The following is a 288358-nucleotide window of genomic DNA, read 5'->3' on the forward strand; positions in this document are numbered from 1 at the left end:
ATAGCAAGTCTCAGATGAGTAATATTGGACAAATTTCAATATTAATACTGAGGAATCTTTGTGTAATTCTGATTGGACTTGAAAATATATATTTACCCTGGAATCCTCTAAGTTCAGAGATAATCAAAGAAGCAACATGATGAAGCAGCCTATGTGTATTTGTAGCAGGGCGCTCCAGCTCTCAATATGCCTGCCTCAGTTCCCTTTTATGATTCAACTGCTTTTGTCTCTCAGTTTTGCAGGCACAGGCCTGCAATTAAATATTCCCATGAGAAAGGAAAAGGCCTAGCAAACTCTGAACTGGTAACAACCTTGAAAGGTATGAACAGAGGGCCAAGTGGATGTGCATAACACCAGCTGCTCTCCGGTGGTGAAGAGCACGGAGCTCAGCCCAGCCACAACTAGGCCCAAAACAGAGATAAAGTAATAATGAACAGATAAACAAAAGAGTTTACTTGGTGAGAACAAGGCCCTCATGGTCTTTTCTACTGTTTTCCTTCTATTCTCCAATGAGAGATGTCGGAGGTATGGCTAATGGTTAAATGACAGCAGTCAATCCACTTTATTCTATAAAAGCCTGGTCCCATTTCTGATCAAAGAGATCTCCGTACACTTTCCCCAGGAAGTTGCTGGACCTTCTTTCCTCTAGTGGGGACACCTGCCAGAGAGACTGATTCTTGGGAATTGTGGTCCAACCAAGGACACCTGGCCGTGGCCTGACATGGGTGAGAAACATTACTCATTCACTGTCATTATTAGCAAACTTAACATTAAGTAATCTTCATTATTAAGTTTAGGATTGTAAGATCCTTTAAAGATGATGGTTGATATTTTAGGCCTAGCATGGTATTTGATAATAAGTAAGCTGCCAGCATTTTAGTAGTTAACCTTTGTTGTTTGATTGAATCATAAATAGTAAATTCACTGCTAATATACCCTTTGCATCCTAACTGCACTTCTGTTCTTATCTCCCAATTTTCCTACATTTTTACTGTACTCATGCTTCTTGTCCAGAATAATTAAAACCCCCAACGTTGTATGCAATAAATCTTGATTACTGCAAATATGCATTGTCTGTCATCCATCCTGTCCAGGACAGTATTATTGAGGTTAAAAGACACGTAGGAGTGGATAGAGATCTCCAGGAATTGCTCTGAAGATTTATTTGCATACAGTGACATCAAGATTGTGTTAAAGCTAGACAGAGTGAGATAAGACAGCCTTAAAGCTTGTCCTGTCTTTAAAAGCAGCACTGTAGGCATATGCTATCATTGAGCTGTTCAGAGTTGAGAAAAATGTCCTAGACAAAGCTCAAATAAGACTTGGGAGATTTTGGTTCTGATGTGTTGCACAATCCTTAGATGTTTGTTTTATAATAGTTTTTCCAACCTTGCCATCAGGGACTTACATTTTCCTTAAATATGTTTTAATTTTGAGATTTTCTCATGTTCAATATTGATTCAGACATATTTGAGAGGATATGTATTACTTTTTATTTATTGGTGTAAGCAGATCTATGTCAAACCGATGCTGAAAGAAAGATATTACTACCCAAAGTTTGATAGGATGATATATTCCTGGTGCTCCCTAAATTCCATAGAAGAATAATGACAAACATAATTTTCACAAAACCAGGTCAGCTTTGATGAAAAAATGAACAATATTGTCAACAGTCTTGGCAGTTTTTCTTTCCTTGTTTTCGTTTTTAAAAACAGTCATAAAACTGATGAACAAATGGATGTATTTAAATAGCTAGTGAATCAGAAGCAGAACACTCAAGACTAGCAATTTAAATCTTCCCCGATCTTCCACCAGTGGACAAAAGGAAAAAGTTTCAGAATTGTCAAAGGAGCTTTGCTTTCAGTTTAAGCAGCAGCACCCTGAATAATGTTAGACTTCCACAAAAACTGGTTATAAGAAGTTATTGGGAGTTAGAGGGGAAGGCTTGAAAATATATAAATTATGCCAATAAAGATCTTTGACACTCTTTCTTAGGTTATCTGAGTGACAAAGTGGAGCCTATATCTTAGCAGAGCTAAAAAATGTTTTTTTTCTCTTGAAGCAGCAATTCATATCCCTTTATTATATCTTCATTTGCAGAAAAAAATGGTCATCAACCTGAATTTGTCTGAAGGACTTTTTAATTTCATGTTTTCCCCTGGTGTATCCAAAGGCGTGGTAAAGGTCTTGAGATCTGCTGGCAGATGATAAAGACTTTCTTGTGTTCATTATATTCAAGGGGTTTATTCTTTGATTCAGCATCTAATGACAAGATTTGGTTGGATCACAAAGGAAATTGCTATTCTGTCTGGGGAATACAAGTAGCTATTTGTCCAAAGATAGCTATATTTCTATAGGTGCAGTTTTATCTGTTCTTAAGATTTAGTATCTTTAATTTCTCAAAAATATACTGTAATTACTGTATTATTTTAGTAACATATGATGGTAGAAAATCAGCTAAGGGAATATGCAGGAATTTCTGTGTTTCAGAATGCTTATTTTGTTTTGTGGAAATAATCTAAGCCATAATAATGCTTTCTTCTTCTGAGTACATTAGCTAATAGATGTGGAGAGTGGCAGGCACTTGACAAAGCAGAAGTATCTGTAATAATAGAAGGAAAGGATGGAGACTGGCTACCAAAAAAATTTGGGATAGCTGGCAGCTGAGATGGATGACCTAGTAACAAAGATGAGGAATTCTTAGCAGGAGTGAACAGATAGATAATAAAACACAGGGCAAAAGGAGGATACAAAAAGGAGAAAATGGATCTGGAGGGGGAAAAAAAAAAAAAAAAAAAAAGTTGTAGGTGAAAAAAGTATCACTTTATTTGCCAACAAATCAAAGAAGAGGAGAGAAGAGTTATCTCAGGAAATTGCCAAGACTGTTTTAATATTATTCTATAAGAAAAAAAAATGAAGAGAGTAATTAGGGAATTTAAATTAACTACTGAAGAAAATTCATAAATGAGAAATAAAATAAGCCTAGTTCACAAATCACAGACTGTATCTGACAGGCACACTGTTCTTTTCAGAGTTTTAAAAAGACAGAAGATGTGCAACAAATTATATTCAATTTATCAAGATACTGCATCTAACTCTTCTATGTGACTGCACAAAAAACCTGGATTCTACCATTTTCATGGAAGGAAAAAGAAATAAAACCCAGTAAATTATGATTAATAATAAGCTGTACTTCCAAGGAGTGCCTGGATTAAAGCATTATAATGAAGACATAATTTCTACACATCAGAATTTTTTATATCTTTGCAAATAATATAGATGATGGATTAACTAGGAATTCTTTCAACTGAACAGGGACTGAGAATCATACTATCAACCGTTATGGGGTAAACAATGAACTACTTGAATTAAAAGAAAACAAGCAACAAAACAGTGATATATGCAATATAATTATGTTTAGCAATTTCCAATATATTACCAAAATAAAGTGGTAAAATTGTGCTAGATGAACGTTTTGCCCCAGGCTACTTCCCCCAAGGAAGAAGACTGCATATATAGTACTGAGTGAAAGGAACCAAAGACTTTCAGCCTTTCCTGATGCATCACACATATTTGTATCATATCATCCTGCCTTGGCCTTGTACCTGCTCACACCTATATATGAGGACGGAGTTCACCGTGGAGACACCTTTATAGACTTTATTCTTATGATCACTCACTTTTTCCTGTAGACTTGTTTAACATCAGTTTGTTCTCTCTTTCATTACTTTTTGGCAGCCCAAAATACACATTCTTCAGAAGGATATTAACAATAGTATATAAACATATATAAAAAGAAGCAGAATGAAATTGTTTTCTCCATTTTCTAGAGGAACCTAATGATAGTGACATGACAGAGACCACATTAAACATCTGTAGTGTAGGAAAGCGTTGAAATCAAGACCTATGAATCTTAGGCCACTGACTATGTATGGTGTATGTAACTCCCACCAGCATCTGAAGATTAACATCAGAAACAAATTTATGAGTGGATAAATGTGAACTGACATTGGATACAAATTTGTAATAACTGAGTCCCTGGGTTGTTTTACAAAATGCTTTCTTAGTCCAGGCAGATAGATGTTTGTACTGTGCAGATACCGTAGTGCTTGGTGTAGTGCTAAGCCCTGCTGAAAAACAGTATGTTTACTGAAGTTCAGCCATGCAGTCATGCATCCACACCACTTCCAGTCAGCTCAGAATTTAAAAAGGAGTGGATGCTATTCACCTACAAATACTTGCCTAAACAAATGTAAAGATAAATTATGATCTTCTAGAGGCAGGAGGTGAATGAAGCCTTTCCAGAAGGGCTTTTTTTTTTTGATTCCTGAGATGTAGTCAGCCACGTGGCCTGTAAACTCCAAAGGCAGTGAAGAAAGGTGCTAAAAAAACCACAGGCAACAGTTACTATGTCTAAACATAATTATTTCTCTACTGCAGAAGCAAAATGATTGTCATATTTATCAAGGGGAAAACATATGACTCAGACCCTACCACAGAGGCTTGAATGTGCAGTCTATGAGATTTACCAAAGGCAGAACTAAAAAATAGTATTTTTATCCTGAGTAATGCACTTGAGCAAATGCATTATAACTTTCAGACAGTGAATTTCATAACAGCAAAAGTACGAAACATAAATTAACAATTCAGAGCACCTTTTGCAATTTGTTAATGAGGTGTCTATTTAAAATCCAATTTTGGGGAATGCTTTTATGAAAGTTAAACTCTGTCTTTTAGATAAATGTTAAGGTTCTCAGAAAGCCATATATCAAGGTTTAAGAGGTATGCCCAGGTATGAGGAAATTCATAGCCAAATGAAAGGAACTAGCAGGACTGTAATAGGTGGATGTTTAAAAGTCCTGATGAGTTTTAAAGAGTTAGGTACCATCTTTCATTGGACCAGTTAATATTCCTAGAAAAACTGGCAAGCTTTTAAATTCAATGTTTTTCTGTCAAGTCTGACAAAGTGTAAAAAAGAGCTAATTTTAGATATACATTACTTTTGTATATACAATGTTGCCAATGTAGATGTTAAACAGTGCTGGTCCCAATACTGACCCTTGGGGAACGCCACTCCTGACTGATCTCCTCTTGGACATCAAGTCATTGACCTCAGGTCTTCATGTGTGATCATTCAGTCAATTCCTTATCCACCAAATGGTCCATCTGTCAAGTCCATGACTCTCCAATTTAGACACAAGATCTACCAAAACATAACAATCTGTTGAAGTATGACTGAAGTTTCCTTTATATTATCTCCCTTTATGCTATCATGTATTATTTTTCCCTTTCCTTTTCTTTCACTGGATGTGCAGAATAAATCTATGTGCAAAAGTCAGCATTATGTTGTGAAGAAAGCTGGTTGATTGCAGCAGTCTTGCTTATTGCGGAATTTAGAAAGAGTGTGCTGAGTGACTAACATGATTGCAAGCAGAGAGAAAAGGTCTCATTAGTCGAAGCAAACAAATTGTTCTATGGAAAATTCCTATGTCAAGTCAGTTAATCTGTCTCTTCACAGGTGGTCAGTATTATGTGTTTCTCATTTCCTGAATATTCAGCTTGATGACATGATATTTAATTGATGGACATGCTACTCAGTCACAGTAACAAATGGCAATGAGTGAGTGGGAGCTAAGTTTTGGACATTCAGTGCGCCACTTACTGCTAAGTGTTCTGAACATAACAGGTACTAGGAATGTCAAATTAGGGACCTGATGTTGCAGAACATTTTCACACTTATCTTACCTGTTCTTGTCTTCCAGTGCAGAAATGGAACTAATTTCTTGACAAATAAGTAAGGATAATAGATTTTAAAAAGTTTTAATTCTCAAATCCAGTAGCAATGTGTGCTGAAGGAAAATCCAGAAGCAACTTTTGATATAGAAGATGAAAAATGAAATCATGATGATCTAAATATAGCACATGACTGTATTATTACAATTTTCACAGTCCACAAGCATCCTTCTGTAGGCATTACCTAGCTTTGATTTTCTTAGCTGAGTGCTTTTAAACAGTTGAATCTAAGCATGAGGGGCTGTATTCAGTATACAACTAATTTTGTAATTCTAGAGAGGCAATTTTCTAAAATTTACATTAAATGCTTTGCAAGTACTTTACATGAAATGCCACTTAGATTCCTACATATGTGGTGTGAGGAGCCAGCATCTCTTACTGGTGTGTGTGTAAAGAATGTTTCTTTAAAACCGAGATATATTCTCAAGAACCTAAACATGAGCGAACGTCTTAACTTCAAGATCCTGTTATATCAGATCTTGACCATCATACATAAAGTTGCAAACCACAAAATTCAGGCATCCATACAAGCATAATAAAAACATACAAATACATTTAGCTTTAAAAAATACATTTGATTGACAAAGCTGACACAAAGCACTCCCACACATGCTTTCAAAATGCTGCATCTGTTTGCATCTCAATTTTTAAATAACTTTCTGCCAATATTTGATCAGCAATTATATCTTGAGCTCAAATACTCAAGCTCCCTGAATTGGACAAAAAGAATAAAATAAAAGGGTCCCTGTTTTTCATTACCCTCACTTTATCCCAAGCCAATACAGTGAAGCAGACAATTTCTACTCTTCACAGGTCTGATCTATTCTTCATTAGACAGAAGTGAAGATACAAAACGTAGTTAAAGGTAACTGTTCCTCTATGCGTCTCACTCTCTCTCTCTGTCTCTCTCTCTCTCTCTCTATGTCTCTCTCTCTGTTCTTGCAGTCACACACACTATATGCATATCTAAATCACTATTTAAAAATATGTTTTCAGAGAAACACATTTTTGCAGTCTCTACAGTTAAAATATTCAAAACATTTAGTTGGGTTAACCAGTTTACTTCCTCATCCCAATACTGAATGAAGTTCATTAATCTTGATGATAAAGATCTCTCTCTCTCCATACCTTGGTCGGGAAATAACTCCAAACTTTTATGAGAAAGAGACAGTAAGGATAAGGAGTTGGCTGGATGGCCACATACAACGAGCTTCAGTCAGTGGCTCAGTTTCTAAATGGAGATCAACAAGAAGTGACATCCCCTGAGGAGCTGCATTGGGACTGGTACTATTCAGTAATTTTATTAATGACATAAAGAATGAAATTGAGTACACTCCCAGCAAAACTGCTGATGTCACCAAGCTGAGTGCTGCAGTTTATATGCTTGAAGGATGGAATGCTATCCAGAGGGACCTTGACACGCTTGAGGAGTAGGCCCATATGAAACTCCTGAGGATCAACAAGACCGAATGTAATTCACCTACACCTGGGTCAGGGCAATCCCTAATACCTATACAGACTTTGGGGGTTGAATTGACTGCTGAGAAGGACTTGGGGATACTGGTGGATGAAAAATTGGACATGAGACAGTGCACTTGCATCTGAGAAAGCCAATTGTATCCTGGGCTGCATTTAAAAAAGTGTGACTAGCAGGTCAAGGAAGGTTATTCTCCCCCTGTACTCTGCTCTTGTGAGATTCCACTTGGAGTATTGTATCCAGCTCTACACTTCCTAGCACAGGAAAGTCATGGACCTGTTGGACTGAGTCCAGAGGAGAGCAAAAAAAAATTATCCAGAGGGCTGAAGCACCTCTCCTAATGAAGAAAGGCTGAGAGAGTTGGCTTTTTTCAGCCTGATGCAATAAAGCTCCAGGGGCTCCAGGGGAGACCTTGTTGCAGCCTCTTAATACTTAAAGGCAGCTTATTAGAAAGATGGAGAGCTCTTTTAGCAGGATTGTAGAGATGAGACAAGGTGCAACAGTTTTCAAGTAAAAGAGGGTAGGTTTATGTTGGACATTAGGAAGAAATTTGTTACAATGAGGGTCATGGGATGCTGTTGCCCAGAGAAGGTATGGGTGCTCCCTCCCTGAAAGTATTCAAGGCCAGGTTGGATGAGACTTAAAGCAACTTGGTCTAGTGAAAGATGTCCCTGCCCATGTCAGGATAGATAGACTAGATGATCTTTAAAGGTCCCTCCTGATACTAAGCATTCTATGATTCTATGATTCTGATTTTATGGCATAGACTTAGTAAGACATTTTAAATGCCAGGACATCTAGACACCATAAAGGACACTGAGTTTAAGAGTGATACCAATTATTGTGATATTGAAACACAGAATAGCAATTATATTGTGAAGTGTCTTAGTGAAACATATACAAACTACATCATTAAATGTCTCCTGTTGGGGGGGGAAGGGAGAGAGACATTTAACCATAGTGATTGTTACTGTTCATTCGGAGAATCTTCCTAATAAATGCTTTTATGTCTCTCTGGTTTGTTTATGCAAAGTTCACATAACAGGTTTATAATGATGAAAAGTATCCTCTCTGGTGTGGTTCCCCATTAGGCATTTTAGATCTTAAAAATGATGCATATGTCTATTTTCACTTGAGGGTTGTCATCACCACATATCTTTCACAGAGCTGGACAGGAGTTACCTACACCCATTAAGCAGTCTTCATTCTGGGTCTGCTGCCAACAAAGATCATTAACTGAACAATGTATTTAATGTCATAAACATTTGCTATGCTCACAATTTGCTAATGTTAACTTGCTAGAGACTGTAAAATTGCTATAATTTCTCCTGGGTTAAACAAGTCCTGTCCTATTATACCTAATTCTGAAAGACTGTACAGATGAATGATAAAAGTGTGAGACCATAAACTGGAACCTTTGCATTTCCCTTGACAGATAAATGCCCTAATTGTTGCTCTAGTCAATCTCGCACATGCTCTTGATCTCTGACACTTTCAATGGTTTGTGCTTTTTTTGCAGAGTGGAATGGCTTTAAAGCAAGGATGTAGAATTAACAACATCTCTGCACTCTGAAAGGGCCCTTTTTTTTTTTTTTATATATATATTTTATTATTATTCAGTGAAGGGAAAGCTCAGGTCTGGGCAATGGAGGAAAGTATGCATGTTTTTCCTGTATTCAAATCTAGTGCTTTAGACCCAGAGTTGTTTAATAATAAGGACTAGGAGATTTCATGTCTTCATCTGTCTCCATTTTTCAAATAAAATTTTTGACAAGTTCCAGACTATAAACCCTAAGCTTAAAGGATCCTTTCTGAGGCTTAATCAAGTGCTGAGATGCAAGTGAGGGGCATTTATCCCACAGTATTTACTGTTAGTTACCTTAACAGGATCTAGTTATGCAACTGGGACTAATCTTTATGAGAGCTACTGGAGATGCTTAGGCCTCAAACCTAGAGAGTCAGCCTGAAATTTATGCATTATTAACCATGGACAGGTTTTCATACCTTTTTAACTTGAGGTTGGATCTGTCCTAACCAGAAGGTATTCACTTAAATGTGTTTATTTGACTTTGTATTGCAGTTGTGATTTATGGATGAGATTTTCCAAGTTGTCAGATTTGGTTTGGTGACTAGTGAAAAGCATGCAGCTTGGGGGTTGAGGCTGCTCAAAAAAAATCTCATCTTACCTTAATGCAGTTTCCTCTGTAGAAATCTTGATCCTATTCCTGTCAAGGATGTATTTACTATTTACTTCAGTGAATCCAGCTCTTCCATTCAAACAAGTTTTCCTTTAAGATAATCAAGCATGGCAGCTGAGCAGAGGAGAGGTTTGGAGTATTCTCCTAATTATACTTCACTTGTTTATTTTGCAATAAGCGTAGTTTTGGATGATCTTTTGAAGAGTACAATGAAGCTTTGAAACTGCAAAAGTATTTTCTGTTTAAGTACAAATGCAGACTTTGTCTCATGAAGGTAAAAGATCCATACAGAGAATATGGTGCATATGATGGAAAGATGTAATTCAGAAGGCATGGACACACAAAGGAAGATATTTCGACTTGGAAAAAAAGAAGTGTATACCAGACTTATCTTTATTAAATGATGCTTTTAAGTATTTTAAGTAAATGGTCATGCAGAAAATAAAATGCAATTTACCAGCAAAATTGAGAGCTGGAGTTGTAAGTAGGTCTGAACATTAGTTCTTGTTTGAGCTGCTGTTTTTAATGGAGTACAAATTTGCAGTCCAAAACAAAAATGTACGTGATTATTTACAGTCTTTTCAACAAAAATTATTTCTCAACAAAAAATACCTGACACATAAATCTGGGCACATTTATAATCACATAAAATTTTATTAGCCAAACTAGCTCTGTTCCAGTCTCAAGAACTTTGCTGCTTTCCCAATATATATATTTTTTTCGGACTGTCAAGTTTTATTTAACTGAAAAGTACTTTGATCAGTTGAAGAAATGCATTCTGTCACTTAATAATTTTTCTGCAATGTATTCCTAACTCTATAATGTTTTTTTCCTAACTCTATAATGTTTTGTTGGAGATTTTTTCAATGGCTGACTCATGTAATGACTACAACAAAAGAAAATAAAGTAGCTTTTAAGTGAAATGCATCCTCAAAGAAATGTTGGTTCTAGTTCAGTTGCAGCCAGGTCCCTATGAAAAGCTGGTTTTCAACAGGATAAATTTATATTTGGGAGTTTAATTATAACAAAATTTTTACTTTCATATGCCTTTCAATCCCACTCTCTAATTCCAACAACTAACAGCAAAACTTGTCTAATAAGGTTTTTCATTCCTTGAACAAGGTCACCTACCCACACTGTGAAAATTAATCTATTTCATGCTTGTCGTGTGCAGTGAAGTGTGAAACATACATGTCTAAGTGAGTTCAACTAGAGGTATTCTGGAGCTGTATGTGAAGCTCCTTTCTACTCAGAGTCATCTGGACATAACACCTTGTTCAACAGGAGGCTTGTTCTAAGTTTAATCTCTCTCTTTTTTGGACTATAGACATGTCAGAGGACCCACTTTCAGAGCGTTTTACTAGAATAAAACTTTTGTCTTACGTGCATATGTGTGCTTTGGTGATACACATTTTTTACCTTTCTTTTTCAACTGATCTTCTTAACTGTAATTTTGGATTTTTTTACCTTTTAATTTAATTAATAGCATGTAGAATACTTTTCCTTCTGCAGGATGTGAAGCTATTGCAGTGATTGAACAAGTTATTTAACCCACATTCCTTCCATCTGGACTTTAGCAAGGTCTGCTGGTTACTGTTCAAGCTTGCAAGCAACATAAAATTGGCTTATATATGTAAATATATATTTATTTAATAAAAATAACATATGTATTACATGTTCTTAAGCACATTAGATTTTAAATTTTTTTCCCAACATATTACTTCTTTTACCTGGCTTTGTTGAAACCAGTCATAACCTTGGGAAAAAAAGTCTGATATCTTGGCAAAGCCTTTCTGGGACATGTATCCTATTGTTATAACAGTAAATAACCTTATTCCTAGCTATTTTATAGACTGCCCCCTATCAACCTACTCAGCTTTTGGTAGCTATCTATCTTCTAAACCCAAATGTCAGCTTCAAAATTCATATCCTCAGATAACTAACTGAAATGCCTACACTTGAAATCTAGCCAAAGATGTTTCTCTTTGCAGCCAAAGGTGACAGCTGGGCATCTTCACAGAGAATTTTAGATTCTGTTAACTTACTCTACACTGTCAATACAAGAGATCTAAAAAAAAGTAATGGAGGTCATCTTCCAAGAGGGGTATGATTATAACAGCAGATTGGAGTAGTTCCTATCAGACCCATGGAATAAAATCAAGCAATATTAAGAAATACATAGACCATAGGTGGCAGAGATGTAAATAAGTGAAGACTGGTGAAGTACTGTGAAAAAAATCACAAATTATTCCTATATTTTGCACTTTTTTTCTCAACATCAGCTTTTGGCCATTGTCAAGGGAAGGATGCCAGGCTAAAGAGACTCATGTTCTTTAGTCTCAGAAAGGTGTAAGGCATAGGACATTTGGGGTCTTTGGCAGAGAGCTGCACTGGAGACTTTTGATAGTGTACCACCACATATAATGACATCCAGTGCAGATCCCTGTGTGAGATGTTTCTCTTCCAGGATCAAAGCCTGATTTTACAATTATGCTGATGAAGGTATGGTTTACACTCACCACACTTCAAATTACCTTCCTTTACTGCTTTTACTTTCAAGACACTCAGAACTTAAATAGATCTTGTCAGCCTACCATCTGCTTCCAGTGGCAGCCACAGGGTAGAAATATTTATAACAACCACTCTGAGGCTCTGAAAAAACTGCATGAAGTTCAGCAAGGCCAAGTGCAAGGTCGTGCACCTGGGTGGGGGCAATCACATGCACAATTACAGGCTGAGCAGAGAATGGATTGAGAACAGCCTTGAGGAGAAGGACTTGGGTGTGTTGGTCAATGAATTCTCAACATGAGCCTGCAATGTGCACTTGCAGCCCAGAAAGCCAACTATGCCCTGGGCTGCAGCAAAAGAAACATGGCCAGCAGGTCAAGGAAGGTGATTCTCCCCCTCTACTCCACTCTTGTGAGACCCCACCTGGAGCACTGTGTCCAAATCTGGAGCCTTCAACACTGGAAGGACATAAAGCTCTTGGAGCAAGTCCAGAGGAATGCCGCAAAGATGATCCAAAGGCTGGAACACCTCTCCTGTGAAGAGAAGGCTCTGGGAAGGTGTTATAGCAGTCTTCCAGTGCCTGAACGGGGCCTACAAGAAAGCTGGGGAAGGACTTTTTACTAGGGCTCGTAGTGAGAGGATAAGGTGTCATGGATTAAAGCTGGAAGAGGAGAAATTTAGGTTAGACATTAGGAAGAAATTGTTTAGTGTGAAGGTGGTGAGACTCTGGAACAGGTTGCCCAGGGAAGTTGTGGATGCCCCCTCCCTGGAAGTGTTCAAGGGTAGGTTGGATGGGGCTTGGAGCAACCTGGTCTATTGGGAGGTCTCACTGCCCGTGGTGTGATGTTGGAACTAGGTTATCTTTAAGGTCCCTTCTAACACAAACCATTCTATGATTCTGTGATTCTACTATTAGGTTTCTGGATTCTGTGAACTGTTTAGAAGAAAGATACTCCTCTAGTTCTTAGACAGTATACTGTTCTGGTATTGAGGAATGCAGTTAATTGCATGGAAAACAACAACAAAGTCCACATTATTTCCTCACAATTGTTTTCAGTTATCAAGTTTTGCTAAATCAAAGATGGTGAGAACAATGTTTAAATTAAACAGAAAAACCTTGAGTTACCTGGAAAAAACCAAACCTGTTTGCATTATATTTAACTACAAATATATAAAATATGATATCGTTAATAAAATTTAATACTTTTTTTTTTTTTTCCTTAGAATTAAAGGCACTTTAAAGTTGCCTGCTATTGCAGTACAACACATACAATGTAGCTCTGCCTCAAGGTCACAACACTCTTCAAAAATCTAAATTGTACAAACTCTAGATGGTGCATGGGGATTTGAAAGCACTCAAATTATGAGATAAAGCAAGTTTCCTAGGAAATCAGGTAGTTTAGATGTAAGGTTTCCATTTGATGTCAAGGTAAAGCATAGAGGATTGTGACTAAATGCTTGACATGGTAACTAGTCACAGCAGGAAAAAAAAAGCAGCAGCACAGTTTTTAATGCACTTTTCAATCTAAAAAGTAAAAATCAAAGTATAAGATGCTACTCCAATAAGAACGGTTGAGAATCGTGTAACTTCAGCAATCTGAGTTTCTAAACAGAAAAGATATGATCATACCTACACCATATGTGAGAAAAACCCCTCAAGAAAAAAAACACAGCTATTCTATCAGATGACATCCAAGCCTACCAATGCTGTCCTTTTTGCTGTGAATTGGTGAACGGCTGCTACCACACAATATTAACTTCTGGGAATGCAATTACACGTACCCTAGCAGTCAGAGAACGTTTTGTAACACATAGGAAAAAAATATTTGTATTTTAATCTGCAGAACCAAATGGATGATTATAAGCAAAAGCTTTTATGCAAGTTTACCATCCTGTCTGCCTTGCCCATTTCCACCTACTTGTAGATTGCATAGAAAAGGATCCATGTGCTAGTCCTGCAACTAGTGAAACTCAGCTACTGCTGAGTAGGACCCCATGAGAAATGGCCCTCAGGGACAAGGGAGCAGGAGAGAGCTGGCAGATCTTTAAAGATACTTTCCAAAGAGTGCAAGAGGTCTCAATCCCCTGGTATAGGAAATTGGGCAAGGGAGGCAAGAGACCAGCATGGCTGAGCTGAGACCTGCTGGTTAAACTGAAAGGCAAGATGGACCTACACAGGCAGTGAAAGAGGGGACAGGTATCCTGGGTAGAGTATAGGGACTCTGCCTGTTTATGCAGGGATGAGGTCAGGAATGCCAAGGCACAGCTAGAGCTGAACTTGGCAAGAGATGTTAAGAAAAACAAGAAGGGCTTCTACTGGTATGTAAACCAGAAAAAGAAGGTTAAAAAAAGCATAACCCCCCCGAAGAACCACAATGGTGAAATGGTAACAACAGATGAGGAGAAGGCTGAGGTTCTCAAACACATTTTTGTGTGTCTTCACTGGCAACCCCTCTCCTCACAGCTCTCTAGTTAATGGCCCACAAGATGGAGACAAGAGAGACAAATTCCCCCCCACTGTAAGTGAAGATAAGGTTCGTGACTGTCTGAGGAGCCTGAAGATATACAAGTCCATGGGACCTGATGAAATACATCTAAGCGTCCTGAAGGAATTGGTGGATGTAGTTGCCAAACCACTGCCCATGATATTTGAAAAGTCATGGCAGTCAGGTGAAGTCCCTGGTGACTGGAAAAAAGGACATGTTATGCCCATATTTAAAAAGGGTAGAAAAGAAGTTCCTGGGAATTACCAACCTATCAGCCTCACCTCTGTGCCTGGGAAGATCATGGAACAGATCCTCCTAGAAGACATGCTAAGGCACCTGGAGGACAAGAAGGTGATCCAGGACAGCCAGCATGGCTTTGCCAGGGCCAAATCCTGCCTGACCAACCTAGTGGCTTTCTGCAACGACGTGACTACCTCAGTCGACCAGGGAAAAGCAGGGGATGTCATCTATCTGGACTTCTGCAAGGCCTTTGACACGGTCCCCCACAACATCCTTCTCACTAAATTGGAGAGGTATGAATTTGATGGGTGGACTGTTCAGTGGATAAGGAACTGGCTGGATGGTCATGTCCAGAGGGTAGTGGTCAACAGCTCTAAGTCCAGATGGAAAACAGTGACAAGTGGTGTCCCTCAGGTGTCAGTGCTGGGCCCAGTGTTGATTAATATCTTCATTAACGACATTGAAGGTGGCATTGAGAGCATCCTCAGCAAGTTTGCTGATGACACCAAGCTGGATGGTGCGGTCAATATGCCAGAGGGACAGGATGCCATCCAGAGGGACCTGGACAAGCTAGAGAAGTGGGCCCATGTGAACCTCATGAGATTCAAGAAGGCCAAGTGCAGGGTTCTGCACCTGGGCTGAGGTAACCCAAGATATGAATACAGGCTGGGGGAGGTCACACTGGAGAGCAGCCCTGTGGAAAAAGATCTGGGGGTACTAGTGGATCAAAAGCTGGACATGAGCCACCAATGTGCAGCTGCAGCCCAGAAGGCCAACTCCATCGTGGGCTGTATCAAAGAAGTGGGGCAAGCAGATCGAGAGAGGTGATTCTGCCCCTCTACCCTGCCCTGGTGAGACCTCACCTAACATACTGTGTCCAGCTCTGGCACCCCCAGCACAAGAGAGATGTGGACCTGTTGGAACATGTCCAGAGAAGGGTCATGAAGAGGATCCGAGGGCTGGAGCACCTCTCTTATGAGGACAGGCTGAGGGAGTTGGGGTTGTTCAGTCTGAAAAAGAGAAGGCTCCGGGGGGAACTCATAGTGTCCTTCCCGTACCTGAAGGGGGCCTACAGAAAAGCTGGGGAGGGGCTTTTTACAGAGGCTTGCAGTGAGAGGACAAGGGGTTATGGTTGTAAACTGAAAGAAGAGATATTTAGGTCAGAGATCAGGCGTAAATTCTTCCGTGTAAGGGTGGTGAGACACTAGAACAGGCTGCCCAGAGATGTCGTGGAAGCTCCATCCCTGGAGGTGTTCAAGGTCAGGTTGGATGGGGCTCTGAGCAGCCTGTTCTATTGGAAGGTTTCCCTGCCCATGCAGGGGAGTTGGAATTCGATGATCTTTAAGGTCTCTTCCAACTCCAAACATTCTGTAATTCTGTGATAATGGGTCTGAAGGGCAAATATTGATGGCAAGAGAGGTATTGAATTTATGGAGTTTGCCAAAATGATACCATAAACCGTTGTTTTAACAAAGGGCAGCTCCTCAAGCTTTCTCTAAGTATATGCACCTGGATAACCACAAACACTATGATTTGATACCAGCCTGGGCTTTAAGAAGGTCAGTAGACAGATTTATTATGACTTTTTAGGAAGTATTTCTAACTAATTGAAGAAAGCTGCTTTAGAGCATCCCGTGTAACTGTATTTCCCTATGTCCCTATTAGCATGCTGTGGGATAAACTATGTGAAAGACTCCAGGGGTCCAGTTTACAGCACAGCTTAAACAAGACCAGCACACAACTGCAACACCAGACATGGCACAGAATGTGTTTAGCTGCCCTCACCATCCTGTTGGGAAGAATAACAAGATTTTGGTCACTCATGCAAATTAATTTATCCCTTCCAAGCAGCTAGAAAGCGGTATTTTAAATTTTGCATGTACTGCTGTAGTTGGCCTACTATATGAACATTGATGTAGTAGATAGATATCTTTCCCCTCTTGCCTTCCAGTTTCTATTTCTGTCATATTCTGTTTTGCACAGATGGGCTTATGTGGATAAGAAAAACCATGTCATTTCATGTGAATTATTCTGTATGCTATCTGAAGAACACATTTTCATTTTAAGCCTTCATTTTGTTGAAAGCATAACAAAGGTGACAGTGTATTTTAACAACATCCCCAGTATAGGTTAGGTTCACAGGCCCAATCTGCTGGAGCTTTTCTGAAGATTTGGTGGCTGCTTTTCTCTGCTACCATTTCTAACTCACCCAAATCCATAACATGAAATGGTAGATCTAAGATTTTAAACAAACAAAGAAAAAAATCTATTGAAATAAAAAAGGAAAAAATTAGATCCTGATGAATCAGGCTGCCAGATAAGTCTCTAATAAAATCTGGGACTGGGAAAAGAACTGAATTGTAAGTCAAGATATTTTACCTTTTGCTTTGCTGCTGACTGTGAGCATTGCTCTTTTATGTTATAGGATAATTTGTTACACCACAGTAATATGATTGCATTCAGAAAAAAAAAAAAAAAAGAGGATCACAAAGGTTCATTTAGGTGGAATTTGGAGACCTCATAGACCTTCTCAAGAAAATATCAGTTGGTTACAGCATCTGAATTTTCAGAAAATAGACAACTATACTACATAGCATGCTCATCAACCCTCTGCTTAAGCTGATTTGGAGCCATGACATGAAGTGCGATGCAATGTGAAATTGCCCCAGATACTCTCAGCTAATAGATGAAACATAAGCAGTTTCACACAAGGCCAGGGGGAGTATTTCTTCTCTTCAGACTAATGACTACTTCAGCAGACACAGAAGTGGCTTAGGACAGGAACATCCATGTCCCAACATAGTGGTGCAAATCTGCTAAGAATGAATAACAAACATAATTGGAAAGTGATAACAAGTGGTGGCAGTTGAGGCAGTGTTATAGAAGGTGAAAAAGCCACAGGAAAAGTAAAAAAAATATTGCAATAGAACTGAAGAGGAAGACACCAGACGTGCAAAGAATATGTGCAAGATAATGATAGGAGAAAGGCCAAAAAGACCACATCAGCAGAGTAGGGGACTGTGACAAAGCAAACAGAACAGATTCCCAAGTACCGAAGGCTGTCCCCAGGTACGCCCGTGTGAATAGTTCCTGTAATATTTTCCTCCCCAAAACCTGGGAAGTAGGGTCCCTTCTAGTCTCTGGAAGATATTGCCCACTAATGGCCTCCTAAACCATTCCCAGGAGTGGTTCATAGGTATCATGGACAGGAGCCCACTCAAAACAGTCTGTTTGGTTATAGCTACCCTATTTCTAGGGCTACAAGAGTTTGTCAGCATAACTCTGGACTGCTCTATGGATCTTTGGCTTCTCTGTCAGTCAACAGTCTGTGTGACTTGCAATTTACTTGAGTAGCTGTAGTCTAAAGATGGTCACATCTATACCACTTAATTAAACAATAAGCTTGTGTATTCTTTATAAACAGTATTTACTAATCATAATTTGAGACAACTTTCAGGACTAAGAAATCTACGTGTCCATCTGCCTCTCTGATGCTCTCCTCACACCAGAGATAAACAGCAGAGAAGGACAACTGTAGATCTGTCCTCTGTAGCTATGTTTACAAGGAGTCCACTTTTCTCAGAAAGCAAATTATTCTTTCAAACTATGGAATCCAGCTCTTACCTCAAAATCATCAATACTTTTCCAGCCAGCCAGAAACTGAATAGGATGTCAGGAGAATATTTTGTATGAGTGGACAAAATGCAAATATGAACATTAAAACCTGTAATTACTTCTCAATCAAGGTTTCTTTGGTTTCTCTGTAGCAGCGGTACTTCTATTTAATTTGTGTTAGTTTTCACTGCACACTTTATGTGTTGATTCTGAATATTCTGCCACTTCTGCTCATTTTCTGTCATTTAGACTTGTCTGAAGATGTCTGCTAACGTCATGAACCCTGCTACTTAATTACCAGATGTTTTTTCTCCATTGGGAAATCTATTGTCTCAGCAAAAAGAAATATGACTTAGTGAATAGGTATGTTCTAGTCATTGCTTAATTTACTTGCAGCCTTGCACTGAAGCTTTTCCTTATGGTCTCTTTGTTGAAACCATTTCATATCAGTCAAGATCCAGAGTTCATTTTATTCTCTTCCTTATATTCATCAGTCTGAAATGTGAATTCTGGTGTTGACCTACTTTAATAGGTTGATGTATATTAGTACTAAAACAAAGTGACATCTGTATTTTTATCTTTTTAAGTTGTCACTCTCATGATGACTAATAGTATGCAATGATGCTTGGCTGCAGTCACAAAGGATAAAAAAACCAAACTGATCTCCTCTGCATTCCACTTCTCTCTTCTTGGAGATTTTTGTGACACCTAAATTAAGGGTGGTAGGTTCATTAGATGTAGGCATTTAGAAAGTCTTTTACACATCAGTATCATGACTAGGTCTCCATTATGGCAGATTAGCTAGTCATCTGGGGTTAAGATGCAATTACCTGAGTAATTATATTTTCTTCATTACAGCGGAATGAATAAACCTCTGGAGACCGTGGATGTCATTGAGTAAGTCTCCACAGAGCAAAATCAGGGTCTAGATATTCTAACTTAAATGTTACACCCATATTGGAGACACCATAAGGTAAGTGAGGTGATGACACTCTGAACATTGCAGACAAAATTTAAATATTAAAAAATTTCAGCACTTTATAAATGAGCTTGTGCAGTGAGTCAGCAGATATTATCTTTACTCATAAGTATATAACTATTCATTCTGTATAATATGATGTCATAATATTTAGTGAAACTTTGATTTTTTATCATGATAAATTTTTTTAAATATATGTATCTTTTTTTTTTCTCCATATTAAGGATTTGTCAGCCATACAATTTTAAGAATTCAAAATGCTTAATTGCTAATTTGAGGTGTATTTAAAAAACTATTTTGAAGGTAACAACCTTTTTTTTCATTGTTGGGTTGAAATTAAGCCATTTGTTAGTTTCTTGTGTGACACTGTCATAAAGTATAGCACATCTTCATTTCTAAAATCAAAAGAGTTAATGGGAAGAAGAGACATAGTTTCAATCCATGAGAAGGAGAATTCTTGCCAAATCCTGTTTGCTCATATTCATACAAAATCTTTTACATTATTAGGACTAATAATTATATTTCCCTTTACAGCATTTACAATAGCAGAAAAATTCACAGTATAAAATTGTGAACTCCTTCCCCCCCCTAAAAAAATTCGCAAATATACATAATTTCAATTCCACATCGTATAATAGTATTGCTTTTTTCTTCAGAGTGCTGATGAAAAGTGTATACAATTCATGGGTAAAAGCTGACCTGATTCATGCATCTATACACATACAGAGATATAAATGAAAAATAATTAATGGTTTTGCAGATTAAAGAATTAAAACCATGCCCTTGGGTGGGCTTAAGTGTGTGTTTATGTGTGTTTATACAATTTCAAAGACCTACAGAAAGTAAAATTTTTATTGCTTTTCTTTGGCTTACCCAAAATATGACTATCCATTAGGCTGATGAGAAATTTTTAACATTTTAACATATACAATGTCAACAACTAAAATAACCAGTGTCTAACACATTTCTTTCCTATTAGGCTCTGTGTTACCCTGTTAGTTCTATTATTTTCACATTTTTAAGCAAGTAAATGCTACTTATGGTTACAGTTTATGGTCTAAGACTTTGGGGATGGGCACTTATGCTGTAAAGTTTAACCTTGTTATGAACCAAGAATCTTATGTAATATGTTACATTTGTGTTGTTATAACTTTGACATAAATGCATATTGTTAATTTTATAGCAAAGACTTTGTAAATTGACAGCTCATTCTTTTTATTGATTTACACATATCTTCCTGCATCGACCTTGTTGTGAAAAAGGACACTTCTAGGGAAAATAATAATTAGCTGTCAGAGGTATTTGTCAAAGGTATTTATCCCTAATATCTATTTAATCACAGCTGTCAAAAACTAGATCTCTGTTAATATCTTGGATTAAGTTATTCTATTTTTTCAGTCTAACACAGAATTTTACTGTCAGATTATGTAAAACCAATAGAAATGTGTTGATTCTTAATTCTAAGAAACTTCTTAGAGACTTTCTGCATTTAATATACTTAACCATCATATAATTTTCATTTTACTAACCCCTCTTTTGTCAGCCATGTGTTTTTCATGGAGTTCCTTCAGTGAAAGCATGATGTTCCTAACTCCATGTGGTCCTTTCAATAGTGTTACACTCTAATCTCAATGAGATAAATGTAACATCAATTCTAGTCCACTGGCAGCACCATTGGAAAGGCAGAAGTGTCAGAACACCTGGAAATCTGCTCTCTTTTTGCTGTCTCCAGACCATATATTTTTACATAGTGGAAACAGGAACAGGTCTTACTGACAGAACAGTCATTGTCCCAGAACTTTTGTTGGATCAGCAACGGTGTGGATAACAGAAGCAGAGACAGTAGGTTCTGGAACTCACACATCACCACAAGGCAGGTACCACCCTGCCCTCTGAGCTGCAAAGAGGGTCATCTTCTTGGATTATCACCGTATTCATGAGGTTTGTTTGCAAGAAATTGATAGGCATTCTGTTTGTATTTTTGGTGATTTCTGTAGATCTTCTAGGTTTTCAGTTAGCAGATTTCTAAAGCCTGTTCTCTGCTCATCCCGTGACACACAACTAATTAAATATAATCTACTGAGCCCCTGTAATTGCATCACACTTTGAATTTGTAATTGCAACACACTGAAAACAGTTTTGATATAACATCTTTTTGATCTCAATATCTGTTTCTCTGTCCTGACCAGAACTGCAAAAGAATCCAGGCAGGGAATATAACCTTGGTCAGCAAATCCTCTAGATTGTTTTGTAAATGCACCTTCCGGTCATGTTGTAAATTTTGCCAGAGACCTTAACACATTCCATTGTTGTGGGTTTTTTTCTAAGAGTGAGGGCAGAAAGATAAAAAAATATCAATTATATGTCATACAGCAAGTTGGTGTCCTTTGATTAATATTTCAATGATGCAAACAGAGAAATCTAAGACATATTTTTTACTTTACTTACTTCTATTACAGGTGTAACCCTGTGGCAGAGCACTCTTGTCACCATCCCACTCCTCCCTCCCCCCCGCCAGTTCTGGGGATTATTACATTGTGGAGCTCTCTGGAGATGGCAAAAGAACCTCTAACAGGCCCGCTTTTGTTAGGTCAGACTGGATGGCTCTGAGACTGATTTCTGATCTTAACCCCTGCTGGGCTGTGGAAGTGCCAGCAGACAGGGTGTCACCTAGTTTTTGCCATGGGGGGATTGTCAGAGGGGAACCCTCTGACAATGAAGAGGGTCCCCAGCCAATGGGGTGTCTCGACTCGGATACAATAACGAATTAATTACTACAGGTCAGATCTGATTTAGTCTACAAAAATGGAGTTCCTTGCCACGAAGTCAGTTGGATTTTCCCTTGGAGTAGTGGGTCTGTAAGGAAGCCTATCCCCTTAGGTTGAGGCACCACCTAAGGAAACTTTTCAAGATTTAGTGACCTCATCTTTCTTAAGTGATATATTTCTCCTAGATCTGTCTTTGAATGAGCCTTGTCCCTATTGGGCAAGTGATTCTAGGTACCTGAGGGGGAGGCTTTCCCATTTGTCTGAGTCAGTGTGCACATGTGGGATTATAATTATTATTATTATTACCCATATTAAGATTATCTACATTAGGAATAGTCAAAAAAGCTTAGGAATTCTTAAGTAGTTGTGGTTTAGTGTGTTAATATTCCCAACCTGCCTCTGAATCTGTGGTATTATTTTTGATTTCTCGGGGAGCTAAATAGTGTTGCTTGGAATAAATACTCAGTCATCTCCTGTGTATTTTTGGCTGCCTCTGTCACAACCCTATCTGTTGCCATCAGGCCTGGTGTCATGTATCCACAATAAAAATTCCCAAATCCTACCACTTATACCAGTCTTGGAATCAGGTATTGATCTGCTGGCACTTCATCTTTCTCCCCTCATAATTTCCAGTAACTGGAGGTATACAGAAGAAAACTATTTGTGTTTCTGATCCCTTTACTAGTAGTCCCAAAGCCCTGAAGTCCCTCTCTATTGCCCCTGGATGTTTTGTGCAACTTCAATCGTAGACTCATGGAATAATTTCTGTTGGAAAATATCTTTACAATCATCAAATCCAACTGTAAACCTAGCACACTGCCAAGTCCACCACTAAAATACATCCCTGAACACCATATCTGCATGTATTTTAAATTCCTTCAGGGATGGTGACTCGATTATTTCCCTGGGTAGCCTGTTCCAATGTTAGACAACCCTTTCAGTGAAGAAATTTTTCCTAAGATCCAATCTAAGCCTCCCCTGGCACAACTGGAGACCATTTTCTCTTGTTCTATCTCTTATTGCTTGTTACTTCATTGCTGCCTACCTGAAAAATCAGTAATGGAGGGGCTGTACCAGGGTAACAAAGTTTCTCTTCACATCTTTAACCTGGACCCCAGGGAGGCAGCAGACCTCTATATCGGGTCTTCTGTTCCACTTAGGAGACAGTCTCCTATGATAGTGATCAGTCCACTTTTTTTCTTTATGAAAGCAGTATTGAAAGAGGGCGTATATTGATTTAACCTTGCCAACACCTTCAACCTAGATGAAAACTTATCCTCAACAGTGCTAAGTTCCACTTGCAGAGCTTCGTACCTGTTATGCAAGGGCACCTGAAAAGATGGAATCCCTGTTTGCAAGTTGAAATACCTCATGGAAAACCTCAACAGGAGCAGATGGCACATGCCTGATTACCCTTTATATCTGTTGCTCTCACAGTCTGCCAAAAACAGCAAACACAAATTTTTGATAGCTTGCATTCTCCATCCCTTAGAAAGCAGTAGCAGTCACCAGTGAGTGGCAGGAGCAGAAGCCATATATTACATTTAAGCCTGGGCCTGAGACTTGCATCCGTGTCTGCCATTACACGCAGAGGTAGACCTTATGATGTTGTCATTTTAGATATTTTTGGTTGAAGAACTTGATATGGTAGATCTTATTTCCTCTTTTAGCAGCCCCTGGAGTGTCTCAGATATTGCTTTACGTTATTGATAGCAGTCACTAACATTGTCTCTGTGGTATATGGGACATTTCTGGTGAAACTGCTATCATTTATTGTTCAATCTAATTTGAGAAAAGAAACCAGCCACCTCACACATTGTGTATGTATTAGAAAAATAAAGGAACCAAGCACTAATAACTCAAAATAATGGAAGTGTTATATATTCTCCGGTGAAATCACAGGCTGCTCAATTGCAAGCCCTCTAAATTGTGCCCAAGCTCTCCAGACACCAGGGGTCTCCAGAAGATCCCATTGTGAATTTTGCTGCTGTGAAACACAATAAAGTAATGTTCTCAAAAACGATGAAACAAATATATTTTGAAATTTTTAACACAGTAATAAAAATACATTTCATTTCCTTTATGTCTCAAGCATAACAGTCACTGCTATACAGGCACTCAGTCTGGAAGTCCATAACCAGTCTTATATTCTACTAGGGATGTTTTTGTACTAAACCATATAAATTATCAACAGTAGGTGCATGAAAACTTTTTACTTTGAATTCTTAACTTTTATTCCTTGTAGTACTTCAAAGCCTATTAAAAGGTGTTTGAGTCCAATCCATTTACTTATTGTATCACTTTTAAATTAAGATAATATTGACAAATACTAGAAGAGTTTTTAACTGTTACCTCTTCTCAAGAAAATGAAGTTATCCTGATGATGAAAATTAGATACAAACCAGTTCAAATCTAAGTGTCCCCCAACACTACTGAAGTTTCATCTGTGATTAGACCATAAATTAGACCAAGACTTTTGTGAAGGTCTGAAATACTCAGATAACATTTTAATTTTATGTATGCAAATTTTTCTTATGGATTCCAGATGGAACTGCAAATGATGAAACAAGAAGACGGTTTGTGCAGTATTTAGGAACCAAAAGAACTGATCTAAATTTCCCAAGAAAATATTTTCTAAGGTCTCCAGATTCGTTCTAAAACTCAAACTATTCAAATAGTTCAGTTAAACTCTGTCAACTCATTAAAATTTACTATATTTAGATGAGTGGAACTTAAAGAACGTTTATTATTATACCTACTTTAAAGAAAACCCATGTCAAATGTGTTCTCAGTGGCAACCAGGATGAAGAGAACAAATAAGGCATGGAAGACTAGGGAAGGTGTGTGCAGGGACCAGTGAGGGTACTGAAACCTAGTTTTAGTTATTAAGTTCTGGTAGACATAGGGAGGAAAAGTGGTTTAAATCTAGATCAATATTATTAAAACTTTTAGTGACTTTAATAGGTGCTGAATCACATTTTTAGTAAACAAGAAGCAGTAGAAAGAGATGTAGAAAAGTAATCTGCCTTGTAATCAGTTATCACTAAACAAAAGCATTTAAGAACACACCAATGCAAAAATTGGCCAAAACCAGTCTATCAGAGAGTTTGGCACTTTAACTTGTCATCCTTAGTGCTAGCAGTTGCTGAAAGAACTGAAGCTTGAAAGTCCCATCATACGTATTTATTACATGATCTGAGAATAAAGAACTTTATGAGATCATGTGCATACCTTTCCACTTTCTTAATTTCTAGAACTAGAAAAGTCTATTAGAAGGTCTTTGTTGCCTTTGTTCGGTACTACAGCCTACTTACTCAAAAGCAAACTAGTATGTGTGAATATAAATAAACCAGGGTCAATTTGGTGCATACTACCCTGTTAACCATTTTAAAAATGAGGTAAAGCTTTGTACTCTAGAAGTAAGTCAAGAAATTAATGTATACCTTGCAAAATACAGGAATGCCATGTTCCCAAGAAAACTTTATTAGGGCATGACTGTGTAATTTGCTCTTTGCAACTCCTAATTTTCTTCCTGCTTTGTCTAGAAACTGAACTACCTTCCATTTGCTCTTTGTAACTTGGAATAATTAAAAATCCATTATACTTCTCTCCCTCCAATGACAGTACATAAATTAAGTCTTAGTAGTGTTGAAACACATGCAAAAAGTGATATGGCCCTTTCAAAGTGTCAGTTATCTGCAATGCAAATTTATCTTGGGCTATCAGAAATTCAGCAAATATTTTTCATTTAGAACTCAATCTTTTCCAGCTGAGTAGTGTTCATTTGTTGATTCACAGTTCAGAAGTTACTGAGGTGTTTATTTTTGTTAATCAAATGTGCACTTCTTTAGTTATTTTTGTACTCCCTATTTCCCAGTAGTCAGCCTCAAGAATGCCTCAGCTCCTCTCAGCACAGACAGCTGCAGAAATATGCAGCCAGGCTTTCACTTTAAAAAGAATCAATTTTCAGTAAAGCAACAAGATGTAACAGGAAGCCAATTCTACTGAAGTGTATGCATTGTATTTTCATTTTTTCCCTCAAAAAATTCCCACAAAAAATAATAATAAGGGCTTCCACAGGTATGCCAGCCAGGAAAGGAAGGTCAAAGAAAGTGCACCACCTAAGATGATGACAACTGGAAAATAACAGATGAGGAGAAGGCTGAGGTACTCAACAAGTTTTTGCCTCAGTCTTCACTGACAGCCTCTCTTCCCATACCTCTCAAGTGGATGGACCACAAGGCAGGTACTGGGAGAGCAAAGTCCCTCCCACTGTAAGAGAAGATCAGGTTCATGACCACCTGAGGAACCTGAATATCTGTAAGTCTATGGGACCTGATGAGATGTTTCGCAGAGTCCTGAGGGAACTGGATGATGTTGTTACCAAGCCACTCCCTACTATATTTGAAAAGTTCTGGGTGACTGGATAAAGGGAAACATTGCACCCATTTTTAAACAGGATAGAAAGGAGGACCTGGGAACTATGGATCTGTCGGCCTCAACTCTGTGCCTGAGAAGATCATGGAACAGATCCTCCTAGAAGCTATTCTAAGGCACGCAGAGGGCACGGAGGAGGTTTGAGACAGTCAGCACAGCTTCACAAAGGGTAAGTGGTGCCTCATCAACCCAGTGGTCTTCAACGTTAGAGTCACTATACCAGTGAACAAGAGAAGGGCCACTGATGTCATCTATCTGGAATTCTGTAAGGCATTGACAACATCCCACAACATCCTTCTCTCTAAATTGGAGATGGATGGACTGTTCAGTGCATGAGGAATTAGCTGGATGGTCATGTCCAGAAAGTAGGGGTCAATGGTTTAATGTCCAGATGAACATCAGTGACAGGTAGTGTCCCTCAAGGATCACTACTGGGACCAGTACTGTTTAATGCCTTCATCAATGGCATAGACAGTGGGATTGAGTGCTCTCTCACCTAGCTGAGGGGTACAGTTGACATGCCTGAGGGATGGAATACTATTAGAGGGACTTGAACAAGCTCAAAAAGTGGGCCTCTGTGAACCCATGATGATCAAGGCCAAGTGAAAGGTCCTGCATATAGGTAAGGTCAACCCCCAGTATCATTGCAGCCTGGGGGATAAAGGGATTGAGAGCAGTTCTGTGGAGAAGGACTTAGGTGTACTGGTGGATGAAAAGCTGGATATGAGCCAGCAATGTGTGCTTGCAACCCAGAAAACCAACTGGAGGAAGAAAATCAGAAAGGCCTGGCTAGCATTGTTAAAGATAATACAACGTGTTTTTACAAGTACATTAACTATAATAGGAGAGTAGAAGGGAGTATCTACCCTCTACTGGATGTGGGAGGAAATGTTGTGACTAAGGACAAGGAAAGGGCTGAGATGCTGAGCATCTGCTTTCCTCAGCTTTTGTTAGCAATGCTAATTGATACCTGGGGGTTCAGCTCTCTGAATTGGAAGATAGTCATGAGCAGAATGCAGACAACACAGTCTGGGAGGAAATCATCAGTGACCTTTGGTGTCACATAGATGTGCACAAGTCTATGGGACCAGATGAGATCCACCCAATGGTACTTAAGGAGTTGGCAGAAGTGCTCACCAAGCCACTCTCCATTATATAGCAATAGTTCTGGCTCACTGGGGAGGTCCCAGGTGACTGGAAGCTAGCAAATGTGATGCCTACCTACAAGAAGGGTCGTAAGGATGATCCTGGGAACTACAGACCTGTCAGTCTGACATTGGTGCCAGGAAAAGCTATGGAGCAGGTCATCTTGAGTGCCATCACTTGGCACATACAAGACCAGGTGATCAGGCCCAGTCAACATGGGTTTATGAAAGGCCTAACTAACCTAATCTCATTCTACAACAAGGTGACCCACCTGGTGGATGAGGGAAGAGCCATAGACATTGTCTATCTGGACTTCAGTAAGGTCTTTGACACTGTCTCCTGTAGCATTCTCCTTCAGAAACTTGTGGTGCTGGGCTTGGATAAATGCACTGTGCACTGGAAAAAAACTGATTGGATGGCTGGGACCAAAGGGTGCTAGTTGATGGAGTTAAATCTGGCCAGTGTCCAGTCCCACGTGGTGTTCCCCAGGGTTCAGTACTGAGGCCTGTTCTCTTTAGTATCTTTATTAATTATCTGGATGAGGGGATTGAGTGCACCTTCAGTAAATTTGCAGACGACACCAAGCTAGGTGGGTAGCTAGGTGGGTGTGTTGATCTGCTGGAGGGTAGGGAAGCTCTGTAGTGGGGCCATAGACAGGTAAGATCAGTGGGCTAAGGTTAATTGTATGGGGTTCTACAAGGCCAAGTGCTGGGTCCTGCACTTGGGTCATAACAACCCCATGGTTAGTTACAGACTTGATGATGTGTGGTTGGGAAGCAGCAGGTTGGAAAAGGACCTGGGGGTATTGATTGACAGTCAACTAGATATGAGCCAGCAAAGCGTGCAGGTGGCTAAGAAGGCCAATGGCATCCTGGCTTGTATTAGGAACACTGTGGCCAGCAGGAATAGGGAGGTGATCCTCCCCCTGTACTTGACGCTGGTGAGGCCACACTTTGAATGTTGTGTTCAGTTTTGGGCTCCTCACTATAAGAAAGACATAGAAGTGCTGGACCTTGTCCAGAAAAGGGCAATGAGGCTTGTGAAGGGCCTAGAGCATAAGCCCTATGAGGTGTGACTGAGGGACCTGAGGTTGTTTAGTCTGGAGGAGGCTGAGGGGAGACCTCATTGCTCTTTACAACTACTGAAAGGAGGCTGGAGCGAGGAGAGGGACAGCCTCTTCTCCCTGGTGACGTGTGACAGGACCAGAGGGAATGGATGCAAGCTGCACCAGGGGAGGTTTGGGTTAGATATTAGGAAGCATTTTTTCCAAAAGGTTTGCCAGGCATTGAAATAGGTTGCCCAGGGAAGTGGTGGAGTCACCATCTCTGGATACATTTAAATGGCACGTGGACCTGGTGCTTAAGGACATGGTCTAGTGGCGAGCTTGCGCTGTTAGGTTTAGGGCTGGGCTGGATGATCTTGGAGGTGTCTTCCAACCAGGGACATTCTGTGATTCTGTGAAGGGAAGTGATTCTCACCCTCTACTCAGCTCTGGTGAGACTGCCAGGAATATTGCATCCAGTTCTGGAGTCCCCCACATAAGAAGGACATGGAGATCTTGGATCAAGTCTAGAGCAAATCAAAGGGCTGAAGCACCTCTCATTTGAAGACAGGCTGAAAGATTTTGGGTTGTTAAGCCTGGAGGATAGAAGGCTCTGGGGAGATCTTATTGTGAGCTTTCAACAGTTAAAAGGGGCTTAAAAGAAATGCAGATAGGGACTTCTTACCAGGGCATGTAGAGATGTGACAAGGGGTAACGATTTCAAATTAAAAGAGGGTTGATTTATATTGGACATTAGGAACAATTTTTTTTAATATAAGGGTGGTGAAACACTGGAACAGGTTGCCCAGAGAGGTGGTAGATTCTCCATGTCTGGAAACTTTTGGGTTCAGGGTAGATGGGATTCTCAGCAACATGATCTATTTGAATATATCCCTGCTCATTGCTGGGGATTTAGACTAGATGATCTTTAATGGTCCTTTCCAATCCAAGCCATTCTATTCTATGGAAATCCCACAGTTACTTTATGTAAATGGTTCCCACTACATAGTCTCCAAATTTCTTTTTTTGGCAATTATGTACAACTTAAGAATTTTTCAAATTTTTTGCCTGCTTTCCTCAATTTTTCTTTTTCTCTTTATTTGTTACTCACAGAGATGGCAATCTCGTATTAAAGTGAAGAAAATCCATCAAGTTCCTGAGATGTGTGGAAGGCTGCTTCTTCTTACAATTTTCAGGTGTGCCAAACAGGAATAAGGAACTGCTGGTCTTGCTGTTCACAAACCAAGAAAACCTGCCTTTTAATGTCTAGGTTAGTGGTAGTCTTGGTTGCAGTGATCACAATATTGTAGAGTTTAGGATCCTGCTGAGCACACTGAAGGTTGGTACTAGGAAAAAGTTCTTAGATTTTAGAAAAGCAAACTTCAGCTCTCTTGGAGCTCAGATGGGAAGGACTCCTTGGGAAGCTTCCATGGAGGATAAAGGAGCTAGCAAGTGTGAGTTTGTCAATACTGCCTTCCTGGAACCACGACACAATTTATTCTATGTAAAGGTAAGGGAAGTAGGCAGAGAAAGAGACCTCCTTGGCTTAACTGTGAGCTTCTGAGCCCACTCAAAACCAAAAAAAAGGAATCTACCAGAGATGAAAAAGCAAACAAATACCCATTGAGAACTACAAGGGCATTGCCAGGGCTTGCCAAAATGGAGTTAGAAAAGCAAAAGCTCAGCTCAAACTCAAATTGACCAGAGATATCAAAAATTATGAGAAAGGGTTCTTCAGGTATAAAAACCACATGGAGGAACAGAAGGAAACTATTGGCCCACTTTTAAACAGAAGAGGTAAATTAGACACCAAAAAGGCTGAAAAGGCAGAGGTTCTCAACACTTTCTTCACCTCTGTCTTTACCAGCACTGTTGGGCCCCAGGCCTTGGGAGCAAAAGTCCAGGTTGATGAAAACACAGACCTGCCATCAGTGAAGGAAGATTTGGTGTGCGAATTATTACAGGAGCTTGACCCTTACAAATTGTTGGGCCCATCTGAGGTTCTCAAGAGAGCTGGTTGACATCATAGTGAGGTCGCTCTCCATAATCTTTGAGAAATGGTGGAGATAAGGGGACATCCCAGAAGATTTGAAGGAGGCTATTGTCACCCCTATCTACAAGAAGGGTTTAAAGAAGGATCCTGGCAATTATAGGCCTATCAGCCTTACTTCATTCCCTGACAAAGTTATGGAATTAATCATACTAGGGGCTGTCACAAGTCAAATGGAGCACGTGACTGGGGAAAGCCAGCACAGATTCACCAAGGCAAGTTGTTATTGACAAACCTGATAGCCCTCTATGACAAAGTAACCTGCCTGGTTGATGTGGGATGAGCAGTGGACACTGTCTACCTAGATTTCTCCAAGGCTTTAGATATGGTTTCCCAAAGCCTCCTCCTAGAGAAAGTGCTGTGTTATGGTCTAGACAAGGGGTCTATGAAGTGGGTTGGGAGCTCTGTGACCAGCTGCACCCACATATTGGTGGCAAATAGCTCCTTTTCCAACTGGCAACCTGTCACAAATGGGGTCCCCCAGGGATCAGTATTGGGCCCAATGATGTTTAATATCTTTATAAGTGCTCTAGATCGTGTGATCAAGTGTACCCTGATGAAGTTTGACAGTGATACCAAACCAGCTGGGGAAGTAGACACTTTGCAAGGGAGAGCTGTGGAAAATAGCCATGGGAAAAGAAAAAGGGCCTCCTCTATCTGTAAAGAAGTAGAAAAAACAACATGAGACCAGCAAGGGGCCAGGGCTTGCTGTGAGCAGCACTGTGAATGTTGACAAAAATTAGAACGCTGTTTATCATGGGTTTGGTGTGTGATTGGCTACATCCTGGGAACCCAAGGTCTGTGTATGTGCCAAGGAGCAGGTGTAAGTGCTGTTTACATTCTCTGTACCCTGATTGTTTATTCTCAGTTCCCACTGTAAAAGTATATAAGGGAGCATTTTTCTCGTAATAAACTATTCCATTGCATCTCACCCTGGAGTCCATGATGTCTTAACTGCCACAGAGAGCCACCCTGCAGGAAGACCAGGATAGGCTGGAGGAGTGGGCTAACAAGAACCTTATGAAGTTCAACAAAGACAAGGTCTTGCACCTGGAAATAATCCTTACAGCACAGGCTGGGATCTACCCAGCTGGAGAACAGTTTTGTGAAAAGAGGCTTGGGGGTCCTGGTAGACAACAAACTCAATGTGAGTGAACAGTGTGTAGCTGCTGCAGCAAAGGAAGTCAACACGCTGCTGGGTTGCATCAACAAGGGTATCCACAGCAGAGATAAAGAAGTCATCATCTTGCTCTACTCAGCACTTGTCAGGCAGCACATGAAATGCTGTGTTCGGTTCTGGTGCCCACTAGGCACAACAGATGTGGACAAGCTGGAGAGGGTCCAGAGAAGAGCCACGCAGATGATCAAAGAACTGGAAAGGCTGTGGTATGAGGAAAGACTGAGAGAATTTGGCTTGCTCAGCCTTGAGAAAATAAGGCTTAGAGAAGACCACATCACCATGTTCCAGTACTTAAAGAGAGGCTACAAAGAAGATAAGAGACTCCCTTTTTACATGGAAAAGATGAGGGATAATGGGTACATGTTGCTCCTGGGGAGATTCTGATTGGACACAAGAGGTAAATTTTTCACACTGAGAACAATCAACCACTGGAATAATATCCCTGAAGAAGTGGTGGTTTAGTCAACATGGGACACTTTCAAAATTCAGCTAGAGAGGGTGCTGAGCCATCTTTCTATACTGTGCTTTTGCCAGGAAAGTTTGGAGCAGATGATCCTTGAAGACCCTTCCAACTTGCTACTCTATGATTGAAAATCAAGGTGATGGCAGGCAGGATCTCTTGCAGTAATACTAAAGCATTTTGTTCACTCATCTGTCTATGTCAAACCAGTGAAAAATGGGCAGCTTATGTGCCAGGGGCCTGTATGCACCCTTCCCACAGTCCCACAGCCACCTGGCTGCCCACGTATAGGACCAACCCTTCAGGCTGGCTCTGTATCAGACCTTGGTCCTCCCCATCACTGCAGTCTTGCCAGGAACTTGTGGCCTCTGTGCTAGCCCTAGTCACTGTCTCTAGCCCAACCCCTCTCCCTCACTAGGTGTTGTGGCATGGGGGCCTGCTTTGGGAGGGCATGGTCTTGCCAATCCCAAGGCTAACCTTGACTCCCTCCAGTGGGCAACTGGCCCTCACAGACTCCTGATGATCAGCACTAGTCTGTCTATAAGAACTTACTGCATTTTTGCAAACTAGAGAGCAGGTTGCACCGTTGAAGACCTCACCACTGCCTTTCAAAGAATGTAAAAATTTTTCTGTTTTCTGGTGCTTTACCAGAAAAGCATGAGCAAATATCAAACTTAATCATTCCTGCATCCCTAACATCTACTTTTCTGTTCTTCTCACCTTGTTTGGAGGCTACCGATTTTTGTCTTCAGTCCACCTCACTATGAGATCTTCACCAGATTTTTTTATCACTGCAGTTGTCATCTTCTTCAGTGAATCACACTTTCAACAACTCAGTTAAAAGAAAAATGTTGAAAATTTACAAATTATGTGTGTAATGTGTCTCTTTTGTATTGGATAGAGCAGACTTCAGGGAAAAACATTAATTTGTGAAACTAAACAGTAGGTATAAAATCTAGGAATTCTCATATAAAAAAAGGAAAAACGTTGAATGTTTGACTTAATGACTAAAGACTGTAACTTTATTTTAGCTTTGCTTTGTGTTTGTGCAAATATGGGATCAAATTTATCTTAGCATGAAATGGAAACTTACAAGAAAATCTGGGTTTTTTTCCTCATTTCTTTCAGTCATTGCTTTGAATCTATCCCAAGTGGCGAGTAGATTGAAGTCTTCACAGTAATGTCTGATGGCTTGAACTCCTTGTGGTACTGCTGTGCAGTGAGATGAGTAGAGGCCAAGAGTAAATCGAAGCAGGTAGGCATTCACTTCAGAGGCACTCACATCACTGTTATGTCTGAAATAATTCTGCTCATGTTTGAAAAGTTTCCTTCACATTTATTATAGCAGTTAGAATCCCTTTAGTTTATTTTAGTTCAGTTCTTCATTAAAACTTAGATTCTTTAAAAGGAATTCATTATTGCATTTATTATATGAATCATGAATATTTTCATTCATCTTTTCACATTTTAATACATGTACTCTCTGATTTTGTAATACTTATTGTCTTCATGTATTTGTAAAGAACCCTTGGGCAACTTTAATTTATGCTCTTTTTTTTTCTTCTCTTTTTTTTTTTTTTTTTTTTTTTTTTTCCATACTTGAACTGACTATGAGATACCAGATTAATCTTGGATATTTGATCCAAGGTATCATGATGCTATTGGCTGATTCTGGGAACCATAGGTTAGGTTCACTTTTCATAAGCTTTTAGTAGTCACATTGTTCTTGTGTTCTTCTTTAGGTGGGACTTAACAGGGTATATGTAAAACTCTGGCTTTAAATTTTAATTTCCTTAAGGTCCATGTCTAGCTAAGTGAGTGAAGCAGGAACTTCCAGGCCACAATTAATCTTACTAATTAGCTAAAATAGATCAGATGAATAATAGAAGTCTAGAAGTGCCTCCTTTTTACCACTGACTGTAGAAGTAGCCACTGGGAGTAAATACAATTTTAGATAGATATATATACTATGTGCAACTTAATGTAGGTTAGAAGACCCTTGCCAGAGATGAATTAGATAAAAATTACTTGGAGGCAATGGTATCTATGCGGGTGTTTTATATTTTTATTCTGTTTGGAAATAGAGGGAAATTGTTTAAGTTAAGAACATTTAGTGAACCACCAGAAAAGAGTACTTAGACATGTAGAATCCCAGTTACTGGAGGATTTTTTGATAGGATAGACAAATACATGTCCAGAAAATTAAGGGACAGAGAAAGCAAAAGCCTCTTATAATACAGATAAGATATAAATGGAAAAGATTATATAAATGTGTGAGCATATGTGCACACTCAGGGACACTATAAAATAACTTTTCTTATAGTGCATATGAGGAACATCACATAATTTTCTACATCCCTGAGCAGGTCTTTCTTTGTAATACACTTCTAATCAGAGTTCCACAGGGAGTCAGTATGCTGAACAAGTGAAAACACCTTGCAAGTGGAGACAACATGAATCTTATAACCTACTCACCATCTTACACTATTCTGGGATGAGGAAATACTTAATTTTATCCCTCATGAAACTAGGACATTCAGAAACCTGCTCCTATTATGATCTCGAAGCTGCAGGGTGGGTGGGTGAATGGAGGAAATTAATCAGGATTTAGGCAAGTAGCTGAAACAGGCAGGCTGACCTGGGGTATCAGGAAGCCCTGATGAGGTGTCCAACGACAAACTGGTCTATACTGCACTTTCTCTCTAATCACTCAGTCAAAACACTTAAAAGGAAGCTGAAAATCTAAGGAAAAGGCAGGCAACAGAGGGAGGCATAGTTTGTAAAGCGGTTATAAATTGGTTTCTGTTTGCCAGTTTAAGGTCTCCACTTTGGGATTACAAAGAGACAATGATTTTTCTCAGCCCTGGCTTAACAATTTTTGAAGTAGTGACAGGGTGGTGGGAAGGGGATAAGGCAAAGTTTTTGATATAATAAGTGCTACAATGACTTTGGGAAGAAAAGACAGAAAATAACTTTTAAATTTGAATGTTCCAGTGAGTACCAGAAAAAGAGATAAAAGATATTACCCCTCCCCCCCACCACCACCCCCAGTCTTTCCAACCCTAGTCTTTCCAGCTGAAGGTTTGAAGAAAGAGAAAAATATTTTCTTCACATGATTTCTTGGTTGTGTCTGTGAGTTTATAGGAACTTGTCACACATCCCAATATATAATGCCAAGATTCACAGGTAGTTCTTTGCGTCTGTATAAAGTAGTTGTCTTCTGTAGAGAACAGTCCAATTTTTCACTTTTAGAGCCACTTTGCTATAATTTGCTGCCTGCAGCCACCAGACATCTCCTGAGAAATTATTTTAAGCAAACAATGACAACGGACAAAGTATCAACAAAAATAGAATCAGTAAAAGCAAACTCTGCATGCTCCTCAAAATAAGTGTCTTTTTAGATAATAAAAGAACCCCAGTCTTGAATTCCTCCGGCTCCAATTCCTTTCTAAGTTGCCTTTTGCTTTTGTATGTTTCTTTTCCTTACCGTGTGATTGTTCCCTACATGCAGCTGTTAAAAGATATTTTTAGGTGCAGACAGAGATTGCCTGTAGCACCAGCTAAATGAGACTGTCACATAGGAAGGCTGTAAATGCACACAAATAATAGAGGAAAATCTAGGACTTTGGCTACAGCCACCTGTTCTTAATATTCTCTCTCATGGCCCCTGGCAAAGAAAGAAACTGAAGATGAAACAATTCATTCAATTGCATAAGGGGATTGTTTTGCCTGGGTGGTACTATGGAAAAGGTGCATTGCAGGAATCATTGTGGAGGCGGGCATGGAAAAAACATAACGGAAATGCTGGTCACTGTGAAAGCTTCCATATCTGTAGAAAGCTGTGCAGCACCCTCCAAAGAGAAGTGCAAGAATTTGGCCTGTTTAAAGCTGAGCTATGCAGTTTCCTGATACATTGCTGGAAGGATGAATAGATCACTTGTAGGACTATGGGTGGGGGCAGAGTGGCTTTACTCCTTCTGAACCAGAGCATCAGTGCATGAGCTCATTTGTGAGTACAACTCAGACCTCTTTATATAAGGATGTATTTTTTGCTCACAAGAAAAAGAAAGGTCAGTGACATATCAAAACACTTAAGAACAAAAAAAAGACCATCTGTAAATTGTTAGGATTGGTCAGTTCTTACAGGATCCCCTTTTCCTACCAGCTTGTGGCTGCTCTGCCCCACTGGCCAGTATCAAGTCTCCAGGGCATTTCAGCAGCTCTGCCTTACTCATTTCATACCAGGTGCAGATGTTTTTCCACTGGCCACAGCTCTTTTATCCAGAGTTTACATCTGACTTAATCTTCTTAAAGGAACACATTAATGTAGTGCTTGACTAGGTTGATATTGCTTTTGTCAGTCACATTTCTTTATCTGCGGACACTTATGGTGATTAACAAACCTATACATAACACTGTGATCAAACAGCACAAAATTGGATCTGCTTGGTCAGCAGTCCAATACAAAGAACCAAAACTACAGTTCCTCTTCACACAAGTAAGCAGTTTCTTACGCAGCACATTATTAATTTCCCATTGGTTGTCATCTTCCAACATGCATTTCATAATTAGTCAATTACTCAGTTCATATGCTGAGTACGTGCAGAAGCAGCAGTCTGTAGTAGAACTCTATTCAGCACATGTTACGTATCTTTTAATGACAGTTGAACATTTTCCTACACAAAGTGTCATAGGAGTCTTGTGTAGAGCTTTACTAGTCCTTAGACAATCTGCAACAACTTGCTCATTAGATTGCTCTTCAATTATTTGAGATTCACATTTTCAAAGCACTTAGCCACCATATTTTTCAGACTTTAGCACTCTGGTTTAACACAATTGTTAAATGAGGGCAACAGGCACTTACTATTTATAGCCTGCCCTTATCAGAAATGGCTGGCTGAGGAGTGCAGCAGTATTTGAAACATGTTTATATTCCCTGTCTTAATTCTTCAGTCTTGACTGATCCTAAGTTGAAATACCTGACATAGTTACGAGAAAACTGTTTTGCCTCTTTAAGCTTCCTACCTGGCAGGGCTTCCCTTGAAAGAAGTATAGTTATGTCCAAAGCTGCAAAGGTGAACTTGAGCACTCCAGCAAGTTGTGGCCTGTCACAGATGAGCTCCAGAGGTGTGTCTCTTGAGGGTCAGCACATGTCTGTGTTCATATTCAAGTGGGCAACAGCTTGAGCAAGGATGTCTGAAACCTACCCTCATTACAAACAAGGCATACCCTGTCAGGTACTTTGCTGTGGCTCCTGCACTGTGGAACAAAATGTAAATAAAGTACACTTCCCAAACCCATAAATTCATGGCACAAAAAAAAGAGCTGTCACTCACAGTTGATTGAGCACTTCTTCAGAGAACAAGCTCTCTTTTCTGACATGCTTTGTTGAACAGTAAAATAGTTAACAGTCTTGACATTTATAGATTCTCAAGAACAAGTACACTTGCTATAAAGCACTGCCTCTTGGTGAACCAAGTCGAGCTTTCATTGTCAGCTTCTACTTACAAACCTGTAACTTGTTAGCATGGGAAGATTTTTATGAAATTGAAGAGAAGAAATGATAATTTTAAATGCCTGTAGCAGAAATACTTCTACATATATATGTATATGCAGTGGTTTCGTGTTATATAAAGACAGGTAATGCTTTTTTATTTTTTTATATCTCTTCCAGAGATGAATTCTCTTCCATCAGAACTCTTCTGTAATCCCAAGAAAATAGGAGACATTAAGATTCAGAGAGCTCATCTAAAAAGACGGTCAAATTCCCATGTTCCATAATCTTAAACATCTGCTGGGGCAAGAGCAAAACAAACACCAATATGAAATAGAAATAATAGGTACCTAATATAAAAAAGGAAGTATGTGTGTGAGCTAAAGAGAGACAGAAAATTTTAAAGAACCTATATCTGTTCATTCCTTGCCCAACAGTTAATTCTTCCCCTAAATCTCAGAATCAATATTGTTCTTTCCAGCATGAATCCAGTAATTCTGTTCCTCCTTTAGAGGTTTCTCACTTAGTGCCTGGGATTCTTTCCCAGTCTTCTCTCTGTGTATATGAGGATTTATTAAGGGTCTGGGCAGTTAACGATCTCTCTGTTGCTGTCAGACAGATAGATGATGGAGAAACTAATGGCATACTCATGGTTTCTACTTTATTTTTTTCCTTTTTTCTGTCAATGAAAAAGAAAAGGGAGCTCATTTTACTGTTTTTAACATCCCAGATTAGTTGTTCTTCCCCAGAGGTGTGTCTTTAAAAAATTTTTTTTAAAATCTCATCATACCATAGAGGAAGAAGGTGGCTTCTTCAGATGACACTAAATGTACACATGTATCTCTGGGAAGGAGGACAGCATTGTGAGGACTGGGTTCTTTTGTTTGTGGTTTATAAGCACTGAAAATAATTAGCGCATTCCTGTGAAGGTTCAGGCAGTTATCCACAAACTTGAATCTGTTTTCAGAGCACTAATATCAGAGATCTTGTAAAAGATGTTACTTTTCAAACATGGCCATTCAATAAACTGTTGTGGTCTTTTCCATCTATTTATTTATTTATTTATTTATTTATATTAAAATAATCTAGGATGAGAGTTTAATCCTCTGTAACTGTATGGCTTGTGGTGATACTGAACATCAACACCTGGAAAAACAGACACCTCATAATACCGTTCTTTACAGTCTATTTGTTAAAGAAAAATAAGCTGGGTCCATCATTGCAGTGAAAACAATATTTACCTGGCCAGACACTGACACCTTTTAAAGCTGATGATTAAGTAGATGTCCATTCTATTGGCTCCTCCTAAAACCTGCATGAGAGCACAGTAGTCTGCCTGTCCTCTTTTCCAAATATAATTTTCATAGAATCATAGAATCACAGAATCCTAGGGGTTGGAAGGGACCTCGAAAGATCATCTAGTCCAACCTCCCTGCCAGAGCAGGGTCACCTAGAGTACATCACACAGGAAGGCGTCCAGGCGAGTTTTGAATGTCTCCAGAGAAGGAGACTCCACAACCTCTCTGGGCAGCCTGTTCCAGTGCTCTGGCACTCACAGTAAAAAAAAATTTTCTGATATTCACCTTAAACCTCCTATGCTCCAATTTGTATCCATTACTCCTTGTCCTATCACTGGTCATCACTGAAAAAAGCTTAACTCCATCTTCTTGACACTCACCCTTTATGTATTTGTAAACATTGATGAGGTCACCCCTCAGTCTCCTTTTCTCCAAACTAAAGAGACCCAGCTCCCTCAGCCTTTCCTCATAAGGGAGAGGTTCCACTCCCTTCATCATCTTTGTGGCTCTGCGCTGGACTCTTTCAAGCACTTCCCTGTCCTTCTTGAACTGAGGGGCCCAGAACTGGACACAATACTCCAGATGCGGCCTCACCAATGCAGAATAGAGGGGGAGGAGAACCTCTCTTGACCTACTAACCACACCCTTTCTAATACACCCCAGGATGCCATTGGCCTTCTTAGCCACAAGGGCACATTGCTGGCTCATGGTCATCCTCCTGTCTACCAGGACCCCCAGATCCCTTTCACCTACACTGCTCTCCAGCAGGTCAGCCCCCAACCTGTACTGGTGCATGACATTTTTCTTCCCCAAATGCAAAACTCTACACTTGCCCTTGTTAAACTTCATCAGGTTTTTCCCCGCCCAAGTCTCCAGCCTGTCTAAGTCTCTCTGAATGGCAGCACAGCCTTCTGGTGTGTCAGCCACTCCTCCCAGCTACTCCTGTCAGCTATCCTCCAGTCCTCAGGCACCTCTCCTGTTACCCATGACTTACTGAAGATGATGGAGAGTGGACTAGCAATGACCTCCGCCAGCTCCCTCAGAACACTTGGATGCATTTCATCCGGACCCATCGATTTATGGATGTCCAGATTACGCAACTGATCCCTAACCCAATCCTCATCTACCTGGGCAAACTCCTCCTTTATCTTGACTTCTACTGGGGCTATATGAAACTGGGGCTCATGGGGAAAGCCTGCAGGAGTAAAGACAGAGGCAAAGAAGGCATTCAGCACCTCTGCCTTCTTTAAATCCTCTGTCACCAGGGCACCCACCTCATTCAGCAGTGGGCCTATATTGCCTCTGGTATTAGTTTTGTTGGCTATGTATTTGAAAAAGCCCTTTCTATTGTCCTTAACCTGACTTGCAAGGTTAAGTTCCAAGGAGGCCTTAGCTTTCCTAGTTGCCTCCCTACATTCTCTGACAACAGTCCTATATTCCTCCCAAGTAACCAGCCCCTCCTTCCATGATCTATAGATTTTCCTTTTCCATTTGAGTTTGCCCAGCAGTTCCTTTTTTAACCACGCTGGTCTCCTAGCTCCCTTACTAGATTTTCTACCCATTGGGACACACTGATCCTGTGCTTGCAAGAAGTGGTCCTTGAATGTTGTCCAGTAATCTTGAGCCCCTTTACCTTCTAGCACCCTGTCCCATGGGACTTCCCTTAAGAATTGATTGAGGAGGCCGAAGTTTGCTCTGTGGAAGTCCAGGGTTCTGGCCCTGCTGGGTATTCTGTTCCTCCCACACAGGATCCTGAACTCCACCATCTCGTGGTCACTGCAGCCAAGGCTGCCATTGACCACCACTGCTTCAACAAGGCCCTCCTTGTTGGTGAGCACAAGATCCAGCAGTGCTCCTCTTCTAGTCAGCTTATCCACCATTTGCATTAAGAAGTTGTCATCAATGCACTGGAGGAACCTCCTAGACTGTGAAAGGCTGGCTGTGTAAGTCTTCCAGCAGATATCGGGGTAGTTAAAATCTCCCATGAGGACCAAGGACTGTAATTGTGAGGCTGCTTTCAGCTGCCTGTAGAAAGCCTCATCAACTTTCTCATCTTGATCAGGAGGTCTGTAGTAGACCCCCACAACTGTATCACCCATACCACCCTGCCCTTTAATTCTTACCCACAGACTTTCAACTTGCCCCTCATCAGCCCCTGCACAAAACTCGATACATTCTAGCTGCTCTCTCACATAAAGAGCAACTCCACCACCTCGCTTCACCGACCGATCTTTCCTAAAAAGCACATAGCCATCCATGGCCACATTCCAGTCGTGTGAGCTGTCCCACCATGTCTCTGTTATTGCTACCAGATCATAACCCTTAGACCGCACACAGACCTCTAACTCTTCCTGTTTATTGCCCATGCTGCGTGCATTGGTGTACAGGCATTTCAGGAAGCAAGTAGAGCACACTGGTGGGACCAAATCCTCCTTAGACCACCCCCCTTCAGGCCCTGGTATGTTTCTCTTGGGCTTGTCCCTAACAGACCCAGTTTTCTCCCCTTCCCCCTTCACATCTAGTTTAAAGCTCTCTCAATGAGCCCTGCTAAGTCCTGCCCCAAAAGCCTTTTCCCCCTCTGGGACAGATGCATCCCACCTGCCACCATCAGGCCAGGTGTCTCGTAGAGCAGCCCATGGTCAAAAAAACCAAAGCCCTGCCTTTGGCACCAGTCTCGTAGCCATTCATTGATAAGTAAACTCTTCCTGTTTATCTCTCCACCCATTCTTACAGGAGGTATGGAGGCAAACACAACTTGTGCTTTTTAGAGTAATTTTAGAGTAAAACCAATAAAATTTGGAAACAGAAGAAATAAGTCAGAAAGTGCGAGGTTTATCTTGTATCTACTCTAAACAGATAGACAGGAAAACATCTGGAATATGCCAGCTGGGTATTAAATATACATGTCAAGTCAATTAGACTAGGGCTAACTTACGTTAGACCATTCATGAGGCTATGTGAAATATTCAAACAGAACACAGCTTACAATTTTTAAGTATATTTTCAGGCAAGGTGTTGGGAAGGAAATTGCAAGTCTGAACTGGGAATGACTGAGGTAGAGTTATCCATGTAATAAAAGATATATGGAAAAAATCTTATCTACTCAGCTCCATGCTTAGGAAACTTTTGCAAATTTCTAGCAAGCCAGAAGCTTTCTTGATACCCCTAGACCCATCCTTTAAGACTGATGTTGTTCTCCACTAATTCCACTTGCAGACTTGACAAGACCATCAATGTCACATAGCAGCTGTCAGTTGCTCTCTGACCCACTACTCCCAGCCAGGAGTGCCAGTGGTCCCAGCAAGGAAGCCTCCTTTGCAGCTCCTCCTTGAAACCAGTTCTCTGAACTCAAGACCTTTTTTTCTCCTATTTTTTAACATTTTTGAGCTCAATACATGAAACTCTGCTTTTGTAAGAGCTTTGGGGTTTACTCTGGTGATGATTTATAGCTCCATTGATGATTTGGCAGCTGGGAAGAGGAAGGAAGTGGGGGTATGCCTATTGTAGGGAAGGTAATCCAGCAGAAAACAAGATAAGGTATCTGATAAAAAAAGTAGGTAGATGCAAATTAAGGGAGAAGAAAGGAAAATGAGGTAAAGGTAGCTCAAGATAAGGACAGTGCCTGACGCAAATAAAGGCTCTTAAAAGCAATAAATCAAGGTTAGGGACACAATTTGATTATCATTCATATCTCTGAAAACCTGACTTAAAAATTTCATGTCTCAAGTGCTAGTAAACTGGCTAAGATTCTAGTTAACTGATTTAAGATATGCTGCAATGCAAAATGGGAAGTTTTTATTTGAATAACTATGTAATCACATGACAATCAAGTGTACAAATAAATCTTAAAACATTGCATAAAAACTCTTCTAACTGATCATTTTTGTGAAATACCACTGATGTCTGTCCAAGTTCAGACCACAATTAAAAAACCCCTTCTCCCTTGTTCATTAAATATTCCCACTGACATAGCACTGCAGAGTGCAGAGGGATAAACCACATCACAACAGGTTTGGGTGCTTCAGAATTCAAATACAACATCTGTCTATTAACTGTTATGTCAACACAGACTAATGTGAACAGCCTTTACTCATAAACAAAAATGCCTAGTATCTGTTCAGATTTATTTTGAAAAGTCATGAGGATTTTTCAGCCAAGCACTAAAAGTGAAATATGAACTGCATTTTGAAGCTTGTGTTTTGAAAGCGCATTGTGCATTAATATTTAATTTCTAATATAAAAGTTTTATAATCTGTATTTATATAAAGCAGTAAGATGTTACAGTGTAATAAAGAACTATGACATTTGTAATATAGGTTATTTTCACACATCATGTTGCTGGCACATTTAAGGGATCACAATGCACATAGATTTTCATGCCTTTAAAAGGTGGACCATGTTTTTTTTTTTAAAGGGATAGGTAAGTATATGTGGCTCATTGTCTGCATTTCTGAAAATGCATCCATACATTTCTGAGCTTATATTTCACCATAACAGCTTGTAGAGAAAAAATACAGGAATTACTACATTTTTTAGTTACTAGTGAAAAAAAGACAATAAACAGGCTAAAGGGTGGATCAACGGGCAACTAAAATGGTTTTTGAGTGTAATTAAGTTATTGTGCCACAGAATCTTTCAAGACAGAATTTTTTCTTGCCTTTTATATTCCTTGTATTAACTAGTAAGAGATAGAGGATATACCAATGACAGGAGCTAAATTATTGTATCTAATGCTATTTATCACATCAACATTTGTTTGACTTCATTGCCACTAATTTCCTTAACTGACTTAACTCCATGACATCAGAACAGTTAATTAAAAGGTGACTCTGAAAAAAATAAATTTTTGGCTTAATACATTTTCTTAAGACTCCTACAGACCTTTTCCTTTCAAATAAGGTTTTTTAAAGAAAAAGCTCAAGCATGTTCTGCTGCTAAACCCCTATAGTTTCCATAATTTTGTGCAAGATATGTATTGCAAACATTAAAAATTATAGAAAAAAAAATTAAATTTAAAAATTCACCTAAACTTTAATTCTGAATTGTGCAACACTGATAGTTCTTGACATGCCCTTTTGACACTCTCTCATCAGTAATAAGCTTGCCAAAGGGAGATCACTAAAGGGCATATCTGTATTTATTTATTTTTTTTTCTGAAGTAACTGACCTATGAGTTGGAATGCATGTTATCTATGGCACCTATATTTAAGTGCATGTATGTGGATATTCCCTTTATTTATTTATTTATTTATTTATCTTTAAATTTGAGTGATATCTATATATTGAAATCAGCATGTTTGATGGGAAAATATAGGTTTAAAATTTTTCAGTTGAAAAAAAAACCTTAGAGGAAATCTTTAGATATTTTACATGTAGCAGAGGGAGCTGATGATCTTCTGAGCTCTTTACTATCTCTGTATTTATAAAGATCCATAAAAGTTATGTTTTTTTCTAATAGTGTCAGCCTAAGAAAATGTCATGATACACTAAAGTGAACATGTGAGAAGATTCCAGGTCTACCAAACTTTGACCTGTGCCTTCTGTCCATAGCAGAAGAAGAAGAGTGGATGATGAAATTTACTTCTTTCTGCAGGTGCACTGGAGGTGGGAAGATGAGATTTTGGCAAAGCAGCTCTGGATATATTAATATCGTTGGACACAGATTATATGGCATTCTGCACCATTTTGGACTATTTTCCTCCAAATTTCAGTGGGGGAAGGTCAATAAAGAAGTAAGAGTAATTAGTTCAGTAAGTCCGTAGTAAAATGAATAGGGATTTAGAGTGTAGTGAATGCCCTTACAGCATCAAGACGTTCTTGACCTTAGTAGCCTTTTTTCATATCTGATTGAGCTGATCAGGAAACCTGTCCAAGTGAGGAAGAATTTATTCAGTTACCACCTACGTAGAAACCACCTTGACCCTGCACTGCAGTAAACCCCTGCTCTGGTTGACCATGAAGAAAGCACTGGATGACCTCTTTCTTTTCACCTGGAGTTTGTGCAATGGTCATCTTACCCAACTGCAGGGAGGACTTTCCCCTTCTGGACCATCATCATGGATCTCAAAACTTACGTAGCACATGCCAAGAGCCATCCTAATACCCTGAAAATGACAAAAATAGGCTGCCCACTGGTACCAAGTAGTCAAAACTACATTTTCTTAACAAAAGAAATTTTTCTTAACGAAAGGGTATTTTCACAAGCTGTAGTATTCTCTGTGTGTTTCTAAGATATCTCATTTTATATCTACAAAGGATTTCTTGAAAATCAATTCTTCTATAAAAGTGCTTGAAATAGCAATCTATCATTTTATGTTGGTAGGATAGGGTTTGCTGGGGTTTTGTTGGCTTTTCTGGCAGGGATTTTAGAAATGATTCAGAGATTATAAAGCAACATGGAGATAAAGACCAGCTTTGGAAGATAGGATATACTGCTCACTACGATTTGTATGAACTAATCTCTACTGCTTCTTTGGGAAAAACATCAACTAAAGCTTACAGTCCATTGCATGCATTAGCAATGACTACTTATTAATCTTATAACCTTTTCTAATTAACAGAGTAAATTGTAAAATGAATACAAATTGAATGCATCCAAGAGTAAAATATATTCAGCTACGAAATGTGCCCTTATGTTTGCTGAAATATCTTTGAATTGGTCTGTCACAGATATAATCAGTTTTATATCTTTTTCATTTGCTTATAGTCAACAAGAAAAGAAGTGCCAGCAGCTGGCACTTTGCAAGTAACACATCTGTGTCCATCTTATATATTATTATAGGCATAGCTAGTAAAATTGCATTGTTGTTATAGCTGCCATTGCCATTGCAGATGTTGCTATTTACTATGTGCTACAGTTCTTCCAATTGCATGACCAGTGAAAAGTAGCAGAGAAATCTGAAGGGCAAATCTAGGACAAACATCTTAAAGTCATAAAGTGCATTATAAAAATTAATCCCTGGGATGATGAACAGCGGTACAAACACTTATAGAGATGAGGACATGGCAAGATGCAGAAAAAATAGTTCTGTTTATTTCCTAGCAGAAATCAAACTGTAACAGTCACATGAACAAGAAGCAAAAAACACACAGAAACTGGATCTAGTGGCAAACAAAATTTTAGAGTTTTGTTATCTCAGGGAAGGGGAAGAATTTATATGCAGTTCTTTAGAGGCATCTGACTGTCATTCCACTATCTACATAGGGAATACAGAAGCTTCATTAAACAACCCAGCTTGAATTGTTCTTATTCAGGAATTAAACGTAAGTCCTTTAGTAGAGGGGAAGCATTACTTCAGCTGGCACCTATTTAGGCAAACCAAACTCTGGAATAGAAGTGTATTTTTCATTTAGTAGAAAACAACTCAAATTTCACAGCACATCTGCAGAACCAGAATGAATACTATACTGGGAAAAATTACTTAGAGAGAATTGGAAAAATGCAGCATATAAAAATAAAGTCAGAACCGGTTTTCATTTATACTTGCTATAAAAAAAACTCTACTGTATCCAGTAAAGACAATTGTATCAAATACAGTGATACACCAAACAAGATAGGTATCAAAAGGCATAAATCTGAGAATAATAATGGTGTCTATGTCTGTGTCTTTAAACATGCATTTATGTGTGTAAAAACATATGAGTATAGGCAAGTAAGAGTCAGGCTCATTTCACTTGTGCCCAGTAACAGGACAAGAGGCAATGGGCATGAGCTGAAACACAGGAGGGTCCATCTGAGCCTTAGGAAACACTTTTTTATGGTAAGGGTGACTGAGCACTGGCACAGGTTGTGCAGAGAGGTTGTAGAGTCTTCATCCTTGCAGATATTCAAAAGCCACCTGGATGTGGTCCTGACCAGCTGGCTCTAGGTGTCCCTTGCTTGAGATGGGGTTGGACTAGGTGGCCTCAGGAGGTCCCTTCCCACCTCAACCATTCTGTGATTTTGTGATAGCATTAAATTATATGTGACCAAAATAAAAATCTATGACTTAATGAAGCTTTCTGTTTAATTAAGATAAGCAGCTTCCATAGTATTGCCATAAATTAAGACTCCTTTGCAGCTGAGGAAGTTTATTGCTGAGACATTTTATAGGTGTTAATCTGTGTGGGTGAATCTAGATATTATATATGCTGAGTCTCTTTGACCCACGTCCCAAAAGACATTTAGATGCTAAAATTCCAATGGACTGAAATTGATGAAATTATGATTAAACTGAAATTAAGTGGATTTTCAGTGTCTAAGTCTCTCTGAAGTATTTGGTCTTCATTCTTCAACAAGGAAACTTGTCAAGCAGGAAAATTCCATCACTACATAGTTGCCTTGGTGCAGCTCTTGTTTCTTGAGCTCTATGGCTGACTCTGTGTTTTGTAATATTACCAAAATTAAATCTCATTTTTAAATGGAGTTTTCTCATCTTACTACCCCTCCAAAACATATACAAATAAAGGAATATCTTAAAATTTTAGGAATATAATCTATGTACATACAGTTTTATATTCATATTTTCCTTCAAAGAAGTCATCTTCCTTATAACTTTCTTTGAATTATCTAAAGACAAAACCAGAACTGCCATATTAGAAAAAAATATTAGATAAGCACAGAAAACAAAAAAGATCAGTGAAAAGTAAGAGCTGGAAATGTAGTACAAGAAACTCTTTATTGAATATTTACTGTATCTGGCTCCAAAAGAATGCAGGATTCTGGGGCACTTATTCTGTCTTGTAAAGATTATATTCTATGTGCTATTGCATTACCATAATTAGATGAGCATATCCATGCAGACCAACATTAATATCTGTTTAATGAATCATACGAAATATTCAATCAGTGTTTTAAAATGAAATTCCACAAATTTGCAGATGATATTCATTCAGCTGAAGCATTTATTGAGTTTTCACTGTAAATTAGCATATTGCATCCTATCGCCTAATTTGGGAATATTGGATATATCTGACATAATTAAAGGAAAACTCTCATCTAAATGTTATTTGATTTACACACATCTATTTAAAGATTCAGTATTAATTTGTCATGAGAAACAAGCCAGGAGAAAGAGCTTTGGATGGTATAGAAAAGCTGTCAAACATCTCAAAATCTGTGTTTTGTAACTTGGCAAAAATCATATCCATTGCAGATGGGCACTCTCTTGACTGAAAAAACAGCAGCAACAACCAACCTCCCCCATCCCTCCCCGCCCTGCCAAAAACCCCACATTTTGCATACAGAGTAGAATAAATACTGGAAGGAAAGAAAAATGCATCAAGTTTTGTTTTGAGCAATACTAAACCCAGGGATTTTGTCACTTTTTAAAAAAATGGAGTGATAGACATGGTGCCATCAGGGCACTAACATAGCAGGTACTAACTCCTGTCATCAGAACATCTCCTTCTCAGTTAGAACTTTGGCAGGCAACACAACGTGGCGTAAGTCATTCAAACAAATCTTCAGTATTCGAAAGATCTGTGCTCTCATTTGGAGATCCTTAGAAGCTTTTTTAAAAAAACAAAACACAAACAAAACAAAACAAAATCAACAAAACTAACACAAAACACACACAAAAAAACCCCAACCCAAACCAAAAAAACCTCAACCAAACCAAACAAAACGCAACTGATTTTGCAGTGAGAAGGCAATGTCACAATGCAGAAAAGTCTCTCTCCAGTGACCTCTGGTTAGCTTCAGCTTCAGAGGCAGCAAGAGATGGTATGCTGTGAGCCCTGACTGAGTTTGCTTGCTTGCTGACTGGCAGTATCATTTCAGAAGTATGTTTGTAGGTAAATACAGTTAATTAATCTCTGAATATAATCAAGCTCTAGCTCACTTAGGCTCATCTTGCATTTCATGTGTTTTTGTATCCATTGGAAAACTGAGCTGCAAGATCCCAGGCATCCTACTGTTCCACAAACAGATGACACAGGTGTTTAAATAGGACAAAAATATTGGAAACATTAGCAATATTCAAGCATTTTGTTTCAGCACACTCTGTCATCTGCAATCTGCCATCAATTTCTAGGCTACCATTCAAGATTCTGGTGTTTAAACTCTTCATTTTGCTCTGATTTTATATGCAAACTAGCACCTTGTGCATATAAATTCCTAGTAACTGTTGTGCACTCAATTGTTTAGTTTGGTTGTTTTGTTCCAGTGACAAATGATGCAACTGTACGAGTAAGTTCCAAATCTCCTGTTCTGGTTTGGTGGTTTTTTTGGTAGCGGGGAAAGGGCCTCAGGAGTGGCTCCAGTAAGAAGCTGAGAACCTCCCCCTGCTCCAAACCCAGCCAAGGAGCCATTAGAGGGACAACAGATGTGCCGCAGCAATTAACATAGGAAGGAACTAAGACCTGAGCAGAGAAGCACTTAAGGGAGAAGAGCTGTGCTGGAGGGGGAGAGCTGTGGGGAACTCTGTGGGAAGCCCAGGCTGGAGCAGCTCCGGACCTAATGGGAAGGACTCATGAAGGAGAAGTTTGTGGAGGACTCTCTCCCATGGGAGGGACCCCGTGGGGAAGCAGGGCACGACTGTAAGGAATCTTTCTTCCTGAGGGGGAAGGAGCAGCAGGAACCAGCAGCCTGTGAACTGACTCTAAACCCCATCCCCTGTCCCCCTGTGCCGCTGGGGGGAAGGAGGGAGAGAAACCGGGAACAACGGGATTTGGGCCCGGGAAGAAGGGAGGGGTGGGGTAACATATGCAAGCCCTGCTCTGTGTGTTGTCTGTGTCCTGGGTGTATTTGATTAGTGTGAAATTAAATTATTTTTTTCCCCAAGTTGAGTCGGTTTTGCCCGGGACCTTAATCAGTGAAGAACCAGGTTGACAAAGGGTATCTCCTTCTGGGGAAACCTTGGTGTTGACATTGGCAGTTCCGGAGTTCCTACTGCTACATTTATATGAAGGGAATCAAGTGCATCAGGCCTGAAATAGTGGAAAAATGTAAGAGATAAGTCATGATGGTTGGACTGATGACAAACAAGCCTGTGGTGAAGAGACCACAGGCTGAGAGTTAGAGCTGTTGCAACACAATATGGAAGATTAATGCTAAATGTATCAGTAGATCAGGTGGGCCGTAGATAACACATAATAAACTGTTTTAAACAGTATCAACAGCCAAAAAATGAAAATGTAACAGATGCAAGAAACTCACACAGACTGAGAAACAATCGAATTTCAGAAATTCTTTACAATTAGATGTATCATAGTAAAGCAGAATAGTTACAGCTCAATTAAGAATTTCATCTTTATCATTTCAGTATTATAACTGGAAGACTTGGATTCCAACACAGGGAAAAAAACATCAGAAAATAAACAAACAAAAACTTCTCCCACAGTACCTTTTTTCTCATCATTAGGAATCTATAGTATATCTGATTAACTTCTTCAGGATAAAGAAAATGGTTGGTTGTTATCTTGTACATTTTATGTGAGAGGCCATTGCACACCCGATAAATTCAAAGATATGGATGTGGTAAAAGTACTACATATGATAGGGACTAATTTCTTAGCTATATGGTTTGGCTCTGCTTCTGTAATCTCATTCAAGAATCTGTTATTTAACACTGAGTTGAATGGGACCTATCTGTGTTCTGGCAGTAACAGTGTCCTACTGAAATGTTGACTGAAACCATAACATGTCTTGAACACTGAAACAATTTATACTTCAAAGAATTTTTTTTTAAAAGGCAGGCTCCACATGGGCACAGGGCAGGGAACACTCACAGAGCAGTAATAAATATCCCCCAGAAAACCCTCACCCTTTAGTTGAGACATAACTTTGTATTCCTTGAAGAAGAAAAATATAAACTGGCTGAGAAATGTCTTTTTAAGTAGTGTTGCATCACAAAAAATGTTATATCTGGTAGCAAAACAGATGGTATCTAGCTCTCAGAGTCACAGATAGCTGGGGGTACTTAGCATTTGAAAAATGATCCCCTTCTACTTATGCATTGATAAATGGATTTATACCCCTGATTGTAAGCACCAGACATATATCCTTCCTTTTAATTTGCAAGAATACTTTCAGGGTATACACAAGAGCAGTGTCTTAGAGAAAACAGGAGAACAACAACACTGAGTTACCAGCAAAATTATTCTTACATTTTCCACTAATGGAAGACAGTGGGGGTTTTTTGTTGTTTTGTTGTTGTTATTGTTATTTGTAAAAACAATAGACTTCTCACTAAAATATGTTCAGATTTGTCTCAGAAAATAAAAGGGAAGAAAAAAAAGTCCAAATTTGTGTACTCTTAATAAACCCAAATCTTTCAACTAAAAAGAATGAGAAGGCAAAAGGAAGAAAAAAAAAGGGATGGCCCATGAAAGAAAAATAATTTTGTCAAAATATTTAATTTAATATTAAAAAAAATGCAATCAGATTTATTTAATCCTGTTTTCTGCTATACTTACACAATGAAATGTTTCATAATAAAACCAAAATTCACTAAATCAACATGACTGCCTTGTACCACATTCATATCTTGTTTATCTTCAGATGAATATTCTGTTTCACTACAGAAAGTTCTTTGAAAATATTGTGATTAATGGGAAATGTTTGGCACCAAGACTAAATATCTGACAGTTTGAATCTAAACTAGTGTGGTAAACATTTGAAAATTAATTTACAGTATATTTTATAACCAGTAATCATGAATTTTCAAGTACCACATGACATTGCAAAGCTTTCAATCACCTCCTGCAGCTCCATCCTTTCATAGAAAAATGTTTTTCTGCTACATTTTAAATTCTCTTTTTTTTTCTTTCTGTGAAGAAAAACTGCTTACATTAAGAATTTCTCTATGTTCCTAGATTCCTAACACATAACATGTATTTCTATTTTACTTTTTCTGTTTTGTTTATGATATTCTAAAGATCACTTCGTTCTGTGCACTTTACCATTCTTATCTCTTACAGAAAGACAAATGCAGTATTTTCTTAGGGGATCATAATTATTGAGGAAGACTTGTTAGAATAATTTTTACCTATTGATACCATGGGTAAAATGAAGAACATATTGTCAATGTCACCTGTTCTACTACTTTGCAGGAAGCAATTTATCAGCAACGGTGGAAAATGAGATCATAAAGGTTAACAGGGTAGAGATCATAACAATCATTTTAATGGAGTTTTAGAGATTCAAGCTATATCCTTTTCTTTTTATTTCCCTTTTTTTTTATTTCCCCAATGGATATTCTGAAGGTCTTTAAAGGAAACTTAATGATGTGTATGCTTGTGCATGAAGAGCATTTGTGCATCAGTATTCCAGAACTGAAAGCACGACCAAGGAGACCTCTTTGCATTGTGTTAGTTGTTGATGTACCTTTAGGGTAAAATGGTTAAATTATTTTATGTGGGAGCCATGGCAACACAGAGGTGCAAGATCAAGTACAGATTGAGTTCAAAGGATCAGGTTGTCAAGCAACATCTTAAATGAACTCAAGTCTGGCACAGATCTCCAGATATAGCTCTGCAAGTTAAACCAAGCCTTTTTAACTGTCAGTATTATTTAATCTTGGTGATACAAGGACACTGAGAAAAGATGAGAACACATAGTATAGTTGAATGGGCAGCTTCACACAATGACTAGTACCTGCTTTCAAAGGGATCTTAAAAATACATTCTTTTAAATAAGTAAGAAAATTCTGATTCTGGAAGGCTTCTTCCAGAGCCTTTCCTCCAAATTATGTATTATTTAGTGCTTAGGGACTCTCACTGAATGCAGTCATCATAAAGGTATATTTTCATCATACACCCTAGAATGATAAGAAGCCCATGTAGCCAGGGAAACCATGTAGTACAAGTCTATTTATAAAAAGTGGCATTCAAAGGACTGATGGAAATGTTCACTTTACTTTCAGGGCTGAGATATTTCTCTGCTTTTCAGTTTGGGGAAAAGAGTATCTTTGTTGACAGCATAAGTTTGTTTTTCTGGTGAATTTGCTGGTTTGCTCTGGTGTTTTGATCACACCTTCAAGTTCTTCTTCCCTCCACCTTCAACACTTCAGCTGGTAGTTCCTCTCACTCTGCTTGTGTGCTACCTCTCTAGCCATGGCTATCCAATCCCCATCTCTTCATGTATGCCCTTCGCTGCCTGCACCTTAGCTTGCTTACCTTCCCTCTCAGGTCTGGGAGATATTTGCAGAGGAATGTCAGTGTAGTGAAAGATTTAGAAACAACGAATATTGCTACACAGCTGTGAGTTTAGTAGTACTTCACCTGATTAAAGCATACTCGGAAAAAAAAAAAAAAAAAAAAAAAAAAAAAAAAAAAAAAAAAAAAAGAGGAGAGAAGAGATAAAAAGGCTTATACAAAATTAAAATTATTTAAGGATTTTTTATTAGAGGTGTCCACCAGAGCTTAGCTGCAAATTCACGTAATTGTATGGGTGTATCTTTTGAAGCAGTGATTAAACCTTACTCCTGAACCTCATTCCCCCACTCTCCCAAATTTCCACCCGAAGTATCTTCTGTTAATCACTTCTTAAAGCTGGTAAGAGTGTTCATCTCTACTTTAGAAAAAATCTGGTGCTTCTTGGTGATGAAAATGGTTAAAATCATGATAGCATAAAGAGGACTAAACCTTGGATATTTTTTACATGGAAAAACTTTTCTGTCACACCATTCTCACCCCCTCCTACAGTTTCCTTTGAAGACTGAGAGTCCTTTGACTTCCTGCACTCAGGAATAATTTCTGGCCAATCAAAGTGACATTGCCAAAAAAGCTTTTCAGTTCAAGATATATCCAACATCTTCATTGTTCATGGTTGGGTGATAATCTGAACATGTAAGATAGGAACTTGAAAACTGCTTCTGAATTAGCGTTAGCCCTTAGTAGAACTTTAGGATTTGGGATGGGGCACTGGAAGCTGGGGAGCGAGAAGGGATAAGGAGGAGAGGGTAACAAGGAGAAGAGAAAAAAAAAAAAAGAAGAATAAACAACCTCAACATCAAACTAAAATAACTGCTGAATTGGAAAAATTGGGTTTGCAGAACGAAGCAAATCCATGAAAAACACCACAGCGTTTACCATGTGGGGACTGGATGTTTCTGCCAGCTGCTGCACTAACTCTTAGAGTGCTGCTGATTGTGCTGCAGGAGGAGGGAAATTGCTCAGCAGAACCGTAATCCGTACATATTGCCATCCTTTGCATTGGCCTGTGCATGCTTCCCCACTGGTATTATTCATTGCAGAAACAGCTGCAAGTAGATATTGCATAATAGCCCTGAATAAAAATGAATTGTTGAGGTTTGGAGACACTTAGCCAAAGTACTTTTGTGTGTGTGTGATTTAGCAATCAAACAGAAAGAGAGATACCCAGAAATCCCATGGGTCACATGGTGTGTGGTGAACTGACAAAACCCTTTCTCCAAGTATCATGAGCACCTTTCAAATGATGGTGTCTTCATGCCATATAATGTACTCAGCAAGGGCAATGATATGTGTCCATGAATTGGTCAGCTATGAATAATTTGCCTCTGAATAAGTACTATGTTAATCAGTTTTCTTACTTTAACATAAAATTTGAATAAAAACCCTATTTGCTGCATTCTAGGCTTTCACAATCATGGTTTATGAGCAGATGATGGTTGCCATATACTGTAAAATGAGATCACAGGACAAAACTAGAAGGAAAACATAGACAGACATTTATATGAAATGGAAATTAATCTGTCTGCTGAAATCAGGTTACTGACTTGACTGTTTGACACACATTTATTCCAATTAGTTTCAATTATGCAAAAGCCAGTGTAAATGCATATTGCAACATAGATAAAGGAACCATACTTGTTTCTGTTTTCATCTAAGTTGATGAGTGGAACTTGCAGACAGTCCACTAAAAATTGCAAATCATCTCTCCTAAACAATCAGTTACACTGGGTAGGCTTCATAATATGACAGTCCTTAAACAGATTCATATGCTTTGAATTTTCTAATGAATGTTGACATGTACACGTTGCTTCTGTTAAGACAGTTAATAATCCATAAGAATGGAGAGTCTGCTGCCTCAGCTCTGAACACTTTCACTATTTCATGGTCCAGAAAAATTCACACACTAAAATCTTTAGAAATATTTCAGTCTCTTCTGGTTTTCTGCAGGATCTCTTGCTGATTTCTGCATTGTGCTCTTCTTTGAATTAGGAATTGCTAGAAACAAAAACAATTTTGGTTACAGCCCATTTAGACAGTTACCTGTGCTTTCCGTCAGAAGAAATCTTCATCATTCTTTGTATATATTTTTTCTTGGACATACACTATCTTGCTATATTTTCTGTTCTCTTACAGTAAAGACAGTGTCAATAATTCACAAGAATGTGTGGGGAAATGTATGCTTATAGCATTCATGAAAAAGAAGAGTGTGTGTTATAGGTCTGAATTAGATATTTTGTCAATGTCATATCAGTTCAGTTTTGGATATGGCTGTACTTCCGATTTCAGTGTAGGTAACGTAGCTAGAACAAGCTTTTTAACTGAGCTTACTCAACTGCTGGTTTGTAGTTTAACCTCATTAGCACAGAACTGAACAAGAGTTAACCTATGCTGCTAAGAGATGCTATTTGCTATTCCTTTTCAAAGGTACACCTTAAGAGGCTTTAGTATTTTATTTAATAGCAGTAATAATTTCTATTTTGTTTTTCCTTATATGTGGCATTATATTTGGCATCATATTTGACATGCTTTTTGACAGCAGCTAAGATCATCATGCTACATTGTAATGGAAGGAGGTGAAGAGGTAGTAGGAATGGAAGTAGGTTAAACTGGGGGAGAGAAACAAAAATGCAGAATTACGGACTTAGTGTTTAATACAAAAACAAAATTACATGTCCCTAAGCACAGATGTATTTTAAAACTAGAACCACATGTATATATTGCATTTTTAGTCTGGGATCAGAGCATTTAGTCCAACAAATCTGAGTTGGTCGCTATTACTATCTTTCTTTCAGAAAAGATAGAAACAAATGAAAAGACACTTGTCCAAACATAAAATATTTTTAACATTGGTAAAGTAAAGAATAATTCTTCTTCCCTAAAGCCAGTCATCATAGTTCTTAAATTAACATGGGTATTTTTTGGCCCAACATTTATTTTGTCTGTCTAATTGTTTGGTCTATAAATAATATTGACTGAAAAAGTCTGGTGAAATCACATTTACATGTTTGTTTCATTATATTCAGGGAATAAGGAAAGACTTACCATAAATGCTGTTGATTATGCTGGAAGATATCCTCCATCCCAGATCTTCAGCAACTTCAAACCCACTACTGGTTTGATTCTTCCTCTAAAATAAGCCTTGAAAAATTCTGTTTCAGCACATCTGTGTTGTTTCAGCCTATGTGTTTAATTTCATTTCATTAAATTCATTCAATTAACACAAATATGATCTTTCTCTAGGAACCTTCAAAGGGATCTACATTTCTGCATTAAATATAGGTATGAAAAGTAGACATTTAAAGGGATGCCCTCCACTGTGCACCACCCAATAACAGTGCTTCATAGGTGTCTAAATCAAACAGATTTTTTTTTCCATCCAAATATAAGATTATAGGATAAGCCAGGCATCTGCCTTTCCCTACTCATTTCAATGAGAAATATTTCTCTCTAATGCACCAGACATGGCAATAATTGTAAATGTGCTTCCTTTTTCTGGTCTGGATATTTTTAATGTTTTCCTCACTGTTTTGTCAGCAGAACTGGTGTACTTCTTTTTTTCTCTGTTTACTTGTCCAATTTATATACTTCATGCTTGCATCCAGTTTTTTCTATCTTTCAGTTTATTCCCTGTCCTGCCAACAGCATTTCATTTCTATGGAGCCATAAACAAATGTGATGGTAGTTAATAGTGGGCTTAGCTCATTTCTAACTCCCTGTGAAAAATGCTTCCTTCATCTCTCATTTCAATATTTTTGTCCTCTGTTTTTAACAGTGAAAGTTAACGGATTCAGTGCTGTTTCTTGTGACCCATGCAAAAAGATACATTTTTATAGCTTGATAGTAGTTGACTCTCAGTGTCTCTGGATTTATCCTCTTGGAAAGCTTTTCATTCTGCTGTTTTTATTCTCTTTTTTAGCCTGTACATTCTACATCATGACCTTTATGGTAAAAAGTATCCTAGTAACAGAAGTAATTGGCTGTGGAACTCAGAAAAAACCCACTAACTTGCATTGTGTTTCCAACAAAGAGCAAGGCTGGAGACAACACCTGGCATTTAAAACAGATAGAAGATTTTTGGTTTAGAGTAAATTAAAATTATTTTCAGCAAAATATTGTACATGACTCAGTGTCTTCTGTTGGTGAAGGGTCTCACTCAGCAAAGTTCCTGAACATAGTAGGATTATGAAGACAGCTAAATGGCAAGCCTGTGTTCACACTTGCTGAACTAGGATATTTCAGCTTCTGTTCTTACTAGATATGTACTTAGTCATGTAATAATACAACATTAAGAAATAAAATCTATTAAGGTGCTGCAACTAGTTTTATATTCAAAAATAATGCAGGATAAATGTTTTGAACTTCAGAAACAAAGTCTAAAAAATGCTTAGCAGATGGAGCTCTAAAATAATTTTTCATGCATAATGCAGAGCATTTTATTTGTTTGCTTGACTAAGAAGTATTTCACAAAATACAAGAAGATGGAAAATGTACAATATGCATGAAACAGTGTAAACGTTTTAACACAACAGACAAACATTCACTATAGTCAAGACTGACAGCTGCTAATTAAATGTCATTACTTTTTTTCCTGACATTCAGTAGTATTCTTTGAGCTGAGTTCTTTCAACACAATCATAATTGGTGTTAAGAGAAAATGTAAATTGAAAAAGTTCTTAATTTACTGTTGTCAAAACTCTATTCTTATTGAAATATCTCATTCGAGTAAAATAATTAAAATGTTGGCATACAAAATTATTAATATGACCTTAAAAACAAATTACTTGACCTGTGTAATGTTGACACTTCTTTAAAATACTTTCAGTAGGGTACTTCCTGATTTGCAGAGCATCTTAGAGACAAAAATACCTGAAAGTCAAAGTCAAAAAAGAAACAAACAAGAAACAAGATGCTTAGCCTTAAAAAAAAAAAAAAAAAAAAAAAGTGCTTTAAGTGATACTTAGGCATTTGGTTGCAAAATTCTGCCTGTGAAAAACTCCATATGGGTACTGTTGAAAGCATTTACATTTCATAAGTGCCTCCCTTTTTAAAGAAGATTTTAAACATTCCAGGAGACAGAAGTGGGATTCAGCTTCTCAAACACAGATGTCTTGAGGTGTATGTTGTTTATTGTCTTTATCTTATGCCTATCTTTTTTTTTTTTAATGTATGAAAAAGCAAAAAAAATAATATTCTTAGACATGACTGATATAATCTACACGTAGTCATATAAGCTAAGCAAGCTCAGCTCTACATATCTTCATTGTAGCTATATGAACTTACATAAGATAAATTTCAGACCTACAACTACACTTCTAAATATAATGATTTCTAAATCCTTCTGGAGCCAGAGAATAGATCCTTCCTACACCTAAGGACTCAGCTCTTGCTTTCAGAGAACTGGCAATGCAAGAATTAGGTTCTTCCTGCACACACTCAGTTTTCTTTCGAATCCTGGGATCAAAGAAGACAGATAATTCTTTCAAACCTTTCCTCCTCGACATTTTTCTAGATGGGACATGCACTTAAAGTAACCTTAAGCTGCTGGGTAAGTGTGAGAAGAGAGTGTGCAAGGAGACGTACACCATGCTTTCTGCCCTGTCTGTACAAGCTTTGCTGCTCTGTAGGGAAGGCTCCTACACTCACTGGGTCAGGGAGCAAGTAACAGCTACAGAAAGTGACTTTGTAGCCATGAGGTACATCACTTTTGCTCCAGAGGCAAGCTGTGTACCTCATGTGATTAAAAATACTTAATCAGTCTTGAAGTTTCATAGCAAAGCTGTCATCACAACCCAGGTGAGTGTCCTTACCTCTAGGGACTATTACCCTCTTCCTGATTCCCTGGGCTTAAAATTGTTTACTACTCAGTGGTCCAATTTCAACCTGAAGATGAAGAGTGATTTTTTTTCATTCCCAGCTTGTACACTTTCCTAGATCTTTATTTCATCTCTTGACCTCCTGATAATATTTTTGCTTCCTTTATAATGGCTTCTAGATGTATGATCTGATGAACTTAATATTCTTCTTAAAAATATATATATATTAAAAAAAACCCCAAACAATTAGGCACCATGTGGGGTTGCCCTTGTCTGTTTCCACTAGGGACACTGTACTCTATCCTCTCACAGACCAAAGTCAACCACTATAGAATGAGATTGCAGCTGGAACCCATAGCTGGTGCCAGAAGATGAAAAGCATGCCAAGGGCCCCAGTTTGTAAACACTCTCTGCATCCTCTAAAACACTTCCTTATTCTGCTTCTTTCCGCACTAAGTATTCCTTAGTTTTTTTTTCAGGCTACACAGGCTATTTTCAGGAAAGCTGAAGGTTCAGTACACTAAGAATCAACTGGATAAAAATTTAAGCCTCAGCTTAAACTGAAACTGAGCATAGGTTTAAAATGTGAAGATGGCATCCCTCTACATAGACTGGTACTGACTGCTTAAAAACTGATGGGCTAAACTAAATGTCTGCAGCATTCATTTAATGTACATTAATGCAGCTGCCTGAGCAAAAGACTTGACATTGTCATTAATTTCCAGAAAGGACAGAATGCCATCTAGCTGCTAAGGATGGCCCCTCATGGCTGAATTTTGTTGAAATATAGTCAAAGAGGGTCGTCATTCAATAGCATAAATCTTAGTATCAGAGAAGATTTCCCTTTATTTTTAGTAAGTATCATAGAGGAGAAGGATGGGGCATGAAGCAGCTCCTTTTGCAGAATAATATGCTGTTTAAAAGCTTGATGAGTGATGACATGTCACTGGATGATGGTGCTTTTCATGTGCATCAGACAGGGATGTGTTAGGATCTAAAATTCCTCTTCTAACAATCTCCCTGGAGCTTAAACAGTTATCCAGACAGTAGTATTATTCAGTTACTTCCCAATGCATTAAATATGAGAGTGTAAGACTGACAATTACAAAACAACCAGCACATTTTCCTAAACCTGAATATGCTGTCTGCTCGGCAGGAGAAATTATAACATAAAAAGGAAAAAAAATATGGAGGAAGTTCTTTAACATGGTTCAGACTTCTAGTATTCTTTTTGTCACTATCAGGACAGGCAAACCATTTTTAAAGTTGGGATAACTTTTCTTCATAGATTTGCTCTTCATTTGCGAGCAATGAAGACCATATTAAACCAAAGTTATTCTCTTGCAGACAAACTTGAGTCCATGAGGCTTTTGTGATGCTTTGTGTCTAATCTTTTGTGATAAATATTGTTACCCAAAGCAACTTCATATCAAATTCTCTTAAAATATGTCACAATGAAGAGCTCTGCCTTATAATTTCAAATATTTCACAGTATTTTTCACATAAATAATGTACAATAAAATATTATCTGCATAAAAAAGCTTTATTATTTGATAACTGTAGAGTAAATCATGTTGAATGTGTTTGTTTTTTTTTTTTTTTAATGTAGCTGACCATATATACTGAATCTGTTCTTTTCAAATATAGTTTTCTTTTGCAAGGAAAGTACCTGCTGCACCATTTTTCTATAGATAAGACTAAAGTTAATCTACATAGGGAATCTGGCATGATTTATATTAAAGGAATGTTTTTGAAGTAATCAGGAGATGCTGTATGAGCATTGCAAGGCCTATAATCCACATCCTGCAAGGTCTGCAATGTTTCATAATTTGACAGTACAATTAGAGCTGCAAGGATAATCAAGTCAGTTTTTGTCTTACTAGCCAGCATAGTGCAAGCTTTAGTGGGAGACTGGAATTCAGCATTTTTCCAACACCATAAAAACCCTTCAGTCACTGAACTTTTTGCTGAAGCATGCTTGCTGCTCTCAGCACTGAACTATCAGGTTAAGGCTATTGTGGGTAGTCTTGTGAAAAATTTGCAACAATTTTTTTTTGCAGTACAGGTGAAGTTTTAGGCAGATTCTTACTGGTTTTGATATAAGCAAAAAATACTAAGAACACCAAAATATTTCAGAAATGCCACATAAGCTATCATGGTGTTTTCTGGACTCCCTGAATTATTTGTAGTTTTAGCAGCCTATAAAAGCAGGAGCCCTCAGAGCCTGACTCAGGTCATTTGGTCTTCCAGTGAACAAAATGTGTAACTGTTGATGTTTTATACCCAGATTAAGATCTCTCACCTCCTGAATAGCCTGGTTGGTGTGTTTACTCTGAGGCATGGGGTCCTTCATCCTATGGTTCCCCCAGCAGATTTCCACCTGACACTCTGACACTGGAGGATGCTGCTGCAGAATACACTGCAGTCCTGACAGACCCAGAGGAACCAGAAGTTTGTAGGTCTGTCTTCAGGTTGGAGATAGCCCCCAGAAACCACTTTCTCTGCGGTGCTTCCCAGTGCAGAGTTCTGCTATGCCAGTGCTTCCTCCTGCTCACAGGGCCAGCCACCCTGCTTGTAGTATACTTGGGCAAGGTGGGCTCCTCCTGAAAGTAAGAGCCTCAGAGCTTATTTCAGATGCTGCAGGCAATGCCAGAGGGAAGAGAAATGACAGAGAAGATAAAATGGTCTGTCTGTACAGACCTATCATGTCCTAATGTAAGTTAAACCCCCTATGTTTAGAATATGTACACAGGATTTTTGTATTTACGCTTGCCCTCTTTTTATTTATTTTTCCTTTTGTTCCTATATTACGCGACATCGTATGTGAAATTTTCTACATTGTCCACACATCTGAACACACAGATCTCACATTAGTGCAATGTGAAAAAAGCTATTGTGATGATTCTATAAGTGATGATTCTCACTGAGCTGTTAAGGATACAGACCATATTTACTTAGTTCTCTGCAAACTTTCAGTTGGATTTTAGTGAGCTGACACTAATCTCCAAAGGCTCATATTTCCATTATTTTATTTTTCTTTTCTTTTCTTTTCTTTTCTTTTCTTTTCTTTTCTTTTCTTTTCTTTTCTTTTCTTTTCTTTTTTTTCTTTTTTTTTCTGACACAGTAATTTGAGGCAAGTCAGGACATCTCTATTTTTAAGAGTCAGGAACCTGCAACATTCACTCCCCAAGGGGAAAATAATATTTAAATAATTTAATATAGTTTCCTATGTCTGCTAAAAGAAAATAATCAGAGAAATGTGACTGATGTCTTTGTCTGAATCCCCAGTGTGCATCTTTTTTTAGCCATCTCCTCCCTGCCCTCCAGGCCCCCATCCAACATGTGCAGTAAGCACAGAACCAATCTGCAAACCTGAAGTTAAGGATATCTTACACATCCTTGTATAGGAGGATCTTATATGTCTAGTGTTCCAGCTCTTAAACTGTACCTTCTGTAGAGGAGATGCCTAATTGACTTGAAGGTGCATGGAGTGATGGGATGAGGGGGAATGATTGGTTTCAAGATGGAATTGGGGAGATTTAGATTAGATATGAGGATGAAATTCTTTCCTGTGAGTGTAGTGAGACACTGGGCCAGGTTGCCCAGGGAAGCCATGGCTGCCCCATCCCTGGAAGTGCTCAGGGCCAGACTGGATGGGGCTTGGAGCAACTTTGTTTAGTGGAAGGTGTTCCTGTCCATGCAGGAGGGTTGGATCTAGGTAATATTTAAGGTCCCTCCTAATCCAAACTATTCTGTGATTCTTTACCAGTTTACCACTTCCAGCTTTTTTTGTTCTTTCAGTATTCCCACAGTCAGAGAAATACTCTTTCCCTTCTTTGAGTGCAGAGGAGGATCTGAGAAACAGAGTTAAATGTCTTGCTCTGGGACATACAGGAACTCTGTGAAAAACTAGGACGTGGTACTGTTAAATAACACTGTAGAGGAATACACATCCCTCTGAAGCTTAACTCCCAGTTTAAACTGACATAGTCTACAAACAGACACCGTGTTACAATACAGAGCTCATTAAATGATAAATTGAAAGTCAGTCTCTAAGTACCAGAGCAGCACATTCTCCTTGAGCCCTCCTTGCTAATAAATTGTGAATCACGTATATCCCATCAATAGCCTGTTGTGAAAAACAATTTTTCCTTGTTAGATCAGGCAGTGCCATTACCAAAACAGTATACGGTGCTTCTCATTTTGTTTTGCAGATAAACAAGTCTACTTTAATTACCATGACCTGACATGCTATCTTCAGAACATAAGGTACAGTACTGAAAGGTATAATACATTTGCAATACAGAGGAGGTTTATTTTAGGCAGTAAATGAAATGACATTAACACAGAGGATGAAAAATACCATCCTATTCTTAGCAGAATCTTTCTTGAAGGAAAAATTGTAAAAACGGATTTTGGATTTTACTGCTTAAGTCAAAATATTAAATGTTGTACTAAATTATACTTGGGAAAATATGAAGTTTGTGCCACAAATGAGAAATAACTTTTATTTTTCAGGATGTCTTGGGTGTGTTTAATTTCTTAGATTTTGTAATGCAAAGTTAATCCTTGCTAGACCTTAAATAAGTAGGTTAGCAGAGTCAAGGAGCCCTAAAAGCCAAACCTTTTCATGAAGACCTCTTCTCATTTTATCTGATTAGAGCAAAATGGCCATCGCAGTCAAAATTGACAAGCAAATGGGAGGACTGAGTGGCAAAGAAATAGGTGGAGAAGTATTTGAGGGGTGTGGACATTTTAAGATAGGAGATACAGAGCCAGCATCCAAAGCTAAGGAGGGTATGAAAGAAAGGCCACATTAAGGCAAGAAGAAATCAGAGCAGTAGAAAAATTGTAATTTTTGATACCTCAGTCAGGCAGCACAGAACAGCTGCTGAGCCTAATAGAACAAACAGTTCCTGCACCTGCAGAAAGAAAAGAAATAATAGCAACATAGCATCTTCCCAATTAAAAGAAGTAGATATGGATGTCCTTGAGAATATAGAGATGCCTGTTAAGGTCACAGCTCAGCAACCGTGAGAACAAGATAGATGCAATGACACCAAACACCTTGTCTGAGTTACTGCTCTATACCTAACACACAAGATATTTTCTCCCATATGCTTCAGGAGGTTGCACAAGATCATGACCCGGCAGGTTTTGAATATCTCCAGGGAAGAAGACTCCACGGCCTCTCAGGGCAGCCTGTTCCAGTGTTCTGCTACCCTCAGAGTAAAGAAGTTCTTCTCTGTGTTCAGATGGAACTTCTTTTGTTTCAGTTTCTGCCCGTTGCCCCTTGTGCTGTCACTGGCAGCCACTGAAAAGAGTCTGGCCCCCTCATCTTGATACCTGCTATTTAGGTATATTTAAGCATTGATAAGATCCCCTCTCAGTCTTCTCTTCTCCAGACTAAACAGACTCAGCCCCTTCACATAAGAGAGATGCTCCAGTCCCCTAACCATTTTAATAGCCCTCCAATGGACTGTCACCAGTAATTCCTTGTCTTTCTTGTACTGGGGAGCCTAGAACTGGACACAGTATTCCAGACATGGCCTTACTAGTGCAGAACAGAGGGGGAGGATGACCTCCTTTAAACTGCTGGCCACAGTCTTCTTAATGCAGCCCAGGATACCATTGGCCTTCTTGGCCACAGGAGCACATTGCTGGTTTATAGTTAACTTGACCAAAGGGGCTCCCAGGTCCTTCTCTGAAGAGCTGCTTTCCAGCAGGTCAACCCCTAACCTGTGTTCCTCCCCAGGTGCAGGACCTGCACTTGTCTTTGTTGAACTTCATTATGTTCCTCTCCACTCGACTCTTGAGCCTGTCCAGGTATCACTGAATTGCAGCACAGCCCTCTGATATATCAGCCACTCCTGGGTTTGTATCATCAGTGAACTTTTAGAGGATATGCTCTGTCCCTTCATCCAGATGATTGATGAATATTTTGAAGACTAGATCCCTGGGGAACACCACTAGTGACAGGCCTCCAACCAGGTTCTGTGCCACTGATCACAACCCTCGGAGCTCTGCCTTTCAGCCAGTTCTCAAACCACCTCACTGTCCACTCATCTAACTCAAACCTCCTAAGTTTAACTGAGAGGATATGGAGACATTATGGGAGATGGTGTTAAAATCCTTGCTGAAGTCAAGGTAGAGAGCAACCAGTGCTCTCAGCCAGTCATGCCATTGTAAAAGACTATCAGATTGGTCAAGCATGATTTCCCCTCGGCAAATCTATGCTGACTACTCCTGATAACCTAATATTTCTTTCTAAGTTTATGTAGTACATTCAGAGATTAAATAAAGCAAGGAGGGAATTATGCCATATGAATGGCCATCTGACAGCTTTCCATGTATGACATAAATGGTCCTGAGTGGTTATCAGGGAAACAGCTGAATAGACCAACCTTATCAACATGCACAGGATTTTTCTGCCTACAGAGAGCTTGCAGAGCTCATACTTACACTACTGGGAACAAAAAGGGAAACATCAAAAATAGGACTTCGAGAAAAGAGTACCAAATTTCCCAGGACAGGCATCTAGATAGTGTTGAGAATGAAATTTTGAATTAAACTGTGGCAGAGAAGTCAAATAAAGTCTAGCTTTTACAGACAGAGAAATATACCATATATCACAATATATTTTTACAGGACAGGCTTCAATAGCTCCCAAGAATCAGGTCACAAACTTAATGTTGGCTGAATGAAGCTACTGCATTACTATCATCCCAGATCACTTTTGCATTAGTGATGTGCTAATACCACCAAATGGATTTTAGTACAATATAATGTTGGAATTAACTAGTGTTTTCTGATAAGGAGCAAGTCACCTTCTATTATCAGACATCAAATCATTTTAGTATTTTGCTGATATGCTCTCCTCTGGTACAATCTGCCATAGAAAATAGTTTGCCTGCCTGTAGTGTGGAAAGAAAATGTGCCTGAATAAGATGCAGATAAAAATGGATACAGAAATCAGCCCTGAAGTACTGTCGATTTCCCAGGGCCTTGCTAAGAACTCAGAGACAGTTATATTTGGCTTTAAGTGCTCAAGCCCAAGTTTCTTCTCAGAAAATTATAGATCCTATTCAGAGAGCTTAAATGATGCAAAAGATATTTAAAGGAAGAACAAATTTTATTTATTTGTAATGTACTCTACATTCATCAGTGGAAGAATTAGGTATGGTAGACAGTGAAATACATCTTTGTACTATAATTTGAATTTGGAACTCAGATACCAAGTACGGACCAAATCTTTCATTTTAGCATGGGTTATGACCATAAAGCCATGTCTATATTAGGGGCTGAAGGATTTGGGGGTTATTGGAGGGGTATGAATTTGGCTTGCATATACATGTACAGAGAGAGGGAGACTGACATACAGTACACACACAAGCACACAACTGGTGCACTTGAAGTGGTTTCCTTTTGAAACAAAGTTGCTGCCATGCAATAGGATACCAGCTAGGAAACACATTTTAATGTGGACACAAGATCTTCCACTACATAACTCTGTGGATTTTTATGGCACATGCAATGTTAGATTGTTGGCAATCTGTTTACTACTTCATATTTGTTAGTATGCTGTAACAGGTCTGTTCTTTATCTATCTTTCAATTATCAAACTATAGTCACAGGTGGACCTTTTCAATAGTATCTTTCTATTTTTAATTACTCAAGGCTATGTCCTACTAATGGTGGATAATACTTAGCAAAAAAGACAAGAATGTGTGCATTTAGTGGTTGTAAGTGACAGAAACTATAGGTAAATTTCCTGCTGTGCAAGAAGATAGTTGAAGATCTAGAAAATTAGCTCATCTCAAAAATGCCTAGAGCTTACCCATTTGCAGATGAGGAAGGCAACATGTGCTTCATACTGATTTTTGTATTACAAAGACAGAAAAGGTATGTCTCACCCTCCTTCTCTTGGCACATTTTCTTAACATAAATTCTCTTCTAGTGCAATGATGTATTTAAAGACAGGTCCTCCTACATTACAAAACTTTCTGAAGGCTATTACTGCCGAGGTTCAAGTCAGCTACCCACACTCTCTTGTTCCAGTTTCTGAAAGGGATCTGCAGCTTGTTTATCCTGAACGCGCTTCCAGCAGGCTCCCTTCTGAGTCGTAGTCACAGTAGCAAGACTGAAAGAGAGATGAGCAGCACAGCTGGAGCCATGGCTTCCAGAGAAGTTTTTCCCATGACAGTTGGTTAGGGACAGCATCCAGGGATCTGGTATGGTTCTCTACTGCTAGGTGTATCACCCTGAGGATTTCATAGAAACGGCTCTCTGTTTCTGGAGTCAGTGGGACTTTCTCTTCTGGGTCTTTGGAAAGATCAAAGAGTAGTGGGGGGTCATGCCATGTGATGAATCCTTCATGGCAGAAGCAAACGTGAGAATCATAGCAACCATTGGAGTTTTCAGGACTGAAGTTTGGGGTGAAGAAGAAGACTTTCCAGACAGATTCACCTGCAATTTGCAGACACAAAAAAGCTGGTGACAAAATGACAAACTAAAAGAACCTTAGTCTTATGGAACTCTAATTTATACCACAAGAAACCAGTCTTTTGGTACAGCCTCACTCTGAGCAGAAACTGCAATGTTTTGAAGAGTAGAACAAAACTGAGCAAAACAAAAATAAGCAAAACATGGTGATTTTCATGCTACAAATACTTATGAAATAATTATAATAATTTCAGTAGCTTAAAAGAATTCTGATCAACTAAATCATAGAAAACTTACAAGAACTTTGCATTTTTACATAAACTGTGCTAACAAGATTTGCATAAATATTTACTAAGCCATTGCACTGTCTTCTTCAAGACTTCTTAAACTGCATTTTTGCCCTTTCACTCTATCCATACACTACTAGGCCATGTCTGCCTCTCATTTTGCTAATGAAAATAATTTCATTTTTACCTTTTTCTGTCTTCCTTTCTTTGTTATATTAACCCACTGCCCCCACCACATGCTTTCATTGCAAACATCAGGAGACAGAGTATAAGAGGTATAATGGATGCTTAAGTGCTGTCTTAGGCCTTTAGATATTTATTAAAAAAATAAATGTACAATTTTTAGGTGACATTCTGCTTTGTAAAATGAATGGGAAAAAAAGTGGGAAGCAACAGTCTTCAATTATGGATTGGGCATTCTCTCTTAGCCTAATTTCCTGTGTGCAGACTCTGAACTGTCTGCACTAGTGTTACTTCAGTCAGTATTTTTACTGTTTAAGAATACTAATTACTTCCTGGATTACGAATAAGCAGATATCAGTTGGTTCCTTCAGGAAGCAAACCTGAACAGAAGGCACACTGGAGAATCAGAAAATACTTAAAAAGTAAGGAGCAAACAAAAAAATGGCTACTATTTTCCTCAAATATCACAGAACAGTCAGAGAAGGCAGTAACAGTCAGACACTTCAGGGAAGCACACCATCATCCCACAGCAAGGGAAACATACAGCTCTCCAGAAATGGACCAGAAAAAAAAAAAGAGTAAAAAATCTGTACTTTTTTCTTAATAAAAGTAGGATACTAAACATCTGAGGTCTGTGATGTCAGACTACCTACCACTTGAGTGTATACAGACACAAGAAATACATATTCATTAAGTAATTTACATTTCTCAGTACTCTATTGAAAACAAAACAAAACATTTTTTGTATAACCTCATTTTTTTAAATGCTGTAGGAAAAACTCTTTTTGGTATTTTGTTGAAATGCTTGAAGTTCACAGAAAGCTTGTTAATCTAGTAACACATTGTCACAGATTTATGTGTGCTACAGTGGTTAATATTCATTTATCAATTAATCAATTCAACAGAATGGAAAGCACTAGAAAATGTGGAAAGGGCAGAGATGAACTGATATACGCCAAGCTGTAACTACATCATACTCAATTTTTAAAGATAAAAACAGGTTTAAAGAAAGAAATGTTTCAGTGGATTAAAGAGTCACATGCTGAAGTCCTAGCCTATAGCCTGAATTTAAAGGACAGTAGGTGACCTTGAGATTCTTTAAAGCTTCTTCAATCCCACAGCATCCTTTCCACAATACAGGAAGTTTTACCTTTAGGAACCAATTCAGTGACAGAGCCTGGGGACCTCCAGTTCACTTAGTTTGCACTTAAATCAGGGTCGGAGGGGTGATGGTTATTACATACATTAGACTGGGAGAACCTCTCTGAATGCTGCCTGGAAATCAGCAAAAGGGAAGGAGCTATAAAAGCTGAGAGCTCTGGCTATGATAGCAGTCATGGCACAGACTTACTGGGGAAGGGAAGGGGAGGGAATATTTCTTCTACAAGTAAATAGCAAATCTTCCTCCTAAAAGTAAATACCTTTCCCACATGACTTTGAAAGATGGTTTTGATACTCGAATTCTTTGCTATTTTCTCAGAATTGAAATAAACAAAATATAATACTCCCTCTTAAATTTTTTTAACTTACGCATGGAACATTTTCCAGAGCAGAAATATGCTTCTCATTTACTGAGATTTAGAATTTACATTCTGGGAAGGTATGTAATTCCATACTAAGCATTCCTTCAGGCTCTTTAAAAGTGTCTAATTGGAAAGATGGACAACAGAAAAAGCCAAAGGGTTTTATTAATAAATGCACTGTGTGTCTTTTTAGACCATGCAACATTTGCCTCACCTGAGACTTAGACTCAGGGCACTGTATCACCTTGATAGAAGAACAGAAAAAAATAATATATCAGCCATTAAAATGTCAACTGAAAGAAATTCCAGTAAGATCGGGCACATGAGAACTTTGCGGTCAGGCTATCTTACCTCACATCTATCTTTGATGGAACACTTGTGCTGACATTGAAATGGAATTTTCAGCCAACTTTTTGGGTAGTGTGCAATGTAGCACCATGCCAGTTCAAGGGCTTACAGATAGCAATATAAAGGGGGTGGGGTGGGGGGATTCTGTGTTAGTGCCAGTCAGTACAAATAGCTCATATAGGTAAGTATGGGGAAAAGAAAGAAATAAGGAAGTTGAATAATGTATTTTTTTCACCACAGAATAAAGAATTGTTCAGTTTTGGCTGTATACAGAGCATATGGCTTGTTGCAAAATCATGTGTGATGTTGGGGTCAGGGCATGCATGACATCACATCATGTCTGAATTACATTGATAGTGTTTCAAAGAGTTGATGCTATTTTATCAGCTATGCAGCTATATAGTGTCATTAGCATACCTCGCAGAACACTGAGCTCTGGGAGATCAAAGTCTATTACTGTGCAATGTTCATCTGTTGCACTGCAAAGATGTTTCATAGAGGATCTGGAATTTCATGTGGTGCTGGAGGAACAGCAGGGGAGATTTAACTGCCGATTTCCTAAGCATTATAAAAACTAAAGTGTATCTGTCAGTGTCTTTGGCTGTGGAGCAGCCAGTGTAATATACTAGGAGACATAAAGAGCTGTCAGACTTCTAATATGTAAAGCTGATGAACTGTGTAAGAGAGAGCTCTCTCCCAGTCTCTCTCAGCTGATACAAAATCTCATTTTGTCAAAGGGGTAACTATAAGGATCAAATTAATCTCTCAGTAATTAACGATACCTTTGTTCTGTAAAGCATTTGGGTAGTAAACTCACTTTATATAAAAGATGACTATATATTTCTTTCTCAGTGAGGTTAATAGTAAAATTGTTAGGGCTACCTCACAGTCAAGTATATCAGGTCCATTCTAAAACAGCAGGCAAACTCAAAGCTTCATGCACCCTTCAAAATCCCGTCTCAATGCTTCACAGCGACTTTATTAAGCATCCATTTTTCCTGCAGTTCTTCAGCTCTCTGAATTGTCCAGTTTCACCTATTCAGCTCTCAGAATAGCTGTTTTCTTCACATGCTAAGAAAAAATAAAAACTACAGAAGTTGTACATACAAATATTCTCAAAATAAATAGGTTGCAATTAGTTCAAGTACATCTTCTATGAACATAATTGTTCAAAGTTCAACATCCCTAACAGACCCTTCTTCTAGTTTATTCCTTCACCCATCTATTTATCCTTCCATACAGACAGATGTAGCACTAACAGACAGGTAGCAGCTGTGAGATTTAATAGAAGTCCCTCAGTAAAACAGATTAATATTCCCAAGATGAAGTGACACACTGGATACAGATGTCACTTCAGTTACAAAAGCACTATTCTTAATCACTGATGGCTAAATGGTGTTTTCTGATAAGCAGTTCTTGAAATGAATAGAAGCTATTGCTGTGTTATTAGCCAGACCTCACTTTCACTGAATTTAATCTACAACAGTAGCTTTATAGTTTTGCTGCTGCTATCATCTCCTTTGTTTATACTATTTTGTTCTTTCTGCAGAAGAACAAGTTAAACACTTCTTCACTGTAAATTGGGGAACTCATCTCCTTTTGACTTCAGATGTCTTTGAGCATAACCCTTTGGGTGTAGCATACCAATGTCAATAGATATCAAACTCTTCCTGAATCTCTAGTGTGCTCTGTAGCCATTGTCAGCTCCCATGCTCCTACTCACACCAGATATTCAATGTTTCTAGAGTAGTAGATAAAAGCAGTAACTCCTTTGAAAATTATATTCTTCAAATAACTCTTGTTATTGTTAGATTGAATTCTATTTTCCCTCTTCCTATAGCTTTAGAATCATTCAGAATTCTTAGGTTCTCTGCTAATCTTATATAAAGTAGGTAACACATATTGTGTATCTGTTCACCTATTCAACAGTTGAAGAATTTAGATAAGGTTTCAGTTGCTAAATTATTGTAGAACTATATATAGCACATAGATAACACTATTTGGTTATTATAAGGAAAATCTTCAAGTAATTTTTATTATTATGTGCATTCCTCAAACAGCTAAAAAAATATGCTATTTGAGCTTAAAAATTTAGAACTTTATTGTTTTTTCAGTGAAAATTTATGTATTTTTTTAGACACTTGTTTTAAGTATCTGTATATCTTACTGTGTTATATAGTCACGTCAAAAGACAGCACATTGTGTGTCAGTCAGCTTAGGTGTAGAATAACTGAGCAATATTAAAAGACATAATGTTAATTTATGAGAATCAGTTGTTGCTAGAAGATGCTTGGATAAAGAACTGTGCAGAACATACAGTATTTGTGGTAAAACCATGAAAAAACCCCACAGTAGTAGCAGTGATTTTAAAATCTTAAGTATAGAAAATGAAGTATTAAATATCCTCTGAAACTGAGAGCACATTGGAGGATGACTAACAATCATACAGCAGTACTGCTGGAGGAAAATTATAAGACATACTGAAACAATGTTCAAGCTGCTGAAGTCAAGACAGAAATCCCATGGCTGAGTTCATTACCCAGAAGTGCTGTACTATGAGAAGCTTCCATTGAATTATCTTCAAAAGTCAAGATTATCTGCTGAACAGTAGCAGATGACAAATATTATTTTCCTGAAATGTTCACCATCATCTTCAAAAAGAATTGATTGACAATTTAGTGTTTTCTTGTTGAAGAAAGTTCCAAATGGGAAGAATCCGTGGGTATAGAGACTATGCTGAAAAAACAGAAAGTGCTATAATGCAATGTTACGCCTCATCTTTGGAAGTCTTAGTTGACAGCAACATGGAATGATACACATTGCCCTGGAAAAAATAGCCATAGTACCTTGATACACACGATCCAGATATATGCTAGCGATTTGTGTGAAGAACCTCTTTACTTGCTGAATGGGCATTGCCATTTTCAGATTATCCAAGTGGCAGTTGATGGCATACTGAAGACAGAAGATAATGCTTGCACACACACAAAAAATTACTGGTCATTTACAATCTATATAAAGAAGTCCTTGTTTGTGAGAGAAACTGTATTAATTTGCATATAATTGTTTTCTGCTGGAGTCAGTAGAGATACACTTCAGAACCAAGAGAGACACACACAATGTAACAAAGCATACTCACTTTCCCAAAGATGGCAAAAATCAAAGATAAACTTATTCAGAATTGTGTTTTGTCTCTTGTTCATTGTCCTTCAAAACACATTTTATTAACAGAAAACAGAGGACAATCATTACTCTCTTACATAAAATGGATGCAATAATTCTGAGTGAAATGAACAGATCTGCAAGATTCAGACAGCAATTTTCCTGACACCAAGCAAACGTACCAGACAAAGATGCAAAGGAAGTCCTAAGAAACTTCTGAAAATAGTTTCAGACAAATCTGAATTAACCAAAACAAAAATAATCCCCAGGAAGTTTTGTATAAATTATTTTCTCCAGACATATTTCAAAATTTGGATGTCAAAAAAATACTTGATGCACAGAATGATAAAGTGTTCCAAATAATTTATCTGAACACTGATAGTGAGTTTAACCTCTAAATAGCAAGAACTCTGGAAAAAAAAAAAAAAAAAAAACGCTATGCAAAGTTACCTTAAAAATTTAAAGTAGAAATTTTGTAAATGAAGAAATCTGGAATTCTATGCACTGCCAAATAACAATATTAATCACCTTACAGGTGTCTCAAGATGCTTGACTTTGTGTCATTTTGTTGGTTTTTTTTGTTTGGTTGGTTTGTTTTACTATTTAAAAGCTACTAGGATACTTAGGAAATCTGAAAAAATATCTTGGTTTTTTTTAGAAAATAGTATCGCTTAAGTATAAATGACAACACAGCTAAGGGGTTCCTTTTGTCAGTGTTTTGGTGTAATATGGTGCAAAAAAAGTCAGTATCAGACAGTTCTATATATTAAAAAAATAATACATTTGGAATGACTGAATTTCTGGTTTTATTGTAAAGCCTATAGTATGTGCAGTTTAGCAGCTGAAATATATTACAGTAGTTTTTGTCCCACTGTTAGAAATTGCATGTCTTTGCTAGAATATATAACTAGCAAAAGATTACAAATGGTGTTAAACTTTGGGGAGAACAGCTGAAAGTAAATAGGAATTTCTGTCCTTTGTATTTACTAGAAAGAAAAGTTGGAAACATTGTGCAGGTATTATGCCAATTAGAACTACAAAAAAGGATATTACCTGATAGCTTGGTGGTGTGCTAATATCCAGTGTTTCAGATGGAAATTGAGTCTTGGGGTCCGGGGGGGAGGTGGGTAGGAAAGTTTAAACCTGTATCACTAAGGTTCTTATGAGCCTACCACTTACAACTAACATACTTGAGGAAATGGAAAGTAGAGGTTTACTGAATGTCTGCCATGTAGAATAAAGTGACCAACGAGCCAATGTTTAAAAAAATGCAAAACTCCTTAAAAATCCTTTTCATGGTTTGGGCCTAACACAACAACAAAGAACCAACCCCCTAGCCACTCTTCCTCCTCAGGAAGAAGGATTCCTTACAGTCCTCCCCTGGTTCCCTGTGGGTCCCTCCCATGGCAGAGAGTCCTCCACAAACTTCTCCTTCATGAGTCCTTCCCACGAGATCCGGAGCTGCTCTAGCCTGGGCTTCCCACGGAGTCAGGAGCTCCTTCGGGAACGGTCACCTCCCGTGGTGCTGAGGTCTTCCACAGCTGCAAAATCCAAGTCCACTGGCCACAGAATCCAAGTCCACTGGCCAGTTTCACCCCTCCTGGTGCCTTCAGAGAATGTTCCACCATGTTCCTCCATGAGTGCAGGGAGACAGCTGCCATCTCGCCATGGGTTGCAGGGAAACTTCTGCTTGGGCACCTTCTTCCCCTTCTTCCTCACCAACCACCAGCACCGCTCTGCCTCTCCAGCTCAGATCTTCTTCTTTAAGTGCTTGCTCTGTTCAGCTCTCATCTCAGTTATTTCGTATTTTAAGTGCAGAGGCGTATCTATTGTCCCTCTAATGGCTCCTTGGCTGGTTTTGGAGGAGAAAGCTTCTCAGCTTCTTACCGAAGCCACCCCTGGGGCCTTTCTCCTACTACCAAAAACCCCACCAAACCAAACCAGGACAATCCTGAATTAGACCTAAGCACCAAAAGGACATATCACAGGATAGTCTCTTTAAGATGATCAGCAGGAACTCTTATGTAAATTTATTCCTAAGAAAATCTCTAGAAGTCTATTTTCTGTTTTCATAAGGACCTGTTCAAGGTTAAGGTATTTCAGAGAATTCCAGCAGTTTGCCAGCTTCAACCTCTATGCAAAAACCAAACTAAATTTCACAGTCCTCCTGTCAGCACAAATGCTTGAGAGAAGAATTTTAGAAAAGCAATGGAAATATTTTCTTGCTTTGGTAGGTAAGATAGATGCAGAGATCTTCAGCTGTTCTCCAGACAGTAAGTGATTGAAAAGGGAAGGAACCTTGGCTCTCTCCTAATTTCCAGCTTTAAGGAATCCATGTGTGCAGCATAGTAAAAACCAGGTGTTACCTGTTTGAAGTGCTATAACTTTCTAAAATCTCCTTCCTACTAAAAACAAGAACAAAGAAGGATCTCCTGGGACTGCAGATGAGATGAATACATTTTAGCTGTTCCTTATATAGGACTTAAATGGAGAGATCAGAATAATTTTGATGAAAGGTTACTTCAGGTCTGTCACTCATTGAATACAAAATCATTTGACTAGTAGACTGTTCAGTCATGCATATAGAAATCCAAATAATGAAATGGTGGGGGGGAGGTTGCTTGTTTTGCTTGTTTTTGGGGGGCTTTTAGTTCAGTTTAGTTAAGTGTAGTTCAGTTTAGTTTATTCATGTTTTGTTTTGTTTTGTTTTGTATGAGGAATAGTTCATTGGTGTACAGAAGATTAGGCTTGTTCCTTCCATGCTGCAGCCATACCAGCCCCTTAGTCTGCAATATAAACTAGGAAAAGGGGAGTACAAATAAGAAAGGAAGTTGGGTTTACTTTCTTACTATGATTAGAAATATATTTTTTAAAAAGGTCAGGAATTAATTCTTCCTTCTTCTTCCCCCCCCCTTATTTGTCTCTATCTTCCAGAGTAAAGCAGAGACATGCTGGTAGGGAGTGGAGCACTGCAAGTCCCAGGGTATAAATAGCTCTGCCTGAGCCTAACAATAAATCTGTTGCCACTGTCACAGAACAGAGCAGAGGCAAGAAAATAATGTAACAGTATTTGTCATGCCTGTCAGGAGAAACACTTTCCTACCTAAAATATTGTTAGCAGAAATGTGTATCAGTTGATTAGGTCAATTTTCTTGAGCTTGATATAAATAATTTTCTGTGGTCTGTTCAAGCTAGAAATGTTCTTTTCCTCTTTGGCAGTTATGCTATTTCATGCTTACCAAATAATATGTCCATACTGTGTCACCCAAATTCAGCTGCAGCTGCTCTGATATGAACATCAAGTTAGCAAATTAAAATACTTTAGGAGATAGTTTACATAAATGACACTTGATGTTGGTTCTTCTTCCTCCAGCTGTTGTCTCTGAAGCACTGAACACAAATGAGGGATTTGGGAGACCATTTGGGATGCCTCCATGCAATGGCCAAGATCAGGTAGAGAGAGAGAAAAAAATAAACCAAGGGAGAAAAAGAAGAGTAAACATGATGTTGACAAAGCAAGTTAGGAAGCAGGGAAACAAAATATCTTCAATAATAAAACAGATTAAAAGATCTTAATGGACAAGAAACTTTATGGCAAGAAACATTAATAAGTGATTCAAATATTTGATACAGTGCAGAAAGATACATATTCTTGATATTATCAAAATAGAAAACCAGGAATAAATAGAGAACCCAAAAAAAACATTAAAAAACCCACCCACTCAACCCCCCCCAAAAAATCTTGTAAGATAACAGACTTCTCTAGAGAAAACAGTAAAAGTGAAGAAACTTGTGAGACTAAAAAACAGAAAAGGCAAATTACAGGAAAACCTTCATGAAAGTCAGAGTTTATTACCACTCCTGCAGTTGCAGAAGGGAAAGACTCACTGTGTATCAGTTAAGAGGGTCCAAAGGAGTTTCACTCTCAGTGAGACTAGAAGCTCAGAAATAGTGAGGGAAAGGAGAGAAAAAAGCTAAGAAAATTATGGAAACAGGATAAAAGAACACAGTTCAGAGGGGAGAAAGGAGCTGCTTTTTGTCCAACAAAAATGTGATGTAAGTAACCTAAAGACTCATTTCCTCCCGTGACTTACATATTCTGAATTAGATATTTGATGCTATTTAAATCTTTCATGGGATTGTGTAGCTTAAATAGTGGAAAACAGACATAAATACATATCAAGCTGACACTTCAGTGTTTTTTCACAAATGGTGACCCTCAAAACCAGAAAAGTGCTCTGCAGCTGTTGCCTTCTGTTAAGGAATCTCAAGAAAAAACTTTGCTTTCAACTATAACATGCAAATGTGTAAATACCAGTAAAAGATATCTCTATGTATCTATGGAAACTTGCTACTTACTGTTAAAATTTGCTGTACAATTTCTTGATAGACTACATTGCCACTGCATTTTGCTGATAAAACAAAGACTTGTGGCAAGGAATGAGGTTTAATGAGACTTAAGTAAGTTTATAAAGCAATTTTGGGGAAGGACATCTATGCCTCCACATTAAGAGCTGCCACAATCACCAACAACACTTACCTGTAATAAAGAATAAAAAAAGATTGTCAGAGAGTTGATAGCTAAGAGACAAGGAAAATTACTGTTCTAGTCTTGTGTTAAAAGGAAAATTGAACAAGCAAAGGAAGTGGGACTTCTTTAATTAAATTCTAAAGATCTTTATAACAGTGTAACTCAACTCAGAATCTGCATCTCATCCATCCCATTTCAGCTCAGACAGAGGCCACCAGCCCCTGTGTATGTGGTGCTGTCAGAGTGCCAGTTCCCAGCCCTGTCTCTGAATGGCCCTAAGCTGCAGCCTTTCTCCCAGCTCTGTGCTCCCATCTTCTGCTATTGACTGGACTCCCTGGATGGACCTTTAACCTGAATCACCAGTTTGCCTAGCTGGGGACTATTGGTGGACCCTGTTATCAGCACCCAGTTCTGCTCACTCTGCTCAGGTGATAGAAGATGTTGCTTTGTCAGTAAAGGCACTACTAGCGCTGGCGTCATTTACAGTTTTGTAAGAGTCACTTTTAGAGTGAAGAGTCACCCAAAATTACAGAGTTGAACTTCTTGTCTCTCCAGCATTCTCTAGTCCATCTTTAATTTTGCTTTCTAAGATCAAATATCTACAAGGTACTGCTGCTTATGAAAGATCCCACAGTGTTCCTAGACAATGGGTTAAACATCTCCTTCTCTCACGTGTATGTAAAACTAACATATTTAACTGACGTGGCCAGCAAATACAGAGCTTTTTCTTCCTTGTTCATATATGTTACTTGTGTATACTTTTTAAAATGAGTCTTACTCATCTCTAATTAACAATTAATGACTTTTGAAATTTAATCGTTAGCTACTGTACATCTGCATTGACTCTGTGATGTCTGTAACTTTCTCTGTATGCAGTTTCCTCTGCTCCAGTAGCAAATAAGAACAAAAGCTCATTTCAGATATTCCAAATGAATATTCTTTTTGTCATCTAATTCATCCCCCTGCCACTGCACAATTGTTCACTACAATGTATTTTTTAAGAGCTTTCTTGATGGATGGTGTCTTCTATTGTAACTTTTGTGCTACTATCATTAATTTCTTTTATTGCAGAAGAAAAAGACGTTTAATTGGCACACTCCTTTCACTTAGTGTTTTATCTCCTAACTTTTTCAAATACAAATCCTTCATGAACTTTTGCTGGAGTTTAAATAAAGATTTTGGTTCAGGTGATTGTCTCAGAGTTCACTTGGGTTGCCCCATTCCTCAGTTACCCGTTGCATTGCCTATTCTAAATTCCATTTTTACACCTTTTGTAGAGTTGTGGTCTACTGAAATTAATGTTAAGATCTCTGTGAATTTACTGAGAGGATGACTTCATTTTGTATGCTTTCCATTCAACAAAGTATTTCTACCTTAGGTTAAGAATATAACTGATAACCTGACGCTTACATTTAGCGAAGTACAATGCAATCTCTGACTGAAGCTGTTGTCTGCTCAACTTCCATTTAAGCAAGTACCTATATATGCTCCTCAACTCCCATCAAATCTCCTATTACAAAATATTTGAGGAAAAAATAGAATGGAGTAAACTATTTTTTTGGTTATCTGTTCTGTTGCTTAATAAACAATAAAATCTGTTTTACTTCTTTGCTACACTGATCCTGATGGATCCACCATGGGGGATTTATTTGACATTGTCTCAAGGTCTACAGGAAAAAAACAAACCTGTAATTAAGTTTTACCAAGCCTAAGACAAGTGTCCTGTTCACTGGACAACTCTACCTTGCAAAAAATCAGTGTTCACCATTTAGAGCTTAGCTCCCTGAAGGTTAAACTCATGTCTGCTTATCAACACCCTCTAACTCCAAACATAAATTCCTCAGTATTGTTGCGTTTGCTTCCTCTGGCATATACATGGATATGTATAAATTACATACTACTGAGTACATCCAGAAAAGTCCAGGTAATTTTAAGCTATGTGGTGAATGGACCTGGGTGCAGTATTTAAATAAAGTCCTTCCCACATCTTGGACCTGCTAGAAAGATTCAGCAGCATAAACAGTCCTACACAACATACAGAGTGAGACGTAATCTGGCCTGTGAGTTGATCTCAACCTAGAACAAAGGAGCAATGGAGCTGGGAAACTCCAGTCATTGTCCTTCATTCTCTGTACTATATCCCTTTACATTTTATTGTGTAAAAAAGAAACAACTGCTAGGACTTCAGGCACTGATTTCTCTCCTAAAATTTACTGTAATCAAGATCCGAACCTGAAACTTCTAGTCAGTCATTTTCATGGGCCACGAGGGGTGGTGTTTTTAATTTTTTTTCCCCTGATAATATATGCATGGCAAAATGAATTCTGACTTTTTTTTTTTCCTTCAGTCTCTAAGGCATAGTTGAAGGGTGGTAGGTAGAGCACTGCTGCGAATGTGGTGGTAAAAACAATGTTTGTTCTCTTGGGCCTAATTCCTATTTTTAACTATCTATACAATTCAATGTAAGAATCCTAGCATGCCTCAAAGTATCTTTGAAGAGGGCACTTATGTCACAATTTTAATCCCAACATTTATTATTCTTTATTATGGCACTATTACAGCTCTCTTATGTAAGACAGTTACCAAGATGAGTTAAACAATGGCAGCCTCATCATTAAGCATGAAATCCTACATCTTTTTACTGATCTAAGAGTATGTTCCCATAGATTATGGTTTAGTTTAATGGCTTTAATGCATTATTTTGGAAGTAATATAAATAAATAGCATATAAAACAGCTTGCAGTCTAAAGTCATTCAGTCACACGTTGTACTTCCTCAAAACTACCCAGAGTGGTTTTGGCACTACATGACAAGATATAAATTTTATATATACTCTCCCTTCACACTGCAGTTAAGAGTGATGACAGCTCTCAAAGGATACTGTGAAACACAAACATCTGCATACTCATAGCTTGGCTTTGGCTTTTGAATCTTATGTTCATTTTTTAATTCATAGTTCTGCAGACTCAGTCTTCATCTCTTAATTTTATCTGGTTTCTTTGTCAAAATACTCCTTAAAGATCTGTGACAATAGGAATGTTTTCCTATTGTATTTGTTACTGTGGCTCCTTCTTCTATGCATTTTTATGCTGTTCTCCACATGGCAAGTAACCATACACACATTCCTCATCTGTTGCAATGGAAAAGAAAATGGATTACATAAATGATTTTCAGTTTTAATACAGGTTTGTTTTAGCATTCAGCAGTGGTTTGCAGTAATCCATTTTGCTTCATACTGTAGTGCATTGCACACTGACAGATGTTTACTACAACTTCAGTCTAATGATTAATTAAAACAGAAGAATGCAGGCAATGTTTAAATGGTTGCTTAACTTTCTCTTACACTTCCAAAGTTGTCTCTGGCTGGCTGGCATTCATGTTGAACATGCCCAAGCTTAAATTCTGTTTTCAGTGTTTCTAATTGAAATCTCAGCACTTAGGCTGTATAGACATAAGGAGCAACCTGAAATTTGGTTAGGATTAGAGATTAGGAAATCTTGCAATCAAACTGCATTCAAATTGAAGTCATCAGGCAGATCGACTCGGTAAACAATTTTCGTATCTCCCACATTGTCACTTTCACTAAGAAAGGTTTTTCTGTCTTGCTGAATCTCACAGGTTCTGTCTAGTCTTAACATCAGACCTTTGGATCACTACTTTCCTCTTGCCTTCCTAACAACAAAAGACAAAAACTTAACTGCAAAAAAGGTTTTCTGCTTCCACAACCAAGAACAGATTAAAATTTATCAGAGGAGGAATAAGATGTTCTCATACACCTTATCTGAATACATAACAACTGAAATAAAAATCTAACACTGAATAGTGCTAAGGATATATCTGAGGTGAATTTAGTCCACAAAGCAAACAAGTTGTTTGAGATTGGTTAGGAAAGACCAAGTATAAATGTCATGGCACATCTATCTTGTGTGTCTAGGTAGAGACTGCATTGAAGAGCTCAGGAAAACACTGAGATTCACATACTGCTGACATACAAATCTGTTGCTGGCTCTTTCATGCTGTAGTAATAACCCTTCTTCATAGAAGAATTAGCTTGACAACACGAAGAAATACTTAGTGGGGGTTACTCAGGCAATCTTGCCTGTAGACACTGACTGTCTTTGCTAATTGCAGTAATTTGCCACCATCCTAAGTTTAGAGAAGTACCACTAAAGGAATAACCCTTTGTAGCATTAAAATAATTTAAACTTATATTGTTCACTTGAATATGAGATGACAATTTATAAAGTTTTTCATGTTTAAGCTATGTTAAAGAGACACAGTAATATGTTGACTTTTACATCTTTTTTGATCTTCAAAAAATATGAGAGAAAATGAGTTTTATCAGTAAGGACTATTTGTATGTATGCCATGAAGGCACAAGCTTATGCATAAGTATGTGGTGAAACATGTTTCAGAGAAATGAAGATGGTTTGAACTGTGCTGTAATGGAAGTTTCACCATAAAAGCTTGAAATTTGCTAAAAAACCTAATATAATGTGGAAGAATTGATTCTAAGGAGCAGATCAGCATAAGAAGACTAAAGCCAGACTTGAGTGAGGGAGAGAGGAAAATGTAGCTGTTGTGTTATGCCGAAATGGGGAGTTTGAATAGGTTTTTTTAAACAAATATAAAGAGCACATGGAATTCTGTTTGGAGTCCTGTTTGCAATCGGCACTTCTAAACTTTGAAGGAAAACTTGGAATCTTCATATATTATTTTGATTTCTAATCTTACTTTCTTTAGCTGTAGAAAATGTATTATGGTACTTGAAAAATGGATTATAATAAAATGAAATCCATTATGAAAACTGAATTATAATACTTGACATACTGGGTTTATGATGCTTGAGTTTATAAAAATTAGCAACTTTTACTGTGGGTTTTTTTTTACAACTACGATTATTCTGTTAATAACATACTTTGACAGTTTGCAGGTTTATCCTTCCAAAAGTCTTGCAAAGTCCATTAATAGACTTTTCTTACCACAAAAGTAAGTACTGAACACAAATGTCTGAGTTTAGTTTCACGGTCAATGGCAACATAATCAGTCAGGGGATAGAAAAGCAACTGGGAATTACAAAAAAAGAATACAGGTTGTTCGTTCATCTGTTTCAGTTAATTTGGCTCTGCCCTAGCTGAGCTGTGAGGTCATTTAGAAGTTCTGGGGCTCTCAAGAATGCCAAGTAGCTCCAAACACCAGGACTATGTAATGGTGACAAAAGGCTGGCTTAGAAAACCATGCTGGTCTTCACAATGAGGCTGTAATAATGAAGAAAAGCTGCTGAGGAATGCTTTAACAGGATTTTGGAACTTGATACTAAGTACAATGATTATGGCTCCAGAGCATTATTAAAGGTCACTTTCCCCCCCTGCCCCTTTCATATTCCAGAATATTTCAGGTATCCAGTTAGGAAGTATTTTAATTTCTGCCAGTGCTTCTGCCAGTTACGGCATACTGACAAAAAATAATTTAAAAAAAAATAAAAATGTTTTGTTAATCTTAGGCCTTTTTCTAATTTGCCTTTTTATAAGTTGCATTATGCAAAAAGCATTAATTAAGCTTGTAAGATAGGCATGCTGCATAAAACAGAGGGAGAAATTCTGCAACAAATGCAATTTTTACGTAAATGTCTTAATATCCACAGTCTACATATTGTAGACAGGAATTGCATTTTCCCTTAATACATCATAACCATGTTTAGGACAAAAAAGTAACAGTTGATTAAAAGCAAACAGGAATGTAGTTGCAATGAAACACCATTTGCTAGGCTGAGTGTTGGCACAATTTGAGAGATGAAGAGTAAAGAAAGGGCTTGAAAGTGCCTCCATGGCTAGCTGTAGGAAAAAGGGTACAACTAGACCCTAGCTGGACTAAAGGATTTGCAGATCTAAGACACCACAGCCATGAGAAACTAATGAGTTCTAATTCTAACAGTTTTCACAGCATTCAAGAATTGGGAAAAAATTTATTCAAAACAAGCTCCACATGGTGTTGAGATACCATTTTTAAATAAGTATTTCTTCATTCAGGTAGCTTCATTCACTCACAATGTCTTGTCTAGCATTTCTACCTCATACTTCCATAGAGCTAGAATGAAAATCTTCATGAGACCATATATACTTTGTTATTCCCTTTTTCTACTTAGATTTGTGTATATTTATCATTATATGTTTTAGTAGCTCCACCAAATGATTAATTAACAATTATGGCTATTGGAAGTTTAAAAGCATTTAGAGTTTGGTTTTGTATATGGCACTTCTGTTCAGGAAAAAACAAAACAAAGCAAAACCAAAAAACATACAAACAAAAAATAAACAAACAAAAAATCCCCAAAAAACAAAACCAAACAAACAAACCAACCATGAATCAACTAAAACCTTCCAAAATTACAATTCTATAAGGAAGGGTAAGGAAGCGCTTGAGTGGAGAATTACATTCAGTTTGGAATCAGAAGCAGCACAAAATATCAAAACAGGATTGAGCCCAAATTATAAACCTTTGCAGGCCAAGCAGCTTTGCTATCAAGAATATGAACTGACAGTCAGCTAAATGTAATACTTTTAGGACTGAGAGTCCTGCTTGTCACTGAACAGGACCACACAGATGGATCAGAGCTACAGAGTGACACTCTGCTTGTACATCACACTGTGGCATTGAAGAGAGCTTAGATAATAAAGTTAATCTTGAAGATTCTACTGAGTATTAAAGTTTCTACTCTTCTCACTGAGCAAGTGAGATGATTGAGAAGTGTGCTTCTGTGATGCCATACTATTTAAAAATTAATGTACAACAGACAGGTAGCAGGTTATAAATGAAAAAAAAATTATCTTAGGGAGGACTAACATTACCTAATATTGAAAGCATCAGGTTTTTTTTCTTCTTATGTTTCAACCAAAAGTGACTTGAAAAATGTTATGCACTATGTGTCCTCTAATACACTGAGACCAAATAAAAACTTGTCTGAAATCAACAGGAAAGTCACTGCTTGTACTGGGAGGTGAGCTTTTCTCAAGCTGAGAACATTTGCACCAATTGAATATTTCTGGTTATGTTGGCTTTCCAATGTAGTGATCAGGACCTACGTTCAGAAGAACCTACACAGTACAGAGTGCACATCACCCACAGATACACACTGGCCTCCAGCATAATATCGTCCAAGGGCACCCACTCACTCTCTGAGCACCCACTGTTTTCTTCTGTAATTATTTCTTCTACCTTTCATGGCACAGTCTTTTACAGCATACTGAAAAGTCATCTTGACAGTCAGGTTTCCAGGGAATTTCTCTAATAAACAACTACCTTATTTTCTAGGAGTAATAGGATGTCAGAGGCACACACAATAGTCTATATGGGTTGTGCATGCATTAACTACTTCCCTTGAAGAACATTGCCTAAGACAACATATGTCATTTGAATTAGATTTTAAAATTGGGATGAATCAGCACTATGTTCTGAATGTAACATGCAGAATGCTCTAGGCTCAAATGCAACAGTGAACTAAGGATATTTTTGGAAGTGTAATGCACCAGAAATTGTTAAGGACCCATTTTTTATGTTACTTGCTAAGCTGAAATTGACTTTTGAAAGTTGCAGTGCATTTTTATCTGTTCTTTTAGAAAGTTGTTATTATTAATATTTGTTTGACTACTGATAACTTCATAAATAGATAAAAATCTACAAGACAGTTCTAACTGACTTTTTTTCTCATTAAGTGTTAGCTGTGGAGTATATAGGAAAAAAATCTTTAAGATTTTTCTTTTGTACTCTCACAAGTGCATGACACAATATCTGACAGCAAGCCATTCAAACTGAAGTTTAAATAATACTGAATTAGTTACTTTAAATGCCTTTGCCTTTATATGATCACTGAAACCTGTCAACCTTTCTCTCTTCACTAAGAACATTACTAATTTAGGTCAGGATATCTTGGATTTAATAGACCAGTATGTTATGATTGCCATTTTTATATGAAGGACTAGGATATGACTGCTGAAAGTCTGTGTGCATGTCCATGTCAGAGGACGCTTACCACAATCTTTCACTGGGGGAATGGCTCTCTGAGGCAAAAGTGTTCCTACATCAATTTTACTGTGACTAAATAAGTCTATACTTTCTTCCAGAAAGCAAAAAAAATTGGAAGAATAGGAAAATCTTACACCTTCTAATGTTCACCCTTCCTTTCTTTCTTATCCTTTCCCATCTGTTCTTTTCTCAAAAAAAAGGTATTAGGTTGGTATAATAAGATTTTATTAGGAAACAATATTTCTTTATAAGAAAACGAAGTGTTTCCTTGACAGCAGTTATAGAATCATAGTAGTACTATCTTTCCTTTTGAAGATGCTGTGCAAAAGAAGGTCCTGGATAAAACTTCTCTTGAATTTACCTTCCTTTGTATTGCTAAGCAATGAAGGCAAGTAACTGTAAGTACTGGCATTCTCAGGGTAAATGTGAATCCTTACTAACCTGTAAGAGCATCCTCTAAATCCTTTGTTCACCACAGAGAAAGCAAGTAAACTATAAATGGCAAAATCTCCTCAGGGCAACAAGAAAAAGAACAGGAAAAAAGCTAGGCAAGGGTATGGGTTCTGTCAGTGGGTCTATTGGATATTACAAGCACATCCCACAGTTTACATATGAAGCTACCACAGCATTCATTCACTGCATGGCAAAGAACACAATGAAAAAGTTGTTCCTCTATTACTAAGAAAGCAATAGGAAAGAGGGTGGGAAAACCACTGAAGAGGCCTTAGAAAATGCACGAATTGAAATTTCTAGCTTATATTAGAAAAAAGTAAAATAAATATTATTATATATCTCTAATACACAAAATATTTAGCAATATATATATAGTACATTCTGCTTTGGAGAATATCTCTCACTTTCTAATTTAGAGAAAACAGACTTTTTTATTTACTTAGTGGCTGTGTGACTGATTTTTTCCCTTAAATGCTCAGAGAGGATAGAACAAGTAAGAGCTGGTGTTTTCAAACAGAAGTATATTGTCACCACTCACACTCCAAAATATCTCACATACAAATTAATGCATTTCCATTTGCTACCAAATCCCATTAGACTCACCTACCCTCACACTGAGAACCTGACCAAAGAAAAACAGAGTTTTATCCTGGTTCTGTAGAGGTTCAGAGAGGTTTCCCTGTTTTTGCTGCCGGCCTAGACCCTGCTTTCTACACCCTCTCTCAGAAAAATACTGTGTCCACAAGCTAGCCTTTCTTTTAAGCATATGCATTCAGTTTACAGTTTTTAACTATTAAGACTCAATGTGATATGACCAAAAATAAAGCTAAGAAGGGCACCGTAAATAATAGAAGCCCTTTTAATTAATAAGATAACCCTTATTACCGCTTACAGTATGCATATCATAATCCTTTTGAGAGGCAAGAAAAAGTGCAAGGAATTTGTCTTCTTATTTTCATTTCTTCAGAAATGCATCATATTTTCATTCCATGTCCCAAGAAAGCCTACAGGTGTCCAAGCCAGAGGTTGTTACAAAATGGCCCTACTGAGCAGACTTTCCTGCTTTGCCCTCTATTTATTCTTATGATTCTAATGCCTTTAGTCAAACAGAACCTGGAGGAACCACTCAAAGAAAATCCCTGTTCTGTAAATTTATCCTACATACCCAGTCTGAAAGCTGCAAACCAGAAAATATTCCTTTCTTATTCTCTTTTTGTCTGTTTTCTTGCAACAGCTGATACTGCATGATGAAGATTCCTTCATCCCTAGCCAAAGAACAAAATATCTCTCATTATATACTGTAGACAGTTGGATGCTGGAGGACATTGCAACAGCCAGTTGCTGTTGCACAATCACAGTAACTATGAATTCTACAATAATATAGAAAAAAAATCCCTGGTTGGTGAATTTGATTGAACTATTTCAGTAATTGCACTCGATCACAACATACAAGAGACTCTGAATAACATTAATTGAATCCTATTTGTTAAGTGAGGCAAAGTGAAAAATTTCTATGAAAAGTTTTTCAGTGAAATTCTACTGTCTTTAAAAGTCATTATATTTGCATGATAAGCTAGTTTGAATCTATTGTCTACTCTGCTTCAATTTCAATTGCCATAGCAAGTCTCTTGCTTTTGTTTACTAAATGACATTTTCCACTGAATAATGAAATCCATTTTGAAACAGAAAAGGTGAAGTGCTGCTGGTAAAGTCACCCTAGCATTTATCAGAAACATTAGTATATTTTTATTAGTAATACCAAAATACTGTGCACAGACTGTATTGCATTACATTTTTCAATGTTTATTACACAGGATTACAATAAATTTTTTCCTGATCAAATGAAAATTTTACACACAGAGGAGCCTGAAAAATGCAGTAGTTTCATTCAGCTGTAGATTTGCTCTGTATCTGATTAATTCTTTCCTTATAATTAAGTTGTCATAGCAATGCATTTGTAATATTACTGATTCATATGTCAGTAATGGTCTGGAGACAGAGCTCTTGATAGTTTTTTAGTATTCAGTTATGCTAAATTATAACTTTAGCAAATACACTAGTACTGGTCTACTTGCACTAGTAGAAAACCACATGAGCAGAGTGAAATTAGGCCAAAGCATAATTTGACATACACAACTAACACAAAGCTACATAAAACTTTGAGTTGCTTAGCTCATGAAAGTAAGGGCAAATCCTACACCTGCTTTGTTTTAAAAGCAAATGTGTAGTGATTAAATAAGCTTAAATTATTTCATCTTACTAGTCAGAAATAGAAGTTTGGGGATTTTTATTTTTTTCATAGGTGTTTCCTTCATGTGTTGGTATTAATATGGTACACCAGCCAGGCTGAGAATAAGCATTGATAATGGAAAATCACAGTACTTCACCAACTGTTTTAGCATGGTTTAATCTCTGAATTTTTAACAGATTAATTAAGTCACATGTATTTATAAGTTTTCAAAATAACAGGAAGTCACCCTCCAAGGACTAGGACTGTATGTCATGGCTGTTTCCAAGGCACTGACAACAAGCATCATCATTCATGAGTCTGTGAGAGTGAGACATGAAACATGAGCAAATAAAACTGCCTGATATTTTGTTCCTTTTTTAACTCAGGATGTGAAGATCAATGTGCATTATTTTTTAGTATCAGGCAAAATGTAAACGAACCAAAGAGTGATGACACTTTGAAGCATTGGTTAGAGCATTACATAGCACACAGCCTCTAAATGCTCCTTCAAAGGGCTGATGAAGGGGAAAGTATATTGTGAATGCAGTAACTGACCTAACTAATATGTCTTAATGAAGATGTGTATTGATTTGGTTATGAGGAATACTTAGCTTCTAAATATATACATGTAAAATGGTAATTGTTCTTTCTGAAGTTTCTGACCTTCCCTGATGTGAGAAACATAATTCCTTAAGTCAGACTTCAGAAACCTGCAAGCAAGGGAAAAGTGTTCAGGTATTATACATTTCAAATACACTAAATTTACCTGGTTTATGTACCTAGCCTAAGAGTGAAAAATTAACTTTTTATTTTTTTAAAGTCTGAGGCCCAGTGGAAATTTTACAATGGCAGAGATAGCTACTAAGGGAACTATGGAGCAGTAGAGGCAAGAAGGTACCAAATGACTAAGCAGAACTTTTTCTTCCCTCTCACTTCCTGATACATGTATTTTTCTTTAGGACCAAAGTTAATCCTACACTTGGAGTATCTAGGAGAAAAAGTGGTATATGCTAGCTGAAACTGACATACAAATCAGACTTCCCAGAAAATAAAAAAAAAGTAATAAATTTGAGAATATATGCATTATGCAATATATTTACCTGTTATTTAGAATGGATTGTACTTTAGTAAATAAATAAATAAATAAATAACATTCTCCTTAGCGGTTAGAAGCTTTTTGCTCTATGAATTTCTAGTTGCTGCTGCTTTGTTCATCAAATACTGCATCTTTAAATTAATAGAAACTGTGAAATTGTGAAGGGATCAGCAATCTATAATGTTTTCTCAGACTAGATGGACAATTGAGTCCTTCTAACAAGGGCCCATCATCAGAGCAGAGCAGAAGATGCTGAACATGACTGGGGTTATTAATTTCACACTATCACAGTTTCTTCCACTAGGCCTCAATGCTGGACTGCATTTGGCCCAAACATACAGGCATGATCTGCAAATAGAGTGTCTTTAGACAATTCCAATGTTAACTATCTGACGAACACAGTTCAAGAACACCACAAGTCTTTCCTGGTCTAAAAGTTCATTTACTCACACAGAAATAAACAACTGCTCCTTGATGATTTTTTTTTTTTCAAGAATTTCCTGATTTTTCTTGGGTAAGGAATTTCACCTCTTCAAGACTATCCTTAAGAATGTGAAGTATCTGCTTCTGGTGGTCCTCTGTGAATTCAGTGCTATTCACCTGACTGCAGTCATTGACAAGGTGCAACTAGAAGATGAAGGATCTTACAGTCATTTCTGGACACTGAAAAATGTGTGGGCTCATGGAGGCCTGGAGGAATGTGGTACTTATTTAGGCTATAAAATGTGTTAGATAGGGAATACAAGTAGAGTTAAGAATGGTGATCAGTTTATGTCCAAACCCTGAAGACTTACAGCCTTGTAATTGGTAATAGTAGCATGATGAGGTAAAACCAAAGTTGCACAATTTTTCAGCTTTCAAACCTGTCTTTAACTAACATGGACTCCTTTATTTTCTTGGATGTATTCCTAAGTATAAGGAAGGAACTGTTGCTATAGGATACTCCTAATTTAGTTATATGCTGCAAGGCAAAAGCTCTGCAACATTTTGAAATAAATATTTGAAAGAATTGCTTCTCCAGAAAACAAACAAACAAACAAAACAAAAAAAACCCCAAAAAAACTAGACAACCCCCCCCAAAAAAAACCCACACAACACAAAAAACCCAAAACAACAAGCATTCCATTGTATTTCTGCTTTAACATCAATTAACAGTAGCAGAAATAGGGACAAAGGATGGACTCTGAGACTAGCTGTAAAGAGTAAGCTGTAGTGGGAGGCCAGAAGGCAATAATACTGGAACCAGTAAAAGAATACACTTTGAACTTATAAATTGCTTCATACAGAGCTGCTGAAATATCAGAAGAAAATCAACCATATTCATTTTTCCATGAGAACCCACAGCAACACGAATAGCATCAGGTGTGTACAGCTGTAATGCCAGTATGTTTATCCTTACACAACAATAACACATGGGAGAGACATAAACAGAGGCAAACCTTTATCTGAGTGCAAAAAAGATATTTACAAATATGATTGCATTGTCTACATGGAAAAAGCATTTTTTAAGATCTGAGACTGGACAAGTAAGAAAGAAGTTGTTGAGCACTCTCAGGGAACTGGTATAAAAGAGAGTAGACAGGAATATCCAGCTATTGCCTACTCTCACACTATAATGTAGACTGACATAGTACATGAAAAACCCTTCCACACAAAAATCGTAACACTTTTATGAAAATTGTATTGTCGTGTTCTGAGTGGTCCTTCACTTTTTGATCACCTTGGAGAAAAGATGAAGGAAGAAACACAATCTATATTGGTGCACCTTAATTAAACACAATAGACTAGATCCTCATAATTGCTTCCCTTCATTTCCCATTAAACTCCCCTTCAGTGAATAAGAAAGCTGAATATTTCCTCAGACATGACATACTTCATCTTGCAAATACATATGTTTGAGAAAAACAGCTTCTCTGCTTGCCTGGAGTTCTGCTTACATATGTCCTCATGACGCAGAATAATTTCATCCAATCTCAGATAGAAAATGGTATTAGATAACCACATCTTTCCAGTGATTGGTTCTCCCTTATGATTATTTATCAAATGCAAGTTTTATAGGAAAAGTAGCAGCATATATATGTTATACTTGTATAAATATACTTGTATATATTATGTTATATGTAATATTAACCCTTTTCCTAGTTTAAAGTCTAAGACAGGTAGAGTCAGCACACAGATGTCCAAGAAGACAGTTTCCAATTCCTTTTAAGTTTGCAGAGTAACTATTAAGCAAGTCCTTCCCAAGGTACTTACACCAAAAAATGCTACAACAAAGCTTGTCTTGGACCATAATTTTGAAGCTGTAACACAAGTTGTCACTTTGAGTGTCAACTGAGTTGACACAAATTCATGTTTGTCTTCATTCAGCACAGAGTTTACTACAGAAAGGGAAATGGGCTTTGGTTAATGTGGAAGTTGCTATCACAAACAGTGAGCTAAAAAGGAGCAAATCCATGGGAAAGGTTTTTTCCCTTGGCCTTCAAAGTGGAGTTAACAGTGTTCAGAAAAAGCATGGAAAGAGACTCTATAATATTGCATTAATTTATTGGATATTTATGATTTTGAGTCAGTGATTCTCCTATACTTTGCTATGCCAATAATAAAAATGGCCAGGCTGACAACATTCCTGTGCTGTTATTCTGTCATCCTGTTACCCGTACATTTTTAGAAAGATGAAACAGTAAAGCTTGACTACTTCATTTTTTAACATGGACTCCATGTACCAGTACAAGTTAGGGGCTGACTTGCTGTAAAGCAGACCTGGGGAAAGAGACCTGGAAGTCATGGTGGACAACAGGCTAACCATGAGCCAACAATGTGCCCTCACAGCTGAGAGAGCTAGTACCATCTTGGGGTGCACTAAGAAGGGCGTGGCCAGCAGGCTGAAGGAGGTTATTCTCCCCCTCTACTCTGCCCTGGTGAGGCCTCATCTGGAGTAATATGTGCAGTTCTGGGGTCCCCGGCTCAAGGACAAGGAATGACTGGAGAGAGTCCAGCAGAGGGCCACTAAGATGATTAAGGGACTGGAGCATCTATCATACAAGGAAAGGCTGAGAGAGCTGCGTGTGTTCAGCTTAGAGAAAAGGAGGCTGAGGGGGGATCTCATCAATGCTTATATATATCTAAAGGGTAGGCGTCAGGAGGATAGGACCAGACTCTTCTCAGTGGTATCCAGTGACAGAACAAGGGGCAATAGTCACAAAGTGGTAAGCAGGAGATTCGACCTGAGTATGAGAAAATACTTCTTTACTCTGAGGGTCTAACAGAGCACTGGAACAGGCTGCCCAGAGAGGTTGTAGAGTCTCCATCTCTGGAGACGTTCAAAACCTGCCTGAATGTGTTTCTGTGTAATCTGTTCTAGGGGATCCTGCTCAAGCAGGGGGGTTGGACCAGATAAGCTCCAGAGATCCCTTCCAATCCCTACCATTCTAGGATTCTGTGATTCTGTGAGTCTCAAACAAGTTTAAAAAAAAATTAAAAAAAATAGTATCAGATACTATAGAGCTCAGCATTGTATCAGCATGTAAAATAGCATGTAACATGAGGAGCAACAAACTTATGTCAAGCAGTGAAATGGTGAATAGGTGCATTCTAGCAAAAAGAACTGTGAAAAAGAAGGAAAATAGATATTTGAAACAATTTATTTGGTACTATAGCCCAAGCCTTTCTCCTGATTCTTCTCAAGATGCAATAGAAATTAAATTAAATATTTAAAATGTCTACAGGAAAGTTTACTCACTGTTTTCTGCGTGCCAGCGCACTGCATTTAAATATGCATTACAGTAATGGAAGAGAAATTCGTGTTTGGATCGGGTAACTTTTCCTTGAAGTAAGGGCATCAGATCATGTCCATCAATAATTCTGAGTAAGAAAGCATTTCAAAATCAGAAGAATAGCCCAAACATTACTAAGAAGATACTATAACCCTTGATTTCCACTACTTAAAAAAAATAAATAATCTGAATGAGCACAACCAGTTGGTCAATTTGGAGGAAAACCTGCAGGTGCTCTTCTCCTTTGATTTTTACACTATTTAAAGAAACATTTTACAATTTGCCACTAGGAACAGTTGTTTCCTCAACCCATATTTCTCTTTATTCTTTTCTTTCCGGAGAACTTGACCAGATAGATGTGAATAAATTGCTACAACACAGTTCTCCCGGTATACCCACTCAAGCTGTTTGGGAGTAGTCTGGCCAAAGTAACCCTAAAACAAGATACATTTATTTGCTCTGCTGTGTTAATATCCCTGGAAGCGATGGAAAGAACTCTGTCCAGCAATTTATGTATGCCAGAATTTAAGTAAGAACTAGCCATTTCAAAGTTGAAAATGAACTATGTTTAAATATGTGTTTATCAGCTACACATGCACACACACAGATGTATGTATATAAATTCTCTAAGTGCTGCTGGACAATTTTGATCATGCTTTAAAGGATTTGGTCCATTTACATCAAAAAGCAGTTATAAAATAAGCAAGGCTTTTAAATATTTCCATAAATTAAGCCTTCGAGTTGCTGGAATCAGCTGATGGGGGAATTGGTGTGAGTTACAAATTTTACAAGAAATTTTACAGGAAATTACTTTTTACTGATATACAGATCAGCAGGTAATTATTTTTTAAGCATTTTGAGCAATATCTCATAAAAACTTTTTTGGAACTTTTAAGATATTTATTTTAATTTTCATTACCATGTAAAGTTCTTTTCATATTGGTGTAATTACTATGAAACAGGAACTAAATTCACATTTTTAAGCCCTGAGCTATATATGACTAGGAAATTCTTGGCAGCAATTGTATGCAATAGCACCATTCTGCTTAGGTCTCTTCTCAAAGGATGGCAGGAGAACAACCTGGAATTCCTAAATCTATGTGATCCAGTAACTCTGCTATCCCTTCCTGTGGGGGTGTGTTGAATTAGTGTCTTTCCCACTTCAATCTGTAATGTTTTCCTGCCTGAGTAATGCACTCTTTTCTCACCCTTGCTCACTATCAAGGACCAGGACAGATGCACATCTGTTGTATACTTTCTGTTCAACAGCCTGAAGATGGGGAAAAGGCTGTCTTCAGTAATGTCTCTAGTGCTCTTGCATTCTCACAACTGCTGGTTTCAGGTGGATATATGAAACTTTTCTTTCTGATGACGTATTTTTCTTCTTTAACTAGGAGCACCTGCTTTCCTTTTTAACCTGCTCCCTCCCAATAACTGAATCATAACTGTAGTTATTATTTCTTTTATTCCTCTACTCAGTGGAGTGATAGGAACTGAGCTGCTGGATCAAAAATGCTTCAAGGTAGTCCACGAGCTCCTATAAAGCAGTGATTATGGCATCTAGTCGACAAAGAAGAACCAGAGTGAAGCAACTTGCAAGTGGAAGTTACACAAGTATATTGGGATTTCTATCAAAGAGTTCAAAATGAAACATCAGTGCTTAGTCTTCACTCAAGCAATATGAAAACCGAGTGGATAAGATCTGCCCACATTAAGAACAATCTGAACTGTTTAGATTTGACAGAGTTACTGCTTGTAGGGTATCAAAACCAGCCTAATTTTTCATGTTGTACACATGTCCTGCCCTGACCTTTTGTTCAAGCACTCCATGAATCATTATTAGCAGAGTGCCTCTGCTCACCACTGGTATTCCCCACATAAATTCTGGATGCTTGGTGCTCAAAAGCTGCTTGTGTATGGTAGATGTGTTCAAAGCATGTGCTTATTAGCAGGTGTGTCCACTTAGTGGCTTTAGTTGGCAAAAGAGTTTAGGCAGAGGCAACATTTTGCTGAGACCGGGTATCCCCTGACAAGGCAAAGCACAGGGATGTAGGACTGTCAAAGCATCTTATGAGTTTTAGAAGTCCAGTGGATTTTCTTTTTTACTTACCAGGCTGAAAACTCTGTAAGAGATTATTTTCACTAACTTGGTAGAGAAAAAAAAACTGTGAGAAAAGCTCAGCTGGCATTTGATGTGTTGCTATAGCAAACAGGCCAAGGTTGAGCTTGTGAAGTTTAAAATAATTTAAAGTTTCTGTTTCTTTTTCTATCATATTCACTCATGCAGAACAGAGCCTTTTTTGATACATACATTTTGTGCATTTAGTAAATTATTCTAAGCCTAATTTGACAATATGTAGCATTATCTTCTTGTTTCTTGGTGCTTGTTTTGCAAGTTAAGCTATATTTACATGTTTCTGTAAAATATATCAGTATGCCAATATGAAAGGAGACAACATACTAATGTAAGTAATGACCAAAACCTACTTTTAAAATCTATGTTTTTTCTTTTCCTTCTCAGCTACCTTAATAGATACCACCAGAATGTAAAAAAAAAAAAAAAATAATTAATGACACTATCGAAAACAGAGATAACTAAAGAGCATACCGGTCAGTGGGTAACTGTGCCTTGGCAAGGTTGACGATGGTAGGAAATATGTCCATGTTACTTGTCGGCTCATTGATATAGACACCAGCCTGTATCACCCCAGGCCAACGGAGAAGCCCTGGCACACGAATACCTCCTTCCCAGTTTGTTGATTTACCACCTGAAAAATGAAAGTTTTGTTTGCTAAGAAACCAGTTTCTTCTTAGAAGAATGCCTCCCCCCCCCCCAAATTCAGTTTTCAAATACTAAAAATTTTGTTTAGCTCAAATGTTTTTATTAAATGTATTTATCTTATTTTTTATTTGCTAGGTTTAGATTTTCCATGTACAAAGAGTACCTTAGTCACCGTAAATCTACTAATATGTATTAGAGCTTATAAAATGTATGTAGTTTACAAACAAAATACTACTATGAGCCTATTTTTCCTATATCACCCTTTTTCAAGTAAAAACACCAACAAAATAAACAAATATTACAAAAATGTATTTCAATAATTCTGCCTCCTCAGCCTCTTAGACCTTCAAAACACCACATATCCAGGCCCTGCCACACATGCTGTCTACCTTGCTGACTCCTCAATGATCCTTTCTATTTCAGCATTGGGAGGTCAGAATCCACCTGTTTTTCTACGTTTTTCACTGTTCATAAAGGTGAATGGCCATTTCAAGAGACAAAACTGTATTTGCATAGATCCTTACTCATTATATACATGTATACAGTCTTGTGGCTGAAAGATAGCTCATTGTTTTATTCCTATATCAGATTTTTTACCTACATTTTATGGGCTTTATAAGAATTCATAATACTGAAAACTCAGGGACACATAATTATCTATTGTGATATAAGAAAACTTAAGACTTTTTAACATCCAACATTATGTCAAGCAAGAATCTTTGCCTAAGATACTTTTGGAATCAGTGCCAAATCTGGATCTCAACAAGATTATCTGCCTTTTACAGCAGTCTTAAAGTTTTACTTCTCACTACATCAAATGCGATTCTGTTCTCATCATAAAGCATGTGGCTCCCTACCCTAAAACTCAGGAATGAGACACATGGATTATTTTTTGCTTACATTCTTGTAAAAAATACTATTTTCAAAATAAAAATCTAAAGAAAATGTAGATGTATGTTTACCAAGATGTTATTTGGTGAGGATTAAAACACCTGTTGCCTAGCAGAAGTGTTCACACAGTGGTTTGCTGCTCAGTTCTTAATGTGGTTAGGTTGAGACCACTGTAGATGTCAATAGACTGTGTGACTCTTGTAGAAAAGGGAAATCTATCCATGTGCAGCAGTCATTAGGATTTTAAGTTTGGTGAGGACTATGTGTTGCCTAGCAGGAAAGCATGAAGATTAATACAATGACTTAGTTATGATTCACAGAAAATCCTGTTGAGCAGGAATAGTTGAATAAAAATGCACGGGCTGTTTCGGGAACAGCCACCTCCCCTGGTGCCAGGGTCTTCCACAGCTTCATAATCTGAGTCCACTGGCAGCAAATCCGAGTCCACTGGCCAAGTTCACCCCTCCTGGCGCCTTCAGGGAATGTTCCACCACGTTCCTCCATGATTGCAGGGGGACAGCTGCCATCTTGCAAGGAAACTTCTGCTTGGGCACCTTTATCTCCTTCTTCCTCATAAACCACCAGGATCTTCACCCCAACACTGCCTTTTTCCTCTCCAGCACAGTTCTTCTTTCTTAACTGCTCGCTGGGCTCAGGTGTTATCTCACTTCTTTCATCTGGTAATCTCAGACCCACATCTGTTGTTCCTCTAATGGCTCCTTGGCTGGGTTTGGAGCAGGGGAGGTTCTTAGCTTCTTACTGGAGCCACCCCTGAGGCCCTTCCCTCACTACCAAAAATCCTGCCAAACCAAACCAGCACATACAGATACACTCAAATTAAGGTATTTTTCAGGGAACAGTTACACTGGGGACATGATTTAGTTCGTGAGCTGGATGCTAGTTCAGTGTACACAGCACAGCAGCTTGTTGGCTGGACAGTACGGACAGACAGAAAACTAAGAATGTATCTATACCATAGGTAGATTTAAGTGAGAAGTTCTCTTTATTTCTGTATACCTGTCTGAACCTACTAACAGTGCTAGATAGTCTGGATTGTTTAAATAAATTCTCACTTTACTGTTGCCTCCTGCGTAATCTGAAGGCAGAGGAATTTCAAGGTAAGTGGTGAATCCCATACCCATACATGTTGTAATATTAAAACCTAGATATTGGATCAGTTTTGCAGATCCTAGGTACATGTACAATTTTCTTAAATCATTACAGAACAGGACAGAAAACTTGCACATTACCCACGGAAAAAGGCAGGATTCAGTAAATTCTGCCTCCCTGCTGTGAGGTGCAAAAAGAAAATGGACTCCACAGCAGGACTGTCTCCTCACTTAGCCTATGAAGACGTGACTGCTGTTTTCCTTTCAAAAGACTAATTGGACAATAATTCTTTGATATGTCTGGAGGCTAGGAATAGCAGGGAACCAGGGCAGGAATTACAGGTCATTGTGGAAGACTGTCTTCTATTATCTATGCCTATGTGGTGTTCATCTTTATTAGAACTATGTTTAGTGACATCACTAGAGTTGCTTACTGCCATTATGTGATTACAAATCCCTTGATATACATTGCCTTTAAAACTCTAGCTGTTAAATATTGTTCATGCTATCTGCATTCTTTTTTCCTTAAAAATTAAATCAGTTTCACAAGTTTAACATGATAGAAACATGAAGGAAACATCCAAATGGCTAAAATTAGAAGGAAAACAAAAAAATCCCCAGAAGTTAATTATTTTTTTTTTAATCTATTGATATTTCAAGATCTGACTCAATAATTTTATATTTTGCTTGGACTTGACAACACTGAAACAGAAAAGGCAGCAACTTAGTAGTCTGCATGCCTGGAAAAACTCCAGGCAGCCTAGATATATATTATTTTAGTTCTCTTAAATTATTCTAAAAATGTTTTTAAAACAGCATAAAACACCCCAAGCTGTATATTCATGCTTAACTATCTACACTTTCTCAGTAGTTGCACCCTTCAGTGTAATATTGAACAATAGCCTACATAAGCCTTTCTTGAAAAATCTGCGGGAGCAGGCTAAGTACAGACATAACTCTCTGCAGTCATCCACAACATGGTGCCAGATTCCCATTTTAACTTCATTTCTCATCTTAGCTAAAAGAATATCTCTTTTTTTTCCTCCCTCTGGTTTAAATTGACTGCTATTACCTAACTTTGGGAATAGAGCTTTTACAAAGGATTATATATATATATATATATATATATATATAAAAAGGGGTACTCTGCGGTATATCATTATTAATATTTTGAATGATGAATAATGAAAACTGTTTAAAATAACTTTCTTAGATCACTTGGGTTATAAACCATACTATCCTTTCCCTCCTTCTTATATATTTGAAAAACAAACCTTAACCAAATTTATTATCTTGAATGATAGAAGAATACATGGAAATAAATTCTTCTGTAGTGGACTTTGTGTTGCAGATATCATCAATAAAAACTAGTTGCTATTGCTTACCTTATAAAATGATTTTAAATTATTTTAAATAGCAAACTCACTCTTTATTTTACTGATTTGTAATGCTTCATGTACTGCTTTTGATAATTTTCAACCTGAGCTGTTTCTCTACAGGTGAATATAATAGACATAGCTCATTTGGACATCTTCACATCTGATTTTTCTTCCAATAAAATGAAACAGTCTCTCAGGATATTTTCTGTTTCAGTCCAAATTACAAAATGAGTTGATGATTTAAAAATCTGGACCACTTCAGAGAGAATATAAAAATACAGTACATTTGAAAAAAGGTCAAGTCCTGCTCTCACTAAACTCCAAAGTGAAACTCCAACAAATACCACTAGGCATGTAATAGCATAGTACCTGAAGCCAAAGTAATGCCCAGCTTGATTTCTCTGTGGCTTGATATAGGGAAAAGTTTACTAATAGCTTCAAGAAACACTGCTGAAGGAACTCATTATTGCAATATATGAAGTTGTATATGTATATATTTCAATAGAATATTGGATAATTGATTACTACAGTCCTTGTTTAGCTCTCCCAGATGCGTAGTAGATATAAAAAATCAGGGTCTAAGTCCTTAAGAAATGGTCATAATTATTTTTCATCAATACTAACAAAGTAACTATGAATATACCTATTTCTAAATCACTTTAAATTAATGTTGTTCAAATGAATTGATACTATCTGTGCTTAACTCCATTTCCATTAGCAGCAGAACTCGCGACCCATTCTAGCAGCATGACAGTAGCCAAGTGCCTGTATGGGGTGTGCTAAATGCTTCAAAATACAAAGAAAGACAATGTTTCTATTGTGCAGGTCCAAGGTACAGGCAAAATATATTTAGCTACATATACAAAAGAAGCTGACAGTAAGAGTTTTAAGAGATGCAAGGAGACTCCATAGAAAATCCCATATGTTATACTGAGATAGATGCCCACAAGTGATAATGAAGGGGGACTTCCACTGTCTGCATCTGTAAGAAATAGGATTACGAGAAAAAGTATGAAGAAAAGTTTCTGATGCCTTCACTTCTCACGGTTATAAAGTATGAAACAGGAGAGACATATTTTATAACACACTGAATTCTAATTCAAGAGACAAGTCACCAAGCAACTAAAAAAATATTACCACAAAATATTTAGATTCAATATCTCAGAGTACCAGAGAAGAATATAATGGCATCATCTTAAACTGCTTGTTATTATTGGTGAAGGTCGCATCTGGAATACTGTGTCCTGTTCAGGGCCCCTCAGTACAAGAAGGACAGGCAAGTGCTTGAAATAGTCCAGTGCAGAGACACAAAGATGATTAAGGGAGTGGAACATCTCCCTTATGAGGAAAGACTGAGGAAGCTGGGTCTCTTTAGCTTGGAGAAGAGGAGACTTAGGGGCGACCTCATTCATGTTTATAAATATGTAAAGGATGACTGTCAGGAGGACGGAGCCAGGTTCTTCTCAGTGATGTCCAATTATGAGACAAAGGGCAACGAGTGCAAGCTGGAGCATAGGAGGTTCCACATAAACATAAAGAAAATCTTTTTCTGCAACATTAATCGTGGGTTAAGAGACAAAAAGTTGTCCTGAATCCAAACCTGATTAAGAGACAGGAGCCAAAGAGATAAAACAACAGCCTTTGACATTTTGCAAATAAGTCATTAATAAGCTACCTCAATACTATTCTGTATTAAGTACCTTGTTATTTTAGTATATATACTTCAATTTTGAAAGCAAAGTGAGTTGAGGAATTGAAAATTTGATGTATGACAAGAAATATCATAGGTTGGTCTAACCCAGGAGAAATGATAATGGACCTCATCCCAAGCTGGATGAACAGGAAACGATGCAAGTTCCAACTCCTTAAAAATATTTGCAGTATAATGAACATTAGAGAAAAAATAACGGAATTAGTTCCTATCATCTTTGTTATTCATACCATAACCTTCACTGCCTACTTAAAGAAAAGGATCTATACAAAGACTAGAGCTTAATGCACATGTGTAATCAGTGATATATAAAGGCAATATGATTCTATAGGATGAAATGGTTAATATAAAAAAGTAAGTATATAAACGTACTTCATGGCAAAATCCAAAATGCAATACTTTTAAAGTAATTTTAAAATAATACATTGCACAATTAGAAGTAGTTCATGGAAGAAAAAAAAAAACCAACAAAAAAACAAAACACAAAAACCACAACATAAGGAAAAGGAAAAAGTCATCAGTTAAGACTGATGGGAGACACAGACGAGACATTTATTTTCTGATTAAGGCATTAAAAAGAAAGAGGCACAATAAAAGTATATATAACAAAGGAAAGCTGGGGAAGGCATAAGTTTTCCCTTCTTCATCCTGTATCAATGAGGAAACTATTAAACTTTGAGATGTTCCATGAAATTTGCAAATGACCCACTCCAAAATAGTAAAAGAAAACATCGTGTTCTCTATACTTTGGATTTCACTGCCAAAGGACTTAGGCTATGCTAAGAATTTAGAAAGACTCAAAGTAGAATTTCATCTTTATATGATAATATTTTATATAACTAATGCTAAAACTCTTTGTAGAATCTAAATCATCAGGAGTCATATGGTAATCCAAGTTTACATGACCTAGGACTAGGAGGAGATCTTCTTAGGGACCATTTTATTCACCACACAGCCCCTGCATCTTCCTTTAAGGCTTCTGATCCTGATAACAGTCAGAAAAAAGTCACTGGAAAGAGAGGCCATGATCGGGATTCATCAATTTGAGTTCACTCCCATCCAATTTGTGCAATCTGCAAATTTACTGAAGGTGCACTCGGTCCTCTCATAAATGTATTAAAGAGAACCAGCCCCAGCACTGAGCCCTGGGGAACACCCTCGTGACCGGCTGCCAGCTGGATTGAAATCCATTCAACACAACTCTCTGGGCTCGGCCAGCCAGCCAGTGTTTTATCCAGTGAAGAGTATGCCTACTCAAGTCATGAGCAGCCAGTTTCTCCAAGGGAATGCTGTGGGAAACTGTGTGAAAGGCTTTACTAAAGTCTAGGTAGACAATCTCTATGGCCTTTCCCTCATTCACTAAGCAGGTCACCTTGGCATAAACACTAAACAGGTCACCTTGCTGTAAAAGGAGATCAGGTTAGTGTGTAGTATTGCTATATCATGTCTTCTAAAGAAGGATACTGAAGAGATAAACCAGACTGTGTATGACAACAACTAGTTAAAGACTGAATTAGCTCTGGTCTATAATTTGAAGGACTATTCAAATTTGCAGTGATTGTTCCACAGTCAGAACCCAGTGTAATAAAATCTTCAAATAGCAATTTCCCTTTTTTTTTTTTTTTTTTTTTTTTTTTCATTCAGTCCTGCCGTGCCAGCCTAACTCTTCAAACTCCTCTCAGATTTTATTATTGGTGCTCATTTGGCTGGCTATCAAGACAAATTAGTGAGTTCAAATTATGAAGATCTGTTGAGAGCTTTTGATTTTAGAGCAGAACCAATTATTGCTAAGCGTACTGCTCCAGCTCTGACAAGAGGGTTAAGCGGCTTGATTCATATTCACATTCATACACTGCTCATTTCCAAAAGGTAAGTAGCTGAGATTGTCTAGCAGACACAGGGAGAAAGGACATGCACATCTCTCAGTTTTGTAAACTACTGATCAGATGAAGCAAATTCCCAGTGCATGCAAATATGAGCACAAGCAACATAAAAATTGTCCATTTGCTTTGTGAGGCACATTGCTGCATCAGTGCCCGAGACTTAAGGATTCACAGGCCTGCTTTTCATTAAATCTGCTGGGGATGTACAAACCTCTAAGACATCTCATTGCATATGACCGTTAACATGAATACATTTTTATGCATGAAAATTGCTAATTTATGCAATTAACTGATCACTTCCACTTCTGCCCCTTTGAAAATTATGCATAAACATACCTGTTAAATTGAGGAGTTATATGGAGATGAAGAGAATGGAACATAAAACAGATTTCATTGTATTTTGATATGGCAGATGTATAGTCAACTGATTGCGGAGATCTTCAATTTTCTTCTTATTTTACTAAGAATATCTCTTGCACAATAATAATTTTATTTCTTATGTAGTGATTACTTTCTTTCCCATAGTATATTACACCATTTGGCAGCATAGCAAAGGTGGTAACTGTAAACCACAGAATTCATTTTAAAAATAAAAAGCCCCATCTCTCCCCAGTAAACCTATCAATCAGATTTTTTATTCATTCAGATAAGATCTATTTCAAATTGTTCTCTCTTCTCTAAGCATGAATACAAAACTTTGCAAGGCTTGATAAAAAAAAACTCCATTCAGTCAAAGTTTTCCAGGAAGGCAAATTCCCCAGTGTATTTTTTTTTCCCCTCCTTGTAATTTATCCTGTATTTTATTTCTAGCATTGCAGAAAGCAAATATTTTCTAGAGCTTCTAAAACACCCCAAGCTGTGCCTGCAGCTACAGATATGTAACCATATGGTTTCTTAATTAGTTAAATCACTGTGTGAGGCCTAAGTGCCAATGTTCAAGACGATACATATCACTCCAGTGTTAACCCATGGGAACTCATCTGATAGTTTGTAACCTCGTGACTTTGGCATTGCTTGGTTTTGCCTATGCAGTCTTTCTTTCATAGCTCTCTTAAAATATGAGGGTCATTTCTCAGAATGATACCTACTGACTATAAAAACTACGGACTTTTCTCACTTGAAAACATCACTGCATTGTTACTGTTTTGTGAAGATCTGTGTATGTCTGCCTTTTTGCAGTTTTGCAGATGACACAAAACTGGGAGAGGTGGCTAATCCACTGATGGTTGTGCTACCTTCCAGAGGGACCTCAACAGGCTGGGGAAGGGGCCCAAAGGAACATCCTGAAGTTCAGCAAAGGGTAACAACAAGTCCTGTATCTATAGAAGAATAACCTTGAGCATCAGCACAGGGTAGGGGCTGACTGGTGGAAAGCAGCTCTGCACAGAAGGATCTGGGCGTACTAGTGGGCAACTACCTGAACATGAGCCAGCAATGTGTCCTTGTGGTGAGGAGGGCCAGCAGACTCCTGGGCTTCATTAGGAAAAACATTTCCAGCAAGTTGAGAGAGGTGATCCTTATCCTCTGCTCAGCACTGGTGGGACACACCTGGAGCACTATGTCCAAGTCTAGAGCTCCTCAGTACAAGAGAGACATGGATGTAGTGGAGTGAGTTCAAAGGATGGCCATGAAAATGACTAAGTGGTTGCAGCAATTGACATATGAGGAGAGGCTGAGAGAGCTGGGACTGTTCAGCCTGAAGAGGAAAAGGCTCAGTGAGATCTTATCTGTTTTTTGTTGTGTTTTTTTTTTTTTATGGTGAGTGTGATTAAACACTGGAACAAGTTGCTTGAAGAGGCTGTGGAGTCTCCATCATCATGATAGGAGATTTTCATAACTTGAATACACACAGCTGTGAGCAACCTGCTCTAGCTCATCCTGCTCTGCACAGGCTAAGACTACAGACCTTGAGAGGTGCCTTCAGGACACAACTACTACATCATTTCTAATTCCACAACACTACTTTTTGAAAAAAAATAAACGATTAAAAAAAAAAAAATCTTACTTAAAGGCAATTTACTTCTTTCTCTCTGCAACAATGAGTTTCAAGTTGAGTAAATGACTATCCAAAATCTGCTCGATTTCTTGTTTCCTGAAATGTGAGAGGAAAAAAATCCAAAGCCACTTTCTAGTGAAAGAATGAAAAGAACTTTATCTCTGGTAAAAGAACAAAAATATTCACTTTTTTTGTATTTCATAAAAAAAAATAATTAAACCAAGCATTACTACCCTATTTCAATAATATTTTTTATTTATAATAAGGCTATTTAAAATATTTCATTTTCCTGATGCTGTGTGTCCAGAGCTTCCACCCTAGAAAACACTGTTTTCTGTACTTTGTCAGATGGAATCCTTTATTTCCTATTAGACACTGTTGTCTGTTATCCAGTGGTGTATTACATTCCTGCTGACTGAAGGGATCACCGTGTCTGGAATATGGGAATAGACAAAATGAGGAAGGCTGTTTGCTAAGCTGGATTTTTTTTTTTCTACATCACCACATTGAAGCAAAATCAGTAACTTGCTATAGTTGTGTGACACCACCATGAGAAAGTATTACAATAAGGTGACTTTAAACACATTTACACCTCCCGAGAATAAACAGATTATGGAGTATTGATCTTCTCAAGACCTGCACTAAAATAATACAACTAGACTCTGTCCTTTAAACAAAAGTCTCTCCATTTCCAAATCAGTCTTCAATTCAGTAAGTCTGTTGAATTATTTTCAAAAGTCTCTTTTCCAACTCAAACTTTTCTACTTGAAATCTTGTCCTCTCACTGTTGAGGAACTTACCCATCCCAAGCTCAATCCAGCTCCTTTTTGTTTTTCAACCTAACTTTCCTTTTCTACTTTTTGCAAAATTAATACACTTGCTGCTTCTCCCACCTTCTCTTATTTTCTCTGTGTGATACCACTCACTCACATTTAGCTCTCATTCATCATTCCTGATGGCTCATAACCCACCTTTTTTTCCTTTTCTGTTCTGCTATTCAACCATGACAGTAAAGTACTATGAACTGACTCTGGTTCAGCTGCTGTATTTGACAAGTAAAGCCCTTATATTTACCACTTATGTTTGAATTTAGAATGAAAGCCATGAAAAGTTTACCATAAAGGATTCAAGTTTTGTCCTTCTTGGCCATAGTTATAGTTTAGGAGCAAAACGAAGGAGACAAAAATTTTAAAAATCATCAGAAAAAGTTCACCTTTATATATGCCATTGTATCCTCCATGGACTTCTCCAGAACTGGAGATTTCTTCAACATGAGCCCCTTGATCAGATGTGAAGTACACAAGAGTTTTATTACTCAGCTTGTATTTCTCCAACACACCCAGAACCTGTCCTAAAAAAAAAACCAAAAACCAAAACAAAACAAAAAACAGCTTTAATGTCACTGGGTGGCTTTTAATTAGTCTTTCTACATACAAATATTTCTGTTCTTATGTCTTTTTAAAATCACTTTCCATATAAATATTATTATACATAGTAATTGGCACCATGCAGCATACAGTAGGAGACAACTGCACGAGGCTTGTTGCAGTCAGGACCATGGTTCAATTGCTGCAGGGTTTCTTGAAGTATAAAATGAGAAGATTTGTGCACATCAGAGAAAAGGGCTGATCCACAGAGAGCCAGTGACCTTTGGAAGCAGTTTCTCTCAATCAAGAAAACCCCTCAGCGAGAGCTCAGGATATCTGAAAGCGTCTCAGCCTACAGAATAGAGCTAACAGTTTGGGGGTAAAGCTTTGCTGCCTAGCAACCTATAGAGGCAGCATGGCAAAAACCTCAGTGTGAGTGCTAGAATAAGACATTCTAAGAAAATAAATTAGTGCCTCTGGAAGCTTCATAGTTTAATTATCAAACCTATAAGATTTAGACATCAACTAAACTCAAAATGTGCAAGTTAATAAACACAGACACATGCATGTATTTAAAAGAGGAATCCACATGGATATGCTCTGAAACTTCAAGACACTGTGGGCTCAGGTTTCATTTTCATAAAGAGCTCCTCACACTACCTTGGCATTGTGGAGAGCCTTGAAGTGCACATAAATTACATTTAAATCTATTTAGACTGAGTTCTTTAAAAAGAGTTTCTGTATGAATGGGAATGAAGCCTCTCTTTGTAACTGGCTCCAGTGAATTTTATACTGATTAGGAATCTAAAATTATTGGTTCTGGAAACCGACCAAAGTTTAAGAATATACTTCTTCACACCAGAGTGTAAATGAGCTTTAACCTTGTCCTTTAGGTATCTCAGGACATATAAAGATAATTCTGTCTTCACAAGCATTTTATCTTTATTCTTTTTACTTAAATATCCAAGAATGGTCAAATTTGAATGTTTTTTTTTTAATTTGCTCACCTGTCCACTAAGAATTAATTCATCAGTTGATGCCCAATTATTATGTCAAACAAGGTAAGAACTTTGAAATAGTGAGCTTTTTCTAATGGTTTTCAGATCATAATTTCTGTTGCTATGCTCTTTTTCTGGATAAGGAGTGGATACCTTACTTTATTGCTACTATTTCTAGTAGTCTTTTAAGGTTGTAGCATTCTAAAAGTGCCTTGATAAAAAGGTTGACTCTTTTCATTTCTCATCAGCTCAAATTACTGGGTCATGCATCAAGGAGCATTAGCAGTTAAATAAGCAATACCTCTTGATGTTTTTTGGAAGCTAGAATCAAATAAAAAATGTTAGAGGAGAATAATTTGTTTGTGCACATTTTGAAACCTCGTGGGAGTTGAAATTTTCCAACCAAGATGAGGAAAACCTGTTACAAAGGCTGACATTTTAAAGTTTGTGGGTTGAGGGAAAATCACACAGATCCATCTGAGAGACCATTTTCTTGCTGCAGCACATGGACTTAATGCCAGGAAAGAAAGAGGCAATTTCCCATTGGCTTCTAAGATTCTTTGGAGAATGTACTTGCTCAGTAATTACAATATCTCTTGGAAAGGTGGCAATGATGATAAAAAGTGGAGTACATAGATAAATTACGACATTATGTGCAGGTCTTCAGCCACATGACCTCCAAAGTTCCCTTCCAACTTGAATCAACCTATGATTTTATGATTCTATAATAATAATAATAATAACAAATGGGATTGCACAAAAAAAAAAAAAAAAAGTGCAATGATATGCACATATGCTTTTTTTTAACCTATACAGTTTTCCTTGATGGAACTGGATTTTCAGATTCATCCTGTATATAAAACAAAATGAAAATGAAACAAGAATTCTACACCGTACATCACATTAAATGATCTCTGGAGATTAGAGACATGTACTTTCATTCTATAATGGCCATCTTGATTTCCTAATTAATCTGGGAAAAAATGAGAAGCAATGAAAAAAGGCTTGCTATCACAATAATATAAATACAACAGTCATCATTATGGTGACTTTTTTTTTTAAAAAAAAAAAAAAAACAACACAAGTTTGAGCAGCTTGACTAGACTGGAAAAAAATACCAATAACATTCAGACACTAAAACATTACCCATTTCAGCTTCTCTAACACAGGCTAAATGGTAGGTGAACCAGCCTCTCCAATGCTGAATGTAATTTCTGAACATAAAACTCCAACTGTACTCTTCTACATTAAGATACAGTATTTATAAAAATTACTATTAATTTGAAAACAAAGTACAAACATTAAAAAATAATAGCTTGTTTACAAATGAGTTAGTGATTTGGAAAATGGTTCAAAGGTTTAGTCAAGCAAGTATATAAACAAATGCATTTGATTCATAAATTAGCTTACTGTCATTTGAAGTCAATAGAATAGAAATGTTATTTGTATTAATTTGAAATAATTTAGAGTCTTTTTGAAATTATTAATAAAAAGGTCTACAATACAGAATACCTCTGTATAATATAGGCATTAAGACAACATAGTCTCTCCCTTTGTGAGGGAAGTTTTAAAGCAGTTTATCAGATTGAAAGAAACAATAAGATTCAAAAGAAGGGTTAAGGATCTGTCTCAAGACAGTTGATGATAAAGGGAATTTCTGTAAATTTAACATTCTTTTCCCACTCCAGTAGACTTTCACATGCCTTTTTTGAGTGTCAGAATATTACAGTTGGCTTGAGACAATTAGTAGACAATGATTGATCTGGGATCATTGTATCTGCCTAGAAGAAGCCGTTTGGTGTTTGTTTGGAGTTGTGGGGCTTTTTTGTTTTGTTTTTGTTTGTTTGGGTTTTTTTTAAATTATTTTTATTGGCTGTTTCAGAATTCCCTACTGAAACTAACGTTTGTTTCTGAATAGCATCATTAACCAGAGTGACAACTAACCTGTGGTCAGCTGAAGGGGTTCACCTCTGTAAGGGGCAAGCCAGGAGGACTTTGAATACCTGCATAATTTCCTACAAATTAACTCTACATACAGAAGTATCTGGAAGCTCCCAGAGAAGATCCTGATGCCATTCAACTACATAGCCATACAGTGTAAATCTCCTGGGACCCTCTTCCTCCTACATGAGTTAAAGTATTCCACAGTTCATCATCCTTTCAGGCCTCAAAGGTTAAGAGTTTAACTTCATGAAAACTTAATGTTGCAACTTCTGCACACCATCATTCACAAGCTAACAAACATTTTAATCTCTATGTTGATTTTGTGTGATGAAAAACATACCTCACTTTTTAATACGCTGATCTGATTACAAAATCCACTGACTAAAACCTTTGTATAAAAACAAGTTCAGTAACTAAGACCAAGACATCCCTATCTTAATTTTAGTGCTTGTACATTTCAGGTTATAAATATGCAAATGTTTTTGTGGTGCCATCCAGTTTTCCCTTGATAAATATGTAAATGATTGGGGAAGTGGGGAAGTAATTATCACTTTCAGACCTAGTCACTGAGCACAACACTTGAGGTAAAGATGGAAAATAATAAAACCATTGACAGCAACACAAGAAGTGGCTGCACGTATGGTGAACAGTACACAAACTCTGCATGTAACTTGTTTAACATTCAGAGCTAGAGCACAACCACTGGAAAGTGGAAATTCTGGGACGAAGCAGTAGGTTGATGTTACAGTACATTATCCAGCCAGCCAACAGAACACATCCCTCTAAGAAGACAAGTGATTCTACAAAGGGGGAGCATTAGCATATAAGCCTCAAAGGTAAGAGTGAATACCAGTTAGTATAACTGTTTGACTAATACAGACAATAAATGCATAACTAATTACAAAATATGCAACAATTTCTGCCAGAAGAAAGTGGAGTGTAGATTCAGCACAAAGTGTTGAATCAGTCCTACTGTACCACCATTATTCTTAGAGTTATATGGAAACAACCCATACAATGAAGTTTTCTCCTTAGTACAAAGCTGGAGTCTCAAATGTGCTATGTTTCTACTATGATGGGTTAATGGGATCTTCCATGTCAGCAGGACATTCTGTGAAACAATTAGCATTTGGTTCTGAAAAAAAGCATGGATCTTAGTGTTTGAATTTGGATCAAGACTGCATAGCTACAGCAAGTCCAATCATGGACAGTTAATATATTTCTATTTACAAAGTGAAGAAGTCTTGGATTTCGTGACCTGAATTCCTTTCAAATTAAACTAAACTCAAGGATTTGCTCCAGGATTGCACCAAAGGCACTCAAACTACTGATGGGCATTCAGCCTCCAGGACAACAAGAGAGTTGTCTGAAGTGGATTTCCTGTCTCTGCTGGTGTGCTGACAGTCACTCCTCAGCTGGAAGGCAGTTCTGACCTGCTACTGCTGGCAGTTCAAAACGTGGTAGGATTGAAGAATCCTACAATGAAACCCTGGTGCTAGCACAATCAAGCTCCACCTGTGCATATTGTAGATACACAGAGCGTGGAATTTACACATAGCATATGCATCTACATCTGATATAGTTACTAAAAACACTTTTAAAGCTAATGAAGCAAAAGAAGGATTTTCATACACAATTAACCTATCTTAAGATTAATTAATTTTACAAGTAAAATCAGTGTAAGGGCTTGGAGAAAGGCAGTCTCTATTAAAAAAGCAACTTTGATGTGGGGTCAGCTAAGCTACCAGTACAAATCTTCTTTCTGTTTGGATTTCGGTTGCCATGTAATTGTAAACTTGTAATTGGCTTGTGACTGCTTACACATTCCTATAAGTAAAATGTATCTTTCAGACTCTCAGGTTAAATTTTAAGCATAGTGCACTGCAGATTATGTATGCACTGCTCAGCAGCTATGAATAAATCAACATTTTGACTTATGATCATGCATAAGACAATTTTTCCTAGAGGTGAGTACTACATCTCCTATTTTTCTTATTTATACAGTGTTCATGTATTATTTTTTTTTAATGTTAAAGTTGGAATGATACTTTGGATATATACAAATACATGTGGATAACAGTGTACAGAGTTAAGGTGTGGTTATGAAAGTTGTGAAGACCTGTGAGCATAACTGCAATATAGACGATGCACGATGGAAAAGTCTTCATACTTACACCAGTGCTATAACACTAATGATGGCTCATTAAAAGTCAAAAGTATAACTATTCAGTGGCTATCTCCATATTAGTATTTAAATTAGCTAATAAATGCATTGCTTGAAATTAACTTTTAGACCTTACATCTGTTGAACATAAGGCTATGTATTTCTAATGCAAATCTTAATTTTCAGCCTACTTAAAATGCTAAAATATGAGAGATGGTCATACAATTTTAGGAGGGTCCATTGCATTTGCATTTTGCGTGACAGCTGTGATAACTTTTAGTGTAAATTTGTATCTTTATTCTGCACACATCTGAGAATAAGATGTTCTTTCACACTCACAACTAAGATGCATAATGCAAAAGATACTGTCTAGTTCCCCACTTTGAGGTCTACCGTGTTTTCTTTCAAATTTTGGAAGGGATTTTAGGTAGGAGGTAGACGAACTGTAATGACAACCAAAGGATGCTATTTATTTTTTAATCAGACTGTCAGGCAAAGTTAAGGTTCCAGCTATTTGGTCATTCCAATATATGCTGATGGTGATTGATTGAATAATTGTGGACTGATAAAAAAATCTCTATGTCTTCAAAAGTTTACATATTTATTAAAGTCAGACTTGGTTTTAAACTGAATATGTATATGCTCTTAGAGCCAAATGCATAACGCCAACATTTGCCAGATAAAAGCATGAAGAATTATGCAGAATTTTAAACAGGGCAAGTAATTTAACCCCACATTTTAATCCTCTGCACTTTTCTGAAAATTTCCAAGTATTTGTCAGTGAGTTTGTTTCATTTTTATAATTTTTGTTAAATAAAATTAGAACTGTGATAAAATTGCTTGACATTAGAAACTATTTATTGCCTTTCAACAGCTAAATGTTTTAATCTTAATTGAATTTGGGTGCAGCTTTTAAACATTTGCTATAAATCATATACCATAAAGTTAAAACGAGTTTTATTTAGATTAAATTTGTATTCCTAATAAAATCTTAATTATTTTCATTTCCTAGTTTTCTGATTTTAATTGTGCAAATCTAATATTTCATGAGAGTAGATGTGCATTGACTCATCTCCAAAACACAAGATATCTCTTTTTTCCCCTTTGATGTGAGCATCACCAGGCACACTTGCTAATTCACCTACTTCTCTAATTGCTTTTGGGTAACTTAGTAGCTTTTGTGTCTAAGTACTAAAGCCCACTGTTAAATCACCATCTCCAAACGATGCTAGCTGTGAATGGGTCTCTTTACAGACAGTGTTAATACCAATAAGAAAGAAAGCCTGACTGTGAAAATCGTCCTCAAGGGAATTTTCCTCTAATGGATGTGAACTCCAGTCTTGCCTTCTCCAGATGACATTCTGATCTCAGTAAAAAGGCAATAAATAAACTGAAGGTGACAATTTTTTCTTTATGATTCAGGTTTTTTCAACTTATTCTCCTTCTGTTCTATTTTTTTTTTTCCTCTCATATGTGTGCGTGTTCAATATGACAATAACTATGCTGATTGAAACTCCAGAGGATCCTTTAAAAGTGAAGGCAAATAATTTATCAGGTCATCCTCACTGATAATAGATGGCCAAGGCAGAAGATTGCTCATTACCTTATGAAATGAGACACTGGTTCCGCAATTCATCTAAGTGCTGTTGAAAAAATATTCCCAATCTATTTGGAAGGAGCTTTTGTTGAAGTGTCAGGGTAGTATTCAGTAGCAGAGCTGATGTCTACCAGTTTCTGGTCTGAGGACTGGAAAGAGAAATATGTCACTCATGCCTTAAACTGGTTTGGAAAGACCTGAGGTCTATGATTAGGCCGAGATGTGTTTGATGCCTGCAAGACATGCTGGAGGCATAAGATCACAGAGAGCCCTGAGATCACTAGTGCCATTTTTTTGCCTTTTGTCTACCTAATTCTTACTCATTAAAAAAGCAAATATATGTGAAAAAAAACAACAAACAAAAAACCAACAACAAAACAAACCCCAAAAATCAAAAAATCAACCCCAGGAGAAATTACTAATATAGTTAGTAATCTGAGTTTACAAAGGTTCAACAATACAAATGCTATATGTCATTGGTTTGAAATGGGAAGTTACAAAAAAGGAGTTATGAGACTTTCCTGCTGAAAGCAAGACAGATTTCTAGAAAGCTGTACTTTGCATACAAGGATCACAGTGAGATTTGTTTTATTAGGATAAATCTGAAGGCTAAATTTGAGGTGAGAAAAAATCAGTCAGATAGCAACATAGATCAGATGAAATATTTGAGTAAATACAGGGAAAAAAATAATCTGTAAAAAACTGTAAAAATATAGCATTTGAGGAAGAGAGGGGTTATTGCCAAGGTAAATTCCTCAAATCATAGATGGCAAATAACCACCAGAAGGCCCCAAACAGCTCATTTCTTAGGTATGGGAACAGCACTATTCCTAGGGATAGAGAGGCATGTACAGGCTTAGTTCATCTCTATTAATGTATTTTTTTTAATTCCTTCTGAACCTATAACAGCAAATCTTTGGACATCGTATATACATAGACATCCTTGAACAGGAAAGGTTTGAAATCTCCACATTTCATATGAATGGTTTTGAAACAGACTGGTATTGCAGGAGGAAGTACACAACAGCAAATAGATTTCTGCTCCCAAAGGCACTGGAAAAGCATGGTTAGCTATACTCAGCAACTGACTGTATTGTTATCAAGATTCAGCAATTAAATATGACAACAGTAGGATAAAACATTTGTGTTTGTTTCTTGATAGTGAATTTATTATACAAGTTCCTCCTATTTAAAATAATTATTCTCTACTTTGTTACTGAGTGTTACTAAATTTAATACAGAACCAGAGAAGTGATTAAATGTCACATGTAAAAATCAATTTACTTTCTGAGACAGAAATGTGATATCATCATCTAGTATTTTTTTTGCCAAGGAAGTCCTCAAAGCTCTTTAACTTGGCCATCTGCTTTTTATGAGAAGCACCTGAGGGTCATTGCAACAACTGGTTGATGGACTACAGCAGAACTACACAAAAGCTGAAATGTAAATGGACTGAGAAGTTTAGGATATGAAGCTTGACTACCTCAACTCCAAACTGGTAAGAACATTTAGGATACGTCCCATAGAAATGTTTTAGGGATTTTTCTAAGGACACTTGCCAATTTTGTACCCTATTAAAATAATACTGGTTAAAAACTTACCAGAGCAGCACTTTGCCCTTAACTCCATTCTGCAATGTTCAGTGTTTTCCTGTAGGATGCACTGTCATGGATACAAAGGAACTTACATTACTCTGTTCTGAATCACATCTTTTTATGCTGTTGGAAACTTGAGTCCCATCAGGACATGAGACAGATGGGACATTTCACCTCACTTTCAGCTGCACAGACATAAACCTTTCCTCTGGCTTTTGTTTTCTCTCCACTTTACTGCTAATGGTCATTTGACACTTGCATGGTGTTCCTCCCTGCCTGCAAGCTTCTGGCAGCCACCTCTGCTTTCCTACTCTGCTTTGCCAGCTATTGCTAGCTAGCTACATACTTAGCACTGTCCTGCACTTATTAGAAAGGTAGACCATTTGTTCAGACATTATGTTTAACTTTGAAACTAAGTACCCACTTCTATTACATGGTTTTTACTTCTTTTTTTTCCCTTTTTGTTAAAAACAAATTACTATAAACCACAGATTGTTTGGAAGGTGGTGATGCTATTTCTGTAAAGACCCATAAGCTTTTCATACAACATCCATGGTTGTTGACTTCAAGTCAACCCAGTTCCACTGACTTCAGTGCAGTTACATCATCCTATGCAAACAGAAAACCTATCCCAGCATGGTTAAAGAGAACACATATTTATAAGGATATTTATAATATTATATCACTTATTCGAGTGAGCACCTTTTTCCAACCAAGTCCTTAAAAAACCATCTCTTTAAAACAAACAAAAAAAAGATTTTGAGGGATCTAGGTATCTGCCACCTAGAAACACTTGTATATTACTAGATAAAGATTGTGATCTTCTTAACTTAATCTCATTCTCTTCAGATTTAGGAAGACACTTTCTTCTGCTCTTAGGGAAGAATAAGTAATAAATGAGTTGCATGGAACTGAGAAATGTCTATATGTAAAAGGAAAAGTTAAATTAAATACAAAATTTCTGCTAGTTCATCTAAAAAGAGAAACTTTAAAGTATGTCAAATTGATATTATCTTTTTTATCTCAATTGTATGACACTTTTGTTCCTCCTTCTTAAAACCTAGTCTTTCCAGAACTGCTGCTATAATGGCATCCCGATAAGCTATTATCAATAGGAACTGATCACTGTAGGAGATGCCAAGTAATGAAAAGCAGCCAAGTGGGAGGAAAAAATATAGTGTGATCTCCTGTGACAATCCATTGGGAAGAAATAGCAAAGAATAATAGCAAAGGAAAAAAGAGAATAAATTATCTGCATGTGGTATATGAGGAGCTGACAAGAAAAGAAGGCCAGATTTGACTCAGATGAAGTGTACCTCTCTCATGTGAGGAAGGCAAAAATTTGTTTAAAGGAAGATAAAATTCATATTGCAGGTATAGAAATACATTAGCTATTTACTTGGATGAGACTGCTTATACCAATATGGGAGAGAACATCGTCCTAAGGCTTTGTTTTTGGACAACTGCATCATAATTATTTTTCTATACCTATACTAAAGGATGGGCCAAGGTACCTTTTGACAACTAGAGAAAGAAAAGAATCAACCAAAAGGAAAAGATATTTAATCTTCAGGGGTGGTAACACACCAACCACAGACATTTTGTTAGAATCCATTTCCTGACTGCCACTGAAGCAGCTCAGTTGTGCATGGAGAGAGTTTTAGAAACAGAGGAGGTTATAAAAGCTTTGAATAATCTCAAGGTATTGTATTTATTTTTTTTAAAATCTATTGTTTCTATTTTAAAGAAAATACTGTTCACTATTTAACACCCACAGCAAACTTTTGAATATATCCATTAAAGGTTTCTTATCCTCACAACTTGTCAGCAAGAAATTGAATCAGACTTAGCAAACAAAAAAACAAAGTAATTTCAGATTTCAAAACTTTAGAGCTAAGGTGTCCCAGAATTTTACAAAAGTATAAGCTGATAAAAATGTAATGACAATGGCTCTTTTATATTTTTTATACATTATACATTACTGAATGTTTCCGAAAGTTTCAGTATGAAGAGATGATTTTACAAAGGACATAGAATCATAGAATCACAGAATCACAGAATGGTCTGGGTTGGAAAGGACCTTCAAGGATGCCCCTCCTGACATGGGAAGGGACATTTGTCACTAGACCAGGTTGCTTAAAGCTTCATGCAACATGACCTTGAACACTTTGCACGATGAAGCACCCACAACTTCTCTGGGCATCCTGTTACAGTGACTCACCACCCTAATTGTAAAAAATTTCTTCCTTATGTCCAAACTAAATCTACCCTCATGCTGTTTACAAGCATTGCCCCTTGTCCTGTCACTAAAGGCAGAACGACCCAAACTCTCTCAGCCTGTCCTCATAGGAGAGGTGTTCCAGCCCTTGGATCATCTTTGTGGTCCTTCTCTGGACTCAATCCAACAGTTCCTTAACTTTATTGTGCTGGAGACCCCAGAACTGCATGCAAATGGGGTCTCCCAAAAGCAGAGTAGAAGGCAAGACTCAGCTCCCTCAGCCTGCAGGCCACAATTGTTTTGATGCAGCCCAAGGTATAATGGGCTTTCTGGGCTGCAAGAGCGTGTTGCTGGCTCACATCCAGTTTTTCATCCACCAAACTGAACAGATAAATTATATCTGTTCAAATTGTAAACAAAGAAAAATACTCCTTTATAAGCACTTTGATACCTTTCACACAGTCATATGCTATACAGACAGCTATACTTTTCACAGACAAAAATAGTATATTCCATGACTTTGCTAGAAATGCTGAGATATCCTAAGCTACCCATTTATTTAAAAAATCTAGGACTAAGCTTACTTTAGACTTGCAGGATGACAAAAATAATATTGTTTTTCTGGGCCAAGCCATTCTTTTCACTAAAATTAAAGCACATTTACATTTGTATTATTTGTTTGCCTGCTTTTTTTAAAAAAAACAAATGTATTCTAATTCAGACATGGAAGGAAAATAAATTTCTAACACCCAAATATCTCATTCACTGAAATACAAGGCCCTAAATCCTTTATCCTCGTAACACAGAAATGGTAGTACTTGAAAAATACGTAAACTGAAGCACCTAAGGGCCAAGGTAATCACACACAATTCTAGGCAAACTAAGTGTGACTTTACAGTCACATCTAGTAGTTTGCTAAAAGAGTGCCTGATGAAACAGGAAGGTGCTTTTCTTGTTTCTTCTCCTTTCTGCTTTCCAAAGCTGATTAGGAAAAAGGAGACAATGGAGGGAAGGGTGTTCTGCCTCCACTCTTTTGGTAGCAGCAAGCTGCAAGATCCACAGAAGCTGAAAAATACAACTTCATGCTCATCTAATGTAGGGATTTGATTATCCTGGAGTTTCTCTTTCATCATCTCAAGCAAGTAACTGAGCCCTTAGAGATGGGGTGTTCTTCTGGATATTGAGCTTACTTCTCTAACATAAAATTTGTTGGGTGTTCTCGGGATTACTACAATGTGCTCTTCATGAGGAAACATTATAAAGAAAATTCCACTGTTGAACAGGGACAGGCAATGATTTAAAAGGAGAAGTGTGAATATAGAACTCAGAACTAAGTCAAAAGAAAAATAAATAAAAAAGAAAGCATCCTAATTAGTAAAAAATACCTTGATTACACTAAATATCTTATTTTACGATTAAATACTGAGGGGAAAAGCTGGAGAAGAATATCACATTACCTGCCTGCCTTTCACTGGTCACAGTATCATCAATGTAGTGCTTTCCATAACCTTAAAAATATCACTACTTTTTTGCTGGTGCAAAAAGCTTCTGGTAATGCAAAACACATTTTTTATTTTTTTTTAGAAGAATAATGATCTTTGGTACTATTGCCAACCTGTCTATTACATAGTGGGGTTATTTTACCACTCAGATGTACCATTGGAAAATAAACCACAACAGCTATAGTCAATAAAAAGGCAGTTCTACCAAACTCATCAGTAAGAGCTTATTAACACTTGGAATTTGAGCCCTGTGATTCAGCAGTTTGAAATTTCTTCATGGCAATTCACTAATAGGAGCCAACCTGCTGATCATATTTTACGACACAGAATCAACGTTGTCATAAACTTTGTTGTATGATTATTGTTTTCACTGAGAATTAGCTTCCCTCTTTTTTAATGGGATGGTCGCAAGATAATTAACATACATTTCAAAGGAAGCATGAAAAGTTTCATACCTGTCTCTGGGAAAAAGCAGGAATTATTTTAAAAGGATCAGTATGATTTTCAGGATCATCACTAAAGCTGAAATGCATATAGCCAGTTCTAGATTTTTTTCAATAGTTAATGAGATGCAGCCAGCTATGAATAAAAGGTAAAAGGTTGGAAGGCATTTCCTGTGTTATTATAGAAACTGTTCATGTAATTGTAGTTCACACATAGGTGAAAATACTTAATTATCTTTCAAAAATACCATTTAATCCCCAGGACCAGAGGAAAACCTGAGTTTCTGAATGCAAGTGCACATTCTAACCATTTCCCACTTCTAACATGGATTGAGACCTGGAAGAATAAATGGCTTGCTCACCCCTTTCCCTGTTCCCATGCCAGTTGAATTAAAGTCTTTATGCTTTATTACACATCTAGAGCTGGATTACTGGGTGACTGGCAGCAAAGCTATACCTCAGCAGGTAAATCTGAACATCATTTCTGTGTCTCAGTTGTTGTTGTTTTTTTTCTGAGAAATCAATTAATGTGATCCCTCTAGCTGAGAAAGACTTTGTGAAAATGCTTATTTGTGAATCTGTACTCTAGTGAAGTAATGCGGCAGAAAATATCAAATCTGTCTTCTAAACAGAACTCCAATAGTATGTGTTAAATAAAACAGAAGAACTCATGCTTAACAATGAGGAATATACCTCCTGTTGAGTAGCTGTTCATTAAGAAGGTACTCTGTGATGAGGAGACAGGGTAGATTTAGGTTAGACATTAGAAGAAATTCTTCACTATGAGGGTGGTGAGACACTGGAACAGGTTGCAGGAACATGTCTGCCCCATCCCTGGAAGTATTCAAGGCCAGGTTGGATGGGGCTTTGAGCAACATGGTCTACTGGGACATGTCCCTGAGCATAAAGGGGTGTTGAAACTAGGTGATATTTAAGGTCCCTTCCAACCCAACCCATTCTGTGGTGGTTCCAACAGGAAAATAAATAGCATGTGAACATACGCTTAAAAACTGTATTATAAGACACAAGCATAGGAGACTGAACTTTCCTGTTTTTGAATACTTGAGCTCATAGACCTACAATGTTCATTTGTGCTGTCTGCATGCTTGTATGAATATATAACTATTTAGACTGCATCAGTTGTAGTAATGTTTAGAGTCTACTATCTGAAGGTACAAGGAAAGGGTGTGGGTGGAAAGGTTTAAACACCCAGATTAAAAATACTTAACATCTTTAGTTTCCTTGCTCCTTTGTTTCACATTTAGGCTTCTTTCATAGAGACATAACTTCTACCAGCAACATCCTTCACCTACCAGCTGAGCTGCATCCGTTATTAAAACCATGATTACAAGCTCTATAAATGCCTTGACAGATATTGCTTTCTGTGTCCAAGTGTTGAAGAAAAAGGATGGCAGAATCACGTTCATAAGTCAGTGCTGAAGTTTTCAGATTCACAACAGGGACACTTTCACCAAAGTGAGCAAAGGGAGCTGTAAATCATGTCTCTCTCTGCCATCCTGATTCCTTGCTCTGGGTGACTGATTTACTAAATTCCAATAGAGTATCTTTGGGACAGGGCAAATGCAATTCCTTTTAACAGCTTCACAGAATCAGTGCTAAAGAGGTTGCTATGCAGAGACACTCCACTAGCAAAACCTTTAGTAGCCTCCTTTGAACTGCTTTCTCAGTCTGTATTTTGGAAGTTATCTAAAATTTGGACAAAGTTAACCCTATTCAGTTTCCTAGTTGCAACCTGCATCCAAGTATATGTAGAAATCACTGCATTTGTGCAGGTCAGTTTTGGCTTAAATTTTTATTGTGTTCTTCATCTCTCTGATAATGATTTTCCCCACCCACGAAATTCAGTTGTACCATTAATACATGAGAAGAAAGAGTTGTTGGGATTCCCTTATCCCTAGCTTATCTAAATCAAGCTTTGAGCTTTCTGCTACAAATAGAAACTATCATGTCTCAAGAGCAATGCTAATTTTTTCATTGATGAGAGCATTTTTATCAGTGTTAGATGTCATTCCACTGTTTTTGTATCAGACCAAACTTTCAAAGGTCCAGAACTAATAAAAAGATTTTACAATTTTCAAAGTTGTATGATTACACTTTTGTAAAGTAAAATGCACAATGCACTAACATATTTTGTGCTGACAATTTAACTCCTGCAATAACAGATGCAAATGAAACCTGTTCAACAGTTGGCAGCAAATTTTGAACAAAACAGCATTACTACCAAAAGCTGCAGTACACTGAAGTTTTCCATCATAAAGTGTGCGATACTAACACATTATTTCAACTTGACTGATTAAAAAAATACTATAGGAATGGTTGCTTAAGATGTGCTTTGTAATCTTGTAAATGTTCTAAGAAGGAGCTTTGCTGTGCACAAAGATGTAATACAGGAAAAAGGAAACTGTATTTAAGGAGGATTAGGTAACTCAGGAGGCTTATCATTGTGGAAATGGGAGTCTTTCATCACTTAGTCACCTCTTAAATTCAGTCCCACTCAGTAGTGACTGAAAGCCATTGCTGCTTAGTGACATATGAAATGAGTTTGGGTTTTAGCCCAGATCGTAACTGGAAAGCATCCACATCATAAAAGGCAGCACCACAACTGTCTTTAATCTGCACCCTTATTGACAATTTTCCCAGATCAGACCTAAAGAGCGATGTGCTTCAAGAGCTTAACTACTGTCTTAGCTAAGGAAACAGTCTCTTAATGGTAGAGTAGAAGCAGGAGGGCAGAACAGGGTGGGAAAATGCTGTTCTAGTCAGAATACATGTATTGGTTGAATACCTTCTTCTTCAGAGATGCTGGCTGAATATCATTAATAATAATAATACATACTTTAGATTCCAGTATAAGCTCATGAAAGCAAGTTCAAGGAATGCACCATTAGCATGTGTTCTGGTTTGGTTTGGTGGGTTTTTTGGTAGTGGGGGAAGGGCCACAGGAATGGCTCCTGTAAGAAGTTGAGAAGCTTCTCCTGCTCCAAACCCAGCCAAGGAGCCATTAGTCAGCAATTAACATACGAAAGAATCAACATTAACATGTGAAGAAAAGAAGCACCTGGTGGAGAAGAGCTGAACTGGAGGAGGAGAGCTGAGCTGGAGAGGCAGAGCAGTGCTGGTGGTTGGTGAGGAAGAAGGGGAAGAAGGTGCCCAAGCAGAAGTTTCCCTGCAGCCCATGGCGAGATGGCAGCTGTCCCCCTGCACTCATGGAGGAACGTGGTGGAACATTCCCTGAAGGCACCAGGAGGGGTGAACTTGGCCACTGGACTTGGATGTTGTGGCCAGAGGATTTGCTGCAAGAGGACTCTGATTGCGCAGATGTGGAAGACCCCGGGGCCAGGGGAGGTGGCTGTTGCCGAAGCAGTCCATGACTCTGTGGGAAGCCCAGGCTGGAGCAGCTCCGGATCTCGTGGGAAGGGCTCATGAAGGAGAGGTTGGTGGAGGACTCTGCCATGGAAGGGACCCCGTGGGGAAGCAGGGCAGGACTGTGAGGAATCCTTCTTCCTGAGGAGGAAGGAGCAGCAGGAACCACCAGCCTGTGAAGTGACTCTAAACCCCATCCCCTGTCCCCCTGTGCCGCTGGGGGGAAGGAGGGAGAGAAACCGGGAACAAAGGGATTTGGGCCCGGGAAGAAGGGAGGGGTGGGGTAACATATGCAAGCCCTGCTCTGTGTGTGTCTGTGTCCTGTGTGTGTGTGGTTAGTGTGAGATTAAATTATTATTTTCCCCAAGTTGAGTCTGTTTTGCCCAGGACCTTAACTGGTGAAGAACCCTCCTTGTTCTTTGTCTCAACCCATGAGTTTGTCTCCTCATCCCAGAGTGTGTGGAGGGGAGTTGGGTGAGCAGCCACGTGGCTGTTCCTTTTGTTGTCGTGTTGTCTCAAACCACGACAGCATCAGGCATTATTCTTCAGATTTTTAATTCCATCTTTAAGTTTTCAGGCTCAGCTAGGTTTGTGTCATATTCATAATAGCTGGATAAAAAGATCTGAGTCTGATTATCTGGCCCGTCTGATAATGTGGTATTATTCTGCTTTGCTTATCTTTTAAATTGACCTTGCACTGTTACAAATTACTACATTTGGAGAAAAACCATAATAAATTAGGCTCATCTCTGTGTCAAAAATTTTTTTTCTGAAAAGAAATAAATAATTAAAATTTAAGGATATTTCATTCATTTATTTTCCTCAAAGCAGTAGGATTTTTTTTTCTTTGATATTATTAATTATTATTTTTTTATTTTTTCATAATTCAGAATTATCAGAGGATTTGTGGTACATTTTTAGGTTGATCCTAATAGAGCAGCGTTCTAAATAGAGGCTGAAAGCATGGAAACACTGTAAGATAAAACAAAGATGTGAGAATTCACAATAACAACCACTAAGAATTATATGAAAAGACACATGTTTCAGATTAAACTCACTAATACTATGCTGTTTCCTAGAAGGAGAGCAGTTACTTCTCAATCTAGAAAATAACATTAAAAAACCCCCAACATCTGGGAATACAATTTCAGGGCAGAATAACTTGAAATAAATATTAAAATAACATTTTAATTACTTTATAATTAAAAATAATAAGTCAATTTTAAGAGCTTGTCAGCTTGTAAGTTCAAAATAAGTATTTAAAATGAGAATGAAGATGCTTCTACTAAGAAACTGAAGACAGATTATGCAATAGTTTAGGCTGGAAGGGACCTTAAAGTTCTTTACTTACAAGTCATGTGCATGGGCAGGGACACTTTCCACTAGACCAGGTTGCTCAAAGCCCTGTCCAGCCTAGCCTTGAACACTTTCAGTTATGGGGCATCCACAGCTTCCCTTCGGCAACCTGTTCCAGCGTTTCACCACCCTCACAGCAAGGAATTCACCACTTTCCTGAGCAACGTGTGCCAGTGCTTGGTCAGGCTCAGACTAAAAAAAGTGTTTCCTGATGTTCAGAGGGAACCTTCTGTGTTTCAGGTTGTGCCCATTGCACAGAGCACCAATGACAAAATCCTCGTCCTATCCTCTTTGCAATCTCCATTCAGGTATCTTTACACACCAGCAGGATTATCCCTCAGCCTTATCTTCTCCAGGATTGAACAGCCACTAGTCCAAACTGTCTCAGCCTTTCCTCACAGGAGAGATACTCCAGTCCCTTAATCTTCCTCATGATACTTTGCTGGACATTGTTCAGTAACTGCATAACCCTCCTGTACTGGGGAGACATGGGGCTAATCTCTTCATATATAACCCTACCAAATCTTTTAAGATATTTGAAACACAAGTTACATTTGAGATGCATTTGGATTTATTTCCACTCATTTTCTTCTAATTAACAAACATCAGATGATGGTAATATTTTCTTGGCATAACTTGATTCTATGACAGGTCTAAAGATCATGGAGGAGAGGCAACGAGTTTTTTCAGCTTGCAGGGCATTCACATGAAATATACAAGGTCCCCACTGTACAGTTACGTAGCTTGTGCCAGACTGCAGTTGCTGAGACTTTTTTATACTTAAGCCATTCAGTTTTGATTGCTCCACACAGTTTAAGAACTGATATTGTAGCTTTGCTACTGCTAACAGAATAACAGCAAAAGGGGTGTTGAATTAGTGCGTCTTCACACTGCTCGCATGTCAGTCTACAGGGGGCTCCAAAACTCTTTGCAGTGATCTGGTTTGGATTAAATTAGTGTAATGCAATTTACATCAAAACCAATTTCTAAACATGTCCATTTCTCTTCCTATGCTCTATCAGGAATGAAGGTATTAAAGAAAGGAAGAAGGGTGGACGGAAGAAAAAGATAATATTGCATTCATTCATAATTTCTTTTTCCACTTTAAGACTGTAAGATTATTTCATCTGCTCTCATATGAATTATAATTAATAGCATTAATAAGGTGCTTAGCCTACCTTGAAAGAAAATTAATGTTATTAAGCAGAGAATAGCTCTCTAAGGCATGTCACATGCAGTGACAATATAACTGTGAACGCTTTAAACATTGGATTCTGTTATACACACATCAATATGCAGAACCACAAGATGTATGTGGTCCCAAACCTTATTCAGAGAGTCTGTATTTTGTGTTTTTGACAAGGACTGTAATCATACTCTTCAGTATTGTTTTAACAACTCACAAACATGAAATATTCAAAGAAGTATTCTATTCAATGTCTTACAGGTTTTTCTTCTCCTAGCATGGAGATTGTTGTATAATTGAATAACTGTCCAATTAGGTAATTGATTCTCAATAAATAAACAAATGAAAGTGGAGAATTGTCTTTTATTTATAATTCTCAGTCTGAGTAGACTTCTTTGCCTTACTATAAAGGCTGCTGATTTTTCTCCTTGAAAATGGCAGCTAAACTCTTTCAGATTCTTGCTGATCTCTCAAATGAGGAACAGTATTTCTTTTGCATTTCATGGTCCTATCTTGATATAACTTTTATCCCTGGCACCTGACAGTCTGAACTTCTACCTTCTTGTCTACTCTCTTTTTTTTGTTTTTTTTTCATTCATCCACAAGGATTTTCCACAATATTTCCCATTCAGTAGAGAACATATTGTTAGTTTATTTCAAAATTGAGTTGAAGTTGATGTTTCTTTTCCTACTAGATACTAATAATTGCTGATGTGGTGCTATTAAGTAGTTTTCTATACACTCATTGTTTCTTCCTCTTCTTGTGTTGTCTTCAAGTATAAGGTTTTGCAGAATATTGTTATATCTGGGCTATTTTGTACTTACTGCTTTTTCAAGTTAAATTCATCTATGCATAAATACTATTTTCTGTCTAGTGAATGATAAAACTCCCCTTTGTGGAAAGGTTTTCATTTTTTCAGCTTTTTCAGACAATTTTGTTTGACTTCTATACTCTTAACATCTTCAGAGGCTTTCCAAGGAAATAGGGGTTACTAACATCAGCAGTACAGTGAATAAATCTACTTAGTTGATGCATTAAGACTGGAATGTTCAGTGGAGGTTAATGGAAATAAGTGGTCCCTTCAATTGAAAAAAAAAAAAAAAAAAAAAAAGGCGCTATATTATTCCTTCAAAGTCTGTTGGAACTGTCAGCCATTTTTTTCCCCATTCCAATAATGGAGGAGAAAGTAACAGAGGAATTAAACATATTTTCTACCTCCTGGAGCAAATATGCAATTTGACAACAGAGGAGTCCTAAAAGACAAGCAAAACCAAGCAACCAGACCCCCAGCTGAAACAAATTTGAAGCTTGTATACTAGTTTCCGACAGATAAGGATTTATTTTGTGATTAAGCTAGCTCCGCTGTGCGTTATGCTCCTGCAATGGATTGTAAAGGACAATACATGAGGAAACTCATGTATCTCCTCTCTGCAGTTGTTCAAAAGCATCATGTTATCACCACTGAGCTTACATCTTTGGTTTATTCCAAGTTTTTTAAATAATGTGCTTCTGTCCTACAGTTAGGTTTGTTTGACACATGTCCTAAGAGCCCATGGTTATTCTGCAAGAAAGCAGTGGTTTTCAATTTATTGCCATCTCTGCATTATTAAAAACTCTGAATCAGCAGCACGCCAGCTGCCTGGGTTTCCAGCTTGCTGTTTAAACCCTGGAGCCGTTCTCCTGAAGGAGGCAGCAAAACGTAATGTCAGCAGCAAGTGGCCAGTGAGGCTGGGGTAAGCAAACTATCATGGAATAGAAAAAGAAATAGCAAAACCAAACACAGATGGTAAGACAAGCTACTGCTCAGTAGCTTACTACAATGTGGATGCAAACAGAAATTGCAACGCATGCATACTTTTGTCTAAGGCAAGCACTTGATCGAGCAAATGCTGGTGGCCATTGACAGAAGTAATAAAGATTCAGGAATGAAACCCACTCTCATAACAAAACCTGTTTCACAATATTTGTTATATAAAAGTTACCTTCCACATTGAAAATGCTTCCTACTAAGTGTATCACAGCTTCTCACTTTCCTCATTTTTGCAAACATTGCACTAAATACATTAGAAATCAATAAATGTAACATGATGCCTTTTTTTCTCTAGCTTCTGACACTGGACCTCTGGATGCAAAATATGCAAAGGAATATAAATTATTTTACACTGCACATGCTTGCATAATTTAAAAATATGTATGCACCAAAGCTGAGTATCTGTTTATACCAACTTGATAAGGAAGTAACACTTTCTTGAGGAAAGACAATTTGTACTGAGAACAGAATCGATCTGCACCGGGGAAGGAGGAATGAAAGCTTATCTTTAGCTCCTAATACTGCAGTTCTCCAATAGGATTCTTTTAAAATATGACCTCCTGCTTTCACGTGTGATTATCTCTGGAATCAAAGAGTCACTCCAATTCATCCAGAGATAAGTGAATCCTGTTGAAAGATGTAATGATCAGCTGCTCACCAGTCTCAGAGAGAATGGAAGGCTCTGAAGGGCAAATAATTTGGTTTTGACTATTCTTGAACAGAAGTGGACCTCACCTGAGCGAATTCATACTGTATAATTTGATACTGTAGTCAATTTATTTGAAAATATTCTAATATCAATACAATGTGATCACTTTTCAAGCTGGTCTATTGTTTTTATAAGGACAACCTGCAGAAACCAGATGGCACCCAGAAGCTCAGGGGGCTGGATTAAACTATTCTGATTCAAATGTCCACAGTTAAGATGTTCACATCTCTGCCAAGTCCATACTGCATAGACTACCTTCATAGTCAAATAAGAAAGCAGGCATTTGTAGGACATGATAAATTTGATCATAAGGTAGATATAATGAGAGGTCAAATTATTGTGCCTTTTAAATTACTGTTTCTTTCCTCTAAGTATAAAGCACAGGTATGTCAGATTTACTGCAGACATCCAAATTGCTGAAGTCTGCTTTTGTTGGACATGAATGTAAGTCTTCCATTAATTTCCTCCATTGATCTTAGAAGCAGATTTAACATACCTACACTCCAGTCCATTTCCTCCACTGCATCCCCGTATAAACCATGCTTGCTCTTTCCTTTGAAATTTCTTGAAGCGTATAGAGCAGTATGAACATGGAGATAAGACAGGACAAGAAGAAATGGTGCATCAGTATTCCTGGAAAAAAGCAAAACAAACCAAAAGAAATCCTCAAACCTTTAGTATATTTGATAACAAAATTTCTACAGCAAAATCTTGCTACAATAGATCTAAAAAAAACCAAAACCAACAATCATGAAGAAGGAATACTGTAACTGATTACAGGGTCATATTGAATACACACACAGAGAGTAAAAATGTCATTCTTAACTGCATACTGAATTGAAAACAAGTATCTAATGACTATTTTCTATATATATTGAAGGAGGACTTGTTTAAACGCGAGAACCTAGAAGGTTTTGGCTACAAACACCTCTCTTCACTTTACTAGTACATATTTCAAAACCTGAATACAACTGCTGTTCAAAAACATACCTTTGTAACTATATGTATGTATGAAACACAGTAATCTTCCTCACAAGGTCATATGGAAGATGACCAACCAGACTATTATGAGGACCAGGGTCAAACATACCAGAATATCACTGACTATGTTAAATCAAGTGTACTAGTAGTTTTCCTCGTTTATCCTGCACTGAAACGTATGACCAAGTCTTCTCTTGCTCTATATGTCCATGCATGTAATCAGTACATAATACTACAAATATGCTGTAACAAAGAATAAGTAATGTCAAAATACATACTAATATAAATATTTTTCCTCTCACAATAAGTTTCCATTGTCTTAAGTTTATTTCCTGAACTAGTACAAAAGAAGCAATGCAACAAATAGATCCTCTGTAAATGTTGCTGTTCATGTGATCTGTCAACACGACATTTATAATTGGTTACAGTAGGCTGTGAATTCACAGCTCAATAAGAACTTTTTCTTATGCATTATTTATAGAACTTTAAATTGTGCAATACTAGCCAAATTTACTGCTGTATGCTCTAACAGCATTTGCAGTACATGATGCATGTTGTAAATATCAGTTGAATCACAAAAGCGTTATCTAGAAAACTTGTCTGAATTTTGCCTTAAAGCATGTAGCTAACAACAAAGTATTTTTTGCTTTATTTAACATATATTCCCTCACCAATATGTAGTGGTTAATACCTGTGATTTGCATCAACAGCAGCTGATTTGTTCAACTTTTCAAGAGAGAAGAAACAATACAGAAAGGCACATACAAACTGAAAACAATGAAAATAAAACCCCTAACCTTTAGAACTTGAAAACAAAGTATGTTAATAAAAGGGATTCATTGGATATAAATACTTTATTCTTAAGGACAAATAAGTAGGCTTAATCTAGTACATTTATGATCCATTTTTCCTCTCTCCTTGGTTGGATCTTCTTTTTGCATAAGTTGCATGGTTGAAGCTTTTTTTTTTAGTGGCATTTAGGCAGCAGTACATAAACTCAAAATGGGAAAATTTTATCCAGATTACTCCCTTGGTAAGTGTGTTTCTGACTGGGACATTTTATTCATTAAAAGTTTCTCCATTTCTAAAAAATGACAGAATAAATAGAGCATTTTTCATGTGAAAAATGTAAACAAAATATTTTTAATTCCATTAAAACATTTGCTCATGTAACCTGTATTATCTTAGTATTATAAAGTACAGACTAAAAAAAAAATAACAACAAATGCAGTATTTTTCATAAAAGATACACTTTCCACAACATTGTGTTTTGTACTTTTTGAGAGGTTATACATGTGAGAACATGAGACTTCTGAGTCAATTAAAAAGACTGAAAATGTCAGCACTTCAAGTAAAAAAAAAATGTATATTTATAAGTTAAATATTTCATATGTATATTAATGTAACACTGACCTTTCATTAAAGAACATTTCTGCAAGGCAGTTCATTTTTGGTTTACAACCTGAGCTTTTTACTATATGGGATTATCTTTGATTTTTCCTTTAAACACAGTTCACTGAATAGAGAGTAATATACAAATTCTAGGGAAAAACACCACAAAAATCTACTTCATATTTTTTGTGCAAGCACAATCTAGTTTTCATGCAAACTGCCTTGTTCTAATGTCACAGAGATAGTTCATATCTATGCATTTTGAAAAGTATATCTGTATTGCTAAAAATGAGTACCAAAAGCCTCCACTAAATGTTATTTTCAAGAGATTACAACTCAGGTTTGTGTTTTGTTTTGTTGTGTTTTTTTTTCAAAGGGAATTGACACAAAGATCTACCTTTCATGAAGAGTCATTGAATCAATGATTGATATGGAAAGGCACTACATCATTCTCTTCTTTGCAACTCAAATTGACAGGTTCAGATTGACAGCTTGCTGTCAGGTGAGAAGTGTCTCACCTATTAATATCCTATAAAAGATCACAGGCAGCTATTTATCTGCTGCCAAAACTCTTTGAGGAGAATCATAACTGACTACCTTTGCTGTGACCTTGAAAATGGAATGGAAATATCAGCTAGTAAGCAGGAGAGAAATTTGAGAATAACAGCTTAACTCCTGAACCACTTCAGTAAATAGCCCCTTCAACATCGTATTGCTACTATCTTTTACACAGTTCAAACACAGGGAACTTCAGTTTCAAAAGATCTGAGAGTCACCTACTCAAATACAGTAAAAAATGTTATCCTTACAAGAATCATGCAATCTTTTCAATTATTGAGTTGTAACAGAGATTACACACACTTGACATAAGACTCTCTTCAATGTGTGCTTAACTGATCTTGCAAAAATCTAAATGCATCATGCTGCTGATGACTCCTCTGCATCACGTAGTACTAGGTTCTTCTTATTTAGAGTGAGGAGTCATTACATTACCCAAGAATTCAGTTCACTTAAACGCAGCTTTAAAGTGGGTGAGAAAGCAAGTTACAACTCATCTGACATGTTGTGTTTCATACACGGGTCTTTTTTTCCCAGCAATTTTACTCTAAATATTTGCTGCACTAAAAATTCCTTGGGTACTCTCTGCTTTGCATTGATATTGATCTAAGACCACTGCAACAGAGCAACAGGTGGGGCTCTGAATTTGTTGGCCTGCGGTTGTCACATCAAACTGAGATTTCAAGTATGATTCTATATGGGAAATGAAGTGGGAACATGACATGACAAGATTTTGGTTTACTTTTTCACAATGAATTCTAAATTAACCTTTATTATTCTTGACAAGTACAGTCTTTTTGAACAAAAAAATTTTGCTAGATGTGAAACTGTCCTCACATTCTGTCATAAAGTACATATTTTTAACCTATTAGACTACTACATCCCCTATATGTGTGAAGGTATTATGATTCACAGCAGCTGGCTATGAAAGCAGATATAATTGGCTTTGTCTGAGCTGAGAAAACACTGTGTTGTGTTAAAATTCAGTTAAGAATTGCTTCTATACTCCCCAAAATCTTAGAAATTCCAGTTAATTCATCCATAAGTCTGAAACAGCCTGCACAGAAATATTTGAAATAGATACAGGGATAATAGATATAACTTCTTGCAAGGATAAGTACAGAGGATGTAATAAGACATATTCAGTGAGAGTAAGTAATTTTCATAGTTACAGTGCACCAGAGACACAGCTAAAATGAAAGAAAGCAAAAATGTTGAAGTATATAATCTGAAGAGATATTTTCAGCACAAATACATAACCGTGTGTCGATATAGGCAGATGTAAACCTAACTTTTCCTCTCCTGTAACCCTCCTTTCATTAAAAACAATATTCTTATTCAATATTCCCTCAAATGGATAAATTAATTCAATGCTTATTCTCCATGGCTGCCTCCTCAACTTCCAGACTAGGTCACCATTTAGACAGCACTCTGTGTGACTGGACTGGCTGAATGCACTTCACCAATTCTTGCTCTTTCAGAAGAAAAAGGTAAACCTTGGTTTAGTTTTATCAAAACAGGATTTTGTCCTACAAGCTGGATTTTCTCTTTTTCTGACAGCCAAGAGTGTGAAAATTCTTGCTAGCATGAATGAATCTATGAATAAATACTTCTGTCTTACTCTTTTAAAAAAGACACACTTTAAACCACAAATCTCATATTTTCAAAATTTTTCAAAATCAGAAATGAGAACTCCAGGATACTTGGGGGTAACTTATCAAAACCAGAAAAGGTGTTGAAAACTGAATGAGAGAGGGAAAATAAAAATTAAAAGTACAGAAAATCTGACTCTTTCAAGAGTCTACGAAAAGTGAGATGTGTTTCTACTATACCTCTATTTTAGAAATTATTCTTCCATGACAATAGCCAAGATACTTTTGACATCTCTAATTTAATGTGTATTTCATCCTTTAAATGCATAAGGTACACAATTCATATATGCTTTTATGTCCTTTCTAGATAACCTTTTTTCTCCCTTTCTCCCCTTACATTCTTGTAAGCATAGGAAAAAAAGAAATTTCTCAGCTACTACAGATCACATTCATAACTAAATCGCTCTTCCCTGCAAAAGTCTGGAGCCCAGTTTACAGGTCTACTGCTTTTTTAAAAGTGTTCCATTTAAAATGAAGTCTGTCACTCATTGCAAAACTAGTTAGGTTCTTTATCATTCCTAGATGACATAAACAACTAAAATCTTTCATTTTCACAAGACCCTAAAGTATAGGAATAAATACGTTAGATCTTCTGTTCAAAAGGAACTAGCAGAAGGCTGAGAAAAAAGGATAAAGATTTAGTAGCGTTGTTATGGCTTGTAAGTTCCTACCCTTTTTTAATATATGTGTGCATATACATCATGTGTACACAAATATGCACGCTTTTCTATAATTTGTATTTTGTTGTAAATTACAAAGAATCTTCTTGTAGAATTAATAAAAACCACCTGATTTCAGTAATATGTCTCCACTTCAACATGCCAACGGCCTGATCTTAAGACATACTGATATATGGAGAAACTCTAAACCACAGTGTGCCAGATTAGATGAAAATAAATTTGAATAAATTCTGTAACAGTGTTTCAAAGACTGAAATGGGACTGAGAAAAAAAAATTAAAAAAAAATATTAACTGTCATCACAAAATTTTGAATGTTACAGCTATGCAATCTATGACTGAAAAAATATAAATCTGCATGAAAATTATTCAACATCATCTGCACAATAGCTTTTAAATATAAACATGTTTGTATGAAAAATCCATTTTCCAGAAGTTAGATTTCATTAGGATTTTTTCTTTTTAATTGTATTCATTGTGATCAGCTATCAAAAATTGTCAGAGTGGTATCCTGTAACATAGAGTGGTACTTTTGTTAATTTCTGATACATTAAAAACAGTTCTTGGGCATTTTCCAAATTTGGATTGTCTGTGCAGCTGGTCAGTAAAAGACACACTGAATACACATGAGTGACAACCACATTGAACTTAACATGAAATAATTAGCATCCATTTGACTTTCAAATACACTGTAAATTCTAGAGAATGTTCTGGTAGGCTTACAATATTACACACTTGCTCTTGGGAAAAAAGGAATTAGAATTAACATAGACTGAGCTTACCTGCCCATTTGTAATTAGGGTGAGCAACTAAATTAGTATTTATTTTCACACACTGGCTCTGACACTTGTAATTGTATATCATATACATTCTTCTCTAGTGCCATCACTAAGCACTGAATATTGTATTTGCTCTTTTTCAAGTTATCTAGGAACAAATGAAAACAGTAATCTACATATCATGGAGTAAGGAAGAAGAAATACAATATCACCTCTCCAGAAACCAGACCAAAGTAAATATAAAAGCACATAGCTATATGCTATGAAGAAATTATAATAAGGCTTGAAAAATATAAAATCTAATTATTTTATCCAGGGTAAGAACTCATAAAGATGGCAATATGTCTAGAAATAGCTAGAAAAGAGAATAATGTCAGAAGTCCATTGCCTGAACTCAGAAGAACCTATAAAGGTAATATAGGTAATAGGTATAATAAACTTACTTAGATAAAACATTTATGTTGAAATTGGTTTATAAATGTGTGTGTGTATATATGCATTCACAAATATTGTTTATAAATATTACATAAAAGGGCTATACAGGAAGTTACAGTGCTGTTGAAGATCAGAGCTTCATCATACATCTATTGGAAAGATAATTAGCCATTAAAACACGCATGATAGCTGATGATTTTTAGTTTGATAAGAAAATGTATTATGAACCAGTTTTGGCAAATTGCTCTGAATTCTTTAGCGTTGGTTGAACTCTGATATACTTATGCACAGGGAATATTGGTGTCCAGGCCTGAGCTTGCTACTTATTTTATCATCTAAATAAAATAAGCCTGCATGACAAATCAAGTGTTGAGTCAAATGTAGTTAAAGGAGAGTTGAGGGAGATTTCTGTGCACAAGAATGTTGTGGAGCAGCCATGGCTTCCAACAACCTGGTGGCCCTTCACTTAAGAGCACCAAATGTCTGACTGCTGGTGTAAGCTGGTTGCCTTTTGATGATCATTGTCCTAAAAATTTTGGTAGACTAGTCAGAAAAGCCATGGTCTACCCATGTATGAACTATACAATGTAAGAGCTAGTGTGTCAAAGCAAATATCGATTTTGTTGCTCACAGTGATATATGGAACAGATCAGTTCAGTAAATATTAATCTAATTACTTCTATCCCCAGGAGCAAGCTTTATGGTCATATACTTTGCATCTGAATTCACTTCAGGGCACAGCTAAGATTGCTCAAATGCCCTAATAGCTTCTCAATACTTTAATGTGTTTGAGTATTCTTTAATTTAACATTGACTCTGAGTTGTCTGGGTTATAATTCTAACTGTAATTGCAGCATTCCTGTACAAAAAGTTTATTGCTAATTACAAGTATGTGCTACTAATCTTGACTTCAATTTAACATAACTTTTATCTGGAAACTATGTTGAGAACTGGGGCCAAGTGCCCAGCTGATGTAAAGCCACTCACTTCCAGTTGAGTCAAAAAAGCAATGTGACTTTGATGATACCTTGTTTTGCCAGCTCTAAACACTAAGCCATACAATAACACTCTGTACATTAATAATATTAAAAGAGTTACTAGCTTTCCAGCATCCATTCCAATCTTGAACTTAACTGTTTTGAGGCTAAATTTTTTTTGTTATTGCATTGAAATCAATGAAGCATTCAGAGATATCAACAAAAATTATGAATCACTACAAGCACATTAAGTACTTGTAAATCACAGAAGAATCAATGTATAGTCAATATACTCAAGAATCTTTCAAAATCACCAAATACTTGATCATCAAGCAAACAACCTCTCAACAGTTTCAAAGGGAGTGTATGTGTGTGTGTTTGTAGAAAACAAAGTACTTTTAAATTAGTTAGAATATAGATGAGAAGACATCTTTGTATCTATCTCCATTGCCAAGAGGAAATAAAGATGTTTTAGTTTATCTAAAAATGCTCATGAGGATGTTGATTGCTGGGAAGACTTATTCACTTAAATTTTATATTAAATATTTTATTTTGGCATGATTAATAGAGATGGCCACATAAAATATTTATAATCATAGAAATCATAGAAAAGCAGAGGCATGAGATCAAGATTTTAGATAAACACTTTCTTGCTAACACTCTTGACGTGTGACCGCATGCAGTCATTCAGTGCAGAAAAGGTAGCTTCTGATTATTTGGTATAAGTTTTCATTCAGCAATGATACCATGCGAATATATTCACAATAACAACCTGATACATAGTTTCAGCATAGTAATTCAGGACTTCTTATGTCTTTGAACATCTTTCTACTTTTGATTAACTATTTTTAGAAATGGTGCAGTTATAAAAGTGACCAAGAAAGCATGTAAACATAAATAGCTTTTAATTTGTATGGAGAAAGAAAGACATACCCGATAGAAATAAACCCAGTCACTTTCACTAAAAAGATAAACTTCAGTAACCTTTCAAAGAAAGAAAAAGATCATGCCCACCAGTTCACTTCTTTTTTTCTACTTTTTTGGAAACATCATCATTGTGAAACACCAGTGTTAACTTGTACCACAGTTAGAAACCTACCTTCCTATAAACTGCACAGCTTCCTTTGTCAGTCTCTGAGTAAGGTTCTCATAGGATAGAGGTTGTTGGATAATCTGATGGTTCCTCATTAAGAAACAGTTCAGATGTCGAAAATGATAAAAGAAAAAAATCAAACCCACAAGTGAAATTGTGGTTATTAACAAGCAGTAACCCAATGCTTGGAGAGGTATTTTGAGGAGGCCAATGTACTGCACTATTGCCAAAGAGACCAGGGTGATTACAGTAATTTGGATTGGGATGACAAGTGATTTCTGAACCCCTTTTAAAAATACGCTGCCTTGGCCAGGTTTGCAGTCTCTAAAATTGGTCACGGGAAGCCCATAAAAGTAATCAAATCCATGACTGAGGGGGTGGTGACAGAAGTCATTACTGCTTTCACAGTTCATCCCAAGATGCCACTTTCCTACAAAGAGAAAAGGACAGGGAACATTTTTGTAGTTAAATCATCAAACTTATAATGTGTTCTATTCCAAACATCAAACTGTCACTGTCTGATTGATATCCACTTGCAGCAGCATTTATTGTGCAGATCCCTATTTTCTATCTAACCTTTCTTTATGCATTCATCAAACACTTTGTTTCATATCTGCCTCTTGGTTTTAGTTAGAAATAGTTTGGCACAGCTCCTGATAGAGACCATTAAATTCTGAGTGGGCTAGCAGGTCACTGAAAAGCAAGAGACCTAACAGGGAGATAAATTAAAAAATGAAGCCTTTTTGCATCTATAGTTAAGTAGTCATAAAAAAACCCCACAAACATTTTGTAGAGGCTCCTGCTTTCTTAGGAAAATATGGAGTCACAAAATATGTTTTCTGAATTTTTTTCTGGCAAATCATTCACATTGAACTAGCTGAAAAACCAAACAAATAATACCACCCCAAAAAACCAAACCAACCAAACAAAAAACAAACAAAACAAAAACAAAACAAAAAAAAACAGTAACAAAGAGGAAATAAATCAATAATATTGAAAGAAACAAGGCATTAATTATTTATGTGATTGCAAAATCTCTGAAATTGCCCATCTCCATCACTGTATGCATACATATATATAGTGAGGGGGATTATTTTTAATATATATATATTTTATGTGCATATGTAAATAAAAAGATAAACAACAGTAAGAAGTAAATTAAATGTTCTCACAGCCTTTTGTCTCACTAGGAAAACATTCTAATTCTGCAATAATGTTGGACACTGACTGACACAAGAAAACAGTGATTCTGATTTGTATTCTAGCAGCATAACCTATGTTCATGCTGATTACAATAAGTATCTAGCTAATTCACTCTATGACTCAGGTAAAACCCCTTACCATATGGTTATGCATCCCTTAGTGCAACAGACCTGTTTTGTAGCTGTTACTTAAATTCAAATGCATAATTAAAAAAAATAAATTCACTTAAGCCTATTGACAAAAAATATTGCTGGAGCCTCTTTGGTCTTAGCAAGGAAATGTTGTTGAATATTTGAAAAAACACGTCACCCTTGACAAAAGAGATGACAATGTATACTGCTGGGCCATAATTTATATATATATATTTTTGTATCAAATATCTAAACATGGACAGCATAATTCAGGGTTTGTGATCTCAAAGAAAATAATAAAAAAGCCCAAGAACCCAGGAAGTCCTCAGCCCCATAGCTTAGTCCAAAGAAATTTGAAATATTTTGTTGTAGAGAATTCAGGATAGACATGGTAGAAAGTACATGAAAGGAAAAAAGCATATATAGAATGTTCCCCTTTCCTGAAGTATCCCAGCTTTTGCACATCTGTAAGAAAGAGCCCCAATGCAGGCAGTCCTGAGCATCTGCTGGGTCTAAACAGGACCATAAACATCCTGCACTTCTGCCTTTGGCAATGACAAATGCAGGTACCACAGTACTAAAGAGGCTGACGATGGAGGTCAGTTCTGATTTTTTTTAACGGTGCCTAGGAAATGGGCTCAATGTCATTATTTCTCCTTCACAAATGACAGAACTAAGGTATGAGATGGGAATGCCATGTGACTAAGCAAAGGTGGAGAAAAATACCACAGAAATGTCAAGCTTAACTGACTATTTAGTTGAGATCTATTCTCCTCGTACCTCTCTTGATGGTCTTAGGTGAGAAATACCTTCTGTGTATCATAGATGCAGGCATAAAAGCATTTTCAGGTCTGCTTATGTGACAGTGAAACAGAGGTCTCTACAGCTTTCTCACCCCATCAGAAGTTTTCCCACTTACTGTCAGATGGCCCCTCACCTGAAGTGGTGTTCTGCTTTCTGCAGATGGAATGGCTCTTGTCACTACTTTTGACATGGACCAGTGAACGTTACTGTGGCCAAAGAAAAAACAGGAATGCAAGCCACTATACTGAATTATTGAATGTTACAATGGTGTCATAAAGGGCGAGCTAAGACTGCAACTTTGAGCCTCATTCTCAGCAAGCAAAGAAACAGATTATGGAAAATAAATCCTTCAGTGTTTTCTCTTAGAAGTCATAAAGACATGACTGTCTTTTCGGAATAACCATAAAGGCAGATGTCTAGCAAGGTGAGCATGAAGCAACTCTCATCAAGATAGATAACTGAAATAAAGTAAGAGGTATTAATCACAAATAATCACAAATTTAATTTTGCTCTTATTTGTCCATCTCAAAACACCTACGACTCAGTAAAATAATATGAAAAAGAAACTCAAATAAACTAAATATACTTTCAAGGTCATCTACTATGACATAAAGAAGTTTGTTTGAACCAGATCTCAATAAAACCAGACATCTCAAGCCAGGACAGAAGAATCTCATAACAACAAATTAGGGCAGAGGAAAACATAGAACCTATTTTTATCGAAAGTGGTTTAGCAAGCACAACAAATTGTTCAATGTCAAGATGAACTTGAGCCTCAAAAAAAGTTTTGTTCAGAAGCAACTTAAGCCAAACAAAGCAGACAGCAGGAGGTTAGCTGGGAAAAGCAAGAGAAGCACTGGTTCACATTACATGGGCAGCTGTGATGGGAAGATGTAATTGCCATTCTCAAATGGCTGATGAGGTAGAGGATTTTGATAGATCCTGCACTATTGTGAAAAAAAAAGAAAAAAAAAAAGTGATGACTGAGTCTACAACATGTTTTGTTCCATTCCTTGTTACAATAACCCCTGCCTTGAGCTGGTATTTCAACAGATTACTGTAGTGTGCTTTACACTCTGAGGCCTTTCTAAATTTGAGAGCAGTGCAGAATGTTCTCACTTCTTTGCCAAGTGAAGCTTCACCATATAGACACTTCACAAAAGTATCATATATATTTCAGCAAATTCTGCCAAGCTTTTGAGTGAAATTTATGCTGTTAAATGGAAATTATGAATACCTTAATAACTTGAGACCCAGGCTTTTTTCCTCTCCTTTGGCCAAAATTAAGATTTCTGCAGAGCAAATGCAATGCAATGAAAGGCAAGTGGAAAAGAGAGGCAAGTCTTATTCAGGCAGGAAACTTCCTTAAGAACTCAGTTTTTCAGAACCCAGAATGCTTTAAAGGCTGCAAAAAATTGTATTTCACCTTTTCACTCAGTTGCAAATGGAAAAGTATTATATATTATATATAATATTGCTCCATTGTATATAATGATCTATCTCTTTTGGTATGATGTTGTGCTTTTAAGATAAATGAAGGTAAGATCAAAGATGCAGAGCAAGATGCAAAAAGAAATATTTCATGTACTCAAAGAAATATATGAAATACATAGCAAAAATCATATAAATATGCATATATTATTAATATAGTCAGGTTTTAAAATGTTCTGTTAATAACTGTTCTACTAATCCTACTTCAAAGATTCAGCAATTCTTGAATTGAACACATCACTACCGTGGTATGTTCAAATATTATAACACCTCATTCTAGAAGAAAGATAAAAAGTTCAGTCTATCCATTAGAAATTTGGAGATAATCTACATACTTGGATTTTAAACTTCTCCGGGTGCTAGATAACACAATGGATAACAGTTGTGAGAAAATGTCAAACTTTATTCAACTGCAATTGAGTATAGTAGTAGTTAAAATAATACTCACTTACTTTCAGTAGAATATTTAGATTAAGGACAGTTACTTCCTACAGAACATCCACATGTTTTGCTCCTCTCCAGGAGGAGGTGAAATATTACATATTCAGTTAACCTGTTGTTTTGAGAAAACTTAATTTCATTGCAGATATTCTAATGCTCTCTTCCTATCAGATTTATTAGATGTCACCTTCTTTGTGTAACAAGGGAAAAATAATGAGGTAAAAGTTAATACTCGAAGTAAATTTATAACTAAAATATATTTAGGGGCATATCAAGCAAGAGGAAGCATATATACAGAGGACAGAAAAAAAATAAAATAAAATAAAGGAAAATCCCTAATGGGAAGAAAAAAATGTCCTTAGAGAGTAAAGGGGAGAAAAACTTGGCCAAAAAAAAGACGTGACATTACAAGTATGAAGAACTGAAGAGCTTCAAATTACCCTTTTTCCAATCCATCACTAGTGCAGGATTTGACAATTAAGTGTTTAGGAATTGCTGAGTTAGATTGAACCAAGCAAAGACTCCCTGACCTAGACCAGTATGATGTAACAAGAATACCAGCAGAGGCAGAAAATGGGCTGGCTGGGAATCGGAGTCTGACTATATCGTCTTCAAATTTTTCTTTTTGTCATTTACATATGCTTTATCCTTAATTTTAAAACATTCCTTGATTTTTGGAAGCCTTCATTATACTCTAAGGATATGATAATATTAGATCTTATGGTTTCCTAGCTATAATTCAGGCCACTTAGAAGAACTTCTCATTAAGCATCATGGAGATAACTTATGGAGATCTAAGTGGCAAGCTGTCATGTTGCAGCAAAAGTAGTTAAAAAAAGAACATTAACTAGGTCAACCCCAGAAAATGAGTTGTATGACAGTGCTTGTTACAAACAAAAATTCTTTTCTTGCAGTCTTGAGTTGAGTATGGAGCAATAGGAATTAACTCCATGATAAACATGACAAATTATAAATGGCTTTTTTGCACTACGGTTCAAATATACCTGCACTAAATATACTTCTGCTAAGACTTTATGGCTTTCTGTTTTGAATCTGTCAAGACATCAAAATATTTTACAGTTTGTAAGACTGAGCTACAGCTAAGTAGGATTTCTACTTATGAATATTGACATTGGTTATCTACATAACACAGGTATTTTTTGAACAGTGGTGTAAATTGTTAGCTTTGCTACACAGCCTGATTTTTTAGACAAAAATTAATCTCAAAATTGCAAGCTTTTGTTACATTTAAAAATCATATTTGGTGTATTCATCATCTAAATTAATGTAGTAACATGCTAGTATGATGTTCTCTAAACAACTATTTCCTGACAATTCCAGTAAAGAAACACATTATGTAATGCAAGTTTTATTTCACAAAAATCTTTAAAATACAAAGTGTAGAATAAGTCAGTGGCCAAGTAAGGAAAAAAAAAAATCACATTATTTAGGCATTATACTTTATGGTATTAAGTCTAATTCTGTTTAATATTAATCTAGTGGAGTTCCATTTACCCATCACTGGGTATTTCTACTGCAGTTAGTTGTAAGAACTATGTTGATAACGAGAAATAAATTTTTGTATTAAACATCTACCACAGGATAAGACAAATTTCCAAATTTCCTAAACATGCCTATTTTTGTATGATTACTAAGAAGAGAATCCAGACAGCCTAGGTACATTATTTCATTATCTACTCTATGGATATATGAAGACTGGTAAAATGAAACCCACCAATGTGCTGACTTTTCTCTTGCAATCAATTCCTCATTGTTTCTCTGTAGTAATCAAACTTCTATTTATACTGAAAACTTTTTGAGAGCTTGACAAATTGAACAATTTTTGAATTTGTTCATGTTTCTTCAGTACCTTACACGATAAGACTATAGCTATGCAAGTGAATTAGACATATTTACCTGATTAGTGCTTCAAATATGTGCGGGAATGTGCTTAGCTTTGTGCTAACCTCATTATGCTGTAGGGGGAAAAAGCTCAGTGCAGACCCTTAACAGCCTATACAGAAAGCTAATGTTCTTTTGATTGAAATGAATTAAAAATAATGCTGTGCATGTATACAGTTTTACCTATTAGAGCTGTTGCATAACCTCTCCGCTTCAGGAGTCTGGAAAAAGTGATTTCTTCAGAAGGAAGTCCCCCGGAAGAGGCAGAAAATAAGAAGACACCAACTCGTGAGAAGGCAGCCATTCCTACATACAATGAAAATGAATGAGACTTGGGTAATATGGTGAAACAACTTCCATTCATTCTTTCTGCGTACCTTTTTTGCTTTAGATAGTATCACGTAAATGACATACTACCACCAGAGGCTAAATATTGCAAGTGGCAGATACAATCATCCATTTAGCTGAGCAAGATATTTTCTGTATTGACACCAGAAATTGAGAATTGGAGAAAGAATTACTTGCTTTTAACTGTGGGGACAGCCAGCACATAAACAGCTTTAGACCCTTCTGTATCTGTTCTAAGGTATAACACACCTGAAAGAAGCTGAGCTTGTATAATTTATTTTTCTTGTACATGGGGAACAAATGGAGCTGAGGATTAAAGGATATCACTCCCAGGTTCTGCTCTCAGAACTTCCACTTTCCTCATATGTCATTTTCTATAAGTCTATGAGGTGATTTTTGAGAAGACACTTGAAGTAGGGAAGTCTTACAGCTGGGCATGAAAATATTATGAGGTCAAACAAGAGAGAGAGAGAGTCTGATTCAGGAAATAGAGTGGCTAAGGCATTCAGCTTTGATGAGAGAGCACCAGTGCTCCAATGGCACACGAAGACCATGCCAAGACATGATTCAATGCACACAGACTGTTTTATCAGGTATCAGCTAACAAGACAATACCTAAATAAGGCACAGTAACTTCTATGTACTGAGAGTCTGAGGAACACAAACGTGAGATTATAAACTTCCCTCAGGATGAGGAACTTGAGAGCTCAGGTTCATGAAAATTAGATTACTAGGATTCCAGTTGAGAGCTGGCTCTGAGTATAGACAGACAGAATGCAGCGTATCTATGCAAATCTGTGCAGATGTATCTCCAGGAAATCTGAATTATGCAACTGGATGATTGCAGTGCCAAGGTTACATGACTAATGTAGACAACCAGAATTTTTCCTCAGGTATCCCTTGTGGTTAGATGAAAAATAGACTTATAAGGTTGGTTTATTTAACAGAGCTCAACCTACCCTTGAAATGTTGACTTTAGTTTTTCACCCCAGCTAGCTTTATTGATAAACAGTTCAGGTAGTTTTAGTCATCTCTACATATTTATATTTCCTCTATATACATTTATTTATATTTATTTTTAGCTACTTCAATCTCTTGTAACTGAAATTAGTGTAATTGCCTTAAATTAACAGAATGAAACTACAGAACTGTGATTTTTTTTTTTTTCCAGCTACCTTTCTCTGAGTTTGTGTCTCATCAAATACTGCATTTCTGAATATTTTTCTTAAGCTCTATTAGCAGGAGTTTTACATTTCTAGCAGTTTTTTCCACATCATAATTCTATTATCTTCTATAACAATCTTTTACTAGTTCTTCTCTGATGTTTGGAAGTAGTCCATATTTAGTACTTTTACAATTTAATTTAGACAAAGTTCAATTCTTGCAACTACACGGAAATGATTAGGTATGACTGAGAGCAGATCAGTTAAAAAACAAAACAACAGTTCAAATGCTAATTTTTCAGAAATAAGAACGAGGATTGCAATGGAAAGTGACCTGTGGCTTTTCCTTCAGCAAATATTAATAGCAATACAGCTGTAACAGGTTTATAAAATTTTCCTTTGCAGCTGAACGTAATGGAAAATTCAGCAAGTTATATTAGCTGGCACTTCTGCAGAAGCTTGTTACTTGATTTGAATGAGCATGAATGTATCAAGTAGGCTCCTGAGTCTTGCTTTGCTTTCATTCCCAGAAGCAAGGACAGGATGTTTTATCACTAATGCACAAGTGATCTGATTAATGTATAATGATCCTTGCTAAAAATTATGTTAAGAGAATGTTAAACTTGCACAGCTAAACACTGAGGAGCTCAGTCCCAGCACACTAAAATAAACAGAATGGATCTTCACTGACTCAAATTGGCTTTGGATCAGGTATAAAAGTAGAAGTTATTAAATGCATATATTCATAGGATACTTAACACCGTGTATGGGTAGATATGGAACAAAAATACTTAGAAAGAACAGAGATTTTTTTTTCTTTCTTCTCAGTTTTAAAGACTGCTTAAATACCTTAATGAATTGTCCTTCCTGTCCTCCTCCCTCTTCCCCTTAAAAAACTACAATTCGTCTAAACTGGAATGTTTTGTGGAAACAGAAATGTCTGACTGGAAGGATTTACACTGGGTTCTTCCATTTTGTCTTTCTAGATCCACCTCTGCGATCAACACTTGGGGTGCCCACCAACATCCTGGGAGCAGCCTGAATACAACTGGAGAAGCAGGCAGAGAGCTCAGGGTTATTTGAAGAGTGGAGGAAATCGATGGCATTTGTGTGCTCCTTACTTTAAATAATCATCATCAGATTTTTTCCGCAGTATTTAAACAATAATACTTTTCTCAATATAAAAAGCTTTATTTTTGCATTAACACTTCTGAAATGTGAAGATTTCCAATATATATGGAAAATTTCAAATGCTGACTAACTTGGCTGGGCTTGATTAGTCACTGAAATGACCCAGTAATGATACAGATAGCAAGAAAGGGCAGAGAAAAACATGCATAGTTTACCACAGATAAAATATGGTATTTATATATAAATAATGGTATTTTACCTGATCTGATAGGATATCTTCCTGTCATGAAAGCTGCCCTGCTTGGAGTACAAAGTGGGGATGCTGCTATATGCTGAGTAAGTGTTACTCCTTCCTCTGCCAGTCTGTCAATATTAGGGGTTCTAGAAAAGCAGGAAAGAAGCCAAAAGAATACACAAAGATCTTTTTTTTTTTTTTTTTACAGGTATAGTGAGATCAAGGCATCCAAGGCCAAAACTATCAGGAAAATAAAGACTTACCATATGCAAATTATCAAAACCACGGTGGTATTCCAATTCTAAATGCTATCATGTTCAACATTTCTATGTCAGGTGTTAACACTGAACTGAGACACTGTGATATTGAGACAAAAACCTTTTTTCCCACTTTCATCTGCTCTCCAAATCATTCTATGTTGCTATGATTCATGGCCAATGCTAAACTGTGACACCTGGACATTTTGTATTGTAATCCTTTTTAATTCATGCCTTGCCCCAGAACTGCAACTTTACTACTTACATGGCCTTTCTGTTTCACCAACAGGGAGAGGAGAGGCTGGAGGAAGGTTGTGCTTATTTACTCCCTACTTGGTCCCCCTTCTGCCTTTGCCTAGCAAGTTTTTAGGGGAAATTCAAATTGTTAGGACGCTCTGTTTGGCTCTATATTAATGGTGTTTATATGTCTGACATGACTACATCTGCAATATTAAATCCAGGAGCACATCAAAATTTCCATATTGGCATGGGAAACTTGTCTGTGATCTGGCTCATCAGGCAGATGAAAACTGGTTCCTACAAGGAAAAATCCCATGCCCAGAAAAAAAATAGGAATGCAGACTGGCCAGGAGCTACAGCATGCTCTGATAGGTTCCTGACTTGGGAAATTAATTACCATGAGCTCAAGGCACACTAGAGGTCTCATAATCTAAGCCTGAATAGTCAGAAACATTACATTTCCAACATTTCCTAACATTAATTCTTTGCTATCTATAGTATCACTTATTGATAACAAGCAGTTATGAACTGTGGCGTGTTAAATTTCTTCATACTCCAAAGATGCAATTCTGAATTCTCACATCAAAGAACATAGATCTTGGAGCAGTTCTGGTACTTGTGGGAGGATTCATCCAAGCATTGGTGTTGTATATACTTTTTTCCTGTTTAAATTACAAGCTGCAACCTGAGTTGTTTTTTGGGTTGGTTTTTTTGTTTTTTTATTGTTGTTTTTTTTTTTCAGTGTGAGTTACAAGAAGTTTTTACCTGTTACTAACTTCAGGAACAAGACTTTAACGTTTGACAGGATGGTGCTTTTAGTCTGAATCTCTTATTTAACTGGATCAAAGATTTTGCTCTACTGAAACACAATGAATAGGTAAAACTTGTCCTATTTACAGAACCATCATATCAATAGTAAGGATCATACAGGTGAATACTGCTGCATTACTGAGGTACATTAACGTTTGTGTAGATGAATTTATTGACTACAGTATGAAGAGAAATGATGGAAGGAAGTCTAAACCTTATTCCCAGTTGGTTAGTAACAAGTTTGTTTCAAATAATGAGTGCTTAAATATATGCTTAATTCATAATCGTTGCGTCACGTGTATTTTAAAAGACAATTGTTGGTTACACTTTGCTTCTCTAAGATCTGCTCTTACTTGGCTTCTCAATTGTCTGTAATGCAACTTTCCAGTGGGATAAATACATCAGATAAGTATTCTTTTCTAATTAAGAAAGATCAAATATTCTGTTCTCTGGAAAGGTTATTAACTCCAGTCAGTTATAAAGAAGCTAGTAAAATCTCTGAATGTTTTGGGATTTTTAATTTTACAAATTCATCGAAAAACTCTAAAGCATACCTTAAGGTTCTGTTCCCGTAACATCCTAGGTCTCCAATACCAAGATCATCTGCCATCAGTAAAATGACATTGGGATTTGAAGCACTGTGTGTTTTCACACTGTTTATGGCACACTGGAATATTATTAGAAATAAAAGGAGTCTCATCTTCTTCCTGGTGTGTAAGAAAAGGCAGAAAACATAACAGATAGACTGTTGTGTTGTTTGGTTTTTTTTAATATTTGACTGTTAACCTAATTCAGGCCTATAGAAAGAAAATTAGATTGCATATTTTTATTTGGCTTTTTTTTTCACATGAAGTTTTTTAAACATTATTTTATCTCTCATATTTCTTAAAAATAAAAAGCCATCTCTTAGTATATAGCTAATTTTTCCTTCCATCCCTTTAGATAGATGAAACCTTTAAATAAAGGTTTTAAATACATATTTTTTTTAGGTATAAATGTGATTTGAGAAACACAGAAATTGCAAGCATTGAGGACCAAAATTTTCCAGGTTCATTGTTGAAAAAATGTTCATCAGTTCTGCTATTGAAAGAAATGGCTGAATTTCTCTTCAACAAGGGAAAAAAAAATAGCTAGAGTTTCTTGAGAGGAATAAGTATAATGGAAAAGGGGTGAAAAGATGCTTTATCAAATTATTGGAAGGAATGTTTCAGAAAAAGCTCTTTACAAAAGTTTTAAATATCAGGGTCTACAGCAAAATGCTGTGAAAATATTTGATATCACAGTATTCTATAAACAATGATCATGCTATAACCAACTTCAAACAGGAAGATGAATGTATTGTACACAATACTACAATATTATATACTTTTTTTATAAAAGCACAGTCTATTTGCAGATGTGTATGCTATGAATGCTAGCTTACCTAAACAGAGACTTGACATAGCTCTGTTTTAAACTGCATTGACTATGCCTTTGCTGAAATTAAGTGATGGAGTGTGGCAGGTATACACATAAAAAAAGAATAGAGACTGTCTCTCTTTGCCCCTAGTAATACTGCCATTTTTTCTGGATGCAGGCAGCCTTTTCCAAATGCTGGTGACGCATGATCACACCTGCACTCATTATTATGCTGGGACAAGAAGGAAAGCAGAGGAAATCAAGACTGAGATAGAAATTTGAAAGTGAGGAGTTGGAAAATGAACTAGAAACAAGACTTTCCAGAGAGAATAGGGACAGCAGGTCAAGAAAGAAAAAACTTGTAAATCAGTGAGTTATGGTAGATGAAAGTAACTGCAGTGAAGATTAAGAAGCCAGGACTGGAAAAGCTGGTACAAAGATCTTGTGCTGAAAACAGGGTCCATCATCCAGTGAGCAAGAAGCATCCACACACAGTAGAGATACTTGCTTTAATATGCAGTTCTGTGGAGAGAAGGGAGTAGGGCAGTATTCCACAAAGCAACATCAACTTCTGGAAATGGAAGTGTTACTTTATGTGCAAAAAAGTGAGAAAGAACTTTGTTTCTTAACATTATTTTACCATTCTCACACAACATTGGTTAACTTATTCCTCGCTTCCATTTAAAGGGACAGTGCTCAAAAATGTCACTAGGCATGCTCAGACAGTAGGGGGAATTTTTGTTAGTGGGGGTCCCTCTAGCCTATGAGTGGGTATTTCAGTATGCTAATAGCTCATTAGTATATTCATAGTGAGTAAATACAGTGAGTCTGATTAGTCAGTGCTTTCTACCCAGTGATTAAGACTGTAACCAAGATAAGCAGTGGGGAGTGCTCCTTTCCATCCCTTTTATCTGTCTTGTAGGTGTCTTGCAGGCCTGTTTCAAGGCAGGGCTGCTGACTGCTGCGGACGTGATTTTCTCTAATTGGAATCTGTTTTGCTGTTGCACTGTTACGTAAGGTCTATTTTTATTTTGTGTGTCTCTTGTTCTCTTTTATGTGCTTTACCCCCAAATGTGATTTTTCCCCAAAATTTTATTTATTTCAATTAATAACTGACATCAAACAGACTAGACATCAAGGGAGACAGATTCATAAAACAGTGAGGTATGGTGGATAGAAGTATCTCTAGTGAAGCTGAAGTAGTCAGAACTAGAGGAGCATGCACTGACTTAAAAAAAAGAGCAAGAAGGGAAGTTTGAGACCTAGCAGGAAATAGAATTGCAGGTTGAAATGAGAAGAAATGTTAGAGGATTTAAGAAACTGGAAAGGGTAGTATGACAGAGGATAGGAAAACAAAATGAGGAAAAATGGTGAGGGAACTTGGGAGTGTCCATGAAAAAAGAGCTCAGGACTTATGACTAAGGCAGATGAAGAGAACTGATTGGAAAGAGCCTGGACAGATAAGACTTGTGACTGACACAAGTGAGAAGAGATCAAAATAGTGGGGAACAACCAACACAGACTGGGACTTCTAATTCCCAACTTTCATTATTGCCATTCTGTCAGAAAGTACAGGTGCAAAGAGGGTTTTAACTCTTGTAGTGCTTGTTCACACAGATAAAACACTAACAGGTATATTAGCTGGTTTTTACTGTTTATCATGTGCTTTATAACTCATCGACCTCAGTTTGATGACAACAGCTCTGGCTGAGATTTCAGCTGGCAACATCTAAAGGTCTCAGGCTTATAACTGCAGTAACAGATCCTTACCTGGTTTACACCATGGGAAGCAACCTACGTCATTTTAGACACAGAAAATGCTTACACAGACTTTAAGACTAAAACACTAAATGCAGCTCTGCCTGGCGGGATGCATCTAATCAACCCTTCATCAGCTTGTTGTATTAATGAAGCTGAGTAGCATCTGCCCCAGTGCAGAACACATTGCAAGACAACACAATGACCCCATAGGACAGGAACTAGCTGCTGCTGGATCTTGCGTTCCCACTCCACTTCTCAGACTGCAAGGGTTTCAAGGCCCATGGTAGCAGGGTTGTTGAAAATAGTGATATACATTTTGGTGACATTCTATGAAGAGTTGCATGAATGCTTGTGGAGCTGCACATTTAATTCATAGAGTCACTGAATGATCTCAGTTTTGCTGTAGGCTTCAGGTTGTCTGAATAAAACCTAGAAGTATATACTCCTGTCATTAATAAAACAGTAATTTTAAAGCTACAAAGCTAGCTAATTTTGCAGGTCTTACAATCAGTAATTCCAAGGTTTAATTCAACTAGTAAAACAAAACATCCTGTGTTTTAATTAGAAGGTATGGAGCAATGGAGAGTAGTCTTTCTGAAAACTTGTGAGGTCTTTAGCTACTAATGGACGGAGCAAATTAATTGTCCTTTTACAGAGCAAAGTTTCTGTTTGAAACCAGTGTAGGAGCTGAATTTATATGAATTTTAAAGTGATTTTAAGTCTGTGCAGAGACATCATCAGGAAAATCACCTATTTACCAAAATACCTAAGAAAATTAATCACCTTGGTCAAACTTTAAAATCTTCTGCCATCTATGTTACACAGCCTCAATATAATATTTAAAACAAATCTACACAGCAATGTAGTGCCTAGTATCAACTGGACCATTGCCATTTGCAAAGTGGCTGAAAATCTTACTGTCTGGATCTATTGCTGTAGTTAGCCTCACTTAGTACTTCCATTTCTCATTTTGCAAATTAAAAAAAAAAAGTGAAAGATGTATCTGATACAATTTTGCCGGACACTTTTTCACTCTGAAGCGGTATTTGTAGACACTCACTCATTGGGCTATTTGCCTCCACCTGATATCAAGTCCCTGAAGTGAAATCAACAAGGAAACAGGAAAAAAAAAATCCAAACAACTCTTGATTTCTCTGGTGTACTCTCTTTGCTGCAGACTTTAATGCATTTTGAAGGTATGAGCTTGAAAAGGAAGAAGAATTGGATGGATTAAATTGAGTGGAATGGACAACAGCAAAGAAAAACAGGAGTAAAAAGGGAAGGATGTGAGAAGGATAAAGCTCTGAGAATGCTGAGGTTCATTTGTGTCACACCAGAGTTTTTAATGGTGAGAAGACAGACATGTGCAGACCTAACATGAAAATGATTACATAAATTAGATGAAGCTTCCAACTAACCTAGTATTTAATCTCCAACAGCAGCCAATCCAAATACTTAAGGAAAGAATGTAGGAAACTTGGCAAGTACATTCTTCTACTGGTGCATCCCTCTAGCTTTTGGCAGTCAGTGCTTAGGGTATTTTGGACAGGAGAGTACTCAATAGCTCCCTGTGGATCCTTTTACTCTCATTAATTTGTTACAGTTCATTTTGATCCAATTAACTTTTGGTGGTTTGGGTATTTTTTGCATTGAACCAAATTTTTTTATTATTATTTTTTTTTTACTTTCACAACATCCTTTAAGATGTTTCTGAAGTAGACTTCATCTTTGAAGGCTTATCTTTTAGATTCAGGTAACAACATTTTTCTTTAATTGCTTTTAGGACACATCAGAGCAATTTTTAATCCATGGTTCACTTTCACTGTAATGTAATAGGACTAATAGTACCTTCTTGCTTCCTAAGATGGCTGCTAAGTTGAATAGATTTAAGAAGTGTTTAATTTCCTACAACAAGAGCCATATAGGAAATTGGATTTCATACATGCTATTTCAAACTATAATATTTTCATCATTGTATATGAACCTGTATACGTGCATGCATACACAGATATGCTGATATATTCACATCTCCACATGTATGTGGGTGCATATCCACATATATCCTGCTCTTTCTACATATTTTCAAATTACATTTCTGGGATTCTAATATGTATTTTCTATTTGTATGAAAAGTTTTGGCTTTCTGCATATGGCAGATCATATAGTAGCAGAAGAGTTATCTTTCACCCTCCTTGCCCCCAGATAATTGGCTCAAGATACAACTATTTTTTTTCCTTATCCTGATTACTACAGACACATGCATCTCCTACAATCCAGATTATATAAAACTCTTAAACTCTTCAAACTACTGTTTTAATGTAACAGAACCACTTGAGAAAATACTTAATATACTATTAATATACTTTATCCTTGAATGTAGAGTATTTTCTGATGAAATAAGCAACATTTAAAGGCATTCACCTTATTAAAAAATGCTGTGCTATCCTTAAGCAATATGTAAAAAACCAAAACCAACAACAACAAATCAACTCCCAATTTTACCTCACTTAACTGAACAACAGAACTCAAAAATGTCCTTAAGAGTCACAAAAATTACACTGTAAGCAAACTAGATGATAACCCTGCCCTTCCAAAGATTCTGCAAAGATAAAATTCCACAGCTTCACAAGAAACAAAAACGTAAGTTTTAAAATTTTAACAAGTGGTGAAGTAATACTATATACTATTAATTTTCTGATAGTAACTTAAGATTTGTTCATATATTTAAATTAATTCCTCTCTTATAAGTCAGTTATACTTGTTTCATCTTTTATGTCATATGACTGTGAAAACAGAAATAAAACCATAGTTTTGGCCTAATGGTAATTCATTTAGACAAACATTACTTTGCATTTGCAACAAGCCAAGACCTTGCAAAAAATCAGTTACAGCATCCTAACTGATTACTGGTAACTCAATCTCAGTAATATAATTGCTTATAGTATTTATTTTTATAGCGTAAACTCATTATTAATGCTGATTTTTCAATATTTTATTACTTCTCCTACTCCCTTGTAAGATACCTTCTTAGAATCCTCTCCAGCCCTCAGAGCCAGACGTGGTCCTCCTATTTCCTCAGGTCCAGGCACATTTGGTGTGCTCATTAGTTGTTGGGTTTCTTGTGTTTTTTTTCCAGAAAAGCCTAAGTGACACAGCAATCTTCCACCTTACCTACTGGTTAGGCACTTCAGATTCAATTCCAGATTAAGATGAGTTGTTTTCCAGGTTGGAACTGATTTGCATTCAGTCCTCCCACAGTGTGGTCGAAGAGAGCTGGGTCTGTAAAGTGATGCCCGTGTCTGTAAAAATGCCGAAATGTTTTTCTGAAAAGTGCTGTTAAATTTCAACATGCATCTTCAGGTAACTACATAAATGAAAATCTGTATTTAATTTATTAAAAGTTGCCTCATTGTAAGACAGAAATTTTACTTAAGAATAGCTGAGACAAACATTGGAACAAATAATTATGTTCTTGGTCAAGTGTGATTAATTACTGGGTCTGAATCAAATAAAGATGAAGCCACTCAGCCTCCATGAGATACAAGTTCAATTTAGGTAACTTTTTAAAATAGTCTTTCAAGAATTTGTTAGTTTCATCTCGACTAAACTATAGAACTTAATAGCAGCATTTATAAATAACAGACATTATTTTTGGCAGTAAACTATAGCCTGAATGGAAAATAAGATATTTTGTGATATAATGCATTAATTTTATTTGTAATAAAACCCTTGTATAATTACAAACAAATATGAGAGCATATACTCTCTTCCATTATCACCGTTTCACTGTATTCCTTCTGTTAGACTTCTGAATATGGGCTCTGGTCAGCAATATAATAGAATCAGAATATAAGACAGGTAGTTATCCTAGTCACCAGTTACGAGGGAGAAAAATTGACGTGAAATGGCCACTCAATTTTTCTTTGCTACATGAAGCTAGCAAGTAGCACATCAATAAAATAATCTAATATGTTATACTATTACCAAAAGGCTGTTTCATTTGAAGAAAAGAGAGGCTGCATTTGCATTAATTTGTTTTCAAAGTGTGGAATTATTATTTTTTAAACAGCACTATTTGTATTTATACTTACAATATGATAACACCCATGGGCTCTCAGTACCCAGATATACAATATACAAAAACTGAGAAAAGCCTGCATTTGGCCATTATTAATTTTACCCTTGTAGAAGCGAAATGCCTAAATGGCTCATATTGACTAGGCACTCACGGTGCAAACCAGTCTATCTGACCTTATTAATCTTAAAGTTATGCATTTAGTCTGAGCTAATTATCTAGGCTTCCTAATTAATAGGAAGAGACAGGGACCTTAAGAGGATGATTCATCTCTTAAGATTGGTCTAAAGAAATGCTGGAAATGATGATCTTTTCCTGCAGACTAGAAAGAGAATCTAAACACCTATTGTAGACTAAATGTATGCAAAAGGAATAAAGTAAAATGAACTAAATCCACCTTGATAACGGGTTGCCCATGTGCACTCAGCACCAAATATGAAAAAAACAACTTTGTGTAATAAACGTTCAGGATATAGTCAGGATATAATCACAAGTCTGATCAGACAAATTTTATCTCTGACAGAATAGAAATTACATTCCCACTTTTACTAAAGCCAGATGATATTTCCAATAAGTTGTTGTCAGAGGTGACCAACCAAGAGACTGCAGGCCCAGCCTGATTGTGGTTCACAGCATGTTCCCTGCTGCCCTCTCATCTAAGAGCTACATACGCACAAAGCAAACAAAACAGCCTCTGACTGGCCAGTCATTATTAGTTCCTGTTACTTTCTTTCGTGAGGTCCTTGTCACAGAGGAAAAAACACTTCAGCTCCTAACATATGACAGGAACAAGTCTGTTACAGTGCATGAGCACTGTCCAGCAATTCACATGGACAGTGTACATTTTGGTCATGTCACTGGAATTTGCCTAGTCACATGCTCAAGTATCACACATGTTCCCCTGACCTCCATCACAGCATGGGCACAGGGACAGTGATGCACCCACTTGTCCTGTCTCATAAGGGGCAGAAGAGAGAGTAATTGTTTACTTTTCATATGATACAGACATACTCAGATCACTTAATAGAGAAAGGGGTATTGCAAGCAGCCCTTGTTTGTTCCCACGGAGCTGTTCGATCTGTTTCATTGTAGAAACTAAGAATGGCTGTATTAGAAGGTACATAAATTATTTGAGAGGAAATTATTGTATTATGTATGTCCAATCTTTGTGTTCTTTCCAAGAAACACTATTAGAAAGAACAAGTAATAGAAAAAGCACTGGAGTATAAGGAAAAAAAATGCCTCCCAGCTAAGATGGACATAGTAAAGACTATCTGCCAAGCTGGTGGCACCTTGGGGAAATGTTTAAGAAAGGGCAAAAAACATTGGGGGGGGAGGAATACAGAGAGAAGAGTGGTAGGGGACAGAGAAGGAGGGAATAAGGCCACAGTAATAGGAGGTGCTCCACACTGGAGCAGGTACACGCCCAAAGGGACTGCAGTGCATGGAGGGTCCACAGCAGAGGAAAGGAAGAAAGTGAGCAAGAAGGAGTGTCAGAGAGAAACGGCTGAGCACTGACTTTGTCCTCCTGAGTACCCATTGTCTCACTGCAGGGATTGGGTGCAACCTGCAGCAGAAACAGCAGGAAGAGATGTCTGGAGTGAAGGTGTGAAGACTAGGAAAGTGGAGGAGGGGGAATCTGAAGTCGAGCCAGGGAAAGTGGGAGGAAAGGTGTTTTTCCTGCATGTTTAAATGTTTGTCCTTTTTTGTTGTTTACCAACACTCCAAACAGTAATAAAATATTTAAATTAAGTTAAATTACCCAGGTTGTCTTTATTTCAACCCATGAATCTTGTCACTCCTGTTCCTCCTGCTTTCTCCCCCAACTCACTGGGGAGGGAAGGAAGTAGGAGAGCAGCTGTGTGGGTGTTTGGCTATAAACCAGGGCCAACCCATTGCACTTCAAATGAAAAGGGATGAATGGATCCAATAGCAAATTACTTTCATTGATTACCATTAGCTGAACGTTCCTGTGCTGCGATCCAGTCTATCCAGATTCTAATTGTGAGCCTTCTACCAGAGATAGAAATGGAAAAGCTTTTTAAGTGAAAAATAATTCAATTTGAGATCAGCTGACTTATGCTGTTGCTGGTCTAAGCAGGAGACAGAAAATAATAGCTTCTCCTTCCTCTTAATTTGCACAAGCAAGAGAGATTTGAAATAAATTATTTTAGCTGCTTATTGAAGACCAAATTCCTTCTCTATAGTTTCTAAAACAGAAGAAAATGTTTTTGTTACTTCTGTCATACAACTAATATTCAGGGAATGGTATGTCCTCATTCTGCAAATAGTCATGGACTTATATAATGAAAGATTGGAATTGTTTTAACAAAATTATTTCTCTTGGAGAAACAAAAATTAATTTAGTTTTAAATGTCACAAATGAAAAAATAAATTGTTCTCTTTTACTTTTACACCTAGAAAAACAACCAGTTTAGCATTTACAAGGTGAAGACATACCACTTTTGTTGTTCTTTTGGTCATGGTGATATTTTCACTGTTATTTTGATCAGGGCTAAAAGATTACTCCCCAGATCTCTGATTTTTTAATGCCTAATACAAAATTAGAAAAAAAGAGAATTATGCATTCATAATTTTAATTTTGTTCCAATTAACATGGTCGGAAAAAAGCTTCATAAATATAAATATATATTTATATAGATAAAATATATAAATATTTATAAAAATAAATATACAAAAATATATAAAAATATATAAAAATTTATATAAATATAAAATAACCAGCTCTAATGAAGAGATACTCCACTAGCATTATTCACTGTAAACACCACAAGTACAAAACAGCTTTAAAATCTATTACTGGAAAACAGGCATGGAAACAAAAGACATGGATCATGAAATTAGGAGGTCTTACCAACCAGAAATATATTTACCCTGGAAAGAACACTTGTACAATTAATAAAAGAAGGATTATGAGCTGCACAGTGGTTATATAGCTGACTGTAAACTACATATATCAGAATCTGCTGAAAAAATGTGCTAGCCAAAGGGCAAAGACATTTACGAAATAAGGCATATAAATTAGCCAACTTTCTGTCCCAATTCCAAACATTTAATAATTTATGAATTTCAGTAAGCATACAAAGGAATAGCTGACTTACCTCCCCATAAAGAAATAAAAAATATAAAACTGTGAATATACTTAGCATAGCAAAATACATGAGGGACAGTATTTAAATATCATAGAATTAGGTAACAATTAGAATGAAAGTCTTAAAAAACAGCAAAGAATTCAAAGACTAAAAATATCTGCCTCTAATACAAAAAGAGACTAAGTGGGTCTGACAGAAAGAAAGCATCTTGAACAAACCCAGCAATTTAAGTCACAAGGTATCCAGGTTCCTTCTGTCCTATGTAAGTAAAAAAACACCTGCTCTTTCTCTCCCCTTCTCTCTCCCTTCCCTTTCTTTTATCTAGTTCATTCTTTCTTTTTCCTAGGGACTTGTAAATTCTTGCTGTTAAACCAGAACATTATCCCTTCACACACAGGAGCTAAAAGGCAAAATATCAACACAACAAAATGAATGAAACATGATTAGCTCAAGTCTATAGTAATTCACTTCATTTTCACCTTATTTTGTATGACATTTCAAGAGCATAAATAAATGCCAAAAAGGCATTTTTTTTCCATTTTCTTGCTCACATTTTCTTGTCACACACCAGTACTCACTTCCTTTTAGCATTTGAACAGTTTCTCAATAATAGCTCCAGAAGTCTCATTATCTTTCTGGCCTAGACTGGAGCATGCTGCAAGTATGTTTGAAATTAATATGGCTTTCCAGTCATATCAGAATGTCTTTAAATAGTATTTTAGAAGAGGCCATTTTTCTTCTTCATGTGTCTTTAGGTACCACACAACATTGTTTTTAATGAATGGATTCTGTTCATCAGTGAAAAACAGATCACTCTGTCCAACACACATTTTTTCAGGACTCATACTTCACTGCTTTTATTAGAAAACCACTACAACTGGCAACACATCCAGTTGCTTTTATAACTTACAGGAACTGGAGACATGATGCTTCTTACATAGCTAAGAGTAACTTTTGTAAATTATTTGTCTTTCTAGTTCACTGACTTTGACTTCTACTTAAATAGATTTTTTAACACTGAGGATTCCTGTAGAAAGCATGTTCACATACAACCATACAGCCACCGATCTGGCTAGTTTAAGACAACGTCAGAGTAAAACAGGTCTGTCTATGCTCTGTGCCCTAAGGTTTCCCCATGAGTATGGCTGATCAACTTATTCTTTAGCATGGTAGTAAAGAGATGAAGCTATTTTTTGACCATACCCTTTAATTGAAAACTTTTGTCCAAGATGTGAAAAATCCAAGTTCACTATCATTGTGAACTTGGAGCAGTTCAAACTTTTATGTTCACAGTCCAGAGTGCCACAGCTGCGATTCTTGTTGAGCACTTAATATACCATCTCAACCAGGTACTGCTATTGTCGCTGCCACTCTACCATTACTACTATTAATGCTGCTGCATTTCTCTGCTTACCTCCTCCATGACTTCTCTCCCCACAATATATGCTCCTCCACCAGTAAGCAGTATACAATGTTCTTTATCGGTGACTGTGGCTCTCCTGATATTAAAGTAACCTCAGCTTCCAGTCTGACAGGGATTTAACACTTACACACACGTTTGCACGTACTAAAAAACCATGTAGAGAGAACCCTAAGGGCAAAACCAAAATGCATGTTTATGAGAGAACAGGCTGCATGGAATCCTTGTTATTGAGTCATTACAAAACTGCATACCAAGCAATATTTGTGGTCAGATTCTGCTCAACACTTGTTTTGGTTAAATAGGCTCCTCCTCTTTCATCTTGCTTCTTGTCTCAGTGTGGTCGTTCAAATGCAGCCTTTCTGTATAAGCCTGGCAGATACAACCTATTCAGAAGCGATGATTTTTTCCTTACCTTTTCTCTTTCTCTGTTATTCCTTGCCATCCTATCTCAGAGATTCCTCTTATAGGTGCTGTCCCCTCTGTAGTTCTGTTTACCCCTAGTTTTCAGGTTGGATGTGTATGAGGTAACAAAGGAAGATACTAGATTTGTTTAATATCACTTTAAAATTTACAGTTAAGTGTAGCAGACTTCCACCTTTAAATAAAACAGATTTTGTCAGATTACACACACTGCATACAAACCAGAATAACTCCAAAACTACAAATCTTATTTTAGAACATACCCCTCTCCAAAACTATTAAAAAATTTATTTGTGTTTGATTCTTGAAACAGAGTCTTGATCACATTTAACAAACATATATAACATTACTGTTTAAACAATCAGAAGTCACATCCTACTTTTTGTTCAAAATGTTCCACCATTCAAATAAAACTTAAACACTTGGCTTTTTACCCTGTTGCAGGCAGTGAGTTATGTTCTACTTCATTACAACACCTAAAATTAAGTCAATTTTGTTACAAAATAATTAGCCACTAGAGTTGATAATATCTTACTGACAAGAGTAGAAAATACAGAATTTTTTTCACCTCATATAAAATACATTGTATTAAGTTAATGAGGAAAAGAAAACACTGTACACTTTAAAAATTCCAATTGCTAATTTCCTGTTATGAAGAAATTTGCTTGGAGCTGTGGAAGAATATGAACCCCAACTACACATGACCTCTAGGTTTACAATGAAAGTATATATAAATGACAGACTTTGGGGCAGGAAGGGCATTTTACCTTGCTGCACGGAACTGTTTCATTTTCTGCCTCTAGCTTTCAAGCAAGATGGTTGCGCACTTATTATCGGTAAAAGGGTACAAAGTTCAACCACATGAACTGAAACAGAAAGTTGGAGAGGAAGAAAGAAGGAAACTGTATTAAACCACCTTTTTAAGCACTCCAATTCACAAGGAAACTTGTGAGAGAAAGATGCATGTGACTAACAATGCCAATGAAACTTATCAGAATCCAAGTCTTACATTCCAAATATAAAATCTGATTTTTCTTCTAAGCAAAATATTGAAGCTAATGATGACTGGGAGAAATCCAGCTGAACCAATGTTTTTAAACAGCTGTCTAAATTAAAAGCTTAAATTACATTTTTCTGTGGTTCAAGAAATCAGAGGTTTTCTGCTGCATTTTTCCTCTCTCTAGATTAATATAACACTGTACTGTAATAACCTTAAAACCATTTTAAGCTGCCAATCATTTCTCTGTCTCATATACAAATAGGTAATTCTACCTCAAACCTTTCAAAAACTCTAAACTTACTGTCTTGCAGTTGCTGAAAACATTAATAAGTAAAAACAGACAAAAAAATCCTTGTCAACCTCCCTAAAATAGATAACAAGCTAGCTTTAAATGTCTTTGGTTAATAATATTTTAGATAAATCATATTTAGAAGGTACTGGGAAAAAAATCCTTCATATACACATAAGAAGCAGTACAAAAGATACATGAGACGCAATAGCCAGCAGCAAAACACAAAAATATCTGTACTTCACCAAGTTTCTTATGTATATACACTGCAACTCTTCAGAGATGTGTAATAAAGGAATTTTATTGAAAAAAATTACTAAGCAATATTTATTAAAAAACCTGTAATCATGTAAATGAGAAGAAAGTAGTGACAAAACAAGGGTATGTGTGTCAAAATACAGACAGATGGAATGAAGAGTTATCTATGCCATATAATGTGTCCATTCAAGGCATTTCATATGGAAAACAAAAAAGAAAAGCAGAGTAAGAAGATATACTCATTCTAACTATAAAAGTGTGCAAAAAATTATGGCTTGTTAATGAGTAAAAAAACCCACAAAGCATCCTCCCCCTCTCCTATACAAATCTGAGCACTGAATGAAGATGTAACTGAGCGTTCTTCTTTGTTTGGGGTCCTTCTCCATGTTTGATTAGAAATCACTAAAGGGTGCTAAAGTGAAAATTACTCAATTAACTTCAAAGCACAAGTAGGACAGAAAACTGAAATGTTAACAAGGAGGCTGCATTAAGGCTATGGTAAATAGGGTACTACATTACCTAGTAATGTATTCTCCAATGATATGGAACAGATCAATGCTGTTTAATGGATTACATTATCTGCTTTGACCAACAGGGGTTTTTGTGGTTTGGAGGGATTTTTTTCCAATATGGAATACAGAGTCCAGCTTTTCTTTATTTTGCTTCCCCCCCCCCCCCCCCCCCCCCCCCTTCTTAAGTTATTAGAAACAGTTTTAAGATACTTTGATCACCTGCTTACAAAGTGGGAGACAGTACCTACTCATTACTATATGAGCATTCATATGAATAACAGAATTCTATTAATTGAATTGGTAGACATTTTATTTATTTTTTTAAACAGTGTTTGGGAAGGAAGGGAAATGGAAGGATGCACAACCAGAATTTTTGGAATCTGGTGGAATAGCAGAGCTGCATAAAGGCAGACCTTTTGTCTCAGTTCCTCAAAACACCTCAACCAAAGTTTTAGCATTTTAGAATAGAACATAATCATACCACTAATTGTTCATTTACCAGGTTCAGTACATATATCTTTGTAAAAACAAAACATGATGCACTGTTTTCTTAAGACTGGCTGAATGTTGGTGCGCATCTAAATGCTTACACTTCCACAGAAAACTGCTCATGCAAACTTGTACTTAAGAGGGATTAAAATAAAATGGAACAAAGGATATTTGTTAACTTCTCTTACTATTGTAAAACCCAAGGAACTTAGAAAATTGCAGAAGATATTTTTGATGGTCACACCTATCCAGAGTCAAAAGATATAGCCCTGCTATTCTTAGGGAGTTTTAACAAACTGGATTATTGGATGCATTAGAGGGTATTTATTCTGCAACAAATCCTCAGTGAAAAAATATGTTTAAATGTCATTAATTCTTCAGCTTATTCTAAAAATACCAGTGACAAGTTTAACTCTAGGAATTCAGTAGCCATGTAGTTATCCTGAAGGATGTAGGAGAATGATTATATATATATATACACTTGTACATATATCCACTTGCAGAGTGTATCCTCAGCAAGTTTGCTGATGATACTAAGCTGTGTGGTGTGGTTGACACCCAAGAGGGAAGGGATGCCATCAAGAGGGACCTTGACAGGCAGGAGAGGTGGGCTAGTGCCAACCTCATGAAGTTCAACAAGGCCAAGAGCAGGGTCCTGCACCTGGGTCGGCACAACCCCAGGCACAAATACAGGCTGGGGGAAGAGTGGCTGGAGAGCAGCCCTGAGGAGAAGGACTTGGGGGTGGTAGTTGATGAGAAGCTCGACATGAGCTGCCAGTGTGCACTGGAGCCCAGAGAGCAACTGCATCCTAGTCTGCATCAAAAGAAGTGTGGCCAGCAGGGCCAGGGAGGTGATTCTGCCCCTCTACTCTGCTCTGGTGAGACCCCACCTGGAGTACTGTGTACAGTTCTGGGGCCCTCAGTGCAAGAAGATATAGACCTGTTGGAGAGGGTCCAGAGAAGGGCCACCAAGATGATCCAAGGCCTGGAGCACCTCTGCTATGAAGACAGGCTGAGAGAGTTGGGTCTGTTCAGCCTAGAGAAGGCTCCAGGGAGACCTTCCAGTACCTGAAGGGGCTACAGGAAAGCTGGGGAGGGGCTTTTCATCAGAGGACATAGCGATAGGACAAGGGGTAATGGTTTTAAACTGAGAGAGGAGAGATTAAGCTTAGATGTTAGGAGGAAATTCTTCACTGTAAGGGTGGTGAGGAACTGGAATGAGTTGCCCAGGGAGGTTTTTGATGCCCCATCCCTGGAGGTTTTTAAGGCCCGGTTGGACGAGGTTTTGTGCAACCTGATCTAGTGGTAGGGTTCCCTGCTCATGGCATGGGTGTTGGATCTTGATGATCTTTAAGGTCCCTTCCAACCTTAATGATTCTATGATTCTATATGAACTTGTGAAATCTGTGGATTGCAGGGGATTTTTTGTAGTTCTGAGGAAGTCACTTTTATGAATTGAGCTGAGTGACATGGTCTAACAATTTTAGAAATATTTTTTTTTCATGGTTGTTCTTAACTGTAGTTAAAAGCTTTATACAGGACTTCAGCTAGGAAGAACATACTGGCTTTGCTCTGTAAGAATAAAGATCCAGGTTTTGTAGTTGCTATAGCCATAGTTCATGACTATCAAATAATACTTGACTAAGTTCCCTGAGCAGCTGTCCCTGCTCATAGCAGGGAGGTTGGAACCTGACCATCTTTAAGGTCCCTTCCAACCTTAGCCATTCTATGATTCTGTGATTCCAGGTTACCTCAACTCAAAAACTGAATAGGATCTTTAAAGAAAAATGGGCTTGAACTGACATGAAAAACATACTTAATGTTTTTTACTTTATTTCCTGGATGTTATGTTGTCAGAAAAAGCTGATGAATGTACAGGCTCCCACCTTTGTCAGGTCCCTCAAGAAGCAAAATTTACCCAGCTAAGTATATTTTAAAATAGCAATTGGACAAGTGTTTACTACATTTCTACCAACTTTAAAAAGCTTTAGTGCAGACACTACCCTGGAAGACATGGGCAAAGTTTCAGTGACAAGAGTGCCACCTGCTGAGGGCAGCTCCCTGCCTCCTGAGGCATGTAGGTTTCTGCAACTTAATAATACAGCCTAAACCCTACCTCATTTCATTACTGTAACACAAGGTGACTAGTCTCTGCATGGTGCATCCTACTTAATTAGGATATACAGCCATCTTAATATTGAAAGTCTTGTTAATAGCTTTTGGAAAATTTAATTTTTCCAGATGAGAGCATAAAAAAAGTCCATAAAAAACATTATAGAGCCAGGTTGTCAAACACGGTCATGAATATGATACTCATTCCCTATTGCTTGTAGCAGCCTCTGGTCTAGATAACACATGCAATAGTTTTGAAACAGTGATAAAACAATTCATTCTGTAACACAGCTTCTTGCAGACAGCAGCCTCACTAGGCTTGCAGGGTAATAATTTTTCATACTTAAATTACAGAAAAATCCTTCAAACTGTATGAAGAGGTAATAAGCTCTTCATGGGCTAGACATGTTGCCACTGCTCTCTTTCAGTGAAATATAATGCTGACTATGTTTAATTAATGAGGACACAGCTAGAAGTGATCCATAAAGGAAATTTTAAATTGGACAAGCAGCAACAAAACTTTTCAGCTTTTGGCTTTGTACAAAATGAGGATCAGCCTAACCATGCAGCAGTAATAAAATAATATTCATAAGAATTACAAATCATTCACTAGTGAACTAAATAAAACTAGGGCAAAAACTGTAATTGTTTTTATGTTAATTCAAATGTATGCTTTATCTGGGACTAAGAAGGCAGTCTATCAGTAAAAACTGGTCTTTCTATTTGTGACTTATAAAACCCACCGCTACAAAAATGTACCTGAGTGCTGGACTTCTTTAAGGACACAGAAAAACTATAATTCTGAAGAGCAATCAGACTGCTAGAAGCTTCATAAAGCACAACTTATGCAGAAAGATTAAAAAAAAAAAGTAGCAGAAGAACACAGGATACCCTAGTGAAGCGAAAGAGTCAGAAAATTTTAGGCATGATGTCTGGACAAGCATTTTAGACATATACAATTCTGTTTCAAAGAATTCATCCAGACCATGAATGGCTCTTGTAATCTTGCCTAAAAATAACCACACAAAATGAAAACATAGGAATATTTCAACCCTGCAGTGTCACTGTGAGCAATCATTCACCTTCCAGAACCCAAGGTAAAATGCACGTAGTGGGTGGAGCTAGCTGCCTTAGGAAAACAAAAAAATAAAAAATCAGGGTCTTGCTGGCTTGATAGCACCAGATCAACAATGCTTCCTTCTAGGTATCCCTAATGCCTAACTGCATCAGTATTTCCAAGTGTCATTTCTTGCTTTACAAATGTTTTATGAAAACAAGTATCTGTTACTGATCTTCTGCTAAGAAAATAAGAAATAACATTGCATCATTTTCCCATATATTTTATTACAACACAGTGAACTTAATTCCTCAAGGTACGTAAACATATGCTTAACTAAAAGTAGGGGGACCACCTAATGGACTATTTCCTCACCCAAAAATTAGCCATGTCCTACATACTAGTGTTCACAAAGCATATTTGACATTGGCTGTCCACAACAGCATGTTCTGGCGTATATTAGCAGTGCATGCTTGCATGTCTGCACATGTAGGGAGGAAGACAGGGCAGTAGCTTCAGGAGAAAATAGAGGAATTCCAAAAATATAATTATGACTTGGTTGGGAGGTACACTAACTCCGGCAACCAAGGAAAAATCTCAACTATCCTAGTCAAGAACAACCTATATACGTAATACAACTCAGCTGCAATAGGGATTCAAAAAGCAGATGACTAATTCTGCTTGGTACTTGGTACTCTCCTCTCCCTTCCCACTATTTCTGCTTCCTGATCAGAGTGGCTGCTTTGTATGTTCCTGCACAGTATTATGGCTTCTCTGGCTGGACAGATCTAGACCCTCAGACCACTAGAGGACTGGAAAACCAGAAAGGTTGCAGTACTTTACAACAGCTGACCTCCAGCAGTGTCCCTGTACCACCTAGGCTGACAGCATGTTTACCCTGATCATGTAGACATTCCAGGTTGAGTGTCAGTGAGTTCATTCGTCTCTGCTCAACTCTTCTGGGTAGACAAAGAAGTGAAAGAGCATGCACCCACAAAGCGGGCAGAATGTCTGAGCTCTGGAGATTACACTCTGCAGCTTGTTACATGCTGGGTGGGGTAGACACATACAAAACCTGAGTTCAGAGCATTACACAGCCCTGGCTTAGAGACCTTGTGACCCAAATAATAATAATTTCTTATCTCTCTTTTGTATCTGAAGATGTAATTACTGCAGCCTTTGAAGAGGTTGAGTTTAGGAACTCAAGACTGAAAGGGACTGCTAGAAGGGTGACTGCATTTGGTTCCACCTTGATTACTGGCAACCACGTGATAGATGCTCAGGAAGGCTGACAGAAATATATTCCACATGGCACTACAAATACAGATTTATTTATTTCTATAATCTACAAGAATCAAACTGTAGTAAAGAAAAAAAATGCAGCCATAAAACTCATATGCAGACAAGACAGAAAACCAAGAGAACAATCCGTATTTTAGACTCCTGCAACAATGTAAAGTTAGCTAAATCAATAAAAGTTGCAAATGATCCTACAGAAGAAGCCTGTATCATAAAGAACAAGCGAAACATGATACAACACTTCAGATCTTATCTGGGGATGCAATCTCTTCTGCCTTAATCTTTTGGATAGTTTAAGGCTTAGCAGAACCCACCCATTAAACACTTCAGGATTTCAACTGCAATGACTCCGCTAATCACCTAAACACTTCACCTTCCTGCAGCCAATATTTTACTGGAAGATCAAAGATTATGTCAAGAAGCTAATTCATGAGCTATAGAGAAAATTATTCTCACTGACTGTAACAGAAACCAAAAAAGGTCCTGAAGCCTGGCATTAAGGCTTCATTTCCCAGCTTCAGAAACTGTCCATTCTGCTGTACAATCCCATCAATACATACAGCAATTGACATCTAAAAATATCTAAGATCCCTTGTTCCCTCAAGTGTGCTTGGTTGCCTTTTCTAGAAATTCATCCTTTATTGCTGCTTAAGAACCATTTTATAGTGCCTCATCTAAATTTACAGATGACCAACATATATCTTCTTCACGGTCCTGGAGAACACAATCTTTCTTGCCTTTGTAACTAACTCCCTTGTAATTGGTGGCAAACATAAAATTCCAGAAAGTAAATGGTTCTACTCACCCTATTTGCTTGGCTGTAACAAGAACTATATAATTGATTACAGGGAATATGCTCCCTTTTGACTTATGTAATCAATAAAACACGATTTAGATCAACAGGTGTATGGCATTATTTAATTGCCTTAAGATATATGCTAATTTTCCCTTTTGCAACCATAAAAACATGAACAACAACAAATTACTTAATTCATATCCTTAGGGTGAAAAAGCTCCAGTTTGGTGACATCCAGCACTAGGAGGGGTTTCATTTTCTGAAGGCTTATAGGCTCAACTATGGTAACTGCTGTGAATCTCATCTGATACCCAAATTAAATTACATTTAACTCACTTTTCCAAGTAATTTGTTACTGAGTTTAACAGCTGTTCATGTAAATAATTGTGAAAGCTTTTATATTACTGTATTTATTCTAGTATTTAGATGTAGGAAAAATTTCTTTACTAAAAGTTGTCAGGCACTGGAACAGGCTGCCTAGGGAAGTGGCAGTCACCATCCCTGGAGGTAATTAAAAGACATGTAGATGTGGTGTTAAGGACCCAGATAGCAGTGGACTTGGCAGTGAGCTAGGTTAACAGTTGGATCTTAAAGGTCCTTCCTAACCAAAATGATTCTATGATGCTTTTTTAATACTCAAACCAAAATGGATTATAATCCATTTATCCACTTTGCCAAGGCACCTGCAGAACAAGAAAAACAGTATCAGTCTTTTCTGTGTGAAACACAAAGGGCATGATGCCCCTATCACTAGCATAAAAAAATGCAAGTGAATCCATGTTTCAGGCACAGTATGAAGTAGTGAAATAGGAAGCTGCAATTTTTGAGTCAACTGTATTACCCAAGAAAGCACTTAAGCATATTCTGAAGCTCCTACTCTCCAGGAAAAGAGCTTAGTAACAGAAGTTTCAGTGACGTGGAAAACTTCTTAGTTTCAATGTAAAGAAAACCCAAACAAACACACACAGTTTAAATAAAGGTTACCAGCACTGTGTAGGTAAAACACTGTGTTGCATACTTAATAATCCCATGGACAGGCACCTGTGTATTTTCATCTCATCTCATACCAATAAAAACAAAGCGATCTAAACACATTATTACCAAACGGAGAAAGAAAGGGTAAGAAGGGCTGCCTTTAGGCAGCTTATTTAGAAGTTGTTAAAAAATGTGGACATCCATCATGGATATGTACCATGTAACAATATAAAATTTACAATTCAGAAATTATTGATTAATCTGCTTTGATATAGGCCCAGGTAGCAAGTTAAACTATTTTTAAAATGTATATGAAGTTAACTGTGTTCTTCAGACTTTGCAGGATTCAAGTCTACTTGCACAATTACATCTCAATAACCCAAGTTCACCATTCCGAATAAACATTAGGTTCATAGGCACACAATTCACCATTGGCTTTCACGGTTACTGTACCTCCACCAAAATATGCTTCCCACAAATCAAAAGTTATTAACACAAAGTCTTCATTACTCGGAACGGACTTTAAATAATAAATAATTGCCACACCAGTGTACACTCTTACGGCACAAACACAATCTTTCTTAGGAAAACAGAATACTAACACTTAAGTATTGAAACTACTATAATGACTTTTTATTCCTTTTAATAGATTAACCGTTTTTCTGGACATACTGTATTTTAGATTTGACCTACTGATTGTAGCTATGCTCCCACTTAGGTGAACTACTAAGGAAACTAATGCACTTGCTGTCTGAAACCAAGTCGGAACATTGTTGAATAGTGTTTATTGCAGAAATGAAACAGCCGTGGGCATTCTTAACACTGGTAGTGTAAGAATACAAAGAACAATTTGATCTGGAAGCACATGACCCTTTTTCTTAAATCTACACAAGAACAAACAGAAGAAATGTCATGACCACACATGACATTTTTAAAAGACATTTATGGCCCTGTGCACAGCCTTTTTCCTAGCCTACACAGGCAGGGCCTAAGCAGCATTATCAAACACAATAATTAATAAATAAGACTAGCTAAAAAAAAAACAACAACCCACAAACCCCAAGCAAAAAACAACCCAAACTCAAAAAACTTTGCCTGAAAGTCAAGTTTTATTATTAAAAAGTTAAAGGCCAAGGATGTTTTACTTCCTTCTTATTTCCAAGACAGCAGGAGTTACCACGACTTTGTGTCTGCAGTATTTCTCACAAGTGTAGGATATGGGTTCTTTTAAGGGATAGGTTTTGCGGGCAGTAGGAAAGATGCAAAAGGGGGCTAAATTAAAATTCAAAATATGAATGTATGACACCTACAGTTAGGGTGTTAAAAACCACCACTAATTTGCTAAAATGGTGAAGTATTGCTGACTCAAGTGGAGGCACTGTCAGATAAAAACAAATTTCTGAGCGACCTACCAACAGAGACAAGAGATAGGAATTCCCTCACGTGAAGTCACAACTAACTTCACACAGAACTACAAAACAGTACAAGTCTTCAAGCCAGGATGTCACCTCGGGAGTCTGGTACAACTCCCTGCATGTCTACTTCTGCAACTGTTATTTCAATTATCCTGATGCCCAACGCTGAGTTACCTGCATGAAAAAATAAAAAAGGGAAGACTGATGAGTAAAGCTCTGCCTCTTTGTCTCACGGCTGCCCAGTCCTACTCCGATGATGTGCCCTTGCAGTAAAATTTTGCTTCACCTCTTGTTTCTTGGACTTCGGAATTTCTTGAATATTTAAGAAAAAAAACAAACCAACACCCAAACCGACACATAATTAACTATTCTCGCACTCAGCAGCCCTTAGGAGATCAGCTTACACACCACTAGTTTTTCCCCACAGTTCTACACAGGTTTGCGCCTTTTTATGGCTCCAATTACGCTCCCGCAGTACTATTAATTACCCTTGTAAGCCCTCGCACAGGCTCGAAAAGTTCTGCGAGGAAACGCTGCCTAAAACCTCACGACGCGAGCAACTCCCTCCCGAGACTCTCCCGTAAGCGCTGCCGAGCCGTACTTTAAAGATAAAGTCCCCCACCAGAACAAGCCCAAGAAAGGAAATGGACTTCGTTAATGGACTTCGTTTCTTCGGGGCGGGGGGGGAAGCAAACAAGCAAGCAGTCAAGCAGCAGAGGGACCTCCGGCCTGCGCTCCCGGCAGGAAGCGGCGCAGTCACCGCCACACGCCCCCGCTCCCCGCCCGGCCCGGCCTTGCCCCGCGGCGGCCCCGCGTCCCCCCCGGCTCCTGCCGCCGCTGCCGAGCGCGCTTGCGCCGCCGCTGCCGAGCGGGCAACCGGCTGCCCTGGCCTCGCCATGTCAGCTCCCTCTCCGGCCGGGGCCGCGCTGCGGCCGGTCACTCACCTGATCTTTGACATGGACGGCCTCCTGCTGGGTCTGTAGCCTTCGCCCCTCTACCCTGCCGCGACCCGCGCCCCCAGCCCCGCTGCCCGGCCTGCCTGTGCCTTGAGGCCCGCAGCCCCCTCCCCGCCTGGACGCGCCGCCCCTCGGCCCAGGCGCCTCCCGGGGCCCGGGGAAGCCTGCCCAGAGGGGTGGCCCCTTACGGCCTCCTCGCTCCGGGCGGCCGGCCAGAGCGCCCGGGGCGGCGTTGCTTAAAACCCGGCTAAAGGGATTGAAGCAACAGCAAAGGATTTATTTCCTTCCCCTCCTCCCCCCACCCCCTGCCATTGGTGGGCTAATTCCACCTTGAATGTAAAAGGTCTGGGGTTTAGTTTCCTTTAGCGGTGGAGGAACTAAGTGGGTGCCTTCAGGGAGAGAGGCGAAGGGTAGAGTTGGGTTTAAAGGCCAGGGAAAGTGGGTGTGGAGACAGGGATTCCGGGCTGGAGGCCAAGGGCCACAGCACTGCCGGGCACGGCCAGGCCCTGCCCTGGGGGTTGCGTGTGCCCTGCCGGGTGCAGGCGGGAGTTTTTAAAGCGTTTAGAGTTTCAGTCCCTGGCTGAAAAGTGTGGGAACCACTAGGGTAGTCATCTCCCCGTTTTGAGCTTTGGAGGGTTATTCTGAAAGCTGTCTCCCCCCGTTCTACGGCTAGGTTGGATCTTGAATAGTCAGTCCGTAATGACTAGGACAGTATTTATCTGTTCTACACTGTTTGCTCAATCAGGGCCTTCTGCTGTGTGTCTCCTGTAGAATAATGGAGTATTTTTGTATGTGAACTGGTTTTTGAAATAGTCGTTGTGGAATATGGCACAGGAAGCAGCTTTGGCTGTGGGTGAATTCTTAAAAAGAGTGAACTTGAGGTGTGTGCCTTCCTTCTGCAAACCCCAAATTGTTGCAGTTTCTGGAAAGACTGCTATGAAGTCTAATGAGTTATTCTGTTTCCAAGAGGGAGGTGCTTTTCCCTCCTTCAGGCCTGTTACAGGTGGAAGCAATTCAGTTATTGTGGTTTAAAACAAAAGTGGCTTTGCTCATACAGTCACAAATAGTTTCAAGTATTTTAGAGCCTTTAGTTTCTGTTTTACCAGCACTCTCAAGACCCTCTGCAAAACAGTGATTAGGTGAGTTATTTCAGTTTTATTTTCAGTTTCACCGCTGGAGTTTGGGGTTTTTTTTGTGGGTTATATTTTGTTGTTGGTTGTTTTTGGTTGGTGGTTTTTTTGGTTGTTTTTTTTTTTTTAATCTAGAACCAATTATTTTAATTTTATTTGTAGATGGAAGTTTCAGGAAGGATTTTTTTTTAGTTAATACCACTTGCTAGTAGAATTTTAAAATCTGCTTCACATAGAGGACTCACCTGAACAGGAGAGTCTTAGTAAGCAGTAAAAATATTTAGGCATTGATAAGGATGCTTAAGATCTCTTTGAGTTTTAAGTGAATTAATTATGCACAAGTATTTGCAGGATAGGTTCTTTCTCTTTGGTTGGTGTTCTAGGAACTAAGGACATTTTTTTTAGGTGCTCCCTTGTCTCTATTTAGAAATTGCCTTTATGTAGCCTTCCAAACCAGCAAAACCAATGCAAATCTAGGTTCTTAGTTATGTTTAGTTCTCCAAACTCCTGGGGTTCATACAGTGAAGAAGCATTAAAAATACTGTGGATGATGAACTGTACCTCATACTGGGGAAGTAATTCTAATGGATCCATAATTCTTAGACATAAATTTGCCAAGATTGAGACACTCAAGGTATAAATGTACTGCTTGCTGTTATTAAATTTATCTTTTGTAAAGTACAGCTCCAGAGAAATACTTTCTCCTTTTCTGAATGAAAATAAAATAACAGACATAAATTAGAGCATTTTGTGTGCTTATATATAAAGTACACTTTCACAAAGAGTTTATGCATGCTGGTATAATTTATTTTTATCTCTATATATGAGGCATCCTTTGCACTGATGAATATTTTTTGTGTTGTTTCCATTCCCCTAGCTACTCTTTTGCTACAACATGGATGTTATTTCTTCTATTTAAAAGAAGTTGCATAGAAAGAATGTATTGTATTTCAGTAATCTTCCAGCTGTGACAAAAGCCATAATTATGTATAAAGCTAATCTGAAAATACTCCTAAGTGTTTTCCAGTGCAGAGGCAAAAAAGGGACACCACCTTGATTTTCATAAGGTACGCTTCCTTTCAGAGGACTTGTACTATTTTTCAGCCACTAAATACTTTGAGTTCTGTCACAACTTTAACATAATTTCTGGTGAACCTGCCAATTTCCTGATGAGTTGTTATCCTTAGGAGGCAAAATGGTAGTCAGGAGACTGCTTGGACTTGCCTAGGATTCCTAAATATTTCAAGAAATTTTGAATAATTTTGGGAAAGGAATGAAACAAGGGGCACACAGGCTAGATGCTTTCTGTGTTCTGTAAATCTTCTGAATGAGACAAATGGTTATATTGATGTAAACCTGCATGAGAATAAGATCCCCTTTGATTTTTTTCAAATTAACATGTCGCATAATGTTAATCAAAGATAATAAAACTAATCACATACATATTTCTAGAAGCTATAAAAATCTGCATAGAGTTACTTCCTTTGAAAGAGCACAAACAAAATTTTTGGCATTGGATATCTAAAACTACACTGTTTGTAACCATAACAGTTTGGGTTTTTCCGATTTTGAAGCTTTAGGTTTTGCAATAATTTTCACCATGAAATAGTTTTTGAAAATACATGTGACTGTTTTTGGAAGTTTTCACCTAAGCCTTACCGATTAATTTTTATAGAACAAGTATTAATTGGTCTACACACAATGAAAAATTGAGCATTAAACTGATCTAATGTGCTATGAAGTTGCTTTGTATAGCTGACATACTTCCTTTTGATTAAGGAAGGTAGGATATCTTCTAATAAGATTTCTGATGGGAATACTTAGTAATCATGAGTATAAAATCCTTAAATGAGGTCTGAGGCACTCACAAGTTTTTTGACTTTGGAAACAACCTAAGTGTTATTCTATAGAGCCTGCACCCATACACTGTAGTGGCTGAGGTTAGGCTATGTGAAAGCGTTGTCGAGTCTGATCTGTAACTTTCCCCCCACCTCTTTTAACATAATTGGGACTGATTAAGTTGTCCTTGAATCCCACCTTGATGTATCAGCTTACTTTCAGTAGGGAAGTTACTGCCCCTGAACTGCCTGTGGAAGTGCTTTGTCTTGTTCATTTGGAGTCTCTCTCTATCATTATTTTAAGTGTTATCCAACACCCTTTTTTCAGCACTTACAACCAATGCAGTTTACCCTTCTGGGGTTTTCTCCTTTTGGATTACCTTCTCTTTCCCTTTGAGCTGTTGGATGAAATCACAGGTTTTGTTTGTTCTAGTTGCCAGGAAATTAGCACACTGGAAAATAATGCTCTCCTTTATTAAGTAAAATATGTGAACAGCATCTCTAGATGGCTCGATATTTAATAGGTAAAACTAATTGAAGGACTTCTTTTAGCTAACTCCAGCTGCAGTGAAAAAACCAGCTCTTGTGGTGGTGTACTACAGTTACATCTTGTGTTATTATCTATATACAATAAGATTTAGTTAACGTAGTTTGTAAGTTGTGCTTCTTTCACACAGTTGTGTAGTGTAAAATAAAAGAAAAGGAATTACTATGTTTAAATTTTTGGTATGCTGCTGTACAACCGTCCTGGTTTGAGCCAGGATGAAGCCAGTTTTACTGTTGTTTTTTTCTTCCTTCAGTAAGCTTTCTTTTAACTAGTAGCAGGGCGTTCCAGCTAGGAATGATAACAAACAATGGAATGCATTTCTAACTCCTGGGTCTTCAAGGTCACACCTTTACTCTGTCAGCTCAGACGCTAATGGGGCAAGGGGGGGGGGGTCATAGGTCTCTCTACACTTTCTCTGTCATGAAATTCAGCAGAACTATTGCTCATTGCTATCTGAGGGATTCTTCCTGTCAGAGATGAAATTTTGAACACTCCCAATTAATGAAAATTTATAATCTGGACTTAAAATCGAGCCCCACGTTGGACGCCAATAAATTGTTATCACTGTTTAACTCAGGTTTGACAATAATGCTCTTGGATCCCCTCCCACCCAGGTAGGGAAGGAGAGAGAGACTTGGCTGGCTTGAAAACTAAACTACACAGCTTTAATTAAACACTAATGATAAAAGAAAATATATACAATTATATACAAATCTGTTCAGATATGTGCAAAAGCCTCTCACCTCCCCCCGCCCCCAGCAACTCCCTCAGCACGCTCCTGAGCTGTGAACAGTTCCTAAAAATTCCAGTCTGCTGCTGGAGAGAGCACAGACTTACGAGGGCAGGAGATGCACAAGCCTGGGGGTAGATGGTGATGGATGGACGGAGTCCTCCCTGGACACCGACCATGGATGGAAGAGAAGGGAAGAAGAAGGAAGTAAGTTGTCTTCTGTGACCTCTGACCTTCCTCTGAGGTTACGCAGATACATGGAATGGAATATCTCTGGCCAATTTTGCTGTCTGTCTTAACTCAACCTCCTACAGGGGCGGTTAGATCTCCCCATAGTGTCTGAGCCGGCAGAGTAAAGATGTGACCTTGAAGACCCAACAGTTAGAAAAACATCCCACTGTTTGTTATCATTCCTAGCTGGAATGCTCTGCTACTAGTGAAAAGAGAGCTTTCTGAAGGAAAAAAAATTAGTAAAAGGAAAATTGGCTTCATCCTGGCTCAAACCAGGACAGCAACCTTTTTTTGGTTTGTTTGGTTTTGTAGTGTTAAATTTCACTTGCTTTCCTTCAGCAAATCCCAATGATAAATGCTCAGAACTTGTACAGAAGATTGATTTTCTTGAAAGGCTTCAGTCTTTCCCTACAGAAGACTACTATTCTAACTGCTAGTATGTAGTATAATTAAAACTATTAAACCTACTTATATGTGTGCATCTCTGACACATAATACAAGGGTAGGTGGCTAAAATAAAAAAAAAACCTAACGTGACCCCACAACCTAGAAGCTAGAGGTCTTTGATACCTAAATAAATATATTTGTTATAGTTGTATTGTCAAATATCTGATCCTGGCATTTCAGCATATTGTAAAAACATACAAAACCAATGCTGAAGATACAGAAGGAAATATTTATTGAATTTGTACGAAGTACACAGCTAGAGTAATGCTCCCTAGGATTTATCTTCTCAACTTACATAGGTTGTATTTTGAGCTATGACAAGTGGTCTTGTTACATGATTGTAGCCAATAGCTCCCCCACCATCAAAATGCAGATAGGATTGAATATTGCCTCCGTTGATCTGTGCCTAAACTTTTAGGGGGCTGAAAATATTTTAAATTAGAGATTAGGCTGCATGTGTAGCATTAACCCTTCCTAACTGACAAATGAGCTTAGGAAAACGACTGCGAAGATGTTTCTTAGTATTGTGATTATAGCTTATTATTGTGTTTATAGCTTAATTAAAGCCAAATTCACATGCAGAGATCATGACACTTTAGTATAGAAAGCTTAGTCATGTATTTTTTTTATTTTTTTTTTTTTGTGAGTAGTGTCTGTTTTATGTAAATTCTTATCTTTGGTGGAGTCGCTTAGTGTTATGAAAGTGCATCTTTACGTAAGTCAGCATATTCAAGTAGGTCTAAAAGAAGTGGTTTCTAAGGCGGCTTAGTTTTGTGAGATATCTTTTCCATAACTTAAAGCCATGTTGGGTTGTGCAGGCATAGGTATGCTAGCATGTTCTGATCATTCACAGAGGGGCGAGAAGTAGTTGAGACAACTGTGATCAGAAGTTGCTGCTTTTGTAGCTGCTGTCTCTTTTGTGTGAAGGCTGCTGAATTCATGTGCCACTTGTAAGCAATTCCTGCATGGCTAGTCATACAGGTTTTTTCTCATCTAAAATACATAAGAAATTTACTTGCTGTTAAATCCATTGCAGTTTTGTGAGATTCACAAGAGTTTTGGCATGTTTTCATTCTCCCCAGTGTTACCTACCCGTTGGCACAAGGTCAGAAGTCAAAAATGTACTCTTACTTTCATTTAATTGCACAAGTTGCCTAGGAGATGGCTGTTGCAAGAAAACTCTTAGTTCCATGCTGGAGTTTGCTTATGCGTGTGCTGTCTTTTATATTACAGTGTGAATGAAACGTTAAAACAGCTTCCTCCTTCTGCATCAGAGCAAATAGCACCAATTCAACTAAACATCAGTCCTCTCTGGATTGTTCTCTATTACGGCTTAAGTGCAGGAATTAATCTTCTTAGGCTATACACTGGCAATCTTGTAAGCCTATTTTCTGCTCCTAGGTAGCGGAAACTTACTTTCTTGCCGTTCTCCATTTCCATCCAATTTTGGGGAACAAAAAAGGAAACAAAAATACTATTTTCCCCCTGTGTTCTATTCTTCTATTTTGTTGCAAAAACAAAGTGATTAAAAATATTGCTAGATTAAAATACCTCATAGATGCTTCATGAGGTTCTGGGAGTCTAGAGGTTCTGTTTAATGTTTTTAAAGATGTACACAGCAGTCTGACCATTTATAAAAATTAGTCTCTTCCTGTGCCTAAATGCATATTTTCAAATCTGTTTGTAGATGGTAAGGTTTTATGTTTGTTGGCTACATACACTCTTTTGTGTATGAAGTTCAAATTATTTTGCTTTGAATGTAAATAATAATTCATAAATGGAACAGAATTTCACACAAAGAAAAGGTGCATAGAATTTTCCCTTATAATAGCACTATTTCCAGCTGCTGCATTCTAATTTTCTTTTTACTTAAGAAGGAAAACAACATTAACAACCCTGAATATATTATTCTTCATACTGGCAGTAGTTCCACACATGCCGGCTTGGGCCCAGCTCTACAGCTCTTGTTCTCAGTAGTTGTAATTAATTCATGTAGCCTTCCTGTGAGGTGGCTAATTGACCTCTTGATGGTGAAATTTTTAAGGACACCTTGATTTGTCTGGATAGCAAAGTTTGCCAGCAAAATTCTGCTCTGGGAGTTTGGCTGATATATTTGCTGCTGGAGACAATCTTTCTCTTGTATACTGGCATTTATACTTCTAATGTTGAGAGGTGTTGGTTGTTCTTATTAACTACATTTTTACTTTTGTTTGTATATTGGCAATGGTTATTGTTAATGGTAATTGGTAATTGTTAATAGTGATGATAATTTTCACCATATGATCATTGATCTTTTAAAGACTGGGAACTGTGTTCACTAACAATGCAAAAGGAATTAAGCTAAGTATCTTCTCCCTTCAACCTTGATATCTATTGATTTCATTATGGACAACTGATTTTCTTTTACACGATGTAGAGACTGCTAGTGGTTGTTGGTGATTCTGTCACGTGCTTCTGTATCTCTCTGTATAGATCTGCATTTCTTTTACAAGACTGCTGAGAAGTATTTAACCAAGATTATTTTTCTATCTTAGAAGGCTTCTGACAGAGACTCCTAACTTTGATTTATTCTTTTCCATCCCCTTAGTAATAATAATAATAATCAGTGTGCTGACCCAGAGTTCACTGAGGTACTGCTAAATTTTAACAAGAATATTCTTTGCAATTAGAAAATAGAAAAACATCCTGTTTTATTTAGTTCATTCAGGTTCACTTTCACAGTGTCACCATATACTGCAAATATCCCCTCATGCTGGGTGCATCTTTTTGAACATGATTTCTTTTTAAAATTGTGTTCTGCTTTAATAGGTTCATTTGGGTGTCATGTAAACTGACACAGAGTATGTATGCAAACTAATAGACCTTTATTTGATTATTGACCAGTCATGAGAGAAAGTGGCTTTGTTAGATTGGAATGTTTTGGAAGTCTGACACCAGTACTGTTCATTTGGGAACATTTCTAAGGAAGAGGAGAAAAATTGCACTGGTGCTGAAAGAAGAATGGAATGAAAGATAATGCGCTTAATGAAAAAATGTGGATTACAGTGTATCAGAAGGGCTGACATGGGAGAAGTTCAAGGGTTTAAGGTGGAGCCTAAGTATGCTGACACATAATTTCATTAGAATAAATTATTTTATGGTAAAGTGGTTTGTATGTTTGTTTTTGTAATTTGCATACAAAAAGCTTTTTTGACCTATTTCTTCAGAGCAGAAGAGTAGAACCATGTCTGCCTGTAAAGTGACATAACCCTGGCTAATGTCATCAGTCTGCTATAAGACCGTTACTGCAAAAGATTAAACGATGTGAAATGGTGAATCTTTTTGCGTTAGCACTGAATTTTCTCCATAGCATTATATTGTTATTGGACTAACATAATATTCTTTGCTTTGTGACACAGGGGAGAAAAAGCCACAAAGAGCATATTGCAGTGCAATAAGTTTCTAGTCTTTAAAAATTAAAAACATTGTTTCATGGGGAATGTACCTCAGCAAAATGAAAATGTTTGGGCCACTAAGTCATTGTAGTATATAGAATTGCTTCCCCACTGCCTAATGACTTACACTGTTATTATTGTAGATCATATTTTTGATATTTATCCTTCTCCCAATTTTAATTTGAGCATTTTCATTTTTCATTAATAAAGACATCAAGGAGTAAAGAGCAAGAAGTAGTGTTGCTATGTGTTCTAGAACTTTAAACTTTTTATGTGGGAGTTGATTGCAAATTGTACAGTGTTTTGTTTCCTAAAATGTTTGGTAAGTGGCATGTGCACTTGGAAAATACTAGAATACAAGATAAAATTGATGTTCTAGATCCTAAGGGTTAAAAAAAAAAGCTTTCATCGTTTTACACCTTGTTATACTAATGCCAGTTCTACCTTTTTTGTTGTTGTTGTGGTAAAACCCTAGAATTCTCTGTTACAGATAAAAAAGAAAAAAGCTTTTTGTTTTACCTGCTAATTGTAGTCAAAAGAATTGTAGAATCATAGAACGCCAGGTTGGAAGAAACCTCAGGGATCATCTAGTCCAATCTTCCTAGGTAGGAACACGGTTTAAAAGTGATGGCCCAGCACCCTGTCAAGCTTAGAGAACTTCTGCTATGTTTTTGAGCTGACTATTACTTGAGTCTTTACCTTTAGAAACAGCTGCATCTGCTAAAAACCTTACACTATGCCACTGCAAGATTTCTGTGATCTGTCACACAGAACCTCCCTGTTGGTTGGCCCCTGAAGTGCCCTGAGAGGCATATATTTCATAAATGGAAGAAAGTCTGTGAAGTGTTCATCATAATATTCGACTTTTGTATATGGTAATTTTTGTTTTTGTTTTGTTTTCCTTCCCCCTAGGTATCTGTTTTACAGACTTCAGAATCTTTCCAATAATGTTATTTCAGTTTGGAAATTTCCAAATTTCAAAAAACCCTGCAACTCCTGGATAAGGCTTTAGAGATACAGAAAGCGGCTTAGTGTGTGTGTATGTATGCAAAGGAGAGGATTTCTTCCACTTAAAGTAACTATTAAGATAATGAAGTGGCTTTTCAGTAACTCTGAAGTTATCAAAGAAAAATGCCTTAAAATATGTCAAATAAAAATAAAAATATAATAAAATTAAATAAAATTAAAATATTTTATTAAAAATTATTAAAAATTAAATTTTTTATTAAAATAAAATTAAAAATATGTCAAAACTTTCTAGAAGTCTTTGCATAACGGACAGTTAACAATTAAACTGGATTACATGGTTTATGAAATAACTAGGCCTTGTTTTCCCCTAATCAAAGCTCTTGGTTGTGAGAATAAGAGTTGGCATTTCAGGATCCATAGCTGATACCTGTCTGCAGTATGCTGTTTAAAGCTGCTCTCTGCATAAATATTTCTGTGTTGCCTCCCCACCTCTCCATCAGGCAATAATACAGGATGATTAAATTGTGTGTTAGCGTGGTTTTTCTCTCCTCATAGTCCTAGGTAATTGAGAAATGACTAAATGTTCTTAGAAGTTTATACTAAGAGGGGAAAAAGAAAAGCCATATTTTAAGATTTATAGCAAAACCATGGAAGTTATTCCTGTCTTCATCCATTCCCTTTTCTACTACTGTAAACACAGAATCAATTAATGTTTTCTTCCTTCTGTTATAATTGCAGCTTTCAGGGGACTAAACCAAATGTTTGTTTGACCCAAAAGTTTCTGTATTTGGATATAAAGAAAAATAAGGCAGAATACTTTTTTCCTCTGTGTACTCTTCAGTAGATGTTTAGTTTCTCTTTCTCTTGATAGTATCTTTCATACTGAAATGGTGAGATTAATTTCTCTGCTTTATATTCTGATTATATGTGCAAGAAATTACATGTTCTAACATTATTCCTAAGTTTATCTTAAGAGTTACAATGAGAAAAATACTTGAAGTAACCATTCATTTTTTCTGGGTTGGATCTTATTTTACCTTTTTTTTTCCTTCTCCTATTTCTTTAAAGTAGTCTTGTGGTGTGAATTAAGAAAAGGTTTGCTTTGGGGAAAAAAAAAATACTCTAAGTTTAGGCCCAACTGAAATTTGGTCTGATTTTCCTAGGAATTGTTCTCACTTAAATCTTGGAATCCGCATCTTATCTGAGTCTTCTTGACTTAGCAGCTGATTTGATAGTGGTTTATGAATAACCCTTCCTCAGAACCTTGATCTTTCGTCATGCCTTTTTTAGAGATGAGTGGAGCATGGAGAAACATCATTCAGAAAGATTACACTTGTACTTGTGATTACAAAGTGCCCTGTATGTAGGTGTAATACCATATCAGAGGTGTAACTAGGCGTATGTTACAGATAACACTCTTGGATGGAAGGATGGAAGTAAAGAGTTGACATGGATGTTAAAAAACCCTACAATTCTGTTTAAATAACACTACCTGCTCTTTTTTTTCCAAGTGATGAAGTTTTTATCGGTAATGTAGGCCCAGAAACACAAATAAAATATTCACCAAAATAGGTTACAAAGATCAATGATTACAAGTTTTGTGTAACTCTACTTAATAGTAGTCTAAGTTTGAAAAATATATTACCCACTTGGATCCTTTGAGACAATTACAGACTACCAGAGTGATGATGATGATGCAATTTAATGGCTTGAGTACTTAGAGTGTAGATTCTTCCAATCCAGTTCAAGACTTACTTAAGCTCCTCTGACAGTCCAAGCGAGGGAGTTAAGTACTCAAGAGCCATGTTAGATTTTCTATACTTAGTAATAAGGTAGTGGATACTACTACTAGTAGTTTTCTTCAGGAAAAGGTTTTTACCTACTGCTTTAATTCTTGTTTAATTTCATTATATGTATTTGGTACTGGCAAAGTTTTAAAGCTCCAGAAAATAGAAGTTCATAGCAGAAGTTATGACAGGCCAACAGCCCTGTAGCAATACCACGATGAACTGTGTCAGCCTTCAACCAGAAAAAAAGCCCAACCTTTTTGCTTTTGACAAGCTCAGTGACTAAAACTGCCCACTGCATTTTAGAGAGTAGACTGCAGCCATGTTGAACAGTGTTCAGGTCTGTTTTCTTTGTTTGCAACATTTAATAGAATTAGATTCTTATGTTAATAGTTAGAGTTGCTCTTCAGACAACAGGAAAAACCAAAAGGCTTTTCAGCTTGTTGGTGGAATACCAGTTTTGCATTTTTGTGCAAAGTTTTCAATCTCTTTGAAGACTGCTGTCTGGAGGCTATTAGATGTGGTGCAATTGCCTTTTCAGAAGAGAAAGGCCTTTGACCAGATGTTTGTTGTTATTGCAAATTGTATACCTCCTGATTCTTTTTTCCTTACATCTAGGTATTGTGTAAGTTACCCTTTTTAACTGGATATGCAGCTTTAACTATATACCTAGGACATGTTAGTCCTGATAGTTTCAGAACATAGTGGGTCAAAAAGTGTAGCTTTAGGACTTTATTTTTTGTGTGTGTGTGTAAAAGTCCAGTTAAGTTCCAGTTAATCAGAGAGGCAATTTTTCTTCTTAAGTCCCTTAAATTTCTCTCCCCTATCTATGAAGGTGCCTGCAAAGTACCTTCAAAAACAATTTACACACTTACAAGCAGAGTGATAGCAAATTGTTGCTATGGAGCAAAGGTTTGTTTTTTTTCTTTTTAAATCTAATTTCAGGTTAGCTACTATGGAATGGGAAATGTGTACCTTATCTAATGTGTTTATATTCGGAAACTAGGAGCTAGCTTTTGTATCATTGTGACTTAATTGATTTTGGTAGATTTGTACCTAATCCTGAGCCATGAGAAAAAAAGCTACTGGATTTTTTATTATTTTTTTTTTCTTTCTTGAGTTTTTGGATGGAGAGGAGGAATTTGGGGCTATTTTTAAAAATATATGTATAAAATATCTCTTATCTGCTTATTGATCATATATTTTGCCAGCTTGTCTCTTTCAAGCTCTGTTGCAGTAGAACTAAACACACCCTAGTGAAGTAACTCCTGTATAAGGCTTATTAAATTCCAGTTGCAGGAGATTGAAGCTGCTTGTGTCTCAAGATATAAACTTTGGCCCCAGCTTGCAGTACTGAAGTGGGATGGAAGAAAGATTGAATGAAAGTTCACAATATCTGTTTGTATTTTTAGCACATTAATCATGTGGAAGAATAAAATGATGGACTACATTTTCTGGTACTCATTGAGTCTCTGAACAAATATTTTTTTATTTCATCTAGTAGGATATATAGCAGTGTTTCTTGTAACTCTAAGCTGTCACACTCAGAAGAGTCATAACGTAACATTTCCATTATGCCCAGAACCACTCGCTAGCAAGTAAGATTCAGCCTCTCCCCTTTGAGATTGCTGAAAATATAACAGTAATAGCTACTGTCAGAAAGTCTTCTTCCAGCTTTATATTTCTCCTGTAGTTCTCATGTGAATATGGTTCACTGGTATGTTAGTGAGATTCTGTCTGCACCTTTTTGTAACCACTGTATTCTTCCAGGATTTCAGTGTGGGTAAATTTAATGTCTTTTTATAAAACATCCCTGGTACTGATTTGTTATTTTCCTGGTTTTAATCAAGAGGTAGTAGAGTTTTGGTTAAATTGGTTTTGGTGTTTGAAGACCTTATGCTAGTATGGAATTGCCATCATGTACTAAAATAGTACTAGGTCAGTTTGATCCAAGTGCAGGACTTAAGGGGTGGATCTCTTTTTAGTTGCCCCCTCTGCCAGGAAATGCCACTCTCAGAAAGCTTAAAAAGCTAAAATATTTTACTTGAAAGTTGGGATTGGGTCCAGTACATTCACCTTTAGGAGTATGATGTGTGCCAAATTTTTAAGTGTTCTGTATAACACTTCTGCTAAAATAGAAACGTTTTTGTGTGCACTGAAGAGATTGATTCTTTTTTCTTCAGATGGAGGTCCCTGGGGTGCTTTCAAACTGAGGTGGATTGAAACCCTTTCACAGGCATTTTGCATTAAATGTTTAATTTTGAAATGTCTTCTCCATGTCTTACAAGACCTGTAGTTGATGCCTTGTTTTTAGGCTTCCTAATCAGTCTGCATCTGCCATATTAAATAGAGACTTTGTATGAAGGAAGGTAGAGCTCTTTGGCAGATCACACAACCTTGTACAGCAGTTTCACAGCAGAAATGTAGCTCAAAATATGCTCAGCCTGGTTGCTGAGCTTAAGCAGGAAGTGGAGAGGTTAAGGACCATATGGGAATGTGAAAGGGAAATAGACTAGTGGAGCTGCACCCTGCCATCCTTAAGGAAAAGGCAGCAGATGGCTAGTGTGGTTGTCAGGTCAGGTAGTCAGGCAACCTTACTGAAGGCCCAGCTTAAATGCCTTTATACAAATGCACACAGCATGGGGAATAAACAGGAGGAATTAGAGATGAGGGTGAGCCTGCAGGGCTGTGATCTCATTGGCATCACTGAGACCTGGTGGGATGGCTCCTATGACTGGAGCATCAGAATGGAGGGTTATAAACTCTTTAGGAAGGACAGACAGGGAAGACGGGGTGCAGGTGTTGCCCTCTATGTCAAAGACCAGCTGGAGTGCCTGGAGCTCTTCCTGGGGACAGATGAGGAGCCAACAGACAGCTTATGGGTTAAAATTAAGGGGAAGACAGGCCAAGGTGACATCATGGTGGGTGTTTGCTACAGGTCACCTGAGCAGGAGGGTAATATAGATGAGACACTATATAGACAGATAGGAGCAGCTTCACATTCACAAGCCATGGTCCTCATGGGAGACTTCAACCACCCTGACATCTGTTGGAAGAACAACTCTGCTAAACACAAACAATCCAGAAGGTTCCTAGAGTGCAAGGATGATAACTTCCTCTTCCCAGTAATCAAGGAACCAACAAGGAGAGTTGCTATGCTTGATCTTGTCCTCGCCAGTGAGGTAGGGCAGCCCAGGTTGTAGTGACCATGGAATGGTGGAGTTCAAGATCCTTAGGGCAGCAAGGAGGGCTCACAGCAAGCTTACTACCCTTGGCTTCAGAAGGGCAGATTTCAGCCTCTTCAGGGATCTGCTCAAGAGAGTGTCTCAGGATAACATCCTAGAGGGTAGAGGGGTCCATGAAAGCTGGCTGATATTTAAGGATCACCTTCTCCAGGCCCAAGAGCATTGCATCTCAACTAAGAGAGGTTGGCATGGATGAGTAAGCAGCTCCTAGAAAGGCTCAAACTTAAGAAGGAAGCATACAGGGGGTGGAAGCTAGGGCAGGTATCCTGGGAGGATTACAGAGAGGTTGTCTGATCAGCTAGGGATCAGGTTAGGACAGCCAAATCTCTGCTAGAATTAAATCTTGCCAGGGATGTTAAGAACAATAAGAAAAGCTTCTTTAGGTATGTTGGGGAGAAAAGGACATTCAAGGAGAGTGTAGGCCCTCTCCTGCAGGAAATGGGCAAGTAGCAACACAGGATCTTGAGAAGTCTGAGGTCCTCAATGACTTCTTTGCTTCAGTCTTCTCTGGCAAGTGCTCCAACCTCAACACAAAGGCCACAACAGGTGAAAGCAGGGACTGGGAGAATGAATTACCCCCCACCATAGGTGTAGAGCAGGTTTGTGACCATCTAAAGAACCTAGAAGTGCATAAATCTGTGAGACCTGATGGGATTCATCCACGGGTCCTGAGGGCGCTGGTGGATGAAATGGCTAAGCCTCTGTTCATCATATTTGAGAGGTCATGGCAGTCTGGTGAGGTTCCCACTGATTGGAAAAAAGGGAACATAGTCCCTATTTTTAAAAAGGGTAAAAAGGAAGTCTCGGGGAACTACAGGCCAGTCAGTCTCACCTCTGTGCCGTCAAGGTCATGGAGCGGATCCTCCTGGAAAGTCTGCGAAGGCACATGGAAAATAAAGACATGATTGGTGACAGCCAACGTGGCTTCACTAAGGGCAAGTTATGCCTGACCTATCTGGTAGCCTTCTATGACAAGGCTACAGACGTGGTGGATGGTGGCAGAGCAACTGACATCATCTACCTGGGTTTGTGCAAGGCATTTGACACTGTCCCACATGACATCCTGGTCTCTAAACTGACAAGGTATGGATTTGACAGATGGACCACTTGGTGGATAAGAGATTGGCTGGATGGCCACACCCAGAGAGTTGTGGTCAATAGTTCAATGTCCAAATGGAGGCAGGTGACGAGTGGTGTCCCTCAGGGGTCAGTATTGGGACCAGTTCTGTTTAACATCTTTGTTGGAGACATGGGCAGTGAGATTGAGTGTATCCTCAGCAAGTTTGCTGATGATACCAAGCTGTGTGGTGTGGTTGACACCCAAGAGGGAAGGGATGCCATCAAGAGGGACCTTGACAGGCAGGAGAGGTGGGCTAGTGCCAACCTCATGAAGTTCAACAAGGCCAAGTGCAGGGTCCTGAACCTGGGTCGGCACAACCCCAGGCACAAATACAGGCTGGGGGAGGAGTGGCTGGAGAGCAGCCCTGAGGAGAAGGACTTGGGGGTGGTAGTTGATGAGAAGCTTGACATGAGCTGCCAGTGTGCGCTGGAGCCCAGAGAGCAACTGCATCCTAGTCTGCATCAAAAGAAGTGTGGCCAGCAGGGCCAGGGAGGTGATTCTGCCCCTCTACTCTGCTCTGGTGAGACCCCACCTGGAGTACTGTGTACAGTTCTGGGGCCCTCAGTGCAAGAAGATATAGACCTGTTGGAGAGGGTCCAGAGAAGGGCCACCAAGATGATCCAAGGCCTGGAGCACCTCTGCTATGAAGACAGGCTGAGAGAGTTGGGGCTGTTCAGCCTAGAGAAGAGAAGGCTCTGAGGGGACCTTATAGCGGCCTTCTAGTACTTGAAAGGGGCCTAGAGGAAAGCTGGGGAGGGGCTTTTCATCAGAGAAAATAGTGATAGAACAAAGGGTGATGGCTTTAAGCTGAGAGAGGGGAGATCTAGGTTCGATGTAAGGAAGAAATTCTTCACTTTAAGGGTGGTGAGGAACTGGAATAGATTGCCCAGGGACGTTTTTGATGCCCCATCCCTGGAGGTTTTTAAGGCCCAGTTGGAAGAGGTTTTGTGCAACCTGATCTAGTGGTAGGGTTCCCTGCTCATGGCAGGGGGATTGGAACTTAATGATCTTTAAGGTCCCTTCCAACTTTAATGATTCTGTGATTGATAATAGTTCAAAGCAAATTACCATCTTCCAGTAGTTCTGTGCTTCCATCCATGATAGTAGGAAACAGAGCTGGTGTTCTGTCATTTGTGATAGCCCACAATCTTCGAGTGTTTTTGCTCTGGGCTGCAGGCTGTATTTTATCTAGAAGTCATTTAGGCCCTGCCTCGGGCTTACTGCAGAGTCTGGAAGTGGGACATCTCTCTCTCACCATGTGTGGTTTTTCAGTGCCCTGTGAGAATTACCCTCTGCACTGATCCTCAGCCCCATACGGGAAGTCAAGACCCTGGTCATGCGACTTCAGAGAAGCCTTTGACTCTCCTGGGAAGAATTCCACTCTTAGGATGTAGTGTTGGAAGTCCCTTAAATTGGTATCTATACTATGATTTTGAGGTTTTATCCAAAGCTTTTGAGCAAGTGATTACAGCTTATACAGCAAACTGAAAATTATGTTTTATCACATTTGCCACATGAACCTCAGAAGTCTGATTCTTTTTTGTATTTCAGGTTCTGGTTAGGATTAGCAGTTCTTGGCATATCACCATTAAAGAGATACTGTGATCAGGTCTTGCAGTATTCCTGAAGGTTTCCTTTTAACTGTAGGTGGTCAGCTATGATTAAATGTCCTTCCTCTTGGAAAATTAAGTGCATTGGTTATGTTGTTTTTCTCCTCTTCGTGTTACCTCCACAGAGAAATTACTCCATCAGCAGATTTACTGTAAAAATTGTAGGTGCTCTTGAGTGGGCAGAAGAGATTAGCTTTATTAATCTGTAGGGTTTTTTACACTTCCTTTGTAGTGTATGTTTGATACATTGCTGCAATAAAGTTTAGAACATTGTCCATGGTCACACTGGAAAAATATTTTTTCTTTTCTGTTACAGTCACTCTGTCTTTTGAAATGTTTCCACTGACTTTTTGGGCAGTGTTACAGAAAGTGATTTAGAAACATGTAGCACTAAAAGTCAAATAACTTGAATTTGCACCTTGCCTATATATATGTAGTCTCCTGGGCAAGCAAACCCTTTCTCGGAATAAGGAAATGGGTATTGGAAGAGAACTGTGGTGTACTCAAGAGGATTTTCTCTTTGGTCTCACTTTGTTGGTGGGGCTTTTGTTGTTGTTGTTGTTGTTTATTATTATTATTGTTTGGGATTTTTTGTGTTAGCTTGTTTGGTTTTTTTAAGGAAGGAATACAATTTTCTGATTTCCCCTCCCCCCCACCCTCTTGACTATTATTTTTTTCCATTGTTGCTCTTTTAGGTGGTGAGTTAAGCAGAAGAGTTCTGGAATGTCTGTTCAGAGAAGGTTGTATTTTTTACAGCTTTTCTTGGAGAGAGTGTATCTTTAAAAAATCTATTTGGTGGTTCTTTTGCTGGCTTTGATAACATAGTGACTCTTTTGGTTTTATCTACTTCATGTGATAGTTTTATCCAAATGCCTTGGGACACCTTGCTTCAAAACAGCTTTTTAAACTGTGTTTTGCTTTCCTAAGATCAATGAATAGCTGCCAAGCATTGTCGACAACATATTGAGGAGATATCCCCTTTGTGAAAGGCTCACTTTCTTGTGAACATGCTATAGGCTTTTCTTCCCAGAGCTGGTAATAGTTCCTCTGGATGATAATAGTTCTTGTATAATACTATTGCCTTGATATAGCAGCTCATATGCTAATGACAGTGTAACTGTGACTGACTTGGGCCTTGTCATACACATTTTAAGAAGCTATGTCTCAGTTAGCCATAGGTTTCTGCCCAACAAGCAGGTTTGTGCAGGCACCATATCAACTGCTGTTTGCAGTTCTTTTTTAATGCTTAATGGCCTGTATGAATGCCTAAGGAAGCATATCAGGCAGTTTCTATCAATCAGTAGCTTTTCTGTTTTTAAGCTAATGGGATGCTGTTGCATAGTTGATGTTTAATAAGTACAGTTTTAGAATTTTTTTAGTTAAGTCATATATGTTGCCTACTCTTTCAGGGTGGGGTTCCCTTATACTCTGAAATCTAAATACAGGCATCTCTTTATTTTTCATGTGTTACTTTGTATTGGTGGTGAAGTATTTGTTTATGGCTCCACATCAGAAGAATGTTTTGCATGTTTTATTCGTGAACTGTTTCTTTCACTTCCCTGTGGCATTAAAAAGAAGGATAAGGTGCATATGGGAATACAAGATAGCATTAAGATATGTCCGCTGTATTAATGTAGACTAAAAGCCTTCTGAATTTGTTTAGAAGCTTCTTCCCCTCCCTGTAGAAGTAAATTGTTTCTTTGCATATAAAATTAGAAAGTGGCTTCCTCTATAGCTGCCAGTGAAGAATTCTCCCAGTAATACAAGCCCAGGGGGGCAAATACGTGATACACATTTGGGAACAGTTCTATGCAGCTGTTATTTTTTGGGCACCAAACTTACTTTCTTTTTAAGCCTGTTAGCAATAACTTGAATTCATGGTAGGATGTCTCATATCAGAGAAGGGCAAACAAACTGACAGTGCTTTGAGTAAGTTAGCCAGTGGCAGTGTGTTTCTCTGGACTTAGTGAAGTAATCACCATGTAGGATATTCGTATATCTTGGAGTGTACTTATACTTTTTAATATTCTAGTACAGAAAAAAAAAATAATAAAATTGCAGAAATTAAAGCTCCACAACAGATTTCTATATGCTCCCTAATAAAATGAGCAATGAATCATTTAAGTGAATTTTTCTAAGTTCTAACAAAAAAAAAAAGAAATAATTGTAAATAATTACTTAATTAAATGGGAAGCAGTAATTTTAACTTTCGGCAACTATAGTAATTATTTTTTATCTTTGAAAGTCATGTTTTTTCAATCACATAAAATGCTTTACCGGAAAACTTGCTCTTTACTTTAAAATCTTCAGCTAGTTATAGCCATTATTTGGTGCTTTCTATTTGTTTTAATACAGGCTTTATCTTTCTTTAACTTCTAGGTAGCAGTAAGATGAACTTAAATGGTACTGGTTATGAGAGTGCATAAGTCAAAAGGTACAAGACATGAACCCTGCAGCAGCATTTTCTTTGATCTGATGGGCCAGACTATGTTTAAGTTCAGCCCACCTGGCTGGGCACATCAGCACCACATGCCTTGACATTTAGGCATGGCTCAAATATTCTGGTGGAGCATGCATAAAAGCAGTGCTTATTTCCTCCTGTGACAATGATTGAAGTGGGTGTCTCTGTAAGGTGATAAATTTAGATTTCATTTTTCTTCAAAAGCAAGTTCATTTGGAAGGAATGGGGGAAATACTACAGCAAAGAATAGAACATTCCTGTTCCTCATATTCCTAGGAGGCCTTCTTTCTTAAGGGGTTGGAACTGACATTCCTTTACAGAGCCTTTATGTCAACAGGCTCAAGATTGATTTGTATTCACTCATCTGAGTTTCACTCTTTGAAAGGCAGCTTTTGCCTTTAAAACATAATACTATATATACACACACTATATATGTGTATCTGTATATATATAAATGTATCCTTTTTATATATATAAAAGCATATCAATTGATTGTATGTATATATGTGTATATAACATAATAACATAAAAAAATCTCATTAGGTGTTAGAGAAGTAGGCTCAGGCCCTAAGGCCTGAGATTGAAAGGCTCTCATTTTTACAACTAGTGCAAAAAGTAAGTTCTGTTTCCTGCCTTCCTTATCCCTACTCTTGCTGAGCTACTGTAAGTGATTTTGAGGTCAGCTTTTAAACTGATGGGTTTTTTTTTCCTCTTAGCCATCATGGGTAACTATAGTTATTAATTTTTAAAATAGCTTTCACAGTAGTGAAAGTGTGAATGAAAATATATTGGGAAAGGACTGCAGCTTTTTGCCATGAATTGCAAGGTACTTGTCTACTAAAGATCGTCTATTAAAAAAAAATAAAAATATTCAAATTCTGATTTCAGCTCTGATTCTTCAATGGTTCCAAGTGATTGACATGATTTTTTGCAATTTCTAATCTGTTCCAGTGACAGTTGTATAGTTGGTAGTCTTTCACATTGCTTATACTGGTTTTGTGTGTCCTGTTTTACTGCTGATATCTTAAGGGGAAAGTCTCAGATTCCCACTGAAATTAATGGTTAAGGGTAGAAAAAGGATGGGGAACAAATTATGCATCATGCTTTATTAAGTGGCACATTCTGTTACTCCCGCAGTGACCAATTTTTAGAAGGCTGTTGTATGTTTGTTTCAGTAGTTTGTCGTAATGTATTATTCCTTCTTTGGATAGTAATATCTTGAGTTATTCTTTGGGTAGAGGGGATGTCCCTTGTTCCATTCTAAGTTTGCTGTTCAGAGGCCATTGGTTAACTGCCCTTTTCCTTCCTGCTTGCCAGAACCACCAGCAGGATCTTGCAAGTTTTGTGGATAGTTATGTGAGTTTTATCTTGGCAGTGGTGTTTCCTAAACCCTGTGATATAATTTGGAAATGTGGTGATTTTTTCACTGTTTGATGCTCATATCCTCAGTTATATGGATATTTCAAGAATTTGTTCCCTTGTGTAATCAAACAAGCTAAGAGCACGTACGGCCTGTGGGGAGAGAGGTGCTCTAGAGTGGCAGGCTTGAGGACTGCTTTCTTTAGAGCCTTACTGAGAGAAAGCCATTACCTGGCTTTCTTGCAGTCCTGCAGCATTTGTTGCACTCCTGAGTCTCCGAGATCAGCTGTGTCTTTTGTCTGCTGGAGAGAGAGGGAAGGAAACTGTGAGTTCATGGTTTTCCAGATGTTGAAGTATGTGGGCATGAAGCTTGGAGTACCATTGACTGAGTTTTGCATGTGATATTCAAGATTTGATGAAGTTAGTCTTTCTGTTGGGAAATCTTATCATTATTTTATTTTACCTTTACTGTACTTAAATTGTGCATTCTTTAATACTGTCCAGATAAGTAGTGGGAGAATAAACACACAGAGGCCTTGTTACATTTAAATCCAGAAATGAGAGAAAATGTAAATGTTATTACTGTAACTCAATTAGTAAGAAAACAACCATCTAATACTTTCTGGAATATTGATTGCCCCTGCTGTTTCAACAATTGCTTAGATTTTTTTGCAAGTTAACACTATCCTGTGCCACCAATTGAGTTGCAAAAAGCAAAGTAAAAAATTTCCACTTCTGTAACTGTGTCCTGGTTTATAATTATATTTATCTCTTGCATCCCAAATGAGAATTTCAGTAATTTGTATGGCTTCTTACATTGTTGCATACCTTAAAGAGATTAAATGAATATTGTGAAGGACACATATGAAAACAAAATCATAATTATTTGTTTGCTTGGTATTGATTGTGACAAAATCTAATGAAATTTTCTCAATCTTGGGACAAAATCTTGATTACAAAGACTAATTGTGTTTGAATTGGGCCAAACTGAACACTGAAGATAGTTCTCCTCATATCTGCCTCACAGGTATGGACACAAGAAATGTATTGCTTGAATTAAAATTCTTCCCCTTAACCATTTTTCTATTCCCCTTAAAAATAAAAATCTTGCAGAGATTAGGTACCCAGGATCTCACTTGGGCGTACTGGAATATATTGAATGTGATCAATTAAAATTCTGTTTATACTCATAACAGAAGGATAACTTACACGAGTCTGGGAAGCTTGATGCAAAGATGTGTTGGGTTATTCAAACAAAGAACTCAGAGCCAATGATTAAGATAAACTATGACTAAAACGAGCTTTCATGCCTACTAACCTCATTTCCTTGATAAGCGAGAGATTATTATATAATTACAATAAAATAATTGTAATAAATTCAGATGCATAACCTTCTGAAAAAATCAAGTTAATTCATGAAATCATAAGCTTCTCTCTAAAACTGTCTTCATGTGTAAGTAGTTGACAAAGCTGAGGTTTAGGTACTGCATTGATACTTGCAGTATGCCTAACCTAGGTAGATCTGCACTTCTAATTCCAACTGAGCAGGGATTTGAGCAGATCATACCCTCTAGTTACATACGCACTGTGGTCTGATGCCAAGTGACCTGTAGGCTTGTCTGAATATGCCTCAGCGTATTTTTGTGCCAGATCACAAACTGAGTAATCTAGTGCCTCTGTCATCCTTGTCACTTTATTTGTATTTATTGTGACTGGCTTTTACACACTGTAAATGACACCAGTGGAGTTGACTGTGCTTTTTATATAGAAGGGTTGCTATAAAAATGACTAGGAGAAGATATGTGGCGAGGGAATGAATATTACTCATTCCCTGTGAAATGGAATAAGTAGATGGATGTTGCATAGTGCTGATAGTGTCCATGTAAAATATATATCAAGGGAAGAAAGTGAAAAAGATGAAAAGTATTTTGAAAGGCAGAAGAGAATGAAGCTGAAGTTATACATTTACGTCAAAATGGCAGGATCTAAGGAGTCTTGCTTTTACTTCTCCCTGTTAGAAGAGGCCATGTGTGTCATTCTGTGTTCTTAGCTTGTATTCCTCGTGGGACCTAGCAGCCGGGGCTGGATTCACTTGTTGAAATGTGTTTGTTACCACTTGGGTTGCAGTAGGGCATCCAGCTGCTTATGCAGTAAGATGTGAGTCTCACTCAGATTTCTTTTTGTTAATGTCAGCTGTGTGTGGATATTTTGGACATACTAGGGTGTCAAAGATACCAGTAAATGCTTATATTTAGGCACTTGAACTGAACTTCAGATTCCTCTTGCTTGTTTAATTTCATTGATGTGTTATATTCATGTGTGTATGTAAGATATAATTTCTTCTTGTATTGCAGATTTATAGTAGTTTGAAATTATGATTCCTTGCTATACTTCAACTCTGAGTTTGTGCTATGGTTTATTTCTTATTACAATGGCAAAAAAGATAGCCTAACTCATATATGTTTAAGCACTTTTTTGAGATTCCATCATTTCAATATGAATAAGAAATCTTGAAGTTGTATTGTTATTTAATATTTATTTACTGTCATCTAATTACAAGGAGGGCATATATGTTTTCCTTTGTCTTCAATCAAGAACATGCATTCTTACCTGTTATGCATGTATGTAGAAAGCAGCATTTTTGGCAGTGGTGTCCTCAGATTCCAACTGGAGATTTAGCAGTGTGTGTGTGCTTGTACATGTGTAATTTTTATCCCCAGACTTCAGTTTTTATTCATGTGCTATAGTGAAATGTGTATTAGAGCAAGTAAAATATCTATATCTATGACTTTATCATCTAGTCATGACAATTAAAATCAAGTTGTTTCTCTAGAATTATAGATACATAGAATCTTACAAGAGGTCATGAATCTTGACATAAGAATTTTCATTGCAACCAAATTTATGTCCAGGGTCCAAGTCCTATGAATTCAGGCAGAATGAAAGTCATCCCTTTGGAAGAAAAGTTGAAGGTTTTATAAACCAGTTCTTTTAATGAGGAATCAATGAGGAAAGGGAAGGAAAGAAGGCTTTCTGACATCCTTCTTATGTAAGCATTTTTGTTGTTTTAAATGCTTGAGTAATATGTGAGACTAACAAACATTTAAATTAAATGTAGGCAGTGATAAGTTATAGCGTGTTGACCAGTTTGGGTTTTTTTGGTTGGTTTGTTTTGGTTTTCTTCTATTTTCAGCACTGAGAAAACTAAGTTCGAACACAGTACAAAGAAGATAGCAATTAACTATTTTAATAGGTTTGATTCAACCTTGTTCATGAGTGCTCTTCAGTTGGCAAACTGCAACATTGCATAACAGATTATTTTTAGGTCTGCAATCTGGACATGATAAAAAATTTCTCTTAAGAAGAAAAAGAAAATTTCATTCACAAGTCTGGTATGTGATATTTAAAATGCAGGAGACTTAGATTGAATATATTTAGCTATACAGTTCAGTCTGTCAAGCAGATTTATATGTAATTATTTTAGAGACTTGTAGGAAAATGTTCATGTTCTACAATTATACTTTTTGATTATTTGGGGGTTTTTTGTTTGTTGGGGGGGAGGGGGGAAGTTGTTCGGATGTTGTTTATATTTTATTTCTGCTTCGTTTGCTATGTAGGATGAGGATTAATTTTCAGTTTCAGTTTTAAGTTCTTAAGAATTTAATAATTTTATGTCCATCACCTGGTCTGTCTGTGGTATAGAAGAAAAATCAGTAAATCAGAAAACAAACCAAACAGATAACTGTGGAATACTAAACACTATTCTTGAATTGCCTTCTCAGCTCACAGAGAATACCACCTGGCAGTGTCAAGAGAACTGCTGGGGATTTTTGATAATTTTTTTTTTTTTTCTTCCTGGTGTTAGCCAACTTCACGCTTTTCAAAGCCCAGTTCCTTGTGTTTCTGCTGTGGTACCTTTTCTGTGTGCTTTGTGGGTCTCCAAGATTATTCTTAACTTTTTTCAATAAACACCGTTGTTTAAAAAGCATTTGCAAAGAATAGTACAGGTACTTTTGCTCAACATCCCTTCTAGTTACTGAAAGGGAACTTGGCAAAGAGTGCTGTGGTAGGCAGTAGGGTGTGTCTTCTGCACTGCTATGAGTTCACATGGTGGCAGGTGCAATGATGGGAAACATCCCCTATGTTTCTCATTTGATTTAAAATGAGAGTCATCTGCTGATTTCAGGACAAGCAGATTACTGTGGTTAAGCAGTAAGTATTTGTCAGACTGCAGGAAGGGTCTTCATGTACATTGTAATCATTTTGCTGTGCTCTTTTTGTCTTCAGTCTGTCGTCTTCGTAGGATCTGTGTTAAAGCTTAACATTAAAACTCTGTTGCATGCTCCATATATATTTGAAAAGTGAGGCAATGTCTGCATGAATAATTCAGCTATTATCCCTGTAAAAATATTTTTACCTGGCAAAGGACATGTTCATATGAAAATGTTAAGTCCATAATTTCTCTAAATAAATCTCATAAGAGCAATGACTTTTTTCATTGCTTTTTTGGATTTCATTGCTAAGTGATAATAATAAACATACCTTTAGAGATAAAGAAGGCAAAGACATGCATGAGAACGCAATTAAATCATGGTTAACAGCAGTAGCTGGTAGTTCAAAGGATATCTTAAAAAGATAGAGACTGGTGGAAAAACTGTGGTTCAAGGTCTTTGCTGAAATGAAGTCAAGAGTTGAAAAGACTTTTATTCCCCATTTTAGTGATAAATTAAATGTTATCGACCTTCTTTTTCAATTATTTGTATGGAAACACAGGAAGAATTGTTTGTTTAATTTAAATGAATTTAAAAAAAAAAGGAAAAAAAAAAAAAAGAAAAAGCAATTTAAAAACTAAACCCATTTTTTATATAGAGGCTGGTAGTTTGGCAAAGTTCAGCCTGAAGTTTACTCTTGCCAGATATCCCCTGGAAATATAAGTGGGTTTGTTCCACTTGAGTAATCACATGTAAATGCAGAGGTGCCAGCAGCACTATAATAATGACTGTAGTGTCTTTGAAGACATTCTGAAGCTTCCTTTCAAAGACACTCTTAAATAATTAAATCTTTTTTTTTTTTTCCTTCTGTCAATTTACATGGAATATGTAATGACAACCCCAAGTACCAGATTTCCTTCCCTTCTTTTCTTTCTCATGCAAAGAAGAAATATTTTAGTTAAGACACTGCTTGCTAACCTGTATAGTAAAGAGGTAATGAAAGAGCAGGTGCATGTAGTTCTTTATGGTAACCCTTTCTTAGTACAGAAGTGACAGCTTCTAAAACCTAGGTACTTCTGAGGTGATCCTAGAAGTCTGGCTTCCCCTCTGCAAATAAAGGGAGGCAATTTTGTCTGCTTTGATATGTTCTCTGGCTCCTTGCAGTTCACTGTGACTATTTATGTGGTCTTCTTTGTTAAGACTGGCTGCTCAGCTGGCTGTACATGGTTTTAATATTTTTTTTAAATTATTTTTTGGCAGATACCGAGCGTCTCTATACAGTAGTGTTTGAAGAGATCTGTGGGCGTTTTGGAAAGGCCTATACCTGGGATGTGAAATCCTTGGTCATGGGTAAAAAAGCCCTAGAAGGAGCAGAGATTATTCGAGATGTTCTAGATCTTCCCATAACCAAAGAAGAGTTATTATATGAAAGTAAAATGAAGCAGGAGAAGATATTCCCTACAGCTGAATTGATGCCAGGTATGTTTCTCTTTAATATTTATAAACTATTTATAGAACACTTAAATGCTAATTAAGGTATAATTTTTTTAGTCTACCTTCCAAAAGACAATTTATTTTAAAGAGTCAGTTTCATCACTCGTTTTAGTAAGTTGTACTCAAATCTACATCTTACTTACCTGATAGAGAGATATTTTACCTGTTAAAGATTACTGAAAACTTTTTCTCTTGTTTACTTGGAAAACAGTGTTTTTCCTGTATGTTTTAAAAGAAGAAAAAAGACTAGGTAAATGTTGATTAATTCTGTTTTGTAAACCAGACATTCTTTCTAGTTGTTGGAGCTGCATAACTCAGCAAGTTAGTTTTCTCTGACTGTGAGTGTAGTCCAACTTTGTTAAGCACAAATACACTTTTTAATGGGCAGGCAAATGTATGGGCTCTTTCATCTGCCATTCCTCTTGCCTAACCTGAAAATTTATCATGGTTTGGACCAGCATGACAACACAGGAACAGCCACGTGGCTGCTCGCTCAACTCCTCATATATGCATACTCTGGGATGAGGAGGACAAAGCTCATGGGTCAAGACAAAGGACAAGGAGGGTTCTTCGCAGATTAAGGTCCCGGGAAAAACAGACTCCACTTGGGGAAAAAATAATAATGTAATTTCACACTAATACAACACAGACAGGACACAGACAACACAAAGAGCAGGACTTGCATATGTTACCCCACCCCTCCCTTCTTCCTGGGCCCAAATCCCTTTGTTCCCGGTTTCTCTCCCTCCTTCCCCCCAGCAGCACAGGAGGACAGGTGATGGGGTTCACAGTCAGTTCACAGGCTGGTGGTTTTTGCTGCGCCATCCTCCTTAGAAAGAAGGATTCCTTACAGTCCTCCCCTGTTTCCCCACGGGGTCTCTCCCATGGCAGAGGGTCCTTCACGAACCTCTCCTTCATGAGTCCTTCCCACGAGGTCTGGAGCTGCTCCAGCCTGGGCTTCCCACAGAGTCACGGGCTGCTTTGGGAACGGTCACCTCCCGTGGTGCTGAGGTCTTCCACAGCTGCAAAATCCAAGTCCATTGGCCACAAAACCCAAGTCCACTGGCCAAGTTCACCCCTCCTGGCACCTTCAGGGAATGTTCCACCATGTTCCTCCATGAGTGCAGGGGAACAGCTGCCATCTCACCATGGGTTGCAGGGAAACTTCTGCTTGGGCACCTTCTTCCCCTTCTTCCTCACCAGCCCACAGCACCACTACTTCCCCAGTACAGCTCTTCTTTGTCCCTCTAATGACTCCTTGGCTGAGTTTGGAGCAGGGGGAGCTTCTGAGCTTCTTACAGGAGCCATTCCTGGGGCCCTTCCCCCACTACCAAAAAACCCACCTAACCAAACCAACACGACATTGGAACTTAAACATGCTGCCTGAGCCAGCTGTGTGTCAATGGAGTGGTAGGTTTTCTCAAATCATCCTGACACAGGTAAGTTTCATTCATGAAGATACATGTCTTGTACCAGTGATGGTGCAGGTAGCCTGTCTGAGTAGCTTATACAGGTGGCTTATATGAGGTACCTCAAAATAAGCAAGAAGATTAATCTTACCTGCGGTGTGAACTTGTATTTTTATATTTCATTACATTTACATCTGAAAGAGAAAAATCCTCAGCCATGCAAGACAAGCAATACCTAATGATAGGATTGCTGTTAACTTTCTGTACAATTTTAAGCTTCCTCGAGCAAATATCAATAATTTATGAAGGAAAAAAAATAAAAAATGAGGTAGGAGAGGAGTAAAAAAAGTATGAGAAGTTAAATAACTGCCCGTCTCTGTAATGTGTCTAAATGTTGTTTTTTTTCTCTTTGAGTGTGTGCTTGTTTGTTCTGATAATCTCTGCAGTGCCTTAATGATGCTTTAATTTTTAGATATTTTTTTTTGTCTGGTTTCATAATGCATTACGAGGATGAAAGTTAAAAATATGTGATATGGTGTGGAATAAATAACAGGAGCAAAAATAAAAGGTGTGATTTGATTTTTTTTTTTAGGCAGCTTAAAACCTTGAATACCCTGTGCAACCAATTTATTTAGCTATCTCTCTGATGTCTTTTATATGCAGGATATTTCAAATTGTATCTTTTTCGCTTATAGAACCACCTGAACTGTAAGATTCAATAAAATGTCCAGGAATACAAGAAAGATGGAAGGATGTGTTCTTAATTTTTCATGTCAAACTTCTGGGACTAACTTTTCAGCTATATCTTCTGCAAGACAGAAAAATCCCTGGTCTGGGCTTAGAAAATACCAGATGGACAGACTGGGTGAAATGCTAGGAGGCACAAAGAAGAGCACAAGTTATAGATGGATAGAAGTGAATGTCATAAGTGGATATTCTGTGCCTGCTGAGGGTTGTGATAATGTGGCTAAGCTGGATTGAACATAGTTGCAGAGAGATGATGGAACAGATTAGCTGAAGGAAGCATGAAGTTTTGCAGTGTTCCTGCCTTCAAAAAATGAATTCTGGGCTCACTGAAGCTGGGCTATTATATATGAAGCAAGCAAAATTCTTATTGGGACAAGCAAGTAAACATTTTTCTCATCTCCAGAATTTTCAATTTACTATTGTTTCAGTTCAACTAAATGCATGTGATAACTTTTCTTCAGGCTATTTTCTAAAGCAGAATTGATGTGAACTTAAGTACTTCATGCTCACCTGCTGTTGTGGGGAGTAAAGGCAGCCGTGCTCACTGAAGTAATGGGATCTGTGCTTTACTTGGTAGCAACATATGAGATACAAGATGAATTGCTATTTTGAGAAAACCAGACACAAAGACTGTGGTGACATTTTGAATTTACAGTGTTCTTTGACTAAGCTGATCCTTCAGGTAGTTACAGATAAATGTAGGAAAGCAAGTTATTTTTCATATTTATTAATGGTATAAGGTAAGTCTGGTGTGCTGAGTTTCTGGCTAATTTTTGACAGTTAATAGGCAGATGAGGTTCTTTTTCAGTCAATTTCTCCAGTTTTTCCAAAAAATAAGATTGAAATTTGGTTTGATGGAGAGCAATGCTGAATGATGAGCAACAATGTTTGAAAAAGAGACTCAAGCATAGCAGCACTTGTTTCTGGACATAAAATGAGCTGTGCACATGTTTTTGCCAGAAATGGTAACTCTTAATTCCAAAATCAAGTAATTGACAAGTGTGTTAGTTGACAAGTATGTTAGTGATTTTTAAGGGTGGTATGGAAGTTGTATGAATATCCAGTTAGCAAAGCAGGGCTCTGCCTGACAGGCTGTGTCACAGCCATGGAACAGTTCTGGGACATAAGCAGTTGAAGATGGAGTTTTGACTATTTTGGTGTGGTTGAACTGACTGACAAGTTTCAATACATCAGGCTGTGGTCAAAATATGGGTTTCCTCTATGAATAGGATATATAAATTTGTAACATGGAATTTTACAGTAACTATTTGAGAGATAATCCAAGACAACTGACAAAATGACAGGACTGCCACTTGTACTACTTTTCTAAATATTGCTGTCAAGAGTACAGACATTGTTACCTGCAAAAGTAACACAGTAGGCTTTCTATTTCTGCAAATGTAGTACCACCTGGCAAGAAATGGATCATCAGAAGAATGTCTCCCAAGTTGGACAGTCTCTGTTTTCTGACTTCTCATAATCACAAAGTACAGATCCTTAAGGGTTGTGTGTGTAATCCTTTCAGATATTTTCCATTGCTGGGTCGTTCTCAGGATAACTAGGTTTTCTTTGTTGTAGCTTCCATTCAGCCAGTGCAGAATGTAATGTGCAAGCTATATTCTATGTCAAGTACCATTGACTGTCTCTTGCAGATCTGAGGAAGTAATTTCATAGCTCATTTTTCATGCCAAGTGAAGCCAGTTGGAAACCACAAAAAGAGAAGAAAGAAGAGCAGATCAAGTTCCAATGGCAAAGCCCTTTGAAGTCATATATACCTTTTCTTAAGCAGTTCCATTCAGTTACCAGTCTGGTTTGCTTAGTTACTGTTTCCTTGATTCATGTTGAGACCTTAACATGTAAAAAGACATTGTACCATGTTATTTCTTCTTTTCCTTGCTGTTATTGTTTTAATGGTAGGAAATTATAGTGAGTCCATGCTGGGCTCAGTGAGCCTGTAACTTCTAAGGATCAGTTAGCTGCAAATTGTGAATGATGCTGTCTGTTTGCCTAATTTCCAACATTTGGCCTTTTTAATAAGTTCTAAAGGATTACAGCCCAAAAATGCTTTTATCAGGCGGTCAACAACACAGTTGACAGGTTCTGAATTGTGTAAAATTTAGTACTTGTGTTTCTTCCATAGCCATGCTTGTATCAGTATGTCCAGATTAAAATGAGATCATCAATTTGGTGAACAGGGAGTCTCTGCCACCAGAAGGATCTCTGATACTTTTTAGAGAGCAATTACATGAGAAGATGGAATTCTTTATTATTAATAGCCAATTACCTTCCAAAGTTTGGAGTAGGCTGCTAGTTCCACCTCCACTTTTGTAGCTCAGTGAAAAGATAACATACCACTTGTTAACATAGCATTTGTAAACAATGTCTCAGACCAAAAAAAAAACAAAAAACAAGAGGTGGATCTGAGAATTACATTTTCATAGTCTCATGACATTCAGGAATGGAATGGAATAGAGGAATATTTCTATTGGAAAAGACCTACAGCAATTATCTAGTCCAACTGCCTGACAAACTCAGGGCTGACCAAAAATTAAAGCATTCATGGCAATTACACCAAGTGGTGGATAACCCCATCTCTGTCACACTGTCACCTCCACAGCAGCAATGCTGACTTCACATGAGGATTGAGAGCAAGTATAGACAATGAATAGTGCTGTGTTGGTGGGCTTGCAACTGTTCTAGCACAGCACAGTACACACAAAAAACCTAATCAGTTTGTGACTTAAATTATTTTCTGAAAAGACATCTGCTTCTTGTTGTAAGTGAGATTCTTTCATTTATTTTTTTTTCTTCGTTAGATGCTGTTAGTGTTTAGAGACTGTTGAGGTTTTCACCATGTATTTTCTTTTATAAACTTAAAGGATTATCATTGAATTAGCTAAAAATCCAATCAACTTGACAGAGCTCTGAATGGTAATGTTAGCTTTTCCTTGATTAAAAGAAATGATAAAATCTGAAAGAGCTTTAAGTTTGGTGTGATATCACATTCAACATAGAAACTGTAAATTATTTTTAAACAGAGGAGCATTCTTTTCATAGAGAATCTATAGTTATCCTTAAGATTTAAATTCATGCACAACTGGACATAAATCATCGAGACATGCATAATGCATGTACACAGTTAGTTTAAACACTGCATGGAGCACTTTTGTTTCCTTTAGTCTTTTTCTCAGCAGTAAGTCTTCCAAATGCACACTGAAGGTTCTTGGACAGTTTGTTTTATGTAACGTTACAGCAAAATGAAGTGGACTTGAATGTGGGTGTCTAAAGAGCCTTTAATTTGGTGTCACAGAGGTCAGGTGTCCTCTGCTCTCGTGCTGGTAGTATGAATAGAAAGCCAACTGTGATGAATGCAGAGCAATATTGTGATAGGTGTATATGAGCATCATCTTTGCGTGCTGAAAGTCTGCAAAAAGAAGATGAAGTAATTCTTCGCTCAATTTCTGTGCACCCTGTGTGAAGAAAGAGTATGGTGACAAATGTAGTTCTTTCAACAAGAATTTCAGTGCACAATGCAAAAGTCTGTTGATTTAAGACAGTGTTCTCAAAAACGGTCTGTTCTCTAAAAAGCCATGTTGTATTTTCTGCAGAGTGTGCTGCATCTCAGCTGCAAGACGTAGAAAGAGTAGTTATATTAGCACAGGCTATATAGTGTAGACAAAATCAAAAAGGAAGCGGAGGAAAAAGAAATAAAACATGCACATACACTAGTGAAGGAAAAGGGAAACAGGGTAATGGAGGTAGTAGATAAACAGACCAAACATGGTAGAAAAAAGAAAACAAAAGTTAATATTTTTGGATGAAATTAAAGAGTAAATAAATAAATTAACAAATAAATTACCCAAACATGCCCCTCTGCCCCCAGCCCCCTGAGAAGGCTCAAGATTTAACTCAAGACTCGGGCATATATAGATACAACAAAATATACACAGGGAAAAATGTGTTTGCTCTTGAAATACAGGGAGTTTTCTCCATTAAAAATAACTTTGTGGCATTTTTCAATAGCCCACCTCATTTTGCAAGGAAGCACTTATAAAAAAATTTGGAAGAGGATTGTTCCTTTTGGTTATAATTACAGCTGACAACAAAATAAATGTGACTGACTAATAGTACTCACAATTAAATTCTCAAATGAGAGTGGCCTCTACAGCTTTTTGAAGTAAGAAGACTGAGTATCTTTTCAATACTTAAAATTAATTTGATACAAAATTACATATTGCAGTTACAAAATACAGACAAAGATACAATAGCACAAGTATTTAATTGGATAAATATTCAAATAACCAGTATCTAACTGGGAATGGGGATAAGTTCATATAATATGTAAAATGTCTGAAATGGCTCACTTTTTCTAAGCTTTTGGACATGAAAAGTCATCTTCATACCAGTTTTAAGATACCCATCTGCTATTTTGGGGTTTTTTAAGAGTTCGCCTGGGTTTGCTTTCTCAAAAAGGAATTATGAAAAGGAAGACACCGAATAATACTGTTAGGTCTATCCAAAGCTTTTATCATTTCTGTATATGTAGCCTCTAGCTTTCTGTAGTTTACATGGAACTTTTTTTTCTATCTGAAAACGAACAGGCAGAATCTATGGAGACTCCACAATATAACCTGATTGAATTGGCTCCTCGATGCTTACATGTAATTAGTATAAGGAATAAGCAGTATTTATGGTGTTCTGTTTGTTGGGGTTTTTTTCATTGTTTACTTTTTTGGACTAAAGTAATCCTAAATATTTGTCTGATTAGTAGATGTCTGACCTGTAGTATTTTGAAGGAGGACAATGCTGATTTGGAAGAATACAGTTTATTAATGTATATGATGGTTCTTTGTTCACACTTGCTCAAAATGTTCTTAAATAGGTGTTAAAGGTATGTTATTGATGATGGTTGGTGCAGAACAGAAAGCCCTGTGAGCTGTTTGGATTTTGTTTGAGGCTGGGAAAAATGGGGGGTGTCTGCTAAATGTACTTCCTAGCAGAGCATGTTAGCTTTCAAATAAATTTAAAATAAGACTTCACTCACTCACTGTCTTCTCTATTGTCCAGTGATTTCGTGCTTCTCTTCCTGGGATTATATAATGGTTAAAATACCTTTCATTCAAGGACATTTTGGATGGGACTTGTGCAACCTGGTCTAGTGGGGAGTGTCCATGCAGGGGGTTTAGAAATAGATAGTCTTTAAGGTCCCTTCCAATCTAAACCATCTGTGATTCTGTTATTCTAATTAGAAATTAGATGTAATTAGTATGTAGGTGGCACCCAGGGAAGGACTAATGAGATGCAAGAGAGTTGTGGTACACTGTGATGTTCATGAAAGGCTTCACAACTGAAAATGCCACTGTTTATTTGAGGCCTTCACAGGCAGGTTGGAGCTCCTGTAATGTTATTCTGAAGCTTAATTTTCGTAAAAGCTACCTTGTAAATTTTGGGATACTAACTTCTTTACAATGTATGCTTTTGCTTACAAGAAGGCCTTGGGAGGTTCTGTTAATTTGTCTTGGGATTTTTCTTGCATAGCTTCCATCATCTTTTTAGGATTGAAACGGACATAAGAAAAGACATTGAGACTGTGTGTAGGCCTGGGCGTTCATGTGACCTTGTTCCTGCAGTCTATGTTGGCAGTACACAAGCCAGCTGTATTCCTGAAGCCATATGACTATAGGACTTGGTGCTTTTAAGACCATCAAATGGTGGATTTTCAGGTTAAGGGACAGGCAGAGATTACTGTGATTGCCTGCCTGATGGTGTAGTTATGTCTTCAAATGAGTCAACTTCAACAGAAGTATGAACTCCAGAAATCCTTCAACTGGTGAACAGAGGAATTGGAAATCATGGTTCAGTGCAGAAGTGGCATGATTAATCCTCTTTCCTGTCTCGTATGTTTGCCCAGTTTATGGTGGAGATCACTTCCTTAGCTATCTGGGAAAGAATTCTTACAGTCTATTATAACATGTTCATAAAAAACATACTTCATGATAAGAAGGGGGAAAAAAAATAATGCTTTGTAAAACAAAAGTTTTGTTGGAGGCATATTAGAAAAAAATATATAAAATCATTTTATATTATCTCCTTATTTGTCTGGGGACATTTCAGAGAAATATGTTGGAATCTGGAGTTCTGTAAGTGATATAAGTTAAGACTAGTGTTCTGTTTAGTGCTAGAAAAACAAAAGAATAGGTTGATAGGAAAATTTTAAAGTAGATTAAAAAAATGTAGAAAACAATAATGTTATTCACCATTCTGAAGTATTCTGTATGTCACAGAATTCATGCTTGAATAAAGTTAAAAGGAAAACGAAAATTGTCTTTGTTTTCCATTGATTTAAATTAGCGCTCAGGAGTTAAGTCTTGTTAATTTTCCTTTCCTAATGAATAATGCCATTTCATTATTAAATGAGATAACTGAAAAAAAAAATTAGAAAACAGTGTTGTAATAGCATATGAATAATTATATAGTTACTATTGTTACATCATTTTAGTGTAGCATTATTTGCTTTCCTAAACTCTTACTGTGCATGTTTATGTTAGTCAATGGAAAGGAAGACTCAACAGTTAGCCAATGGTTTTGTTGTTTGATACAAGTCTTTAATTTTAGTTTGTCAGTCTATCCAATTTATGAGTCTCCGTGGTTTCAGCTGAATCTAAGGAGAACACCACATTGGGAGTCTAATGAAGGAATAATACTTCATTTTTGAAAGAAAAATAATTATGTATATATAATATGCATTTTTCTGGAACTTTCAGAACAAAAGTGATGATTACTTCCTGTAGAATATATCTGTAGTCTTGGAAGAAATAACTCCTTTCTGTTGGTTCACTTAGTTTTCTTTTTTTTTTTCCCTCTCAAAGTTGTTAGCTTAATTGACATTTGTGATTAATTGGGTTTTAAAGATGCTGACATTTAAAGCTGATCCTTCATTTCAGCTTCTGTAGCCAAACACAGCTTACAATTCTTTTCCCCTGTTTTTCTTTCAAATAGCTACAAGTAAGGAAGAAGTTAACAAGTTCACAGGAATTTTCATCATACTTCTTCGTAGTCCATGATTTTATAATTGATCATTTTTGATGTAGCTGAAGTCTTAATTTGATTTAAAAATCTGTGTAGCTACAGGGGATATATGATAAAGTGTATACCAGAGGAATTTTTTTACATATCTTTAAAGAAGTTCCCCACTTGCGCTTCAGTTGACATTTTCTGTAATAAAAGCACAAGAAAGATACTAAGAAATAAATTATCTTCCTAATGAAGAATTATATGCTGAAATAGCACAATAATTGTGTCAGTAATTTGATGTGGTAGCAAAGTGTCTAGAGCTATACTGGCAGTAATTGATGGAAACAAAAAATGGATTTTGTTTATTTATAGCTTTTACAAAGAAATAACAAGTCTGGAATGAAAGTATTTTTTAACTGCTTCTGTCTTGAGCTTGTTAAGTTATGCTAGCTGTTCTTCCTTATGCAATTTAATTATTTTCCACACAGCTGATTTTTCCCCTTGTATTTTTGTGTCTTGGTGTGTTTACACATAGGCAAATAATAATTTTTAAATGACGTATTTTTATTAAAGTGCATTTTCTGAATAATGTAAATTTTTGCTTTCTGGAGCTATGAGGGACAGATGCATTTTAGCTCCCTTGTAGTGAGGGAAGCCAGAAAGAGAAAGTAAACACACACACATACACACATGTATATGCCAAAATTGTGACAAGTGCTGAGGGAATGTAAGAGAGAACCCCGAATAACCTTTCTGCAGCAGTGCCTTTCTGTGGCTAGCTACCTCCAGTAGAAACAGAGAATAAACATATCTTGTGAGAAATGAACTGAAGCTCAGATGCAGTGGAACTGAGGAAGACAAGGAAGGAAGACGAGGAAGGTACAACTTCAGAGAAAACTAACTCTATGCAAGCTAAACCTATGTAAGGGCATAGGAAATAAGAAATGTCTTGTGTAATCTTTAGACTTCTTTACTACACATACAGTATGCTAGCCTTGCTAAATGTTACATATCATTTAGAGTAAATTCCTTTGAAGGAATGTAGTTTGTTTTAAAAAAAAAGAAACATTTAGGCTACTGCTTTAAGAGCTCTTAGTATTTCCATTAATTTCTTAAGGGCTTCTCATATTTGAGAATGAAGATGTGTTCTGGTTTGGTTTGGTGTTTTTTTTGGTAGTGGGGGAAGGGCCCCAGGAATGGCTCCTGTAAGAAGCTGAGAAGCTTCCCCTGCTCCAAACCCAGCCAAGGAGCCATTAGATGGATGATAGGTGCACCTCTGTGATTAACGTATGAAAGAACTGAGATAAAATCTGAGCACAGAAGCACTCAAAGAAAAAGAAGAGCTGTGCTGGGGAAGGAGAGTGGTGCTGGTGGTTGGTGAGGAAGAAGGGGAAGAAGGTGCCCAAGCAGAAGTTTCCCTGCAACCCATGGTGAGATGGCAGCTGTCCCCCTGCACTCATGGGGGAACGTGGTGGAACATTCCCTGAAGGTGCCAGGAGGGGTGAACTTGGCCAGTGGACTCTGATTATGCAGCTGTGGAAGACCCCAGGGCCAGGGGAGGTGGCTGTTCCCGAAGCAGCCCCTGACTCTGTGGGAAGCCCAGGCTAGAGCAGCTCCAAACCTCGTGGGAAGGACTCATGAAGGAGAGGTTGGTGGAGGACTCTCTGCCATGGGAGGGACCCCATGGGGAAACAGGACAGGACTGTAAGGAATCCTTCTTCCTGAGGAGGAAGGAGCAGCAGGAACCACCAGCCTGTGAAGTGACTCTAAACCCCATCCTCTGTCCCCCTGTGCTGCTGGGGGGAAGGAGGGAGAGAAACTGGGAACAAAGGGATTTGGGCCCGGGAAGGAGGGAGGGGTGGGGTAAAGTGCATATATTTATGGTTTAAAGGCTGTTTTCAAACACAAGCATGGAGTTGAAAATGTCAGTTATTAATTGGCTAATTAGATTCTGGTTAATAGAGAAGAAATCTTCAGAGGAACATATCTACAGGTCATATTTGCAGATAAATGGGGTAGTTAATGCCCCTATTAACTAGTCTACAAGCTTTGTTATATCTAGTAATTATAACTTCACAAATTTGGGCATGTGATTATTCTTGGGAAAAATATATTGCAGGTAAGATTGTTTATAAAATTGTCAAAATTTAACAGAAAGGCTGGATCACATGAAGAGATTCTGTGGTTGAAAAGGAAAGAATTACATGGACATGACGAGTAGGACTGTTTTGAGGAAGGAGGAGCCAGACATAAGCGTAACAGTGAATCAAGGGGAAGGGAATAAGATTACTTTTGTATAGCCGGGCATGAAAAATAGGGTAAGAATCATGCAGTTGGAAGATGAAAGCAAAGAATTGTTCTTAAACTTGTTCAAAGAGCCAAAAGTCAAATGGAGGCCTGTCTACCTGAAGCTAATACCTTTTGTCCAGCACAGTTTGGATTCATGCCAAGGAGCAGACCTGTGATGATTTCACAGATATGGAGGGATTTTTTCTTTTTGGATTGGTAAAGACCAGAGATCCACTCTTCTTCTCCATTATACTCTGCTAATTGTTTTGTCTGAGAGAGGTGTCCAGTATTTACCATGCTGCAGTGATGGAGCATTGAAACCTCTGCAAAGGAAAATCAAACTTGCACTGGAGAATGAAGTGTTTCCTTCTTACATAGACTGCTGTTTGCACTGTTTGCTGCATGAGCCTTCCTTAGAACACTGGATCAGATTGAAATGTCTACCCATTAAGCTTGAGGTGTTAATTACTCTGGGTTTACAGCATCAATACATAATGCTCTGGTGTTAACAACTGTGATTGACAGCTCACCTCCTCTGTCCATTGTTATGTGCTTTGGTAATTGGAAAAGAGAGAAACTGAGTTCTCTTGGGGCTGGTTTAAGCCAGCTGGATACCTGCTTTAGAAATTAAAACTATACCATACAATGAGAAGAGTGTATTTCTTTCACTTTTTTTTTTCCAGGAGCATAACTGTATTAAAAAAAATTGTCCTGTGTGCGTTTACATAATGTTGTGGACATTGCTTAGTGAGCTTCTAGTGGGTTTACTTTGGAAGTTATTTGGAGCCCATTTTTGGTGTGTTTTGAGAAAAGCATTATTTGGCAGGAGAACAAGTATATACTTTGAGGAATGTTCCTTGATTTTTTGTGAAGGAATGTTTCAGATTTAGCAAGAATTTTCTTTTAAACTAACTGATTGAAATAGTTTGTTATATTCTGCAAGACAACATTGTTGAAATATATTGTAAGTAGGTATAGATATTTTTATATATGTAAAAAAAAATAAAATGTATATATTTGTCTTGTAGGGGTCGATAAGCTGATCCGTCATTTACACAAACACAACATACCTATAGCTGTTGCCACCAGCTCAGCTGAAGTGACATTTCACATGAAAACAGCCAGACACAAAGACTTCTTTGGTCTTTTTAATCATATTGTGTTGGGAGATGACCCTGAGGTGAAGTGTGGCAAGCCACAGCCTGATGCATTTCTAGTTTGTGCAACCAGATTTCACCCTCCTGCCCCTCCAGAGAAGGTAAGAAAAAATTAACTGAAAAGTTAAGAATATTCTGTCTGGGCTATATTTAGATTATCTTTTTAACATAATAAATACATAGATTAAGAATTAATATAATATAATAAAAATCAGCAACCTCTGTTTTCAATGGTGTTTATGCTGTTGAAGCAAGAGATTGTTGGAAAGCATAATTTTGCCCCACTGCATATCTTTGTAATTCAGATTCCTCTGATTTACTACATGGTAGTGTGCAGTAATAAGGAAGTGTCATGATTTTCTGCTCTGTACGTAAGTCTACAAGCTTAACTTCACTACTCAGTTTAGAAACAGTTCTTTAAACATAGATCAATTTATTTTTCATACATTCATGGCTGATTTACCTCTTAAGTGTCTAAACATTAAAGATACTTCTTTGTAAAAAGGGCATATATTTTTCCTAAGCCATCTTTTCCCTCTTGTGTTCTGAATCTCTGAGATCATAATTCTTGTTTTCTACTTTAACACGAATCTTTGAGCAATCTTTCTCAAATAGTAGAGGTTTCGTTTCTTGATCTTATATATACTTGATTCTGAAATAGAAATCTGCAGGGAGAATATTTGAAAGATAAATTTGAGAGTTAAAATAATGTCTTCAGTTTTATTTTAAATTAAATTGCCTTTCTTAAAATATTTTCTTCTTGTTTTGTCTATCCTGATTGGAACATAAGTTCTGAATATTTTGAGAAAAATACATTGCATACTATTATATACTAAAGAACTAAAATGTTCTTTAACATGAGGGTGGTGCATCACTGGAATGGGCTGCTAAGAGAGGTGGTGGAGGCCCCACCCCTGGAGACATTGAAGGTCAGGCTTGATGAGGCCCTGAGCAATCTGTTCTAGTTGGGGATGTCCCTGGTTATTGTAGGGGGATTGGACTAGATGACCTTTAGAGGTCCCTTGGGTCACAATCTGATAATTGGGTACATGGAGATTCTTTGTGATCCAGCCTGGGCAAATCGAAGATAACACATTATTGGATGCACATACAGGCTTTTATTTAGGTACAGACCAGCTGGTAGGAGTTACAACTATATGTTTGTCATAAACTTATAATAAATGTGATAACTAACCCAAAACTACAAAAGAGAAAGATTAGGAAAGGAAATACAATTAAAGGAAAGTCACCACCCAGAGCTCCAGCAGCCTCTTATAGTAGAGGGTGGGTGGTGGTTTGGTCCTAGGAGGCATCTTGAGACTGGCACTCTTTTATACATTTAATTCCTGGCATATGCCACAGTGGTCACCCAATCACTGTTCCATGTTTGTAGTGAAAATTCGTTATCACCTCCTGCGTTCCTTTGGTCCAGTTATCCATATAGACCTCAAGTCTTTTTTCTGCCAAGTTGGTGATTTACATGAAAACACTCTCTGAGCCTCTTGATTAGTTGAAGACCCAGGTTTTCCCTGGCTTGCAGTTGCCTGTGGCATTTGCCACATTCTTAACACATCACAGGGCTTGCTGTTATAGTAAAACTGGTTCAGTGGGTTGCTGAGACATCTCTTTATTCCAGCGATAAATCTTGTTTATCTCCTAGATGTTTCAAGACAAACAGCAGACACCCTGAGTGTCTGGATATACTGCTTGTCTCTTGGGTTGTTTTAAACAAGCACCATACATCCTGAGTGTCACACCTTCCAACCCAGGACATTGTGTGATTCTATTTTTTACGGAAAAACTCTAGGTGGACTGTTATTACTGTTTTCTCAGTAGCATTATTGAGGAAAAAAAGGCTTATAAGAATACATACGGAATGATTAGTGAAGATTCTTCGGCCTTTCATAGTTCAGGTTTTCACCCAGAGTCTAAATGCTCTCTATGTTGCATGGGAGTACAAACTGGAATAAGTTTGCTGCAATGTGGGATACTATGAACTGTGTTAACCAAACTGATTTTGATTATTTGTAGTGTTTTTCCTAGTGCAAGTTCTATTTTCATTGTGTTTATTTGCATCAACTTCATTTAGAAACTTGGGCATTCAGAAAAGATAACAAATGTACATCATCATGTTCATACAGATGGTATTTGTATGGACATGTTAGGTCCTTGTGTGAGTCGGCCTTGTGCATATGGTATGTTCCAAATGTTGAAGAATCTGATGAACAAGGCTGTAATTCTCAGAGTCAAGTACTTATGAATTTTGAACATGTTAATACTCAGTTGAGAACAAATATTGGGAAGCAGTCCAAGGAGGGGGAAAGAGAAGAGTTGAAAACAAGCTTAAATCACATCTTAATGTTGCTTTCATATGAAATTATTCTTGCTTAACTACATGTGTAGGGAACAAAAAATCAGGGTATGTTCCTATGATGTGTTATGGTATTGTTTTTGTGGAACAGGATGAGGTGTGTAGGACATACTTTTAAACTGGATGGATGGAGTTCTGTAATTCTGAAAGTAAAAGAGCAGAAAATATTGAGTATTTATATAAAGCTGAGGTGTAACTGAGATTGTATCTGAAGGAGAGGTATGCAAATTGAATGTCAGCTGTGTTAATGACAAATTAAATTATTATTTATGTGAGGAGACTAACAGTAATCTCCAGAGGTAGGCTTTCTCAAATCTCTTAAATTATTTGGCTCTATTTCTGAGAAGTCAAAAGGTGGCAGTAAGTAAACAGGATGAACACGTTATAAACAACCCACAAAACCAAACCAAAAAAGGCAGTAACACAGTGTTGTAAATATTTTTTTATTTATTCAGCAGTAAGTACCCTGAGCTGTGTTAGCAATGAAAAATTATTTGAAGATAATAGTAGCATCTGTATTACACTTAATAGTTTTAAACTTTCAAGGTATGTTAGACAAACAAAATTTCATAGTGTCCATGATAGTTCTGTATAGTTATTTTCTTTAACCTTTCTTTGAAGGAGAGCATAGATGTTTGAACCCATGTTTTTCCTTTACAAGAAGTTTAACACCATTCAGAGTTCACTTAGTACAGATAATTCAGCTGAACTTTTGTTTTGTTGCATCTACAAAAGTCACAGATGTTGAAGTGTGGGAGTTAAGTGCAAACACAGAACTTCAAAGAAAAGAAAATCAAAACACTACACACAAACGCTCTGAAACATTCATGATCACTTGCAGTGTAGTGATGGCATCTGCCTTGTTCAGTCCCAAGTGGTGAACTAATAAAGCTAAAATTTTGGCTTTCATGCTAAAAATCAGTAATATGCAAATTTGTGGCAAAATATCAGGAGTATAGGTAATGTCTGCATAAGATTATTACATGGTCACAGAATAGTCATGGTTGGAAAGGACCTCTGAGATCACTGACACCAACCATAAAAAAACAAACAAACAAACCTTGAAAAAACAACCAACAAACAAAAAACCAACAACACACAGAACAACACAAAACCATACCCCCCAAAACCCCACAACACACAACCTATAGTCTCAGCCACTAGAGCATGCTCTGAACGTGTTTCTTGAATACCACCAAGGATGATGACTCCACCACTTCCCTGGGCAGACTGTTCCAGTTCCTGACCACTCTTTCAGTAAAGAAATTCTTCCTAATATCCAATCTAAACCTCTCCTGCCACAACTTCATGCCATTTTCTCTGGGCCTGTTATTGTTCACTTGGGAGAAGCGGCCAACACCCACCTCCTTACAACTTCTTTTCATGTAGTTGTAGAGGGCAGTGAGGTCTCCCCTCAGACCCCTCTTCTCCGAAGTAAACATCCCCAGTTCCCTCAGCTGCTCCTTGTATGACTTGTTCTCTAGACCCTTCCCCAACTTGGTAGATCTCCTCTAGACATGCTCCAGCACCTCAATGTCCATCCTGTAGTGAGGGGCCCAGAACTGAACACACTACTCAGTGTGTGGCCTCACCAGTGCCGAGTACAGGGGCACAATCACCTCTCTACTTCTAGTCATGCTATTCCTGATTAGAGCATCAGAGCAATGCATTTGGTGCTTAGGCCCATACGTCAATGCTATATGAGATTTTAATGTTTTCTGTTGGATTAGATTTACTCTGATCCCTGGCTGAAAGCTGTGTAAGGTTCTTTGGAGCTTATATCCTCTTAAACATTGGAGATTGATGGATATGCATCTGAAGAGGACTTCCAGTTTAGCTTCCTGCTAAAGCAACTTGGTATGCACCAAAATTCTAATTAGTGAAGCAAACCACCAGGTAGCAACTGAGGACTGTCACATTAGCTTCAAAACTTTATTGCTTCTCCAAAGGAAAAATACAATGTAGCCATAGAAGACTAAATCTAGAATTTAGCTCTAGTGGAATGCCGGCCTGTGACTGTTGCCATGCAGCACATTTCTCCAAGTAGGCAGTTCTAAAACTACATAAAAATGTATATGATACCTGCTTTACTGTCATGGAAGGGTTTCATAATTGCTTGTCTGGGAATTTCTTAAATGCTGACCTTTTAGTTTGCAGTCTTTGGTTAACTAGGAACTTAGTATGCACAGGGATTTTATGCAAGATAAGCCCTGGGAATTCAACCTAAGTCTTACTGTCTTGTGATGCATGAAGTTTTGTCTGTTTGTAGCATTTTTTTAAATATATGCCAAATTCTGCTCTGAAGTACACAGATGCAGCTTGTATGAAAACCAGCTGGATCTCTACATATGAAGAAACAACGTGTGCTTGAGGATTGTAGAAATTGCAGGGCAAAGTATTCAAAGCTCTGTTCTTTTTCATACATTTTATTTAGACAATTAAAAAACATTTTCAAAGTATTACTTTTATTTGGTTTTTTATTATTATTTTCTTCCCTTTACATGATAATAATTTTGAAAATAAGTTGTTTCATATTTTTCTAGAATTAGTTACTTAGCATTTTATTATGTTTCAAGTTCCCTTTAAGAGAACCTTTAACATGTGCTGCAGAGGAAAAATCAGTTTCATTGATGATACCACTGTGAAATTTGGTAAATTCAGCTACACATGATAAGAGATGTCGAAAAAAAACCCAAAACAACAGAAGAGCTTTTGTAAGTACCTAGAAGGCAAAACGAAGACTAGGAAAAATGTAGGCCCATTGCACAATGAGATGGGGACTTGGTTACACAGGACATGAAAAAGGCTGATTTAACACCAAACAAATACCATTTATATTAATTATTTAAAAAAAGAAAAAGGTTGTAGTGATACAAATGGTCATAACTCTCTTATGAAGAATCAGTCTGTTCTATTAAAAAAAGTTCTGAGTAATGTAAATCATCACCATAATTTAAAACAGTTTCTTTGCAGTTTTTTCAATTTCTCATTAATTAATTGATCCCATAGTTAAAAATAATCTCTGTATCAAATCTAGTGAGAGCTTATGAAAATGTTTCTGACTGATTAAATGGCATTAGGATTTATGAGTCTCATTAGACTTTTTGTGTCATAGGAAAGAGAAGTTCAAAGAGAAATTTTCTGACTCTACAAAAAGATGTAGTGAAGGAGTAATAGAGATTCAGAACATTGTTGACCACTTTGTAGTTTTAGTCTGTATTGTACAAGGAAAACAGAGGGTGAAGAAGACTGATATAGCATGTAGCAGTTGATGTGACCATCATTATTGTGAGCTTGTGTTAAAAGGATGCCCAAACCTGTTTTCTTATTTCTTATCCTCCCCATTTTTTTCCTTCTTTATTTCCCCTTCAACTGCACTACTTTCACTGTATGTTCACTTACTATGGTTTTCAGATAAGCAGTTATTTTATTAGTGATGTTTCTGTTATTCCTTATGTATAAGGAGGGTGAATTTATTAGGAGTACTTTAAAGTACAGAAATTACTAAGGTGGGGTACTGAGCTGTAAATTGAAATCCCTGCTGTTGAAATCTTGTATTTTAGTAATAATAAGTCTGCCCCTTTTCTATTTTATAAATAAATGGATTTGCATTCTTTCCTTAATGTTTACAGTTCAGTGGTATAGTCTGCAATTGTGAAGGTATCAGTACACCTGATATTTAAATTATTAAGCTGCAGTCAATGGGACAGATGAGGAAGTGTTTGTAGTAGATCCCTGTTGTTCATGTATGCTGCAGTCGATGCAGAAGCAGATAGAGCACAGGCCAGTGGCTGCTTACTGTGAGAAGAGGGATCAGCGTGGCTCCGTGACTCTTGCTAGTTGCCAGTGAGTTTTGAGGTATAAGGCAGAATTTAGGCTTTCTTTTTGGAAGCCACTTGACTTTCTTGTCTGTGCTGATTTATTACAGTTTGTTAATTAATTCAGTTTAGGCAGTTGGTGAGTTAGTGCCAACAAAGAACTTCTGTGTCATCTGATTTGTTGCTGCCAGCTTCTGTATAGCCAGGCAATTAGCACACTGACTGAAGTTGTGGGATATTTGGGTGTTTCTGGTGTGTGCATTTTCTTGTTGGGCTATTTTGGAGATAATTTCCTCACTGCTTGCAGAGCATGCCCCTTTGGAGTCCCTTATCTGCAAGGTTGTGCTCCCTCAGTGTTCTTGTTATCCTCACATCCTGTTCTGCATAATGGACAGCTTCCAAACAGAACAGATTCTCCCTTAGCAGCAGTGAGTTGTGTGGTGGGGATGGTGTTTCCTGGGAATGCTGAGCAACTGGTTCAGAGCAGCAGGAACTTGACACAGCTTCTCCTGCATAAGTTTTCAGCAGAAGCTGAGATCTGACAAATTTAGATTACAAATGGTAGAGTTTTCTGTTCATGGGGTGATTGGGAGGTGAATGAAGAACCTGTGTACCCAGATTAATTTAGTTGTTCTATACAGACATACCCGTAAGTGTTGAGAGTGTATGCCAAGTGAAATCTGAAAGGGTCTATCTATTGGCTTGAGAACAGAACATTTCCACTTGTCTGCCTTCTGACCAAGATGAGGTGCCAAGTTCAGTAGGAACCTCTCTTTCTGACTTCATAGTTTTTTGAGAAACAATTTTTTTACTTTCATGTGTGCATCCAAAATTGCCCAATCTCAAGAACCCCAGTGCATTCCTAAAATGTCAAGAAAAGTTCTCTCCATAGAGAACGTAGTAGCAACCTAGGACTCTTGTTTTCTTTTTAAAATAGTCCAGAGGAGAGAGTTATCTTTATCTTGTCCACTGTGTAGAATACTTCCTCAAAAAATGGGATTAAGGAGTTTTTTGAGCACTCTTTGACCTGAGGAGTTCAGTCTTCCAGTTTTTTTATTTATTTGAGGATTGTCCTTGTTACCTCATGGTATACCACCTGTTTGGTTAGAAAGGTTCTTTACTAGAACTTTTTCCTAAATTCATAAACCCTTTTCTTGCAGAAGACTTATTTCTAGATGGCAAGTTGTGATTTGAGTATTTAGTATGAGTTGCTAGCCTAGCGCTTCCATTTCTGCTACTATGGGGCACTGGAAAATAATAAACAGTGTAACTTTTTTCAACATTTCCCTCCTCAAACCTGCTGGAGAAGCTACTGATTTCAGACAGACAATGGAGAAATTTAAAGGAATAAATTATTAATAAATTATTCCTTTACATTGCCTATTAGGCAGTTGCCTAATTTACCTATTAGGCCATTTAAAGTAAGTAGAGATTTATGTGTAAAGACCTCCATCTTGAAATACTGTTAGAAGCTTACAACTTGGGATGCAAAGATCACAGCACTCTAGTAGAATATACTTTTTATTTGACATGCTACTGATCCTGTACCTTCCCCAGCTTCTAAGTAGTCTAAGCATGTAGGCCTTATTTTTGTCTCCCATGCTGGATTATGAAGTCTGTGATTATGAGGCTCAGCTTCCAGTTTTTAAGTGTAATGGGCACAGTAGCACAGAGGAGAATGTGACATATTTCATCACATCCTACAATCCAGGACTTCTGAAGATATGTTGTACACATGCACCTTTTCCCTAAATCCATATTAGGCCACAATTTTATATTTACAAGATAATGAAAAGAAGGAGACAGTTATAAAGTTGTTTGTTTTGGTTTGTTTACAGTCATCATGATCTCAGTTCCCATAGTTGATGTTCCCCCTCTTCTGCCTGAGGCATATGTGCTTGTGTGTGCACATCCCCTCCCATTCTGACAGTCGTTGTTACATATTTATGGAAGAAAAATGAGATGTTGCATGGCTTGAAAGTCATATAGCTCTTAAGTGTTCAGACGCTTCCCTTGTTACTGCAGTGTATGTTTATTTATGGGTGTATTTGTCTTGCAGAGATGAAAGAAGTCATTGAAATTCCATGCAAAAAATAGCCTGATCAAGATTTGCTTTCACTTAATGTATCTGATTGGAAGAGTAAAGAAGGATTATAATTGGTTCTTTGGGGTACCCTACTTGGGGGGGGGGTGGTGGGGAGGCAGGAATACCTTTTTTTTTCTTTGCATTTGTCTTGATAATGTATCAAGCAGCTGCTAAGGGACTTGATGAAACATGATGCAGAATACTAAATTATGTTCTGCAGCCTTCTTTGCTTCTACGTGAGGTGAGTGTCTAAGCACAAAGAGGCTGGTACACCTCCAAACTCTAAAAGCATTATATTCAGATTAGCAGGTCACTGGAGATGCGTTTCTAATTGTTTTAGGGAACTCATTATGGGTATTATCACATATTAATTATGCATGGTAAGTAGTGAAAAGGAGGAGGGAAAATCCTTCTTTTATGATAAATTGTTCACTGAGTTATCTCTTCTTTCTTTCAAGACCTTGAGCATTTTTTGGAGATGCCAAACAGAGCAGTCATTGAATAATTAGATTTTAATTAACAAGAATTTTCACAAAAAAATGTTTTTAATGTCTTGGGTTATAGCAAGCATGAATAAATACTCTTAAAAAGATCTAGTGCACTGATCCTCTCTGTATCTCAAGTTATCTTTTGGAATCACCCCAGATCTTATTGTAACAATACCATGCAACAGTTTCCAAAGAAAGAATGAAGACTGAAACAAAGAATTGTTTTTAGCAGTATTTTTTGTTGGTTTTTTTGTAAATTATTTTCATGGGGAGATCTCTGGAAACCTTTGAAAGACTAAGGTCAACAATGTGTTTTAAAGCACAGAGGCTTTGGGAAGGAGAGTTCATTTGTTTGCTCCTTTTTTCTTTTTTTTTTTTCCCCCCTTCCTCTTTGTGGAGATGTCATTGTAGGTAATTTTCAGAGAGCTGTGGCAGGGTTCTGCTGATTCTATTGTGTGGTGAAGAAGTCTGTTTTTTTGGCACTGTTGCAGAAAACCTACTTACAAGACCATCAGTTAACCGACAAATTATTTATAGTGTAAACAGGACAAAGCATTTTGCTCAGGTTGATTGCTGTATCACAAAATAAGTGCACTTACAAGATGATTACAAAATGTACTCCATAAAGCAATGGTTGAGAATTTTTTTTATTATTATTGTTGTCATAGACTGGTGGTATTAAGATAAAAGACCTTGTAGCACATACAAGAGCTGAAGAAGTGACAGCTTTATCTGCTAAAAAAGGATGCTTAACATTTCCATTCCAGCATCTCTTTATCTTAGAATAATAGCATGATTCAAAGCCAAGAAGGAAATGGTTCAAGTTAAGCTTTAGTAAGACTGAAGTGATTCTGATTTAAAGGAGAAAACAATTCCAAGTAGTGGTAGAAATGGAGTCTTCCTGTTCCATCAAAGAAAGCTTTTCTGTTTTGTCTAAATAGTACTGAATATAGGAATAGCTGTTCATACTCGGATTCAGTGTCCATCTTAGTCGGTACCAGCTCTGATGACATCTAATACCAGAAGCTTAATAATAATCTTTTAGTTATACATATATAGGCTCTTTTTTAACAAGAAAAAAACACAACTAAACAAAAAAATAAGAGGACCCTTTAATGGTATTTGGTTTTTTTTCTTAATGCTGATAGCTATCTGGAACAATGAATTCTGTAAATCATTTGCATATGTTCTGAATTCCTCACCTTTTAAACTTCTTTGAAAGCTTAACCAGCTTTTTTATGTTATGTCTGAGAAAGATAATAAGTAATGTATCTGCCACTCAGTATATTAAGTATTACTTATCACATCCTTTTTATTCCTTGCTCCATAAGCAAAACACTTTGCAGTCAATTCAGACTCTCACCATCTGAAAGGGTTGGGTTTGGGATTTTTAGGGGGGATTAAAGCATGGTGGTAGGGGTTTTTTGTGTTGTTTGATTTTTCTTGTTATTCTTGTGGGTTTTTTTCCCCTCATAAGCATTCTGATTGCATTTCTTCAGACTCTTCCTATTAAAAATACTTTTACATAGAATTATGTCTGTGGAATACAGTGCATACAGTATTCCAGATGAGACAGCATTGTATATGTCTGTGAATATATAGCGTATCACCCAAGCTCCGTGTTTTCACCAACCTGTCTACAGTGATGTCTAGAACTTAAACTAAATGTTAAAAAATGTACTTTTTTTTTTCCCCAATATGGATTGCTTACCTTTTATTCCATTTGTCACTGAACAGCCCAGTGCAGTACCTTGTCATTCCCAAGTTTCTTACATATGGAAGATCCCAGCTAACCTACATAAAACTTGGTGTAACTTCGTGTCATCAGCAGATTTTGCCAAGTATATAGGTGTGGTTTACTAGTCTTAGTAAGTCACAGTCAATAATTACCTGAGTAACACCAGAATTGTTTTAAAATGTATCTACAATTACTTTCCAGAATAGTAGCATAGTAATGAAGTGGTTTTCTGTGTTAGTAACACCTTCACTTCATAGTTTAGTTGCTTCAAAGCTTCAAGGTCTTGCTGACTAGCAAAGACTAGCTGATGAGGTTTCATCCATTACTGAAAATATCTTCTGTTACAGAACATGTTTTCCTCCATTAGGAAACTGTCCTTTCTCCTGAACAGATACCTGGTCGCAGTGATCCATTCAGTTGCTGTCTCCAGAAAAAATTATTGCATTCTGCAACTTAAGACTAAAGAGTGGAAACATGTGAGCTTGAAGCCTATGGTCCTGAGTTTCAAAGCTATTACAGACTCAAAATATTTCTGATTCAAAGAAATTCCATGGGCAAAAAGCATAATAGTATGTAATTTACCTTGTTGCTTTGCACTTTCAATAACTCTGTTATCCCAACAGAATGCCAACAGAACCTTTTATGGTACAAAAAAATGATCATGTATCTTAGGTAGAATGAATTTGCGGTTTTAAGATTGTCTATGATAAATCCTTTGAATACTGCTTTCAGTTGTGAGATTTTAACTTTTCAGGCAGAAAATTTTCACTGAGAATTTTTTTTCTTATGTTTCAGCAAAAAATGTTTGTGATTATTTTAATATTTTCCTCAGAAGATAATACTTTCTAATTGTAGTAATAACTAGTATGATAGTCATATGATAACTTCCATGAAGAGTTATATTGTGCAGAGCAGGTATTTGAAGTTTGGAAAGCTGGGAGTCCTGCAGTCAGGTATTTAAGGAGTCAGGAATAATGCTATGCCTCAATCATACTATGACCATTACTAGAACTGGGAATCCTTCTGAGTTTCCTGATGTTTGTGTGCCATGGCTGTTCTGTGCATGGAAGCACTGTGTACATCATACTTACAAGTAAATACACATTAAACCCTGAGAGGAAAAAGATATGAAATCCAGGGACACTGGTTGATAGGCATGGAGCCTGCTCTGGACAGCTGTCAGAGCACTGTGAAATATATATATATATAAAAATATCTGAGACTATACAAAGTATAGATGTAGCCTGTCGAAACTAACAAACCTCACACACACACACACACACACACACACACACACACACACTGATTAGCATTTGTTTAATGAATGTTACGGCTTTTTTAGTGAACGAGGTTCCAAGTTCCTACTTTATGTAACAAGCAAGTCCCTCAATTTTCCTCAGCATTGGAGAGTTAAATTAGGTAATTTCTGATAGAGATAAGAAGTGAACCAGCTAGCTCTGTTAGCTTTCAGCTGTGTTTTCTGCTGGCCTGGTCCAGCAAGGAGCAAGTCATTTAAGCAAGACAAGTTTCAGTTAGTAGCTCGGCAATAAGAAGTGGAGGAGTAAGCGAATGTACCTATGATTCTTGAAAGAGTGTATTTTTAAGATGCTGCTGAAGAAAGGTGAAGAGTGTAGGCATGGAGATTGTACAAAGCACAGAGGTCAGCATGATAAAAGACATAGAGCTGAAAGTGGAAAAAAGAGATAAAGAAGTCAATTAAGTGAAAGGATAGAGGATGTCTAGGGAGTAGACAGAAATAAAAGCAAGACATACAGTAACTGTGGGTAAGATAATATAGGTCCTTGAAGGTGAAAATGAAAACTTGAATTTGTGACTGCATGAAGTAATCTATATAGCTTCATTATAAGTTACGAAGAATTAATAGTGTGTAGTAGCCCATTTGTCCTTAATACTTTCCTGAACATTTTTTAGGGAGTGGAGATGAAGAGTCAGGAAACAGTAGGTAAGTTAATGATGTATACACTGCCATAGTAAAAAGCATTTGCTTTTTTGAGGCTAAGCATTCTGTCTCAGGAGGATTTGTAGGTGATGTGACAAAGCTAACAATACAGCAAAAACTCTTCAAACATTTAGGATGCTACTTGTCTAAATTTAAAATCTCATGCAGATAATGGAAAGAAGAATCAGCTGCAAATGTGTGCTTTGGCATGTCTCTCAAAGTAAAGATGTTTTCTTTAGAAAAACTGATGTTATAGTTTAATCTTCTATTCTGTCCTGCATTAACTAGTAATTCTAAGCAATTGAACAATTTATTACTGTCCCTTTTTCCCGTCACTTATTTTTTTTCTTGTCATCTCACTGATCAGTTGAAGAGCAGTTATGCTGGTTGACTTTGAGTAGACTGGTAGAAGATTTTTACTGTTTTTTTACTGTTTACAGCTGTTCTTTACAGCTGTGTTGTTAGTACATGACAGCCTTGGATTTCTTTAAGATTATCTATATTCAGGAGAATAACTTTCTTCTTATTTTCTGATGGTTTTGGGAACTGCTTTTGTTTTAATAATACAAAGTTAATGAAGGATGAATAAAACATTCCATAAGTCAATTATTCAGAAAAGGTGTAGTTTCTCCCAGAAATTTTAAGATGTATTCATTCTTTGCAGGAACAATGCAGTCTGACTAGCTTTCACTCAATTTTTAAAAATCTGTGAATTGAGTCCTCAGATTCTCTCAGTCTGAGTTGAGTATGTGATCTGGCTTTGTGTAAAGTGATTACTAGTAAGAGCTTCAGGCTCAATGTCAGTCCAAGGATGAAGAAATCCATCACAGAATGCTATATTTTAATAAAAGGATTTCAGTTACTTGGCAGTATGATGACCTAATAATGCTTGTGACATACTGTGCTGTATTGCTTTAGGATCAGACTGAACATTGGAATAATGGCAGCATTGAGAGAAAAGAAAAAATATGATGTCTGATTTGAACATCTTTTTCTCCTATTGATTTCTGTATTTAGCATAGTGTATGGCAAGCTAGGCCCTAGTTATAAAGACCTGTGAAAGAGAGCACTTCTAATTCTGTTCTTGCATGTTAGGAATCAAGCAGCACGTGATGCATAAACGTATATAGAATTGAATGGATCCTAAGGCTAGGGGGATGGATACCCCACAGGATGCAGCTGTTAGGTTGTATGGTAAAAGCTTGTTTGCACACCCATGAAGAAGCTCAGAGAGGCAATGGCAGGTGGGAGATCCCAAGTCATCCCCTGCTTGGGTGCTCCCAGGCCCACCACAGGAGCCATCAGTTCATCAGAGGCCTATTTCCACAAGGTCACGGGAAGTCCTGAAGACAGATGGTAGCCCTTATAAGGGACTTAGAGGGCCCTCCCAGGGCCGTCCCAAGAGAGCCATCAAGGTAAATCATCCAACCATGAGACCCATCAAGGTGAATCATAGCCAGATCCCATTTTGGACTGAGGGGAGATGCTGCCTGGGGTGTGGCACACAGTATGGGATGCATGGGAAGAGAATTTTGGCCCTCCTGAAGTGTTCTCTGGGCTGAACAAGCCAAGCTGTGTTTCAGTATTGCCTCAATGCAACAGCCCTAACCATTTTAGGTCCTCTGGTGGACCTCCTGAAGTTTATTGTCATCCTTGTATTTTCTTCTTTCTGAATTTTAAATCACTAACGAACTTTTCAAACATAATCCTTGCATATTTGAGATTTATGATACTAAATAGTAACAGAATTTCATAGTCAAGCTTCTGTTCAGCAGATACTGTTAAATTACGAGCCAAGCAGCCTCCCACAATTATTTAGATTTTCTTGGAGTTGTTGTTTTGTTCTGTGATTAAAGATTTCAAGAGCATACAGAGCCCTGACACTTCTTTTAGCTTAAATTCATGGCTAGGGGGGAGTGCATAGCACAAAATACACAAAGTAAAGTTGGAGCTATTTTGTTTCCCCTTCACCTCTCACCCATATTACCCAAATGTGGGGGGTGTTTTACCTAATCTCCTGGGCTTACTTGAAACTGTAAAAGTCTGTTTTGGTTTCTAATTTTGTGCTTTTTATATCTCTCTGAAAATAAGTTCTAGAATACTTCTGTTTTATTTAGAATTTTTTCCTCTACCATGCCTTCCTTCTTACTGCAGGGAGAAGAAAAGGGACACATTGTTTAAGGAGAATCTGGATTTTTTGTTTACAGAGCAATAAATGTTCTGAAATGAACTGCGCTTGTTTATGTTGTAAAATTGCTTTTTCTTGACAGGTTAATAAATCTCGGTCCAAGGTCTGAATGACCAGAAATATTAAAAGCTTGTGGTGCCTGACAAAAACAAAGAAACCAACCACCTTTTTGCATTTCTTTATAAATACAACAAAGGGCTCAGTGCTGTTCCATTTGACTGTGGCTCTCATTTTATTTTCAAATGCCTTTGTTTATGGGTCTTCCGCACAGTTTGTTGTTTGTTTTGTTGTTGTTTTGGGTTTTTTTTTGTGGAAAGCATAAACAAAAATCACCTTAGTTGTCAAAAACTTTCAAATGCCGTGTTACTCACCAAGTACACATGTGCATGGTGCAGGCAATGCAGTGCCAAACCTGCTGTTGATTTCATTAGCTTTTGGTAGTATCAATAAGATTATGAATTTTAAAGAACTTAAATCTCTGTTTTGAAGCCTACACCTATATTGATCTTGTGGCTTCATCTGGTTTGTCAATTTCATGTACAGACAAATCTATTATTTATTCCAACTGCAGCAATAGTTTACCAGGATATCTTTTGATAAAAGACTTGGGAAGCAGAATTTTAAAAGTATTTAAAACTTGGCTACTGATGTCATGATTAGTTTAAAAAGTGGAAAATTATTTGTTAGTTGTTTAGAAGCAAGTTTCTATTAGAATGCGGAAGGACACTGGAATGACTAAAACAAAAAATCTGTCTTAATTTTTCCTGTATGCCTTCTGCAGATTCAGCAACAGTTTCTGGGATGGAGGCAATTGGAGAAAAGAAGTTGAACTCAGGAAGCTGGGTACACATATGTGCTGTGTCAGATACATAATTTAGTCCTGTTGGAGATACTTAAATGATGTATCAGCAATGTCTCATGGAAGTGTGGGATATGAAATGTGGCTTATTTTGCTTAACAGTTTATCAGTGTCTTCCCAAAACATGTTTGGTGCTGTGCTGGTGGTACTTTTATATTGAACTGAAGAACAGTTTTAGTTTCTTGAAATCCTCGTCATCCTGGGGTTTCGCTCAGCCTTGACAGTGTCATGGAAGTCGCCTTTTTCTCCCCATCAATTCCTGAGTTGCTATTCTTGACATTTTACTGCATTTGATGTTAGCTTTATAAATGCATGTAGTTCTATATAGAGAGATAGATATATCTGGATAGATACATATACAGATACATATTTTAAACTGTATATATATTGCAAACATGCATTTGTATATAACAAATGTGTTGAATCTGGGAGCCCAACAGCAGCAAGGCTGCTGCAGCTCTGTGACCCCAAATCCAGCTAGTAGCGAGGCTGACAACATATTTCCAGTAGTCACATGAGCACACACAGCATATACTGTATGCATATACACATATGCCAGCCCTGCAGAACAGCTCAGCAGAAACACTCGGCACTTGTACAAGCAGAGAGCACGACCAGCCTCATGTTGCTCCCCTCTCTGGCTGATCAGGGGGAAGGTGTGTTAGTGCAAAATACATTCTTATGTGCAATGATGATCCCTCCAGCAGCAGAACTAGGTAGCCCTCCCTGGATCACAGTCCCCCCAGTTGTTGGCACCTGGAGGCATGAGATGCCACAGCCCCACTCCAGCCCTCAGTGCAGATCTTTCCTTCTCTTCCCTCTCACCCACACTAACACAGTGGATGGCTTAGTCACAGCCCATCCTGTGGTCCTGGATCCATGTGCTCCCTGCCATCACCTCCCACAGTCAGTCTCATGCACACACAGACAGGTCTCTCAGACAGCCCCAGATGCCACTCTCTACAGCAGCTGCCTACCTTGTCCTTCCTGTAGTCAGTGCTGCCTGTGCTTTTGCCCATGGAGGCACACCTGGCTCCCAGGACACGTCACCTGCTTGCCAGCTAGTCCAGCATGCCCTTCACAGTGCTCACGCGCTCATTTGACCACCCGCCCGTGCTGCCAGAGCTGCCTTGTGGGCAGCATGGGACTCCTGGTCCCACAGCAGGGCTGGCACCAAGACCTCCACACACGTGCACAATAGCTAGTCCTTGCCCTGGAAAACCATCAGAAATAGAGTTTAGTTAGAGGAGACAGGACAGTCTGTGCTGGCTGGCAGAGGCACAGCCAGGCATGTGGACTGAGGGCCCCTGCTAACACCATACAACCCCTTCTGCCCCTATTCCCAGGGGGTGCCCCGACCCATGAAGCCTCTCTTGCCAATGCTTCCAGCTGGTCCAGCCCTGCCCTGGGGCTCCTGTGGCACCAGGAGTGGCAGGGGCACAGGCTCCACTGGCCTTGCAGGGCTGCTGGGGCTGCCCCTGTCCCTGGACCTCCTGCCCCATCAGGCAGCACAGGGATGAGCTGCCAGTGGGCTGGTGTCTGCTGGGATGGGCCTGGGAGCAGCCAGGTGGGGTGTGATTCAGGTTCCCCTGCCTGCCCTTGTTGCTCCTGCTATGCTTCTTCCTGTGTGCAAAGTTGAGCATTTCTGTCAGATAAACTAGCATGTGTGTCTATGTGTGTGTGCATATATATGTATGCATTTTCTAGACAGGAAAATGTTCAGGTCTCCCTCTGTAGAACCATATGCAGCAATTTCAACTGCTAATGCTCCAATAGATGCTATTTGGACTTCTTAATAATGTGATGTTTCATATCCACAGAAGTAAAGAAGATTCTTATTAATTATAAACTGTCTACCTAAGCTGTGTTCCTTTTCTCAAAGGAGCATAGTGAGGAAGACACTCAAAGCAGGGAGAAAAACTTTTTTAATTGAGAGTTAAGTAGAACACATGGGAGTGAATAACCTTGGCTGGCAGCCTGCAGCACTTCCACTGCTGATCATAAGAACATCTGATTGAGAAAAGCATTTAGAGTGTCTTGAGCAGTGTCTTTGCTCTCCATCTAGATGCAAGATGCTGGTAATTTGAAGGAGCTGAAAATTTTCACTTGATTTTGTGAGATTTTCTTCCTGGTTCTTTTGATAACAATGTTAAAACTTGACCTGTTTGAGATTGTAGTAGCAGTAGTTCTAGAATAATTTTTTCTGGTTTTAACCCATTGTCTCTTGTCAGTCCGTAGAACTACTGGTTAAATTGCTACTTTACTTGTCAATGAGGAAACTGTTCTCTAGGGCTTTGAAAGCATTTAAGTGTTTTCTCTGCAGATGCATGATCAGTGGAGAAAATATAAGTTGTAGTGTCTTCTCTTACATTGTTTTCCTTGCTAAGACTAGAACTTATAAACCTTGGAAGAATACAAATGGGAAGAATACAGATGTGTTTAGCTACACCTTTGAGACCTGCAAACCCAGAACATGTACCCCCAAGACATGTATGGATAAGAAATTTAAATCCTCATGCTTTACACATATTTGCCATCTGATTTATGTTTTTTCTCTATTCAGTTATCAATCTTAAACTGTATCTCACTAGTAGCTGAAAGTAAAGTTTAAAAATATAATGGAGAGAAAAAACTGCTTTACTTGAAATATTTCCTATATCCCAAATTGTGGTGTTTGAAATTCTTTTTTACTTCTTCACCTGGCCACCTGTCCTCCCTTTTTTTGTAGTCACAGGATATTCTACCTGGTAGCCAGAACGTATCTTTCAGTGGGTTGTGTGGCAGAGATACTTTGTCACCTTGAAATACCTGCTGCAGTCTGGTTTCCCCAGGGAATCCTTATATACTTTCTGGGAGCTGAAGCTTCCAAGTTATCAGCAAAATGCTGCTCAGAGCACTCAGCTTCCTGTCAATTTATCCAGATTCATGGCAATACCTGTGGCAGTGTCTATTTCTGAACTGATTGTGTTGCTGTATTAGAGGTGGTTTCTTTCAGGTCACATGTTGTGATGGTTAGAGCAATGCAAACCCACTGTTTGCAGTATGCAGTGACAGTCTTACTAATATATAAATACATATAATTTGATTTTAAGATGAAGAAAAGACAGGTGGCCCTGTTCTTAGCCAGAGACGACTTAGTTTTTTCCCCAAAACAAGTATGTGTTATAAGCACGTTAACTCATTCAGGTGCTTGTTCGTAAGATGACTGCAAGTATTTGTAGAGAATGAAATTTGCCTTTGACTTAACTGTGAAGTAATGTGTTTATATCAGGAGACACTTCCTAATGGAGTGTTTTATATGCTTATCATAGATAATGGTCACTTAGCAATATGTTTTGTCTGGGTTTTTTGCACATTTGTCATTCGAACCTTTAAATTTAGAAGTTCCATTACGGTGCCATCTGTCTCAGCACTAGTGAGTGTGTCTATGCACTTTAGAACAGGAGAGAAAAGCAAATTGATTTCATACTCTCAGGAGAACAGATAATTGTGATGGCTGATGGACACCCAAGTTGACCATGAGCCAGCAATGTGCCATTGCAGCAAAGGCAGCTGATGGTGAAGAGCGTTGCCAGCAGATTGAGGGAAGTGATCCTGCCCCTCTGCTTAGCACTGGTGAGGCCATACCTGGAGTACTGTGTCCAGTTCTGGGCTCCTCACTACAAGAGTTTACCACCTTTGGAAGAAGGGACAGGCAACTCAAGAGGAATACAGAGATCTTGTTAGGTCATACAGAGAGAAAATTAGGAAGGCAATAACCCAGCTGGAGCTCAACTTGGCCACTGACATAAGGGACAACAACAACAAAAAAGCTTTTATAAATACATGAACAATAAAAAAAAAGAGCCAGGGAGAATCTCCATCCCTCACTGGATGCAGGGAGGAACATTGCAACCAAGGATGAGGAAAAGGCTGAGACACTTAATGTCTTCTTTGTCTTTAATAGTCAGACCAGCTACCCCCCAGCTTGTTCAGCCTCCTGAGCTGGAAGTTAAGAACAGAGAGCAGCACAAACCCCCATAATCCAGGAGGAAGTAGTTAATTATCTGCTTCTGCACCTGGACATGCAAAAGTCTATGGGCCCTGATGGAATCCAACCTAGAGTAGTGAGGAAGAAGGCAGGGGAGCTCACTAAGCCTCTCTTCATAATGTATTAGCAATCCTAGTCAACAGGGTAGGTCCCAGATGACTGGAGGCTGACTAACGTGATGTCTATTTACAAGAATGGCCAGAAAGATGATCTGGGTTGTCACCGTTTGACAGGACATAGGGAACTACACGTCTGTCAGCCTGACCTTGGTGCGGGGAGGATCATGGAGAGATTCATCTTGAGTTAGCTTACAGAGCAAGTGCAGGGCAGCCAGGGGTTCAGGGCCAGCCAACATTGGTTTATGAAAGGGAGGTTTTGCTTCACCAACCTGATCTCTTTCTGTGACCATGTGACCTGCCTTTTGGATGAGGGGCAGGTTGTGGACATTGTCTATATGGACTTTATTAAGGCCTTTGATACCATCTTGCACAGCATTCTCCTGTAGAAGCTGGCAGCTCATGGCATAGATGAGTGTACTCTTCACTGGGTAAAAAACTGTCTGGGCCCAGAGAGTTGTAGTAAATGGGGTCAGATCTAGTTGGTGGCTGCTCACCAGTGCTGTCCCTCAGGGCTCAGTTTTGGGGCCAGTCTTGTTCAATGTCTATCCGTGATCTGGATAAGGGGAATGAATGCACCCTCAGTAAGTTTGCAGATGACACCAAATTGGATGGAAGTGTTGGTCTGCTTGAGGGTAGAAAGGCTCTACAGAGGGACCTGGACAGGCTGGATTGATGGGCCAAGGCCAATTGTATGAGGTTCCATAAGGCCAAGTGCCAGGTCCTGCAGTTGGGTCACAACAACCCCATGCAATGCGACAGACTTGTGGAAGAATGACTGGAGAGCTGCCCAGCAGATAAGGACCTGGAGGTGCTGGTGAACAGCTGTCTTAACATGAGCCAGCAGTGTGCCCAGGTGGCCCAGAAGGCAAACACCATCCTAGCCTGTATCAGAAATAGTGTGTCCAGCAGAAGTAGAGAAGTGATAGTGCCCATATACTCAGCACTGGTGAGGCCACACATTGAGTACTGTGTTCAGTTCTGGGCCCCTCACTACAGGACAGACACTGAGGTGCTGGAGCATGTCCAGAGGAGATCTACCAAGTTGGGGAAGGGTCTAGAGAACAAGTCATACAAGGAGCAGCTGAGGGAACTGAGGATGTTTATTTTGGAGAAGAGGAGGCTGAGGGGAGACCTCACTGCCCTCTACAACTACATGAAAGGAGGTTGTAGGGAGGTGGGTGTTGGCTTCCTCTCCCAAGTGAACAATGACAGGACCAGAGAAAATGGCATAAAGTTGTGGCAGAGAAGGTTTAGATTGGATATTAGGAAGAATTTCTTTACTGGAAGAGTGATGAGGCATTGGAACAGGCTGCCCAGGGAGGTGGTGGAGTCACACCATCCTTGGGGCATTCAAGAAACGTGTAGATGTGGCACTTCAGGGCATGCTCTAGAGGCTGAACTGGGATTTTTTTTTGTGGGTGTTTTTTGGTGGAGTGTATGGTTGTGTTTGTTGGGGTTTTTTTTGTGTTGATTGTTGGACTTGGTGATCTCAGATGTCATTTCCAACCATGACGATTCTGTGATTCTGTGAAGAGACATAAGGAGCTACTAGAGGGAGTCCAGAAAAAGGACACAGAGATGATAAAGGGTCTGGAGCATTTGTTGTATGAGGAAAGGCTCAGAGAGCTGCAATAATTTAGCTTAAAGAAGGCTCAGGTGGGATCTCATCAGTGCATATATAAATAAATACCTGAAGGGAGGGTGTAAAGGAGATGGAGCTAGGCTCTTTAGTGGTGCCCGGTGACAGGACCAGCAGCAGTGACCACAAAATGAAACAGAGGAGGCTCTGAGTTTAAGGAAGCACTTTTAACATGAGGGTGAACAAGCACTGGTGCAGGTTGGCCAGAGGAGGTGGAGTCTCCCTCCTTGGAGATACTCAAACACTGTCTGGACATGGTCTTGGACAACTGGCTGTACATCGCCCTGCTTGTGCAGGGCCATGGACCAGGTGACCTCCAGAAGTCCCTTCCAACTTCAGTCATCCTAGGATCCTGTGATTCTGTAAGTCCATATGATATTTATGTAGCATTTGCCTATTTTCTGTGTGAGTGTTTATGTGTAACGTGGACATCTACAGTCCATCGTACAATAGCACAGTAACGTGGCAGCCAGCTTGAGAGTAGCAATTCCAACAATCACAGAGAAATTAGCATGTTTAGGTCAAATGGGAAATCAGTTCTCATCCCTTTTCCGAAGGCTCACTCAAACTGCTGGAGGTCAGAAAATGCAGGACACTTTAAATTGTGAATTCGTTAGGTAAATGGTGATTCTTACATTTAATATCAAATTATTATTTTGTTGGATGAGCATATGGCCTGTTGCAGTGTTTTGAGGACTTTGGCCATGAGAGGTTGATTTACAGGCAGATAGGTGGTAGTTTTCCTTTAAATTAATCTGCCATCTGTCAGTTTTATACCCTGTTGACATCTAGACCATATTTCTGATTGAAATATATAGATGAGAGGGTTTTTGATTAAAAAATATATTAAGAAAAAGCTGATTAGAACTCTAATAATTATAATCTTTATCTTCAAAAAACTGAGTACTCAAAAGAAGTTACTTATGACAGAAGTTCTGTGTCAAGCATAGTTAGCAGTGACTGATACCATGGTTAGTATTCCCAAACTAATGTTAATGTTAAGCCTGTGTCATGGCTGTGTTAGTTGCTAATTTAATATATATTAAACTGATTAAGCCTTGGGGCATAGAAGAAGAGACTCTGTATAGAGACCATATGTGCACCATATATTTATACAGATGCATACATACACAGAATTAAATAAGCATGTTTTCTTATTTTTGTTCATTGTTTACTCTGAAATGTTCATTTATATCTTATGCCACTTACTCCTTTCACTGAAAATTACCTGCTACACTGCCTGTAAGCATGGTTTAGTCAATATAAGAACTGGTGGCCTTTGATTTAGGCAACTAGTAGTGTCCTCGAGCTGATGTAATAGAAAAATAGGCACAGCTTGCTAACTGTTGGACATCAATGCATTTTAAAATAAAATTGTTTCAATGCAGTATTTTAGATAGCTAGATTAGGGGAATTTTCACATAAGTGTTTTGAAATATATTGCAACAGGAGATTAAGACTTAAATAACTTTATACATATGAATTCATTTCAGGAGTGTATTTATTTTCATATTTATAGAAATATTTTAACTTGGAGTCTACAGTGAAAAGACATCTTTGGAGGAGTAGTCTTTTAATGGTTGATTTACATAAAACTGATATTCACTGGATTTCCATCTTACAGTTTTCATAGCTTGAAATACCTGGATAATTGTTATGTCCCAGAAATAAACAAAACAAGCAAGAGATGACTGTGAAAGGGATTACTTCTCTACTCCACTGTTAACAAATAATTTTGACATTTTCTTCTTAATTTTCCTGTTAATACATTTTTTTACCAATAATAATTGTAGCAATCTAGTAAATCTTGCTTAATTTAAAGTTAATCCATCATTCAGGGTTAGGAGAGTACTCTCCTTTGAATTAATTGTTTCTCATAATAAATAGCTTAAAAACAGATATATCATACATAGTATATATCAAAATACAGTGTTTATTACTAGTTCTGTTTCTTTCTTAATAGATTTCATGTTCTTTAGAAATACTGTATTTAGCACACAGAAATGCTTTTTCAGGTAGAGAAAATGTAAGAAATGTTGAGTTCTGAGCTCTGTTTGCCTGCACAGTCAAAGCAGCTTTGCCAACTAAGGGACTGAGGAATCATCTTTTGAAGTAATGAAGGCAGTTAATTAAACAGATCTTATTACCGAAGTAACGAGGCATTTCATGTCAGTTGTGATATTTTTAGGTTGCTCTAGCAAAATAAGTGTTGGAATTGCAGTGTTCATAACCATAATCCCATGCCCACATAGTTGGACTTGTGTTGAAAGAGCAGATTCTGCAAAAGTTTGCACAGCTATTTTGCTGTTTTAAACAATTGGTCTGCTTTAGGCAAATGCAAGGCATCCCAGGAATAAGACTGTACTTTGAAGGGATGAACCCCTCTTCAGTCATCCTGCTCACTCCCAGCAGTTATGTGGTTGTTCTCCAGTTTAGGAGCCTAATTGGAGAATAGTTTTCTATTGGGGTACAGAGTTGATTCACAGAAGAGCACACAAACACAGCACCCATCACTAGGAGATAGATTGGGAGCATACACTGATTAATAGGAGATTAAAGATAGAGAAGGAAGAAACAGCCTTTTGTTGGAAGGTTACCATTAGTTTGGCTCACCTACTTTTGAAAACTACTTCCTAGGAATGGGTTAGTAGCCTGATTAGGAGAAAATTGTCTAATTTGGTCACTTTTGCTTTTGTCTTAAGCATGTACACAGAATTTAATGACATATGATGGAAACACATTAAATAGAAGCATATATTATCCTTGCATAGATGCAACAGAGCAGTTTTATCACAGTTGCTCTTAATAGTATTGCCATTTTACAAGTTTATATTTTAGTGGAAACAGTACTTTGAATATCAATGAGTTCAAAAGAAAACATTGAAGAAATTCTGTTTTAGCAAACATCCCTCAAAGTCACCTGGAGTCAAACCTTTGTACTATTTTGTTTCTAAATCTGAAGCTTTACAAGTTCCTATCTCTTTGTGATTCAATTTATTTCCTTTTTCAAAATAGTGTGTTTATTTCAGATTCTAATGGTTCTTCCTTTCAAACTCTTCTCCACAGTGTTCAGTGAGAGAAAAAGGTATAAATGGTCACAGACTGGGTCAGAGGAGTTTCGACCTGAATATGAGAAAATAATTGTTTACTCTGGGGGTAACAGAGCACTGGAACAGGTTGTGGAGTCTCCATCCCTGAAGACATTCAAAACCTGCCTGGATGTGTTCTTGTGTTACCTGCTCTAGGGGATCTGGCTCTAGCAGGAGTGTTGGACTAGATGATCTCCAGAGGTCCCTTCCAACCCCTGTCATTCTTTTGATTCTGTGATTCCTAGTGCGGATTATCTTAGGTTTATTCCTCTTCTTTGGCTCTTCCATTTCTTTAACCCTTTTATGAGGTGTGACTCTTTCCAAGATTCTACATGTTTTAAAGAATTTAGAAGTTGGTCTTTGTTTCGGTTTTTACTGGTGGACAACCAGCTTTTAATTTCCTGTTTTCATTCTCTTCTTTTGTGTGAAACAGATACTATTAAGTTATTCTTCCAAGCAATGTCATTAAAAGTGGTTTATTTTTTTCTTTTAAAAGTTTTAATAGCCAGTTTTCAGCAGAAAGTCTTAAGATTCAGTTCAGGTGTTTACCCAAATCCAACAAATTAGGAGTTAATATTTTTTCCAGCTTAGTTTTGCGCTTTGTCATCCACTTTCCTCTTAGAAAATACATATTGAGAACAGAGAATTGCCATTTTTAATATAAGTATTTGTTTCCTGTAGTTGAAATATATAAATTGTAATAAGAATTTTGTTAGTTTTACTTAGAGGTGCTAGTTTCTGGCTTTGTGCTTGGACCTTTATGCTATTAATCTTTAATATGTTCTAAAAGATAACATTCAGCTATCTGAAGTTTGACAGAAAGCTACTTTTCTTGCTCATCATGAAGAGTTTAAGTGTAACCCAGGTACATCTCACCAAGTCACTCCAGATCAGTGACACTGTCATGTAAGGTGCAATAAGAAGCTTGTACTGAATAGAAGTAAAAGACCTTTTCCATTACTTTTTTTTTTTTTTTTTTTTTTTTTTTTCACTCCTCATAAAAACCTGTTTAAAGGTAAATGACTCATCTCACCCTTTATTTCTTTACTGAAGAATTTAGGAAGTTATGTCTGAAGCATATATGGGTTGTTATTAACACTTCTGTCAAAGACTATGCAATAATTAAGATGATCTTTAAATCAGATTAGGGTACATTTCAGTGTGCAGGCTGATCTTTCTGTGTGGGAAAAGAACACTGGTCAAGGAGACATTATAGAACAATAAGGAGCTATTGCCAAAAAAATATGCTGCTTGAAAGAATTTGATTGCTCTTTGAGAATCTGCTGCCTTTTGCAGCACCTGCTGGGTTGGTTATAGGCAAGTGGTGGTGTGCAGTTACACAAAAACAGTCAGACAACCTGCCTGCTGTGCTATTACTATAACTTTGTAGATGTTCCCTTTGGTCTAAAGGTCATTGCATTTATTCAGGAAATGTTTTTGATACCTACTTCCAGTTTCAGACTGAGACTTAGAATTTGTATTCATCAAATCAGCTCTTCCTTTGGATGTACCTGGTTTGTATCTCTGATGTGCTTGATCATGAGATGGGGCCAGCCTCTACTGTGAAGTGCGGAGTTGTCATGCAGTAGGCAACAGGCACAAGCTGGAACACAGACTCTTGCTAGATACTTAGAAAAGTATTCTCACCATAGGGGTAGTGAAATATGGGAACAGGTTGCCCAGGTGGTATGTGGAAGATAGTCAAAGCTCACTTGGTCAAGGCCCTGAGAAGCCTACTCTGACTGGACATGCATTGAAGTAGGGATGTTTCTAAATGGCCTCCAGGCATCCCTTCCGATGTTAATTATCCTACAGTTCTGAGCTCTGCATGCAAGGTGCAGTTACTTGAATGTGTTGTGTATTGCACGTCAAGAAAGTTAGTGCTTTTAGAAAAGGTACTTCAGTGTGGAAGGGAAGGCAGCACAAATTAACTATTTTATTGCACAGAATTCCTTTTTAGGCCATTTTCAGAGGTAGCTAGCATAAAACCCCAGCATTTTACGCAGTAGGAGTAGCCTCAGTAAAGAGCGTCTTGAGTATTTGCCTTGTGTTCTCCATAAAAGAACAATACTCTTCTATGGCTAATCCAAGCTGCAGTTGATTGAGTTAGATTTCTGCTGCTGGGATAATTGGACACTGTTTCAGAAATGCCTGGGAATTTCTTGAGGCCTGTAACACAAATTGCCATACAAAGTTCCCAGTGTGCTGTCCTCCTAAACACACAGTCCTCTGTGAAAAGAGTGCTCCAGCCATCCGGAATGATCAGAGTAATCCCGCATGTAAATGTGACCTTCTCCCTGCCTCGCAGAGCCGCTGTGTCTGGGTCCAACTGTCACTCACAGAAGCATTTTCTTTCACTTGATTGAGTCTTGAAAACAAGCAACAAATTTGAAATTTCTATTCTTCTTCCCCATCCAAACCATGTTACTCCTTCTGGCCCACCTTAAGGTAACATCCTGTGAACTAGTTTGTGAGAGAGTAGCTGCTGATATGGGCTGAAATGTAACGTGGCATTTATGCAAGAGCTGGAAATGCAGAGTAATCTACTGATGTGCAGATGTAACACACTTCCTTTTTTTTGACCTTTTTTTAAAAAAAAAAAAAATACGCTAATGGGTTTTGGTTTTATTTTACAAGGCTTCTGGTAAATAATTTGATTCTTGTTCTGGTCTGCAGTGTACTCCTAGTAGTGAGTTAATAAAAATCTGAATTAAAAAGCATATGTGCATACAATTTCTGAACAGTTCTTTATATGAATAATTGAATCATAAAGAATGGTGGCTGTTAGCTGGTATTCTGGATACTCTGATGCTTAGTTAATTTGATTTTAAGTTTCCAGCTTGTTTGTTCATTTGTTATAGCATTTTAAAACATCTCAGCTTACTCCTTATTTTCTTTAATGGAACTAAGTTCCATTAAGCTGTCCATGCAGCTGTAAGCTGCATGACTTTCTTAAACAGCATATTTAATATTATTCTCTTATCCCAAGCTAGTCAAATTGTCATATGTCCTTATTGTTATTGAGATTTTTCCCAACTATTTCAGGAAAGAGCCAAAGATTAGGAGAGGAACATTAAGTTATTTCATTCATTCATGTTTTTTTGTTAATTCTTCAGAGAGTTAACACAGTGGGAGGCCAAAACTGCAAATGCTGTAGCTGCTTAAAAGGCATTTATTCAATAATGTTTAAGTTACTCTGGTGGTAAATGGGTCACTCAGAAGTACATTTTCCCCTTGTTACTGGATACTTTGTATATCAAAGCATAGGAAAAAAGAAAACATCAGTGTTATGACATATTAATTGAGTTGTTGGTGTTTTCTGTCTGTTTTTATCAATTTCCACCACCTCCCATAAATGATAAACAGCATCTGTGCATCTCAGCGTTTTGTAAGGGATAAAGATGGCTCTGTGTTGTATTCCAAATTACATTACGGTTCTAGAAAATTCCTGGGTCACTCACACTAGTAACACAGTTGGTGAGCAGTGGAATTATTTGGAAAAATCTGAAAAAATTGAGTCAGCAAGAAAAAAAGATAAGTTCTTGAACAAAACAAAAACCGTGATTGCAGTATTAGCTTATTTCAGAGTGATACATTCTTTCTCAGCTACTACTTAGTTCTGAGTTATGACCACAGAGTATAAGCTAGTTTTTTGTAATGATAAAAAATAAAAATACTTTGCAAGTGAACAGTCAATGATGCCTGTAGAAATGAAAGGCCTGACCCCCACTGGTTTACGGAGATAAAAAATGTCATTCTGAAATCAGTGTGAGCTGGCTGTACTTGGTGGATTTCTTCCTGCAGTCTGTTTTGGGGCTCACTTTTTAAGCCTGTTGAAATAAATGAGTTGGGTTTTTTTTACTGATATGATGGAATTTGAATTAGGCCTTAAATGCTTACAGAAGACTCTGTTGTGTATGTATACATAAATTAACATACAAGATTATCAAATGTTTCCAGGGTGCAAATTTTACAATAACACATAATGCTTTTGATGAGTTGATTTTATCGTGGAGGAGAAAAATCAATGATAAATACAGTATTTACACAAGTATAATATACAATTTGTAAGAAGCCTCAAACATAATATGTCCCATTCTGATACTAAATGTTTCTGTGTCATTTGAGGACAGAAAATACAATAATCTTCTACTGTCTTTTCTCGCCAAGCATAGAAAGAGACTTGTCTTATTCAGAAGTTGGAGAATGAACTTAGGGATAACCTCTCAGAAGTCTTACCCATCCCCCTTTGAAACTGTGCTTTGAAACCTCAAAATTCCAGTTTTCCCTTTTTGCTCTCATTCATCAGGAGTGAAGAATAATAGTAATTATTTTTCTTAATTATCTATCCACTTTTTTCTGCTTTATGGGTTTGTTGGGTTGTGGTTTTTTTTGTTTGGTTGGCTTGATTATTATTTTTCTTAGACTATTTACATGCAATGGTTTTGAGATCAGGTTTAATGCACGGTGGGAGAGTCATTCTGTAGCTCCTCAGAAGGCATGGTAGTTTTAATTTATTTTCATGAAAGACTCAGTAGGACTGAAGTTTTTTTAAGGATATTTTACCCAGTGTAAGATTTAACCAGGTTGGCTTCAGTTTGAACAGACCACAAGGTAAATTTTACAGTGACAACAGAAAAAAACCCCTGAAGTTTAGTATTTCCTCATTAGTTCCATAGTAGTTGTTTCCTATGGAGCCTGTGGGGAATACGATGTAAAAATAGTAATACATTAAAAGAAAATATTCAGGGAAGAAAAGGAAGGAGTTAACAAATACTTAGTTCCTTTTTTTCTCACTCAGGGAATGAAATACTCTGATACTCTTCCCAGTAAGACAAAGTGCTAAAATGTGTGGGTTAGTCTCTGTGTCTGCAAATGTTTTCACTGAGATTAAGTGCCTGACTAGACCAGAACCAGCAAATGGAAGATTTTCCTAATACAGTATGAAAGAATTTGAGGCTATGTTTACTCATTTTAAAGACAATGAACATTTTAATTCTTTTTTTATAGAACAATATATGGTAGCGTTTTATTTGCAAACAAGTTCTATGTGTAAATTGCACCATCTTTAGTGTCATCCTTTATTCTGTTTTAGAATTGATACAGTAGTGTTCTATGTCATCAAGGTTATCTGTTCAGTAGGTACTCCCTGTGCATATGATTATCTTCATAGGTTTTCCAGATCTTAACTTCAAAACTGATTTTAATCTTTAGTACTCCCAGACTTCTTGGTTATCACTAATAGCTAATGGTTTTCTAGTGGTTATCACTAGTAATAATCACTTACAGATATCCCTATTAGTTAATTCCATCCAGACATTCACAAACACTCTTATATTCTTAAATTTCCTGTGGGAAGATGAGGTGATGAGATAATCAGGTGCTGCAATGATTTTATTATTTCTTCCTGTGGTAAAGTGATTAATTTTTCTTTTTCTAGATTTGTACAGTAAAATATAAATTGGCATGCTTTACTACTTTACTTTTTTAAGCATCTAGTTCATTCCAAAGTGAAAACTGTCTTAAATTAGTATGACCTTTTGAGCCATCTCACAGCGGTAGTATTGATCAGTGACACAAGTTTTAGAAATAATGCAGAGATGCAGCCAGAATCTTAGCTGAAGTCTTTATAAATCTCATCTGTCTCTCTCAGTTGGAGTGATGCTGATGTTGCAATACTTATGCAAAATGGCAAGGAACTTGGCTGCTTTCATTTCACTAAATTTAGTATGTGGGTAGGCCAGGACAGTGAACAGTTTATAACATCTCTGTGAAGCAAAGTTAATAAATCCATTTTGTATGTGAGCCTCTGTAAACCTTTCCTCATCCTTTAAAAATGTTGCTGTGCTGTTGACAAATGTGTCAGTGGCAGGAAATACTGGAGGAAGACCTAGTACACTTATTTCCTGTAACATTAAAGCCACTGTAATTATGGGTCATTTGCTTGGCTTCCTTGGTAATGAAGAGTTTTAATTGCTTCTAGTTTCAGGGAATTAGTTGAGCTTTTCATTATGCATATTCCTTCCATGATCACCGGCTCCACTCATACAATAAGCTTAGTGACATCATGGAAGTCAATTAGGTCTTTCAAGGAAGAGCAGTGAAGTACATATCTTTGTATGGACTGGATTAGAAAAGGTTTCTGAAAGGCTGTGATAATGCTGTTCTGTGCAACATTTAAGCTTACTCTTCAAAAGGCAAAGCCTGTCAGGGTTTCCTTTACTGTCCTCAGAGTGCTTAGAGTCACAAACTGAGGTATTGTTAAGAATAAAAACCTATAGGCAGAGCCGTGCTTTAGGTCTAATAGCCATTGTTCAAAGCATTGCAAGATCATCTGGTTACATATTTGTAGTTAGGACTAGTGATAATGATCCACATCTGAAAATATAACATTTTTCAAAATGGAATTTAGTGACCGTATGAAGGAAATGAGCACAAAATGAGATTTGTCTGCTTCTGTTATCTTACTAAAAATCACTGCTTTTTACTTCATTACATGCAAGGTAGAAAGCACCTCTTAATTTCACTTGGCACACTCCAAGTGGTTGCTGGCATGTTGATGGGCAAAAATCAGTATTTTAAGAAGAAAAGGAAGCAGAAACAAAGGGTCCATTCCCTCTTTCTCTTCCACAGATGGGTGGATACTGATAGGTCTAGGTAGTGCAGACATTTAATGCACCTTGCAAGAATGTTTTCTTTGCACAGAATGAAGTTTTTGTGGGTTGCAGCTTGTTGTCTTAGAGCACAGCCAGGAAGGACAAACTTTGTGCCTCACTAATCTTTCCTGGTGTAATAGTTGTATTTTAGAGAGCCTAAAAGGTGCAGTATGCTGTTGTATGTTCTCCCAGTGTCAGATCTGGATTCAGTCAAAAGTTAAACTAAGTTTAACAAGTCATTACTCTTACCCATTTGGTATTAGTTGCCACAGACTATTTTGTTGTGAAAAAAAAAGGATAAGAAAAATCCATCCTGAGTTTGTAGGAAGGGATTTGGTAGATTGATAATGACTGTAGGGAAGGGCATGAGAGAGATATTTGTGGTAAGGCAGAGTTACACTGTCTGGAGTGTGTGATGAAAATTGCATTAACTGTTCCAACATCTGTGTTGAATTACTGAAATTACTCTGGCAGTAATTTTGGTATTATTAGTAGTAGCAGTGCTAATAAATGCTGTCTGAATTGCAGAAGTGTAAGAAACCACTAGTCAGTGTAGGTCACAATTTTTCGGATGATTGGATTCCAAAGGTTGCTTTGGATTCTCCATGAGCAAAAATTGAAACTCAAGACTGGACGTCAGAAAGAGATGAATCATTGTATGCATTCTGCAGTGAACTCCAGAAACTTTATCTTTTGTGGTATAAAAGTGCAGACTAGCTTAATTGTTATGTATTTATTTTATGTACTTACTTTTCAGTGTTCTGTTGTTAAATTACAAAATTCACATAAATAAAGTATTAATTATTTTTAATAACTTTGCTTCAAAACTGTGATCTTTAATGATTGTGACTGTTGTAAGACATGGAATTTTTACTGGCTAAATTACCTCTTCTCTGAAAGTGACCTTCCAGTGTAATTGCTGATTTTTTTCCTCACCATTGCTTTGGAAGAATTAAGCAAATAAGAGCATTTCACACTCTTCTGACAAGTGACTTCTGTCTTATTGTCCACTCATCCAAAGTCCTAATATTGACCTAGGTAGTGTAGTCTTCCCCCTCCTCTGTGTCTAGAAACACCACATCTCAAAGTGAAAGCACTGCTTTTGCCATTTCGCAGGTTGTAATGTTGGTCTTGAAGAGTTAAATTGCCTGCTTAAAAAGGTAGTTAAGCACTTGCTTAAATTTACCTTAAGCTTGTGCTTAAACCTATCCTTATAAAACAAATCACTTAGGAGCATCTGGATAACCAGTTGCTGGGATTTAAGTACGCATTTTGATGGTTTTTGACTTGAAATGTAATTGAGGTTAATTACCATGCAGATGTTTGAATTGAAAAGTTTGCCTCGCCCTAAGTGAGGAATTGGATTTAACTTTCCTACTAAGTTTTATTTGGGATCATTCTCTCTTTTAAAACTAAAGCTTGAAAGTTCATAGTAACATTGTTCTTTAATTTTTTCCTCCCAAAATGTTTTTCAGTGTCTTGTGTTTGAAGATTCACCACTTGGAGTCAAAGGAGCCCTGGCAGCAGGTATGCAAGTGGTTATGATTCCAGATGAAAAATTAAATCCAGATCTTAAAAAGGAGGCAACACTACTGCTGAACTCCATGGAGGATTTCAAACCAGAACTGTTTGGTTTACCACCATATGATTAATGTTGATGAACATGCACTTTGCTAGAGATTGGGAAAGTGGAATGAAATTTTGTTAGTGATTTTCCTTTTTTTTTTTTCTCTTCCTCAAAATTGAAGGACAAAAATCCTGCTAACACCAAGTCTTCCACACAGTACTTTTGCATGTTGACTGGAATGTTTATGATTTCTTCTTGTAATAAATGCTAAATTAAAGCAACTTTTCATCTAGTGAAGTGAATCCAGCCTTGTTCTCTGTACGTCGTAATGTTTTCTGGGAATATTATGAAACTATTTAGACAATTTATTGTAATTGCATTGAACGCTTCTTGTTCTGTTTCCACTTGAATGACTTATTGTTTAGATCTTAACCAGAAATCTGTTCTGGATTGGCTTTTATCCCACTAAATTGTTTTTGATACAGTTATCACTACCAACATGTTTATCCATTTCGTCATCCTGTACTTGCATATCTCTTCCTCTTTGTATCATGCTTCTTTGAGGTGTTTTTTGTAGTTGTTCACAGGATTTTGTTGTACTTTCTGTGTTTTCTTTTTGGGGTTTTAATGAGATGACTTCCAGAGGTCCCTTACAAGCTTCATTACTGTATAATTTTTTCATAATCTTTTTTGGCATGAAGATCCACTGCTAGGAGCTATATGAGGTTATGTGATCCTAGAGTTTAAACAAAATGCTTCACATCTTCCTTCATTTTTTTCTTATATTCTTCCCATTTTCCACATTGTCATGTACCCTTCCCTTTCATTCTTGTGAAATGAATCTAACCTGTCTCCCTCCTTCAGTTTTGGTAAAGTTATGGTCTTAACTTCTTCATATCCAAATAGGGTATGTTTCTGTAGGCCAACCTTACTTTTCCATTCTTACTTCTTTTTTGAGCCCTCTTTTTGCCAAGTTCTTTACATATAGAGTTTTGCTATCTGATTTTAAACCACAGAAGTTGTAGTTTTGGTTTATTTAAATACTTAAAATGTATTTTCCTGGCTACCATAATTTCCCCAAAATGTTTGTGTTGTCATCTGTCCTTACTTCTCTCTGTTTCTGTCATCTCATCAGGACAAGGGTAATGGTCCCTTTAGAGAATGCCATGTAGGCAGGTTTTGGTGGAATGTGACTTAACATGAGCCAGCAGTGTGCCCAGGTGGCCAAGAAGGCCAACACCGTCCTGGCCTGCATCAGGAATAGTGTGACCAGAAGGAAGAGAGAGGTGATTGTGCCCTTTTACTCAGCACTGGTGAGACCACACCACCAGTACTGTGTTCAGTTCTGGGCCCCTCACTACAAGAAGGACTGAGGGGAGACCTCACTGCTCTCTACAACTACCTGAAAGGAGGTTGTGGGGAGGTGGGAGTTGGCATCTTCTCTCAAGTGAATAATGACAGGATGAGAGGAAATGGCCTGAAGCTGTGCCAGGAGAGGGTTAGACTGGATATTAGAAAGAATTTCTTTATGAAAAGAGTGGTTGGACAGTGGAACAAGCTGCCCAGAGAGGTGGTGGAGTCACCATCCCTGGAAGTATTAAAAAGCAATATAGATGTGGTGCTTAGGGACATGATTTAAGCACTGAACGGGTAGATGAGGTTATGGTTGGTGGATTTAGGTTATGGTTGGACTTGATGATCTTCAAGGTCTTTTCCAACCAGGATAATTCTGTGATTCTGTAATCCACAAGTACATGTGTGACACAGCGAAAACAGTATCTTTTACTATGTCTAAAGAAAGCTGTACTATGTGGGGTTTATGACTATTTTATAAAACGAATTAATGTACTCAGCATTTAAACTATATTTCTAATTGAGTGTCCATAAGATACTCCAAAATCGTGGTAAGATATCAAAATCCATAAAGACAAGGAGCATGAAATATGTCAAGAGAATTTCCGTGTAATATGAAAAGACTTCTCTGACCTTTTTTTATTTATTTATTTTTTAATATCGTCTGTTTATCTATGATCTTCCTCACAAAAATCTTTTCTAGGCATTTCTGATGTTTAGCTGTTTTAGATTTAAGGTTTTTTCATCAGGAACAAAAACTAAGGAATCATAGACCCTTCAGTAATCAGGCCGAGTTTCCTTACATTTTTTTTTCTTTCTGTTTGTTTTTGATGGATTTCTTTTTTTTAATATATTTTTCTGCATATTTTATGTAAACTGTTTTTATTTTCTGATGATGTAGTCAGTTCATGCCTTGAAAATTAAGAAAATTTTGTTCCATATGATTAATCATGTATGACCTAGATGGTACAAGAAGATTTTTAGTACATATAGTGTAATGCTTTACAGTTAACTGCTTTTTATATAAGGACCTGGAAGCATTTTTTAATTTATTTTTTTTTAAAAAAAGGTAAATATTGTTTCATTGTAGGTATTGCATATTACGTTATTTCTTTAGACCTATGGATATTGCAGCCATTAATGTTTGTACAGTGACAATAACCTGTCCCATGGAATTTAAATTCCATTTCTGGTCTGTGTAGGCAAGATAACAGAAATACTGCTACATAATTCCTCCTTGGAATAATGTTACATAACTCAAAGTGTTAACTCAAGAGCAACAAATCTGAGCTTTTAAGTGTAAACCATGTTCCTGTTGGGATCGCCTTTGTTCATAATTACTGAATTCCAACAGGGAAGTTACTAGGTAGAACAAGCTTTAATAAGCTGTAATTGGTAACTTTTTTAAAGTTTTGTGTATATTTAATTTAATTGGGGAGTTTTACAAAAACTAAGAAGGAACCACATGTCATTTGCCATTTACCTCAAAGTGTCTGTCATTAAAGTCCTAAATTTTAAAGACGTAGACATTAATAAATATATCACTGACAAAATCTGAATTATTTCATCATGAGCACAATGATGAGAACAGCATCTCCTGCTGTTCTAATTTAATAGCCTTATCTTCTGCTGAGAATTCAGTCCAAAAAACTATCACTTCTTAACAGTAAGGTCTATCCAATATATGCTTTTCTTCCATGCTTTTAGTATCCCACCTGGCAGTTGTCAGTGAGAGTATTGCACCAGACTGAAATCTGTGAACGTGAGTTATATGGTATAATCTTCCACTCCTTTAAGTAAAATTCTCTTTCATGTGCTTTACTGCTTGCTGTTGGCCAAATTCCTGGTCCTGTGCGGAACTATTATTTTACTATTATTAAAGTACCAGTGTTATGGTTAGTGTTTCTCTTGACCAAATGAGAAATCAAAAGAGTACACAAAATTAAATTCTTCATGTATAGTAATCTTAAAAATCCTGTCATCTCCATCATATGTGAGGTGCGTATTCATGTCAGCAGTAGGTGACTGTAGCCTCATTAACCATATACCAAATATCAACACATGTTGGTATGTATTTCTTTACTCACTTTTTGTTTGGATTGTGGCTCTTGTAGCTTGATCAACTCAACAACATCTGTTCAGAAAAAAAAAAGAAGAAAAAAATAAAGAAAAAAAAAGGTTAAAAACTTGGATCCCTTCCCTTTCTTCCATCTGCTCCTTTCCAGATGAAGTCCTGTTCTGGCTAAACTAAAAAAATCCACACCAGATCCTGGCTACAGACCATGAGGACATGTGAGCAATCAGAACATTTGAATAACCCATCTGTGTTTGTATGAAGAAGACTGTTAAAAACTAACCTAAAAACTCTGTCCTCTAGCTCAGCAAGCAGACTTCCCTCCCAACAAATACTTAAGAGCATGCTTAATTAAGTTTTTATTAAGAATAGAAAGTAAGCACCATCTTAGTTTTAAAGTTACATATTGTTTTATTTGTATAAATATCGAACGTGCTTCAGACGTATCCTGAGAATTCCAGCCTCCACAAAATAAAGGCAAAACCTCATGACCAAGATTTTACCATTGGAAAGGGAAGGGAAGGGAAGCGAAGGAAGGTGGAACTCTTAACTCCTTTCTACCTCTCCAGTGAATTAGGGTTTACATTTTACTGGAAGTCCATTGGGATTAATCTTGGTAGAATTTCCAGATTGCAAGATATGCATAAACAGGACTGTCATCAAATATATTCAGGTGAAAATTCATAGCATTGGAACAGCATTAATTTGAAAATGTAGTCTGACTTCCATGAAGCTTGGCATTTGCCTTCTAGGAATTAAGGATCAGAAAAACACCTGAGATATTCTATCTTCATTTGGATTAGATGTCTTTCTAAAGAATGCTGTAGTTAAATCATAAAAACATCTGCCCAGAATCAGGTTCATGTTGCATATATTCAAAAAAAAATTATTCAGAAGAAGGCAAACTATAGAAATTAGAAAAAAATTGCAAGAAACTTTATAGTGGGAAGAAATGAAAAAATTGTTTCTAATATTTTCATATTAGAAAAATATTTGTAAATAACAAATTTTTAAAAGAGAAAGCTTATTTTAATTAATTTGTTTCATTTTTTTATTATTTTAATGTACCATTTTGTAACATCACTGAACTTCCTCTGTTGTTTTGACATTGAGAGGGTAGGACTGTTGTTTTGCCAAATTAGTGGAAATAAAAGGAAAGACTGGAGTGGAGGAGAAGGAACTCTCTCAGTACATTTCTCTGTTCCAAGAGAAACATGATTGTCATCAACACTTTATGTTAACATTCCCTTTGGCTGTCACTTCACAAATTATGGGTCTAATCACATTATTAATGAAATGGAGAACAGAAGGAGGACAAGAACTTTAGAAACTAAAGCCTGTAGCAGAATTTACAAGAGGCAAGGAGCCTGCCCCAGCAGTAGGGTTCACTGACTGTACTGGTGGCTGTGTCTGCATCAGGTAGTGTAATGCATAGGGTAGGGAGTAGCAAAAGAAAAGCTGTTGATCTCTTCTCCAGCCTTTGACCTATGGGCTCTAAGCCATCACATTCAAAATGTTAGGAATTGGCTTCCTCTCGTGATAAACCTTAGTAGGGAGTAATCATTTCAGCTCTCACCCCTCTCTTTGCAGCTCTTTCCCCAGATTTTCTGCAATGTGAAACTGGTACATGAAGCAAAATATTAAGTGGATCATTGACAATATCCAAGATCCTTTTGATTAAAAAATTTGCAGAGGGTGCATTTTTTAATGGAGAAAACCAAAATGGTAAAAGAAAGGAGCTGGATTCAAGGAAGCAGCCTGTGGTATAAACCATATAGAACCAAACATTCCCATAAAACACAGGAAAAGGAAACAGAAGAGTCAAGTCTTCCATTTATCCTTAGCAAAAATATAAAACCAGTAATTATGGAAGGAAAATCTTCGCATTCAGAGAAGCTAAACCCAGGTAAAAAATATATTCAAAGACTTTGTGTTACGAGGCACTGAGATTTGTTAGAGGTAAGTCAACCTTCCAAAGCATGTTTCTTAAAACTAAAGTCCAAAGAAAATTAAGTAGTTGAAATCCACATAAAAGATGATGTGTGAATTGCCTTTGACAAACATCAGAGCACAAATAAACATAGAAGATGTATCAGTAGATGCCTCAGTTCCGATGCTGGTAAGATTCTGAAATAATACTTTTGGGCTTGTTGAACAACTGTAAAATGGAAGAGTATGTCATCAGCATGAACACCACTGATATTGATGGAGTGAATTCTTCATGTCTTTTAAGTTAACACCCCTATAGCAACTAGAGCAATTTGTTCATAGAAGAGGATATTTGAAATGGATTAATCCATGATCCCATAGTTACTTTAAAAAGTTTATTGTGGTGGGTCATTTATTCATCATTTCTCAAAGAGCAATAATACTATATAGCCAGCAACTTCTCATTTAGAGGACTTTGGAAGTTGGAGACTGGAGGTTTAATTAAGTTACTGTAGATTTGACAAAGCAGTTTCTACTGTACCATCTCCATGTCTTGCTATTCATTTAATTGGTTACTGTTAACTACATACCTAGGGTGTGGGCAATGTGCCTAATGGTAACAAAATCCAATCCAAATCACTGTATGACTGCAAGTAAAACTGCTAGCTTACACTCAGATGTGATCAAATAAAAAAATTCGCAAGTTCAGACTAGAGGTTCATTGCCCAGATCATCCTACTTTCTGTGAAAAGGGAATGTTTCGTAGGGGAACATGCAGATCTACAGATAGTCAGAAAAACACATTTGCCACAGGCTCCTCATACAAAAAAACAGCTTTTTTGGGGAAGAATGTGTATATATATAAATATATTATATGTAAATATGATAGTTCCACAAAACAATTTTTTGCCAATGGCTTTTTTCAGAGGAGTAGAAACTTGAAGGGGTAAAAGGGAGACGTACACAGACCAACCATTCTGAACCTGCTTTGATTCTCCCAGGCGAGGTGCCCAAGACCAAGAAAAGGAGAGGAGTTCTAGCTGTTAACCTAAGTATTGCTTTGGCATAACAAATTCAGATACACACATTTTATCTCTGTTCTCACAATTTTCTGTATTGCATATGAACTTTAGAGGTAAACAAAAATGTGAAATGTATTTATGCTTCAGTTGCAGAAAGTTCTCTGTATGTTGCCAGAAATGCAAACAAGCATCTCTGACATACCAGTGTAACTGTGTTTCTCAGTGGTTGTCCCAGCTGCAGCTTCATGCTCTTTAGTTAGCTGAGACACTCTGGACCTCAAGCACTGAACCATGGTATGTAATCTCAAGAAAGAGAAGGTAAGTGCTCCACTGGGACAAAAAAACAAAACAAAACAAAACAAAAACACCTTACCTTTTCAGAAAACACTGAAAATCATTAAATCATTTTGTACCTTATGAAATGTCTTTTTGCTGTAGGAGAATGTAACTCCAGCAAACTGTAGTTTTATCACATATGAATATTTCACACATTTAACCCGCTGCAGAATATCCACAGAGACATGAATGTCATGAGTCAGGGGGATAGGGAGAGTGCAGTTTTGATTGCAGTACCAAAAATGACAGAGGAATGGTGTACATACGGTGGGGGTAACATAGTGTTAATCTTTGCTGAAATATCATCTTTATTTAAAAATTGTGAAGACTGTTCAAACTGTATTGAATCATTTTATTACTGTGTCTTCATTGCTTGGATATGATTCAGAAGTGCTATATTTTACCTGAAAAATTGGAAAGCTGATTTAAATCAAAATGGATTTCCTGATGGCCTATAACTGCAGCAGCCTTGTAAACTTATTGATTATGGCCCTCAGTATAGTTCTTATTGATGGCTGCATCAGAAACGTAAAGCCCATGGTGTTCACTTTCTTCAGACCAAACACATTAGGAAAGTGACTTTATGTTTTCCAGTGCAACACAAGGCAGGAAAATATGGTGGGGGTTTTCCCTTCTCTAATGCAAATTTTACTGTAATTAATCATATTTCATCCTGTCATATTTCCTTAGCCTATGTTATATAACTCCAGTTATTAATGATTGTATCAAAGGTACAGAACAAACAGGGTAACTGAAACTTGTGGCTGGAAAAGAATTTTTTTTGTCTGGAGTGTACTAAACACAATTCATGGCTATCTTATCAAATTATTGTTAATTTTTATGGGTATGGTTGAAGTAAAGTGGTTTGTGAAATTGTATATGAGCCATAGGTCCTTTCAACTCTAATTTTCTAGTAAAGACTCAACTGTATTAGGAAGAGCTTGTAAACCTGATATGAAGGACTTCTTGACATCTGCATGTAAGGATCTGGGGCACAATTGTCATCTGCACTTCTTAAGACCACTGCTGTATCTAATATGAAATTAATACTCCTTATAAAGTTATAAAGAGGGGAGAGGAAGGGAAGGGGAGGAGAGAGGAGGGGAAGAGAAGAGGAGGGCAGGGGAGGAGAGGGGAGGAGAGGGGATGGCACCCTACCCACTCAATTGACTCCAAGCCTTCTCAGTCAGCTGAATCACCATCTATTTGGGTGCCGAAGACACCTGTTTGGCTCTTCTCCTTCCAAGCTTTAAAAATACAGGATATTTCTCAGTGACATTTACTTAGGTTATCAGCCTTCTCCAGAACACAGAAGTAAACCCTTATCACCATAAAATCTGCTTTAAAGAGAGAGAATGCTTAAAAGACTGAGCAGTTCCTATGAGCACACTACAGGGAAGTTGTCCTTGCATTTTCCCCTGATACTGAACCTGGTATGGACTACCTCTTCTGATCCTTAGCAAAGAACAGCACCTAACACGAAGCAGCATATTTTCTGAGCAGACTAACTACATTAATGTCTGCCTCACTTATGGTCTAAGATTTACAGCTACCTCTCTCTCTATGCTTCTGTGATTGTGTCAGTACCCAATCTAGTTATTCTGTAGGTACTCTGAACATGTATTATTCTATCAGCTTCTAACTGCTACAATGACCAGACCAAAGATTGCATATTTAGGAGAGTATATCCGTGAGTTATTGCAACTGAGTATCTTCAATTCCCTCTCTCACAAAGGTGACCAGGACCGTCCATCAGGAACTACCATAATTATTTGTTCTAGTCTTCTTACGGTTTTTATACAACTCTCTGCATTCTTAGTTCAATAATTTACAAACCTTTATGCTTGCACCCTTCCTTCCATTAAGCCGTCTAAAGTTATTACCACAGTATTGGCCTTGTTACTTTTTGCTAAGATGTCTTCTTCTAAAGAGTATTAGGTTTTTGGGTTTTTTTGTTTGTTTGATTGATTGATTAATTTTGGGTTGTTTTTGTTGTGTTTTTTGTTTGGGTTTGTTGGGTTTTTTTGCTGTTATTTGGTTTTGGTTTTTTAGTAAGAGATAAGTAACTACAGAACAAAGTACTTACTTCAGAGAGTTTTTAAGACCCTGTTAGGGGCAAGGGAACAGTAGAGACTAGACAGATCTCTGACTGGAGTAGGATTGGGTTTTAATGGAAGACTTCCAACACTGCCTTGAACTGAATTTGTTCTATAGCTAAATGTCCAGTTCAATTTGTCCTGTGATGCTAGGCAAACTTCATCAACACATACTATGAAATTGTTCACACAATTAAATAGAATTTTTTTAAAAAATACTATAGACTGACAACTTATGACAAATCATAAAACTGTCTTTCTACGTGGTTGTGATGAGACTGAAAGGCTGCCACACACATCTCTTCTTTGACTGTGATGGCTAGAAGGAAAGAAAAATACCTCTCATGAGAGGTACAGGTAATTGCAGCTCATAAAATCCTCTGTTAAATGGGCTATAGATCACACAAGTATATGCAGGCAATTTCCTTGTAGCTCATCTCTCTCTCTTTCCTGTTACCTTCATCCTCTCTTCTTGCCACATATAAACATCACAGTTTAGCATGTGCTGAAAGTTAGATGCAAGGATTACAGTAAGTCTTAAATTCCTAGCAGTAGATCAATACTTTTGACATGATTGAACACTATAGCTCATGTGAATTAATCATTAAAGGTAAGAAGCCCTCGACATATATGTGACTCTAATACTAGTGATTAAATGCCATATTCCCTTCTGGGTTCCACAGCTGAAGTGTCATTCTTGGTATGTGTCACCGTTTAATCATGGTTTGGTATTTCTCAGTTTAAGTTTCCATCAAAAATAAATGTATCAAAAGATAAATGCTGCCTTCAAATGTATGGATGTGCATCTGGATAAATATCTATCCTGATAATTAAGAAAACCTTCAACTATTCCTGCCACATTATACTCATTTTTTTTAATATCTGATGTTTGTATAAACTGTATGAAAAGTAAAAATTTATTGTTTGGTTTTTTTATATATATTATTCAATAACTCATCTCTTTGTAAGTAGAATGTCCAAAGAAATCTATGATAAAATTTTAGACAATCGATTCAAAGCTAAAGATTCCAATTATCCCAGATAACCACAGTAGTTTGTCCTTATGTGTTAGAGAGAGACCTTGTCTTTGATAACAGATTCTGACCTAAAATACCTCATCAAGAGGTCTTTCGAGGAAACACTAACTGAGTCTTTGCTTACAGGGAATCCCGCTCTCAGATTTCTCAGTTTACAGCCCAGCATTCTGGCAGTTATCCCTAATGATCTAAACACAAATTGCTTTTGATGTCGAAAATTAAAACGAATACACTGGAACTTCTGGAAATAATACAAAGCCAGCCTGTTACTTGGGTCACACTTGCCATGTGCAATCAGGGTGAATTATCTGACTGTCTTATGCTAGAAGAGCTTCTATATGATAAAATTGCTGCCATTAGTCATGGTTTTCGAAGGAAAAGACAGGAAAAAGTTAACACCTATGAGTAAAACGTGCCTACAGCCAGTGGTCAACTGATCACTGCAGAGCAGCCAGATGGCAGTTCAGACCACTCTGAATCCTCTTCATTATCAGCAGACACCTTCAGTGAACAAAACTCCTTGTGCCAGAAAAGCATAACTGTCTGTGTATCTGAAATGCTTGAAGTCAGAACTGTCACCATTACAGAGTTCTACCCCTTCTAGTCAAAAACATAGCCATAAACTTTTTTGTTATAGTTCGCTAATGATGGCATGATAATTTTCCCCTCTTGTACTTGGAGGTTTTTTGGAAGTGCATGTAAACTAGTTGAGCTATTCAATTCATTTAGTTGTCTGATTGCACAGTTGATTAGAGATGTAAACAATCAGCAGACGTGAGCTTTGCAGATGTAATTAATCACAAAACACACACACAGAAGAATAATGCTGTGTCGTAAAAGTAAAAAACTTGTAAGCCAGAATGCAAACAGGGATTTGACATATTGGAAAAATATTAGTGATACATTTGGATGTTTTAACAGGAAATTTGCTTTAATGTTATAATATTTTAAGGAAACAGTTTGTAATTAGTCTTTTATAAGTTGTATAAGGTGTCAGGAATATTGTAACTATAGTTGCACAACTCATTCATCATTGAAGGAAAATGTCAAATTTACCCAAATGCTGTATTTTACCCATATTTCAAATTATTTATTTTTTAAATTGTTGCTGTCAATTTTACAAAGAGAAACATCTGATTAAGATTAAAAACTAAAATAAAATAAAATCTGTAATAACAAACAAAAAATGGCTCTTAAATCAAGAATACATCTAAATCCCTAGCTGTCCATTCTCTTTACAAAGAGAAGAGACAGCTCTTTTATATGTTTTTTTCCTTTATCCCTTTCTCTTTTATCCCTTCAAATATGGAACTTAATCACCTGGGATTGCTATGTGTACTTCCTCTGACCAACACAATAAAAAGTTATCATCCCAGAATAATAAGTATCAAAGACTGAGGGGAAAAGAAATAAGTCTCTGCCTACATAAAGCTATCCCGCTCTGTGGATACAAGTAATGCATACTGGTCTAGGGTGGATGCTGAAGGGTTAAGATACCTATCAAGCAGACTTTGTTTAGATTGTTACTTCAGCTTTGTTTTCAGTTTTGTTCCAGTGCAAATGTAACCAACCACAACATAAAAGTAAAGAAACAGTGAGGTGAGCTGAATTGCAATTGTAACCCTTCGGCTGCTTAGTGAAATTGGTGTTTCTGTGTCTTTCCATGCTGTGAGTTGGGTGTAGGCTTCTGTGATTGTGGAACTCAGGAGTCCTCCTGGGAATGCTCCCATGCCCATTGTGGCAAAGCTGTTTCATGGACCCAAATCTTCCAGGGTAGCAAATCAGAAAAGAAAATATGTGGCTCATTTTCTGTTTGGGGCATGGCTTCTTTGTGTTTTGACATGGAATAAAATAAAATTAATCTACAATTTTTATCATTGGATGAAATAAAATATTTCCTTCAGTATTTCTGTTCTCTTTTTGGAAATGTCCTCCAGATAATATGGTCCCATCATAGTCAATGATAAAAAAAATTCCCTTGGAGTGTTTCAGCATGTCTATGTAATTTGCATCATATTAATTTTAACAGAAGTGTCAGAGGGATTCTCTACACTGTCAAAGTTTATTTTCAAAAGTATTGAAACATAGAGGACAATCAGGAAGCATGGGAAGGAAAAATGAATGTTGTGTCAATATTTAAAAATAAACACACAGAATAAGCTATTCCTTCTCATCATATAAGCTTGTCATCATGAGTCTGAGGAAAAAAATAACCAAATGCCTATGGGACTCAGTTTATAAAGAATTAAAAGAGAATAATTTAATTAATGCCTTTATAAAGAATTAAAAGAGAATAATTTAATTAATGCCAATAAACACAGGTTTGTAGAAAACATCACATCAAAGTAAGTTGAAGGGGTTTTTGACATACAACTTGGAAAGGTACAGTTGCTGTAACATTCTTGGAGAAATGTTGAGCAGGAGCAGAGTGGCCTCTGGGTTTAATGCTGGTGCCAACACTATGAGAAAGGAAACTTAGAGAAGCTCTTCAGTTTGGCAGGGTTTTTCTAAGCTAGGAGTCTTAAATTTGAGGTTAGGTAAATTAAGATTAGAAAGCAGGCATATCTGGAACAGGATGTTGTTGCTAGCACAACTTGTCAATTGATGTATCAAATTCACTATTTCTCAAAATGTTGAAATCAGAACTAGAAAGTTTTTTTGGGGGTTGGGTTTTGTTTTTTGAACTTATACTTAACTCATGCAAGTCTTAATTCAGGGAAATATTTCATTGTCTGTCAAGGAGTAGGTTAGATCTGAAGATCATAATAATTTTACTTTTTCTTATAATCTATAAAGATGGGCTTTAGGAGCTGTTTAGTGTTTGCTGAAAGATGTTTTCAGTCTTCCATCCAGTTTAAAATTTGAGTTGAAACATCCTTTCACATCATGTCCAGATCTGCTAAATGTAGGATTTTAATAACAAGAAACAGCCAGACATAGTCTTTGATGCATTTTTAGTACCAGATATGTGAATTAATCTCAAAAGCAATTCTGCAGTTCTTAAAAAGGATAGCAGTGCTATCTGAACAACTGTTCTTCTTTATGGGTAACAGAGACACATGGCTGTATTGTGGAATTTCACTATAAAATGCAATCTCACTTTTCCAAATTAGATTCAGCCTTAAATCTCTGAAGGTAGAAAGGTATATGTAAAGTATAGTATCTCAGGAAATGCCTTGACAATTAATTTTAATGGGCTTGGGTTTTGTGTTTGTTGGTTTGGTTTTTTTGTCCAAATAGGAATTTCAGAAATGGCTCTGCCTACAAGGATGCTGAGAACAGTGGTGGCAATACAGCAATCAACTTTGCCTCCCTCAAGAAAAGACAAAACATCCATTTTTGCAGTTTGGAAAAGGAAATAATAAGGTCAGTGAAAGGGCTGCTGTCATAGCGATCTCATGCAATCACTGACATAAAAGCTTTATAAAAATATTAATCCTTTTGCATTTGCTTTTAACAAAACCCAAAAAAAAGCATGAGCAGGGGGAGGGAAGTCAGAGTTTCAATGGATACTTTTCTTATTTTGGTTTAAAAAAAACCTCCCAAACTTTTTCTGTATTTCTGTTAAGTACCTATAATTTTTAAAAAGCATTAGATGGTTATACAAGAGTTGGTGAGAAGGGGAAAATATTTTATGCAGCTCATCTGTGATTATTTTAAAATGTTGATGGATGAGGTTTCTAAACATTTATAAATGTTTCTAAATATGTTTTATACTGTTCTAATGTGTTCTAAACTGTTTCTAAACATTAAAAAATTCACTGTATTCTAATTAATCAGTACAATATACCATTATTTTAAACACTTCATTACTCAACATAAGAAATACTATATATGTACTCAGGAAAAAAAATAATTTAAAAACATGTGGTTTTTACCTTTGAAGATAGGGGGAAGGCCAATTAGCAGGACTGCAGGGTTGTCATGAGGTTATGCAGGGAGAAAATTAGGACTGCCAAAGCCCAAACAGAATTTCATCTGGCCACTGCTGTAAAAGACAATAAAAATATTTCTACAAATACATTAGCAACAAAAGGAAGGCTAAGGAAAGTCTTCATCCTTTATTAGATGTGGGGGAAAACATAGCAACAAAGGATGAGGAAAAGGATGAGGTACTTACTGCCTTCTTTGCCTCAGTCTATAATAGTAAGACCAGTTGTTCTCTGGATACCCAGTCCCCTGAGCTGGAAAACAGAATCAAGGAGCAGAGTGGAGCCCACATAATCCAAGAGGAAATGGTTAGCGACCTGCTGCACCACTTTGACACACACAGGTCTATGGGAGTCCACCCAAGGGTACTGAAGGAGATGGCAGAAGTGCTCACCAAGCCACTTTCCATCATCTATTAGCAGCCCTGGCATCTGGGAAGGTCCCAGTTGACTGGAGGTTAACAAATGTGATCCTCATCTATAAGAAGGGCTGGAAGGAGGATCCAGGGAACTACAGGCCTGTCAGTCTGACCTTGGTGCTGGGGAAAAGTTATGGAGCAGATCAGCTTAAGTGCCAGCATACAATACATGCAGGATGATCAGGTGATCAGGCCCAGTCAGCATGGATTTATGAAAGACAGGTCCTGCTTGACTAATGTAATCTCCTTCTATGTCAAGGTGACATGTTCAGTGGAGGAGGGAAAGGCTATAGATTATGTAAAGCCTTCAGCACAGTCTCCCACAGCATTCTCATAGAGAAACTATCAGCTTATGGCTTCAGTGGACATACTCTTCGCTGGGTAAAAAACTGGCTGGATGGCTGATCCATCCAGTTGGTTGTGTTGAATGGAGTTAAATCCAGCTGGCAGCTGGTCACAAGTGATGTTTCCCAGGGCTCAGTACTGTGGCCACTCCTGCTTAACGTCTTTATCAATGATCTGGACAAGGGGATTGAGTTCACTCTCAGTAAATTTGCAGATGACACCAAGTTGGGTAGGAATGTCCATCTGCTTGAGGGTAGTTAGGCTCTAGAGAGGGATCTAGACAGGCTGGATCGATGGGCTGAGGCCAATTGTATGAGGTTCAATAAGGCCAAATGTCAGGTCCTTCACTTGGGTTACAACAACCCCATGAAATGATACAGGCTTGGGGAGGAGTGGCTGGAAAGCTGCCCAGCAGAATAGGACCTGGGGATGCTGAAGGATAGCTGGCTGAACATGAGCCAGCAGTGTGCCCAGGTGGCCAAGAAGGCCAACACCATCCAGGCCTGCATCAGGAATAGTGTTACCAGCAGAAGCAGGGAAATGATCATGCCCTTGTACTTGGCACTGGTGAGGCTGCACCTCAAGTGCTGTGTTCAGATTTGGGCCCTCACTACAAGAAGGACATTAGGGTGGTCAGGTGTGTCCAAAGAAGGGCTACAAAGCAGGTGAAAGGTCTAGAGATCAAGTCTTACGAGAAGCAGCTGATAGAACAGGTGTTGTCTAGCCTGGAGAAAAGGAGGCTGAGAAGAGACTTTATCACTCTCTACAACTACCCAAAGAAGGTTGTAGTGAGGTGGGGGCTGGTCTCTTCTTCCAAGCAATAAGCGATAGGAAAATTTGAAACAGCCTCAATTTGTGCCAAGGGAGGTTTGGATTGGATAATAGGAAAAAAAAAAATTCTGAAAGGGTTCTCAGGCACTGGAACAGTCTTCCCAGGGAAGTGGTGCAGTCATCATTCCTGGCTGTATTTAAAAGATGTGTAGATGTGGCACTTAGGGGCATGTTTTACTGGTGGACTTGGCAGTGTGCTAAGTTAATGGCTGGACTTGATAATCTTGAAGTTCTTTTCCAACCTAAATTATTTAATTATTATATATATATATATATATACATGTGTGTATTTACATGTATGTGTTCATAATATACCCATTTTTGCATACCTTTTTTTTTGGTAAGCAAAATAATGAAGAAACAATGGTTTACCATTCTAAAGGAAACATTTCCTTCCACGTCGTTTTGAGTAATACAGACATTAACTTGAAAAAATGGAAAACAGATTATCTAACAGAATAGCTCTAGACTGCTGGACCAAAATTGCATTTTTAGATAAAACACCTCTCCTTCCCCACCTCTGAAAGATTTCAAGAGAATCACCACTACTAATTTCTTTGTGCTACAGTGACATTTCTCTTTAATCCCATCATGCATATATTATGTCCTTGAGTATGTACCTGCCTCATGTATTTTAAATCTGTATATTGTGTTAATTCTGTAGCACAGATTTCCATAGAAAATGTTGTCCTCCTCTAAAGAGCGATGGGCTCCAGAATATTCAACTGAGGGATTTTTCTTCTTATTTTGATAAGGCAGAAAGTTTTTTTTCTGGTCTCTTCAGCAGAAACAGAAAAGAAAGTAACCCTTTCTGTTCATTTTCTAAGATGTAGAGATTTTCAGATGCTTGAATTTGCAGTTTGGATTTCCGAAGATCCAGGGCAGTTACAGTGTCTTCATTGTTCTCAGCTTCATAAGCTGTGAGATCTGAGATCTGAAGCTGTGTTGAGAATCATGTAAGTTACTCTGCACAGGCTGAATGTTTGGTTGTTAGAAGCTTTATCAACTCACTGTTCTGCGTGTATTTAGTTATCAAAAAAAATGGCCACATCCTACTGTCAAATATCTCTTTTTAGAGTCTTTTAACTCTCATAATCACAATGTTAATTTGGCAGCAATTCTCCAAATCTCCTTGCATTTGTCTCTTGGTTGTTGGTCTCTTTTCCTATAAACATAGTTTTGCTTATTCACCCTTTCTGCTGAAGGATATAGATCCTTATACTTCTGATTTAACTAAACCTTCAGATAAATCTCTACTAGTTAGAGAGTGCTTCAGGGATTGTATCCATTTTATCAGATCCTAATGGCACATTTCCTAAGTAAACACAAACACCTTTAATGGAATGCTCTTCACTTCTTGAAAGTGAAGAAGGAGGAAAAAGAAGGTCAGTGTTATCATTAAAAGATATGCAGCTGGTATAGCTATCACAGTGTTGTAGTCTCATGATTCATGAGGGTTAGCATCCTAAATTTTTTTTTTTTTTTTTGTCTGGACAATTTTACAGGCATTTTATGAAAGAACCAATGCAGATTTACAATCAAATATACTTTATTGTAATTATGAGCTTGAGTTTATAGTATCCTGTCCATTAAGTATTTAATTCTTCAATATTTCTTTAGAAATGGAACTATACTGGCAAATTTGGTTGAAGACCTAGACATTGCAAGAGGGAAAAAACCCAACAACCTGCAGTGAAATGTCTTTAATAAAAATAAACCATGTTTATAAAAATTTCCTTTTAGTATTTATAGCAAAACCTTATCTATGGCATGAAAACTTCAAAAAGTAGTTTATCTGGAAAGCTAAATGAAATTAGTTTTTCAATATGTTGAAACTTAGAGAAGCAAAAAAAACCCTATAAATCTAAAATAAATTATAAAAGTATATTGGATTTGGAAAATACCTGGGAAAATATATTTTTAGATGCATAAAATGGATTATTTTTCTTGGTAGATCCTGCTACCAGAATGTCTTGATAATGAGACAGATCAGGATACATGCTTTTGTATACACACTACTTGCTTTTAATGATAGGTTTTTAGTTTTTAATGGTCCATTTTTCTTTCACCATATCTGGAGTTAAAGTCAGGCTAAAGTTGGACAAATGCACAGCTCCTTGCCCATAATATTTTGTATGCTTAACTTTGTACATTATAGACATTTGTGAAGGCAGTCTTTACAAATCAGCTCACCATTGCTTGAGAAGAACCCTTCTCAATACATAGTTAATTAATTTTAACCTGAAAATTAATGCAACTAATTCACTTAAGAATCTCATTCCTGTTAAAGGTTTTGTACCTGTAAGTTTCCAGGCACTACTTAGGCTTTTTTATGGAGATAATCTGCAGATGAGGAGGTATGGCTTTCTCTGAGGTTAGAACATGCCATTCCTATAGGAGATATTTTTGAGGTATGCGTTTGGAAGTATCATTCTTCCATAAAGAAAAATGTTTTCCCTGTTACTTCTTAGAGAAAGCAACTGATTGCCATCTTTCTCCTTACTCTGCAGGAACAATGATTCAAGAAGAAAATAGGAATGTAAATTATAATACAACCACTGATGTAGCCCTTGTAACTGAGCTGCTCTGTCTTGACCTACATTAGTTGTGTGTGAGATCTGCAACTTTTTCATTGAGTTACTACCAGAAGCATTGTAACTAAGCTGACAAAAATTCTCGCACATACTTGATTTTCAAGCAATGACATGAATTGAAGAAAATGAGCCAATGCACTTAGAAAGTTCACAGCAAAATCGTCTCTGTATATATCTTAGCATCAGGTCTCATTTTACTCTGCAAAATGTACACAAGAAGATCATTCTGTTGCTTGGAATTAGATGAAATACTGAAATGTTGATGAAATTTGTGTATGCCATACAGGATGTGCAAACTTTGAATTTAAACAATAAACACTGAAGGAGTCAGGGCACACTTATAAATCAGGCTTATAATGTATTCATCTGATCACTTCTGTGCATTGAAGTGTTGCATATGCATTATACATTGGCTTTATCTTCTACATCTCTCTTTCTTGATCCTTCCATAAACGATTCATGCAAGATTAGTCTCTCAAGTTCAGTTAGAATCAGTGGACAAACCTGGAGATGATAAGAAGGCTGCAAGCTACATTTCCATGTATGCCTGTGACTTCAGTGTATGCCTGTAACTCTGAAGATTCAGAAATTTAATTGTTTGCAAACTTCATGCATCCACTATGGTGCTGTTGATATTTACACTAGCTGAGGATAATGTCCTTGTGAGTCTACCTCACAAAGAGCAGTGCAAACAAACTGAAAGGAGTAAATTATTGTGAATTGCACAGATTTAAAATACTTACAGTTTTGGTCTTATGGCCATGGAGTTTAAAAAAAAAAAAAAAGGTACAAAAAGAAGTGTATATATTTTTTTCTGACATGTTTTTTTGTTTCCCTCCTCATGTCCTCCTCCTATATTCAAATTCCATCTGGAAAATGATTGGCAGATTTCACAATGAAGGACAGATAAACCTGAAGATTGTTCTTTACACTTTGTTTTCAGATACTTTCTTTCTTTGACAGAGAATTTAAGGAATCAAGGTAATTGCTTCCACTCAAGAGATTCTAATTCAATTTAAGAAGAAAAACTGAGTGAAGTGTGGGAGCTGAAAGTGGAACAAAAAGATTCTTACATATTGTCACCAGGACTGAAACTAAAAAAAAAAAAAAAAAAAAAGTGCTTACTATGGTTGTGCTTATTTAATTATCCAAAAAAACCTACTTTCTAAATCTGGTTAATAGTCACAGTTCTAACATGAGGTTTTATGCATAAATATATCTCTAAAAAAAAATTGCTGATCAAAATACAAAATGTATTTCCAATATATTGTCTTTAGGAATTACCACTTTTCTGTCCATAATCTGTATGCATCACATGCATCTGCATGTGTCAAGAAAGTAACAGTATCATTGTCCTGAAGGAAAGAGGTGTTACAGTTAAGATAACTGATAGCAATCCTGCATACATTTCACTTCAAGGGAAATACAGAGGTTCAAAAAAAAGTATTATTTGCATACAAAACAAATGCACAGTGATACTAAAATCTTCACTGTTATTACAAAAATTACAAAAGACAAAATTCTTAGTGGAGATGTATAACACTGGTTATACATACATAATGGTCATATACTGAATATTTTTTCATTATTCGTATTTTACTTAAAAGTAAGGAACTCAGATTTTGCATTAGTCCACAGATCATAAAAGAAATGTGAATCTAGTGAAGATTATCTCTATTGGGATTGAAAACAAACCAAAACCAAACCCACCTGCAAAGGAATCAAAAGTAGCTCTTGTTCACTGTACACCTGTGATAAGAGCTCTGTTAGACAAAATAAATGACATGCTACCAAGAAAATGTCTTCCTGCTCTGAAGACATATGGGACGTTTCAGTTCTGCTTGTGTTCTTGTATGGATGAGAGAAAGAGGGTGGGCATGACTCATTCTGACAAACAAAATCAATTCCCAGAATACACTGTAAAAATAACAAGGCAAACAAACAAAATGTGTAAAGTAAAAAAGGAGAAAACATCTCACATGTAGCAAGTTTAAAAGCTGTTCCCAAATGATGGAGTAGATTCTTGAGTTTCTGACCTGCCTAGCTACTAAGCAATAAAAAATATATACAGGCCAACAACAATTTGTTATATGGAAAGTATATTTGCCTACTCAACGTGAGGGCTAACATCCAGCCAAACTTTGCACCTACACTTTGCAAAATTTAATTAATTAGATGTCAGTTGATGCAAATTGGCATAATACTGCCAAATTGGCACCTAGAAGATCTAGTTGGTTGTCGTTATAGGGCTTCGTGTGAGGACTAAGGTCTTGAAATCACTGAAAAATAATTATTTATTTAATTTTCTTTTAGATTAAGACTACAAGGCATCATATACTCATAGAATTTAAGAATGGTTTGGGTTGGAAGGGACTTTAAAGATCATCTAATTCTAACTCCTCTTCCATGGCCAGGGACACCTTCCACTAGACCACGTTCCTCAAAGCTCCATCCAACCTGGCCTTGAACACTTCCAGGGATGGGGCTTCCACAAGTCCTCTGGGAAGCCTGTTCCAGTGTCTCACCACCCTCATGCTATAGAATTTCTTCCTAATGTCTAACCTAAATTTCCCCTGTTCCAGTTTTGATCCATTATTCCTTGTCCTCTCACTACAAGCCCTTGTAAAAACTCCCTCCCCAGCTTTCCTGTACACCCTTCAGGTACTGGAAGGCCACTATAAGGTCTCCTCAGAACATTCTCTTCTCCAGGCTGAACAGCCCCAACTCTCTCAGCCTGTCTTCATAGCAGAGGTGCTCCACCCCTCTCATAATCTTTGTGACCCTTCTCTGGACTAACACCAAGAGCTCCATGTCCTTCTTATGCTGGGGGGGCTCCAGAACTGGACACAGTACTCCAGGATCTTCATGTGTCTCTTGTTCTTTGCCAGTGCTTTAGAGCATTTCAAAATGGCTCTGACAATAAGAGAGAACAGAAAATGTACATAGGTAGAGGCAGTATATTCAGAGATAACAAGTTCATAGTTGTTTTTTTCTTCTTTTTTTTCTGCATTGATATTCTGTGATGCTGATTTCTGCTTTATGGAGGCAAGTAGCATTTAGCAGCTCATTGGAAGATGGCCAAGGAATATTTCAGTTTGATTTATTGTTTCAGAAGCAGTGCCTTGGAATACAAATCTGATTTGGCTTTTAGATTAGGAGAGTAGTACTAAGTGAAAATGTTAATTAGGCTCCTAGTGTCCACTTAACATAGCAGTTCTCAGCTTCAAAGAGCAGTCCTTGATGTGTTACAAGGAGTTTCACCATCTCACAGTGGTACCATTCCTCTGAGATTTCCAACAGCAAAATTGTATTGGAAGATGGCTAAATATATTTTACTCTCCTAGTATTAATTTTCCATGTAAGCAGTTGCTGTAATTGCTATAGGAATGTTATACGATTGCATATTGATGGTGGAGTGGCTTACGTGAATACTGAACAGGAAGAAGTCAGCATTATGAAGTATTCATGAGGCCTTGGACAGACTTGAAGGAACTTTTCAAGCATGATATAGAACTGCTTGAAACAGAATTTAAATGGTTAATAACATTTTCAAAATTCAGTCATTGCACAGATATACGTAATGTACAGTCTCCTTATTGTAATGCATAATCTTCTTTTCTCATTAAAAACGAATAAGCATATTGGAAATAAACATATGCAGATGGACAAGGATATATTCCTGCTTCTCCAAAAGGAATTATGGAAATCTGATCCAAAAGCAGTGATTGATTGATCCCGGGTGACAACAGATAAGAAAAGTTAAAGGAAAATCAGATTTGTGGCTCATTCTCCTAGTGACTATGACTGTACTAATATTAACATAAAATGGCCACATTCTGTTCTGTGACCCTGGAACAGCTCAGTTTATGTCTCTGCAACTAAATTCTGTCTTTCCACATGGTCTACTGTCTGCACATTGGGAAGCATCTCTGCCTTATGCTGTCTCTTGAACAGGACTCAAGCAAGGGTTAATTGGCACAAGCTGCAGCCATGCCTGAAAGCAGACTAAGCTCTGGATAGAAGAGTTGCTTTTATGTGTGTACTTCAGACTGTGCCTTAGCCAGATTTAATTTACTAATATAGATGTAACTAAGTAGGAACTGTGGTGACAGTGAATTTCATCAATACGCTGAAGGACTGGGCTTTTCAAGAAAGAGCAAGGATGATTTTTTGGTTGGTATTTGTGCTTAGATCTCAGTGTTGCCAACAACTGTTGAATAGTCTCAGCGGCCCCTGCCTTTGGGCCAGGGAACGAGCTAGATGACATCCAAATATGTCAATAGCAGCACGAGAAGTTTTGCTGCCAGGATCTTGGCCTCCTTGCTCTTTTGAGCATCCCTCCTCCCCAATGAAGGCAGTTTTCCACTGCCATTGCTTGGTTATCTTAGCACACTGGACCTGCCAGACCCCCAGGTTTAAAGGAGATAAGGAGACTTAGCTGAATGAAAACTTGGTTTTCAGGTTCGACAGTTGATTCATTGGCTGTATGCTGAGAATTCCCCTTCCTCCCTCACATTCCCCAAAGAAGTTTGAATGGAAAGTTATTCACAGATGATCAGTACACTGCCACTTTCTCAGCTTGGCTTTTCTGACCAGAACAACTAATTTTGACTGCAAACAGGACTGCAATGCCGGAGTTAACATTGAGTGTGTTGCCAGCTTAATAAATAGAGCAAAACAGCACTGGAACAATGCACAGCACAGAACTGGAACAAAGTCGCTGCTAGCTAATGTCTCCAGTAATGGAAAATACACTAATGATTTCTGAGTCTGGGTTTTTCCACTGACTTTATTCCAGATGCTGTTATCCCAAGGATGATGCATGTAAGATCTCAATGGCTTTATGATAAAAATCATACGGATTTTATGATAGTGGTTCCCAAGAGATACCCTGTCAGACAGAATACATGGGTGGTGCTTGTTTTAGATAGCATCTGTTCTGTTTATCCATGCATTGCAGGTATTTTAAACTGTAGTATTTTGCAGAATCATTGATGCACAGTAAGAGCTGTAGTCCAAGAAAGTAAATGTGGAAACAATGAAAGTAAAATCACCTTCAAAAGATAAAAATGTCCAGTTTTTAATACTTTGGGTGGTAAGACTGATGGTTACATAAGGTCCTAAATGTGTCTCTTGAGTTTTCTTGAAACAGCATCCGTGGTCTTATAGTATATATATATTTTTTAAATAAACCTCTCTGACGAAGCCAGAGAATAAAATCTCTCTACCTATTTTACTATTTCATTGTTTCAAAACAATGTTGTTAAAGTACCAGAAGTGAAACAAAAGAAAATAAAACAAACAAAACCCCAAACCAACCATACCTCTACAACAGAGTTACATTGTACAGTTCTTTTATTTGAACATATGAACAAGGAAGAAACCTTCAGTGTTTCACCTGATTTATGGCTGACACATTTTAACATCTGCTTTCAGGTAAGAAAATAATATGGAGCTTTGTCTTGCTAGCAGCATTGGTAAGATTCAAGCAAGTATGGGGTTTATGATATGTGCGAAGAAGATGATGTCCTCTAAATATTCCCGTTTATTTGTGATTTGTTGGTGGGTTTTTTTTTCCTGTCTTCCAAGCTCTAAAGTTCACTGTTGACAAAATGACTGAAATGTTGTAAATAAATAATTTCACTTGCATGCAAAATATGACTCTGCTCAGTAGCAGCTGTAGGACAGCTCAGTGAGGTATACCAGTACATTTTGCAGGCAGAAAACTAAGAATTACAAACCAGAGATTTTAGAAGGTTATAATTATTTTCTTAATCTCTCAGAATAAAATATATTCACAAAATATTCATCATTTGTATTACTTATATGGAAAAAAAATATTTGCAGTGACATGTTGAGGTTTTTAGTTATTGAGATTTTTCTTCTACATTTAAATATAGTTCAGTATTTGCTACCTGCAAGTCTAAAAGTATCACTACTGGAACTTTTTCTTTTTTTCTTTTAAATTACTGAAGGCAAAATGTGTAAGGCTTGTGCAAAGAATTAAACTTATAAGTTGAATATTAAATTTGAAATTAATTGTATTTTTCTGCTATGCAATCTGATACTTTTCTACAATACAAATGAATTTTTTATTCTCCTGGGAAATACAGATAATTAACAGGGCTAAAAATAATCCTAGAAAATGACCGTGTCTCCATACCCTGGAGACTTATTGCAGAATATAGAGACTTTTATAATAAATTCAGTTATTTGAAATGCATAGAGATATTGGTCAACAGCATTTATTAGTGATATCTGTGTTTTATTCATCTGGTTTTATTATTGTTTATGTAATACCATAGATACGTATTGGGGCTTTAAGAGAATTATCTTTGCTTGTTACCTCTTTAGTTGTCCAAAACATGAAGTGTATTTGTGATGATAGGACAGCCCATAAAAGACAGATTATAGAGTATTTATGGAAAAAACATAACAGAGCAATTGGCAGCAATTAACTCTTTTGCTAACACAGTAATGAGGGAGGCTGAAATGGACTCTGTTTAAAAAAAGAAAAAAAGAGAGAGTTTCCTCGTCAGGGAACAAGCCTTCTGACAAATCAGTAAGAAGGAATGTGCATAACCAGTCCATACAGTATATTAGTCCACTGAATCAGTCTACAATGTTGAAGCATACCCTTGCATCTGTGGGTGCATGAACAGAAAGTTATTACTCCATTTTGTTATCATCTATGGTATTAAGTCACACATGGTTAGATTTTCCACATAGCTGCATTCTTCTCCTAAGCAATTCTGATTTTTACTAGGATTTTCTGTCTTCCCTCATGTGCCTAAAAATTTCAGAAGTCAGATGTGAATTACATTTTCAAGTAGTATTACAGACTTATAGACTGCAAGTCTCAAAGAAGGTGGTGGAAGAAAAGCCTGCTGGACTAAGCATTCATGTTAGTGAAAAATTTAACTGCATCTTCCACTTGTGTGGCTTTAAAGGAAGTAAGATGGATACACATAAATTGATATTTTTATTTCTATTTAATGAAGACGATTGTTTTGAAGCAAAATATTTGGTAGTGCTTAGATTCTTATCTTTGAACAGTCATAATTTCTTGGCTTTTTTTTTGTTTGTATTTAAATACAAGTTCTCTGGTAGAATTTTAAACAACTCCATAACTGTAGCTTTATGTACATCTAGGGAAAAAATAGTTCTTATTTCTCCTTCCTTTTTCTAGAAGATAGTTCAGTTTTTCTCGTTTGTTTGTTACTAGTGGAATGAGAAAATGACAGATAAAATAAGATTTTCTCCATGGAAATGAACATATGTTTTTTTCTTAAAAGTATTATGCAGTTCTGCGTTTCTCATTGAAAAATAAAGTTACTGGGAAAATTAATTAAAAAGAAAGATAAATGTTGCCACAGACTTCTAAAATAGAACAAATCAGTGGAAAATCACATTAAAATTCCAGTTAGAGACTGCCTAAGGGAAGAGAGAATGTGAAGAAATGTTTGAGCCATCACAGTCTTCACCCTGCACAGCATCTGAGAAAGTCACAGTGCTCAACTTGTGTGATTTACAAGTTCATTATAGGAAATGAACAGGGTTATAATGGAAGATGACTTACTAATATTTAATTGAGGTTCACAACTGTCAACAGATAGTTACTCTTTTTTGTTTAATTCAGGCAACAAGTTTAATGAGAATGATCACCATTTAAAAAATACTTCCCCTCTCACTGACAATTAAAAAAATGCCAAAACATTGGACCAAGCTATTTTCTTCAGATTTTATTTTATTTGGCTTTTACATATTCACAGAATCATAGAATGTTAGGGATTGGATAGAACCTTGAAAGATCATCTAGTTCAACCCCATTCATCATCAATGCACTGGAGGAACCACCTGGACTGTGAATGGCTGGCTGGGCAGGCCTTCCAGCAGATATCTGGGTAGTTGAAATCCCCCATGAGAACCAGGGCCTGTAATAGCAAGGCTGCTTCCAGCTGCCTGTAGAAAGCCTCATCAACTTCCTTATCCTGATCAGGTGATCTGTAATAGACACCCACAACAGTATCACCAATGCTAGCCTGCCCCTTAATTTGCATCCATCGTGTTACCTTCAAGTAATTTGGAACAGTATTTTCCCTGCCTGCTGCTTTTGCATTCCTGGAATATTTTCAATAAAAGTTTTCTTTCTTAGTCTCATGCTAATTAATACATGGTAGAGTACTATAAGCACATTACTGATACTAACATTTTGCTACTTCTCTCAGTAATTAGCATGAAAGGATGAAAGGAGATATTTTTTTCACTAATGAATGTTCATACAGCACTTTGAACATGTAAGGCCCTATAGAAACATGAAGTGCCATGTTACTGGTTCTTTCGCTCAAGCTTTAAGTCCATGTTTGGCTAGCTTTATAGTTTCTCCTGTGGCAAAAATCTTTCCTTTACATATTGTATTTCAGTAATGTTAAATGATAAAATTAAAGACTGAGAAAATGGAAAGCTAAAAATCCATATTCACAGGATACATCAGCATGAAAAAGCCACAATGGGACTGACTTGCTCTTATGTTTTTCCAGTTCACACTAAAATAACTTGTGAGGGGAGCAACAGTGGTGATCTAATCCTAGTACTAGGTAGAATAAATAAAAAAACCCTAATCTTTTAAGATTTTAAATAAAATCACAATCAAGCTAAATTGCTGAACTCAGCTTGTATAGATTAAATGCTATGCTCCTTTGCAGATGCCTATGAGCATTTTTCTAAGACTTGTTTAAATACAATGAGGAAAAATGCAAGTTTTTCTGTGGGAAATATTTTTTTCAAAATTTAAAACCAATTAGAATTTATGAAGACATTTCATGTTCCAGAGAGTGCTGAGCAATTTTTTGGTGTAAAAATTTTCATGTTTTTTCTCAATTTGGACTTCAAAAAGTAGCTGTAAAGTTTTTTCTTAGATTCCCTGCCTCCTTCAGTTTACAGTAGCTGTCTCAGAGGATCTCATTTCTTTATTTTGTCCTGTTCTTTCTGCAGAACTGAAAATTTAGGCTCTGTTTATAGTGTCTTTTCTAAAGCAATAAAAGAATGATGGATGTTAAAACATAGGCACAGGTCCTTTAAAATACGGTAGTTATGGTACAATAAAAAGACAGAACAGAAACTTAAACAAGCAGTTGTCTGGCTGAGAAGAAAATGTAACAGACTGTTTTTCAAGACAATGTAGTTAATTTAATCAGTTTAGTTTCTTTATTTTTCCTGAATTTTTATTGAGAAATCTGAAATTTGAATATTTCAGTAGTATGCATCTTTGAAAAAACTAAAACCAGAACTAAAACAAAAAAACTCCAAACAGAACAGATTAAAAAAATTGTTTCAACACTGTGATATAAAAGATTATTTATTCAAAAGTAGATTTTGGTACAGGACTATCTACTTCCTTTTATTTGCCAATGTGTTAGAGTAAAACATTTAAAATACACATAAATTATCATAGTAATAATAATGTCTGTCAGCCTACAGTGTCTGGGTTCCAGGTTCTCTTGAATTCAAAATACTTGTGCGTGCCTATTTTCAGCATTTTTTTACTAACTTCTCCTGATGCTGGTGTTCTCAATAGTGTTCCATGTGATGTAAGCATTCTGCCAAATTTATTGACAGCCTGGCTTTCCGCATACTGGATTTTCTGTTTCTGACATAATGATTTTTTTTATTTTTTTTTTTACCCTATACCACAATGATGTAATTTCTCAGACTTACAGAACTCTAAAGCTCCTCTTAACACTCAGCACAAGTAAGCTCTTAGAATATCCAGATCAATCAGGATGCTTTAACCACAGAATTTCTGTGATTTTGAATGCAAGAAAATGAAAATTGAATACAATCTTTCACATGTATTCAATTTATAGTAGTCTTCTGTAAGAGGAGAAATGAGAATTGACACCGACTTCAGTTTATGCAATGTATGGTTGAGGAACGTTTTCCCTGCATTTGTGATATTCTACTGATCTGCTCACATTCAGCAGCAGATCTTTTCCTTTTTTTCCCTTGCAATTACTGTAATGCTGACTTACATAAGCCTCACATTTGACAGTATCACCTGAATATTGTCTCTTTCTTTCATTATATTGACTAGACTTCCTTTCTGGAATACCCACTGTTAACTGAAGGAACTGAGCTAAAAATATGAGATGACTCTAATCTCACCACTGTGACATTCTCCTTATAGATATTTCCTACTCAGATTTCATAACTTTTTTAATTGTTTTCCCTGAATTTGTGATTATTTCCTTTAGCTTTTACCTTCCGATAGTCATTCCACCTATCTTCTCATCTGCAGCCCAGTTTTATACAACTAATTCAACAAACAGTTGTAGTATAGGTCTTCTGGAATAAGTCCACCTTATATATATATGAGAAGAGTAGACTGCAAACTTTTTCATTGCCCTTGTATTATAAATACATTGGAATCTGCCTAACCCCCCCCCATTTTGATCTCAGTAGGAAATACTTAATAAGTGTTAGTAAAGTAGCTAGGTTTGTTTTTTTTTTCTTTGATATCTTCAGCATGACCCACAGTTTAAGTAAGAATTATATGCAGTTCTAAATCTTCTTTATTTCCTTCTTCCATGTGTCTTCCAGGTTTTGTTGATACCCTTCTGGCTACATGAGGTACTAGCTATACAATTCCTCCTCAAGTCATGTTTCAAAGGCTGATATCTTTTGTTCTGTAGTTTTCATAGGATTAAATTAAATACATTTTTTAAAGATTGTATTGGTTTTTTTTTTCCCGAGTCCTACACTGTCTTTACATTAAGATTCACTTAAATATTTCTAATATGCTAATAACTAGTAATTGTTACCTCCATTTGTACAATTTATCATCTGTAAGCTTTATTTTAGTATTTTTAATTTAGAATCTTTCTATGTGTTAGTGATTACCAGCAGCTGATCTAGCAGAAACCTAGTTTAACACAGTGGCTTCAAGAATAGCTAAACAAAATAAGGAGAATTTTTTATAAGCCTAAAACTCCCAGATTACCTGATAAACTGGATGTGATGTTTTGAACCTGAAAAATCATCATGGGCTTGTTGGAAAAACAATGTTAAGCAGAAAAGCAAATTTTATCTGTTCAGTACAAACCTTCTTAAACAGGAAAAGCGTAGAAATGGAAACAAACCTAACCAAAACAAAACAAAACTAAAACAACCCCACAACCTTTACCTGAAAATTTCATTTATCTCCTTGTTTTGAGACAATTCAAGTATAACCAGGCTGTCCCTGATAAAAGCTTGTGTGGCTTATTTTAAAACTTGTAATTATACTCTTTCTGCAGCTTATAAAACAGCTTGCTCTGACTTTTAACTATCCTCATAGCTAGAAGCATGTTTTACTGATCTATCAAAAATTTTCTTTGCTGTAAATTACACTGAATCCTTAATGCACTGCACTGAGGAGACATAAAGAACAATGGATCATGCTCATTATTACCATCCTTTTTTACCTGAAAATTCAGTTGCAATCTTTTCTAAACTGAGACAAATTCCTTTAACCTGTATTCACATTCAAATTTTCTATGGTTTTTAAAGTAATTTTGATGGTGTCATTTTGTTTTCTACATTTTTCCTAAACATCATTGTGAAATCTATACGTAATACTCAGCAGAGATCTTTCCATTGCTGCTAGGGCTCACTAGCTACCTCTTAGTGCAACCACACTCTCCTTTGCTTGTCTACCTAGTAAGTACTGTCTGTTTGGTATTATAATTACTGTCAGGACTTTACAACTGATGATCATGGCAAACTGCAGAGATCATTTTGAACTCTGAGGCACTCTTCCAAAGTACCCTGAATACCCTTCCTGGCTAGCGTAATTTTATCATTACTGAGGAATTCTGTAATGATTTGCCCCAGACTTCTGACAGTTTCACGTAAAATTTATGAACATACATACCCTGGAGGAAGTAATTTCTGAGATAGATCTCTTTCCTGTACTATGAATACCTACCTAGGTTTCCACTCAATTAAGCAGTTAGAATAATTATGGATAACCAGGTACCCTAAGGCACCCTGCTGATTAGAGTTTTGGGCCTATTTTCAAAAAGTTTGTCTGATTATCATGCTCTTCTTGAGTGCAATGCTGATTTTTTTGGCAGGTAGCTTTAACCTAGGCAAAGTCTTTTATCACCATTTCTGACATACCAAACAGCCCTATGAAAGTGAAACAGAAGCTGACTTTGAAGCGATAGTATGTAAAATGTATTTTAATATCAGATCATGGCTAGAGGTAACGTTTAAAGATGTTCCTTTTGTCATGTCAGCTCCAGCCAGTTTTCAAACACATTCTAAGAGGTATCTTGTTCTGTATAGACATTTTTTATGGATGCATTTAAATTAGTCACCTGGGTTAAACCCTTTTACAATAATAAAGATAGATATAGTTGCTGACTCTGAAGGTAGTAAGTGATTTATATGTCTTGGAGATACACTGGTTTAGATGTTACTTAGCAAAACTAAAGAAAGAGAGAAAGTAATGCAATCCAGACTATAAAAACGTATCAACCCAATGTCTAGAGATCCATTCACTGTCATTGAAAAAATTGATGCAAGATATGATCAGATTAGAGAAGGTTCCTTCGCAGATACTGTGTGGGAGCATAAATAACCACACAAAAATGCAGAGTAATGCTGAATTAGCACACCCATGGTTAGCAACTAAACACAGAAGAAGGGCTGTGGTATGGTGTGCTCTGGTACATTATTCAGATTATATTCAAATCTTTTTATTTGTCACAATTTATGAAAGCTGCTGACTGGTCTGTTGTCTGGCTGAGCTCAGTGCACAGCTGACGAGGAGTTAATTGGAACTAAGTCTAAGTAAAAAAGTGGTTATGCCTGCAGGCAAAAGAAAACCCTTAGGGAGCTTTCCATCATGTTCGCTTCTTCATTTGAAGACATGTCGCACAAATCTTCAAATCAGCCTTTGGTTTCCAGACTCCCCTCTGAACCAGGAATTATAAATAGCAAGCTATACACAAACACCAGAGCTAAGAGATTTCTTCCCACTTTTTGTTTGGTGATTAAGTGACCTTAATCATGTATACCTTCCTTATCTCATGAATTAATTATCATGATGAAGCTTACTGAAGCCTAAAAACAGTAAGTACCTACACCCACTGTTCTGCTCTTGGTTTTAGCTCCTTAGAAAAAGGACACTGAGTCACATTTAATGATTCATCTATTGTTTTCCAGTCGCTGACTGAGTAGGGCCAGGGTTACTGTGACCTTCAGAATTTAACTACCTAACTCTGTGTGAGAGGAGGTAAGTCATCATATTTTTGTGGATTAGAGTAAGATAATGTAATTCACTGCTTGGAGAAACTGAGAAAGACCATAAGATTCATCATTTTCTCAGGCGAAGCCCAGTACTTTGAGGTTTCTTATGATAAAAGAAGTAGAAGCTATATCAATATTTAAGTAAAATTGGCCTAAAATGATAAGATTTTAGATATGTCAATTTTAGAGGAAAGTAATGTATCTTTTTTTCACTCTGCAAAGTGAGAATGATGATTACTGTTGATGTAAGTTAGGTTTGTGGTAGGAATTTTCAGGATGAGCTAAGAAGAATGAAAGAGAAAAAAAGGGCCAGTTCAGATTCACACCAGACTTTGTTTCTGGATAATCAACTCATTTAAAAGCTAATGATTTATAGCCCTTTTTTCATCCAGGCTATTCTAGGAAAAGCAAAAATTTAGGTCCACATGATTGAGTTTTAATGTTATAGGCCCAATACCACACCAGAAAATGGAGCTGATCTCCCTTTCCACTTCCAACCAAGTGGTTATCCTATTAAAATGGGATATTAAAGACCCAGTACAAAGCCTGCACTTCTGACTTGTCTCTGAAGCCCCCTTCTTCCTTACAGCAACCACCAATCAGGCTGTAAGAGATACTGAATTGTTTGCATAGCTTGTGTTGAAACTTTTTTACTTCATATAAATTTTTTTATAGACTAATATTAAAAGAAGCAATCGAGACAGTAAGAAAAATTGGTCAAAAGACTTCTTTTGAATTAGGTACGTGGAGAGAATGAAACTAGATTGCTTAATTAGGTTTTCTAGGGATATGGCTGATCATCAAAGTAATTTCACTTCTGTGTAAATTATAAACAGTGTTATGGAACTACCAGAATGAGATACTTCAAGATTTCATTTTTTACCTTTTTCTCTTTTAGTCAACTAAAACTATTGCTTGAATTCCTCACAATGAGCCATGTTGTATTTTGTTCTGGTTTGGTTTTAAACTATTTTTCCATAATAATCTCTGACAAGAAATAATTTTCTGATGACTATACTCAAGGGGCTTCTGAGTCTCAGTTCTAGTGGTTCTTCAGAGAGATCCTCAATACTTCTGAGGTGAAGACTTCCAAAATGCTACCCCAACTGTTTTCTACTGTAGAAGACATAAGTTGTCACCCCTGGTATTATGAGGCCAAGATCAGAAAAAGAGAGTGAGATTTTGCTTCACTCATTTTTTGGCCATTTTTCTCCTCTGAAAAAATGAAGATCATAATATGTGAATAGCCAGTTTTACTTAAAAACCATTGTCCAGACCGTTATGTATCTTGATTTAGAGGCTTGTAGAACTTAAAGTAGCTATGGGTAGATTTCAATTTTATTTATTGTCTGTAAGCCCACAAAACAGTGTTGTAAAGGAAGGAAGATGTCATAAGACCATCCACATACTTTCTCATATATTACATGAGGCCATAAGGGAATGAGAGGAGAATTTGTAGTCATATTTTCACCAGCATCTTTTTCAGAAACCTGAGGAAGTTAATGGACAAGGGAAGAAGTGTAGCTTTCCCTAACGGGAAGGAACTTTGACTTAAAAGGAATGCTTTTATCTTTTTCCTCGCTGGAATTTGTAGAAGTCATTGACACACTTGTGAGTAAATCCTTGATCTTGGCCTCAGAAACAGAAGAGAGCTGTAGGAAACATGCCCTGGACATGAAGGCCTCAGTGCTCACTTCAACCATAAATAGTCAATTAATATTCTTGGCAGCAGTGTGGCAGTTGTTCCCTCTGTTAGCCTTTTTAAATCAGCCTTTGGGCTGGAAAAATAATCAAAAACCATACAAATAAAAGAAATAAAAATAGGTCCAGGCTATTACTAGAGACCATAATTCCAGCTTTCCAGACAAGGAGAATGGCCTGGTATGGGAAACACACTGAATGCCATCAGTTTCAGGAAAAGGAGTTTTGTTAAAGCAATTTGTATATAGTAGTTAGTGTTGTAGAGGTTAACCAGCTCCTCTCTATCCTCCCTCTCTAGCTATTGCAAGAGTCAGTGTCTCCTATTTCTCTCTCAATCTTGCTGAATCAGTGACCCACAAACTTAACATCTCCTCCAGGGTAAAAAAGGCATGAGCTTGTTCTTTAGTGCATATCCTTAGGGTGCGTGCTTATTTTAAGTCTCTTAGCTGCCTATTAACATTAGCAAAGATTTCTATAGCTTTGCCCATTAAAAAAAAAAAAAAAAAGAAAATTAAATTTAAAAAAATTGCAAATTATCTTGTGATTTTATATTTTTTTTTAACTCACCATCTATTTTATGAATTACGCTGCTTTAATTTCTTTAATGTCCTACATGACTGAATGGTACTAGGAAACATAACAAATAACTTTCAAGTCTATTTTAGATGTTCTGCCTTGGAACTTAGGATTTTCTTACACTATCAGTCCATTTAGTGAGTCTACTCTTTCATTCACCAAATAATTATTTTGAGTCATCATATCAAATATATAACTGCAATGAACAATCACTAAAGAATTCTATGTGGTGCTTGAAGATGACTGTGGGTCTTTAGAGACTTTTATACCCCCGGGTTCTGTCATTTTCAGGAGAGACTGCTGCTGTTTCAAAGTCACTGATTTGTACTTTCTGCCTGACTTAATTCATGTGGAGACACACAATAAAACTTTTTCTGAGGAGAAAACAAAAACAGGGAAACAAAGCTTAAGTCCAAATACCTTGAAATCCAGGTAGTTCACAAAGCTCATTACATCTTGACACAAAGAAAGGCATCATGCTAAGTCAACTGAAGTATAAGATTTATTGAAAACCATTTTATATCAGCTCCAGGTTAATAATACTGATCTACTTTTGAACTTAGACCTTGTTGTGTTTGTATTTCTTCACATTGAAGATCACAATTGACTCACAGGTAGACTCTTCGGTTGACAGAATTTAATAGCTGAGAGTGCTATTAGACACAGCATTAACAACCAAAATGTGCCTGGTCAGCTTTGTCACTCCTCTACTCCCTCTTCTCACTGTCTCTCTGAACCAATACATTTTCATCCAGTTTTGAGGCAAAGTGTTTTTCAGTTTCTTGCCAAATGAGGAATTCATTGATCATATTATACATGTAAAATAGGAAGCAAAACCATGAAAATACAGTGCTTAATTAGATGAGATACGATTATCAGGCATTAAGTAAAGTGAGAGCTTTCTACTCTGTAATTTAACCAGTTCCCAGTGAAAAAAATCCTAGATTCCTAAAGGAGTATTAAATATCCAGGGTTCATGGAGGATATTTGGTAAGTTAAGGAAGGCTATTTTAAGACTTGCTTAGAGAACAGCTTTTTTTTTCTGATTCAAATCTCTTCTGGAAACTTCTACATCCCATGACTTTATTAATATATAAAATTTCCTGAAATGTTTGCTCCTTGATATGGTGCATCTATTTATTGGCCAGCAGTTCCCAAGTTTCAGCAAGGAGTGATGTATTAAAATGCAAGGTTTAAATTAAAAGAAAAATTTTCCTGTCTCCCGAGTTTATGCCACACCTGAATTGTTCACTGTGTATGTTGGAACCAATTGCCAGAATGGAGGAGAAAAGATGTATGAATATAATTTCTTTTACAAAGGACAAACAAAGCCCCTAAAACTGCAGATCTGTCAGAAAATAAGGTTCATTGCTTTCTCTATTGCTTATAAAATGCCAGGAGAGTTTTAAACAAATAGCAATAAATATGAAGAAGGGCCACTCTGTTCTTTTCACCTAACTGGAGAGCCACAGTAGCCTGCAGTATGTTTTAGCACCAGAATATAGACATTTTATATTTGAGTAGAGGGGGCAATACTTTTGAACAAAAAGACCTTAATTGAAAAAAACAAGTAGAATGATAGAGACTTTTAAAACTTTTCAAATTAGTAGCTATTCCGTTTGTCAGGCAGAATGATATTTATGACTCACGGGGGTCACAGAGCATACTTCTGAACCCCATGTTGGAGAATATCATAACAAAGTTTCCAGGAATAAAAAATTTCAACAGACATGGTAATTTCCTGTGCTCCCAGATGAAGCTCAGAATTCCAGTGTAAAACATATCTGAAGAAAAGAGGTGATCTAGGGGAAGAAATATTGTAGGTTCAAGGCCCTGAAGGCATTTGGGCTTTGCAATACCCAATTCTTAGGTGTCTTGTTGCCACAAGTGTTCTGGTTTGGTTTGGTGGGTTTTTTTGGTAGCCGGGGAAGGGCCGCAGGAGTGGCTCCAGTAAGAAGCTGAGAACCTCCCCCTGCTCCAAACCCAGCCAAGGAGCCATTAGAGGCACAATAGATGTGGGTCTGAGATTACCATATGAAATAATTGAGATAAGAGGTGAGCAGAGGAAGACTTAGAGAAGAACTGTGATGGAGAGGCAGAGCGGTGCTGGTGGTTGGTGAGGAAGAAGGGGAAGAAGGTGCCCAAGCAGAGGTTTCCCTGCAACCTACAGTGAAATGGCAGGCTGTCCCCCTGAATCCATGGAGGAACGTGGTGGAACATCCCCTGATGGAGCCAGGAGGGGTGAACTTGGCCAGTGGACTTGGATGTTGTGGCCAGTGGACTCTGTGCAGCTGTGGAAGACCCTGGGGCCAGGGGAGGTGGCTGTTCCCGAAGCAGCCCCTGACTCTGTGGGAAGCCCAGGCTGGAGCAGCTCCGGACCTCATGGGAAGGACTCATGAAGGAGAGGCTGGTGGAGGACTCTCTCCTATGGGAGGGACCCCGTGGGGAAGCAGGGAAGGACTGTAAGGAATCCTTCTTCCTGAGGAGGAAGGAGCAGCAGGAACCACCAGCCTGTGAAGTGACTCTAAACCCCATCCCCTGTCCCCCTGTGCCGCTGGGGGGAAGGAGGGAGAGAAACCGGGAACAAAGGGATTTGGGCCCAGGAAGAAGGGAGGGGTGGGGTAACATATGCAAGCCCTGCTCTGTGTGTTGTCTGTGTCCTGGGTGTATTTGATTAGTGTGAAATTAAATTCTTATTTTTCCCCAGGTTGAGTCGGTTTTTCCGAGAGCTTTAATTGGTGAAGAACCCTCCTTGTCCTTTGTCTCAACCCAAGAGCCTTGTCCTCCTCATCCCAGAGTGTGTGGAGGAGAATTGAGTGAGCGACCATGAGGCTGTTCCTGTGTTGTTGTGTTGGGCCCAAACCATGACATTTATTGGTAAGCCAGGCAGGAGAGAGACAAGAAACCACAACAACAAAGTACGTGCCTTAACCAAGATTTTCCAGAAGGCAGCTATGCTAGGCAAGCAAGGGTTGAACAGCAGGGAAAGAACAGATCTGTCATTTGTTTAGCTCTGGTTAGGCAGAAATGTTTCCACTCTCTCGTTTCTACAATTGTAGTGCAAAATTATGATGTTAAATATATAATTTTCTGGGGTATCGCAATCAGATGTTTGGCAGTGCTTTAGAAAGATTCTATATTTAGATGTATTTGATACCTACTATTGATTCAGGCCACTGTCAAGACTGATTTGGAGGACTGTTTAAGCTTCAGGTTGAACTGAGCTCTGAGCAGCTTACTGACTTGAAGGCAGCACTGACTTTCCATACGTGTGGCAGAGGAAAAATTGCTTTAGCAGAAGTTGGCATTGGTTACAGGGATTGTGGTAGAAACCTGAGTTTTAGATAGGCATATACCTGAGTATGTCTGAGGTTTTAGCCCACAGGAGGTATTTTTTCTAACTTGGTGCTTCTTGACACTTCTAGTGACTTGAGTGAGATTGCTGCAGTTTGTGAGATTGTTGCCTTATTCAATGAATATGTTGATTTAATTAATCTACTCAGGGAAAACCCAAATATTCTATAGAGGAATTGGTTGGTTGTTTAAGAGAAAGTACTTCTGCCTTTATGGTAAAGGATGCACCTTTTATGGAATATATACTTAGCAGACCAAAATGGTAAAAATAATTTAGTATGCTAAAAGAATCCTTCTTAATGCCAGATAGGAAGGGCAGGGCAGGGAAGGGGGAAAAGGGAAGGGGGAAAGGGGAAGGAAAGTTGTGTGAAGTAGCTATCATTGACTATCAAAACCTGAGAGAAAACCAAGATGTTTTCAGAGTTAGCTGCTAAGCTTCAGGGACAGCTATCCAAAGATGAAGAATCACTGTGGTTCTCGATGTCAGCAAAGTGCTTATAAGCCCTAAAGCCCAGGACATGGTTAGCTGGCTACATATCCCAGATGCAACTCAAGATAAATGTTTGCACAAATTTTTTGTCCAAGTGCAGTTTTCAATCAAAAAGAACAGAAAAGAGACAATTGTGGGGTAAGCCGGTGATATCTTTAAAACACTTGGTTTCATACTTAGGTATCCAAAAAGTGAGGGAATAGAACACGCATTTCTATATAGTCTGGAAAGAAACCTATAACCTTTCTAGGAATATCCTTCAGAAATATGCAAAAAACTCCCGTTGGATACCAAGCTTTTCTCTGTCACTTTAAGACTGGTGAGTTTTCTGTTTCATTTTTTCTCCAAGTGATAGTTTACTGACATAATCTAGACAGGTGATTTGTTCCCCTAATCAAGAATCTCATTTAGTGATAAAAACATCCACTTCCAGCTATTGTCTCTCCCAAAGTCTGTGTTCAGTTGGGTATCTTTTGCCCTCCCCGAGGCACTTTGGTGGAATTATTGTTCAGCAAGCAGCTGGATATGTTATTCCAACAGGAATATTCTAACATGATTAAGTGTCACAATATCCTGTTAATGTATCTAGTGAATACACAACTCTCAAATACTCTTGTAGGATATACGTGCAAAAATGTAGCATGAGACAGGGAGCTGGGGGCCAAAGGTGACCCCATCACAGATAGTCCCCTCTTCAAGGGGGGCAGACCTACATGGTGTACACAGAGTGGGCAGCACTATGTGCTGCTAACAGGATCATCAACAACCCCAGACATGGCCAGGGCCAAAGGTCAACCAGGGGCATCAGTGGAGGAGAGCACCCAAAATCCCACCCAGGAGATAAACTACATGTAGAGAAGATCCAAGGTCCTTTTGGAAGGCAGGGCCAGAGAGAGGGCTAGTGTTTTGCGCTCCAGCCACAAGGATGGGGCAAGGTCTGATGACACCTGGGTGGGCTGAAGTGAGGCTTTTGGGCCCATGGGTTATCAGGTGGGGAGCAGGTGGGGCTGGACAGGGACAATAATTCTTGGTAGTGCCCTCAGGGACTTGATGATGTATGTATAAGTATATATTTACAAGGTACATAAATGTATAGGGGTACATGCTTCACAACCACAGGAGACAGATACCTAGATATAAGGCTCAGGTAAATCTGTGTGCTTACTAGACTGTCATATAGGCTCACTACTAGAAAATACCATGGGCCGAGTCTAACTGATTAATGAAATCACTTGACATCTAGCTTTTAGAAATAAGTCTTTCTGGCTGCATACCAGTATTCTCACTTTGGACACTGGATAGTCTTGCCAGACTTTTCCTAATTAACAGTTTTATTTCCTGTATTCTATAAATTTTCATATTTATTTCAGCTGTGTGAAACATGCTTTTATGCATCATTTGACTCTGTATGTCTCTTTGAGATATATTATGGTATGGCAAAGTCTCCCTTGCTAAACTTCTCTGCAATGAAGAGGATGTTAATGAGGATCTGGAGCCCTGGTGATTGTGTTAAGCATTTGTCCACAAAGTCATTGTTATTTTCTTTAGCATGCATAAAGTAAACCAGAGTAAGAATAAACAAGTTGCTGCCTGTACTGCATTACCTACAAGGACGGAGGATGTGAGAGAATGAAGTACAAATTCATACTCACGATAAAAGATTAAAGAAAATAATTTCATCTGATCTTCCGTATTTCATATACAAACCCTAATTATTTATTAAGAAGTAGTTTCTTGGCATTATTTATGCACATTCAGAAGCTCTGAGCATGCCTACTGAATCAGAGTATCTAGGTTAGTGAAATATGAAGAATGGTTGTTTTGCAAACCAGTCTCAAATTTAGCTGGAAATTAAGTGTTCAATGATTCCCTTCATGAACAGAAATTTAGGATTGTAGGTGGCAAGTCAGTTGAGTTTTGTAATTGCCAGGGGCACTTCACAAGACAAATACACATCCAAGTCCTCATTGCAAATCTTGCCTTTTTTGCCTTTCTAGTTTTTCAGCTTTGCCAGTGAAACAGTAGCTACTGTCACCAATCCAATTTATAATCAATCCAGTGGTGTAGGTTTACTTGAATGAACAAGAAGGTTAGTTTTAATCTAAAGTGCAACTAAAAATAACAGCGTAAGGTTGCTGCTAAATTGCCTCTACAACTCCAATCAAATAAATGCAGTTAAAAAAACCCCAGCTTTTTAAAAAATGTATTTGGAACCAGTTGAAGTGCACAGATGTTGAAGTCATACAATGCCAATCAACTAGAACTTAGGCATTGAAGTTTAAATGTGTAAAGCCCTTTTTCTCTGGGTGATCATTGAGAACTGCATCTGGCTCCTGAAAGAAAAGTTAAGTTTTATATAGTATAAATGACATAATGGATTGCTATTAATTAGCCTCATTATTACTGAAGAGGCTGTAGTTATAAACTACGGTTCCTCTGTGCACTCTTCCAGACACACTAAAAATACAGAACAAATGCTACTGACTCTTCCCAAATGACTAACTCTTTGCATATATCATAGCCTAAACAACTTCCTCACCTGGTCTGGAATTAGGAAGTGATCCTATTTGACATATGGTTGAAGGGAAAACTGATATATGGTTTTTCTTTACGTTTTCAAGGTCAACTACTGCAGCTCTAAAATCAGACTGAATTGCAGCAGCAGGCAGAGGAGATAGAAATATGAATTATTTTACGTATGTAGTCTTTAACCTCTTCCTCCATCATTCTCTGTTTTTCCATTCCTTATTGATAAATTTCCTCCTCTTTCCTGAGAATAGAGTTATTTGGGGGGTAATTTTCTACTGAAATTTATTTTATTAATTACATATATGTCAAAACACTGTATACCTAAGTTAAGTCTTACAAAGATGTAGCACTTCTGGAGCTATTAGTGTCACAGGAATAAATAGACCAGCAGGTATGCTTCATTTTCCTGTCCTGTCTGAATATATTAATTATTCTTGTACTCAGAAAAAATTATTTATGTGCTATCAGAATTATGTTACCTGCTGTTATAGCCAGAGTGGTATCTTTGTTTCTAACAGCGTTTGATAGCTCTTCCTTCTACACATGCATTTTTTTCAAAGATATGTACATTTTTAGCATACACATATTTCAATGGGTATGAGCTGTATGTCCTACATCTATTTCAGTTTGTTACTGTTCCAAAGATTTTTGACCTCTAATTAGGAAAACAAAACACTAAAACCCACTGTACTTTGTTAATGAATCTTATCACTTCAGCCAGTGAGCTAATGAGAAACATTTTCAGAATACAGAATAGAATGAACAGGCTTTTTTAAGCCATAATGTTATGGTTCTCTTAATCACAGACAGGAAAAAAAGTATCTACTTTTTCTTTCTGCAAGTGGAAAAAGAAAAAAGGCAATCTTGTGAACATTAAACTGCAAGGAAGGAAGGAAGTTTCAGTGTGATATAAAAACAGCTAACTCCTTTCTAAAAGTTTTTACTAAAGAAGTGAAAATTTTAATTGAAAAATATTTTATACTTTTCAAGAAGAAGGCATCGGATTTTTTGGTAACTGAATTGAGTGTAGGTGGGGAGGGACTGCAGGGCTGACCTCTGTGAGAAGAGGCCAAGGACTGCCACATGCTAGACACTCCAGCCAGCTCCATCAGTGAAATTGTGGTACCTCTGAGAAAACATTAAGAAAGAGCAAAACACTGCATGGCAGTCTGTAAGAAAGAAGAGTGAGTTATAATTATGGCTGGGACTTAAGAACTGCATAGCATGAAGGGCAAAATACATTTGCATGCAGTTTGATTTTATTTAGTTTTTACTCACCTGTGTAAAAAAAAAAACAACCAAACAAAAACAACAACAAAAAACCCACCCCAAACCCACCACAACAAATGATTTTATTATTTGTTCTAAGCGAGATTGCATAACATCCTATGTATGTGTCAGATGCTGCATGTAAAAGTACAGGTTTGGCCATCTGGAATCTATTTGTTAAATTGCCTTGTGAACCTTGAGACAAGGCTGTAATCCCCTTGATAGAACTGTGCAGTAAAGAGGCTGAAATAACTCACTCTCTCCCTGCCAGACTGGCCTTACTGCAGTTGCAGCACATGCTGTGCAGAAAGCTGCTCCCTGGGGTGCTTATTGAGGTGGCAGGACTATAGTTCTCTGCAGGTACACTGGGAAGTAAGTGATATTAGGTATATTTCTGTTAAAGCAGGATTAACTGGAAATGAAACTGTGATTTTTGTCTCAAACTCTCTGCAGTTCATTATAAACTGAAAATTGAACCCTAAGTATTTAGAGAGTCAAATACTGACTTTGAAGTTCAAATCCTATTCAGATGAAAGAGATACACACCTCTGCAGGTGTTATATTGTTCAGTCAGTCTTGACTGCAGACTGAACAAGACAGAAATCTATTGATTTAAGGAATGAAGGCTATTTCCACAGCCAAGGGGTGTGAGAATGTATTTTTACATGAAAGCACACATTCTGAGGAAAACATCAACATCTGTAAAAAGATGTTTATTTACTACATCACTGTTGCTTTCAGCAAATGTTGACTTGGTATTCAGTGCCTTAAAATACAGGGTTTACAGAGGCTCTTTCAAAAGGTTATATGAAGGGTGATTGAGAAAACTAAATTTATAAATGTGATGCAATTTATGGACAGAACTTCTGAAACTGTCTGCAACTCCACTCATAGGGAAGACGGGAAAGGAGGGTGAACCAGAAATTTATAGGTTTGAAAAACAGTTAATGGATTTGAAACTGTGTTTATTTACCAGAATGAACAGCAATACTCAAGTTCCTTGTATTGTATTTTTATATGCTTCTGTGATGCACTGTCTTACTGAGCCTTGTTGCAATATGAACATCAGCCAACACTGTTCTTACTTTATTTACAAAGGTGGTGAACCCAATATTGTTCTTGTTTCAATAGCAAGTGCAGTAGGTTAGGACAATCTGGTGCTTTCTGATCTTGCCTACTGGAGCAGGGAGTTCAAACAATTGGATACCTTCTAGTCCTAGAGCAAATGCAGCAATTTGGGGTGATCAGACACTCTCTAACTGCACCTGGAACACTGGTTGCCTGGGAAACATACTCAAGACCCCTCCTGTTTCAATCACAAGTCCACTCCAAAAGTTGCTAAAGATGACATAATTTGAATTAAGGTCATCATGAAATAATACTGACCAAAGGCAATCACCTTGAGACCTTATAAATATTGGTCTTATGAGGGAGGCCCTTTGGACGTCTCTGGGATCACTGCATGCTGCTACCCTGCATCTCACAAAGGAAGCTGGTTTATCCAATTGGAAAGTGTAACTAACTGGCTATTTCTTATACATAGAGTGAAAAGTTTTAATTACATAAATTTGCTATAATTTGATCCGGTGCATTAATCTCTGGGCAGCCTGTTTCAGTGCTCTGTCACTCTCACAGTAAAGAAGTTTTTTTCTGATGTTTTCTGATGATATTCTTTAGTTGATTTTGCTGAATTGGCATTTTCCAATACAAAATATTACAGCAGGAAAAAAAAAAATCAGCCATTTTTTTGCTTCTGACATATGCTCTTCGTAAAATTGTGTCTTGTCAGTTCAGTGCATTGGTATCTTAGTAGTAGTAGTTTTATGCATTCTTAGTGACTGCCTGTATCTCAATTGACTAAAATCCACAATGTAATGTAGAGGTGACCTATCATATTAAAACCCCTCTCTACTCAAAAATGCCATGCTATCCTCCTTACATCAAGGCTTTTGTAAAAATCTTGCATTGGCTAATACAACTTCTTAATTTCTTATTTTTTGCTTTGTATATTATGACTCCCTATATAAGCAGAATCATAGTTTAGTCAGGTGTAAAAGTGCACTCCAATAGATTTCAGCTAACATCCACAGTCATTTTTTACTTCCGATATTTTTATACTTTAGACAATACTAAGCATTTTCTTCTTTACTGTAGGTGGAAGTAGGTAAATGTGGCTTTTGTGTTGTTACTTTAAATAATGGTGGGCCTCTTGTAAGCTGTATGGAAATGTAATTTTGATTACTGTTATTAAATTGTTACTTAAATATCAATTAAGAAAGGTTATAGTTAAGACAATTAGTAATTTTTGGATTGCAAAATCAACCACATAAAATAATAGCAATAAAATGTTATTTATATACATTCTATAAACTAAACATTATCTAATCCAAATGTAATTAAAGCTGTGTTATGCAATCATAGAATATCTCCAGTTGGAAAGGACCCATAAATATTAGTGAATCTACCTCCAAGCACTTTATCTTTCCTAAGCTTTTTGGGAAACAAAACCAGATTTTACATTCCAATTTTAAAGTACATTTTAATTTGAGACCCCACAGCTGTTAAAGTCTTTGTATCCATCTTCACTTGTTCCATTTCTTTTGGTTTTCAAATGAAAATTATTCTTTCCTGAATAAAATAATACCTATTAGAAAAAGAAAAAAAAAATAAATAAGAACTAGTTTGTTGAAAAATTTCTATAGATTTAATTAGAAATGTTGCACTAATGTTTTCCAAATAATTTATTCAAATAATTAGTTTTATTTAAGAAACAAATTATCATGCTATATTAAGTACTTTCTCCAAGTTAATCTACAACACTGTAGAGTGAAACCAAATTTTACCTATCTTATAATCAGATATGATGGTAAAATTTACTGATCAATGGCATTTATCTAGCATTTTGCTCTATACAACCTACTGTATGAGGAAGCACTCAATAGGAAGCTGTTAGCGTGGTTTTAGTCCATTCAAAGTCCTCCAGACTTCTAGCTCAGAGCAAAGGAGCACTGGGATATTAATAGATTTGGAGCCACAGATTACCCAGAAAGCCTCAGATTCTTTGAATTCAGGCCCACAGGATTCACCTTAGTGAATAAACATCTTAGTGAAAAAAAATTAGAAGCCAGAATAACCCAAATTCAGATCTGTGCTCTCACTGCTTCCGGGAACCTTAAAATGCTAGAAATAGTCAGGACTGGTTATTTATTATGGTAACTATTAACATGGTAGATGGGTAAGATGAAATTTTACCCTACACTATCCTCCTTTATTACTATTAGCTGATTTCCTCAGAAAATCTTGTCTGGATGTGAAGTGCCATGTTTAGGCTAGGTCTCTGCTCTGGAGAGCTGGAGAGATGCTCTGGAGAGACACTTCTGTGTCTGCGAGACTCAGGCTTACTGTTTCTAGGCTCTCTGCTGTCAACCTGAAAGTGGAAGCTGGAATGAGCACTGAGAGGACTTTCCAGCTGCCAGACTCTGAGCTTTGCCACCTGTGAAGCAAGGCAGAATCACAGACCAGGTGACTTTGCTATAGAAAAGGGGGACAGAAAATAAGCTTGAGCACAAATGCACTGGTTACTGCTGTCAGTTTATTTCCTGATTCCCTCTAGGTTTGCTCTGAATAGGTCTTACTAATGCATTTCCTAGGTGTGGTCCTGTGGGGCTGCACTCTGTAGCGGTGAGGGACAGCTGCTCTGCAAGGGAAAGGGAATGGAGAGCTGAGGGTGACAGCAAGGCAAATGGGGCAGCTACTTCAGCAGCAAGAGCCTACTCCCACAGTACCCATGGAAGGAAACAGAGCAATTTTTATACAGAGCCAGCCATGGTCCAGCAATTGTTGGACAAGTCTTTAGCAGCAAGGCATGCCCAAGGCTAAAGGATGTTAAGTTATTGAATTGGAGCTGAACTGGCAAAGTACAAGCATATTTACAGCACAGCTAAGGCAAGTGCCTGTTGCATAGGTCTGAGCAAAAATGCACTTCCTGAGGCAAGGTTCAGGGGCAGGCCCTGATGAGGTTTCTCCAAGGACTTTCTGCCCTATCTCTATTCCAGCAGTTTCATCCCAGATTTGCCAGCCAGGCTGCAGCAGAGCTGGCCTGCACACAGGCAGACAGAGTCTGAGGAAAGGGAAGGGTGGCAGAGCAGGGTGCTGCACTCTTGGCCTTGACACAGATTTCAAAAAGCAGTGCTTGAAAAACACCACAAGTCTTGGCTTTTTCTTAGACAGTCCTCCAGCTGACTCTCGACAGCTTTGTACGCACAAAAAACCCATAGAGCCTCATGCCCCACATTTCCAGAAAATATACTAATTTTGTCAGATACAGCATGAAGGAGCCAGGGGAGATTCAAGGCAGAGTGCTATTCAGTACATGCATGGGCAATTTGCTTTACTCAAGAGTAGCTTTAACTAGCATGGATGGGAATCGGTTCTTGCCACTTCATTTCTGGGTCACAGATCAGTCTTCTTCTATTTAGTAGAATCGACTAGGTCTGCTTCTTTGGTGGAGTGGCACTTGAGCTGGCATGAAAACAGGAAAAACTTGTAATTAATTCTGCCCATATCTCTTCAGAAGGTTTTAATAATTTATACTGTTTTGTTGACATGTTTTAAATGAAAGAAATCTGGTTAATCAGAAAAGCTGAAAAATTTAATCTTTTAACAATTGCAGAACTTCAATGAAATCTGAAATTAGTGGTTTAGCTACTGTTACCTCCGCATGGTATAACTACTCATAGCATGCACTGTCTTTAATTCATCTGCCTCTATTAGTTCACCAGGCTTTTAACATATGCATCTCCTGACAAAACCACAACTAAACTATTTTCTGTGTTGCTAGCCTAAACAGTTTACTGGTAATGGTACTGACAGTGTAATTCTATTATTTTTGCCAGCTTATGTCAGATAAAAACGGATCACAAAGTGAAAATGTGGATTACTTAATGTGTATTACAAGGTCATTAGCCACCTTAATTATATTATTACTACATGTCTGGAACAGAACTACGTTCCAAGTGATGGGTACACATAAACAGAAATGGAAATTTCAGCTTTCCAGGCCAGAGAAACCTGTTGCATTCCAAAAGAGATTATCTTGAAGTGAATGCAGTAAGTCCATGTTTCTTTTCCTTTTTTTCCCCGCCCCCCCCAATTCTTCAAGCAGCTGATAATATTACAGGCCCATAAAGTGGCAATTCCTTCGTATTTCCATCTCTGTGACCTCAACTTGTCTTTGTTTCTCAGTCTGTAAGAATATGATTGAAAGTAATTTGAGTTACAATGATTAAGTGTTATGAGTTGCCCAAACACGCAAAACCAACAAAAAAACCTTCTAAGACACATTCCTTCCTAAATGTCTCATCACTTTCAAGTAAACATTTTGTCACCTGAGATAGACATCAATTTCAGGTACACATATTTATTTTCAGAAACACATGACAGTTGCATAAATTAGATTTAAATTCTTTACTACTGAGGCTCCTGTCTACAGCAGTGGCCATACTTAATGCTGGAAAAATAGTGTAGTGAGTGATATAAGAACAGGGAAATTGGATTTTAAAATGTTACTGAGATATTCTCCCAGACTTCAGCAATTTGTAACAGGGACGAGAGTGAAATTTTGAAGTGAGAGATACTGTTTTCACGTTTAACAGTCCTGGTGTATTTTCTGCTGTGACTTTGTCCAGTCATAGAGATTTTCCTTCTGCAACATTCTGTACTAAAAATGTAACTTAACTATTCATTGTGTGAAGAAATCACACTTTTTCTTGTTTTAAATCTGAAATAAAATGGTTCAATTTGATATTTCTGTATCTTTGATTAGAATAGAAAGAGAACGATTGTTCCCTGCTAACTGTTTTCTCTGTGACACTGAGCATGCTATACTCTTAAGTGCTAAGTATTAATTTACTTGTATTCCCACTGAGACTACCAACAAATGATTTGATGGAAATAGGTCAAAACCAGAAACTTCTGAAATTTCAATTTTATTCTTAGTTCTTTTCTCTTCCCACTTTCAAAAGATGTATGCCTTCAACCTTCTTTTTCATTCTGTCATCTTGCACCCTAACTCCCCTTTCTGCCTACTTTTCTTCTTTAA

The 288358-nt window shown here is 37.4% G+C and overlaps 2 protein-coding genes across 21 annotated transcripts; one reads left to right on the forward strand and one right to left on the reverse strand.

Annotated features, from left to right (window-relative positions):
- Positions 1–54711: 54711 nt before the first annotated feature.
- Positions 54712–169307, reverse strand: STS (steroid sulfatase). 20 transcript variants are annotated; one of them, XR_007888384.1, is made up of 15 exons: positions 168777–168855; positions 168286–168462; positions 158854–158952; positions 158079–158261; positions 152227–152354; positions 146451–146603; positions 144614–144735; positions 141896–142018; positions 135747–136170; positions 127692–127828; positions 106135–106272; positions 95779–95938; positions 93137–93258; positions 56350–58173; positions 54712–55302 (listed from the first exon to the last, which is right to left on the reverse strand). XR_007888384.1 is itself a non-coding variant. In XM_051608191.1 (15 exons), the coding sequence occupies exons 5-15, from the start codon at positions 155612–155614 to the stop codon at positions 67204–67206; spliced, it is 1914 nt and encodes a 637-aa protein (XP_051464151.1). In that variant the 5' UTR covers positions 155615–155683; positions 157658–157834; positions 158854–158952; positions 168286–168462; positions 168777–168855; the 3' UTR covers positions 66234–67203. The 20 variants fall into 20 exon arrangements, 18 of the variants coding, with proteins under 18 accessions (XP_051464162.1, XP_051464151.1, XP_051464147.1 ...); XR_007888385.1 differs by lacking the exon at positions 54712–55302 and adding an exon at positions 61423–64042 and having other exon boundaries at positions 58122–58173; XM_051608191.1 differs by lacking the exons at positions 54712–55302; positions 56350–58173; positions 158079–158261 and adding exons at positions 66234–67586; positions 155591–155683; positions 157658–157834.
- PUDP (pseudouridine 5'-phosphatase) lies at positions 168933–241373 on the forward strand. Its single transcript, XM_051608211.1, has 4 exons — positions 168933–169263; positions 195624–195842; positions 208345–208574; positions 240990–241373. Exons 1-4 carry the CDS (start codon positions 168933–168935, stop codon positions 241164–241166), a joined length of 957 nt encoding a protein of 318 aa, XP_051464171.1. The 3' UTR covers positions 241167–241373.
- Positions 241374–288358: the final 46985 nt, after the last annotated feature.

Source organism: Apus apus, chromosome 1 (genome assembly GCF_020740795.1).
Source record: "Apus apus isolate bApuApu2 chromosome 1, bApuApu2.pri.cur, whole genome shotgun sequence".
Classification (NCBI taxonomy): Eukaryota; Metazoa; Chordata; class Aves; order Apodiformes; family Apodidae; genus Apus; species Apus apus.

Bases quoted from the DNA above. Each gene is read 5' to 3' on its own strand.
- STS (XM_051608187.1), bottom strand. From the start codon at position 158,108: ATGGCAAGGAATAACAGAGAAAGAGAAAAG. The intron at 136,171-141,895 runs GTAAAACTGTAT...TTCTCTTTGTAG, and splicing joins TTATGCAACAGCTCTAATAG to GAAAGTGGCATCTTGGGATG. The intron at 106,273-127,691 runs GTATGTTAAATC...TTTTTTTTTTAG, and splicing joins GGAAATGGACTGGAGTGTAG to GACAGGTTCTGGGTGTGTTG.
- PUDP (XM_051608211.1), top strand. From the start codon at position 168,933: ATGGACTTCGTTAATGGACTTCGTTTCTTCGGGGCGGGGGGGGAAGCA. The intron at 169,264-195,623 runs GTCTGTAGCCTT...ATTTTTTGGCAG, and splicing joins CATGGACGGCCTCCTGCTGG to ATACCGAGCGTCTCTATACA. The intron at 208,575-240,989 runs GTAAGAAAAAAT...AATGTTTTTCAG, and splicing joins CTCCTGCCCCTCCAGAGAAG to TGTCTTGTGTTTGAAGATTC.